The sequence below is a fragment of the Tenebrio molitor genome, chromosome 4 (assembly GCF_963966145.1).
Source record: "Tenebrio molitor chromosome 4, icTenMoli1.1, whole genome shotgun sequence".
In the NCBI taxonomy this organism is placed as follows: Eukaryota; Metazoa; Arthropoda; class Insecta; order Coleoptera; family Tenebrionidae; genus Tenebrio; species Tenebrio molitor.
In genome coordinates this window covers 23,732,788-24,021,145 of record NC_091049.1, presented here as the reverse complement: position 1 = coordinate 24,021,145, position 288,358 = coordinate 23,732,788, and the positions used below count along the sequence as shown (strand labels likewise).

General features: G+C 34.7%; 6 protein-coding genes and 7 long non-coding RNA genes across 32 annotated transcripts; 4 read left to right on the top strand and 9 right to left on the bottom strand.

Annotated features, from left to right (window-relative positions):
* Nucleotides 1-24,233: 24,233 nt before the first annotated feature.
* On the bottom strand, nt 24,234-46,946 carry LOC138129917 (uncharacterized). 4 transcript variants are annotated; one of them, XM_069046248.1, is made up of 7 exons: nt 46,787-46,939; nt 35,852-36,123; nt 34,939-35,226; nt 34,544-34,846; nt 32,618-32,794; nt 28,818-28,901; nt 24,234-25,848 (listed from the first exon to the last, which is right to left on the bottom strand). In XM_069046248.1, the coding sequence occupies exons 2-7, from the start codon at nt 36,111-36,113 to the stop codon at nt 25,700-25,702; spliced, it is 1,263 nt and encodes a 420-aa protein (XP_068902349.1). In that variant the 5' UTR covers nt 36,114-36,123; nt 46,787-46,939; the 3' UTR covers nt 24,234-25,699. The 4 variants fall into 4 exon arrangements, with proteins under 4 accessions (XP_068902349.1, XP_068902353.1, XP_068902351.1 ...); XM_069046249.1 differs by lacking the exon at nt 24,234-25,848 and adding an exon at nt 26,560-27,104 and having other exon boundaries at nt 46,787-46,946; XM_069046252.1 differs by lacking the exon at nt 32,618-32,794 and having other exon boundaries at nt 46,787-46,941.
* A 30,437-nt stretch (nt 46,947-77,383) lies between these two features.
* LOC138130005 (uncharacterized) lies at nt 77,384-78,847 on the bottom strand. Its single transcript, XM_069046358.1, has 3 exons — nt 78,356-78,847; nt 78,059-78,267; nt 77,384-78,008 (listed from the first exon to the last, which is right to left on the bottom strand). Exons 1-3 carry the CDS (start codon nt 78,603-78,605, stop codon nt 77,403-77,405), a joined length of 1,065 nt encoding a protein of 354 aa, XP_068902459.1. The 5' UTR covers nt 78,606-78,847; the 3' UTR covers nt 77,384-77,402.
* A 20,965-nt stretch (nt 78,848-99,812) lies between these two features.
* LOC138127517 (uncharacterized) lies at nt 99,813-106,464 on the top strand. Of its 2 annotated transcripts, none has more exons than XM_069043551.1 (7): nt 99,813-100,079; nt 101,440-101,704; nt 101,820-102,107; nt 102,156-102,467; nt 102,530-102,805; nt 102,878-102,985; nt 103,991-106,464. In XM_069043551.1, the coding sequence occupies exons 1-7, from the start codon at nt 100,065-100,067 to the stop codon at nt 104,140-104,142; spliced, it is 1,416 nt and encodes a 471-aa protein (XP_068899652.1). In that variant the 5' UTR covers nt 99,813-100,064; the 3' UTR covers nt 104,143-106,464. The 2 variants fall into 2 exon arrangements, with proteins under 2 accessions (XP_068899652.1, XP_068899653.1); XM_069043552.1 differs by lacking the exon at nt 99,813-100,079 and adding an exon at nt 100,877-101,295.
* Nucleotides 106,465-112,198: 5,734 nt separating this feature from the next.
* On the bottom strand, nt 112,199-125,971 carry LOC138127519 (uncharacterized). 13 transcript variants are annotated; one of them, XR_011158264.1, is made up of 11 exons: nt 125,218-125,965; nt 121,780-125,160; nt 121,573-121,730; nt 121,360-121,511; nt 121,130-121,294; nt 120,766-121,077; nt 119,921-120,200; nt 118,034-119,496; nt 117,016-117,312; nt 116,867-116,953; nt 112,199-114,670 (listed from the first exon to the last, which is right to left on the bottom strand). It is a non-coding gene; the product is annotated as an uncharacterized lncRNA (long non-coding RNA). The 13 variants fall into 13 exon arrangements; XR_011158266.1 differs by having other exon boundaries at nt 118,034-120,200; nt 120,766-120,848; nt 120,907-121,077; XR_011158260.1 differs by having other exon boundaries at nt 118,034-120,200; nt 121,780-121,927; nt 121,984-125,160; nt 125,218-125,964.
* Nucleotides 115,172-116,860, bottom strand: LOC138127520 (uncharacterized). Its single transcript, XR_011158272.1, has 2 exons — nt 116,070-116,860; nt 115,172-116,006 (listed from the first exon to the last, which is right to left on the bottom strand). It is a non-coding gene; the product is annotated as an uncharacterized lncRNA (long non-coding RNA).
* Nucleotides 125,972-126,363: 392 nt separating the features above from the next.
* LOC138127521 (uncharacterized) lies at nt 126,364-128,481 on the bottom strand. Its single transcript, XR_011158273.1, has 2 exons — nt 126,777-128,481; nt 126,364-126,722 (listed from the first exon to the last, which is right to left on the bottom strand). It is a non-coding gene; the product is annotated as an uncharacterized lncRNA (long non-coding RNA).
* An 18,885-nt stretch (nt 128,482-147,366) lies between these two features.
* On the top strand, nt 147,367-158,975 carry LOC138127516 (uncharacterized). Its single transcript, XM_069043550.1, has 6 exons — nt 147,367-147,712; nt 147,837-148,124; nt 148,173-148,484; nt 150,887-151,162; nt 157,484-157,591; nt 158,751-158,975. Exons 1-4 carry the CDS (start codon nt 147,466-147,468, stop codon nt 150,919-150,921), a joined length of 882 nt encoding a protein of 293 aa, XP_068899651.1. The 5' UTR covers nt 147,367-147,465; the 3' UTR covers nt 150,922-151,162; nt 157,484-157,591; nt 158,751-158,975.
* A 1,044-nt stretch (nt 158,976-160,019) lies between these two features.
* Nucleotides 160,020-163,597, bottom strand: LOC138127515 (uncharacterized). The gene is made up of 7 exons (XR_011158258.1): nt 163,459-163,597; nt 163,272-163,407; nt 162,829-163,219; nt 162,609-162,746; nt 162,414-162,556; nt 160,527-160,661; nt 160,020-160,471 (listed from the first exon to the last, which is right to left on the bottom strand). It is a non-coding gene; the product is annotated as an uncharacterized lncRNA (long non-coding RNA).
* A 3,624-nt stretch (nt 163,598-167,221) lies between these two features.
* LOC138128345 (uncharacterized) lies at nt 167,222-171,500 on the bottom strand. Its single transcript, XM_069044548.1, has 2 exons — nt 171,399-171,500; nt 167,222-171,093 (listed from the first exon to the last, which is right to left on the bottom strand). The coding sequence occupies exons 1-2, from the start codon at nt 171,408-171,410 to the stop codon at nt 168,322-168,324; spliced, it is 2,784 nt and encodes a 927-aa protein (XP_068900649.1). The 5' UTR covers nt 171,411-171,500; the 3' UTR covers nt 167,222-168,321.
* Nucleotides 171,501-181,451: 9,951 nt separating this feature from the next.
* On the top strand, nt 181,452-206,797 carry LOC138128152 (uncharacterized). 3 transcript variants are annotated; one of them, XM_069044331.1, is made up of 7 exons: nt 181,452-182,008; nt 191,374-191,632; nt 193,204-193,491; nt 201,018-201,332; nt 201,389-201,661; nt 202,399-202,503; nt 205,717-206,797. In XM_069044331.1, exons 2-7 carry the CDS (start codon nt 191,515-191,517, stop codon nt 205,869-205,871), a joined length of 1,254 nt encoding a protein of 417 aa, XP_068900432.1. In that variant the 5' UTR covers nt 181,452-182,008; nt 191,374-191,514; the 3' UTR covers nt 205,872-206,797. The 3 variants fall into 3 exon arrangements, with proteins under 3 accessions (XP_068900432.1, XP_068900433.1, XP_068900431.1); XM_069044330.1 differs by lacking the exon at nt 181,452-182,008 and adding an exon at nt 185,038-185,188; XM_069044332.1 differs by lacking the exons at nt 181,452-182,008; nt 193,204-193,491 and adding an exon at nt 185,037-185,188.
* A 37,692-nt stretch (nt 206,798-244,489) lies between these two features.
* On the bottom strand, nt 244,490-247,443 carry LOC138128721 (uncharacterized). 2 transcript variants are annotated; one of them, XR_011158877.1, is made up of 6 exons: nt 247,348-247,438; nt 246,984-247,184; nt 245,689-245,927; nt 245,569-245,634; nt 244,768-244,830; nt 244,490-244,718 (listed from the first exon to the last, which is right to left on the bottom strand). It is a non-coding gene; the product is annotated as an uncharacterized lncRNA (long non-coding RNA). The 2 variants fall into 2 exon arrangements; XR_011158876.1 differs by having other exon boundaries at nt 246,984-247,443.
* Nucleotides 247,444-268,125: 20,682 nt separating this feature from the next.
* On the top strand, nt 268,126-270,401 carry LOC138128710 (uncharacterized). The gene is made up of 2 exons (XR_011158868.1): nt 268,126-268,396; nt 269,757-270,401. It is a non-coding gene; the product is annotated as an uncharacterized lncRNA (long non-coding RNA).
* An 18-nt stretch (nt 270,402-270,419) lies between these two features.
* On the bottom strand, nt 270,420-286,779 carry LOC138128709 (uncharacterized). Its single transcript, XR_011158867.1, has 8 exons — nt 284,493-286,779; nt 279,553-279,692; nt 279,439-279,498; nt 277,189-277,584; nt 274,687-274,890; nt 272,535-274,367; nt 272,243-272,479; nt 270,420-271,008 (listed from the first exon to the last, which is right to left on the bottom strand). It is a non-coding gene; the product is annotated as an uncharacterized lncRNA (long non-coding RNA).
* Between the last annotated feature and the right edge of the window lie 1,579 nt (nt 286,780-288,358).

Genomic DNA, 288,358 nt, shown 5'->3' with positions numbered 1-288,358 from the left:
ATGGGAAAAGAAACATTGCAAAATTTACTCGTTCGACAATTTGGGTGGTCCAGTTAAAATCAGGGGATAATTGAATTAATAAATTTGATGTTAGCAGGTTTCAAATTGAGAGAACCACAAAATTAATGTTCATTGGGTTAATAATTTACTTTTTTAGCATTCTCAAATTTGTGGCATATTTGTAATTAAAGGGCGAGAATTGCAAATCAGAAACAGAGCGCTTTTTTGTAGAAAATAACTGGAATCGTTTGCACTTTTAGTTAGAAAAGTAACAAAGTAAAATAGGAAAGGAGTCGGTAGAAAAAACAGAGACAACAGGTTAACGGTAAAGCCAGGTAGTCGTAGAAATCAGATGTGTGAGTGAGAGAGAGAGAATGAAAATTACGAAGTAATTATTAATTAGAACTGTTTTGGGGAATCAAACCAATGTAGAGCAAATTTTAGAAGTAGCAGGTCAATGCATGATATAACACTTGCGTAACAGCGTTTCAAGCCCAATTTAGGTTTCATTTTAATTATGTTTGTTTCATTTTAATTATGTTTGTTTTATTTTAATTATGTTTGTTTCATTTTAAATTATGTTTGTTTTGTTTTAATTATGTTTGTTTTATTTTAAATTATGTTTGTTTCATTTTAATTATGTTTGTTTCATTTTAATTATGTTTGTTTCATATTAAATTATGTTTATTTCATTTAATTCTGTCGAATTCTTGTTGCTGATTTTAATTATTGTATTGAGCCAGTAATTCAGTGTTCGTGTTAATTCGGTTTGTCCCAATTTTAGATTGTGTTTGTTTCTTGATGCTGATTTTTATTATTGTATAGAGTCAGTAATTTAGTTATCTTTTTCAGGCTTCTAATTCAAGAACAAATTTGGTCTGGTCCTAACAAAAGTCTAAATTTAAACATTTAAAATAATGGTGGAAAAACGGAAACTGTAATTTCAAAAGTTCTAGAGATTTCGAAAAGGCGTCGCGATCGGCGTAAAGTAGAACCGAGCTGATTGGTCACTTTGGTCAAGTAGGGGTTGCGAAAGTGGGGTGCGCCAGAAATGATAAAACCGATTGCGGGACGGGAAACAAGGCTTTTTGATTCACTCGGGGTTTGATCTCCAAAGTAGCCGGAGGTACGTTCAGTACTTCCAGCAGCCATTTTGTGACCACGTTCTTTACATTCACCAGGTAAATTATTTCTCTAATTCTTGTACATTATTTGTAGTCGCGATTTAATTAGTCAAGCAGCATTTAGTTCTTTATCGTTCTAAAGTAAAGATTATATTATTTGCTTTGAGCTTTTGATGGCCACGTGACTCTTTAGAATCTTATATTAATTTCTTTATCGCGAAGTATGTGATCTTCTTGCATTTACCGGTTGGGGAAACGTGCTCTTGTCAAAGGGAACCAGTATGCAATTATTATAAAACATTTCCATTCATTATTTATGTCTTGGATTCTTGAGATCGGGAAGCTACCGCCAGTGTCCATCGCACTCAATTAGCTGTGGTCCGGCGTAAGAGCACAAAATTCAGCCGCGTCACCCCCAAGGGGGCCAGCGACCAAACTAGGCCAGCTGACACGTGAAGAGAGGTACCCTTTGGCCCTGTTAGAACCTTTTTTCTCTTTTATTTTCGACCACCGGAGTAGACCGGGGTGATCTATGAGATTCCAGGGCATCGCGTCGGGTTCAATTTAATTGGGGTAATTGAAATCTAAATCGGATCACAGAGTTCGCATCTCAAACTTTCATAATGCTGTTCGCGCCAGAAACTTCTGTATTTGTCCAGCGTAGTCATTTATTCATGAGTCAGGTCTCAATTCGAGGGCCGCGAGTCAAATCTCATTAGGTCAAATTTCCACCAAGTTCTGTTATCAAATTCATGTATTTATTTCTATAATTTGTTGGGACCAAACACCACCACACTCGATTATTTGTTAAATAAAATTTAAGGGAAGTGTGCTCAATCGTTTTAATTCTATTTTTTGGAAAACCTCCGAAGGTACGGCCTCTCGTTAGAACCTATTTAAACAAAATAAAAATAAAACACAACGTAGGATCCATAAACATTTCTTTTCTCATTATTTTTGTTTCGTATTTTTCCGCAAAATTTCATCCGAGGGAATGCGGCAACCAACCATACACCAAATGAGGGAGAAAAAAAAAATCATCGAGGAAAAGTTAAGGAAGGCGAAAGGTTACAATACGAACAAAACACTTTTCAGAATAACGAAGTCGTATGTGCATCTCAATTTAAATAATTAATTATTAAAAAAATCGTTTCTTTAAGATAAGTGCTCTTAAGTTTACGACCAATATATTTAACATACAATATAAGTTATCACATAAAAATGAAGGATAGAAACTAGCGGAAGTAATGTAGTTTAAAATTTAAATTTTTTAATTCCCGGTACCGCCACGAGAGCGCGCCAAATGGGAAGGTACTAGGGGCTAGACTACGAACTAAGGGATGGGGTTGGTAATCTTGGGAAGTTGGCAACGCGGAGAGCGGAAATATAGCGGGGGTGAAGCGGTCTCTCGCGGGGGTGGTTGAAGGGGGGTAGGTCACTTTTGTTTGGTTTTTCGAAACGAACACACCGTACCAGATTCCAAAAATTTGTAAGTAAAATCTGAATCAATTCCACTACCGTCCCGAGTAGATATTTTGTGTCCCCATGAGGAATCCGACGTTTTAATTCACCCCGGGTCATTTGTCCCACGTTCGTTCTCCTTTTGGATTTTTTTTTTGGGACCAGGACCACGTGGTAAGGGTATGTTGTAAAGATCATTTTGTTGCATGCTGTTTCTTTCGAGAAGCTCCAATTTGTTAATTTTAAGCGTTATCCCTAAGTTTTCCCCGGGAGGTTCATTTTTTTGGCGATCTGGTAATTTCGAAAATTAGTAGCCGCGCGCGTCCATTTTGTTTTCGCTTTGACTAACATTTTCTAACGGTACTCGACCAGCCAGCGATTATTGTATTCGTTATTTATGTTGCTTACCGATATTTGTGCCATTTAAAGCGTTTTTATTTTATCGTTAATTAACTTTGCGCTTTCTTCTCTTTTATTTGCTCTTTGTTTAATGTTGCGTTTTGTTTTGCTTATTTATCATTGTTTAATGTTGCGCTTAGTTTTGTTGAATTTTCTCATCGTTTAATGTTGCGCTTTGTTCGATTGAATTAAACTCGGGTTTTTCTTTGTGTTGTTGCTAGATTTCGGAAAAGTTAAAGTAAAATGTTGTAAGTGCGCCCCTATGGAAGCTAGGTGACAATCAGGAAGTCGTGGGGTTGTTTAGTAAATTTCTGTGGAAGCTACGGTTATTTAGAGCCGTTAGCGGGGGCGGACCTAAGTCTTTGCGGGAGCGGCGTCGGGATGTTTTCGTGAAGCTTCGGGGTTTTGTCCGGAAATGGTTGGTTGGGGACGGCGGACCTAGGTCTTTGCGGCTGCGGTCTAGGAATGCTAATCGTACGAGCCCGAAACGCTCTGTCACTCTTGCTTGGTCGGTGAAATAGTCTGACGTTCATTAATACCCCGAATAAATAATAAAATAAACGTCGCTTGATTTCAAGATGATTCAGATTATTCTTCTGAGTCCCCTAGCGGCCGAAAGTTTGTTACCTCCAGCTCTAAGCTCCCGTTGGCGTACCTTGACCGCGTAGTTCCAAATTAAACATTGTTTTTGACATTAATCGAATTGTAAAATATGAGTAATACCTGGGATACGGTTTTTGAAGAGGGTTTTTCATCCGTCCCTGTCTGTAATAACTGCACCATAATTTGTTTACTTGTTTTGCAAGCTTTAACCTGTCATTTTGTCTGTCATGTACCCGTTTTCTGTCATTTTAAATATTGTTGCATTCATCTTGTCTTTTATCTTTGTGATGTACTCAACTAGTTAATTTCTTGTACTTCGTTAACCTTAATTTCTGTCCTTTTGTATTCATTTCAATTTTTTTCATCAAAGTTATTACAGGCATTTTTAATAAAAGGTATTTTGCGTCCCTCACATGTGTGTTTTATTTGCGGCACTCTTCCAACTGGAACCCTCATCGTTTGCATTCCGAACCTTTTTCCGCCAAAAGAAAAACACAACGTAGGGCTTCTCCGCTTCCATGACGATCACGACCACATTTGTTACCGTTTTGCGCAGGTTCGAATATTTGGCGGAAAAAGTAATGTATTCAAATCATTACAGTAAGAAATTACAGTCCTACACGTCAACCATTCAGACGCGAGATGAAGACGCCAAAAACTTCATCTAATTTAGTGAAATTATCTAATGAAAAAGTTGCAGCAATCAGATCTATGATCAAATGAATGCCGAAGAAAGATCAAGACTATTTCAAAACTATGTTGAATATTTAAACAAATCAACTTTTATTGGTAAACAAGCATAACTTTACTAAGTAGTAGGGTTATTTAAAGATTAACTCCATGTTTATTAATAAGGTAACCCTTTTGAGTTATTAAAACTAGCTATACCACTCCATCCTGTATAGAGAAATTCATTCTTTTGAAACTTTTCTTGTTTTATGTTTAATGTTGTTAAAATAAGTTATCTAGAGTTTTCTATATACCTACCTAATGAATGAATGATTTTTTTCTCGACTTGTTTTGACCTACATTTTTTATTTTTACATGCACTTGTTTCTTGGACAATATGTAAAATATTTTATTGTTTTCAACTGTCATAAATTATCATTTTTCTTCTTTGTAAACTGCCTCTTAACTGCCCTAAATCAAAATGAGCAGATAACGAACCGTTGCACTAGACAACACATTCAACGTCACATTTCTGACAGGTCATTAAAATTTTTTTCAAAACTGTCAAAAGCAAATGCAAAACCATTTTTAAAAGATTTGGAAGCTTCAGGGACGTCGTTTCAAACAATAAAATTTTGTATACAACTCGTTTCTGGGTAAATTGAGCTTTCCTAATTGCCTTCGGTCAATTAGAAAAGCCCAATTTACACAGAAACTCGTTGCATAAATAACTATTTATCAATAAATACATATTAATTAAACGTTACAAAGTCGTATACGCCATAAATAACTTAAAAGTTAAACTTCGAAATAACAAAGTCGTACGTGTTTCTATAATATAGTCCATTTTTTTATTATAGTCCGATGAGCTTAGTCCGAATCAAGAAGTCGACATGACCTGCGTCTGCTTTCGACATTTGACAGCAGTGCATGGTTCTACCAATATTTGAAAATTTATTTAGGCAACATGAGACAGATATCATAACAAATTTCAATTTTTAAGATTTTGAGTTGTGTACTTTCGTGCTTTGTTGGTTTTTCTGCAAATTCATTCCTCCGTTTTAATTTTGTCTTTCAAAAAACCGCTCCCTTCAGAACTCTTTTGATAACTATTTATAGTTTGTCTCAATTCTAAATTTCCACCACCTGTTGAATTATGTTGGCAAAATGAAAATATTTGTAAATTGGGGATTCTTATAACCAAAGTTGGCAATATAATTATTTTATAAACATGATTCGAAAACATTAAAATTAATTCATAAGTTTATTTTGCTTTTAGAATTTGATTTTCTACCTACTTACTTGTTGCATTACAAAAAAAGGTTTTCGTTCTTTTCCTTTATTCTAAAATTTTGAGTTGTGAAAACGGAAATTGACAGATAACCTAACAAATACAATCCGACGCATTTTTCACCAAACAGTGTTGCCGGTTGTATTTCCAACGTAGAATGCAGTGTTGGTGGAAATTTAGAATTGAGACAGACTTTACATACTTATCAACTAATAGGTCAGATATATTAAAAATTGTTGAAAACAGCACTAAACAACCACGTTTAGACTGTCTTTCTTTCTTCCTAGATTTTGTTTCGGCAACGCCATGAATTAGTTTACCCCCTTACCTGTTAACTTCCAGTCTTGCAAGTTTCCGCGCAATTTCAATATTATTTTTGCAATTTACAAATTCTGTAAATGAATCTGTCCACATGCTTTTCGTTGGCATCATACGGAGGACATTTCAAGCAAAATTAAACAAAACTATCACAAATAATGTGGTTAAAACGTAACCTAAAAATTTGACGTCGCCAATGTAATAAACGTACAACTCGTGTCTTGCTCGAATCACACATGCTAAAGCGAGATGTATAGTGGGACACGCTTAATACAATACGTACAAGAATTCAATAGTTTGTTTACATTATGTTGAAAAGAGATAGCAATATGACAGTTGTTCTGCTTTTTAATTGATACATCGGACTATAATTAAAAAATGGACTATACTTGATTTTTTCTCATCTTATAAAAAATTGGATAAACCTAAAGCAATAACTTTTAATTCAAATTAGGTAAGTAATGCTGACTGAACATAAACTCCGTCCAGCGAGAGATTGGGAGAGTTTAAATTGTAGGGTTGTAACCCAACACAACAAAATGCACTGGAATACAATAAAAAAAAATTTAATAAAATAAATTATTGTGGTGGTACTTTAACGGTCCGAATAGGTTCGATAAATTAAGAATTTTAATTTTAAAATAATTCCAACGAAATATTTTAAATACCGTGCATTTGCGACGGAAATGCTGGCCAGTTGTAAATTTTATTGAAGCCGTGTCGGCACCACATTCCTCAAGTGAAATCTGCCAACCTTTCTTTGAAAATGCAGGTACACGTCCTGTCCGAACACAACACAAAGATAACAGTTTTTATGGGAAAAGAAACATTGCAAAATTTACTCGTTCGACAATTTGGGGAGTCCAGTTTAAATCAGGGGATAATTGAATTAATGAATTTGATGTTAGCAGGTTTCAAATTGAGAGAACAACAAAATTAATGTTCATTAGGTTAATTTACCTTTTTTAGCATTCTCAAATTTATGGCATATTTGTAATTAAAGGGCGAGAATTGCAAATTAAAAAACAGAGCGCTTTATCGTAGAAAATAACTAGAATCGTTTGCACTTTTAGTTAGATAAGTAACAAAGCAAAGTAGAAAGGGAGTCGGTAGAAAACACAGAGGACCGGGTAACGGTAAAGACAGGTAGTCGTAGAAATCAGACGTGTGAGTGAGAGAGAGAGAAAGAATGAAATTTACGAAGTAATTATTAATTAGAACGGTTTTGGGGAATCAAACCAATGTAGAACAATTTTTAGAAGTAACAGATCAACGGAATTTAGTTGCATGACATGACAATTACGTAACAGCGTTTCAAGCCCAATTTAGGTTTCAAAATAAGGTTAATTTGTTTCATTTTTATTCTGTTTGTTTCATTTTAATTATGTTTGATTCATTTTAATTATGTTTGATTCATTTTAATTCTGTTTGTCTCATTTTAATTATGTTTATTTCATTTTAATTATGTTTGATTCTTGGTGTTGATTTTTGATATTGTATAGAGTCGGTAATTCAGTGTTCCTGTAATTCTGTTTGTTCCATTTTTTAGATTGTGTTTGTTTCTTGATGTGGATGTTTATTATTGTATAGAGTCAGTAATTTAGTGTTCTTTTTCAGAGTTCTAATTCACCAACAAATTATGTACATTCGGTCTGGTCCTAACAAAAGTTTAAATTTAAACATTTAAAATAATGGTGGAAAAACGGAAACTGTAATTTCAAAAGTTCTAGAGATTTCGAAAAGGCGTCGCAATCGGCGTAAAGTAGAACCGAGCTGATTGGTCACTTTGGTCAAGTAGGGGTTGCGAAAGTGGGGTGCGCCAGAAATGATAAAACCGAATGCGGGACGGGAAACAAGGCTTTTTTGATTCACTCGGGGTTTGATCTCCAAAGTAGCCGGAGGTACGTTCAGTACTTCCAGCAGCCATTTTGTGACCACGTTCTTTACATTCACAAGGTAAATTATTTCTCTAATTCTGGTACATTATTTGTAGTCGTGATTTAATTAGTCTAAAGATTATATTATTTTCGTGAGTATCTGATGACCACGGGACTCTTTAGAATCTTGTATTAATTTCTTTATCGCGAAGTATGTGATCTTCTTGCATTTACCGATTGGGGAACCGTGCTTTCATCAAGGGGAACTAGTATAAATTCATTATAAAACATTTTCATTTATTATGTATGTTTTGGAGTCTCGAGATCGGGAAGCTACCGCCAGTGTCCATCGCACTCAATTAGCTGTGGTCCGGCGTAAGAGCACAAAATTCAGCCGCGTCACCCCCAAGGGGGCCAGCGACCAAACTAGGCCAGCTGACACGTGAAGAGAGGTACCCTTTGGCCCTGTTAGAACCTTTTTTCCCTTTTATTTTCGACCACCGGAGTAGACCGGGGTGATCTATGAGATTCCAGGGCATCGCGTCGGGTTCAATTTAATTGGGGTAATTGAAATCTAAATCGGATCACATAGTTCGCATCTCAAACTTCCATAATGCTGTTCGCGCCAGAAACTTCTGTATTTGCCCAGCGTAGTCATTTATTCATGAGTCAGGTCTCAATTCGAGGGCCGCGAGTCAAATCTCATTAGGTCAAATTTCCACCAACTTCTGTTATCAAATTCATGTATTTATTTCTATAATTTGTTGGGACCAAACACCACCACACTCGATTATTTGTTAAATAAAATTTAAGTGAAGTGTGCTCAATCGTTTTAATTCTATTTTTTGGAAAACCTCCGAAAGTACGGCCTCTCGTTAGAACCTAATTAAACAAAATAAAAATAAAACACAACGTAGGATCCATAAATATTTCTTTTCTCATTATTTTTGTTTCGTATTTTTCCGCAAAATTTCATCCGAGGGAATGCGGCAACCAACAATACACCAAATGAGGGAGAAAAAAAAATCATGGAGGAAAAGTCAAGGAAGTCGAAAGGTTACAGTACCTTTGAAATAATTTCGCGGGCATTGTAATCCTACGCCAATTTATGCTGTCACAGCAAATTGTCAAATTTCAGCTGTTGCAAGGCGGTCTCTATTTTAACAGGCCGTGACACTGACTTCAGAAAGTGGTCTGTGGAATGGCCCACTAACGTCTGGCAACGTTGCTTCGCCAACCTTTAAAAAAGTTACTAGTTTTGAAGTTTTGTGATCACTCACTATTTTGTCATTGTCAGCTGTCAGTGAAAGATTTTTCAAATTCTCGTATTGCAATTTTACTTCAGTCAAAGTATATCAGGTGTCCAAGTCAAGGTAATTATGTGTATCCTGTTTTATAAGATAGCTATTGTTAGTAAAATTTCATAGAGTCTTGTATTATGAGCAAGTATCCTATCCAAAATGAACATAGAAGTCCTTTTAGTTCAGTTTTGTTTTAGTTCACCGTGATTGCATTAGCATTAGCTCCAGTGCAAATTCCAACGCATGCCACCTGTGCACTGTACAGATCAGGAAAAGATTTTTTTCTAAAGTCGTACACAGAGACCATTAAAAACTAATAAAGGTGCAGTATGAATTGTTAAAAATAAATAAGAACTGCAAAAGCTACCCACTCGAGTGTATGGACCCTACCACCAATACAGGTTTATTATTTAAAATGGATTTTTGACCTAATGGAACGAGCAACAAAGACCTCACGCGCCAGTTTTCTAATTCCAAAATCCGCATCCATTCTTGCATTCTAATCTTCTTCGATGGGAATTTGAAAACGCTAACGTAGGAAGACTTGCTTGAAGCATAATTTGACTTGCAATTGGGTACCTACCCAACATTTGTGTGGCATGTTTAGTTTTTCAATTACTGAAATTAATTGTCTTGTCAAAATGATTTTTGAATGAACCGCCTTTCTATGGAAGTGCCAATATTTTTGAAACTCAGGATGCTATGGAATGGCCCACTAAGAAATTTGGCAACACAGCCAGTGTCCTGGCCTGTTAAAATAGAGACCGCCTTGGCTGTTGTCGTTGCCGCTGTCATTTTGAATCGTCAACACAGTGTGTGATTTATTTGCTCTTTCGTCTTCAAGTGAGGTATTTTGTTGTGTTTAAAACTTCTTAATTATCTGGGATAAGTTAGTTTGTTGGTTTGTATTGACTAGTTCTGTATTGTTAACCTCCGAGTAATGTGTGTTTTGTTCGTTATTTCTTGGTTAAGTATTTTTTTTGTGGTGTTTAGACTTTCTAAGTTTTTAAGATTAGTTAGTTTGTTGTTTTAGTTTGTTTCTGTTCTATAAGTTCCCTATTGTTTACCTTCGAGTGCCTTTTTTAAGTGACATTTCTATTTATAAACATGAATCCCTTTAGTGATATCACGAACAATATCTAGACTGATGCAAAGGTATGAAGATAATATTTTTAATTTAATTATATTGCTTTAAAACTGTTTTGTAGGCAACCCGAAGCTATTTGACTGTAGCTGGCAACCCAGCAGCCCAGAAGATGATACAAGTGCTTTTCATTTTTCAGAAATGAAAAATTTACAACTGAAAGTCCACTGGAGGTTGCTTTTCATACCTTTATAACACAAAATAGTATTATACCTATCATAATTTTATTGACATCATCATTGATTAGGTCAGATTAGTCAAGGGTTAAAAGTATTTTTCTTAAAGGTCACTGCGAGATGCTTAGGAGTTAGCAAAAACACAGTGTCAAAATGTAAAGGTGGTCCAACTAAAACATCATCAAGAAAGTTGACGAGGCAGCGTCCCAGAAGAGTTACAGCAGACTTGCATTGCATATTGCATTGCAATATTAAGCAAGAAGTTCATCTTGTACTCAATGATATGGTTGTGTACTGTAAAGCTAGTTTTTTTTCAATGAAATATTTCTTTTTTAAATTTTCAGTCTTATACCGCCACAGGCTCTTCTGATGTTTATTCAATAAGTAAAGTTAATATTCTAAAATATATTTTAATAAGACAAATTGAATTCGGACTGGCGCACGATAGTCGGTCATTCAGACAAACGTCTGCAGGAAGTCTCAGGATTTAATTTAAATTAACCTTGACGATCTCATTGTCCATTTTTGTTTTATGTTTATATTACCTACGTATTATGTCTTCTTAAGGATACTCGAGCAGTACTGTCCATAATTTTGTGTAAGTCAGAAATTTAATTTGAAATTAACCAGTTACTGCAGGTGAAAACAAGAACGTATTTGATTTTATTTATTTGAAAAATTAAATACAGGCGTCCTTCAACTCAAGGAATTGTTTTATTTTAACTCATAGCCCCATGAGAAGTTCCCCATATTTTGCTTCCGTTATTTTGAACACAACAATTTCGTAGACATTTCACGACCAGCAAAATAAAGTCGTTTGATTTCGCATTGATATAAAATTGATATATAAACGATCTTGTTGGTTGAGGTTTTACTTTTAAATATTCTTGATGCAAGTAGTTATCAAGAGTAGGTACACGTCTTCGTGTAAAATACTGCAACTGTAATATTTTCATTCATTTTATCTCTTATTCGTCAAGGTACTTCATTAATTAGAGCATAATTTCAGGGCACAAAATGTTACCGCTTGAAGGATATATGTCAAATTTTACGCGCGCTAGGTACTACTTTCTCTGCGTAGAATTTAGTGATTTTTATGTCAACCAATCTCTCACTGGACAAACTATACCAGTTGATTAGAATAGATAATTCAGATATAGCATATAAAAAATCGTCGAAGGTCAATATCTTAAAATGATACTAAATGTACATACGACAGTGTAATTCTAAACGAACGAGATTTGTGGATTCAATTGTTAGTTTAAAAATAATAAATAGAATCCTCATTACCACACTTTTCACCTACAAAATGACAGTGACAGCGACAAAAATTGTCAGTTCACATGAAAGCGGCAAAAATTTCATAACATGGGCATAGCCTGCTTCGACTACAATAATTTAGAATAACCCTGTATTATCGACCTGAAAAAAAATACAAGTGCATAATAGTTATTTAATAAACTAGTTTGTTAATGAAGGCGATTAATAATCGAAACTGTTTAAAGCACGAACGAGTGTAACGAGTTGATTACAACATTTTTTCGTTGACCGCAAACTTTTTTTTTTGGTAACAAAATTTCGAATTAAAGCCAAATCAAAACCAATTTCATCTTTTTCGATAAAGATAAGACCTTATAAAATACCTTCATTCTTTTTTTGTCTTCAGGGTAGGGCATTATTAAATTTTTCAATACTTTCTATTCACTTTCCCATAGAGAGTATAAGAAGACGTCAACTCCATTCTCATTCAGTTTCACGTAAAAATCACGGTTGCTAAGAAAACCTAGTTACCTTTGAAAAATATGACATGCGAATTATAACCAAAAAAGTCGGCTTTTGAAAAAGTAAATTCGTAAATTGTGCAGTTATGGAGCTATAAAATATAGAAAACCCTGCTGCACTACCTGCTGCAGTGTTGGTAAGTGAAAACAATGCATGTTCGAGGTTGTTTATACATCAAAATATCATCAAAACGTCAAAATCGCAAAAATCGTTGATTAATGAAAAATAGTGTATTAATGAGGTCCATTAATACACTATATTTTAAACAAAATAATTCATTAATATTGAAATTAACAAGCGGTCAACGGAAAAATAACTAAATATGAAGGTTTCATCTCTTTGGCCTTCGGTTACTACCTGAAAGATCTTAATCCCCCTGGTGGCCGTCGGTGGTCGAACTCCCGGCGTCCGTCAGTTCGACCACGCTAATGAGATAGCGTTAATCCGACCCTTCAGTTCGACCAAGACCTCGCTGCCGAGGGATTAGGAGATTAAACCAGTGATTCTTAGAAAATTATAATTACACTAATAGGTGCTAGAAAATGGCAGGTTTGCTTATTATCTTTAGTCAAGATCTAGGGATATTATTGAAAAAGACACATTTTTTTTAATGCTTTGGTTTCAGCAGATAAAGGTTACACACCTTTAAATTTACCTAAGTGATAATATAATTTCAGATATTGTTGAGCCAAATATACCTGACACTATAGCAAATATAAAACAAAAGTCTTTACATGGGAGATATTTTAAAGAACTAGAACAACCAGAAATTAATATTCAAGCGTCCCATGCATGGCTTAAAAAATCAAATATTCATCCTGAGACTGAGGGTTCTATATTTGCAATACAAGATCGTGTTATTAATACAAGAAATTATAAAAAACACATATGCGGTCTACAATCGATCATTGATAAATGTAGGATTTGCGGAACTGAAGGGGAAACACATCATTTCTTCTTGCACCGTTTTGGCTCAAAGCGAATATAAAAAACGTCATGATATATTCGCAAAAATTATACACATGAATTTAGCAGTTAAATTCAACTTATTAAAGGATACACAACCATATTATATTTATAAACCAGAAAGTTGTTTGGAAAATGACCATTAAAAATTATATTTTGATCGTACAATTTTAACTGACATTCATATTCAGCATAACAGACCAGACATTATTATTTTAAATAAACAACAAAAGCAAGCATATCTTTTAGATATAGCTGTTCCAAATTCACACAATATAACACAGACATATAATACAAAAATTAATAAATATTTAGAACTCTCCGTTGCTATGAGAAATCTTTGGTGTTTAGAAAAAATTTCGATTTTACCACTTATAATTTCAGCAACAGGAATAGTACCGCAATCTCTTTTTAAAAATTTTGTACTTAGAGAACACATTGGTGGTTGAAATTCAAAAAGGTATATTATTATACTCATGTCATATCGTGAGGAAATTCCTTAACATTGACACAGAACATAAAACACAAAAAAGTCAAAATGTGGAGGGAAGACGCCGGTAATTATGTTGATAAGCACTGCACTATCACTTGATAGTATTATCCGTATTGTAACGGTCCGAATAGGTTCGATAAATTAAGAATTTTAATTTTAAAATAATTTCAACGAAATATTTTAAATACCGTTCATTTGCGACGGAAGTGCTGGTCAGTTGTAAATTTTATTGAAGCCGTGTCGGCACCACATTCCTCAAGTGAAATCTGCCAACCTTTCTTTGAAAATGCAGGTACACGTCCTGTCCGAACACAACACAAAGATAACAGTTTTTATGGGAAAAGAAACATTGCAAAATTTACTCGTTCGACAATTTGGGTGGTCCAGTTAAAATCAAGGGATAATTGAATTAATAAATTTGATGTTAGCAGGTTTCAAATTGAGAGAACCACAAAATTAATGTTCATTGGGTTAATAATTTACTTTTTTTAGCATTCTCAAATTTGTGGCATATTGGTAATTAAAGGGCGAGAATTGCAAATTAGAAACAGAGCGCTTTATCGTAGAAAATAACTAGAATCGTTTGCACTTTTAGTTAGAAAAGTAACAAAGTAAAATAGGAAAGGAGTAGGTAGAAAAAAAAAACAGAGACAACAGGTTAACGGTAAAGCCAGGTAGTCGTAGAAATCAGATGTGTGAGTGAGAGAGAGAGAATGAAAATTACGAAGTAATTATTAATTAGAACTGTTTGGGGAATCAAACCAATGTAGAGCAAATTTTAGAAGTAGCAGGTCAATGCATGATATAACACTTGCGTAACAGCGTTTCAAGCCCAATTTAGGTTTCATTTTAATTATGTTTGTTTCATTTTAATTATGTTTGTTTTATTTTAATTATGTTTGTTTCATTTTAATTATGTTTGTTTCATTTTAAATTATGTTTGTTTTGTTTTAATTATGTTTGTTTTATTTTAAATTATGTTTGTTTCATTTTAATTATGTTTGTTTCATTTTAATTATGTTTGTTTCATTTTAAATTATGTTTATTTCATTTAATTCTGTCGAATTCTTGTTGCTGATTTTTATTATTGTATAGAGTCAGTAATTCAGTGTTCGTGTTAATTCGGTTTGTCCCAATTTTAGATTGTGTTTGTTTCTTGATGCTGATTTTTATTATTGTATAGAGTCAGTAATTTAGTGTTCTTTTTCAGGCTTCTAATTCAAGAACAAATTTGTAAATTTGGTCTGGTCCTAACAAAAGTCTAAATTTAAACATTTAAAATAGTGGTGGAAAAACGGAAACTGTAATTTCAAAAGTTATAGAGATTTCGAAAAGGCGTCGCGATCGGCGTAAAGTAGAACCGAGTTGATTGGTCACTTTGGTCAAGTAGGGGTTGCGAATGTGGGGTGCGCCAGAAATGATAAAACCAATTGCGGAACGGGAAAGAAGGCTTTTTTAATTCACTCGGGGTTTGATCTCCAAAGTAGCCGGAGGTACGTTCAGTACTTCCAGCAGCCATTTTGTGACCACGTGCTTAACATTTACAAGGTAAATTATTTCTCTAATTCTGGTACATTATTTGTAGTCGTGATTTAATTAGTCTACCAGCATTTAGTTCTTTATCGTTCTAAAGTAAAGATTATATTATTTTCGTGAGTATCTGATGACCACGTGACTCTTTAGAATCTGGTATTAATTTCTTTATCGCGAAGTATGTGATCTTCTTGCATTTACCGATTGGGGAACCGTGCTTTCATCAAGGGGAACTAGTATAAATTCATTATAAAACATTTTCATTTATTATGTAAGTTTTGGAGTCTCGAGATCGGGAAGCTACCGCCAGTGTCCGTCGCACTCAATTAGCTGTGGTCCGGCATAAGTGCACAAACCGCCATGTCACCCGTAAACGGGACAGTGACCAAACTAGGCCAGCTGACACGTGAAGAGAGGTACCCTTCGGCCCTGTTAGAACCTTTTTTCCTTTTTATTTTCGACCACCGGAGTAGACCGGGGTGATCTATGAGATTCCAGGGCATCGCGTCGGGTTCAATTTAATTGGGGTAATTGAAATCTAAATCGGATCACATAGTTCGCATCTCAAACTTCCATAATGCTGTTCGCGCCAGAAACTTCTGTATTTGCCCAGCGTAGTCATTTATTCATGAGTCAGGTCTCAATTCGAGGGCCGCGAGTCAAATCTCGTTAGGTCAAATTTCCACCAACTTCTGTTATCAAATTCATGTATTTATTTCTATAATTTGTTGGGACCAAACACCACCACACTCGATTATTTGTTAAATAAAATTTAAGTGAAGTGTGCTCAATCGTTTTAATTCTATTTTTTGGAAAACCTCCGAAGGTACGGCCTCTCGTTAGAACCTAATTAAACAAAATAAAAATAAAACACAACGTAGGATCCATAAACATTTCTTTTCTCATTATTTTTGTTTCGTATTTTTCCGCAAAATTTCATCCGAGGGAATGCGGCAACCAACAATACATCAAATGAGGGAGAAAAAAAAAATCATCGAGGAAAAGTCAAGGAAGTCGAAAGGTTACAGTATGTACTCCGGCAAAATTGCCGTGCCGCCGGGTGGAGGTGGGATACGAAAATATCAAAAATATATCACATTTTATTGCAAACTTACATTAAAAGAAAATAACATTTTTACAGTTCGTTGATAGTTATTTACATTAGAGTACGAGATGTGAATTTTCCGGCACGACAACTGGTTTCGGGCACGATGGCGCAGCCGAGTGCCTGATTAGTTGGAGGGCCGGAAAATACGTCCCGTACGACATTTGTATTAGATTTTTCGGCTGACCAAAATATTAAATCTTTTAAAAGTCAACACTAATTTTATTGTAGAATTTGACATCGTCAATAAAGAATCGAATGCTGTGGAATCAATTCCTTGACGACCGTGACCGCTCATTTGTTTTTTTCCTAACAAATTATTTGCCGGCTAAATTTTCACGGTCGTGCTTCAAAATTTGATTTTGGTGTATTAATCGAGTGAAAAAAATGTCTAGTATATAATATAGAGTGAGTTAAATGTGACACCAGAAGCAGTACAACTAGTGGCAGGACTAAATTCTGAATTATTACCACAAAAATCGAAACAACGTTACATAGGACAATTTTTTCTCACGAAAGTATGTAATAACTATTCTTTAATTCACAAATTTTTAATAAACCATATTTTATTACAGGCAGTTTTATTAATAGGTGTTTGTGGTGCCTGTCTCCGAAAGGAGTTATATATACTCTGAAAATGGAAAATGTCAAGAGAAGATATTATATTGATAACTGACACAAAAACCAATATTTGTAGATCGTTTGCCATTACCAATCCAAACTGGGTTGAAACTGTGAAGAAATATATGTAAGTCAGGTTAAATTGGTATTAATACAATTAAAACAATTTCAAATAAAATTGACAAATATTTGAACCTTGATTGCCCTATGGACACAAGATTGAAGTTCCTAAAATGATTCGTGATGACTGATGGCCTTCCTTCAACATCAAAAACAAAATGTACTGTGTTGCAGCTACAGCTCAAACAATGGTGAGTTGTGTCACAAACTTCGATACAGTGCTTTAATCTACTTGAATTTTTAGCAGTTGCTTCCAATGTAACCATCCAACATTGAGAATTCCATCATCAGTACCGTAAGAGAAGCACCAGTACAACATATTGACATTCAACCCAGAAGTAATACAGCTGACAGTTACCAAATTGTTTCTGCATTGTTCTCTAAAGTGGAGAATTGTAACAATAATGTTTACAACTGTAATTGTACAAAATAAATTATGTTAATAATGTTGCAAATTATTAAAATGTCTTGTACTTAACCACTACTTCCTGGTGAAAACGAATCATCTTTCTTCAGGTGAATACAAGATTTTGGGGTTAGAATGTTTAGTTTCCAGTTGCACTTTAGCACTAACAGCTAGTACTGAATAAAGTAGGTACACAAAAACCATATATCAACTTCTGTGGTTTAGTTTTATTGTGCAATTTTGCAGATATTTATGAAACACCTGACAATTGTCAAACTTTTTGACATATACAGCTGCCAACCCAATAGGTTGTATTTTCCCTGTTACGATTATTTTCTTTTTCGATCGATATAAATTAAACAAATACATTTATCGACTGTAATTACACGAGAGGTCTTTTTTTGTCCGGATAAAATTGAATTTTTTTACGATAATTTGGTTGCTTGGTAAATTGACGACACAAACCACCCGATAAAAAAAACGAGTCCGAAGGACGAGTTTTTTTATCTGGTGGTTTGTGGAGTCAATTTACCAAAAAGAAACCAAATTAGAGTTTAAAAAATGAAATTTTATCCTGGACGAAAAAAAACCTCGAGCGTAATTCGATGAGATAATTTATTGAATTGGCCATTTCGCACTTCATTTATTACAAGCTGTGTCAATGTTTAAGATTGTTGGTTCGTTATCATAACAACAAACAATAATCAGGTTCGAAAAAGTTTGCCATGGAAGTTTAAGCACATTTTATCCAGATGCAAAGTTAGGGCTAACTTTATCCGATGTCAAAGTGACAAATGCATCGCGGCTTATGGGATTTTTTATACATGAATTAAATTATCGGAAAAATTATACAGAGAAATGTGTTTTTTAATTCTAAATTAAAGTAACGTATGGACACTTTAATTTTAAAGTAACTGTGAAAAGAATAAATCAACGGTGTCCGCACATTTTTCCCGTACTCCACTAGATTTTTCCCACATTCCACTAGAAATTTTTGACCATTGTACGGGAAATCGCACCTCCCTTGACCTAAAGTGTAAGGTAACGCTATATTTCCCAGATTGGGAGGCCGAAAAATACATTTACAGAATAATATAACTGTACAGAATGATTGGTAATATAGGAATAATTGGATACTTATTCTAAATGTAAATGTAAACAATCTAGGGTAAATAGTAGAAAGATAATTTTTTAACAAAATGTAATCTACTCAAATTTCCTGATTTATATAGTTCTATTGTCGTTTTAATAAATTTGTTCAATCTTTACCTCCCTCTACCCCGACTTAGTGGTGCCGGACCCTTTCGGCTACCTGCACTTATATAAACCGAAATATTTGTAGAATTTAGACACTTGTAAATAGAGATTCGTAGAAGCCACACGTCTTTTATTCAGTCCATTGATTCGTTCTCTGTTTATTTAGTCACTTGTTCAAAAACGCTTGAACATATTTTTTGGTCCTTCGAGCCGGATGTAACGTCGCGCAATTGGATTAATCCATCGACGTATTATCCGTGTGCAATTTGCAACATCGCAAATATCGTCGCCATCAAGTGCATATCAGTGTCGCCTCAAGACATCAACATCGAGTGTCATCATCTCCAGACCAGGAGGACAACTCCAATCAACTTCGTAGTCTCCACATCAGGACGACAACTCCAATCAACTTCGTAGTCTCCACATCAGGACGACAACTCCAATCAACATTGTAGTCTCCACATCAGGACGACAACTTCATCAGCATCGTCAACAAAGGTCAGTCCTTCTTTCCTATATCCTTCCATACCAGTATACAGCTAGTGCATGGTCAAAGGATCACAAAATTTGACAATCATTCAATTTACTAGTTACGTAATACATATTCAAAATGGTAGCAGACTTGAAATCTCTAAAAGCAAGGCGCGGTAACATCAAGGGTCGTCTTACACGATTTTCGAATTTTTTCAAAGATCAAGAAAACACGAACAAATTCAGTGAAATTAAACGTCGGTTGCAAAGCGTAACTTCATGTTTAACCGAATTCGAGGAAGTGCATTCACAAATTCAAGAGTTAGATGCGACCCAAGCTACGGAAGTCGAGTTAATAGATTTTGAAAATGAATATTACAAGGTAATTAGTGAGGCCGATACCATAATCAATGATCACCAGGCCGCATTTCATTCGTCCCAGGTAAAACTCCCAGATATTCAGTTGCCATTGTTTTCGGGGTTATTTACGGAATGGGTTACGTTCAAAGACACATTTTTAAATCTGATACATAACAACAACTCATTATCAGGTGTACAGAAATTTCATTATTTGCAATCTAGTCTGACAGGCGAAGCACGACAAAACATTGAACATCTAACAATTTCCAACGAAAATTATGCCACAGCTTGGCAAATTTTATCAAATCGTTACGAAAATAACAGATTAATCATTCATCACCACATACGGGCAATTTTCAATCTTTCACCGATTAGTAAAGATCCGAAATCGCTACGACAATTATTGCAAACGGCCACAATGCATTTGAAAGTTCTTAATTCATTAAACCGTCCTACAAATCATTGGGACGATTTATTGGTTCACATCATTACATCCAAATTTGATCAAATCACAATTCTTGCTTGGGAATCTTCATTAACAAATGAAATTCCTACATATCAACAACTTGAAGATTTCATGAGGCAACGGTGTCAAACATTAGAATCATTGCAAGTAACGAATTTAGATTTAAACGCACAAAAATCAGATTCTAAATCAAAACATTTTTCAAATCCTCCTACTAAAACTATCGTTGCTGCAACGTGCTGCTTTTGTAAAAAATCTCATAATTTATATCACTGCAAGGATTTCCTATCATTGACAATTCCACAAAGAATCAGTGAAATTAGGAAACTAAAACTATGCACAAATTGCTTGCGAGAGTCTCATAAAGTCGAATCATGTACATCAAGCACCTGCCGCAAGTGCTCAAGAAAACACAACACACTTCTACATATTGAGACAAATGACAGCGACAGAAATCAAATTTCACCTTCCGTTTCTAGTACATCCAGTCATTGTTCGTATCTAAAGGCACAGGACGTCATCTTGTCTACGGCCTTAGTGAAAGTTTTTGATTGCAACGGCAAACCCTTACAATTAAGAGCGTTACTGGATTCCGGATCACAGTCGAGCTTCATAACCGAATCTATTGCTGACAAATTAAAACTTTCGTTCACTCGTATAAATGTGCCAGTAACGGGAATAAATGAAAGCATCAGCACAGCGAAAAAATTGGTAGAACTCAAAATCCATTCAAACATAACAGCATTTTCCGCAACACTAACATGTTTAGTTTCAAAAAAAATAACAGAAGGACTACCAATTGTATCAATAAATTTGTCTAACTTCACGGTACCTCCCAACATCAAATTGGCCGATCCAAAATTCAATGTGTCTTCCGAAATTGACTTGCTCATTGGCAGCGACCTATTTTGGTCATTATTATCAGTTGGGCAAATTGCAACCAATCGCAAGGGTCCAATATTTCAGAAAACACAATTGGGTTGGATAGTTGGAGGTCACAATTATAGTTGGAAAAACCCAACGGCGGTTTGCACGTTTTCCCAAGTCGAAAACGACATTCAGAAATTTTGGCAAATTGAACAGTTTGACACGGGTTCAGGTGTAATAAAATCTGCCGACAATATCTGCTGCGAGCAACAATACCGGGAGTCTGTCTGTCGCCAACCAAATGGTCGTTTTATGGTTAAATTACCCTTTACTCAGAAAATGCCGGTCCTGGGTGAAAGCCGACAGGCAGCAATAAAACGACTTAAGGCGGTAGAGCACAAATTTTCAAAAGATCCCAAATTGAAAGCGGATTATACCGCCTTCATGGACGAATACCTGAAATTGTCGCACATGCAGATCATAAACGACAGGTTGGAGCCGGACAATTGTTACTATCTGCCGCACCATCCGGTATACAAACATAACGATAATCAATCGGCAATTCGGGTGGTTTTCGACGGTTCCGCGAAAAGCACCAACGGTCTGTCATTAAACGATAACTTGCTCACGGGAGAAACGCTTCAGGAGGAATTATTCGCGATATTGACCAGATTTCGTACACATCAGTATGTTCTAACTGCAGACATCGCGAAAATGTACCGAATGATTGACATTCACCCGGAACATCGCGATTTTCAAAGGATCGTGTGGAGGTTCAGTCCAGAGGAACCAATCAAAACGTATCAATTAAATACGGTTACCTACGGGATGACGTCATCACAATTCCTTGCAATTCGTACGTTACAAGAATTAGCGCGAAGCGAAGCCAAAAATTTTCCTAACTCGTATAAAATGATTTTGCGGGACTTCTATGTCGATGATTTACTAACCGGGTCGTCAACAGTAGAAGAATTACACAAAATTCGCGATGATGTCACTGAAATTTTACGTAGGGGTGGTTTTGAGTTACGCAAATTTCGAACAAATGAACCACAACTGAACAAATCAGAAAAACAAGAATTATTATCTCTTGCACCCCAAACAAACAAAAAAACATTAAGGTTATCTCAGGGCAGTAAATTAATATCTTTAAATCCATTTATTGATAAAAAGGGCCTATTGCGCGTGGGGGGAAGGTTACGTCACGCACCCATCACCTACGAACAAAAACATCCGCTAATTTTACCAAAAAATCATCACATAACACAGTTAGTCATCAATTACGTTCATCTTTCAAATTTACATGCTGGTTGTCAAGCCACCTTAGCCGCAGTTCGAAACAAGTACTGGCCAATATCAGGTAGAGACTCTGTGCGTATGTCAATTCACAAATGCATAACGTGCTACAGGGTTAAACCGATCACTAATCAACAATTGATGGGAGATTTACCTGGAACGCGCGTCCGACCTGTACGTCCTTTTAATTGTAGCGCAGTCGATTATGCTGGGCCTTTTATACTGAAAAATGGTCACGGCCGAACCAACAGAAAAATCAAGAGTTATATTGTTGTTTTTGTGTGTTGCGTCACAAAAGCGGTTCATCTAGATTTGGTTTGTGATTGCACTACAACCTCATTTTTAAACGCTTTAAAAAGGTTCATTGCACGACGTGGTAAGGTAGCAACCATCATTTCAGATAATGCAAAAAACTTTGTCGGTGCTGACCGAGAATTAAAAGATTTTCAGAACTTAATAAAATCTCAACATTTTCAAAATCAAGTCATTAATGTGTTAGCAAACGACAATATCACATGGAAATTTTTACCACCGCGAGCTCCTCATTTTGGAGGTTTACATGAGGCTGCAGTCAAGTCAATGAAGTACCATTTGAAACGTATCACAAAAAATGTCACTTTCAATTTCGAGGAAATGTACACTCTTTTGACCATGATCGAAGCGTGCCTCAATTCCCGTCCTTTGTCACCTCTGTCCAGTGATCCGTCAGATTTACAAGCCTTAACCCCTGGACACTTCCTTATTGGTGAACCTCTGACCGCACCAGCAGAGCCAGACATTTTAGACATCAAATCAACACGATTGTCCAAGTACCAACACCTGGAACAAATGAGACAACACTTTTGGAAGCGATGGTCCGCTGAGTACAGGACTCAGCTCCAGCCTCGGACTAAATGGTGTTCGACCAGCAGCAACACTCCTCAATTAGGAACACTAGTCCTCATCAAGGAGGATAATGCACCGCCACTCCAGTGGCCGATGGGCCGCATCATGGAACTTCACCCAGGAGCCGACGGATTGGTTCGTGTAGTGACAGTGAAAACTATGCGTGGTGTGTTAAAAAGGCCTCTCACGAAAATTTGCGCGTTACCAATCGAGTGCTAGTGTTCGGTTCATTCATCCACACAAACTGAATTGTTCCAATAATTATGTAATTATTTCATTTTTTGTCATTTGTCAGCTTGTTATTGTTATTTTGTTTACATATCTCACATTTGTTTCCTTTTACATCGATGCATGTATTGTATAATATGTACCTACTTTTTTATTGTACTTTATTCATTCATTTATTTAAGGACTCTGCCTTAACGGGGGGAGCAATGTTCAATCTTTACCTCCCTCTACCCCGACTTAGTGGTGCCGGACCCTTTCGGCTACCTGCACTTATATAAACCGAAATATTTGTAGAATTTAGACACTTGTAAATAGAGATTCGTAGAAGCCACACGTCTTTTATTCAGTCCATTGATTCGTTCTCTGTTTATTTAGTCACTTGTTCAAAAACGCTTGAACAAAATTCTTGCTTTTTCTTGGTGTTACATCTAAGTTTCTTTACACTACGTTGAGCAGAATTAATTTTAACATAGGTTTCTGCTTGAAAATTGAGCAAAATATCTAACACCAACATCTGAATTTCTATTTTTATAATCAGATACTAAACCTAAACTTTGAATTTTCCTGTACCAGGACTTACACAGATGAGATCTGCAGCCTGTGATTTCGGTTTCAAGCCGTACCGTAATTAGGACCCACCCCTTTCGTGGTCGAACTGAAGGGTGGGATTCAACTTGCCAGGGTAGGATGGGAGGATTAACCAGGTATCCATGGTCGAACTGACGGTCGTCCCGAACTCCACCATCAGATTAACACAAGTTAGGGATGGTGGTCCAACTCGGTGACACCAGAGTTGTCGTTACCTTATTTATCATCGAGAACCTTATACTGTCTAGGTAAGCCAGGCCACCGTAGACCGAAACAGATTTCTGCGCAATTTTATAGATGTGTACCTCTCGTTGAAATGCACTCTAGCAGATTTCACTTGAGTAATGCTGCACCACTCTTGCCGACAAAGGCATCGAGAAAATAAAATTTACAACTGACCAGCATTTCTGTCCCAAAAATGAACGGTTTAATAATAATAATAATAATAATTTTTATTCGTACATTACACAAGTGGTTTCGTACATCTCAATTGAAATTATGAATGAAGTATAATAACATATGTATGATAAAAATAGAAAAGTAAAATATGTAGTGCATAGACAGTATACATATATGTACAATAAAAACAGATCAACCCAACACAATTACAGCTCTTTAATTTAATACTTCGAACGTATCTTCCAGGAAATCATCGAAATTGTAGTATGCTTTCTTTAGGAGAAAATTTTTTATGGTCTTTTTAAAATTGTCTGTACTATCATTTCTAATCACCTCTGGTAATTTGTTCTAAATTTAATACCATAGAACAAAACTCCAGTTTGAGACTTATTTAGTTGAAGTTCGTTTAAACATAAATTTGATTTATTTCGGGTTTCATAAGTATGAATCTCGTGATGTGATGTGTATTCATCTATGTGAAGTTTAACATAAATTAAACAGACGAATATATAAAATGATGGTAACGTAAGTATGTTTAATGACGTAAAATAAACTGTGCAGTCATCTCTATAGCGTACTACTGCTAAGATGCGTACCACTTTTCTCTGCAAGCCAAATAGGTTTTAAGTAAGTTTGGTAGAACTGATTTTAAAATTTAAAATTAAAAAAAAATTACAAGTTTTTAATTCGGATCATTACAATACTTATACCACTCTTAAAGCCCATTCAAAAAACATCTGGACTGTCAAAATCAAATTTGCAGTTGTTAGGTTGGTTAAATCACTAGTTATTTTCATATTGCCTGGTCGGTATCTATAATTTTTTGATTTTTCAAACTATTCATTTGTTTAAATTGACATTGTCAAATAAATTGCAAATTATTTAAGTGCATTTTGTAAAATGGTTAAAATGGAAAGTTCAAAACGAATTATGCTATTGGCGCGAGAGAAGAGGGCCATAATAAATTATTATATTATAAAGCCATACCTTCAACAAAAAACGTTTCTGATTTTAACCCAACTGTGGAGAAACAGCATCTTGCATTGTGCAAATGAAAACCTGATTAAAGCTGATTGGTTAACTATGTGGGTATTAAAGATGTTGCACCCAATATATCCTTAGCGGAATCCGGGAATCTGACTCAGACAGGTATGGGAAGCGATTTTCAATTTTGGTTATTGTTTAGTTTTTACCGGTTTTCAGTTTGTCGTGTGTCCCCTTGTTTTTCTTTGTGTTTTTTATAAACTTGATTAAATTGCTCCAGTTCTTTAAGTTCCTGCATTTAGTTTCAAATTTTCAAAATATTTTTAGTTCAATGATTAAAAAGGAAAACATAACCTAAACATATTTTGTAACTAGATTTTGACTTGGTACACTCTAGCGAAAAATTTTTATACCCAAGTACAGTGAAAACAAGCATTTTATTTAAAATTTAATTTTGACAGTCCAGGAGTTTTTTGAATTTACTATATTATTATTATTATTATTATTCTCTATATGTCGATGAGACCACGTAAATCTTCATTTTTATTTTGGTTTCTAGCATTTTTATGTTTCATAACCAAGATTGCTGTTACTACTTTCAATGTTCCTAAAATTCCGCATAGAGTTATTGTTAGTAATGTCTCAGTCGATATGGATCCTATAATAAAAAAATAGATTAATTTAATTGACGCTGCAAAATGAAAATACATATTTATATTATTTATCTACGATCCCTCGTACCTCGGTCGTATTTTAAACCTGTTCGTGCAATAAAGGATAACTTTTTACATGAGTATCTTAAATAATAACCATTAATATGTTCTAAATGTGGAAATTGTTAGCAGGAGTACTTGTTAAAGGTACATTTTATTTGTCTAACTTGATATGTAATTATTGCCTTAATCGAGCAGCAATACGTTTCCACATTTTGAAACTTTCCACGATAATTAACTAGTTATACATTTTAGTTTCAAAACCGTTTACGTCAACCAAAACCATCAATCACATATTTTTCCTACGACCGCTAGTGTAAATATAGCAAAAATCCCACCAACAACTCCTCTAGTAAACGCTTCCTTACGTACGTGTACAGTAAATTAACTCCGCCCACTACTTTCAATTAACATTTTCATCTCGTAGCGTGACCATTATTTAATAAAAAGTAACACTTATAATACAATATTATTTGCTTCTTAACTAAATGAACTCAATTTTAGCTGTAAAATGTTCAGCGCAAGCGAGGATGAAATGGGTACGCCGCCTGAAATAATGGAAATGTTCAAAATTCCAACAATCTGCTGCCAAAGAAATTTTCTCGACAGATACGAGTGTCTATCAAACATTTATGAAAGAAAAGAATAACATTAAATCCTTTTCAGAGAATGTACTGTTGGCATATTTCGAAGACAACTCTAATACAACGGAACCATCTGCTAAAATAATGAATTTTTGTTGTACAATGACCGACAATAAAAACTAGCCATCACTTTTCTGTCACATCAAATTCCAAATGTGTAATTAATGCTTTAATGACACTGATGACATTTAAATGATTGCTAACTTTTTTTGCCGGCCACTGTATGTACCGAGCGATCCAAAAGTCTTTCTATCAAGTGAGCCATGGCATTATTATTATTACACCATAAAATAAAAAAATGTGAAATTAAAAATATCAAAGAATACGAACAGACTAATAAAACATAGTTTTAATTTTCATTTAAATATGCGCCAAATATGCTGCAGCCCAACGGCATTCGTTTCCACTGTCATGACCCACTTGATAGAAAGACTTTTGGATCGCACGGTATAACTAATGGTCATAGAAAAAATCCTTTTCCGAAAATGTACTGTTGGCATATTTCGAAGACAATTCCAATATAATGAAACTGCTAAAATAATGCATTTCTGTTGTATCTGTAAATAACGGTAGTAGAAAAATATTTTTTTAGAAATTTTGTGGGGATCGTTCCGGTCGTAGAAAAAGTATAGTACATTACTGGAGTAGTAAGGAGATTATGTACACGTGGATTTACATTACTCGCTCCTTCGTCGCCCGTATGTAATTCATCCACTTGTACGTAATATACTGTTTACTACTCTCGTAATGTATACTATGTTTAATATGTTGTAATAATATTCTAATCTTGTAATTGCAGGCATTGAATTGTATTGAGCTAATAAAAATATGTTCGCACACGGTGAGTTATAGCTGAGAAACATATTTTGGGCGGCTGTAAAAAGCACTGTTTGAATAATGTTAGCGGCAATTTTTAAGTTACAAACTAATAATTAATAAATGTGGTTTTAAGATAAACAACATTTACACTTATTTTAAACCCGAGATTGTGGACAATAATCGATTTAAGGTTATACAGTGCCTTTTTTTTAACGCTGGCCATAGAGATTTACACGCTAAAAAGTTTATGATCTGTTAATAAGTTTTTAGTAGAAAATTTCAAGTGAAATTTGGCAGGATATTAAATTAGTACATATTTTATAAATCAATTCCAATTTACCACGTGGCTTGCCAAGTAGGCTGACATAATGTAAACTCAACAAACGTCAAATGGACACCTTTTCAAATAAAGAAATGATTGAATGGGATAGAATTTGAAAAATGTGCAGTTTTATTTTATAAACATAAAACATAGGAAATCATAATTACATCAAAATAAATAAAATTCTACTTCAACAATATTAAACCATTTTAATTATTTTTGAATTTTCATTTCATAAATTGTTCAAACTGTTTTCTCATAGTCTGCAAGACACTAACCAAGACGACCATTAAAATTTCTTCGAACGTCTAACGGTTATAAAACCTTCTAGGGAAGAAATAATGTAATACATTTTTAATTAATTCCGTAATTATTTTATTCTGTAGTATAAAATAAACTGAAATTGATTTATAAAATACTAATCTAATATTCTGCCAAATTTCACTTAAAAATTCCTGCTAAAAGCTTATTAACAGGATCCAAAGTTTTTATCATGTAAATCCTTACGGCCAGCGTTAAAAAAAGGCACCGTATATTTATATCGAGTGTGTCAAAAAGGTCGGATAAACTTTTTAGCACATATTAAGTACTATTCATAGATACCGAAAAAAAGAGTACTATCTTTTTTTAATGGTATATGACCTCTTTAACAGTTACAGAAAAAAGACTTGAAACTAAAAATTCCTTTGTTAGAATACTTAAGTATGGTATTAGTTGTATGGTTTACATTGTCATAAAAGTATTTTATTGAATTTTTGTGTTCTATCTAAAAGAATTGTTTGGTTTTAATCAATTTAAAGTTAGTGGATAAAAGTGCTTTAAATGTGCAGTAGCATATGAAAACATTCTATGGTTTCCTTTTAATTGTTGTAAAAATATCTATTTCTGGTTTCCAAGGAAACATTTGTACTTGATGCTAATTTTGACTATCGCTATTGAGGTAACATAGCGCAATGTTGCCGCTTTGGTCATTACTTTTTAAAGAATTACTGGCTACACGATGTCTGCACAAAAAAAATTCCTTCAAATTAGTGATCCCTAAAATACCCCCCAGCTATGTTTAAAAGTATATCCGACCTTTTTGACACCCCCGATATATTTATTTCTTCTGACAATAACAACCATTTACCTCTACGAGTAGTAGAATCCTCGCTGGTGATATTATTGCATAAATTACATGCCCATTTGCAGTCCTTTTCCAATAACCTGCTTGCTGTAAAAAAATTATCTTACAATAACGTCATACAAAATTATAAGTTTTTAACGTTAACTGTACAATTACATTTTTTTCTATTTCGGCGTCACAATGAGCATTTTGTGACACTAAAAACAGATTCACAACGATCAATTTTATAGCATCGTTTCTACTGATTATTGAACATGGGGTTGGTAATGATAGTCAATATCAGTGTTAAATGTGATGTTATTTGAATCTGAATCCATGTTGTGAGATCACAATAAACTATTAAGGGGGTAGACAACATTTGGGAGACAATTTGAAAATTAATTTTCACTTATAATATCCCAAGTGCATTGATTATTTCCGGAAATTTTTTCGAATGCATTTCCAAATATTATATTATACACCAAGGTGGAGAAGTTCATGATTATAGCCAGAGCGCCAAGATTAGATCCCCAGGCGTGCCGAGGGATGTAAGGCGCGAGGATATAAGGGAGTTCTCCACCGTGATTTATATACAATTTTTTTTCACTACTAGTCTTAGAAGGCGTCATTATTGACTCTCGAACTGAATCCAGAAGTAGAATTTCTCTCCTCCTGGTTAATAAATTTTCATTATTAACCAGTGGTTAATAATGAACAGGCGTCACCTAGCAACGAAAGATTTTCGTTGATTTCATTGGTTAACGTAGACGGTTTTCATAGCAACCGTTAAAAAATGAGAACTCGGATCGTTGCATCGGACAAAATGATTTAATTAATAATAATTATTAGAAAGGGTTTTAACGTATCTATAAACCACGGTGGAGAAGTCCCTTATAGCTTTAGCTCTTTACATCCCTCGGCACGCCTCGGGATCTTGTTGTAGTTTGGCAATTTTACCCCTTGGTGTTGCCATGTGTTGTGTTACATAGTAGGCACATAATAACAAACAATTGTATTTTCAACGAGTTCTTATAATAAAGAATTTCGTGTTCGCTGAACCTGTATTTCTGATTCACTGAAACTCTCACAGATCTAATCTCTGGCTATAATCATGAACTTCTCCACCTTGGTGTATAATATACTATTTCACTACTAGATACGTTAAAACCCTTTCTAATAATAATTATTAATTAAATTATTTCTCATTTTCCAACGGTTGCTATGGAAATTGAAAATCGTCTGTCTACATTAACCAATAAAATCAACGAAAATCTTTCGTTGCTAGGTGACGGCTGTTCATTATTAACCACTGGTTAATTTATTAACCAGAAGGAGAAAAATTCTACTTCTGGGTTCAGTTCGAGACCAAATAATGACGCCTTCTAAGACTAGTAGTGAAAAAACGTATTAATTACGTTTTGGAAATGCATGAGAATAAAATTTCCGGATATTAATCAATGCACGAGGGCATATTCCGTAAGAAAATCGCAACGACACGGACATTATGCTTCTTAAATTATAAATTTCTGACAAAAAAAAATCAAGTTGTATAACAGAATTATCCTTGACAACGGAAAAAAATTGAGATTTTTAATAACGAAATGATTTTGATTGGCTGAAAAAATTTCCACTTATTAATTTCATGTTGGGTTAGCTAGGTGCAAAAAATTTCCAGGAAATCTCTACATTGTTATAGAAACCACATCGAATTCTGTTTTTCTATTGGCTATTTTTAAGTGTCGTTCGATTTTCATTTTTCCCTAGGGAAAATTTCCGCTTAATTAAATTGTGATTGGTTGCTATTTAAACAATTCGGAGTTGTGATTTGTCAATATAAATCATGTGACTTTTGAGCGCGATTCACATATGTATATAATATACCAAGGGACAGATATATTGCCGGAAATTTTTTCGAGCAGTCCTGATTTACGAGTGTTTGTAGCGAGAAAATTTTGGACGACAAACACGAGTGTTGGATTGCAAGAAAAAATTTCTGGCGATATACAGGTGTCCCAGAGTTGCGATAAAGATCCATAACTTGTTTGTTATTAAAGATATCAACTTTTTCTTTATTCTAGATGATAGCTACGCTTCTACTGCATATTCGGAAAATATTGCGGTATATATACAGTGAAAACTACCCAGTTTGATTTTATTTTTGAACTCTATGCTAAATTATGAATCAAATTTATACAGGTCGTTTTAACTTATCTGCCATCGTTTTTAATCAGTGGCGCTTATTTTACCAGAATTTTGAATTGCAGGGGTTCCTTCGAAAATTCGTACCTTCCAAATCGTTGCACATAAATTAAAATGATTGACGCTGTTTGATTTCTGAATGTTTGTTGCATTTGCTGAGTGTTTACTCAATAACCTGCTTAGTCGCATATGCCTATTGCGATTTTTTAAACATAACGAAATAAAAATATCAAAAACTCATTTTTTTCAAATGGCACGCCGTATTTATTATTGCACTGGTCGAAAGTTTTTTTGACAAGCTTTTAAACAATATAAGGTTTGTATAGTCGAATCTGAAAATCTAGGGTGCTATCCAAAAGTCGCTAAATTTGGTGCAATTTTTCCGTTAAAAACACAATACAAAAATCTAGTAGGCCTAACAAAAGATAATCACACAATATGGTCACTCCATAAAGATGAATCAACCAACAAAACAGTGTTTAACAATTAAACATTTAATTATTTTAGTGATTTTAAGACCATATTGACCATATTGTGTGATTATCTTTTGTTAGGCCTACTAGATTTTGGTATTGCCTTTTTAACGGAAAAATTGCACCAAATTTAGTGATTTTAGGATAGCACCCTAGATTTTCAGATTCGACTATACAAACCTTATATTGTTCAAAAGCTTGTCAAAAAAGCTTTCGACCAGTGCAATAATAAATACGGGGTGCCATTTGAAAAAATGAGTTTTTGATATTTTTAATTCGTTATGTTTAAAAAATCTCAGTAGGCATATGCCACTAAGCAGGTTGTTGAGTAAACACTCAGCAGATGCAGCAAACATTCAGAAAACAAACAGCGTCAATCATTTTAATTTATGTGTAACGATTTGGAAGGTACGAATTTTCGAAGGGACCCCTGCAATTCGAAATTCTGGTAAATAAAGCGCCACTGATTAAAAACGATGGCAGATAAGTAAAAACGACCTGTATAAATTTGATTCATAATTTAGCATAGAGTTCAAAAATAAAATCAAACTGGGTAGTTTCCATTAAAAAAAAAAAAAAACTTTAGTGTTTTTATAATATTGGGACACTCTGTATATATACCGCAATATTTTCCGAATATGCAGTAGAAGCGTAGCTATCATCTAGAAAAAAAAAAGTTGATATCTTTAATAATAATGACAAACAAGTTATGGAGCTTTTTCGCAACTCTGGGACACTCTGTATATCTGTCCCGAGGCATATTCGGAAGAGAATCGCTTGAAAAAACTTTTCCCTAGGTAAATTATATACGAAATTTTCCCTAGGGGAAATTTCCGCTTAATTAAATTGTGCTTGGTTGCTATTCAAACAATTCGGAGTTGTGATTTGTCAATATAAATCATGTGACATTTGAGGGCGATTCTCAATGAAATGACGTTGCTTCATCAATACGAACCTAATTCCATTAAAATAAAAGTCACTAGATAATTATTTTATATTAAAAAAAATTTAATTAAAGAAGCCGAAATAGAAAAAATTGCATGTCACAATCGTGTCACAAGAAATCGTTCGACAAAGACTGTCTTGTGCGAGTTATTTTTAGTGAAGTCTACAAAAAAATTTGTAAAATTAGCGCTTAAAATTCACACTTACTGTTACGGGAGAGGTCAGTATAACCCAAAATGCACTTGCAGCTCTGATCTTTACATGATTCTACATTCAAACTTCTATTATTCTCTTCTATTTGGCCTTCCATTTTATGTTCGTCTTTCAAAACGTAACATAAATAGTTGTTTTCTTCTATTTCAGATGCATTTACCTTGTGTACAACTAAATACAGATTTATTAGAAGTGAAAAATGTATCAATCGTTAAATTTAAGTCTCTACTTTTTTATCAGCCAAAAAATATTAATAACGAAAATTAATGAGAATTAAAAATAAGAAGAATTAGTGTAGGTATGTACTATTAAATATTATGTTTTATTGTCATATCAATTTTTTTTATAGAATTTTGCTTTTATACGCTTGCCCGATATCCTTTTCTGACGACTGCCGCGCCGCCTCGCGGAGGCAGCGCGCAGCTTTCAGTTAGTGTTTTCAAAATTCCGCCTGTCTTGATATGTAATAGAGATATTTTCATATTTGGTGGCGGAAACAAAAGACTGAGAAATGTCACAAATTTGTATTGTCAGTGTCAAATTTCTCAAAGACGTTCGTGATTTCGACAGAAATGCAGCAAATTGGCAATAAGAAAGTTATTCATCGTCGAACTAGAGAAATAATTTGTAATACGTTTGATTATATGAGAATAACTTTTCCTTTTGAACCACCGACAAAAATTGTTTTCCTTAGAATTTGTTTTTTGAATCTATTTAGCGAAAATTTAAATTTACCTAGACATTCCTTTTTATGGCGTTTATGAGAAATTTGACACTGACAATACATTTTTGTGACATTTCTCAGTCTTTTGTTTCCGCCACCAAATATGAAAATACCTCTATCACTCATTAAAACACAGGAGTTTTTGAAATTTTCGCATTCAATTGTACAATAAATCATGCAAATAATAACTTGCGGCTTTCAGTCGACTGATTCGAGCTGTTCACGGAAAAAAACCTGTCTAAATGTAAAATTTTCGATTCGGAATTTAGAGAAATATTGGCGCCTCAAAACACCAATCTCTATAAATTGTTGCTATATTTTAAACACAAATGAGTAATTTCAACGACAACATTTCGATTGGGAACGTTTTTAGTGTAATTTTTGAGATTTGGCGATTAAAAACATTGGGCAGCATAATTTCCCTTTCATTAAAGTTAAAGAACGTCGTTAAATTGTTTTGTCTCTGTCTAACATAGTGCTTGGCATATACTCTCACTTTGTCTAATCAATTATTTAGCTAATGAAAGGCTTAACGAATGGGAAATCATACGGCCCAGAGGTATTTAAAGAGGAACTTGCGCGATTTTAACAGTACTTATTTGGAACATTCTCATTGCCAAAGAGCAATTTCATGCTCAAAATTGCGATTTTTTGTCTATTCTCCTAAAGATCAAATGCATATTAAGATGCAACGAAATAAAAATGCTTTGAGGGCAATAATTCCTAACATTCAATGGTTTTACGTCAAGTACTTTGTTCAGTATATTTAACGCTCTACATTAATCATGTAAATTATTAATACAATTGAAATTAACTGCGTTATGCGTCAACTGTTTATGTAGTGTATAAAAAGTAACAATTAATTGTTGTTTTTTAATTCTCACGAATAAGAGGTTCTTTGTTGTTAGCAAGTACGCATGCCAAATACATGATTAAAATTTCAATTACCGATTCTTTTTTTCGGTATTTTGGAAACCCGGAACACAGCAAACACCTCCCCGATTGATCATTCTTTTCTTTTTTCTAAATAATTTGAGTTTCTTACTTTCAAAAAGTCGATTTTGCACGTCGTCAAATACGAAACTGTTTGTTTACAAACTGAAAAACGCCGCACTCCGCCGCTTGGCGTCGCGTCAATCGATGTCGGGCAAGCGTATGCGGTAACAATTTTCCATGAATTTAAAAAACATATTTACCTATATTATTTGCAGGACATTCATGTAAATCTATTCCCCAGTATCCGAGAGTAGTATTGTCTGTTGTTCTTTTATAAAAACTCAAATTTTCTATACCAGTGTCTAGTTCAAGTTGATAAACTTGCCAGGAATTCAAATTATTTGAGTCATTTATGGAATTATAAATTCGGCTCAATTCTGGAATTGCCAGAACACATTTTTCACATAACGATACATACAACAAGAAACAAGAGTTTTCAGTATGGGGAATTGTTAGTCTTGTAGGTTTTCCATCCGTAACATTTTCCGACATCATAAAATGATCTGAAAAATAATGATATAATTCATTATGATTAAATTAACACTATAGCACATCATGTAAGCTCAAGTCACTGTCTTTTTATTTGGGTACTCACAGTTGTGTATTTTCCAAAATGTGTCGTTTTCAGTTTTAACAGCAATTTCGTGAGGATTAAATTGATCCGCTGATTTAATTACTTCATTATTCAACAAGTATAATACGCTGTTATTCCTTAAGAAAATTGAAATATGATTCCATCCTTTTTTAAAATCTTTTAAATGGGTCTCGTTGACATCTTCGTAGTCATTGACAAATATTTTCACTTCCACTGGTGAATGTAGTGAAATGGACACCGACTGAGCGAAGGTAAATGTTTTGAAATTTGTTTTCATTACTTCAAAATCTAAAACAGAACGAAATCATAAAACATATTCGGCTTAAAACTTAATCGTCTTCAAAATTTTCACTATTTTGCTTGAATTTACGCAATTCATTCTAAATGTACCTGTAAATGCTTCTTTACATCTTTTTTGTATTAAGGGCGTGAAGGGGGCGATTTTGGCCCGCGGCGGAATTATAAACACGAGGCCCGAAGAGCGGAGGGATTATAAGAAGCCAAAGGGCCAAAATCGCCGTTCACGCCCGAAATGCAAACATGATTTTTTGTAAAATCATTGAAATCCACCTTAAAGCTTTGAAAAAATAAATGACATGATTCGTTCTCAAGAATCAAGAGTTATGTTGTTAGTTGCCAATGTGATGCAACAAATAAAATAGCTACTAAAATTAATTGTTGTTCTTTTAGGCCTTAGGGCGCGTTTGAGACCACAAATTGTCTACGCCCATACATTAAACGCTTATTTGCATAGAATTCCACAATGACCAGACCGATAATTTGCACGCCTGCTCGGTTTTGTTTTATTTTTAACCACATTGTATATTTGTTTTAATTTTAATTTTAGTTAATTTAATGTGCTATCAAAATACACGTTTTATATTTTTTATCACAAATAATAAGCTGTACTCACTTTCCCATCGTTTATCGATTACAGATCCTGATGGAGAATTACTTCCGTCTATCAAAATCCAATTATCGCAAGTCCAGTCTTGTCCAATTAATAAACTCAATGATTTTGTTGAGTTCTCAATAACTGGCGGAGATATAAACCTAGGTAATGTTACGTCTTGTGTAATGCAATACACTTCGTTTTCTTTCCTCAGTGTAACAATATCGTAATGTGAGCTTACAGCCTCTATCAATAATAATAGATACAGTTTTAGCTTTTCCATTCTTCATTGGCTGAAACAATATTCTGATCAAATACAATCTTCTCAAATTATGATAATCTATTCTAAAATTCTGTCTTATAATATAGATATTAGTGTTTCAGTTGTAAACCAATGGAAAATATTTTTTTGCATAACCTAATTTCAAACGACATAAGCATTATTATTATTACCATCTTGTTTAAACTGCATTTTGCAACTATGTACTTCTATTTTGTTGAAGAAATAACATTAAATCATATCTTTTCAATTACTTCCATTTAGGCCTGGTTTCACTAACTCCAGTTAAAGTTAGCTGAAGGTTAAAATGCTTCGTTACTTAGGGCCCGTTGCACCAAGGTGAGTTAAATTTAACTACAGATTGAAATATAAGAAAACATTGTTTTAACAATAGATAACTAAAGTAACGAAGCAGTTTCACCTACAGTTAACTTTAACTGGCATTGATGCAACCGGCCCTAAGTTACCTTTTGTTAAAATAACAATGTTTTCGTATATTTTAAGCTACAGTTAACTTTAACTGATGTTGGTGAAATCGGCCTTAAAGGTAATAATATAATACCACTGTCTAAATGTCAATAAATTCGCTCTCTAATAAAAACGCGCCAAATGTTGTTGCAAGTGCTTCACTGCAATCCAATGGTGCTACAGAAGTTAGAAAACGCAAAAAATGGACTATGGAAATGAATATTTTCATTATACGGGAATATTTTCGGATCACGAAACTACAGGATATTGTAAGTACTTACAGGCTTGATTTATTTAAAGCGTTCCAAAGTAAGTACCCCCAGTTTCCTGTTACTATTCAAAATTTAGCTGACCAGAGGAGAGCCATTATGAAGAAAAACTACATATATCCCTTCGGCAATTTTAGAAAAGATCAAAAATGATGTAAAGTTAGAATTGTCAATTAATTATTCTGACAATAATGAAGTTTCTAATAACTTAGTTGAAAATTCTGTTGAACCGCAAAGTTTACAAAGTTTACCAAATCATAATGACTGTTTCTGTTATCAAAATGATTCAACACCAAACAACACGATACAAAACGACATAAATAATTTAGACTTGAGTTATAATGATATACATGTTATTAATCAAAATTTTTACTACCATCAAAATTTTAAAGAACAAATTGAAGATGAATTTAATAGAACTCTGAACGAATTTGAACATATAGAACCATTTAATAGACCACTATTACCTAAACAACAAAGCTCCAAAAAATTCTTTGCAATGATTGAAATTTTAAATCAATTCATTTTACCTAAATTTGTAAATAACACGACAAGTTTTAGAAAATTACACAGTATCATATATAGTGGAGCTTTAACAATTATCAGATTAAATGGTTCAAAAGAAATTGACCACACAAATAATATAAAAGCTAAAGAATTACCAAAATGGGAACGAAGACTAAATAAACGCATTAACAATATCAGACGAGATTTAGGTAGAATAACTCAATATTTAAAGGGTATAAATTCTAATCATCTAAATAACTGTATTCAATCGATTTTAGTTAAAAACAGAATACATTGTTTAAAATATAACGAATATAATGAAACATTAATAGAAATTAAAGACACTTTATTACAAAAATTGAATATTTATTCCAAACGATTAAAAAGATATAAAAATAATAAACAACGGAAATTTGAAAACAAACTATTTAGAAATAATGAGAAGTTGTTTTACAAAAATTTAGCAGATAATAAAACTCAAAATAATATGGTCAAATTGCCACGGTTCAAACTGGCCAGAGGGCACAATACTTGGGCTAGCTCGATCTCAGGGCGCCACTTGCGGCGAAGTCGGGGGTTCTATTGGTAGCAGGCCCCGCAAGTAGCCTGCTGACCTGGCCAGGGGAGGTGTTTGAAGTTCGCGAGAACGAAAAGAAACGCACAAAGTGGACGTGGCTGGACCTAGGCGCTATTCAAACAGGCGAAACCAAAAAAATACAGACGGGCGAGCTAAGGGGGGTAGTATTGATACACACTATGTAAGTGAAAATTGAATGTAATTGAAATGACTGTAGTTATATTTGAATTGATAAATATATGAATGGATAAATATATGAATTGATATAAATATAAATATAAAAATGTACAATAAAAAGGGGTGGAAACTCGGTTCCAGCAATCCGGCCGAAATAGCTATTTCCGCAGAGCTTTACAACAAGCGAATCTCGCTGATGTCTACGCGGAGATGTTAACAAGGTTATAATGTGATATATTGTAACGGTCCGAATAGGTTCGATAAATTAAGAATTTTAATTTTAAAATAATTTCAACGAAATTATTTTAAATACCGTTCATTTGCGACGGAAATGCTGGCCAGTTGTAAATTTTATTGAAGCCGTGTCGGCACCACATTCCTCAAGTGAAATCTGCCAACCTTTCTTTGAAAATGCAGGTACACGTCCTGCCCGAACACAACACAAAGATAACAGTTTTTATGGGAAAAGAAACATTGCAAAATTTACTCGTTCGGCAATTTGGGTGGTCCAGTTAAAATCAGGGGATAATTGAATTAATAAATTTGATGTTAGCAGGTTTCAAATTGGGAGAACCACAAAATTAATGTTCATTGGGTTAATAATTTACTTTTTTTTTGCATTCTCAAATTTGTGGCATATTTGTAATTAAAGGGCGAGAATTGCAAATTAGAAACAGAGCGCTTTATCGTAGAAAATAACTGGAATCGTTTGCACTTTTAGTTAGAAAAGTAACAAAGTAAAATAGGAAAGGAGTCGGTAGAAAAAACAGAGACAACAGGTTAACGGTAAAGCCAGGTAGTCGTAGAAATCAGATGTGTGAGTGAGAGAGAGAGAATGAAAATTACGAAGTAATTATTAATTAGAACTGTTTTGGGGAATCAAACCAATGTAGGGCAAATTTTAGAAGTAGCAGGTCAATGCATGATATAACACTTGCGTAACAGCGTTTCAAGCCCAATTTAGGTTTCCTTTTAATTATGTTTGTTTCATTTTAATTATGTTTGTTTTATTTTAATTATGTTTGTTTCATTTTAATTATGTTTGTTTTATTTTAATTATGTTTGTTTCATTTTAATTATGTTGGTTTCATTTTAAATTATGTTTGTTTTGTTTTAATTATGTTTGTTTTATTTTAAATTATGTTTGTTTCATTTTAATTATGTTTATTTCATTTAATTCTGTCGAATTCTTGTTGCTGATTTTAATTATTGTATAGAGCCAGTAATTCAGTGTTCGTGTTAATTCGGTTTGTCCCAATTTTAGATTGTGTTTGTTTCTTGATGCTGATTTTTATTATTGTATAGAGTCAGTAATTTAGTGTTCTTTTTCAGGCTTCTAATTCAAGAACAAATTTGTAAATTTGGTCTGGTCCTAACAAAAGTCTAAATTTAAACATTTAAAATAGTGGTGGAAAAACGGAAACTGTAATTTCAAAAGTTCTAGAGATTTCGAAAAGGCGTCGCGATCGGCGTAAAGTAGAACCGAGCTGATTGGTCACTTTGGTCAAGTAGGGGTTGCGAAAGTGGGGTGCGCCAGAAATGATAAAACCGATTGCGGGACGGGAAAGAAGGCTTTTTTGATTCACTCGGGGTTTGATCTCCAAAGTAGTCGGAGGTACGTTCAGTACTTCCAGCAGCCATTTTGTGACCACGTTCTTTACATTCACCAGGTAAATTATTTCTCTAATTCTTGTACATTATTTGTAGTCGCGATTTAATTAGTCAAGCAGCATTTAGTTCTTTATCGTTCTAAAGTAAAGATTATATTATTTGCTTTGAGCTTTTGATGGCCACGTGACTCTTTAGAATCTTATATTAATTTCTTTATCGCGAAGTATGTGATCTTCTTGCATTTACCGATTGGGGAAACGTGCTCTTGTCAAAGGGAACCAGTATGCAATTATTATAAAACATTTCCATTCATTATTTATGTCTTGGATTCTTGAGATCGGGAAGCTACCGCCAGTGTCCGTCGCACTCAATAAGCTGTGGTCCGGCGTAAGAGCACAAAATTAGCCGCGTCACCCCCAAGGGGGCCAGCGACCAAACTAGGCCAGCTGACACGTGAAGAGAGGTACCCTTTGGCCCTGTTAGAACCTTTTTTCCCTTTTATTTTCGACCACCGGAGTAGACCGGGGTGATCTATGAGATTCCAGGGCATCGCGTCGGGTTCAATTTAATTGGGGTAATTGAAATCTAAATCGGATCACATAGTTCGCATCTCAAACTTCCATAATGCTGTTCGCGCCAGAAACTTCTGTATTTGCCCAGCGTAGTCATTTATTCATGTGTCAGGTCTCAATTCGAGGGCCGCGAGTCAAATCTCATTAGGTCAAATTTCCACCAACTTCTGTTATCAAATTCATGTATTTATTTCTATAATTTGTTGGGACCAAACACCACCACACTCGATTATTTGTTAAATAAAATTTAAGTGAAGTGTGCTCAATCGTTTAATTCTATTTTTTGGAAAACCTCCGAAGGTACGGCCTCTCGTTAGAACCTAATTAAACAAAATAAAAATAAAACACAACGTAGGATCCATAAACATTTCTTTTCTCATTATTTTTGTTTCGTATTTTTCCGCAAAATTTCACCCGAGGGAATGCGGCAACCAACAATACATCAAATGAGGGAGAAAAAAAAAAAAAATCATCGAGGAAAAGTCAAGGAAGTCGAAAGGTTACAATATATATAACAAAAGTAAGTGAGCTATTTCACTTGCTAGATTGAGTTAGTTTGTAAATTGTGATATGGTTAGTAAGATATTTAAAAAAAGGTTAGATAAAATGAAATTGAGTCGAATAAGAGGGGTGGCTTGCCGGTCTCCAGGAGCAGTCCGCGCTCAGGGGCCGTAGAGGAGCGTGTCCTTTCCCAGTCGTTCGGGGATCTGGTGGCAAAGTCCTTTGAGCGGAGCTGACGGTTCTAGAGACGAGACTGGAGCCACAGAGGTCTCGGGCGCGTCGACGACGAGCCCTACGACGGTTTTCTCTTGACCTCGACGTAAGACGGTTGGGGTCAAAGTCTAGGGGGTGGAGATGGAGGATTCCCTAGAGGAGTACTACGTGTAGCACATTGTCTACATGAAGACTCACCTATACCCTCAGGCAAGGGAAATGCCTCGCAGAAGTCTACTTCGATTGCGTCACGAGCCTTAGCGTTTGGACCAAAATCCTCCCTAAGCGGAGTTGGAAGGGTGTGCTCAAACTTTCCACACGGAGACGATACAGCACACCATCCACGAGGTTTCGACGAATAAGAAGATCCCTGGCACCAGGTAATAAATTGATTTCACTCGAACGAAACGGTCCGCAAAGGCACGTGGCACGGTAGATTCAGAAGAGAAAAAAGTGAGTGAAGATTCTCCTGATAAGATGGAATATTCTCGAAGGAGTCGCGCGCGCGCTTGTCTTCGCGCTAGCAAAAGAGGGAATTTTGTAGGCAACCAACGATTCCTGAAGAGGTATGTTGGGCGAAAAACCAAGGGTGACAAAATGAAGTTCAATTTAATAATCAGGCAGAATGGATTCCTAATTTAGAAAAAGAGATACCAGATAGTAATAATCCACATCATATTCAAATTAGCTTTGAAATTTTACTTAAAAATATTAATAGTTCACATAATTGGAAATCCCCTGGAGGTGACCAAATTCATAACTTTTGGTTAAAAAAATTTACTTGTATTCATAAATGCTTACTTGATCACTTTAACGGATTTATTAGGGAACCTAACACATTTCCAGAGTTTTTGGCCCATGGTATAACATATCTGAAACCAAAAGATTCCGATACTAAAAATCCATCAAAATATAGGCCAATCACATGTCTGCCTACAATTTATAAAATTATGACATCTTGCATTAAAGTAATAATTTACGACCATTGTCAAAAATTAAATATACTTAATGAAGAACAAAAAGGTTGTGTTAAGGAGTGTTTTGGTTGTAAAGAACAACTCATAATAGATACGGTAATAATGGAACAAGCTAGAAAAAATAATAGAAATATTTGTACCGCATTCATAGACTACAAAAAAGCTTATGATTCAGTACCACATTCATGGTTAATTAAAATTCTTAAAATTTATAAAATTAATTTGGATTTGATTAACTTTTTATCTCATGTCATGACATTTTGGAGAACTACTTTAAATTTATCAATAAACAATACTAAATTAAAATCCGAGCCTATTCAAATTAAACGGGGAATTTATCAAGGAGATTCTTTAAGTCCTTTATGGTTTTGTCTAGCCATTAATCCTTTGAAAAATCTATTAAATAGCACTGGATATGGTTTCAATATTAGACTTAATAATACCACGCTATCCAAATTAAATCACCTTCTTTATATGGATGACATAAAACTTTATGCATCTAAAAAGAATCACATTTTATCTTTATTAACAATAACTGAAAATTTCTCAAATGATATTGGCATGAGTTTTGGTATTGATAAGTGTAAAACGCAATCAATATGTCGCGGTCATTACGAAAATTTAGAATATATAACTAAAGAAGGAGAAATCATTAAAAATTTAAATAAAGGAGAATTTTATAAATATTTAGGTGTTAATCAATCAAATCATATTCAACATTCAATTATAAAAGAAAATTTAGAAAAACAATTTTATTTAAGAATTAAATCTATTTTAAAATCAAAATTAAACGGTAATAATTTAATTAAAGCAGTTAATACATATGCTGTTCCATTGTTGACCTATTCTTTTGGTGTTATAAAATGGTCCAAAACTAATTTACAGAATATAAATATTCAAACTAGAGTTCTCTTTACAAAATTTTGTAAACATCACCCCAAATCTGCTATTGAAAGATTTAATTTACCACGCGAAAATGGCGGTAGAGGTTTTTCAAATCTAGAAATTCTACAACACAATCAAATTGCTTCACTAAAATAGTATATTATGTTATAAGGAGCAAAAATGAAGTTTTATGTGCTGCGGCTGGTGGATTGGCTGCCGAACACAGTGAGGCAGATAAACCAGCCAAAGCACATAAAACCATTTTTGCTCCGAATAACTGTAGTGACCCAGTTTCAAATTTAAATTTAAATTTCCGGTACCGCCACAACAGCGCGCCAAATGTGAAGGTACTAGCGGCTAGACTAGGAACTGCGAGCGGAAAAGATAGCGGGGATGAAACGGGCTCGCGCGGGCGGTTAAAGGGGGTAGGTCACTTTTGTTTGGTTTTTCGAAACGAACAGACCTGGCGAAGAGCGATCCAATATTCCAAAAATCTGTAAATCACATCTGAACCGATTACACTACCGTTCCGAGTAGATATTTCTTCCCCGTGAAGAATTCGATGTTTTTAAATTCACCTGGGTAATTTATCCCACTTTCGTTGCCTTTTTTTGTGTTTTGTTTTTGGGACCAGGACCACGTGGTAAGGGTATGTTGTAGTTTTCATTTTGTTGCATGCTGTTGCTTTAAGAAGCGCCCATTCGTTAATTTTAAGCGTTATCTTTCTTCCGAGAGGTTCTTTTTTTGACAATCTGCAAATTTCGAAAATTCGGAGCCGTCGTCCGAACCGCGTGCGTCCATTTTGTTTTTCTCTTCACTAACATTTTCTAACGGCACTCGACCCGCCATTTTCTTTTTGTTTAACATAACCAGCGATTATTGTATTCGTGATTTATGTTGTTTATTGATATTTGTGCCATTTAAAGTGGTTCTATTTTATCGTTATTTAACTTAGCGTTTTTGTTCTCTTTTATTTCCTCATGGTTTAATGTTGTGGTTTGTTTTGCTTATGTTATCCTTGTTTAATGTTGCGTTTTGTTTTGTTTATTTAATCCTTGTTTAATGTTGCGCTTTGTTTTGTTGAATTTTCGCATCGTTTAATGTTACGCTTTGTTCGATTGAATTAAACTCGGGTTTTCTTTATGTTGTTAAGCACCGCTAGATTTCGAAAGAGTTAAAGTAAAATGTTGTAAGTGCGCCACTATGGGAGTTAGGTTGCGATCAGGAAGTCGTGGGGTTGTCTAGTAAATTTCTGGGGAGGCCACGGTTAAGTTACGGCCGTTAGCGGAAGCGGACCTAAGTCCTGCTCGATGCGGCTCTGGGATGCTGACGTGAAACCTCCGTCGCGGTTCTAGAGATCTTAGGTTTTTGTCGGTAAACGGTTGGTTGGGGAAGGTGGAGCAAGCTCTGCTCGAAGCGGCTTGGGAAGCTCATCGTACAACCCCGAGGCGCTCTGTCACTCTTTCTTGGTCGGTGAAATAGCCCGACGTTCATTACTAACCCGAGTATCTAGAAACGTCGCTGGTCTCAAACCGATTCAGATTATTCTTCTGAGTCCCCTCGCGGCCGAAAGTTTGTTACCTCCAGCTCTAAGCTCCCGTTGGCGTACCTTGACCGCGTAGTTTCAAATAACCATTGGTTTTGTCATTAATCTAATTGTGAAATATGAGTAATACCTGGGATACGGTTTTTGAAGAGGGTTTTTCATCCGTCCCTGTCTGTAATAACTACACCATAATTTGTTTACTTGTCTTGCAAGCTTTAACTGTCATTTTGTCTGTCATGTGCCCGTTTTTCTGTTATTTTAAATATTGTTGCATTCATCCTGTCATTTATCTTTGTGATGTACTCAACTAGTTAATTTCTCGTACTTCGTTAAACTTAATTTCTGTCCTTTGTACTCGTTTCAATTTCTTCCTCATCAAAGTTATTACAGGCATTTTTAATAAAAGGTATTTTGCGTCCCTCACATGTGTGTTTTATTTGCGGCACTCTTCCAACTGGAACCCTCATCGTTTGCATTCCGAACCTTTTTCCGCCAAAAGAAAATCACAACGTAGGGCCCCTCCGATTCGATGACGATCACGACCACATTTGTTACCGTTTTGCGCAGGTTCAAATATTTGGCGGAAAAAGTAATGTATTCAAATCATTACATAACATATACTATTTTTTCTTCAAACCTTCATAACAAATTATTTAAGACATGTTAAGAAACCAGGTAGGAATTTCAAATGATTTAGCTAGTTTACTTTACTCCCGCTCATCAGCGGAGATAATAACTTTATCTGCCGCTCTCAGCGGAGATAATAACTTTATCTGCCGTTCGTCAGCTTGTTAGATGCCATGACAATGAAGTGACACTTTAGCATTATCAATGCAGCAGGATAATGTCATAATTTACGGACGTTTGAAGAAAAAATTATTTTCTCAATAGAGCTCGTGATAACACTTTTTTTAATGCTTTGGTTTCAGCGGATAAAGGTTACACACCTTTAAATTTAAGTGATAATATAATTTCAGATATTGTTGAGCCCAATATACCTGACACTATAGCAAATATAAAACAAAAGTCTTTACATGGGAGATATTTTAAAGAGCTAGAACAGCCAGAAATTAATATTCAAGCTTCTCATGCATGGCTTAAAAAATCAAATATTCATCCTGAGACTGAGGGTTTTATATTTGCAATACAAGATCGTGTTATAAATACAAGAAATTATAAAAAACACATATGCGGTTTACAATCGATCATCGATAAATGTAGGATTTGCGGAACTGAAGGGGAAACCATTGAACACATCATTTCTTCTTGCACCGTTTTGGCTCAAAGCGAATATAAAAAACGTCATGATATATTCGCAAAAATTATACACATGAATTTAGCAGTTAAATTCAATTTATTAAAGGATACACAACCACATTACATTTATAAACCAGAAAGTTGTTTAGAAAATGACAATTACAAATTATATTTTGATCGGACAGTTTTAACTGACATTCACATTCAGCATAACAGACCAGACATTAAATAAACAACAAAAGCAAGCATATCTTTTAGATATAGCTGTTCCAAATTCACACAATATAACACAGACATATAATACAAAAATTAATAAATATTTAGAACTCTCCGTTGCTATGAGAAATCTTTGGTGTTTAGAAAAAATTTCGATTTTACCATTTATAATTTCAGCAACAGGAATAGTACCGCAACCTCTTTTTAAAAATTTAAAAATTTTGGACTTAGAGAATACATTGGTGGTTGAAATTCAAAAAGGTATATTATTATACTCATGTCACATTGTGAGGAAATTCCTTAACATTGACACAGAACATAAAACACAAACAAGTCAAAATGTGGAGGCGAGACGCCGGTAATTATGTTGATAAGCACTGCACTATTACTTGATAGTATTATCCGTAATAGTGTATGTACTCCGGCAAAATTGCCGTGCGCCGGGTGGAGGTGGGATACGAAAAATAAATGATAATTTATTTGTAAAATATTTTTTAACCTAATGAAATACTTAGGTATACAGGGTGTTTTTGAAAGTTGTGCAGAAATTTTAACCACGAGCTACTGGTTTCATGTAGAACTCGGAAAAAATATTTAAAAAATTCTCTGTCAAAAAATAAAATGTACACCAATGCGATTTCTTTGTTCTAAAGAATATTTCCTATAGGTTACTTCGCATTGGTGTACATTTTATAAAATATAATATACAAGGGTGTATTTTTAAATTGTGCCGAAATTTTACCTACGAGGTTGTAGGACAACGTAGAAAACTAAAAGCAATTAAAAAAAATTGTAGCTCAAAAAATAAATGTCATTTTATTTTTTGTCATAGAATTATATCTGTGTTAACAATTAACTGATTATTTTGAATTCTTTTTCAACAAAGAAAATGTGACATACCTCAATTAATGTTGTTATATGTTATAAAAGGAACGAACACACTTTTTAACAGTGAAAGTAAAAAGTTAGAATAAAACACTCGAGATAATATTCGCCAAGATGTACAAGTAAGTTCGCACTCAACTAATAAGCAACAAATAATAAAATCTCTTTTATATATTAACTGTCACTATCTGCATTCTTATCTAATACAGCTCAGGAAAAATGTTGGATCGCCGCGCCGCTGAGATTCGGATGCGCAATGGCAACGGTAGGAGTGGGGACGTCACTAATTCAAGCGTCGCAGCAGTGGCAGAGCTCGTGCCAACTCTCATGATCGATGACGCAGAAACCAAAATGCGTACCGAAGCGTCTGTACTATTCGAACTAAAAACGTCGGTACCATTTTGTTACGCTTTACAGATTTGTGAGCTAATTTATGTTGATATTTATTTGGCGAGAAGCCGACAAGTCCTTAGGTAATGTCGGACATTCTAATCCAAATCCCTGAACAGTGTAAAATGCAAATTTGCCGCCACCCTGAAAATTTGAACTAAACGACCGACGTTTTTAGGTTTCAAAATTGGGCTCCGCCTTCGCGCAGCTTTTGTCAAGGTCATCGACCATGACAGTTGGAACAAGCTCTAACACTGGTACTCTCCAAATCATAGCTTTTAAAAGTAAAGTGTATAAATCAATCTGAATGATGAATAAAATTATTATTAATCTCTCTTTATTAAGGAACACAATTCTTTAATTAAATGTCATTGATTTTGTTCAAAAATCCTTGGACAGATCTATCTGTACTTCTAATATTCTAGTTAATAACCGTTTGGACCGTCGTAGTTTAAAATTGAGAAGAGCTTAAAACCTTGGTTACAATTATTAAAATCGTAGCATCAATTGCTTTTTAAGTTGGGTTTAAAAATAAGGAACGTTGGTGCAAACGGCATTAATTATATTTTTCTGTTCCACCCAGGTCAAATTTGTTTATTAAAATTAAAAAGCATATTGGTCAATTTTAGTTTAAGTAAAAATATCTTATCAAGTCAAATTCTCTAAATAAATTCCACTACTTACTTCACAGAGAGCCAAACGGCATTCAAATTCGTTGAGAAAATTACCAATAACCTGAAATTGTATTTTAAGTAACTAAAATCAAATTATTATATTGATCACACTTCACACGAATCTGTCTACTTAGCAAACATTTATGGTAACTGGGTTTATTTGTTTTTCATTTTTAAAGTAAAGTAGACAAAATAAAACATTTATATTTTTATTTTGGGTTCCACACCTGTCAAAATACAGGATCACTTCTAATTTTTCGGGGAGCAACTTTATAGTTAAATTAAAACTCAAAATTCCCTCATGCACTTTCCCGACTTCATAAGCATTGTTGAAAATCGAATGAAGACACAGTTTTAGTGCAGCTTTCCCTGCAATTAATTTACTAAACAGTACAATGTCAAGATACGAATTTAAGACATGAATCTTACTTTGAATTTTTAAATGAAAGACACAGTTTTACACATAAAACGAGTTTGAGTTTATTATTTGTCCATGATACCATATTGTTAACCGGCTGTAACAGTACTCTCTCGTCTGTCCTCAATTGATATAATGTGTCATATCGGCCGTTATTTATTAACTGTATTCCATATGTATTCCATTGCTCTGATATTGCGCAATTAAGCCGCAGATCACTCGTAAATTATATTAGAGTATTTTATCTAAAGATACTGTTTTATTATCAGAAACAATATCACAAGACTTCCCATTTTTTCGGAAAATTTTGATTTTATGACGAAAAGTTTGTTGCTTGGCAATAACCACGAGACCCGTTAGGGTCGAGTTGTTTTGCCTAAAGCAACAAACTTTGACTCTAATAAAATTTTCCGAAAAAAAATGGGAAGTCGAGTTATATTTGTCTAGACCACGGTAGAGAATAATATAAGGTAAAACGATGAAGCGCAAAGCAGTGATTCTATAGTGGTAGACGATCATGTTAGAAAGAGACCGAGAAGGTAGTATAGCAGCGGCTCACTAATTTCGGCGTCTAAATTAATATAAAAACCCAAACAAGGATTAGAGAGTTCTTGAATAGGTTTGATGGTAGTACCATAACGGTAAACGACATTATAAACCCATAAGATGACTTAAAATAGTGATGTATCTAGGCAATAAACCTTTTAACGTTTAACGTAAATGCGGCAAACGTATTTCAAAAAGATTGTATTAACGACGACCTTCTAAATAGTCGAGACGCTTGACGCTTGACTCTCTCCGGCCTGTTCATTTGCCAGTTTTCGGCGTTCGCCGTTTGGCGCTACTTTGCCGGCGCCGAAATTGGCGCGAAACGTTAAATGTCAAAAAGATGACATGTAAAATGCTATTTGGAGACGTGTAAGGATTATGAAAAGACAAAAACATTTAATGCATTGGCTTCAGAAAGTTTAAATATTTGCCCAGGTAGGGATTTCAAAAATCTTTTAATCAGTAATGGACTTGCAATAATTTAAAATGTATTTGAAAAATATTCTTCACTAACATAATGTTGTAGGCAAGCCTTTCCAATAGTGCTGCTAATGTACCGATCCCGACTGAAACATTCTCTGTCACCGCAAACACTCCTTTGCCTGCTTAAATCTTCATATTCTTTTCCTTCATCTACTTCCAATGTTGTGGGTATTATAGCAAGTACTGAATTCCGTGAAATAATTAAATTCATACTCACATCTCCATAAATTTCGTTGTATTTAAGAATATGTATATTAGGAACGATTATCTATGCAATTGATATGCTTAACTAACCGAAAATTTCGATTAAAATGCCTTTATCCGACAAAGTGACAACACAATGACAGAAAGCCAAGTTTCAAACCGCGTGGTTCCGAACTCAAATCCCCCGTTCACTAGCGCCAAACGGCTTACAAGTGCATAATGGTATTTTGCTCAAATGAACAGGCCGGAGAGAGCGTTTGCGTCTCGACTATTTAGAAGGTCGTGGTATTAACTAATGGTACCTCGCATATTAATTATTCATTGTTATTGAATCTCTTATTTCAGTTTTCTTTTGCATCAGTTTTTGGGAGTAAACGTTAGGGAACAAAATCAAATGAAAATGAGATTATAAAAATATTAAACATCATCCCAAATCTGCTATTGAAAGATTTAATTTACCACGTGAAAATGGTGGTAGGGGTTTTTCAAATCTAGAAATTCTACAACACAATCAAATTGCTTCACTAAAAAATTGTTTTCTCAATAACGCTCGTGATAACACTTTTTTTTAATGCTTTGGTTTCAGCGGATAAAGGTTACACACCTTTAAATTTAAGTGATAACATAATTTGAGATTTTGTTGAGCCAAATATACCTGACACTATAGCAAATATAAAACAGAAGTCTTTACATGGGAGAGATTTTAAAAAACTAGAACAACCAGAAATTAATATTCAAGCTTCTCATGCATGGCTTAAAAAATTAAATATTCATCCTGAGACTGAGGGTTTTATATTTACAATACAAGATCGTATTATAAATACAAGAAATTATAAAAAACACATATGCGGTTTGCAATCGATCATTGATAAATGTAGGATTTGCGGAAAATTCAAGTGCATACAAAATTTTTAGAGAAAATCTCGTCTATTGTTTGGTCAAATGCATCAACAGAGAGAACGTATTTTTAAATATGCACTCTATTTTTAAAAAAGATTGAAAATTGCTTAAGATGGGTGATTTAGACAACCTTGGGATTTTATGTTCGTAAGAGTGCTAAAATTTATCTGTTCTATTTGGCATCTTGAGATTCTTGCGACATGTGTCACTGTTACTGTTTTTATAAACTTTTTTTACAATTGTATCCGGTCAGATAATTGATTATACAATCTACAGTGTCTTGATCAAGACTATGAAAAATCATATCATTATCAAATTCTTCATTTTCCTTATCTGTATCAGTTTTTTCAATAAGCAAATCTATTTTTCTCGAATTTTCTCTCATTGATTTTTTGATTTGACTTTTCTTCGTATCGGAATCTAATACTGAACAGTTGCCGAACTGTGGTGCCTTTCATAAATTATAAGTTGACAACATTCTGTACAACTGTAAAATAATTGTAAACATCGGATGATCGTTGGCCCCTCCAGCTTGAGGTACAAGTGCCAAAAAATCTCTGAAATAAATGTTAAATCGGAAATACTTTTTTGAAAAGTTAAAAAAAATATATACCAGTAATGGTTCTAAAAAAGAAATCCACAATCTCTGTGTGTGTACAATACCCATCAGATAAGCGAAATTTCTTTTAGTTATGTATTTAAATAAAGCAAATAGTTTTCTAACTAACATACGTACGAGTACATTCCTTAGATTACCCCGATCGGATCCTGATTGAACTTATTGCTTAGTACGCAATGAAATCCACAACTTAGTTCAAAAGTGGATAAAATTGTAACGCGCAAACCTTCTGTGGTACTTTTTGTTAGAAACTGATTTTTAGTAATTTGTCCATCTACGACCATTTTTTCCCATTTGTCTAAGTATGTAATTCAAATTTGAATTCAATATCTGGAAATGTTTTTATTTATTCGACGAAATGCTTCATTATACTTAGGTAAGTATACCTCGAGATCCTTGCTATTAACTCTGATAGCTTCTGCAAGGTGACGGCGCCGGCGGTTTAAAGTATCGAATAATAATATTGTTACATCTCAATGTTTTAAATAATCAGTTATAATACCACGAGCAGTCAAAGATTGTCGAATATTTTTGTGGTTACGCTTTCGAACACCATTCGTGCTACGCACTCATGGTGTTCATAACGCGAATGACCATTCGTGATACCATCGGAAAAATATCCTACTATCTTTGACTACGAGTTGTATTCAACAGACTATTCAATTCACCTGTTATTTTTCAAATATTAACCAGTAAAATAGCAGATATTTACTTTCGTAGCCTAGCAACAGAAAATTCCAGCGAATATTTCACTAGTGAAAATATAACTGATTATTCCACTAGTGGTCGAGGTGAATATTTTAAACAAAATTTGATTATTATTTTTATTCAAGGAAATTATTACTTTCTTACGAAGTTAACTGAACAATGAAATCATGTGTAATGCAGATTTGCGAACTAGCTTTGAAATTTTTTATTTTAAACATTGATTTGGTTCATTGAATAGTCATCCTTATCCTTATAATATTTTAATCCATCCGCTACTGCATTATTAAATATCTAGACAACCCTTCAGATTTTTTTATGCAAACTTTACTGTAACCTTACCTGTGTAGCTAATTTGACTCATATTTTATGTAAACTAGATGGTTTTAAATGCATACCCGTTATTTTACGGCAAATTTGTCAAGCAAAAAATGCAAAAAATAATACCAGTCGTTCGTATACGTGCAATGGACTAAGCACCTTTTCCATCCTTTATATATTGATCTCTCACTCGCACATGTCTAGCGTTCGAGGGACACAATCCCAGCGCTGGACACGCTTCGTCGTCTTACCTTATTATTCTCTACCGTGGTCTAGACACAAATTCCCGAATGAACAATTCAAACAAACATTTGGAACATCACAAAACGGATTAAAGTTTAGTTTATATTCATCGTGGCACTTTTCCTCCAACAGTTAACCTGTTGTATTCCAAATTGTTTTGACACTGTAGTCAATATCACTGCTGGAGTCGTTTCTAAAACGATTTTTTAAATCCATTTCGGAAAACGTCAAAATAATTTTCTGACATTTTCTTCATTAATTTGTGTTGCCAACAAAAACAAAAGCCTTGTCAACGTGGTTTTTCACCGGAAGGGAGATTCTTGCCGGCGGAAGACGCATTTTCTGACCATGACTAGATTTTTTCGCGATATTCGGCACACTATTGGTCAGTTTCACCAAGAAAACTAAACCTCTTCTGTTCAATTACAACATCAACGGCAGAATACTTTCGCGTAGTAATTTAGTTCGAGATCTTGGTGTTATTTTTGACTCCAGACTGTCGTTCACTGACCATATTGAGTCCATCGTCAACTCGTCATTTAAGTCTCTCGGCTTTGTTTTGAGGAACGGCAGAGAATTCTCGGACATTGACACGTTAAAGCTGCTCTACTTCACCTTCGTTCGATCTCGCTTGGAGTATGCATCATTAGTTTGGTCGCCTATGTACAACAATCACATAGCCTCTCTAGAACGTGTTCAACGCAGGTTTTTGAAGAACGGGGTACATATGTTAACTGGTAGTTACCCACCCAGAGGCCATCCAAACGATCTTCTTTTGGGACAGCTTGGAATGTCATCACTACTTTCAAGACGTGCTGAGCACTCAGTGGTTTTCCTGTTCAAATTGATCCATGGTCTTGTCAACTGTTCAGATTTATTATCGCAAGTTACTTTTAGGGTTAATCGTCCGGCTTGTCGCACGAAAAACACATTCTCTCTTCCGACTAGACGGACAAATACTGGACTCTCGTCGCCCGTCGTCCGGATGATGATCAATTACGGAAACATTGAGGATACGGTTGACATATTTTGTTGTGGCATCGACGCTATCAGGAAGTGTTATCTCAACCCTCTTGTTCGAGACCAGCAATAGAATGCTAGTTGCTTGGTATGGCTTGAGATGGTTTTGTTAATTCTCAATGGTGGTTCCATCGTTTCCTTTGGTTTCTGCTTTAGTTTTGTCTCTTAATTCATCAGTGCTTAGTTGACCTATAATTGGGACATCCTGTTGGTCAACTTATGTATTTCTTAATATCAACTGTTTTCATAACATGAGGGAATTTGTCTTTTAAAATGGTGGATATGACAATAATATGTTTATTTAACGTCAGAAATAAAGAATTTAATAGCAACCTAAGAGAAATGAAGTCATTCATTTCATCCTTATTGATTAGGTATTTAAAAAAAAATAAAAAAATTTGTGAGAAAGAAAAATTCAAAGGTGCGGTGAAACGTAAAATAAAATTTTAAACAATATTAAACTCTTTAAGAGCCGGTTTCATCAACGCCAGTCAAAGTTAAATATACGAAAACATTGTTGTAACAATAGAGAGTAATATTAAATAGAGTTCCTTGTTCCTTGAAATTATTGAAAATTTTAAATTATTCATTTGGCGAATCTATCTGGAATCTGATTATATTGAATAACTTTTCTTTAAATGTAAGATTTATCTAGTTGAATATATTTGAATTGTCTTGGAAAGTGGCAGCAAGAATATTATATTTCTAATACGAGTATGACGATATACTACTATAATTTACAAGGTAAAGCTCTTGACTGTCAACCATGAACGACCATATACAGGCACAGTTAAAAGCATTCCAGTGGTTGACAATCATTATGAGACACTTTACCTGAACGGCCATCAATTCCCAAGGAACCCTCAAATGCGATTCCTAGAACCTAGAAGTGAGGTTCTATCAGAACGGTTTCCTGAACCTCGACGTCCAACAAATTATGAAGAACAGATCTTCGCCTGCAAGAGAAGAATCATCCCCAAGATTTTTCGACACTCGTACACTCTCAATCGAGTCCCAAAAGTCTCAAAGTGGAAACAAAAATATCATCCGGCCGCCCTTCTGGCAAATTATTAGTGTCCAAATACTTTTAAAATTTAATAAAGTTGATATGGTGCGCAATGAAAGTAAATTCACGTAAATTCATTCGTAAAGAATAACGTTTCTGCAATTATGTCTACTGTAATTCTGAGAGCGATTTTTACTCAAGTTATTCAATTCCAAGCTTTTCGTAGTTGGGTGTTATCTTGCTGAAACATGGTTTACTGCAATTCATGAAGATATGACTATAAGCGACAGATAATGAAATATCTTTTTTTCACTACTAGTCTCAGAAGGCGTCATTATTGACTCTCGAACCGACCCCAGAAGTAGAATTTCTCTCCCTTGGTTAATAATAACTTTCATTATTAACCAAGGTCAACAATGAACAGCCGTCACTTAGCAACGAAAGATTTTCTTTGATTTTATTGGTTAACGTAGACAGACGATTTTCAATTTTCATAGCAACCGTTGAAAAATGAGAACTCGAATCGTCGCATCGGACAAACAAATTTAATTAATAATTATTATTAGAAAGGGTTATAACGGATCTAGTAGTGAAAAAATAATATATACACCACGCTAGAGAAGACAATTTTAAGTCTCGTTTCTTTATTCCCCTCGAAGCTTCGCTTCTCGGGGAATAAATTACCTCGACTTAAAAAAATGTCTTCTCTACCTTGGCGTATAATATACTATTTTCCACTACTAGTCTCAGAAGGCTTTATTATTGACTCTCGAACCAACCCCAGAAGTAGAATTTCTCTCCCAAGGTTAATAATAATTTTCATTATTAACCTAGGTTAATAATGAACAGCCGTCACCTAGCAACGAAAGATTTTCGTTGATTTCATTGGTTAACGTAGACGATTTTCATAGCAACCGTTGAAAAATGAGAACTCGGATAGTTCATTTGACGAGTTCTTGTATAAATTGGGTTTTTTTTGGCACGAGTGGGCCAGTTTAAAACGCGAGTGAAACGAGCCCACGAGTGCCAAAAAAGCCCAATTGACACACGAACGAGTTGAATACAACGTTTTTAATTAATAATTATTATCAGAAAGGGTTTTAACATATCTAGTAGTGAAAAAAATTGTATATAAACCACGGTAGAGAACATTTTCTAAGCCTCGCTTACATTATTCCCATCGACGCTTCGCGTCTCGGGTAATGATCCAGCTCGGCTTAGAAAAATATGTTCTCTACCTTGGTGTATAACATACTATTATATAACATTGTCACTATATACAAAGCAAATCAACCTTTACTATACGTTAAAAAAAAATTGTATTCCCTTATCTAGCGAACATTAATTTGGTGTCTCGAAATTTCCTAAAATGTCGAACTCGTGTTTTACTGCAACATTTTTCTTATGAACATTTTCTTAGCGTTCTTTCAAAAGAACTCTCAAATACTAAAGAACCGGACGAACATTCTCTACCGCATCCGGGGAACCCCGAGACACTCATCCACACCTATCCGCCTCATCGTAGAATATCGAGCACCCATCGCCCTCGCTCTAGCTCAGCCTTTTAAAACAGGTCTCCCCTGCAAGAGAAGAATCATCTCCAAGAAAGTTCCACTCCCGTCCAGGCGTCCAAGCAACCGCTTCCATCAAGACACGCGCACCATCTCCATTGAAAACCAAAATTGTATTTTAAATTAAGTACCTACCTATATTACACATGATAATTTAATTCATGTATAAAAAATCCCATAAGCCGCGATGCATTTGACACTTTGACATCGGATAAAGTTAGCCCTAACTTTGCATCTGGATAAAATGTGCTTAAACTTCCATGGCAAACTTTTTCGAACCTGATTATTGTTTGTTGTTATGATAACGAACCAACAATCTTAAACATTGACACAGCTTGTAATAAATTGACGTACAAAATGGCCAATTCAATTTTTCATAATTACCTACCTATCATTATTCATTAAATTATCTCATCGAATTACGCTCGAGGTTTTTTTCGTCCAGGATAAAATTTCATTTTTTAAACTCTAATTTGGTTTCTTTTTGGTAAATTGACTCCACAAACCTCCAGATAAAAAAACTCGTCCTTCGGACTTGTTTTTTTATCGGGTGGTTTGTGTCGTCAATTTACCAAGCAACCAAATTATCGTAAAAAAATTCAATTTTATCCGGACAAAAAAAGACCTCTCGTGTAATTACAGTCGATAAATCCTTAAACATGTCACAATTCATATCTCCATTATTTATCGTTTTCTCAATCTTTCCAATCTCAAACCATCGTCCGTTTATTACACTCGTATCTTATCGTATCATAATTATTCGTACTAGAGGTCGCCCAGCGGTCGAAACTCGACCGTTTTCATTAAATTTTGAAGTTTGAACGTTACTGAGGTTTTTTTTTTATCAGAGTATACCTCTATAATTATCGCATATAATTTTTTTGAATTTTTTTCTATTACGTCAGCTGCGAGCGTTTACAAATACGTCATTATGCACTAATTTTCGAGTTATTTGAAAAATACGAACGATAGGAAAAATGAGGTATTGTTTGGCTATGCCATATTTAAAAAACAATAACACGTTTTTTGACATTTCCTTAGGTTTTTTATTGCTATACTGGCCAAGTTTCGCCGTGTTTCGTATTTTTTATACCTACCTATATTTTATATTGAAACAAAAAAACCTGGCGGTTAAAAAATAAAATGTTGTCCATTGAACTTAAAATAAAATTTCATCGTTTGCTAAATGCCCTTGGCCGTTATATTCGGAAATATAAAATCTCAAACCATTGAATGATCGAACTCTACTTGCTGCGACGTACAACTGAAAACTGACTGCCTCAATAAAATTGCAATTTTTTCGAATGTTTGTTTTTGAGACTTATTTATTGTGATCGCAAATGCAGCTATAATTGGAAATTGACTTCTTTGAAAATTAAATAGTAAAATAGTACCTGAATATGTTAAATTTATACGTGGAATCAAAATTCTCTTATTGCGTTCGGTTCCAGTTAAAACTTCGCAATCAATAGCATTGCGATGCATAAACTTGATGCGTTTCTGATCAGTAAAACGTCCAATTAACTTTCTATACTAACTTATGTGGTGGCAAACCACTAATAGTCAAAGAATTTTGTATTTCACTCCGAAGAGTTTTTTTTTATTAATAATCTAAATAAACTCCCTCTTGGAGTGGATTTCATTGAGGGGGGGATTAAATCAATTACAAACCATCCACTCCGCATTCTCTTCAAATTCACTCCGCATTTACTCCGCTAATTTTTTGCAGTGTATGAACGTAAACAATGAATGTTTTGATATTTGTAACACACAGGTATCCCCGAAAAAGAAGATGAGTCCGTAACCCCTTTATTTATCGGAGGATTTTAATTACTTATACACCAAATTAAATCGCTCTAAATAGGCTACAAAAAGCTCTAATAAATTCACATATAAGTCCAAGGGCTTCAGGGCTAAACTGTCAAAATATTTTTTTTTCAAATGCAAACACATAATTTTTTTAACACTTCCGAAAGAGATTTTTATTCTAAAAAGAACAGTGTATCACAAGTGTACCTACCCAAAATACAAGAAAAAAGTTAAAAAATGCTACTATGGACGATGCTTAAACTGCGCTGTGTACGTGCAATCCCAAATGTTATTACATATTTGTCATTTGTTTTTCAAGTAACTTAATTTGCTTAATTTATTACATTGTAACGCAATGAATTTTGATAGCTTCTCATGCTCGTCATTTGTTTCAAAATGTAGTGTTATTTTTTAAATTTTATGAGGTTACACATGTCATACATTGTTGTTTTCAAAATAAAAATCTCTATCAGAATTACTAAAAAAAAAGTATGTGTCCGTATTTGTCTCTTTTTTTGGGAACGCCCTGTATATTATACATAAATTTTATCTTTCTGCACTTCTTCTCCACATAAACTTTAACTATGCCAAATTTCACACTCCTCCATGCGCGCAATTTGCTTAAAAAGGGGTACAAAGGTTTTCCTTCACGTATTAATAAATAGATAAATGCTCCTTCCGAATTCACTAATTCAGAGATAAATTTGTTACTTTACATTGATTAATTTTTTTGAAGTGAAACTTCTTATGGGAGGGGCAACCTTTTTGTGTGACGAAAAGTGGTGGGGGTAAACACTGTCTCGCACAACGGTTGCGCCAATATTTCCATCTCACTTAATTTGGAGTTTATGTAAGTTAATCTGTTTGACACGATACAAACATTCCTTAAAATTGTGTATACTTCTGTCTTTGTCACACTCACGGGATTTATCGATAATGTCCTCTCTTTTAATTTGGAGGCTTAAAAATAAAGAATGAGTTACGCATTTCGATATTGTTTAGTGTTCTCGTCAAAATGTACAATTTTGTTGTAAATATGCCTAAGTCAGGCGCAGAAAGAACAAGAGCGTGGCGTGAGAGAAAACATACGAGTGAAGTGACAGTTCAGGATGTGAAAAGAAAACGTGCGAGTGAAGTGACAGTTCAGAATGTGAAAAAACAGTGTAAATAATAAAGACAGAGAACCAGCAACTAGCACCTCGGCTCAGCCACCTCCTCTCGCACCTATCAGTGATAATTTACAATATTCTGATTTCCCTGTAATACAAAAGTTTCACTTCTATCGTGTGTCTTTACGACACACTCTCTTTTTTTTATCTCAGTGAGAAATAGAACAACTAACTCGTGTGAATCATTTCATTCAAGATTTAATTCCAATTTTTATTTCAGTCATCCCAACAATTTCGTATTTATAAATGTCTTGCAAAATTTTCAGTCCGAAATTCATAGGAAAATATGAACTGCTAACACATTTCCGAAGATAAATATAAAAAAGACTAAGTAAAAGGCATATTTTTTGAGAAATAAAATTTTAGAGTTGGACACATCAAGACACGCGCACCATCTTCATCGAAGACCAAAATTAAGTACCTATATTACACATGATAAATCCTTAAACATGTCACAATTCATATCTCCATTTATCGTTTTTCCAATCTTCAATCTCAAAGGTTAATCCATTTATTTTTACTCGTATCAATACATAATGATTCGTAGACATGTTGTTTCCAAATTCAGAGATAAATTTGTTACCTTAAAACAGTGAATTGAAAATTTTGCAAATATCGAAAGTTTTGAAAAAAATAATTCTTCACTCTGCTGGAACCCATGTGAAATGTTGAAAATTTTGATACACATGCCGCGTGTCAAATGTAACTAAGATATTGGACAAGTTTTTAAAAAAAGAACTAAGTCGATAGCCCGTATACTTTTCGAGAATAGTAGATTACATACCGAGGTGGGAAGTGTTTCATTCCTGTCGAGAGCTAAGATTGTTTACCAAGGCGTAGCCGAGGTGAACTAATGCTCGAGACAGGAATGAAACACATTCCCACCGAGGTTTGTATACTATTTTATTCGGAATCATTACATTTTTAGCAAATAAACAATTAATTTGATGCAGTTTTATTTCTACTGTTTTTCGACTTTCAGTAAGTACTCCACTGGAAAAACCTTATAATAGGGTGGAAAGTGGCCTATTACTGACCAAGAGAGGGAAGTAAAGATAAAAAGGAATGGTTAACTTTCCGCCCTCGTATAATGTTAGGAATGTGCATATTACAATACGATTCCGAATAAAATGATATTCAATTTAAGTCAAGATTGACTATTTTTCGACGAGGACTTCAGCAGTTTAAAAACAATAATTGTAAAATTTTGAGTAGGTAAAATTTTTGTATTTTTGCTAAAATTTACCTATTTTAAATGCTTTCTTCGTCATCCTCATTCTCATATACATATACCTAAACAAGAAACATTGTTGTGACATTTTTTGCAAGAACAATCACTGCAGCATTTTAAGTCTTCCTTCATGCACATACATTTATTATTTTGACATCATTAGTCTATGCAAAAAATGTTCATCAGTTTTCTAATATCATTAGGTATATGGAATCCATTGATCCATTGTAGCTAAAACGGGTTGTAAAATGTCCTTATTTAGATTAGGAGACTTTAAATTGTGTTAAATTAACCCAACACTACAAAATGCTTGAAGGATATATTTCAAATTTTACGTGCGTTAGCTACTTGAATTTTTTTGGCCTCCGTCTAGAAACACCGATTTTTCATTCGTCTAAATCGTCTGGAAACTAGCATTTCCCTGCCTAGGCAAGAAAATCGACACAGGAATTTGTAATGAAAGATTTTAGGTGGGCAGCACAAAATGTCAGCGTCATGTGGCATTTTTGTACAATTTTTTAAGTGTAAAATATTGATGTCGGGCAAATTTGTATCCTTTATCGCAAACTGTACATTGTGTATAGGAGTAGGGGCCGAGGGGGTATCAAGCGATGGTTTAGGAATAACAGAAACGACGACGACAGTTTTGAATATTTGAGGAATTGGTTGATTTTTGTAGTGACAGTCTCTTCTTGAATCCTTTATGTTGCCAATGGAAGAAAAATAAATTCTCTATCTGGTAATTTTTTAACAAAAATTATTATATTTTGCTTTAAATAAATTGTCGGCCGAAAAAATTTTGTGTATTATACGGCTAGAAAATGTTCTGCGAATGCTCGCACTTGTGGCCCTCGGCTGGCACCTCTGCCCCACAAACCGTACTTGCACTTGCAAAATGGCATTTTCTAGCCTTGTGATACAAATAACTATAGCAACCAGCACCTCTCATTCTGAGTTTCACCGAGTTTCAGAAGGGACATTTTTTGTGATATTTTGAATAATAATTTGGGCTTGTGATTGTGGATAAAACGTTATATTACATTTGTGTTTTAGTCGATAAAATGCTATCTAAAACACTTATACAATAATTAACTATTAATACAAACCACTTGTCGTTATGTTATGTTGTTTATTTTTATTTTATTTTAAGGCTGTATGACACCATGCTAAATTTTGTAGAAAATAAAATAAGAGAGACCTTCGATCAGGACCAATGAACGATCAGGATCATAGTCTGTCTGTCTTTTTTACAGAATTTTCTATGAAATGTAGTATCGTTTAGTAGCTTTAAAATTAGTTACTTTTCTATTAATTCTAATTTGTGGCGTTTAATATAATCGCTGTTTATTTAAGAAATGAACTAAACACATACTCCGTACTCTGCACGTTTTTTGACAGAAGACAGACACAGAAACTGGTTTGGCGGGAACTAATCTGCAGTGATACAACGGTTTTCTACATAACGTGAAACAATTGAGATGGAGAGTTTAGTATTTTTCACTGCTTTATGTTTTGTAACTAGAATTTAAAAACGTGCAATCTATCACCGTACGGAGTATACCTACAAGTCACAAAAAGCAAGCAGTGTATGTAGGAGAGAGGTTAGAGAAGTTAAATCCCTGCGGAAGCAAAACTTCTTGTTAATTCCGGCTGGGTGTGGATCTTTTATAGGCGACAATTGGCGCCGTTTTGACGACTGTTGATGTCCCCTCCTCCCCTCCATGATGAGGCAGCGGGGAGAACGTTTGACCAATGGGGGTGTGAGGGAGGGTACTGCCGCAAGGTACTATTAGCGACACCATGAGGGTAGTAGCGGGGCGCATTTGTACTATCAATTCAGCGTAACGGGTAGGATTTGAATATCCCTACAAACTTTAATTAATCTTAAACAATAATGTACAAACGTAACTTAATAGGAAACATTAACAGCTACACATTGAATGTAATTTCAATAGAAAAATCTTATTTTCGAGAGCGCTATGTGGCTTCCCGTTTTTATCATTCTTTTTAAATATAGAAACATTTTTAAAGATCTGTCATTGTAGCGCGATTGACATACATCATATTACCAATACGTAGACACATCGAATTACGTAGACACTTCGAATTTAATCTCCATGTAAAATACTCTGAAGGTGTTAAAACTTATGTGTTAAAAACAAAATAAATAACTAGGAATCTATTTACTCGAAAAAGTTGATTTCAAATATCAATTACCTGAAATTAGGTGTACCGACCCATAACTTCTTATTATAGTTTTCTTTCTGAAAAACTTTGCCCACGAATCTAATGCTTCTACGATTTCATTCGTTCCCTTCCATATTTTTCTGCTATCTACGTATTAATTACAAGTATCTGACAGTTTGGTAGGGAACTTACCAATTACTTTATAGTTCAAACCCCGATTTCCCTGTAGTAGTTTCGCTTTCTTTGATTATTCACGAACACTCCACTTTCACATCCCCTACTTGACCAAAATGGCCAATCAACTCTGTTACATTCGAAATTGGTTACGTCAACTAATCACAAGAGCTTTTCGATAGGTATTCCTTGATTTTTTTTTATGTAACCGTTTTTTTTTTCACCATTATTTTGAATATTTTAAATTTGATTCTTATTAGGACCAAACCGAATTTACGTAATTTGTTGTTGAATTACAAGTTTGAAAATCACCGACGCGATTACAAATTTTCTTGATCGCAGAATATTTTCATTATCGCTGAGATTCTCATTATAATTTAGGAGAGCGAATTCCGATTAATAAAATATTGATAATAAACAAGCTGTAGACGAAGTTAGACAAGTCAGCTGCCTTTTTGTTTAATAAACAAAGAATTCACTGGACCTACCAGTTAAGTACATCAAATTATCTTTAGTGTTTAATTTCGATACTGTTTGTGGGCGCATCATAACCCGGATGTTAATAAAATTCGTTAACGATTTGCAGAAATCCATTTTTAGCTAAACCACGCTCGTCCACATGCGGCAGTAATTATGAAAGGGTTTCTTGAATATACCCAGTAATTTTACTTTTCCATAGCGAGGGTTAAGATATTATGCAAATTAAAGGACCCTCTAAGAATTTAATTAAACACCGACCTTAAACGCAGAAAACTTGGAACATTGATGACCCGATTTCCACCGTACGATGATATGTGTTGATGGAATAAGAAGAGTGAAGTGTAGTCCTACTCATTATTGATCTATTTCTTATTTGCTTGTAGGTATGTCTTTTTAGTAAAATTTTTGTCCCCAAGTTTAGCCAACTGTGATGGTTTCATTAAAACCTTTCAATAATTACAGGGAAATATAACATATACTGTAAAAGAAGAAGTACGTATATGACCATATTCAATTCCATTTTATCATAGTTAGGTTTAAAAAGTGCCGTGAAATCGAAAAAAAAATTGAGTTGGCTGACCAAAAATTTGAGTTGGCAATTCGTTAAAATTCCAATTATCAGATGTCAGTCTTAAAATTTAGGTTAGTGATTTTGAGAACGTTGAAATCTTGATTTTCATAAAGGTGTGCATTATGTGTGACCTGTCGGTTGTAAAAGAATCATGAGGAGCTCTAATCGTATTTACGAACTAGAGTAAATGTTTGAAATGTCTGCCTTCAGCTTCCAAACATAATGGCATAATGCTACCCTCTTCGCTTCATGTTTTCAAATGACCTTCGCAAAGTAATTATTTGCAATAATTCGGGAATTGTGCCAGGCTTGTTTTTGAACACGTTGTTTTTCAGGTATGGAAAAACAAAATAATCAAGGCAAGTTGTTGGTAAGTGCCTTGAAAGTCCGGAATGACAGTTACTACTGTAACTAATGACATCTGATGACATTTGAATTAAATTTTTACGTGTTGCCAACTGAAGTGTGTTAATCATGGCCATCTCGATTTTTTTAATTTTCGATCGCACGGTACTAGGTGAAGTCGTGGGCTACGTCCCGCGTTTCTTAAAAAAGACGATCATCCTCTTAATAAGGTGTTTGATGACTGATGTTATTTGTTCGACGATATCTTTAAAATTCTACCTACGTTGTAGGTTGAACGTTTTCTTTACCAATACTCCATCCGTATCGGGTAGATATTAGCGGCGAATTTGTCATTACGTAGTGTAAACAAAAAAGTTGAGACGAAAGAGTTAACAAAGTGACCATCTTTGTAACTTGATTGACAAAGCAATAGTATTAGTTTATCCGGTTAACAAATTTTTAATTAAGGCTCTTGCCGCTTCAAGAATGTTTTTGACGTTTTTAATATTGTCATGCATCATTAGTCATTACCATGAAAAAATAATCTCCAATATATTACGATTCTATCTCAATCTGGATTTTTCAAATTGCTTCTACATTGTTGTTTTATTATTTTAATTGTTCTCGTTGTTGAAATTTCGCATTCCTGTATATCTTATCTGGGACAAATATATAAACTTAGCACACAAAACGTTATTTTCTTGATTACATATTTTGACTAAGGTATAAGTATCTAGTTATCTACACTCACCGGCATAAAATTCGATCCATCCAATATTTTTATCAAATCTTTTTTTTTAAGAGCACATCATATCAAATGTACGTTGTATATTTGATATAGCAAGTGTAAACAGTGTTTAGTTACTTTTTCATTGAAGACAAGCAAAAGATTTTTATATTCCAAGTCTGAATGAATTTTAACAGTTTTTGAGGATTTTCTACATATTGTTCTTTCGTATTTTTTTCCACTCTTTGTATGGCACTGTTCACGACTGTGTTGAAAACAAGTAAATTAGTATTCGTAAAACTAAAATATGGGTTTAACTCCATCCGATACTGCCGGAGCTATTGCTTTAATTCAAGATGGACAGTCGAAGTATTACGTGGCTCGCGTTCTTGGTGTTTCAAGATGTAGTATCCAAAGAGCTGTTAAACGATTTCCAGAAACCAAAGGCTGTACCAGAAGAGTTGGGTCAGGAAGAAAAAGGTCTACAACTGCCCATGATGATCACTTTCTTACTTTAACAATCCTGAGAAACAGGAACACTACTGCAGTTAGAGCACGGAACGAACTGCGGGAGGTACGGGGTGTTGCAGTAAGTGAACGAACCGTAAGAAGAAGGTTAGAGGAACACGGTTTAAGTGCAAGAACACTCGCACATTGCCTACTGTTGACCAGGGAACACCGAGTAGCGACGCTTCTCATTGCTCGCGAACATCGAACCTGGGGAATTGAAGAATGGGGTCGAATTCTTTTCACTGACGAGTCAAGATTTTGTCTCAGATCTCCAGATGGCCGTCAAAGTGAATGGCGTGGCACTGGCGAAAGGGTTGCTCAGTGCAATTTTGTGCCAGGGATCAGTTTTGGTGGTGGTTCAATCATGGTATGGGGTGGCATTAGTATGGAAGCTCGCACCGAATTAGTGGTGGTAAATGGAGGGGCAATGACAGCAAACAGGTACATTAGGGACATCCTGGAAGCACATGTTGTGCCCTTAGCCCCATTTATTGCTAATGACTCCATTCTAATGCACGATAATGCCCGTCCACACATTGCTCAAATCGTAAATGAGTATTTGGACACAGTTGAAATCCACCATATGATTTGGCCTGCAAGAAGTCCCGATCTTAATCCAATGGAACATGTTTGGGACATGGTCGGAAGACGAGTTAAAGACCGAACTCCTGCTCCTGCAAACTTGAGAGACGTAAGTGCAGCAGTCATTCAAGAATGCCAAGAAATAGACCAAGCTGTCATTCAGGACCTTTTTGAAGGAATGCCAAGACGAATGGAAGCTCTAATTCAAGCTAGAGGAGGCAATATACGATTAATGAGTTTTTAGTTTATTACATTTCGTGTTAAATTTTTAAGAGGTTTTGTATTATTTTTGTTATTAGAGAAATAAAATGTGAGTTTTGGTTTAATTACGTTAAAATTGAGTTACAATTCTTCTAAACTCATCAATTAACCAATAATAAAATAAAACTTAATTAAAAAAGTTAATTCAAATAATGCTCATGGATCGAATTTTGTGCCGGTGAGTGTATAATTAATTGCTCACTTGAACTGTATAATCTAAAATGTCGGTTGCTAAATAACAAACTGCATGAACTAACACTCGAAATAAGAAAAAAACATTGTATATCGTTTGAACAAATAGATTATTTGTACTTTTGTAAAATGTTTTATTGATTAAAAATGTTTTTCAAACATTTTTCTCCTTATCATTATTAGTAGGTATACCCAACTTTAACCAAGCGACAGTGGGTAGAACGCGATTTATCCGGGTAAAGCCCGAAACGTGTATTAAGTATTTAAATTATATTTCCGACTTTACCCGTGTCTCGTGGGTAATATGCAGTTTACCCGGGTGATTCTAGGTTTAACCGTTAGTCTAACTTTACCCGTAACAGATATACAGGGTGTCCCAGAACTCGCGGATCAAACTTACAGGGCGTTTTCCTTGGTGATAACTGAAAGCAATCGCGTTTAAAAAAAAGGACAGGGTATAATCGATTTTTTGTAATGAATTGAATAAGTTGACCAATCAGAAGGACGCTGTTAATTTGAATTTCACGTAAATTTAACCAAAGATTTGAATTGCCTAGCAACATAATTCTAGTAAGAATGGTATGGAATTTCAAGTAAATGTTTGGGCAACTGTGAAGATTTTGACAACGTCAAGTTATAATTTGATTCGAAATTGTCAAACTTCGTATTGAAATCATGTAGAGTATGCAGAGTATGCCGAAATGCTCATAATTTATGGAGATTGCCGGCGCAATGCACGTGAGGATGCAAGGGAATATGCAATACGTTTTCCACGACGTTTGCCACATCCAAATTATAACGTATTTCTACGGTTGGTGTACCGTGCTTGAGACACTGGGTCCTTGGTGCCTACCTGACAAGAAATTGGTAGTCCCCCGCGAGAAGTTAGAACGCCAGAGACTGAAGATGCTGTTCTTCAGTCCTTTGATGACGACGGTAGAAGAAGTATATTTGACGAACTATATTTACCGCGAACCTATCAATATTTTAGAAGAACTAAATGACCAAATTCACGAAACACTGGCTAATGTTATTCCTAATATGCTTAGACTGGCAAGGGAAAATTTAATAAAACGAGCTCGCCTATTCCTTCAGATGAAAGGTGGTCATTTTGAACACTTGTTATAAATTATTCTTTTTATTTTGCATGTTTCTTATTTCATTTGTTGCATTCTATATCGTTTAGTTATAAAATTTGATCTTAAATTTTTACTAATAATGATGCTAAAATAAATAGGTTACTTCAATCCAGTTTTGTCTTCTTTCTTTCAGAACTGCCACTATGCTTGATCTGTTGTTCAAAACCTACGTGTAACTCCAGCTTTTTTTGCAATGTCAAGAATGTTCCTAAAAGTCTTTTCTTTCATTTCGACGATGACGAGTCCCGCTCGTGTAGCTGCGCTACATTCCATTAAGGAATATACAGTTTCAATTTGATCCGCGAGTTCTGGGACACCCTGTATATATATATATATATATATATACAGGGTGTCCTAGAACTCGCGCATCAAATTGAAACTGTATATTCCTTGATCCTAATGAAGGTAAAAAACGTTTACAAAAATATTCAGGGTGCAACAGCTTTTTAGTTATGAATTAATCAAATTGACCAATAGAGCTCGATCTAATTTTCCCTTTATGAGAAAATTGAGTACCTTCCCTCAATTGCCAAGCAACGTATAATTCGATGAATAATAAAATTATTTTCAATATTTATCTGGTCAACTTGTCGAAACAGACGTCAAAAGTGACAGCTACTTTTGAAATAACCAAAAATGAGATAATTTCGCCAAAGGCAGGTAAACAAATGTATAGAATTTAAATCAGGGAACGCAAGAAGTTTCTTCTTCCGGCAATGAATGAAATATGGTTTGTTATGAGTGAAAATTTCCAGAGCAATTGTAACCTTGAGGGGTATGGGAAATTGACGGGAGGGATATGATAAATTGATCTTTGGTTGATGGAAGGTAAAATAGCGACGTAGCGTCAAGTGAGTAATATTACTACCTTAAAAATCTTAGTAAAAAGTGAAATATGCAAGGCCTGTAAAGTGAATCGGAATCACAAGAAATTTATCCTGACTCCTGTGCATACACTCTGCATCTGCAACGTATTAGCGCAGCTACACGAGCGGGACTTTTCATCGAAATGAAAGAAACGACTTTTAGGAATATTCTTGACATTACAAAAAAGCTGGAGTTACACGTAGGTTTTGAACAACAGATCAAGCATAGTGGCAGTTCTGAAAGAAAGAAGACAAAACTGAATTGAACTAACCTATTTATTTTAGCATCATTATTAGTAAAAATTTAAGATAAAATTTTATAACTATACTATGTAGAATGCAACAAATAAAATAAGAAATATGCAAAATAAAAAGAATAATTTATAACAAGTGTTTAAAATGACCACCTTTCATCTGAAGGAATAGGCGAGCTCGTTTTATTAAATTTTCCCTTGCCAGTCTAAGCATATTAGGAATAACAGTAGCCAGTGTTGATATTGATAGGTTCGCGGTTCCTAAATATAGTTCTTCAAATATACTTCTTCTACCGTCGTCATCAAAGGACTGAAGAACAGCATCTTCAGTCTCTGGCGTTCTAACTTCTCGCAGGGGACCACCAATTTCTTGTCAGGTAGGCACCAAGGACCCAGTGTCTCGAGGACGGTACACCAACCGTAGAAATACGTTATAATTTGGATGTGGCAAACGTCGTGAAAAACGTATTGCATATTCCCTTGCATCCTCACGTGCATTGCGCCGGCACTCTCCATAAATTATGAGCATTTCGGCATACTCTGCAGGAGCGCGTTCATAAATACTCTGGGTAGGTATAAAGGTTACCCGTGGGTCACCCAAACACCGTTCACAAATTAAAATTGGGGGAATAATCACGCTACCCCATATCGTTCACAAATGTTTAGAGTGACGCAAGGAGTGTGCCCATGTTACCGATGTCTAGCGGTGCGGGAGAAATTACCCATACGTCAGATAGGCGTCAGATTTGACGTCTGTCAAATATCTCACGGCAGTGAAGCGTCGGCTGCGTGAAAAAAATATGTTGTAAGGTGTTTTTATACATTTTTTAATTATGTTTTCAATAATGGGAACAAAATTTTCGAAACTGGAACAGCTGACTCTGAAATGCATTTGAAATTGTCTGTTGGTTAACCCCGGTACAATCCGTTCAACATATCCAACAATTCTTAAAGGTATTTTTTATGCAACCACACTTATTATATGTTCTTTTCTTCCCCTTCCTGTATTGAATCCGGTGATAACAAATTTACAGGCGAAAAACGTTTTTTTGCAGAACAAATTGTCCCAGAAATAATTAATTTTCTTTTTCTTTCGTCAAATTGCATTTTTAATCTCTTGTTCTTCATTTAAGCAGGTAGTTAAATAGATAACAATTAAATGTGAGTTGACAATGTTGACATTTACAAAAACAAAAAACACGCGTTTACCCGATTCCGTTCATAATGCCGGAGTGACACTGCAGTCACGTGATATTCCCCACACTCTACCTTCGCCCATATTTTATGAACGCGCTCCAGCTGTATACATGATTTCAATACGAAGTTTGACAATTTCGAATCAAATTATAACTTGACGTTGTCAAAATCTTTACAGTTGCCCAAACATTTACTTGAAATTTCATAGCATTCTTACTAGAATTATGTTGCTAGGCAATTCAAACCTTTGATTAAATTTACGTGAAATTCAAATTAACAGCGTCCTTCTGATTGGTCAACTTTAATTATTCATTACAAAAAATCCATTATACCCTGTCCTTTTTTTTAAACGCCATTGCTTTCAGTTATCACCAAGGAAAACGCACTGTAAGTTTGATCCGCGAGTTCTGGGACATCCTGTATATAGTGGAGCTTTAACAATTATCAGATTAAATGGTTCCAAAGAAATTGACCAGACAAATAATACAAAAGCTAAAGAATTACCAAAATGGGAACGAAGACTAAATAAACGCATTAACAATATCAGACGAGATTTAGGTAGAATAACTCAATATTTAAAGGGTATAAATTCTAATCATCTAATTAACTGTATTCAATCGATTTTAAATAAAAACAGAATACATTGTTTAAAATATAACGAATATAATGAAACATTAATAGAAATTAAAGACACTTTATTACAAAAATTGAATATTTATTCTAAACGATTAAAAAGATATAAAAATAATAAACAAGGGAAATTTGAAAACAAACTATTTAGAAATAATGAGAAGTTGTTTTACAAAAATTTAGCAGATAATAAAACTCAAAATAATAATGGCATACCAAATATAAATGAAATTAAAGAATTCTGGTCAAACATATGGTCAAATGAAGTTCAATTTAATAATCAGGCAGAAGGGATTCCTAATTTAGAAAATGAGATACCAGATAGTAATAATCCACATCATATTCAAATTAGCCTTGAAATTTTAGTTAAAAATATTAATAGTTCACATAATTGGAAATCCCCTGGAGGTGACCAAATTCATAACTTTTGGTTAAAAAAATTTACTTGTATTCATAAATGCTTACTTGATCACTTTAACGGATTTATTAGGGAACCTAACACATTTCCAGAGTTTTTGGCCCATGGTATAACATATCTGAAACCAAAAGATTCCGATACTAAAAATCCATCGAAATATAGTAATAATTTACGACCATTGTCAAAAATTAAATATACTTAATGAAGAACAAAAAGGTTGTGTTAAGGAGTGTTTTGGTTGTAAAGAACAACTCATAATAGATACGGTAATAATGGAATAAGCTAGAAAAAATAATAGAAATATTTATACCGCATTCATAGACTACAAAAAAGCCCATGATTCAGTACCACATTCATGGTTAATTAAAATTCTTAAAATTTATAAAATTAATTTGGATTTGATTAACTTTTTATCCCATGTTATGACATTTTGGAAAACTACTTTAAATTTATCAATAAACAATACTAAATTAAAATCCGAGCCTATTCAAATTAAACGGGGAATTTATCAAGGAGATTCTTTAAGTCTTTTATGGTTTTGTCTAGCCATTAATCCTTTGACAAATCTATTAAATAGCACTGGATATGGTTTCAATATTAGACTTAATAATACCACACCATCCAAATTAAATCACCTTCTTTATGTGGATGACATAAAAGTTTATGCATCTAAAAAGAATCACATTTTATCTTTACTAACAATAACTGAAAATTTCTCAAATGATATTGGCATGTGTTTTGGTATTGATAAGTGTAAAACGCAATCAATATGTCGCGGTCATTACGAAAATTTAGAATATATAACTAAAGAAGGAGAAATCATTAAAAATTTAAATAAAGGAGAATTTTATAAATATTTAGGTATTAATCAATCAAATCATATTCAACATTCAATTATAAAAGAAAATTTAGAAAAACAATTTTATTTAAGAATTAAATCTATTTTAAAATCAAAATTAAACGATAATAATTTAATTAAAGCAGTTAATACATATACTGTTCCATTGTTGACCTATTCTTTTGGTGTTATAAAATGGTCCAAAACTAATTTACAGAATATAAATATTCAAACTAGAGTTCTCTTTACAAAATTCTGTAAACATCACCCCAAATCTGCTATTGAAAGATTTAATTTACCACGCGAAAATGGTGGTAGGGGTTTTTCAAATCTAGAAATTCTACAACAAAATCAAATTGCTTCACTAAAAAATTATTTTCTCAATAGAGCTCGTGATAACACTTTTTTTAAAGCTTTGGTTTCAGGGGATAAAGGTTACACATCTTTAAATTTAAGTGATAATATAATCTCAGATATTGTTGAGCCAAATATAGCTGACACTATAGCAAATATAAAACAAAAGTCTTTACATGGGAGATATTTTAAAGAGCTAGAACAGCCAGAAATTAATATTCAAGCTTCTCATGCATGGCTTAAAAAATCAAATATTCATCCTGAGACTGAGGGTTTTATATTTGCAATACAAGATTGTGTTATAAATACAAGAAATTATAAAAAACACATATGCGGTTTACAATCGATCATTGATAAATGTAGGATTTGCGGAACTGAAGGGGAAACCATTGAACACATCATTTCTTCTTGCACCGTTTTGGCTCAAAGCGAATATAAAAAACGTCATGATATATTCGCAAAAATTATACACATGAATTTAGCAGTTAAATTCAATTTATTAAAGGATACACAACCACATTACATTTATAAACCAGAAAGTTGTTTAGAAAATGAAAATTACAAATTATATTTTGATCGCACAGTTTTAACTGACATTCACATTCAGCATAACAGACCAGACATTATTATTTTAAATAAACAACAAAAGCAAGCATATCTTTTAGATATAGCTGTTCCAAATTCACACAATATAACACAGACATATAATACAAAAATTAATAAATATTTAGAACTCTCCGTTGCTATGAGAAATCTTTGGTGTTTAGAAAAAATTTCGATTTTACCATTTATAATTTCAACAACAGGAATAGTACCGCAATCTCTTTTTAAAAATTTAAAAATTTTGGACTTAGTGAACACATTGGTGGTTGAAATTCAAAAAGGTATATTATTATACTCATGTCACATTGTGAGGAAATTCCTTAACATTGACACAGTACATAAAACACAAAAAAGTCAAAATGTGGAGGCGAGACGCCGGTAATTATGTTGATAAGCACTGCACTATTACTTGATAGTACACTAGGTGACAAAATTATCGAATCAAGAATTTATTTCTCTCTAACTTCAAAATTATTGGGCTTATGAACATGGATTTTGCACATAATATGCTTGAGAGCCTTCCTGATAAAAATAAAACTTTACTCAGCATAGATTTTATTTTAAAAATCCAAATGGAACAAAAAGATAACTTGTAACACCAAAAACGATAAAACATGAATTCAAAACAATTTAAAAAAACAGTCTAATATCTTGTGTTACCACCTCTGGCGGTAATACAAGCTTCCATCCGCCTAGGTAAACTTGAAGTTAAGTTTTGTATGTGTTCTTGTGGTGTTAGCTCCCATTCTGAAATTAGCAAATTAGACAGTTCTTGCAGAGTCAGCGAGGGCACTGGTGATCTTCTTACTCGTCGTCCAAGGTTATCCCATAGATGCTCGATGGGATTAAGATCCGGACTTCGAGCTGGCCAATCCAACTTCTGTATATTGGCGTAATTTAATTCGTCTGTTACAATCCTGGCAATATGAGGTCGTGCATTATCATGCATTAGCACAAAACCTGCACCAAAATTGTGAGCATATTCTTCAATATGGGGAATAACAATGTCATCTCTATATCTCTGGCCGGTCATGCTACCTCCAGCAACAACAACAAGTTCCGTACGGCCCGTCCAATTTATACCGCCCCATACCATAACTGAACCTCCCCCAAAATTGTCAATTTGTTGAATCGCACATTGATTATAGCGTTCGCCCGGTCTCCTAAATACACGATTACGTCGATCATTGTTAGTTAAACAAAATCGCGACTCGTCGGTAAAGAGAACATTGTGCCATTCGCGGTCCCAATTTCTTTGTTCTCTAGCAAAATTTAGACGAGCCATACGATGTCCTGGATTTAATCGTGGACCAGTTGCTGGTCTTCTTGGCGTTAAATTACTCTCTCTCTCTCAAGCATCTTAAAACAGTTCTGCTGGAAATAACAGTCCCTGTAGTTAACTGAAGATCGTTTCGGAGGTGCTGCGCAGTGACAAAACGCTTTCTTCTAGCTTGTAAAGACAAAAAGTGATCTTCTCGTCTCGACGTTTTCCTTTTACGACCTTGTCCAGCTCGTCTAATGTACGTTCCTGTCTCCGCATACCTTTGAAGAACTCTATACACAGCTGACTGCGAAGTTTGAAACCTTTCAGCAAGTTGTCGCTGAGTATATCCCTCTTGTGCCAGTACCACTATTTGGGCTACCTGAGATTGATTTAAGGGCATTTTTATACTCTCTGACAGCAATCTGACAGGTTTGTGACACCCATACAGTATCGAAAGCAAATTTTCAATAAAATTTTTGAAAAAAGTTTTGGGTTAGTAGGTCACGGTTGCATATTTTAATAAATTACGAAGAAATTAAGTCTAAGATTTACATAATTATGAACGCGTAAGTTACAAAAAAGGTAAATCCTCCACTAAAGAAAAATACAACGCTTTACGCAAATTATTTTGAAATCTTTAAGCATTTTTAGTTTTGATTCGATAATTTTGTCACGAAGTGTATTATCCGTAATAGTGTATGTACTCCGGCAAAATTGCCGTGCCGCCGGGTGGAGGTGGGATACGAAAAAATAAAATTAAATAAAATCATACTGCACTTTTACAAGTACATGCAGTTGCGGCCGTTGAAATCTCAGACAGGAAAGATTTAAACACTCTGTATAAATTCCGAAATTTGATTAGCGTAAACAGGATTTTCATCAAGGATTATAAAGTCAGTGTCAGTATTTGACATATTAGGTCAGAATCGCGCGTAACTTTTGAAATGCCGCAATTATCTGATTTGCAAAAATGTGTTTGACTGAGGGACGGTGTGAGTATAAGAGCCATTGCGAAAGAAATTAATGTGGATAATGTTTGAGTAACATTTTGAGAAACGTCACTTTCAATACCATTTACAAAGCCAAACGTTTGGCGTTGTCAAAGTGTCTGAGTTTTCAACGGCCGCAACTGTACATATTAAATCAATAAGTTTTAAATCTTTCTTGTTCTAGAAGTAGTTTGTGGATTGATAGTAACAGGAATTATTTTGTCGGGAATCTATATACATATATTATTGTAAGAAAGCAAAACATGAACCGTCATACAACCGTCAATCATCCATTGGATCATTTACACCACTTATCTAATTTTGTAGAATTGATGTTAATTATAGACAGGTAAGGTTCTTCCATTAACTAACCATGTAAGAAATAATTTTCAACAGCTAATTATATCTGGTTGATATTTTTGCGGAAAGTAATTTAAAAAAAAGCGCATACATTTTATTTATCCAACACCGCATATACCGGGTATTGTAGAAGTCCACGTAATAAATTGAATCACCAATAGAACTCTTCAAAATAAGCCTTTTTTGCATATTGATCTTTTTAGAAACGAACATGTATTTTTTTTTGTAGACACACTTGCAGATAGTTACGTTTTGAAAACTGCTGAAGTTTCCGGTTTTGCCGCTGAAATGGCTTGCAACCGCCAATATAACAAATTAGTTCAATTATTTCGACAAATTATTTTTATGGATCAGTTTGGTTGGCTTCTCGTAAGGATCTTTTACAACTTTACGTTTGACACTGTTGCTGTTTTATTGATGCATCGCCAACCGATCTGACCATTGCAAAGCGTGTTCGCTTCACAAAATTTATAACCGTTCACTATTAATAATGATTATTTTCCCCTTTCGCTCAATATAACTTTGACATCCATGGCAGTACTTTACCCTTCTAGATACTAATGGAAAATATTTGTCCTTTTTTTAAAATTACCTAAGTACATAATAATATTTCTTCATTATCTTAGTTATCAGCTCATTTAGTTGACCGAGAATTATTTAAGGGGTACCTGGCCCAACTGGGACGCCAGGATTATGGGCTCCTGCGGCGTTGGCCCAACTCGACACCCCCGGTAATGGTGCAGTGCTAATCAACATAATTACCGGCGTCTCGCCTCCACATTTTGACTTGGTTGTGTTTTCATATTAGAGAGTTATTGCAACCTCTCTTTTAAGGATTTTTTATTAAAGTTTCCTTTATTTGAGATCTGCGCATGCGTATTTGATGTTCCCTTAAATATTTTCCTTTATTAAAATACGGGCCAACTTTATTTAATTTAAATACAGGCAAAGGTTTCTTTTATTAAAGTCCCCTTATTTTGACATTTCATAAAAGTGTACTGTCAATTTAACGTCAAGAGCTGTCAATTTAACGTCAACAGCATACAGTTGTGGTAAACCCTTCTCTTGGCTAGTCTTCTGTGTTACAAATTTTGCTACGCTACACGTGAACACGTGCAAAGACGTTCATTTGAGTCATTTCAGTTTCACTTATTTCTGTTGATTTTTTGTGTAACTTTTTTGTGTCTTTTACTTAATACTTAACGATGCAAGAAAAAGACAAAAAACGCCAAAGATTTAAATACGAGGACGATGTTGTTCTTCTCAGAGAAATAGTTTCTCGAAACCCATTTTCCAACGGATGTGCTGTTTGGGAGGAAATTAAAAATAATCTTATGCAGGTGACGCAGAAAGAATTTTCCGTGAAAACCATTCGGCAGCACATACAACTGTTGCTGACTCAGTGGGAAAGTAAGGAAGCAAGGAATGAAAAGAGGTAGGTACATAATTATTATAGTTATGTGAGATAGTTGTGTTGCTAAATTTTAATTAAAATTTAAAACATTTTAGTTCAGGTGTAGAAGAACCTTACTCTGAAAAAGATGTGCTGCTGCAAGAAGTGCATGATCTATTGGAGGACATAAGAAGCAAGAAACAAGAAAAAAAAACTACAATTGAGAAGAAAAAAGCTGAGACAGAAATTGGGAAAGAAGCTAGAGACTGCGTAGCGTTTAATTTTATAGAGTCCGAAAATATCGCCAATTTCATGTCTCAGCACGAGTATGATCCAGGAATTTCTATTGTAACTAATGAAAACCGAGGTAAGCTTTTCTTTATTATTTATGTTTTAATTACAAAACAAATAACTGTTTAGTAGAAAGATCTGAACATGAAAATGTTGAACCGGAACCCCCTACAGAACCAAATGAATCTTTTTGTGTGGGAAATGAACAAAGTCCTGGGCAATCTACCAATCAAATTATTCTACCTAAGAACCAGAATAATTCAAGAAACATTCTAGGTATGTGAATTGACTTGATATTTTAAGTGTTATAAAAATTGCAACTATTTTTTGCAATACCTAGGTACATATTTTTCACATGTGCACATTTTCTAGGACCTATAAGAAGTCGAGCCAAAAAAACCTCTTATATGAGAAGAAGTGGTTTGGACTATTTGAAAGAAAAAAATTTGAAGGAAATGGAACTCGAAGAAAAAAGATTGAAAATTGAAGAAAGAAAAGTTGCAGTGGCCGAAAGGAATATTGCCCTAGCAGAAAAAAAGTTTGTGTTTGAGTCAGAACAATATAAAAAAATATTTGATTCCCAACAGGAAGTGATTAATAAGTTATTGAAATCTAATATGTTTTATTGACATGAATTATAGAGGTATTTCATTTCAGTGAGGTTTTGGTGATATTATTAATAGCATCTTAATTTTCAAACAATATATTCTTCCAAAATAGGTGGCATAACATTGAAGTATTTAGCAGTCTGACTTCCATACAAGCATGTGTGACAGTTGGTCAGAATGACTGCAGATTTATAGAAAGTTTCTATGTCATTAAGAAGTAGTTTTTGATTTTTCTTAAAATCCACAAATGCAAATTGAGATATGATTTTTTGAAAACCCCACTCAACTGAGACACGAAGGACTTTCATGGTGTTATTAAACACAATCTGGTGGGGTAATAAATTTGCCGGTTGACCAGGATATGGGGACAGCAACAATCGTCTAACACCATATGCTTGATCTCCATATAAAACATAATGTTCGCCATTTGGAAACAGAACATTCGGTTCCAACTCTTCATACAAGTTCGTCTCCCGAAAAATACCAGCGTCATGTCTTCTGCCAGGAAAAGCTCCTTTTAGATTAACTATCAATCCATCTGGAGTTAACACTGACTGATATTTGACACAGTGTAGTCTTTTGTGTCCAGAATAATATTCATCTTGGTTATTTGATGGCCTGCATATAGGTCTAACTGTACCATCAATAAACCCCCAACAGTTCTGGATAGCTCCTCCCATGTTAACTATAGACTAAAAATTATATTTATTAAAGGAGTTCTGCTTAAATAAAGTAAAATTACTTGTGCATATAGTTGGTATCTATTCCTATTAAGCCACTGATGTGCATTTAAATTTTCTAAAAGGTGTCCATGATTTTCAACAATAAAATTTGCCATTGTTGAAATGATGTGGGATAGTGATTGGGAAGAATAGTTGAAAAAATTTGCCAAATCCACTAATCTATTAGGATAACTGAGTCTTCTTAATAACATACATAGTGCCAGGGTTCCTGCAAAGGTGATTTATTTGTGTTATTTATGTTGAATTTTTGGTATATTGTTTTATGCTGAGCATATATATTTAATATTTTACATTACCATCCACATTATTCCTGGTGTTAGAAATAACTCTCTGTGGTATTCGCAAAGCATTTCTGAGTCGTATTATATCTTCTCTTTGAAAACGAAAGTTTGCTTTAACTTCATCATCACTCATATTATTTAAATTAAATTCAACGGGTTGTATAGCGTTATTTTCTTCAACTCCAATAATGTTGTGGAGAAGTAGCTCTTCAATTTCTTGGTCGTTAGCACCCGCAAGGATGGCTATTTCTAATTGTTCTTCCATGTTTATGTTGATTTTAGTTACACACGTTGTACACAAATTGTTAGGTTAGTTTTGTATTTGACTTGACATCTGTCAATGTTGTCAAAATAGAGGATGTGTCAAAATAAAGTATAAAGCAAGAGAGAAGGTTGCAATAACACTGTTTAAACCCGACGTAAAAATTTTAATACAGGATACTTTATTTAAAGTTCCTTAAATAAAAGCAACTTTATTTCACTTTGCAATAACTCTCTATTATCTTCTGTGTAAATGTTATGAAACTTCCTCACCTTTTAGAATTTCAACTACCAATGTGTTCCCTAAATCCAGAATTTTTAAATTTTTAGAAAGAGATTGCGGTACTATTCCCGTTGCTGAAATTATAAGTGGTAAAATCGAATTTTTTTCTAAACACCAAAGATTTCTCATAGCAATGGAAAGTTCTAAATATTTATTAATTTTTGTGTTACATGTCTGTGTTATATTATGGCTCGGTTGCATAAAGCTTAGTTAACATCGTGTCAGCTAACAAGGCATCAAGTCGGAAATTCGCCCATTTGATTGGCTGATTCAAAACCAATTTTAAATGTCCCCCAATCAGATAGCTTGACAGTATGTTAACTTTAACAACGAATTGACATCGCTTTATACAACCAGGTCTATGTGAATTTGGAACAGCTATATCTAAAAGATAAGCTTGCTTTTGTTGTTTATTTGTATTATTATCAGTGTCCGGACGAAATAGTACCGAACAAGTCGACCAGTACAACTTTGCGTAATCCCTCGCTCGCACATAAACACGATTCAGCTGGTTCGTTTTCAATAACAATTATGTGCCTTATGGATAATAAATTAGGTCTGCAAAATATGAAAGTGGAATCATAATTTTTAAGGTCAATTTTGCCACCGGCGGTAAAAGATGAATCACCCTGTATAAATTTGTGACATTTCTCAGTTTTTTGTTTCCGCCATCAAATATGAAAATATCTCTACCTGTAATAATCCTCCGCCGCGCCGCGTGTTTTGACGGCATCGGAGTTCAGTACCTACCTACTTGAGGTAATCCTTTGACAATTCTCTCCATTTACGGTTATACCAGAGCAAAAGAATGTTTCAAAATTTACATTTTTATTTCAGAAATATTTACATTATTTTACATAAGAATGCACAAAAAACATTAGATAGATACTCGTAGATACAAACAAAGTCAATTATTATTTCTTAATTACTGTTAGAGCGTAATATAACAAACAGCATAACGAAATCTAACCAAGATATAGAATTATTCGCTTCAAGTTGAGTTTTTGTTTGATAGTTTTCGAATTAAATCGATTTTAAGGGAAAAATTACCTTTATTGGTACTCGTTGGCTTGTGGTGTTATAAATCTTCTTTAACAATTACTACCCTGTAAAACTGACATGCTTAGGTGAATTTGTTCAATTTTACGAATACAGTTGTAAAAGACCCACAGTTGTGGCAATAATAAAGCGGCGGAGATGAGTTCCTCCCGGTACCCAAAATATCCTAATCTTGAATGCAGCTAGCGAAGGGTTGGGGATTAGACTGCATTGCAGGGGTGGTAATTATTATCTGCACATTTAAAAAATAATTTTTATTCTAGTCATCCTTCCATTTTTGCTTTTTTAGATGTACTTATTAGTTTTCAAACATACAGCGTGTCCCAGAATTGGCGCCATACCGATGAATAGCAGAATCGTGATCATTAAAGAAATCCAAATTTGCAAAAAAATTGTTCAGGCTTCAAGGATTAAAGAGCTAGGAATTGTTTAAGTTGACCAATGAGGAAGCATTTTTCCTAAAAGACTACAACAATTTCCAAAGCGTGCCATGTAAAAAAATTATGATTTTGAATGAATTATTTTGACACTGACGTTTTTTCATAATTTTGTCAGTTATGTCATTTTCTAATGAAGGATATTTAGAAATGGCCATCCTCTATGGCCAATATGACCGTAATGCAGCAGCTGCTGCTCGTGAGTATGCCATTCGTTTTCCCGATCGGCGTCATCCCGACAATCACGTCATATTAAAACTACTCAGTCGAATTAGAGAAACGGGTAGTGTAATGCCAGTAAAAAAAAGTGTAGCGGGAACTCCACGTCAGGCACGTAAAGTAGAAGTGGAAGAAGCAGTTCTCGAACTGCTGTCGATGATGACTTTGATGACCCAAGAAGTGTTCGTGTAATTGCGCGTATGGTTAGTTCTTCGAAATCCCCTACACATAGCATTATTCAAGAACAGCAGTTACATCCTTCTCAATATTATTATATGAGAGTTCAGCAGCTTCAAGAAGCAGACTATCCTAGAAGAATAGGATTTTGCCGATGACTGTTGCAGCAAAATGAGCTGAATCCAAACTTCGCTCGGAATATTCTTTTTACCGAGGAATGCTCATTTTCAAGAGAAGGGATGTATAACACTCATAACTGGCACTTCTGGGCGGATGAAAATCCAAATATTATTGGAGTTAGACGTTTTTTTTTACTAATGTGTGGGCTGGAATAATTGATGATTGCTTGGTAATACTAATAACTTTAGTGATTTCACTTTTAATCTAAGATTTGTAATGTTTGTATTTTTAGATAGGACCTTTTCGTCTTCCTTGACGTTTAAATGGTGAAGATTATTCAGATTTTCTTGAAAACAATCTTCCGGAATTATTAGAAGACATCGATTTAAACTTGAGGAGACAAATATGGTTTCAGCATGACGGTGTCCCTCCCCAAAATTCAAAGTTAACCCAGCAAGTACTGAATACATGATATCCGCATAGGTGGATCAGTCGAGAAGTGGATTTTTTTCTGTGGAATCAATTTATAAAGACTACATATACCGTGAGTCAGTGGACACTTTGGAAGAATTGAAAAACAGACTGCAGGAGTCTAAATAACTTGCTGCGACGAGCAACTCTGTGTATTGAAATGGGTGGAAGGCAGTTTGAACATCTTATGTGAAATTAATTGTTATTGAATACGATGGTTTCTAATAAAGATTTTTATAGTTTTTTTTTTGTGATCATGGAATTTCTTTAAAATAACCATCTAAATATCTATGACATTTAGAAACGTCAGTAATGTCAAAAAAAATCATTCAAACTTCGTTAACACTTGGATTTAGATTTTTTACATGGCTCACTTTCAACGACCTTAAGGGTGCTGTGAAGTAAAATAAAATTCTGGTTTCGTGCAATGTGGGTTGCATACTCTGCAAACGCTGGATCTACCATGACGTCTGTCAATAATGGGTTTGCCGGGACCCTTCTCAGCGGGAGTTATTGTCACAAAATGCACGTAATAAATACAGCCGCACTTCGTATTTTTACGAGGGTAATCTCCAAGCTTTACTGTTCAACGCCTGAATTTTGCTCTACGTAGGACTGTAATGGCAGTAAAATTAGAATAGGATGCAGTTTATACTAATCTGAATACCTACCTGCCGGAGAAGAGGATTATAAACCTCTTTTGTTGAATTCAAGAAAAGTATATTTTTGCACAGTACACAAGTTTTCTGGCAAAAATATTGTTCAATGTTGAACCCACATTACCCTCGAAAAATACAATTGTTGTATTGAACATGATTGTACCTATAATTCCTTAGTTTATTTATCTGCACGTTAATAAGTAATATTTGTACTAGTAAATGATCCATATAAAACTCCTTCAATTTTGATAACATTTTTAAATAAAATTCTTCATCTTGATATATAATTGTTCCTGTACAACTTACAGTCAATTGGAAAAAAATCGAGTACATCAAATTTCCTAAAGTTTAATTCATCCTTTTTGTTGTTAATTTTGATGTTAGCGAGACAAGCAATAGTATAAAAAAAAGCAAATGCAGGCATATGAAATGTCATACCAATGTCAACTACGAGTATACCACACGCACACAGTTGCCACATAAAATTTCGTACATCATCACTCAATAGTCAATAGTATGAATCGTTTCTTTTGAGTGAAAACTGGTTGTTTTTCAGCTCACAATATTTAATTTTCATATTCAAAATTACTTCCTTCGGTGTGAAATTTTTATTTTTTATTTAATTTCCACTATTCCATTGTCACCTATGAATTTATAATACTAGGCACACAAAAAAATTTCAATGAAGCAATAGGTATAATGTATTCCAACTTTAAAAAAACGATCTGTATATCTGAAGAAAAGTTTGGTTAGGAATTTTGAAAATTTTGAAGTCACGATGTTGCCATACTTATGTTACGTTTTTTTACGAATCGATTAAAAGAAATTAATAGAGAACCAGAGTGTGTCCGAATTGTCGAAGTTAAACTGTATACAGTTTAGAATTTAATCGAATACAAATTCATTGTTCTCGCATTGAAAATGTCCATCAATCGCATCGCTACTTAGAATTTACAGTTCCAGTAACCATCACCGAAGTTTCCACGAATTATTTATTCATATTTAGTCAGTGTAAGTGCTTTCCGACAAATTTATGACATTATACCTAGTTACCGTTCCCTTGCCCCTGACGAAGCGGTGCCGGTGATCGTTGAACAGAAACAGCTGGACTGTAGGACGAAGATACGATGTGATCAAGAATGACTGAATCTGTTGGTAACAATAAAAGTTGGCAAATTTGATATTTACCAAGAAAGGTTCATTTTTGTAATAGCAAAAATATAACTGACATAACCAAAAATGTTCTTAATGTCGTCTAAAGTTAAAAAATCCTGTCAGTGCCAACTACGAGACAAAAAACACCGGTACTTTTCAATTGTTTCATTGCCAACAGACTCAGTCATTGTTGATCAGTGATCACGCTGTAGTATACTCCGTACGCTGATAAATTGCACGTTTTTAAATTCTAGTTCCAAAACATCCATTCGAACAAAGTTTCAGGAAACGTGTTTTGTTATAAACTGTTGTTGAAATTACTGATTCTTCGAGGAAGAATGTTATAATAAATGTTTTTCTATTTGCGTCGGTGACAGATCTGTTACAATACCAAAAACAGAATCGTAACACCTAAAAGTGGTTCTATAATAGGGGTAGTACAATTTACTAAAGTCTAGAGGATTCTGGCAGCATCAGCAAATACGCGCTAATATCCCAAAGCCGACAAAGGTTTCAATTGTTTTTTGCCAACCATCATAAAATTTTCCAGAATTTTAAAATTCTTACTTTTGATTTAAAAACGGCTCGAAAGGTGCAAAATAGAAAAAATAGTATTAAAAAACCCGTTTCATGAGGCGTTTATTCCATTCGTCCTTTATAAAACTCGCGCTTTGAGACTCGTTTTATAAACTTGGACTCATGAAATAAACACTTCCTTATGAAACTCGTTTTTTAATATAGGTACTATTTTTGGGCGCTATTCTATTTTTGACTGCATTGAATTTATTTGTGTCTCATACCATCATTATTAGAATAATAACTTTGTAATTCTTCGAGGAAATAAGGCTTTCACGACCGATCTGTTCCAAAATGAGAGTTTAGTTTCTGTCAGGTAGAGATGCAAATAGACGGTCAACAATCCCGGAAACCAGCGGAATCTTATAATTCAATTCTAAATAAATTTGTTGGGGGTAAAAGAATAAATTTTTCTTTAAAAGGATTTTATGGAGGTAGATGCTATGCTGCAACAATTAGTTATCATACAAAAGGTCAATTTATTTGTTACTTCGTTGTTTACACTCCAACGAAAGAGAAATTCAATTCGGATTTAAAATACTGCATAATTAAAAAAGACGATAGATTCTGGTGTGAAAATATGGACAATCACTTGGAAGAATTTTATTTTGGGGCTTTACTTCCGGAATTAGTAGATCCTAGACATAAAAGAGGACAGCCGATTAGAAGAATACTAAAAAAAGAGTTATAATTTTCCATGGTTTAATCTTCTAAATTTAATTCAATTCTAATTTCTAGTCATTTAGATAAGGAATAAATAAATTTATTAAAATTCTTATATCAGTTTTCGAAAAACAGATTTTTGTTAAAATAATAATACATTTTTTATAATTAAAGAAAGTTGATAAGTCGCACTAATTTAATGGAGATAGGGCTATTGCTGAGGCCTTCATAAGAGCCAACCCATCAATTAGAGTACCTCTGAGGTGATGTGGAAAACCCTTGTGAAATTATTTTATCATATTGACCAATACCCACTACTGCGTGCTGTTAGTAGCCGACCAAATTCTAGTAATAACGACATGGATATTATGTACCTCCTTGTTTACGCGCTTTACTTACCGCAAACATTTGGAAGAGTCGTTTCACTTATTACCTGCTGAGACCCTCATAAATCTACCCTCTTATTGTAAGTTGTGTTGCCTATTTCTTATTTTATTTTAAAAGTCGTTATCTATAAATTCTATCTTTGCTTACAAAATATCACCTTAAACAAAAATCTACGATTGTAGCTGAATAGATAACATTAACAGCTACACATTGAGTGTAATTTCAATATAAAAATCTTATTTTCGAGGGAGTTATGACGATTCCCGTTTTTAGCATTAATACGGTTTTCTTCAAATATACAAATATTTAAAAAAATCTGTCAACGTAGCGTCACTGATACAGATATTACCAATATGTAGACACATCGACCGCTTTTTCAAAGTTAAAAATGTGGGCTGAAACACGATCCGCGTTTGCACCATTTTCCTCGATTTTGCCTAGTAGTTCACAGCACCCTTAAGTTCAATTTGAAAAATTTTCTCCTCATTGGTCAATTTTAATAGTCTCTAACTCTTAAACCCTTGAAGCCTGGACATTTTTTTTTACAAATATGAGTTTCTTTAACGATTCTGTATCTGCCATACAAGGATATGGCGCCAATTCTGGGACACGCTGTATACGTATAGCAAAATTCAATCTGCAAACAAAGGAATGAAAAAGTTGAGAAACGACGTAAGAAACAAAAAGGAGACATTACAAAAATTAATAGAAAATTATGAAAATGGAATACTCCTAGAATAAATTTTGTTGTATTCTCGTGTCAAAAATGGATTACTCCCTAGGATTTAGGGATATTCGTTACTAGGTTGCCATAAATTTGGTTAGGTTGAAGGCTATGTGGTTTCTGGTGACAAACAAAAGATATCCCAAAAATGTAAGAAAGCAAATTAATTGTAACAGTTGCAAATGACTAATTTCTTGCTAAGTAATAGATGATTTTTCGTTTCACAATCAATTTTGGTTACTGGCGGCATATTTATTTGGATTTAATCTCTCAATTCAAAGTAACCAACCTCAGGCATTCAAATTAACTTTTGAAAATTCTAGTTACACACAACATGAAAAACGTTATTTCCCTAAAAGTTCGAATTCTAGGGAGTAATCCATTTTTGACACGAGTATAATAATATTCCTGGGAGTAAACATTTTATTTAGTAAATATTCGTTTATCTTGCACTCAAAAATATACCTGCCGCCTTGCTTAATCCTTCGACAATAAGCGGGAGCAACTCGTCTACAGATAACAGCTAAGTACCGACCATCTGTGTGTGTAAACTGACCGCTGGGAGGAACTCGTCTACGTCCATAATAAAGATCCCTTAATAGATCTTATTGTTAAGATATTGGGACATTATGTCGTAAATCATGAAGCAAATACAAATTTGAATATCAAAATGCGTTTATTTCAATAATACCATATGCTAAAAAAAAATAAGGCTTCCGGTCACCGTGCTGGCCAAACACAGCTCAAACTACAGGAAATGGATGGAGTTGAAATTTTACCACATCCTGCCTATAGCCCTCGTTGTTCCTTCGGATTATGGATTATTCCGAGCGATGCCGCATTTTCTTTGAGGGAAAAAATTTTTGCATCCAAGAACAAGGATTGGTACCATAACCAGATCCGGAAATTATTGGATCGATGGAGAAAAGTCATCGAATCTGATGGTTTATATTTTGAAGAATAATTTTACTTTTGTTATAAATACAGGATGTGGCACAACTCACGCCCCAGAGAAAACTGACTTGTGCCGACAGCAATAACATTACAGGAACGATTGATTATTTTTTCTTATGTACTTTTTTAATCGAGCATATCAAATGCACCAATCCCGTTAATCAAGTGCGGAAAAACTAGAGAAGAACAGAACGAATGAGGGGGTTGCTTGATTTCCAAAAGAACTATCGTTCTACTCCAAATATCTGATCGACTGTATTTTATTGTCAAATATGGCACATTTTTGCACTGTCAAAAAATTTTGGTTAAGAATAATGTCAATAATAAAAGTTGTCATCGTATAGCCCGCAACTACATATTAATACAAATTTATTATCGGGCGGAAGTCATAAAGCAACAACAAATGGTGGTTCTAAAAAGAACCGGGTTTAATAGAACGAAAGCAAATAATAACAAAGGGAAATACATGTCACGATGTGACATGAGTATAATAATATACCTTTTTGAATTTCAACTACCAATGTGTTATCTAAATCCAGAATTTTTAAATTTTTAAAAAGAGATTCCCGTTGCTGAAATTACAAGTGGTAAAATCGAATTTTTTTCTAAACACCAAAGATTTCTCATAGCAACGGAGAGCTCTAAATATTTATTAATTTTTGTGTTATATGTCTGTGTTATATTATGTGAATTTGGAACAGCTATATCTAAAAGATATGCTTGCTTTTGTTGTTTATTTAAAATTATAATGTCTGGTCTGTTATGCTTAATACGAATGTCAGTTAAAATTGTTCCATCAAAATATAACTTGTAACTGTCATTTTCCAAACAACTTTCTGGTGTATAACTACAGGGTGACTGACGAAAAACCTTTGATGCCGTATCTTGCTTATTTTTTATCCGATTTGAATAAATGACACGTCAAATGAAATAATTTTGAAGGCACTTCAATACCAACTTAATAAAAAAAAATCTTGTGTCCAGTTTTTGACAGATTAACATCAACTTCTTTTTTTCCAATAGCACTGTACATTTTTTTTTATTCAGTATTATAGAGATTTATCCTCTGAATATAAAAATGTAAAGAACTATACCCATTCATTAAACAAAAGTCGAGAAATTAAAGAGTAAATGTACAAAATTTAAAAATCAAATCACCAAAATAAACAAGAGCGAACTTTGTTCTAAATGCTCGAAATGACTAAGTAAGCTCTGAATATTCATTTGTCAAAACAGTTTGATAATAATAATAATAATAATGTTGCTGTGGAAGAAAATTTCCAAAGACGATTTAGTGTTAACCTGGGGTGTGGCATTTTCGGAGATAGAATGGACTAGTGGGTCCCTTTTTTATTGATAGCAGTCTCGATCAAACAAAATATCATATTATTTATTATCAAACGAAATAAGCAACTTTCTGGATGAGATACCATTAGCAGTGTTGAATAGAGTCGTGTTTCATCAGGACGGCACCATACCACGTAATGCACGCATGAATTTTGTATTTTTAAATCATTTAAATCATTTTGGTGAACGATGAATGGGTGCTCATGGAGCTATTCGATGGCCCGCTACATCCCCAGATTTGAATCCATTGGATTTCTTTATCTTCATTCCAAACTTTCGAGAGAATATTTATTTGACCCCACCAGGTACCTAAAAAGAATTAAAAAAGTGGATAGTGCCAGTATGTCAGGAAAAACACCGAAATTTTTGACTGAATGCAAAAGTGGATATTTCTAGAAGGTATCGACAGTGTCTGCAACAGCATTGACGAAATTTTGAGCAACTAGAATAGATTTTGTATTGTTTACAAATTTGATTTCTTGATTTTTGATTTTCAATTTTTTTCAATTAAAATACATTTTTTGTTTTTTCTTTTAATGCACGAATATTCAGAAGAAGATTCTTTATAAGAACGAATAAAAAAATATATAGAGTGTAATTTGAAAAAAAAATTGACTATCGTCTGTCAAAAAATAGATGTCGAAAAAAATATCGAATAGAATAATAATGAAGTCCTTTTCGAACTATTTCATTTGATGTGTCATTTATTCAAATCGGATGAAAAATAAGTAAGATACAGCGTCAAAGGTTTTTCGTCAGTCACCCTGTATAATGTGGTTGTGTATTCTTTAATAAATTGAATTTAACAGCTAAATTCATGTGTATAATTTTAGCGAATATATCGTGACGTTTTTTATATTCGCTTTGAGCCAAAACGGTGCAAGAAGAAATGATGATTAATTATTCATTTTATCTTAATAAAAAAACTTATTTTGTTCGATACCTCCCTAGAAAGTGGGTCTGTATCCATGGTTACCAGTGAGTGAAGATTCCACTTTCGCTCACGCACTTTCGCTCACGCATAATTGAAATTTTCGATTTTATGAAAAATAATTTGGATATTGAAAATAATTACATACCAATAATAACTAAACGTTATTCACGTGGAGTTGATCATTTCAAGGTCAAATAATTTTATTTTTTGGCTCTGTAATTATGTTTTGTAAATAATGACATGCAGCTAACCAACATAATGCGAATTTAGCAATGCTCAATCCATCGTGAACGGTATTTACCTGCATGTCACTGTTTGCTAAATTATTTGACCTTGAAATGTTTAATTCAACGTGAATAACGTATACAGTGCGTTTTTTTAAGACTGGCCAGAGGGTTTTACAACTTAAATATAACAATTTGTTCTCCCCATTGCCTAAATCCCATCCCATTTCTTGTAACTTGCTTCCCAGTCTCATTTCTGTTGAATATGTCAAATTTATGTTATCACATACACACATGCGCACCTGTACTCTGAATAAACTAGTCGTTCACCAGCACTCGCACGGTAATCATTTCGCTCTCCCGAACACCTTCCCGGACCTACACACATCAATTTCAATATTCGTTTTTAAAACCAAAAGATTTTCTCCAGTGATTGTGTCGTCATTACTAATTTTGGTTATTTCTTCCCGAGGTGTAATTTCTTCGTAATTAAAAGTTATTGGAACCGCGTTTGGCACAAGTCGTTTCTTTTTGTCCCCATTGATAAATAACTGTTCCGCTAAAATCTTTAGCACAAGCATGGCTACTTTAGCAAATTCTTCACTCTTCGATTTTTAAAATCTCTTTCCAGATTGGCTTCGTTTCCTCATTTGATGGAAACTTAAATAAAAGTATTTAGCTACCTACGTAATTTGAAGAAGAAGACGCATAATTTGAGTTGCAATTTGGTACGCAACACTTAAATGACATTTTTAATTCAGTTTGACGAATTTGACCAACGACTTGTCAAAATTTATTTTAAACGTCGAATTCGTTTCAAAATTTTTGGAACACCGTAGGTCATGGAATGGCCTACCAGGGAATGTGGCAACACAGCCAGTGTCTGTAACTTAAGACCGCCTTGATATTTTACATTTTATAACGATAGATTCATTATTTATGTTATAACAAGTTTCTTTACTTTAATAAAAATTAAATGAAATGTTCAAAATGGCCTCCAGAGGCAGTTAAGCAATCACATATCAAAATTACAAATGTCAGGTGAAATTTTAGCCTACTGAAAATTTAAAATTGAAGCAAACGGAATTCAAAAAATGTCTTTTTGCTATAATTTATTCCTTGATTCTGGTTATTAAATTGAAATTGTTTCAATACATTATCATATCCCACAACTTTACTACAAAACTGGGTTGAATATTTTCATGAGGACAAAAGTTAACAGGGGGTTGAAAAATGTAGCTTGTAAAACCCTATGGCCAGTCTTAAAAAAAACTCACTGTATAACAATTCATCACTTTACATAATTAATCACGACGGACACCGAATATGCCCATCATCAGTACAACTTTCTGAAGGATCCACTCTTGGTCCGCCGCTTTGTAGCTTTTTTCGGCTGATAGTTTCTACATTTTGTTTTCAAAAAGGAGGTGAGACTGTTGAACCTGTACAATTTATTATATTAAAACAACTAATAGCTTATTAAAAAAAACTCTTACCTGGATATCTGGAGATATAAACGTTTTGAAATACAAACAGTGTACTCTTCAACATTGAATAACCGCGCTGATGCTGCTTTCGTCTTTTCCCTTGATCTCGGTCTGCCATTGTGTAAATATTTCCAATTCTTTCTGGTATCGTAATTTTGATTTCGTAAGCTCCATTTGGTACTTCGCGGCACTTGCCTCTTCCAGGACGTCATCAGGAACACAGAATTCTTCGTCATCCATTTCCACAACGTGGTGTGCACAATCACTTTATTGACTTTGCAAAACTTTGTTAATTTTGTATTTTATTTTTTTCCGTAGCAACAGATCTCTCCGAAAATGTGATTTATTTATTTTATTTTAATTTTATTTAAAATTTTGAATATAAAGTTACAGACTCATTTTCTAAGGAGTTATGTCTGGTATCGAACAAAATCAAATACAGCACTCGAGAGTAAGGCCGCTTTTGTTCACTTGAATTGCATCGACCACTCCGCTGCGCATCGTGGCCGAACATGCAATTCGCGTGAACAAAAGCTTTACCTTCCTCTCTCGTAGTGTAAATAACTAAAGAGACTTCCAATAAATTTATATTTAGAGCAATCTATGGAAATTCAATTGTTTGCAACATTTTTCCAGCGTAGAAAATGACACAAGAAAGTCTGACATTTTAACGAAATAAAATTAGGTTAGAAAATATGTTTAATTTTTGTAGTGCATTCCCCCTCCAGGAATATGACAAAATGAAATTGGGAAAAAGCTTACTATGTAACCTGTGTAACTCCGGAGAATAATTGGTTACCTACAAAAATTACTTTACACTGTTAACAGAATTAGAATGTCGCCTACGCCTACTCTAAATATATATTTATTTGAAGGCCCGATATTAATTCACCTAATAAGTTAATACATTTATTGATTCTGAGGCGGTACGAAGTTCGCCGGGTCAGCTAGTAGTTGATAAAAATGTAAGTGTTCATTTATTCAAAATCTAAGATCTCCGAAAGTTCTTCACCGATCGCTTTGAAATTTTAACACGACGTTGCATTCGAGTAGGCGTGTGTTACTATATTGTTATTATACAAGGTGATTCACGAATAGTGTCTGAATTAGCGCAATTAAATATAATTATTTTGATACATTTGATTGACACTATTGTTTCGTTTTTCTGAAATCGGATTACTATGATCTCAAAATTTTATTCAAATTAAAAAACGGCCAAGTATTCTATGAGAGAGTAATTTATGTTGCAGGAATAAAGGAGCTAAATCAGACGCTATTCGTGAATCACTCTGTATTATGCAACGATTTTTTGGAAAATATGCACACACTTGGGCCATACATATACAGGTGTTCTCGAAGTTGACGCGTTCCTTGTAACACGAGGTACTACACATTATTCTTAAGAATTTTAGCCTAAATCTTCTTAGTAAAATGTTTGTATTAACGGAGATAATTGTTTGTATATTTTCATTGTTTTCTAAAATTTTAAGTCCGGTCCTGTTCATTTCTCCGCTGTACTAGATTAATAACTAACCTGGCCCAGAATGGTGTCTTTCCGAAAATCGCTTTGCAATACTCTCTGGACCCTGCAGATGCATTCTGATAACGTGATAACATTGCCCATGCATTTGCAACATATCTGTGAGCTCATTATTTTCCTAATAATAAAGCCATTTCGACTAATTAGATGACAACTCTGACAGTAGTTTTGATTAACACCCATTCTCATTTGATTTTTGTTTTTTGGCAATTCCAATTTCTAACAAATCAGCGCAAATTTGAGCAGGACCGGTTTCAAAAATTTCAAAAAAATATACTTATTGTATCTTCATTGCCGTACACATTTTGCTAAGGTGATTTTGGCTAAAATTCTTTAGAACAACGCATACTATCACATGTTAAAAGGAACGCCTCAACTTCGAAAACTGTATACAGTAAAATTTGCAAAACTTACGAGAATAATTAATAAAAGTTGTAAATTGAAGCATAATAATGAATTATAATGTAATCGAACATAAAAAATGTGTGTACTTACCTACTGAACAGATATATGTATACAGGGTGTTTCATCTTTTACCGCCAGTGGCAAAATGACCCGTAAGAATTGAGAAAAATTATGAAATTGACAGATTTATTTTCTTTCGGCCGGGATTATTTATTTCAACAATTTTTTTTTATTGAGCAGATATGTATTTATAAAAAATTGTTAAAAAAATCAATGTTTAAATTTTTGCATCAGAATGTGGTTAATGGCGTATTAAATCAATATCTGCAATCCGTTTCCAAAAATGCGTTTATTTCAATAATGCCATATGCTAAAAAAAAAGATAATAAGGCTCCCAGTCACCTTGCTGCCCAAACACAGCTCAAACTACAGGAAATGGACTTGTGCCGACAGCAATAACATTACAGGAACGATTGATTATTTTTTCTTATGTGCTTTTTGAATCGAGCATATCAAGTCCACCAATCCCGTTAATCAAGTGCGGAAAAACCAGGGAAGAACAGAACGAATGAGGGGTTGCTTGATTTCTAAAAGATCTATTGTTCTACTCCAAATATCTGATCGACTGTATTTTATTGTCAAATATGGCACATTTTTGCACTGTCAAAAAATTTAGGTTAAGAATAATGTCAATAATAATTATTATGTTGATAAGCACTGCACTATTACTTGATAGTATTATCCGTAATAGTGTATGTACTCCGGCAAAATTGCCGTGCCGCCGGGTGGAGGTGGGATAGTCGAAATTAAAAGTTTTTTCGAGAGTGCCGTGACAACTGTCTAAATGTCAATAAATTCGCTCTCTAATAAAAAGGCGCCAAATGTTGTTGCAAGTGCTTCACTGCAATCCAATGGTGCTACACTAGTTAGAAAACGCAAAAAATGGACTATGGAAATGAATATTTTCATTATACGGGAATATTTTCGGATCACGAAACTACAGGATGTTGTGAGTACTTACAGGCTTGATTTATTTAAAGCATTCCAAAGTAAGTACCCCCAGTTTCCTGTTACTATTCAAAATTTAGCTGACCAGAGGAGAGCCATTATGAAGAAAAACTATATCCCTTCGGCAATTTTAGAAAAGATCAAAAATGATATAAAGTTAGAATTGTCAGTTTCTGACAATAATGAAGTTTCTAATAATTTAGTTGAAAATTCTGTTGAACCGCAAAGTTTACAAAGTTTACCAAATCATAATGACTCTTTCTGTTATCAAAGTAATTCAACACCAAACAACACGATACAAAACGACATAAATAATTTAGACTTGAGTTATAATGATATACATGTTATTAATCAAAATTTTTACTACCATCAAAATTTTGAAGAACAAATTGAAGATGAATTTAATAGAACTCTGAACGAATTTGAACATATAGAACCATTTAATAGACCACTATTACCTAAACAACAAAGCTCCAAAAAATTCTTTGCAATGATTGAAATTTTAAATCAATTCATTTTACCTAAATTTGTAAATAACACGACAAGTTTTAGAAAATTACACAGTATCATATATAGTGGAGCTTTAACAATTATCAGATTAAATGGTTCAAAAGAAATTGACCAGACAAATAATATAAAAGCTAAAGAATTACCAAAATGGGAACGAAGACTAAATAAACGCATTAACAATATCAGACGAGATTTAGGTAGAATAACTCAATATTTAAAAGGTATAAATTCTAATCATCAAAATAACTGTATTAAATCGATTTTAAATAAAAACAGAATACATTGTTTAAAATATAACGAATATAATGAAACATTAATAGAAATTAAAGATACTTTATTACAAAAATTGAATATTTATTCTAAACGATTAAAAAGATATAAAAATAATAAACAACGGAAATTTGAAAATAAACTATTTAGAAATAATGAGAAGTTGTTTTACAAAAATTTAGCAGATAATAAAACTCAAAATAATAATGGTCTACCAAATATAAATGAAATTAAAGAATTCTGGTCAAACATATGGTCAAATGAAGTTCAATTTAATAATCAGGCAGAATGGATTCCTAATTTAGAAAATGAGATACCAGATTGTAATAATCCACATCATATTCAAATTAGCCTTGAAATTTTAGTTAAAAATATTAATAATTCACATAATTGGAAATCCCCTGGAGGTGACCAAATTCATAACTTTTGGTTAAAAAAATTTACTTGTATTCATAAATGCTTACTTGATCACTTTAACGGATTTATTAGGGAACCTAACACATTTCCAGAGTTTTTGGCCCATGGTATAACATATCTGAAACCAAAAGATTCCGATACTAAAAATCCATCAAAATATAGGCCAATCACATGTCTGCCTACAATTTATAAAATTATGACATCTTGCATTAAAGTAATAATTTACGACCATTGTCAAAAATTAAATATACTTAATGAAGAACAAAAAGGTTGTGTTAAGGAGTGTTTTGGTTGTAAAGAACAACTCATAATAGATACGGTAATAATAGAACAAGCTAGAAAAAATAATAGAAATATTTGTACCGCATTCATAGACTACAAAAAAGCCTATGATTCAGTACCACATTCATGGTTAATTAAAATTCTTAAAATTTATAAAATTAATTTGGATTTGATTAACTTTTTATCCCATGTTATGACATTTTGGAAAACTACTTTAAATTTATCAATAAACAATACTAAATTAAAATCCGAGCCTATTCAAATTAAACGGGGAATTTATCAAGGAGATTCTTTAAGTCCTTTATGGTTTTGTCTAGCCATCAATCCTTTGACAAATCTATTAAATAGCACTGGATATGGTTTCAATATTAGAGTTAATAATACCACACTATCCAAATTAAATCACCTTCTTTATATGGATGACATAAAACTTTATGCATCTAAAAAGAATCACATTTTATCTTTACTAACAATAACTGAAAATTTCTCAAATGATATTGGCATGAGTTTTGGTATTGATAAGTGTAAAACGCAATCAATATGTCGTGGTCATTACGAAAATTTAGAATATATAACTAAAGAAGGAGAAATCATTAAAAATTTAAATAAAGGAGAATTTTATAAATATTTAGGTATTAATCAATCAAATCATATTCAACATTCAATTATAAAAGAAAATTTAGAAAAACAATTTTATTTAAGAATTAAATCTATTTTAAAATCAAAATTAAACGGTAATAACTTAATTAAAGCAGTTAATACATATGCTGTTCCATTGTTGACCTATTCTTTTGGTGTTATAAAATGGTCCAAAACTAATTTACAGAATATAAATATTCAAACTAGAGTTCTCTTTACAAAATTTTGTAAACATCACCCCAAATCTGCTATTGAAAGATTTAATTTACCACGCGAAAATGGTGGTAGGGGTTTTTCAAATCTAGAAATTCTACAACACAATCAAATTGCTTCACTAAAAAATTATTTTCTCAATAGAGCTCGTGATAACACTTTTTTTAATGCTTTGGTTTCAGCGGATAAAGGTTACACACCTTTAAATTTAAGTGATAATGTAATTTCAGATATTGTTGAGCCAAATATACCTGACACTATAGCAAATATAAAACAAAAGTCTTTACATGGGAGATATTTTAAAGAGCTAGAACAGCCAGAAATTAATATTCAAGCTTCTCATGCATGGCTTAAAAAATCAAATATTCATCCTGAGACTGAGGGTTTTATATTTGCAATACAAGATCGTGTTATAAATACAAGAAATTATAAAAAACACATATGCGGTTTACAATCGATCATCGATAAATGTAGGATTTGCGGAACTGAAGGGGAAACCATTGAACACATCATTTCTTCTTGCACCGTTTTGGCTCAAAGCGAATATAAAAAACGTCATGATATATTCGCAAAAATTATACACATGAATTTAGCAGTTAAATTCAATTTATTAAAGGATACACAACCACATTACATTTATAAACCAGAAAGTTGTTTAGAAAATGACAATTACAAATTATATTTTGATTGCACAGTTTTAACTGACATTCACATTCAGCATAACAGACCAGACATTATTATTTTAAATAAACAACAAAAGCAAGCATATCTTTTAGATATAGCTGTTCCAAATTCACACAATATAACACAGACATATAATACAAAAATTAATAAATATTTAGAACTCTCCGTTGCTATGAGAAATCTTTGGTGTTTAGAAAAAATTTCGATTTTACCATTTATAATTTCAGCAACAGGAATAGTACCACAATCTCTTTTTAAAAATTTAAAAATTTTGGACTTAGAGAAAACATTAGTGGTTGAAATTCAAAAAGGTATATTATTATACTCATGTCATATCGTGAGGAAATTCCTTAACATTGACACAGAACATAATACACAACAAAGTCAAAATGCGGAGGCGAGACGCCGGTAATTATGTTGATAAGCACTGCACTATTACTTGATAGTATTATCCGTAATAGTGTATGTACTCCGGCAAAATTGCCGTGCCGCCGGGTGGAGGTGGGATAGTCGAAAGTTGTCATCGTATAGCCCGCAACTACATATTAATATTAATATTGGCTGTAACTTTTTAATTTGACAATTTATGAAAAAATGTTTAATATAAAAGTTGTTTGGTGTATAATCCTGCATCATCTGGTCTTTCTAGTTTGTTCCTATCTTCTTTTGTTTCGCTGCTATGGCAACCAACTTTGGTTTTTTAAATAGCACCCATACATTTTTTGTGTGATTTTCAAACAAGCGTATCTTTCTGTATTCATAAATACAGTTTTGCCATTATGGGGAAAAAGAATAAAATTAAAAAAAAAAAAACAAAGGTGATAAAATTAACTTACTAAGTAATAAAATGCAATATCAAGAATGCCATGAAAATTTGACAATTTTTGTTGAACGTCATGCATGATAATAAACCAAAAAATTTTTATATTTAATTTGAAAAATTATGAAAAAATGTTTAATATAAAAATTGTTTGGTTGATTATCATGCATGACGTTCAACAAAAATTGTCAAATTTCCATGGCATTCTTAATATTGCATTCTATTACTTAGTAAGTTAATTTTATCACCTTTTTTTTTAATTTTATTTTTTTTCCCCATAATGGCAAAACTGTATCTATGAATACAGAAAGATACGCTTGTTTGAAAATCACACAAAAAATGTATGGGTGCTATTTAAAAAACCAAAGTTGGTTGCTATAGCAGCGAAACAAAAGAAAATAGGAACAAACTAGAAAGACCAGATGATGCACGATAATACACCAATCAACTTTTATATTAAACATTTTTTTATAAATTGTCAAATTAAAAAGTTACAGCCAATATTTGATACTTTTGTTCCACCCTGTATAATATCGGAACATGTTGACTTGTTGCCCAATTCATTTTAATGTTTGTTATAAAAAAAAAAATCAAAATGCGAAAAACCATTGTGTTACAACAGAAACTCTCAATAAAAATGTTGACCTGTCCGAGCGATTTTCTTAAAAACATCACATAACGTTATTATGAATTTTGTTCCACACTTTATGTTCACACTGTATAACAAAAATTATCAAAACGTGAATAGCAAACGATTACAACTTACAGCTGTTTACTTTTTAAAAGTGAACGGTTACCTTGCGTTATTTCTTAATTTTGACATCGTGGCATCTGACACCTATAATCCACGCCGTGGCTACGCCCACAATGGGTCTACAACGGCGGCTCGTGATAGAATATAGGGGACGCGGTTGAATATTGGGTAATAATTTCGTTATTTCGCTTTTTTAGAGGCTATTCGTTAATAGGGATAATTTAATTGTTACATATTTCGTGTAATTGATAAATAAATCGCGACAAATATTTCAAATGACCTTACATTTGACCCGGTCCAGCCGCCTGTGGAACACTTCTACTCTGCTCAGAAAAAAATGACAGTTTAACCGTCTCTATGGAGATACACAAAGGCGCGATTTTCGACCGCTTGAAGATAAAAATTATTTCCAGTATAGGTAGGATATCAATTCTACCTCAATTTGTGTGTGTTAAACACTTGTTTTAGAATGTTGTTATTTTTGTTGTTATTTGGGTATTTGTTGTGACGTTTTTTATCTATCAACCAGCAATAATCATTACTTAAATATCACTTACTTAAATGATTATTGTTTTCCGATTGCATAGAGTATTAGATAAAACATATTAATCCCAAGGTTATGAAATAGGTACATATAATAGTTATTTATGGTATGAGTGGGTTATTTAAGATATTACCCACGAGAGGTATTTGTAACCTACGAGGGCTTGCCCGAGTAGGTTATTACCTCGAGTGGGTAATACTTAAGTGCTTGTTCACAGTGGACATAAGCTTGACATAAGGCATATGAAATTCATGATACATGCAGTGTATATACTATTAATTTTTACGTAATTTATGAGAAGTGACGTCAGTAAACATTATTGCTGTGTACAAAAAGACATGGAGAATCATATTCGAGTTATATGGACACATAAATTATTTTACATTTGCCCAAATTTACAAATTATTCTTAGGTATCTCTTATGTATTTCTTATGTCTTATGTCCATTGTGAATAAGCACTAATAATCCACGTATGACTTATTTGCCTTATAAGACACTTGTATAATAAATAGCTATAAGTTTCGCGGTCAGATAAATAAATTCGTCTTTTAAAACGCTATAAAACTCATTTTACAAATTGAAGACCGAGTATAACAAACAAAAGACACGACGCGATTGAAACTGAATTCTGGACTCTCACTTGATTATGATACTCATAGTAAAATAATATGATAGGTTTACAATTTTTCTCTTTTTCCACAATGTGGTCCAAACCCCAGAAATTTGTTGATGTACTGTTTTGGGTAGATTATTTAGGGGTATTTAGGGGTTAGATAATCGAATTGGTATTGAAGGGGTTTCAGTCCAAATCGCATTTCTTAAAAATGACAAATTTTGTCGGAAAAAATTAGACCACTTATTGTATTACATATACAGAATGATTAACATAAATTTCCGACCTTGATGAATTTAAATGCAGCCAGTAATACGTTTTTCATTCATAACTTGATTCAAAAACATGAGTAATTTAAAACTTTTGTATGGTTTGGACATCACTCAAAAAAGTCTCAATTACTTATAATAATTTGTAAATGACAGTAATCGACAATATTTTTTTTATTTAAGAAACGACTCATATATCAATATCATATCGATCATTTCGTTATTGGATTGGAACACATTTTAACTAACAAAAAATATTTCAGAATGATAAAAAAAAAATTTCAAGTGATTGTCAATAATGCCAGGAGATTTCATAGTAAATAAAGGTATCAAGTTATAACTGAATAACGTATTAGAGGCGTTTTTAAAGGTCGAAAAGTTATGTGAATCAGTTTAAGTATATGACAAAATATTGCACAATTTTTTATTACTTATCAAACTTCTATAATTAACAAAACACGTGTTGTTATCTTTAGAATTTAATCGTTTAATCAGTTTTTTGGAAAGGGCAGTTTAATGTAATACATTTTTTGTGTATTATTAACTATTGGCGGTGATGTGGTCATTAAAAATTAATTTTAGTTGTCGGTTTTGAAGTTTTAACCAAAATATCAAATTATGGCCGCTGGAAAGGTGAGTTCGTATACATACAGGTACAGTACAGTGCACAAATATAAAATCCCGTGAAGCGGTGGAAATTCGCATATCACGAGAGAAAAAAATGATATAAAAACGAATCAAAAAGAACCGCCGGCGCCGTCGACATACGAGTCATGACGTCATGCTTTGCACAAAGATGTAAGTAGTAATGAATTATTTTCCAAGGGCGAAACATTTTCATTATTATACATATACAGTGTGGAAATTACTTATGGAATAAATTCAATAATTTTAAAACCGATGACATTAGTCGAAAACGCTGAAACAGGTCAATTTTTATTTCTCGTAATACTTATTTTAAGTTACTTCACTTGCTCATGACGTCATCCATTTTTGAGCTATGACGTCATCACCAATTTTTTTAAATGACAACCCCCACTTTTTTCTTCTCTTTCTGATAGGCCTGCGTATTACCTAAACCTGCGAGCCAAGTAGGCTCATGGCTTGATTGCATTTTCTTCTCCACTCTGCTCTATTTCCTGTTTGTCCTCTCCAGTTCACCGTTCCCACTTCCTTCATGTCTCCTTCCACCATTTGTGTCCACTGTGAACTCGGTCTGCCCTTTTTTCTCCTTCCAGTAATTCCCCTCATCAAAGCTTGTTTGGTCGGTATGTCATCGTTTAATCTTGCAACATGACCTAACCACCTCAGCCTTTGCACCCTTGCTACACTACTTATGGACGGTTCGCCATAAAGTTCCAATATTTCTTTGTTTGTTCTTCTTTCCCATATTTCTCCTATCTTTTTCCCTCCGTATATTTTCCTAAGTAAGTACTTTCCTTTCGAATATTTCTAGTGATTGTTTTTCCTTGTTGAGTTTCCACGCTTCACTACCATAGATAACTACCGGCCTTATTATCGTTCTATATATCCTTTCTTTTGATCAAGTCTTCAAAGTCGCCTTTTGTTTTATCCAAAATATCACAAAACACGAAACTGGAAGATAATCTTTCATGTACGCCCGCTGAAATACGTGAAATTGCCAAAAATATGGTCGCGAATTTGTTGCCTGATAAATCCTGATAAATAATTCTTTGCACATTTTGTAATTTAAACTGACACGCATGACGGATCAAGCTTCGCCTACCTAAAAATTTTCGTAAAATGTTCCGTGATATAATGGCTCTAAGGACATCCCAGATGATGACGTCGCGTTCGTTAATATGTCTATTAAAGAACCAAAATGGAGGTAAATTACAAAAAAGCATTAATTATACATTTGGATTTTGACGTGAAAGAAAAGTGATGGCTAGTTTTTTTGCCGGCCATTGTAGTTTATTTTTGTTACTTCCAACTAACAGTACCGTGAAATTAAATACAGTACTTGTTTCAGTTGATGATGACATTTTTTATGACACTGATTTTTTGTCTGACGGAAAAATACGTATTTGGGGAGATTATAACATTGCAAAGTGAAAAGGACATTCATTGCGTAACGGACCATACACAGCTACCTCTCTATCTCTCTCCCCCAATCATTGAAACAGCCAAAGAAAGGAATATATTCTTGGAAACGGACTTTTGGACTAAAAGCAACTGGAAGATGCAGAACGCAAACAATCTTACCCACACTGCTATAACTGATAAAAGATGGGAAGGTGAGCGAATATTATGTTTATTTCTGAATTCCATTTAGGTGTGTTAAAGCTGAAGAACACTTACAATAATGCAATTATCTTGAAAAATAATTTTTAATAAAGTTATATATTATAGATTTTGAAACACTAAAAACCAATTATCTCCAATTTTTTTATGAAAATTCCATCTCACTATCAGCCTATGGGCCGTATGACATCGAGTTGTACTTAAATGACGGCACGAACATCGATTATATACAATTCAACAGAACAAAGAAAGGATGGACGCATCTTACAGTTCTCTTCCACAATGGTAACACAATTGTTTTGGAAAATGATATTATTGTCGTGACTATAACGGGATTCAAGTCAAAGCAATTTGTTTTTAAAAGTAAAAATGAAACTTATTGGAAAATGCACAAATGTAAGTATTCAAATTCTTTCAAATACAAATTTATACTCTAATTTTCAGATAATTTTATGTGGTCAAATGAGGTTACAACTAGAGCTACTACTTTTACGGTTCCTGCACCTGGAAAAGCTTGTGTCATGCTTTATGTGACATTATGCAAAAATTGTATTTTGATTATTCCCGAATTTAACCGTCGTTATAAATCAGACGATAGTTTAGAAACAATTTTTAATTTTTGGCAAGTTGACAAACTTGAAATCAAAATTAAAAGAAAAATGAAAATCACTTTAATTAAAGAAACGATCGACGGTACTACTTCTGGTGAATGGGGAATTGACATAAGAGAATGTCCTGTTATTATAGACAACAGATGTAGGTATAATTTTTAATAATTAAATTTCCACAAATAATAATCATTTTTAATTTGTACATAGTAATTTACAAGAAAAGTATCTCCGAAGTAAACCAAAATAACTACACTTGTCAAGTTTTAAACGACCGACTTACAGAAGAAAATTTTCTTTCAACTAATACCGACAGCTTTCATTGTGATCCTGGAAAACTAGGAGAAATTTGTGAAGTAAAGTGTGAAAATATTCTGGGTAGAAAGCACAAATTCTGCGAAAAACACAGAATCTGCCACGGAACGAAGTGCAGATGCGCTTGGGGGTCGACTTTATCCGACGCAAATAAAATTCATTGTTCAAAAAGTAAGTTAACATTAGCAATTAGCAATTACAAAGAATAATAAACACTCAGAATATAACATTCATTTCTTTTAGAATGCGAAGAAGGAAAGTGGGGTTTAGACTGTATAAATGATTGTAAATCTGAATGCACAACTTGCAGTTCCGAAAATGGAAAATGTAGTGTTTCTACTATTGTTAGGGGTAATTATAGTTTGCATGTTTCAATTATTTCAGCAAATAAATATATTGGTTGTTCATAAAATTTAAAAAAAATAGCTTTAAAGAGTCTATTGTAAACGCACCACTCGTCAGTTTGCCTACCAAAAGCACAAACAACCCAAAAAGTAAGGTTAGATTTAAACAGCCGATCCGTGATCAGTAATCCGTGGTGCGTTCCCAATCGATTCTTCAATGCCAACTTTGAGGAGAAATCGAAATGAGCATCTGATGTAACGTACAGTTGCGGAATTAAAATTTCGGACACTATTTTTCTGTCACTTCAACAAAATCTCTGTAAAGCACTTTTTACTGTCATCATGACTGACATTCAAAAACTAACTTCTCTGTGTCAGTCACCCAATCAATTTTGAATTTTGAGATTTCAGTGAGTTGCACTGAGTGTAATTAAATCATCGCTTTGATATGTTGCCAACCCGTTATTATGCCACAAATGACAATTTTTGAATGCCAAAATGACAAAAACGTAAAGGTTGTTTTAGAGTTTATATCATGACATTGACAATAGTGCCCGAAATTTTAATTCCGCAACTGTACTATTGCGGGCAAAAAAAGTGGGACATCATATTTCTGTCAGTTTTGAAAAATTCGATGTATTTCAAGCTTTATTGTCATTTTTTTGACACTATTCCAGCTGACAGTTTAAAAATTTATTTTATACTCCTATTTTCCTTTTTCAAATGCCCTCTTTTTTTGATAAAGGTAAATTTTGATTGAAACTTTGCATTAAATAAATATTCACTACGTGCTTACTTACAATCATTCCCTACAACCTACAATACTTAATGACAAAGTCAATCAATTCAAAGTAGGGTTAGAATCAGATAAGGGTTATTTCACATTAAAAGTCAAGACAATGACGTTGATGTCCCACTTTTTTTGCCCGCAATAGTACGTAGGTACGTACATAAACACCAACGTAGATGTCGTACCCCTTTCTTTAATAATTAATTATAATGATTTTTTTAGGAATATTACCTAAAGTGGTTGTTTTTCTGGTCATTTTAATGATACTGGTGATATCATATTTATTATTTAAAAAAAGATTTCAATTACATGAGAACAGGCAAAATTATGTACATCAGAACCATGAAGAAACGCCTATTATTACGAATAACTAACTATATCACTATATATTACTCCTATATAATAAAAATGAAATGAGAACGGCTGGACCGATTTGGCAAATTCTGTTTTTGAAATGTTTATAATGGTCCAAATCAGGTTTTTAAGGAAAAAAAATTGGAAAGTTGCCCAGAAAATTGGAAAATTCGGGAAAAACTGAAAGTGCCTTTTTCAATGGGAACGGCTGGAATAATTTGGCTATTTTTTTAAAATGTTCGTAATAATCCGAATGAGGTTTTTATATAAAGAAAAACTGGAGAAGTTGCCCGGAAAACTGGAAAATTCGGGAAAAACAAAGTGCTTTTTTCCATGGGATTTTTGTGATGGATATGCGTAATTCCTTTTTTGCTTTGTTCGTTATAGTCTTGGAAAAGTTTTCAGGAAAAAAAAAGTTGGAAAATTCGGACAAACTGCAACTGCATTTTTCTATTTTGCACCTATAACAAACTCAAACGGGTTTCGAAAAAGAGCTCTTTTCGATACGCGTTTCAAGAACATTTACTTACATTTTTAATATTGGCAGTGACTCATAGTGAGTTGTTACTACGTGATCACTGCATTTTACGACACTTTAAATTCAAAACTTACAATTGTTTGTCTATTTACCAGCGTTACCAACCCTTATATTTGACAAATACCGGGTGATTTTAAATGAATGTGACTTTTTTCATAGGTTGGTAATATTATTGTTGGTTATTCTGCTTTTTAATGTGATTGTTGAAATAAACATAGGCGTCCTCGCCTATTTGACACAATTTATTAATACATAAAATGTCAAAATGACGTACGTACGCCAATGTGTTGATGAAGGTATCAAGTTGCCAAAATAATTTGTGAAAAATGTTTCTAACTTAAGAAGAAAAGTCACAATCACTTAAAATCACCCGGTATAATTTTCCTAGTATTATGTTTTGAACTTTTTTTAAATTTAAGGGGCAAAATAGAAAAAATATTATATTATACTCGTTTTATAAGCCATTTTGTCGCACTTGTTTACTTTATAGCACTTGTCGCTGCGCTCCTCGTGCTCTAAAAACGTGTGCGACAAAATGGTGTCTTATAAAACTCGTATAATAAATTACTATTTTAGAATCTACGTCACTAATAGGTCTATTATTGTATTCAATTCGGAGTCGTTTATGGTTATCTCTTAAAGCACTCGTAGTTTAATAGATCTCTAAGAAAATGTTTATCAATATTTCAGTGTATTGTCATTTACACCAAAAAACTTCCAATATTAATGTTTAAACTCTACTTTTTAACATATGTTGCAGATGTAGTTACATCCGTTACCTTGAATTACCAATTAATACAAAATTCCCTAGAAAATGAAAATTTAATTTTTTTATTTAAAAATGAAAACAAGGGTGCAAATTCTAAAAAATAACATAAAAAACCCGTTCTATAAGGGCATTGGCGCCCTCATCCCATACAAAACTCCCCTACGGGTCGTTTTCTACACTTGGGACTCGTCCGCCCAATCAACCCTTTTAGAACTCGTTCTTTAATATACTATTACACTATACCTTACTTACTTACTCTAAGTTTATTTAAAAATAAGATGTGAGATATTTTGTTTGGTTGTACCAGAAACTTTAAGGAAAGAAATGTTAGATCTTATTCATTTGAGTCACTTAGGAGTTACCAAGTTAGTACGGAGGCAAAGTAAACAAAAGATGTATTATGACAAGTCTGTTAAGTTTTTAAAACCTTTAAAGACAAATGAAAAAGTGTACATTAGGAAAGATGATATTTGGGTAATCGGACATGTAGTTAGAAAATATAATGATAGATCCTATTTGATTAAGAAGGATAGTAGCGATGTAATTTTACGAAGGAATAGGTATTTTCTTAAACCTTATTTTGTAAACAATTCTGGATATATTCTGAAAGTGAGTCAAATCTTCATAATGAGGAAGGTAAAGCACAATGGGAATCACATAATTGGATTAAGGAGGATGTAATAGAATTAAGCAGTGATAATTTTAGTGCAAGTGATAAGGAAGATAACGAAGTAAGCGAGACTGATCGAGATAAAGTTGCTTCCTCATCGCACACACGAAGAACCATTTATGTTTCTAAGTTTGGACGAAAAGTTAGACGTCCAGAAAAATTGTAATTTTTTTGAAAAGGGGAAGATGTCATAGTACCGAGCGATCATTTAAAAAATAAATCGAGTTTGCTTTGGAGCCTATGCTATAGCATGGGTTGCCATAGGTAACACGCCGACTCGATTTATTTTTTAATTGATCGCACCGTATATGAGTGTATATAATGTAAATAGTGGGGAGTCAATAAAAAGTAATGATGACTGGGCACTGGCAGCGAGTGATTGCTCACGCTCCCGATTCCTGATCCTCTCCCAGATACGACAGGAATATTTTGAAGACATGTCATTAATGACTTACCTCAGTAGGTATCGATGTCGTCATTTACTTACAGCATTAGGGTTGTTAAGTTCAACTTTCAGATTGTGTCAACAACAAGTATTGCAAGTAGCTATAACGACACGATTGCGGGAAAAATTTTGTAATTATTCCAACAGACAATATTTGCCTATAATGGTACATATTATAATATTGTCAACTGTAACAAAAAAAAAAAAAAACAAAAATTAATTAAGTAATTAAGTATTCATGAGTCACATCTCAATTCGCGGGACGCCAGTCAAAGTTCATTGGGCAAAATTTCCACCAACTTCTGTTAATAAATTAATTTATTTATTTCTTGACCGGTTTCAGTATAGTTAAGCGTTGGTTTACATCCACAAAAGTTGGATGGTAGGTGAGTCATAACTGTACTGGTACAGTTATGGAATTATAACTGTACTAGTACAGTTATGCTGTAGGGTAATATTGCCATAGTGACAATAGTGACATGTCAACAACAATCAACAAATGAGGACAATATCTAACTTTATTCATTATTAATTCAAACAATCGGAACTAAAAACAACAATAATTACTTAAATAGACGGAACTCTGCCATAGTAAAAGTGAACTGCACTTCATAGCATGGGACATCGGGTAGTACTTACGTCCATAATGATGAGGGGCAGAGGGGCTATATTTCTTCGACTCTATAAACAAAAAGATAAATACGCTACGAAACTAACACTATGAGCACTTACCAGTTCATGAAAATACGCCAACATCACTGTCATTTACACTTGTAACCTTATTTAGATCTTGCCCTTGTTTGAGTGTCTCTATGATTTCAGATAAGTACCTCCTGCCTTTCGATTTTTCCGGTATTAAGCTATTTAAAGCTTGTTCTTCTTCATTTACGACGTTTTTCGGTAAAGCACTATCATTCAAACTCATTTTGCGAAATGTCTGTTTGTATAAACAACCAAATGTAACTATGACACTCGAACATATCATGCAAACGCGATCAACTCAATCTATTTTAAGACGAGTGTTGGGATTTAATTGTTTTAAATTCTCTTCGGCTTATTCTGAAACCGGTAAACTATCGAACAAACCGCGGATGTTATGAATCATAACAACCTTAGATGTCTTAAAATCCTCGCTCTACGAGCTCGGATTTCAAACCGACATTTGCGGTAGTTATGATAGTCATAACATCGCTAGGTATGTTAATAGCTATTAATTTGTTGGGACCAAACACCACCACACTCGATTATTTGTTAAATAAAATTTAAGTGAAGTGTGCTCAATTGTTTTCATTCTATTTGGAAAACCTTCCGAAGGTACGGCCTCTCGTTAGAACCTAATTAAACAAAATGAAAAATAAAACACAACGTAGGATCCATAAATATTTCTCTTCTCATTATTTTTGTTTCGTATTTTTCACAGCTGGCTTGATCATTAACGAACCATTGTCTTCTGTCATTATGCAATTGTAATTTTGAAATTTAACGCATGGCTAAAATAGTCAGCGTTTTCAGTTTTCATTTACCAATTCTTCACTGGTTTATTGCTCCGCCTTCGCGCAGATATTTCCATGGTCAAAACCCATGAGAGATTGAAAGACCTCTAACATTAAATTAAATAAATGACGTAACGGAGTTAACAAACAACGAATAAAATCAACAACAAAAAGTGCAGGTACGTTATCTGGACCACAAACATTATTGACCTTAATTTTCTTCACAGCCTTGATGATATCACAGTCGTTGATGGTAAATGAGTTGAGAACCAGATGATTACCACAGAATTCACTATTGCGTTGAGATGTACAGCACTCACAAGGTGTATTAGTGATATAGCATGAGTTATCACAGACGTCATGGATCTGATCATAGTTGAATACACTTGCAAAATGATCAGCGAAAGCGTTGATAATATCTTACTGGTTGTTTAACATGTTGTCACCATGTATCTATCATAGAGCCCGGAACACTAGTAGCTTTTTTTCTTTTGATTAATAAACTTCCAGATTTTTTTCGGATCATCTAGCAGAGAATCTTCCGCAGCTCTAATGAAATTTAGATATTCGCGACGAACTTCTTGTCTTATTTTTCGACGTAATTTTTTCACATCAACCAAATGAGACGTAATTTTAGTTTTCCTATAACGATTCCAAAACTTGTTGTTTTCTTTTATCTTGGTAATAATTGAAGAAGTGTACCATTTTGGATACTGAGCGATCCGAGAGACAGGATTTAGTTTAGGTACATATTTATCCAACAGTTCAAAAAAAGCATTGTAGAATTAGGGACCTAGTTGCTTGTTCAACATCAGTTATAGTTAAATATGAGTCCAGTGAACATTTGATAAAGCTGCGTACAGTCTTATAAAATCCGCTTTTCTAAAATTGTATTTACTTAATAGTATATTGTATATCAAGAGTTGAAAATGAAAGATTTCACACGAGTTTGCAGAATTGAGCCACAAGCCGTAGGCGCGTGGCTTAAGCAAACGAGTGTGAAATCGAATTTTCAACACGTGGTATACACGATATTTTTCCGACGACCACAAAAAAAAACGCTAATATTCGGCATCCCTTCAAACTTCAAATATTATTCGACAGAGCTGCGGACAAAACATACATTGGTGGCCATGGTTACTACAACTGTGTGCAATCATTTCATTGCGCACAGGCTAGAAGGTATCTGATTGGCTAACCAGTTTCATTGCACACGGGTTCGCTATTTTCATGCAATGGCCAACTTTCAGTAATAGTTATTTGTGCGAATTTACGCATTTTTCATAGTGGTCGTCGGAAAAGGAAGATTACAGGTACCACACATTAAATTTTCCATAAAGAATGTTCAAATTATTCTTTAGTTTCTGTTTTATACGACTGACCTGTTTTAGCTGACTCATGCGGTGCAGGCTGTCCCACCTAAGACTTTTAGGTCTAATATCTCTATTATTTATGGACCGATTTTTGTTAAATTTCACAGATAGATAATTTAAAGACTGGAGATCAATCTCGCGTTACTCAAGTACCTTCAGTCTTAAAAACGCCATTTTAACCCCTTTATTTGTGAATTAAATCATTTTTCTAACACTAATATCTTATACTGTTTCTATGGTGCATTTGAGCTCACACCTTATGTTTCCCATAAAATACGCTTTTCTCTATAAGACACGTCGTCAATAGCAACGTATCTTATAGAGTCATAAAATACGCTCACACATATTATTCAAGTAACATTTTATTCATCATTTTTACAGTAATTATCTCAAAAGTGAAAAGTACAATTATCGAATTGGAACTGCCACATTAGCTTCGTGCTCTTGTTCCTAACATCTTCTTCTTTAACTTCTGCTGTTTCATCCATCACTCCTTCTTCAAATGATTCTTGCCGTAATGTGAATCAACTTTTAATGAAGTTCTACACACTTACTCCATATCAAGAAAAGCCGAAATGACATCTTCCGTTACCTCCATGATGCGTGATTTTATTGTTCCGGCCTTGAAACGAAACATACACCTTTTCGTATGCACTTTTAGACTTCATTGGTATCAAATTGCTCCTTTTTTTTATTTCTTGTGGAACATTTTGGGACATTTCAACGATGAAAATTGTTTTTTTCCAAATTTTTTGATATTATTACCATAGTACCACAGCAACATTCTCATTTTGTGTATTGTGACGCGTCTCGAATAATTTCTGAATTTATTAAAATTTCTGATAAGATGTTTTATAGTTTAAAATTCTGGGTCTATTAAATCCTCGCTCCCTGCGGTCTATAAAACACTTGTTGTCTTAATAGCCTTAAGATATACAGGGTGATTCTGAAATAAGTTTGGAAAAAAAATGTAGAGTATCTTTGTATTTTCGACGCCTATGAAGAGGGAACATTTGTCCGAATTTGTTCACTTCATTAGCAACTATTGTTACATCAATTCCACAATAAAGTCCTAGGTGCAAGCACACTGCTTTGTAAATGTTTCTATGGAAATGATCGAAAGGAGTAATGTCATAGGTAAATATTAAAGTTTGTGAATGACGGGCACCTTTTACCTTTGATAACACTGGTCAACAAAGAAAAATTTTCTTATATTCTGTTGGGTGTACCGTATGTACTTTTTTATGCTGAGTCTAGACATATTTTCAAAATTATTCCATCACGTCAGAATTTTGAGAAATTTTCAATTCTAATATTTATCCAAAACATACAATTTTGTTACAAGATTTGACGATATTTTTCAATGTATCCCATTAATGACATATTCAGAAGTAAATGTGGTTCTAGCTGCTTGTTTGAAAAGCCATGAAGAAGTCTTGACATATTTCATGTGTCACCACTCTTAAATTATGCCTCTTTTTCTTTGTAAACTAATCATATTTAAGAAATTCGTAGAAATGCCATTTTGAGGAATATAAGAGAGTACAGAAGGATTGTTTAAATTAAATTGCGTCGATTTCTTGTCATTCTTGTTGTCTTACATTTAATATTCACAGTGCATAAATGATCCGAATAGTTTTTGTTATTTTTGCGGAGATCTAGCCATTCAGCAGTATGAGTGAAATATTACGTCCACAATAGAAGAAGCGTGCTATAATACTTTTATTAAAATTAAAAATCATGACAAATCTTGGATTCCCAAATATCTATTGTGCACGTTGTGCTGTTATAAGTTGGTTGAGTGACAAGAGCACTGTTTTCCCATTTGACGTTCCTATGCTTTGCCGTGCGTAAGCGGACCATGCAATGGATTGCTATTTATTTTTTGCTGCAACAAATTAGTTGGAATTTCTGTCAAAAACAAGAAGCAAATTGCATATCCCAATACAAAAGGAAAATGAATAGAAAAAAGTTCTAATTATAATAATTCTAATTTTATTATTATGAGTAAAATTTGTCTTCATTCTTTAAGTTCATTTGGTTTCAAAACCTGACGTGCTAGAAGTAATTTCTTTTTAACATTATAATTAATACTGGAAACTTAAAATAAATTGTATATAAAAAGTGAAGAAAAAATAAAAAAATTAAAATTTGTTGTCCTGTGTAATTATTGTTGCTAAACTACCAAGATAATCACCTTTAACTCAGCAGCGTACTAGCAATTTTGACCAAATTTTCAATCATTTATATCTCGAAATCGAAAAAACTTTTATAAGAACATTTTTTTGTTTATGACTTATTTCCATCATTACCAAATACCGGGTTTTTTTTTCCAAACTTATTTCAGAATCATGCTGTATACTAAACCGTAGAACAATAATAAACAATGACTTCCGCAAAAATTCGTCTCCTACTACAAGAAAAAGAGGGAAAACCGTGTCAATTTATTTAATTTTTCCCAGAATTGTTCAATTGTTTCCAAGCGAATTGACTTGAAATGCTAAAAATTTTAGCACATTTTTAACAAAATAATTGATGTTTTCTTGAAGTAAAAACTGTTAATTTGATTAAATTTTTTTGTTTTCTAACAAGTAACAATCGGACACTAGTTTTGTGTAAATTCAAAAAAAGGAAAATGTTTTGAAATTACATTTTTTATTGATCGGGCATTTTATTATCAGTAATTTATTCTTCATTCACTAGAATACTTTTCTTCCAAATTTCAAAAAAATGAGTCCATAAATAATAGAAATATAAGACCTGAAATTCTAAGCTGGGACACCGGGTATAAGGTAGCGAATAAATATTGGTATTTTTATTTACTACTAAAAAATATATTACATATTAAAAAGTTATAACAAATGGATATATTAGAACACAATATAATACAATTAATAGTTATTTAAACATTAAGGTAGGTAAGTAATATTTACCAGTCGAAGACGTGTTTGCGCCCCAGCTATAGGGTGGGCCAGCAATAGAGACTGGTAAATATTTACACCTCCTGTATTGTTTGTTAACTTTTTCCCACTAACAAAATTATTTTGAATTGCATAGTTTCTTTTTGATTAATTTATTTTGAATATTTGAACAAAATATTAATATGTCTGTTGCTGGTAGCTAAGGCTTTGGTTGCAAAAAACGTGAATATTAAAAGCGTCCTGTCAAAAGTTTGTAAAAATGAATTTGAACAAAAGTGAAAAAGAAATGGAAGTTGCTGAGGTTGCAACCGAACGAACGTTACCAGATGGCATATAAGTGTTTTGTTTGGTTACTTACATCCCTTCGTTAATAGTAACAAACGCTAGGTCAAACAAGTTGTACCTACATCCATCGAATCAATGTCGTAACAACGTGCTTACCATGTAGAAAGTGGAAAAAAGGATATTCAATTAGTATATTATAATACGAGTTTAATAAGAAGCTTTATTATCACATGAATGTGTTTAAAGCACGACGAGCGTAGCGAGGAGTGTTTTAATGGAATGAGTGTGATAATACGTCTTATTAAACGAGTGTAATATACTATCTTATCTGCTCTGCTTTACTAATTCCTGAAATTTCTGCTGCTCCAGTTTTTATATTAGACTAGGGACTTTTGCGTAGGTTGGTAACAGACATTGACGATTTGTATTTAAATTTGAAAATAATCTAGTAGCCGTGAAATAAATTCAATAATAACTGTCATTCGTGTATTAAATGTTTACGAGTAAATTATTATATTTACCTACTAAGGGCCCGATTTGAAGTTATGGTGGCAAATAGGTGGTGCAGCGCAAACGTGTAGCTATCTTTATCCTACAGATTTATTACCAATATGCGTCATCTTTCTCTCTTGTGCCGTTACCATGACAACAACAAGTGCGACCGTCTCAAATCAACTTGAAATCGGCCTCTAAGTTTACTTCGTAGCTTCACAATTTATCTTGAGCCTGAGGTGAAATGGCTAATGTTACCACACTACTAAAAACAGTTCAATAATGCGATCCATTATTAAACTGTTTTCGATAAATGAGCCCATTAGTAACGCAAAGTAGATAATAATAATTAATTATGGTATAAGTGAGTTATTTTAGCTATTACCCACGAGAGGTATTTGTTATTACCTCGAGTGGGTAACACTTAATAACCCATGTATGCCATACAAGGTTTTATCCAATATTCCTAAATTTTTAGATACATAATAACATAATTGTTGTTATTTGTTTATAAACAACGAACAAGGCTTGAAATTTACGTGTTCCAGTTTGTGATTTTAAGTTTAATTTTCTTGAAAATGGAAATCTTTTGTGCCAGATGATGTACTAGGATATACTACAGTGGGCTATGGATGTTAATAACCTATGGTGCTAATGGCAACGTGGGTTATAACAAAAGACTAGTTTTAGCCCAGTTTACTTCATTAAAAGTAATTACTAAAACAAGATGTTAGTATTGAATATTGGATAAAAGTATTTTTTTTAATATATTTTTTTTGTATTCGTTTGTTATTGTTTGTTTTAGTTTTTTGTCTTATAAATTAAGTTTTAAACTAATACACTGCGCCAAAAAATTGTCGCAACACATCGACTTTCGAAAATATTGTTTGTTTCATAATGAGAAAACATATTATACAAACGTAAACGTCCTAACATAATATTGACATAATATTAACAAAATAAGAAGTTATAATACGTATATCATTTTTGCTTCAATTACTTCTGCTATTTTTAAGTAATGCAAAAATACATTTAGTATTGCGACAATTTTTTGGCTCAGTATACAATAGCGTAATTTGCTCTAGTGAATCTACAGTCCATTCCATTTAAGTATGCAGTATAGAATAGCATAGGGACTATTTTCCCTTCGTTGATTGGTCAAAATGAGAGAAAAGTTTACACCAAGGCAATGTTCGATTTTTGATAACTACTGTCAAATTCTGATATTTGATCGATTTTTTGGATATTAGTGTCAAACTTATCGGAGTTTTTGCATCAGACGCATCATTAAACTACAATTTTGTTATTGGAATACCATTACCGTAAGTTTCTTTATGACTTTATCTTTGTTAATTTTGCTTGGAATGTATGTTTACAAATTTGCCGCGTTCGCCAGTGTGAAACGTTCTCCATTCGTACTGCATTCTTAAATGGAATAGACTGTAGGCGTCTATTGCATTAATTTAATTTATAACTCCACAAGCAATGCATAACTGTAAGTACTAAGAATATTACGATGTTTGAGGGAAGACGGTTTCCACCAGATGAATTTGGTAAATTTTCTGAAGCAAAAAGTAATGGACATTAAAAAATATACAGTAATTGCTGTAGAACTTAAAAGCTTATTTTGATGTTTTCTTCTATTTTGCAATTAGATGAAATATGTATCTTTATAATTAAAACCAAAAAATAAATAAAAAATTACCCAAGTTATCATATGTCTTTATAAAGTTTTCGTTTTTGGTGATATATCAATTATCAATCTAATCAATTGTCCTTTGGAAAATAATACATCCCTCTAATTTTAGTTACTGTGAGGTTAATGATTGTTCGTTTAGCCAGTAACTTTTCTGGGAAATGTGTGCGAGATGTGTGACTACTCGTGCATTTTAAAGAGCTTCGAATTGTTTATAACGCAGTGATAGGTTTGAAATCAATTTATATCTAACGGTTAATTCAGTTTGAAGTCAAATTAGTTTAACAGTTACTTAAAAAGTCACCCAAAGCTACTATAAAATTTTATCATATAGATAGGTAACCAGAGCACAATCAGACGAATGAACTTAAATTGTAGCATAACATCTATTCTCATTGATGTATAGTTATTTACAGTACAAGCTGCGAAAGTTTACTTTTAGGTGTGCAGTGTTTTTAAATTGCCGAGGCGAAGCGTAGCGTAGCCGAGGTTATTTAAAAACTCAAAGCAAGTGAAATAGCTTTCGCAGCGTGTAATGCATTAAACTTTTCATTCTCCCCTCGCTATTTTTAATAAAATACAATGATTCAGTGATTATACCGTATGTTTCAAAAAATTTCTGGTCAAGTAGGTCCTGCAAAACAAAAGCATTAAAAACGTATGGCGCAGCTTGTCAAATAATAACTGAACTGTCAAAAACGTCATTAATTGCCGTAATAATTTTATTCGCAAAATGTTATCTATGAGAATGATTTTCACTCCTGAACAACAGATATTCATGATTGAACCTTATTTTTCCAATGGTCACACACTTCACACATTTCGAGAAAGTGACAGTGTTCAGCAGAAGTGCTCGACCCAAAGTTCGTACTGAGGAAAATATTCAGACTGTCAAACGTGGAAGACGAACCCCAATTATCTCTGAGGCAACTGTCGCAGCAGACTGAGTTATCAGTGTCAATTTGTCAAAGAATTGTTCGAAAGGATCTTGAAGATTCAGTAACAGCTGAAAGGTAGCGGAACAACATTCTTGATGTTTTCACAATCAACTCCAACTGACTCAAGGGTATTTTCAATAAGACGGGGCTTCAGCACGCGAGACTCTTCGTTATTTGTGGCAATTTTTTGCACCTATGCTGCTTGATGAAAAGGAGTCTTCCAATGTGCATCGAAGCTCAAGGCTATCATTTTTAACACTTGCTCTAGAGTAATTTAAAACACATTATTGTTAATTGTTGTTTGTTTATTTATTGTTGTTACATTACTTGTTTACACATATTGCTTTTGTCCTTTTGTCGATGTTGTCGCGCGGCCGCGCCGGGTACGTAACCTAACTTTAATCCGAAGCAAATAAGCGATCGTCTGGGGTCTGCGCCTCCGCGGTATTGCAATATGAAATCTTGGCGCCAACGGCAACGGCCAACCCCAATTCTCGTAGAATCGTAGGGGAAAAGAACCGTTCTCAAGCTTTTTTAGAAATTGCCATTTTATGACAGTTCATTCAAAACAATTATTGTGATAAACACATTTCCACCTGAATATTCAAGTTACGCCATACGTTTTTAATGCTTTTGTTTTTCAGAACCTACTTGACCAGAAATTTTTTGAAACATACGGTAATAAAATTAGTATAAGCTGGCTTGTTGACGTTACTTTAGTAACAATACAAAAACATTATTTTATGACATTTATCAAATATCGTTGTCGTTGAATACTTGGTCATAGTTTACTTTAAAATACATGTCATTGAAGAAGCTGCATAATATTGCGTGCAGAAGTGTGTTGCCGGACCAAAGACCGGTAGGTACAATCAAGCTTATGAAAATTTCATTAAAAGGTGTGCAACGAATGATGTTTTTGACATTTTTGCTTTTTTGTTGTCTAGGGCACGAAAGTTTTTCATAGCAGCAAATGATGATTTTACTTTCGATTTCAATCGCCTTATTAAAATAGAAACTTACGAGTACACTTTCGTAGGGGGGAGAATGAAAAATAACAAACACATGATTAGAATGAATTGCGAGAAAATCATATTGCTGGATTTCCTAGTTTCCAAGTTTACCTTTAGAAGCTGCTTCCGTTTCATTATTAAAATCTTCATAGTTGGAGCAAGTAATTTTGCAAGGTTCTATGGCCCCATGTCCACATACTAGAAAATAATACATATTAAAAATGAAACGACAAATACTTTTATATTTTAATTTTGTTCACCATTCCATATTTTCCATGATGAATAATCTGATGAAATTTTTGCGGTGATTTTTTCCACACCTAAGTGATAGTATCTTTCCCTAATATTTCCATTTTTTTTTATGTCGACCGTCTTCTCATTTGACAAGATACTATAGGAATTCCATTGGTCTCCTTCATTTGACGTTGTGAACACAACAGATGACGTACTATTGTGTACCAGAATTAAATTTAATTCACTTGTGGTACCTGACAAAAGCAAAAAGTAGAGTTTGTCTTCTACTGCCTTTATAACACCGCCGCTGCAGTACCGAAAGTCTGAAAATATAGTTTATTTTGTAAAAATCATAATAATGGGATAGTGTTTGAATCTAAAATGAGTTTAAGAATTTTAAGAAACCTGCAGTTTTTTTTTGCAAATTGGATTGTTTTATATGTTTTGGACATTCAGACCGTGATTCTGAGGCGTAAATCAGATTCTGTAAAACCCGAAAAGAATTTGGAAAAGAAATACAAACTAAAAATTGTCATTACTTCGATTGACCTTGATAATACTTGATCTGTTGGTTTGGGATCTAACTTATCAAGGAATTATAAATACGACATCACAAAGTTGTGATTTGAAAATACCATTATGTAGTAGGTACATACAGGATTATTATAAATGATTGCGCCATCGCAGTTGGCGTTGAAAACCACACAAATTTTGGATGTAGCACCAGAGTAGTAAAGCTACCGTCACCATCGCCACCTATCGGCGATATTAGTCTGACTCATGTCTTTTTGAGGCTTGCGGTACATTCATTCAACTACGCCACCACCACCAACTGCGATGGGATAGTCATTTATAATAACCCTGTATCAATTTATTATAATAATAAAAAATAGTTGTATTGAAATTTAAGAAATCGAGAATTTAATTGGTGGACACAGTCAGTGAGTCATTCTCATTATAATGACATAAGATATCCGTTTGTTGGAAGTAATAATTAAAGTTATTTTATCTAACTAGTTTAAAAATTATTTTTTAAACAAATACCTGTTGGTGTAGAAGCTGTTAAGATCGGTTTAGCCAAACAGATTTTAACAAGAAGGACCACATAACAGAATTTTAATAATGCACTCATCATGGAAAAACTTTTCGCAACAAACTGACTGATTACTTATTACTTATGTCAACTCACTCGATGATGCAGTGTTGCCAATAGCCGTCGATAAAAATCGGCAGATTCGATGGTGACTTTTCGGTAGATTTCGCAAAAAGTCGGTAGATTTTAACTCATTCAAAAAAGTCCCTTTGCAACCTTGTATCTTTTCGAAATGCTCTCTAAATTCCATTTAAGTTTGCAGTATAGAATAGCATATGGAATATTTTCCCGTCGTTGATTGGTCAAATTGAGAGAAAAGTTTACATCAAGGCAATGCTAGATTTTTCAAATTCTGATATTTCATCGATTTTTTGGTTGTTAGTAGTTAGAAGCGACATCTACTGCATTCTTAAATGGAATAGAATGTAGGACTTTCTTACCACAGATACCTACTTACTAAGTTTTGTATTTTTGTATTTTTATCTACTTTCCACTAGGGGGCGCCATAACCCATAAGTAACAAGGTTGGTAGAACTGGCGATTTTGTATAGTAGACTGCCTGGTTGTCATTTGACTACATAAACGCTGTTCAAAAATAAAAAATAAAACATTGTGGTGCAAATGACTTATCTGTCACTGTGATAACTAATTTTAGGAAATGTCATGAAAAATGTGTGTTATTTGCACCACAATGGTTTTTTAATTTTTGAACAGCATTTAGTTAGATAAGTAATTAAAAATAATAAAAACACCGCCATCTCAAGGAAGTTAAAATGAGAGGAAGGAAGGTCAGTTTCAAAAAGTCATGCCACCCGCAAATCGTGGGCAGCCATAAAACGTTGCTAGACAAGGGTGGTTGGTGGGGATTTTGCCAGTGGCATATCGTCGTTTTTTCAAGGATGTCTTTTGCTTTATAGTTCGTGCGGTTGCCTAAAAAATTGTACCATGACAAAATGCCACTACTTCATTTTTGCCTGGTGTAGAAAGCCCAAGAGATTCTCCATACGTTTGCGGTACTGTAACACCGCTGCTCGAACACCTGGAGCTAGCATCGAGAACAAAAAAAGCATCGACAACGTCACGTGCCGACGCGACGCGCCCTCCTTCCGTGACATTTTTGGGTCGCTCATTTCAAGTTCATTTCGTGCAAACTGTGCCAGCCACGGGGCGGCTGAAAAAGCACGTGTTAGCCCCACAATGTAAGGTTGAGGCGACCTCACGCCTCTGGGTCGTCTAGCTGCGACTCATCTTTTTCTCGTCCCCATTTTCTTCTTCTCCTTTCTCTTCTCTCGCTCTATTTTTTTCACAGCTACAGATGACGCAACGGCAATGTGGTTTCCACTTTCACTTTGGTCACTTGCCGGGACGTTATCTTCTTCTTTTCTTTTCTGTTTGTCTCTGTGCTTTTTCGACCCTGCGAAGAACGACGATTACCATCTGACGCAAAATAGGCGCGGACCTACCGACACTTTACCGTAAAACCATCTGCATCCCGTCAGCGGAAAGTGAAAGGTAAACAAACCGGCGTCATGATCGTTCACCTGTCAAGACGCAACGCACGTGTAGTACCGCCGGAAATGCAATCACTTTGATGCGCAGTACGTTCAAAAACCGGAATGTCTTATTGCGAGGAAGAATAAGTGTCAATTGTTTCGCATGACGCAGATTTTTGCAAATAGGGGGGTAGGAAAAAACGATCGAAGCGGAAACAAGACAATACCGTAAGAATTTCGAAGGATCACCGTTTATCGAGAACGCCGCCGAGGATAGACACCTCTTTAAGGCTCAAGGCCGGCAGATAAGTCGCCAAATTTTTTAGTCGTTTTAAGTTATCGTACCTAAGCGCAGTTACGTCGCAAACACTAATTCCGAATTCTCAAGTCAAAGTTCAGTCGTTTTGTAGATAATTTTCAAATTCAAAGCCTCATATTGTAAGTAATTTTTGGACTCGCATCTCACCAATTTCATTTTTGTAAAACTTTTCAATTGTAATGTAACGTCGATTCACGACACGGAATATTTATTATGTTTCACCAACGTGTTCGGCAAATGACGAACACGCCGAAGAAATGTTAAATTAGTTTATCCATAAGTATAAATCCTTAAGTTGATGGTTACCTGTAAAAGGAAAGCTTTTCTTAAAAACCGATTAATTTATTTACATAATGTATTCTTTAGTGATGGAACAACAAATTGGTAACCTACTGAACACCTACTTCACTCACAAAGTTTAATTTCTATTAAACCAAAATAAGTTAAGTGTGAAATTTGCAAAATCGCCAAAATTACTTTACTATTATACCTGTATTATAAAAATATTAATTTTCTTGTCTTAAACTTGAATTTAATAAATGAAATTGTCTGTATCCATTTTCTTATATTTTTTGTTGTACGATTGTAAAATTTCACGAAACATTATTCAATCATTAAAAATATCGAATTTGATTTAGACATTTTCGCTAACTCTTCACATTCCTATTTATTTTGGTAAAGCAACATATAGTATATTATATCATTAATAGTAGAAGTGTCTCTTTTTGTGCCAAGCCTAGAGATTGAAAACCGAAACGCAGTTGAGATCGACAACTGGGCGAAGCACAAAAAGAGCTCCACTCTGAATGATACTCGTATATACTATTTTATTTTCAAGCGGATCACAAAAAAAAATCGAACATGAACTCACTTATTTAGTTTTCTTTTCCTGCAGTTACAATCTTCTTAATCCTTTTAAGGCACTAGTAATTTCTACTTCCCTTGTTATTGGTACTTGAAGTTTCGATAATATTAGTAAAGTCTAGAATGCTATTCATTCTATCCGATTTACTTTCTGCAAATTTCCACGTAAAATTTTCCCAAAATGGTGAATGATCGCGATTTGTAATTTTTAGTATCCTGAACTTTTACTACGATAGCAGAGCCCAAATTTTCGACATATCTCGTTGTCAAATTGGTGATTTCATTGCATCGAAAGGGGTCACACTTAGTGACAAGTAACCTACAATAATAATAATTCATAATTCTTCCTCTAGCGAACTCAGAAATTTTACCTACGTAGCCAGAAACTTTGCATCAGGAACAAATTATGTAGAAATTATGCACTTTTCGCCCGGGACTGTGGTCGGATGAGATCTACTCGTACATTGAGTTTGCCGTGATCTGCATCAATGTTTGAGCCGTCGCTCGCCGTGCATTTCGTTTTCTAACAGTACACACTTCAGATGTTCGTTAAATACAACCAACGTTATTAAAACGTAAATAACAAACGATTACAACTTACAACTGTTTACCTCTTAACATTGAAGGGCAATCTTGCGCTATTTTTGACATTTGTTTGACATCTGATCTGACATCCATGGGCAGTTGGACACACGCCCACAAGTCTCACAAAGGGATAATAATATCGTTATTTCGCTTTTTTAGAGGCTTTATCTTAATGGGGATAATTTATTAATTAAATATTTCGTGTAATTGATAGTTGTAATGACCTTACATTTGACCCGGTCAAGCCGCCTGTGGGACACTTCTACTCCTAGGACTTGAAGTACTTCTACTATGCTCAGAAAAAAAGAATCTTTAACTGTCTCTATAGAGATACACAAAGGCGCGATTTTCGACCGCTTGAAGATAAATATTTTTTTCTTCAAACGTCTGTAAATTATGACATTATACTCCTGCATTGCTAATGCTAAAGTCTCACTTCGTTGTCATGGCATCTAACGAAGTGTCCAGCGTCCGTGAAGTTATTGTCTCCGCTGAAGAGCGGCTGTGAAGTAAACTAGCTAAATCATTTGAAATTCCTACATCAAATTGTAACAAATTCGTGTCTGAATGTGAGATATTGAAAGCTGAAGTGAATAAATAAGGTTTAATCAAGAAACTCGTACATTATTGCAAAACGTACTAACAAATCTATCCAAATTAAAACGGGTTGACAGACGGATAATTATTTCGGATTTTGTTCACAGCGTTGTTTATACTAGTCATAGTCATAGTAACGCTTTGCAAAACGAGCTGCCTATATTAATTTATCAGTCTACCCAATCTCCTACCTGGTTTCTTAACATTTCTTAAATAATTTGTTATGAAGGTTTGAAGAAAAAATAGACCTATATGTTATTCGGAGCAAAAATTGTTTTATGTGCTTTGGCTAGGTTGTCTGCCTCACTGCGCTCGGCAGCCAATCTACCAACCGCAGCTCACATGAAACTCCATTTTTGCTCCTCATAAGATGATATACTATTTTGTCATAGATTAACTTTAAAGGACAAATACGTTTGTTCCACTTTGTTTTTTATGATCTACAATTTAATAATGTAGTATTAAATTTAATAAATACCTAAATAATTATATTATTGCACCATCACAAAATGAACGAGTATTAACTAATATTTTAGTAAATGATTTTTTAATTCGAAAAGGTGCCCAGTGACATTTTTTTGCGTCATATATTTACAATTTGGGTGGTATATTTCAAATTTCGACAATGGAAGTATCAAAAAAACGAAAACGTGGGACAAATTTTTCCCCTTTTGAAAAAAGCACTCTTTTAAACTTGGTGCATAACTATAAAAATATTGTTTCCAACAATAAAACCGATGCAGCTGCGGTTGAAGAAAAGGAAAAATGTTGGAAGAGAATTACAGAAGAATTCAATTTTTCAATTTTACCATTAGGGGATTCAAAATTGAATTCTTCTCAAGACTCAAGAAACTCTTCGAAGACTTTTCCTTAACGTAGTCTAAACTACAAGAAAAATTGCGGCTGTCGAAAGACGAGAACATTATAAAACAGGAGGAGGAACTAAATAAATTTAAACATGTTTGTTTCGTTAATCGAAATCTTCTATAGAATGTAGATTCATCCATATCGTAAAAATGAGCAGATCTAACACAGCACAAACGAGAAAATCCGATATCGATAATTTCTAATATATCGAAATCATCTTCAAATATATCAACCTCATCAACTAATAAATTCATTGTGGATAAATTAGATTTACGTAATTTATTATACTGTCATATACGTCAACTTATATTTTAATACTAATTTAAATAACCAAATTTGGCTATTTAAATTTAATAATAATTAAATTGTTTTTAAGGTGCGATGCAACGTGAAATGAAATTTTAAACAATGTTAAAAATTAATAACCTTTTAAGTAATATTAAATAGTGTGGTGCAACTGGGCATGTGAAAAGTATAATTTTTCTTCGTTAAACGACATATAAAATGTAACTCCAGTACCGTCCTCCTGAGTATTTAACAAATTTTTATCTTTCAAAACTATTTTTAGTCTATCCCACTCTCCATTATATTCGATTTAAGGTTCATTTGTTTATTTTCTCGTTTGAACCAAACTCTACTTAAACACAATGAGCCGTATGATGTCCCATTCGTTAAGCCTTTCATTAGCTAAATAATTGATTAGACAAAGTGAGAGTATGTGCCAAGCACTATGTTAGACAGAGACAAAACAATTTAACGACGTTGTTTAACTTTAATGAAAGGGAAATCATACGGCCCACTAATTTCCATGATCTATTCATTTATTTTCAACCAATTGATTTAATAGTTCTTCCAACAAACAACCTTGAGGAAGCGGTCATTTTAAAAGACGCAAGTGGACAACATAAGATAGACGTTTGCACCACGTTCCTTATTTTTAAACCAAGCTTAAAAACAATTGTTGCTACGATTTTAATAAAGCGGGCAATATGCCCGCTTGCACCACATATCAGTTTAATAAATATTAACTAATGTAGTATTAAATTTAATAAATACCTAAATAATTATATTATTGCACCATCACAAAATGAACGAGTATTAACTAATATTTTAGTAAATGATTTTTTAATTCGAAAAGGTGTCTAGTGACACTTTTTTGCGTCATATATTTACAATTTGGGTGGTATATTTCAAATTTCGACAATGGAAGCATCAAAAAAACGAGAACGTGGGGCAAATTTTTCCCCTTTTGAAAAAAGCACTTTTTTCAACTTGGTGCATAAATATAAAAATATTGTTTCCAACAATAAAACCGATGCAGTTGCGGTTGAAGAAAAGGAAAAATGTTGGAAGAGAATTACCGAAGAATTTAATTTTGAATCCCCCTAATGGTATTTTACCCTTAGGGGATTCAAAATTGAATTCTTCTCAAGACTCAAGAAACTCTTCGAAGACTTTTCCTTAACGTAGTCCAAACTACAAGAAAAATTGCGGCTGTCGAAAGACGAGAACATTATAAAACAGGAGGAGGAACTAAATAAATTTAAACATGTTTGTTTCGTTAATCGAAATCTTCTATAGAATGTAGATTCATCCATATCGTAAAAATGAGCAGATCTAACACAGCACAAACGAGAAAATCCGATATCGATAATTTCTAATATATCGAAATCATCTTCAAATATATCAACGTCATCAAATAATAAATTAATTGTGGATAAATTAGATTTACGTAATTTATTATACTGTCATCTTAATTTTAAACTACGACGGTGCAAACGGCTATATGTCTTATCAGTTACGTACTAAGTTTTAGTACTTACAAATTATTCCAACGTCAGCAGATGGTAAGTAGATGGTTCTGTTCTAGAAATATTTCCTAGACGTCGTGTCTCCAATTTTTCATACACGGAAAAATAAGGTGTTCTACCGGGTGATCAAGAAGGACTGTTTAAGTTGGTAGTACAATTAAGAAATTTTTTTAATTCGGTTATTTATAACACTGCAACTGGATATGTTTTGTTGGTTTATTTGACAAATATCTGATATAGGTACAGCATTAACAACGACAAGCCACCAACAACCGGAAGTTACTCCTGTTATACGATTTAAAATACGATTCAGTGTTACCAACTTAAACAGTCCTTCTTGATCACCCCGTATAATCCGTTTTCGTTATCCCAGTACTTGAAAACTAGGGGACAGAACGGAAACTCTCGCTACAATAAAATATTTGAATACAATGAATATTGTAAAAATCAAATCTATTAATAGGCTCGTTTTAGTTGATTGCTGTTTTATTTTAACTTCAGTTTCTTCATATTCCTCAATATTGTAATGGTCCTGGTACACACTGAGATTTATATGCAATTAAAATATTTTTAAAAATTAACATAATTATGTGATTTACCTGTTATGCATGCTCACACAACAATTCTTCTCGAATTAACACAATATTACGTACCAAAAGTTAACTAAAAATGATATATTTAGGAAGCAACATTTAAACAGATATCAGTTTTGTGCAAATAAGTAAACCATAAGATTTCGTGATGTCTATTTGGATAAAGATAAATTAGATAATAATATTTAGCTGTTAAATTCAATTTATTAAAGGATACACAACCACATTACATTTATAAACCAGAAAGTTGTTTAGAAAATGACAATTACAAATTATATTTTGATCGCACAGTTTTAACTGACATTCACATTCAGCATAACAGACCAGACATTATTATTTTAAATAAGCAACAAAAGCAAGCATATCTATTAGATACAGCTGTTCCAAATTCCCATAATACAGGGTGTCCCAGAACTCGCGGATCAAACTTATAGGGCGTTTTCCTTGGTGATAACTGAAAGCAATAGCGTTTAAAAAAAAGGACAGGGTATAATCGATTTTTTGTAATGAATAATTAAAGTTGACCAATCAGAAGGACGCTGTTAATTTGAATTTCACGTAAATTTAACCAAAGGTTTGAATTGCCTAGCAACATAATTCTAGTAAGAATGGTATGGAATTTCAAATAAATGTTTGGGCAACTGTAAAGATTTTGACAACGTCAAGTTATAATTTGATTCGAAATTGTCAATCTTCGTATTGAAATCATGTATACAGCTGCAGAGTATGCCGAAATGCTCATAATTTATGGAGAGTGCCGGCGCAATGGACGTGAGGATGCAAGGGAATATGCACTACGTTTTTCACGACGTTTGCCACATCCAAATTATAACGTATTTCTACGGCTGGTGTACCGTGCTCGAGACACTGGGTCTTTGGTGCCTATCTGACAAGAAATTGGTGGTCCCCCGCGAGAAGTTAGAACGCCAGAGACTGAAGATGCTGTTCTTCAGTTCTTTGATGACGACGGTAGAAAAAGTATATTTGAAGAACTATATTTACCGCGAACCTATCAATATTTTAGAAGAACTAAATGACCAAATTTACGAAACACTGGCTACTGTTATTCCTAATATGCTTAGACTGGCAAGGGAAAATTTAATAAAACGAGCTCGCCTATTCCTTCAGATGAAAGGTGGTCATTTTGAACACTTGTTATAAATTATTCTTTTTATTTTACATGTTTCTTATTTCATTTGTTGCATTCTACATTGTTTAGTTATAAAATTTGATCTTAAATTTTTACTAATAATGATGCTAAAATAAATAGGTTAGTTCAATCCAGTTTTGTCTTCTTTCTTTCAGAACTGCCACTATGCTTGATCTGTTGTTCAAAACCTACGTGTAACTCCAGCTTTTTTTGCAATGTCAAGAATGTTCCTAAAAGTCTTTTCTTTCATTTCGACGATGACGAGTCCCGCTTGTGTAGCTGCGCTAATACGTTGCAGATGCAGAGTGTATGCACAGGAGTCAGGATAAATTTCTTGTGATTCCGATGCACTTCACAGGCCCTGCATATTTCACTTTTTACTAAGATTTTTAAGGTAGTAATATGTATTACTCACTTGACGCTACGTCGCCATTTTACCTTCCATCAACAAAGGTTCAATTCATCATATCCCTCCCGTCAATTTCCCATACCCCTCAAGGTTACAATTGCTCTGGAAATTTTCACTCATTCATAACAAACCATATTTCATTCATTGCCGGAAGAGTAAACTTTTTGCGTTCTCTGATTTAGATTTTATACATTTGTTCATCTGCCTTTGGCGAAATTATCCCATTTTTGGTTATTTCAAAAGTATGTAGTTGTCACTTTTGACGTCTGTTTCGACAAGTTGACCAGATAAATATTGAAAATAATTTTATTATTCATCGAATTATACGTTGCTTGGCAATTGAGGGAAGGTATTCAATTTTCTCATAAAGGGAAAATTAGATCGAGCTCTATTGGTCAATTTGATTAATTCATAACTAAAAAGCTGTTGCACCCTGAATATCTTTATAAACGTTTTTTACCTTCATTACCATCAAGGAATATACAGTTTCAATTTGATCCGCGGGTTCTGGGACAGCCTGTATAACACAGACATATAACACAAAAATTAATAAATATTTAGAGCTCTCCGTTGCTATGAGAAATCTTTGGAGTTTAGAAAAAAATTCTATTTTACCACTTATAATTTCAGCAACGGGAATAGTACCGCAATCTCTTTTTAAAAATTTAAAAATTCTGGGTTTAGGGAACACATTGGTAGTTGAAATTCAAAAAGGTATATTATTGTACTCATGTCATATCGTGAGGAAATTCCTTAACATTGACACAGAACATAATACACAACAAAGTCAAAATGCAGAGGCGAGACGCCGGTAATTATGTTGATAAGCACTGCAGTATTACTTGATAGTAATATCCGTAATAATAGTGTATGTACTCCGGCAAAATTGCCGTGCAGCCGGGTGGCGGAGAGATATTTAATTTATGAGTTCAGAAATATTATACCTACTTAATACATATTAATACCAAGAAATTTTGAGAAAACGTCTGCATAAACGCCATAGGGGATAGTATTGATGAGTATACCGAACCGATAGTATGCTGAACGCTATTTCAAATGTGGTGGTTAGCGCTTTTAAACCCAATGTACCAAGCCAATCACATACTGTAATGAATGCCTAACGTGTTAGATAAAACTAGCTCGGGATCTATCACAATTTTAATGTGAAAGAAATTTTGAGCCAAAAAAAGGGTGATATTGGATTAATTTTTGGTTAAAAATTCCATACATTTCTGCAATTTCTTAAAATAAAGAATCAATCAGTTCTTCTAGTGTCATCTGGTTCCTGTCCTGCAGAGACAAGCGACATATCCCAGTGACGTCGCTGTACAATTTCTCATTGATCCATAAGTCGTTGACATTTTCGAAAATTCGAAATCTTGAAAGCCTACCCAATTGATAAGGTGATCAGATTATGCGAGAAACAGAACTGAAAGCATTAAATTGGTTTGAGGCAAATAAATTGAATCTCAATCATGAGAAAACTACTAAAATAGTTTTTACAACTTCTTCATCTTCTGAAACTCAAGAAACGGACACCGTTTCACAAACTAAATTTTTAGGTTATAACAGTTTGTCAAATGAAATAACTGCATGGCCTCGTGATAAGTTTATAACGCGCATTAAAACGTTGTTAATTGAAGGTGCATATTATGATTAAAGAAGTTTTTATGCCAGGTGTTGTGCTGTATAATTATCAAATTTCATTGTACGTACTATGTACATACAGTATACATACAGTGAGCGGCAAAAGTATGGAATAAATTCATTAAAGATTAAACAAAATTATTTTCAAAAAAATCTTTGGACGGGTTGTAGTGACCTAGTTTAAAATTTAAATTTTAGTTCCCGGTACCGCCACAAGAGCGCGCAAATGTGAAGGTACTAGCGGCTAGATTAGGGACTCAGGGATGGGGTTGGTAATCCTGGGGATTTGGCAACGGAAATATAGCGGGGGTGAAGCGGGCTCTCACGCGCGTGGTTGAAGGGGGTAGGTCACTTTTGTTTGGTTTTTCGAAACGAACACACCGTGCGAAGAGCGAGCCATATTCCAAAATTTGTAAGTTAAATCTGAATCAATTACACTACCGTCCCGAGTAGATATTTTGGGTCCCCGTGAGGAATCCGACGTTTTAATTCACCCCGGGTAATTTGTCCCACGTTCGTTTTCTTTTTGTGTTTTTTTTTGGGACCAGGACCATGTGGTAAGGGTATGTTGTAAATATCATTTTGTTGCATGCTGTTTCTTTCGAGAAGCTCCCATTTGTTAATTTTAAGCGTTATCCCTAAGTTTTCCACGGGAGGTTCATTTTTTTGGCGATCTGGTAATTTCGAAAATTAGTAGCCGCGCGCGTCCATTTTGTTTTGCTTTCACTAACATTTTCTAATGGTACTCGACCAGCCAGCGATTATTGTATTCGTTATTTATGTTGCTTATCGATATTTGTGCCATTTTTTATTTTATCGTTATTTAACTTTGCGCTTTGTTCTGCTTATTTATCATTGTTTAAGGTTGCGCTTTGTTTTGCTGAATTTTGTCATCGTTTAATGTTGCGCTTTGTTCGATTGAATTAAACTCGGGTTTTTATTTGTGTTGTTGCTAGATTTCGGAAAAGTCAAAGTAAAATGTTGTAAGTGCGCCCCTATGGGAGCTAGGTGACAATCAGGAAGTCGTGGGGTTGTTTAGTTAATTTCTGTGGAAGCTACGGTTATTTAGAGCCGTTAGCGGGGACGGACCTAAGTCTTTGCGGGAGCGGCGTCGGGATGTTTTCGTGAAGCTTCCGTCGATGTTATAGAGACTTCGGAGTTTTGTTGGGAAACGGTTATTTGGGGACGGCGGACCTAGGTCTTTGCGGCTGCGGTCTAGGAATGCTAATCGTACGACCCCGAAACGCTCTGTCACTCTTGCTTGGTCGGTGAAATAGTCTGACGTTCATTAATGCCCCGAATATCTATAAACGTCGCTTGATTTCAATATGATTCAGATTATTCTTCTGAGTTCCCTCGCGGCCGAAAGTTTGTTACCTCCAGCTCTAAGCTCCCGTTGGCGTACCTTGACCGCGTAGTTCCAAATTAAACATTGTTTTTATCATTAATCGAATTGTAAAATATGAGTAATACCTGGGATACGGTTTTTGAAGAGGGTTTTTCATCCGTCCCTGTCTGTAATAACTGCATTCTAATTTGTTTACTTTAAAAACAGAAATTTGTGCTTCATGTGAGATTCATAAAATTTCTGTATTAATTACTTAACATGAAATAAATTCAATACGAAATTTGTATCTCAGTCGCCATTATTAGAAGAGAATTCACCTAATTTTTCTATCCAATTGTCGCACGTTAGTTTCATTTCTAAAAAAAAAATGTTGATTATTGCAAAATATTCTTTACTTATCAGTCTTATTACTTAATAACTTGTTTATACATATACTGTCAAGGTGTTTCTATATTTTGCAATAACATTTTTCAAGTCAAGGAGATAAGTAAACAGCTGATTAAAAATTTAAACTCGAAATCTAAATAATACGAGTACTATCCGTTTTTTAAACTCCCGCACTGTCATTGTTAAATATGTTCAAATTTTTGCATCAGGATGTGGCTAATGGCGTATAAAATCAATATCTGCAATCCGTTTCGAAAAATGTTTGATAGTTTTTGAATTAAATCGATTTTAATGGAAAAGTTGCTTTTATTGATGGTTGTTGGCTTTTAGTGTTGTAAATTTTCTCCAACAATGACTACCTTGTAAAACTGACCTGCTTAGACGAATTTCTTCGATTTTACAAAGGACCCCCTGCTGTGGCAGTAAAAATCCTCTAATAAATCTTATTGTTAAGATATTTGGACATTATGTCGTAAATCATGAAGCAAATACAAATTTGAATATCAAAATGCGTTTATTTCAATAATACCATACGCCAAAATTAATTTAACATGGTAAAATTGTGTGAAAATACCTGAGTGTGCATATGCTACAAAGTTGAATAAATTAAACAATTAATAATTGAGAAAATGGCAAAATTTGACGTAATTAACTTATAAATTTCATTTTTAACTTACCCGACCAAAGGTAGGTAAGTTATTGTGATCGGTCCAAAATTTCGAATTGCTAATTTCCGTAGATCTTTACGTTTTGAGGTCTCCTGAACACGTTAATGAAGTTTTTAGAATGATGTCTGTCTGTGCGTCTGTCTGTGCATCTGTCTGTCCCACTTTTCGTTCTCCCACGATTACTCAAAAATGCTTTGACCGATTGCTTTCAAATTTGACCAACACAAACTGACCCATGGTCTCTCGAGTTGAAAAGCTTTTGGTGTCAATCGGACGACGGGGGGTGGAAGAGGGTGGTGGTAGGTAGAAAAAATAATAAGGGAACATGGAAATTTGACTTTACCCTTTGAAAGGGCATCTGTTTTTATGTCGGAAACGATGTTTACCATTTGTGGATTTTTCCAATATGGCGGACTTATAAGGTTATTTACGTCTTCATAAATCAACGGCGATAACGGCTGAAACTTTTAACAAAATAATCTCGGATCTTGCCATTGGAAATGACTCTGTAATAGTGACCACCGAATAGAGTTTGGTATCGATCCGACTACGAGGGGTGGAAGAGGGTGGGGGTTGCTCGAAAAAATTATGAGGTGGAATGGAAATTTGATATTACCAGTTGAAAGGGCATGTGTTTTTATGTTGGAAATGATATGTACTATTTGCGAAAATGTCCAATATGGCGGCTTATAAAGTTATTTACGTGTTTATAGTTTGGCGGTAATAAGTGGTAAAAATTTTAACAGAAAATTAGGTAGTGTAACGGTCCGAATAGGTTCGATAAATTAAGAATTTTAATTTTAAAATAATTCCAAGGGAATATTTTAAATTCCGCTCATTTGCGACGGAAATGCTGGCCAGTTGTAAATTTTATTGAAGCCGTGTCGGCACCACATTCCTCAAGTGAAATCTGCCAACCTTTCTTTGAAAATGCAGGTACACGTCCTGTCCGAACACAACACAAAGATAACAGTTTTTATGGGAAAAGAAACATTGCAAAATTTACTCGTTCGACAATTTGGGTGGTCCAGTTAAAATCAAGGGATAATTGAATTAATAAATTTGATGTTAGCAGGTTTCAAATTGAGAGAACCACAAAATTAATGTTCATTGGGTTAATAATTTACTTTTTTAGCATTCTCAAATTTGTGGCATATTTGTAATTAAAGGGCGAGAATTGCAAATTAGAAACAGAGCGCTTTATCGTAGAAAATAACTGGAATCGTTTGCACTTTTAGTTAGAAAAGTAACAAAGTAAAATAGGAAAGGAGTCGGTAGAAAAAACAGAGACAACAGGTTAACGGTAAAGCCAGGTAGTCGTAGAAGTCAGATGTGTGAGTGAGAGAGAGAGAATGAAAATTACGAAGTAATTATTAATTAGAACTGTTTTGGGGAATCAAACCAATGTAGAGCAAATTTTAGAAGTAGCAGGTCAATGCATGATATAACACTTGCGTAACAGCGTTTCAAGCCCAATTTAGGTTTCATTTTAATTATGCTTGTTTTATTTTAATTATGTTTGTTTCATTTTAATTATGTTTGTTTTATTTTAATTATGTTTGTTTCATTTTAATTATGTTTGTTTCATTTTAAATTATGTTTGTTTTATTTTAATTATGTTTGTTTTATTTTAAATTATGTTTGTTTCATTTTAATTATGTTTGTTTCATTTTAATTATGTTTGTTTCATTTTAAATTATGTTATTTCATTTAATTCTCTCGAATTCTTGGTGCTGATTTGTATTATTGTATAGAGTCAGTAATTTAGTGTTCTTTTTCAGGCTTCTAATTCAACAACAAATTATGTACATTCGGTCTGGTCCTAACAAAAGTCTAAATTTAAACATTTAAAATAATGGTGGAAAAACGGAAACTGTAATTTCAAAAGTTCTAGAGATTTCGAAAAGGCGTCGCGATCGGCGTAAAGTAGAACCGAGCTGATTGGTCACTTTGGTCAAGTAGGGGTTGCGAAAGTGGGGTGCGCCAGAAATGATAAAACCGATTGCGGGACGGGAAACAAGGCTTTTTGATTCACTCGGGGTTTGATCTCCAAAGTAGCCGGAGGTACGTTCAGTACTTCTAGCAGCCATTTTGTGACCACGTGCGTAACATTTACAAGGTAAATTATTTCTCTAATTCTTGTACATTATTTGTAGTCGCGATTTAATTAGTCAAACAGCATTTAGTTCTTTATCGTTCTAAAGTAAAGATTATATTATTTTCTTTGAGCTTTTGATGACCATGTGTCGCTTTAGAATCTTATATTAATTTCTTTATCGCGAAGTATGTGATCTTCTTGCATTTACCGATTGGGGAAACGTGCTCTTGTCAAAGGGAACCAGTATGCAATTATTATAAAACATTTCCATTCATTATTTATGTCTTGGATTCTTGAGATCGGGAAGCTACCGCCAGTGTCCGTCGCACTCAATAAGCTGTGGTCCGGCGTAAGAGCACAAAATTAGCCGCGTCACCCGCAAGGGGGCCAGCGACCAAACTAGGCCAGCTGACACGTGAAGAGAGGTTCCCTTTGGCCCTGTTAGAACCTTTTTTCCCTTTTATTTTCGACCACCGGAGTAGACCGGGGTGATCTATGAGATTCCAGGGCATCGCGTCGGGTTCAATTTAATTGGGGTAATTGAAATCTAAATCGGATCACATAGTTCGCATCTCAAACTTTCATAATGCTGTCGCGCCAGAAACTTCTGTATTTGTCCAGCGTAGTCATTTATTCATGAGTCAGGTCTCAATTCGAGGGCCGCGAGTCAAATCTCATTAGGTCAAACTTCTGTTATCAAATTCATGTATTTATTTCTATAATTTGTTGGGACCAAACACCACCACACTCGATTATTTGTTAAATAAAATTTAAGGGAAGTGTGCTCAATCGTTTTAATTCTATTTTTTGAAAAACCTCCGAAGGTACGGCATCTCGTTAGAACCTAATTAAACAAAATAAAAATAAAACACAACGTAGGATCCATAAACATTTCTTTTCTCATTATTTTTGTTTCGTATTTTTCCGCAAAATTTCATCCGAGGGAATGCGGCAACCAACCATACACCAAATGAGGGAGAAAAAAAAATCATCGAGGAAAAGTCAAGGAAGTCGAAAGGTTACAGTAGGTATCTCGGGTCAATTCAGATTGGTTTAAATTGATGTCGGGTAAGTTACTAGGTCGGGTCTTCGACTCGGCTCCATCCCAATTTTTTGATATTATGTGCCTTATGGATAATAAATTAGGTCTGCAAAATATGAAAGGGAAATCATAATTTTTAAGGTCAATTTTGCCCCCGGCGGTAAAAGATGAATCAGCCTGTATACATGTCATTATGTTGACAACAATCTTTTCTGATCACTGCATGAGATAAGTTGATATCAACATCAAGCATTGTTCTCTTATCAATCGTTTGTTATAATGATTTTCAAACGTCGCAAAAGTTTCATTCAAGAAGTTTTCAAGCTTTCCACGTATTTTAACTCTTTCAGATCGTGATAATATATAAAAATAAGATCATTAATAGTTATTTATGTATTAAGGGTATAATTAGGAGATTATGGCACGAGGAAATGTTTAAAGCCCGAGGAACAAGGGCTTTTAAATTCCTAAGGGCCATAATAGACAATTATGCCCGTGGTACATACAACGTTTTATTCTATTTTATCATTTATAAAAGATTCAAACAAATATTTCATATTCCTTAAAGGAAATCAACTAAAAGTTGTGTCCATTAAAATTTAGTTAGCTATTTTGATGTTGTTAGGGTTACTATGTATATAACGTATGATTTTCTTTAATAAAATAATGTTTGATACCATTGTTTGAATAATTAAACCGGTTGCTTGGCAGATTTTTGAGAATAAAATCATTAAAAAGGAGTATTCATTATAAAACTGTCCAAATTGTTGCTCGACAGAACAGTATAAACATCGAAGAATATTCCTTATTCCATATTGGTTTGACAAAAATACGTAATTTGATCACAACTGCTGCAAGTTAGGTTAATTATCTGGATTTTCAGAAACATTAACGCATCGATAATATCAAATTGCCGGAAATTTTCTCCTCAGACTACTCGTATTTGTTTTTGAAGACAATTTTCAAATTGTCGCCGAAACAAATACAAATATTATTTACCTAGGGAATAGTATATTATCCACCGAGGGAGTGAAGTGGATGATTTTTACCCGAGGTGCAATTTATAGCCCGAGGGTTTTACAAAGCACTGAGGGTAAAAATCATTCACTCCCGAGGTCCATATACTATTTTTTGCACGACTCACCGATTTTAATAGAAAAAAGCCGAAAATTTGTAAATTATCACTAACTGTCAAGCTAAATTGAAGTGTCATGTTGAGAGTTAAATAGTTATTTACACTACGAGAGAGGAAGGTAAAGCTTTTGTTCACGCGAATTGCATGTTCGGCCACGACGCGCAGCGGAGTGGTCGATGCAATTCAAGTGAACAAAAGCGGCCTTACTCTCGAGTGCTGTATTTAATTTTGTTCGATACCAGACATAACTCCTTAGAAAATGAGTCTGTGACTTTATATTCAAAATTTTAAATAAAATTAAAATAAAATAAATAAATCACATTTTCGGAGAGATCTGTTGCTATGGAAAAAAATAAAATACAAAATAAACAAAGTTTTGCAAAGTCAATAAAGTGATTGTGCACACCACGTTGTGGAAATGGATGACGAAGAATTCTGTGTTCCTGATGACGTCCTGGAAGAGGCAAGTGCCGCGAAGTACCAAATGGTGCCTACGAAATCAAAATTACGATACCAGAAAGAATTGGAAATATTTACACAATGGCAGACCGAGCAGGTATCCAGGTAAGAGGTTTTTTTAATAAGCTATTAGTTGTTTTAATATAATAAATTGTACAGGTTCAACAGTCTCACCTCCTTTTTGAAAACAAAATGTAGAAACTATCAGCCGAAAAAAGCTACAACTTCTTCAAGAAACGATGTTTGCAAGTTTTTACTGGAAGCGGCGTACCAAGAGTGGATCCTTCAGAAAGTTGTACTGATAATGGGCATATTCGGTGGCCGTCGTGATTAATTATGTAAAGTGATGAATTGTTATACAGTGAGTTTTTTTAAGACTGGCCAGAGGGTTTTACATGCTAATTTTTCAACCTCCTGTTAACTTTGTATTTGTAATACCTAAATGGTTGTAATAGACAATTTACAAATAAAATGTTATTTGCAAAAAATAGTGTGAACATTAATATTTTACATTTTATAACGATAGATTCATTATTTATGTTATAACAAGTTTCTTTACTTTAATAAAAATTAAATGAAATGTTCAAAATGGCCTCCAGAGGCAGTTAAGCAATCACATAATCAATTACATATCAAAATTACAAATGTCAGGTGAAATTTTAGCCTACTGAAAATTTAAAATTAGAGCAAACGGAATTCAAAAAATGTCTTTTTGCTATAATTTATTCCTTGATTCTGGTTATTAAATTGAAATTGTTTGAATACATTATCATACCCCACAACTTTACTACAAAACTGGGTTGAATATTTTCATGAGGACAAAAGTTAACAGGGGGTTGAAAAATGTAGATTGTAAAACCCTATGGCCAGTCTTAAAAAAAACTCACTGTATAACAATTCATCACTTTACATAATTAATCACGACGGCCACCGAATATGCCCATCATCAGTACAACTTTCTGAAGGATCCACTCTTGGTCCGCCGCTTCCAGTAAAAACTTGCAAACATCGTTTCTTGAAGAAGTTGTAGCCTTTTTCGGCTGATAGTTTCTACATTTTGTTTTCAAAAAGGAGGTGAGACTGTTGAACCTGTACAATTTATTATATTAAAACAACTAATAGCTTATTAAAAAAACCTCTTACCTGGATACCTGGAGATATAAACGTTTTGAAATACAAACAATGTACTCTTCAACATTGAATAACCGCGCTGATGCTGCTTTCGTCTTTTCCCTTGATCTCGGTCTGCCATTGTGTAAATATTTCCAATTATTTCTGGTATCGTAATTTTGATTTCGTAGGCACCATTTGGTACTTCGCGGCACTTGCCTCTTCCAGGACGTCATCAGGAACACAGAATTCTTCGTCATCCATTTCCACAACGTGGTGTGCACAATCACTTTATTGACTTTGCAAAACTTTGTTTATTTTGTATTTTATTTTTTTCCATAGCAACAGATCTCTCCGAAAATGTGATTTATTTATTTTATTTTAATTTTATTTAAAATTTTGAATATAAAGTTACAGACTCATTTTCTAAGGAGTTATGTCTGGTATCGAACAAAATCAAATACAGCACTCGAGAGTAAGGCCGCTTTTGTTCACTTGAATTGCATCGACCACTCCGCTGCGCGTCGTGGCCGAACATGCAATTCGCGTGAACAAAAGCTTTACCTTCCTCTCTCGTAGTGTAAATAACTATTTCATAAAATCGAATTTCAATTATGCGTGAGCGAAAGTGCGTGAGCGAAAGTGCGTGAGCGAAAGTACGTGAGCGAAAGTGCGTGAGCGAAAGTGGAACCTTCACTCACTGGTAACCATGGATACAGACCCACTTTCTAGGGAGGTATCGAACAAAATAATTTTTAACTTTTCGGCTTTTTTCAATTAAAATTTTTGAATCGTGCAAATAATAGTATCTGCACCTCGGGAATGCATGATTGTTACCGTCGTTGCTTTGTAGGACCCTCGGGCTTCGCCTTCGGGCTACAAACTGCACCTCGAGTGAAAAAAAAATTAATTCGAAATAAATATGTACCATAAAAGGTTGAATAGGCTATGGTTTTTTGCCCAAGGGGAAAAAAGATGACTAAAAGCTTGAGTTGGCTGCGGTTTTTTGCCCAAGGGGAAAAAAGAGCCACTTTAGTCCATACAATCAGGAAGAAAAGTTGCTCATTATATACAGGTCGTGCAAAAAAGCTTTTTCGGGAGATTCTCTTCCGAATATACCAAGAGACAGATAAATCGCTAGAATTTTTTTTTTGCAGTCCAACACTCGTGTGTGTCGCTCAAATTACCCTCGGGCTGGCGCCCCAAAGAAAAAAGGAAAAATCCTCATCAAAGGACAAATAAAAATTCCTAAAGAAAAAAATTTGTAGCTTGAACTGTATTCAAAATAAGAACATTTTTTTTCCAACATCGCTTATGAAAATGATACTTTCATCACCCAATTTAGTGAGGAAAACAGGCGTTTGCATCACTAGTGAGGAAAATGGAGAAAGTAAACTCACTAGTGAGGAAAATTTATTTTTTGCATATCGTAATGAAAGTGGCACTTTTTTACACGCAAAATCGTAGTGAAAGTAGCACTTATTTACACGAAAAATCGTAGTGAAAGTAGTACTTTTTTGCATAATTTAATTCCATCTCCTTGGAGATGATTGTCAAAGCATACCTATTTTGTTTAGTAATTTTTCATAAATCCATTTAGACCAAATTTCTCAACTTTTTTCAATATGCAAAAAAATAGTCTCTTTTTTCACTTACTTGCTTGATTAAAAAAAAGTATGACTTTCTTAACTAGTTGTACAAATAACTTTTAACAATCTACTACATTAACAATCTACTACCTACTTATTAATATAAAAATTTATACACTGTTATTTGCATTAATTGAAACTCCAGCTCCGGAAGATTCTACTAATTTTTCAACTATTGTAGAAGAAGTTGTAGAGCTCGAAGTTAAAGACATGATGATGGATGAGTTGGAAGAATTATGATCTCCGAGAATCTTTTTGGCAATGGACATTTTGCGTTCAGATGAGTCTGAGTTTAAGAGTTTAAGAGATAATAAATATGCCTCGCCATCAACCAATAGCGTAGCTGACGTTCTTCTCCAACAATGCCCAGTGAGCAAAGAAGCATCTGATATCTTCAAAAACTTAGCAATCATTTGTGGAATTTTGGCAACTTTTTTTATTCCCACCTGCTGAACCATACATTCGCCCTTTTGATAATTTATAAACAATCGTCGATGCGATACAGAAGACGGTCTTAGAGACAAGTACTTTCGATAAATCTCTACTAAATTCAAATCGTTCGTTAATTCGTTCCATACAGAAACTACCATGAATGTACGAGACTTTCCTGTGTTGGTTTTTGTGTGACTGCATATCTTCAATATCATCAATCATTAAATTTTTCAATTCGTCGCAGCGACAAGCTCCTGATAATCCCATAATTGCAACAACCTGTATTTTAAAAATTGAATTATGAAATGAAACTGCAGACAACATTGTTACTTTACCTTGAATAATAAGTACTCTTCGTCGGATGCCGTATTGAAAAACTGAAAAATGTGTTCCTTTGTAAAGGTTTTGGATTGTTTGGTTTCGTATCCAACTGATTGTTTCTTTAAAAAAGCAATTAACTCAGGATATTTGCTAATGTCGACATACTGTTTGATAATTAATGTTGCTCTTAACATCGAATATGAACCCCATAAATTCGACGATTTTAGGGATTTTGATAATTCTGCAAGATATACTAAAAGTACTGCTTTTGAAGCTCTTGGTTTTCTTCAATTCTCTCCATTTCATAAATAGCTCATATTCTCTTTCGTAACGAACCCGGGACTTTGTCAGTAGCGGACATGTCATTCTGACATTATTTCATTGTGACAATTTATAAACTTAGCAACCGATTTTATTCACATTAACATCTCAGAGTTCCCTTTCTGGAATTGGTGGTTCCTGGATGTCTCACAACTGTCTTATGCAAGCCGTTAATTGTTCTTCGTTTGCATTTTTAGAATCGAGATTTTCGTCGGCATTTGTCTGTTTTCTCTGGGGCGCGGGTTCTGGGACATTCTGTGTATACCACCATCTTACAGTAATACTGATTATTATACATTTGTTGATTTTTTTTATCTCACTGTCTTGCTTGTATGGGTCTCACATGGTTATTCTGGGTGATTTTAATATCATTGAATTTACATCCTGCTCATCGGGTGATTTGAAACTAACCTTATGGTGTTTTCGAATGCATGCAATGAATGTTTGGTGTCTAGAAGTCATGAGCCCTTTGTATCTCTTGAAATTGAACTTGTTGCTTCTAAGGTACGTTTAAGAAGGCTTCTATCTGCCAGTGACCTCGATTATAATTTCCGTAAATGCAATTTTACCCTACTCTATGAATCACTGTTAAATGTTCATAGGTGGATTCTTGATTCTGAGTCGAATGTTGAACGTGCTGTCTCCCAGTTTTATTCAGTGCTGTATCAAACTTTCCAAATGTATGTACCCAAGAAATCACCTTCCCTATCTCGTGAATATCCCACTTGGTTTACGATGAGTATCATAAAAGGTTTGAGAAAGAAAGATGCAGCTCGCAGAAGGAATAACTCAACAAAATCGGCTGATGATTACAGCCACTTTAGATCTCTTAGATTTTGACACGTTTCGACTTCCTTGACTTCTCCTCGATGAAACCTTCCTCCCTCATTTGATGTATTGGTGGTTGTCGCATTCCCTCGGATGAAATTTTTGCGGAAAAATACGAAACAAAAATAATGAGAAAGAAATATTTATTTAACAAATAATCGAGTGTGGTGGTGTTTGGTCCCAACAAACAGTGTGAATAGATCAGTGAATTTAATAAAGATGTTGGTGGATATTTGACTCAATGAGATTTGGCTTTTGTCCCGTGAATTTAGATATGACTCATGAGTAAATGACTAAGCTGGGCAAATACAGAAGTTTCTCGCGGGAATATCATTATACGAGTTTGAGATCCGAACTATGTGATTCGATTTAGATTTGATTTGTTTCCCCAATTAAATTGAACCTGACGCGATGCCCTGGAAATCTGAAGTCAAAACCTGGTCTACTCCGGTGATTGAAAATAACAGGGAAAAAGGTTCTAACAGACTTATAGGGTACCTCTCTTCACGTGTCAGCTGGCCTAGTTTGGTCACTGTCCCGTTTACGGGTGACGGGGGAAAAAGGTATATTATTATTATTATACTCATGTCATATCGTCAGGAAGTTCCTTAACATTGACACAGAACATAATATAAAAACACAACAAAGTCAAAATGTGAAGGCGAGACGTCGGTAATTATGTTGATTAGCACTGCACTATTACTTGATAGTAATATCCGTAATAGTGTATGTACTCCGGCAAATTTGCCGTGCCGCCGAGTGGTGGAGAGAAATATAATAAAAATATCGATGACGTCATCACTCGAAAATAAATGACTGCTTGGAATATGTATTTTTATGAACTGAAATTGACCCGTCCAAAAATTTTTTTGGAAAAAATTTTAATTTAATTTTTAATGAATTTCTTCCATACTTTTGCCGCTCACTGTAATAGTCAACCATACCTAGACGAGCGGATAATTTAACAGGTCAGATCGGCGGACCAGAACTGCCGGTCTTCCCGCGTGCCTCATCTGCCTATCTCCGGGCCTGTCGTAGCCTACTAACGTACGGGCCCGTTGGAATTCCTTCAAAAAATTTATTGCCAGTTTTGATCCGTTGGTGAGTGAGAAAAATTGGCGGAATTCTCTTAATCTGCCTGCTGATCCAGAACTAGTTAAGTATCGATAATAATTACCGCGAGAAAAAGTGGACAATTGTTGTTTGAGACTGAAATTTATCTGAGATATGACGTCAACAGGTATAACACGACTAATTTAAAGAGTGTTGTTGGGATAAGCATATATTTTAAAAATTTGATATGAGTGATATCTCTTTGATCGCTTTCATTAGATAATTTTCATATACGCATTATTTTATTAAAAATATTACTTTATCGACTGTAATTACACAAGTTTCATTTAGTCGGATAAATATTTTTTGCAACGAAAATGTATTGCTTGGCAATTAGAGGAGTTGATTTTATCGTGTCAATTTCTCGAGTCTAATTGTCAAGCAATTAGTTTGAGTTGCAAATAAATATTTTTCCTGACTAAATGGAACCTCGAGTGTAATTCGGCGAGACAATTTAATGAATGATCAATACAAATTTCAATTTTTTATTTGTTATTAAAGGTATTAGATCCATAGCAACTAAAGGTATAAGTTACCTGAGTGTTTTTGCCGGATAAAAGTTAGGGCAAACTTTTATCCGCTGTCAAAGTGATAAAAATCACAGCGCCTTATGAGATTTCTTATACATGAATTAAATTGTCACTTAGCTTGACATTTCAATTAGAATTAAAATTACGAGTCCGTAGGACGAGTAATTTTTCTGGCAGTTTTTTGAGTTTAATTACCAGACAACAAAACTCGAATTATAAATGTCAAGTTTACTTCGACCCAAAAAAAAACTTGAGTGTAATTCGGTAAGACAATTTAATGAATACGTAAATCACTAAATTAACAAATAAGGTGTAAATTAGTTTATTTAATTCAACGAAAAAGTACAATTGTTAAAAACACAATTCTCATAAATAACTTGATTTTCAGATCTTTCGTGTCTTTTGGTTGTCATGTCAGGGTTGCTAGAGACGATGATGCAGACGTACTAGAGTCAGACGCTTTCAAACGTTAGGTTCCGTTTTGTCGCTGGAAAACTTAGGGCAAACTTTTTTCGCTGTCATAGTGACAAAAACACCGCTGCTTATGGGACTTTTAGTGTATGAATTAAATTGTCAGAGAACTATAAACGTTTAAATGAAAATATAAAAAAGGAATCGGTATGGAGTAACATACAGGGATTGATGATATTCTAAAAAAAAATTACACTTCCGGTTTAGCGGAAAGTAGCCGCAATATTTTGACATTTTTTATGCAGAATATAAAAATTATATTCAGATACAATATCACAGGACTTGTTCAGACATTCTTGACTCGGCTCCTAACGTCGCCTCGTCCATAATGTCTAACTCGTACTGTTACAAGTAACCTACCGGACTTATAACGTAAATTACTATAAACATAATCGTGTGTGGTATCTAAGTGTATAATTTTAGTTCATCATCTCCTGTTAAGCTTTATTTAATCAAATTTTCGAAATTATCCGGATGAGAGTATTATAACCTTATCTATATTGTTGAACAACAAATTGTTGTATGTAAAATATACAGAAATACACAGATAAGATTTGTATCGGCGAAATACGTACTATTGCGATCATTAAATTTTGGATATACATTTTTCTGTCACGCATGAATGATGAAATTGTTGTCAAATTTATCTACAATTTGTCAATATGAGCGATGACAAAATATGAAGTTTATAGTTTTTATTTATTTATGAGAATGATCTCCGATTTTCCTAATATTTTTATACAGCCTGTGCATTCTCAAACTCGAACATAGGCAATTAACATTGTATTGAACGTTTTTGCTGATTCCTGCTCGCCAATTAAACTTATAGCTAAGGTAATGGTATCAATAGAAAGAAGAAATTATTGCGCTTAAAATGATACTAAAAATACGATTAAAGATGCTATTTTTATTTTAAAATACTAATTTAAAGCTTGGTGATTTTTAAGTATGACATGCCATGATTTTCAAATTGGACAGCGTTTGTCAAAAAATTTGGTAATTTGTTGGGTTAAGTTAGCGGATTTCGATAAATTACTGTCAAAATTATTTACAGAAAAATGAATAGTTACTCCAATGAAGAAGATGTGCAAATATTTCTGTAGAATCAGAAGGTAGGGGTGGTAAGTACAGTATAGTTTTATTGCTAAAAGAAAATATTCAAAAATAATAATTATATCGCATCGACAAATCGACAAATAATTACCCGCACAGAAGAACGTATTTTGGCGATGGTAAATTTGGACTCAATATACAGTTTAAGACAAATTTCTCTTGAAGTATGTTTATGTAAATCGCGGATACGGAATATCCTCAGGAAGTACAAGTATCATCCCTACAAGGCATAGTGTCATCAACAGATTTTTGCTGTTGACGAAAGAAAACATTCTGTTATGAAATGCAAGAGTGTGCTAATAATGATCGTCGCTTTCTGTCGGAAATTTGCTTCACAGACGAATCTACTTTTATACTAAATAAATTCAGTAACTTCGTTGTTTCGGCTTAGATGTTAGAAATTTTTTAAACGATTCATTTCCAAATTGTTGGATTGGTAGAGGTGGTGCTATAAACTGGCGAGCAAGATTTCCACATTTAGCACCTTGCGACTTTTTCTTGTGTGGCCACTTTAAAAGCAAAATTTACAAAAGACGCCGTCCAGAGGTCCAGATATTAACTCTTTATTAGGCATATTATTAATATTGGGTCATCATCATCATCATCAACATCATCTGGCGTTTGTCAAAATAGAAATTCATTGATTTCAGGTATTTGTTCGTCTTGATCTTCAGATTCTCGAACGTCTATGATTACTTCATTATCCGTACGAGATACGTATATCTATAATCTGTTTCAAAATCAAAAATCCACCAACAGTGTATTCTACCTCGAAAATACATCCGACAACGTCGCCGACTTTTGTTTTTAGTGTGTCTGTAAATGTCAGAAAAAAGTGGGGTTATGAGAGAAAACTGTTGGACAGTCGTTTTGGTCGTAGTTCATCGCGTTTTTTTAATTCTCATTTTATTATTTCACTCAAAAAGTAGCTAAAACCTTTTTGTACATAATAATAATTTTGTGTTTCGTAAATAAACAACAACAGTTCAATGTCAAATTTTGGCGGGAGGTTGAGCCAACCCAAAAAAATAAAACTTTTTCTAGGGATTTCTTTTTTTCTGCCAACATAATTCAACAGGTGGTGGATTTTTGATTTTGAAACAGATTATATGTTGATGTATTTCTCATTTTATAATTATTTAATAACAGTACTTTTATTTTGTTTAGGTTGGTACTAAAACCAACGAGTAGATGTAACTAAGGAAAAACCTTGTATACGCCATAGACACTAACTTGTAACTGGTAGATTGTAAAACAAGACGTTCACGTCTGAATAAACAGTTTTAGCTTTTAAATCAAAACAGTCGGCCTTATTATAAAATCCCAACAATCTAACTACATACAAAAAATGTAGAACATACAATTCTCTACATTTTTGTTCTTTACGTCTTTTTTGTCAGATCAATAGTTTCGTAGTTACAGCCTGTAGAATTCGAGCACTTATTGTTTGTCCGTTTACGGGCATATCGGACTCCAACGTGTATACTAATGAAACAGGTAAACGCCAAATGATCCTGATGATGATGATGATGTCCCTGAGGAACAAGAGGAAAATTCTCAAGAGGAATTCCCAAATTCATAAACTCTCATGAATTCAGCTCATCTATACCGTTCGATCCAGATCATTCAGGTCCGTCGACGTTACAAAGAGATCAAAAAGAGTAAAACAGTAAACTTCTACTGCATCGTGGACTATGCCCACCGGGGACACTACGTAAAAAAAAAAACGCACCCTATTGCTCTCTACCTCTGTGGTGGTGTGGAAAAGAATAAAAAGTACAAAAATAATAGAAATTCTTGATTTCTACACGCTGTAACTACGAAACTATTGATCTGACAAAAAAACATAAACAATGAAAAATGTAGAGAATTGACGCTCTACATTTTCTATAATAACTTATCTCTATAATAACGTATCTCGCACGGATAATGAAATAATCGCAGAAATGTGATTTTCCACACCTATTCTCCAGTATGGCGTGGCGAGCGGCAACCCCCCAAGGTCGCAAACTGGTACGAAAAGTAAAATCTTTCCTAACTGGTTAGGAAAAATTTATTGTATGATCAATTTGACACTGTCATATTTTTTGTTTTTAAGCAAAATAACCGTGCCTACTTACCTACTTGATATTTTAACACAATAATAATTTATTATTAATGAAATTCATTACTTCGTTTAACGTTTGAAGAAACTTTTTTTTGTCAAAATTAGAAAAAGTCTTGTATGTAACACATTAGGAAATGCAATTTTGTGTAACTCGTGTGATTTTGCGGGATCTCGCTGCGCTCGTCCCGCAAATATTCCACTCGTTACACAAAATAACGCATTTCCTAACTGGTTACATAAATAGCTATTTAACACATGTTTCCTTTATTGAAAATTAAGCGCAATTATTATTAGATTGTAAAACATTAAAAAAATTGGTGTCTGCACAAACAATTAACTAAATCACTCGTCTGATTCAACGAAAAGATTAGATTTTGTTGTTGAAAATTTAATCTAAATTTTGAAGGTATTTGAGCAGTTACCTTTTGGAACAATTGATGAAAAGTTCCCAAGCAACATTTTGTACATCCCTTACAATCTGTCAAAAGTGGGCGCACTTTATTAGAAATGTCAAATTGTGTAAATTTATTGAAAATAGGTACTCTAAAAATAGACTAAAATGGTAGAAATTTCAATATTGTTGAAAAAGGGAACAATTTTTCCCTACGTAAAAACTTCAATGACACAGTTTGTTTTCTCGTGGAACACTATCCAAATGTAGGCTTTACAAAATTTAAGGTTCAAAGAGTCGATTTATTTGAAGACACAGGAAGCGTACCTCAACTAAATTCCCTTTGCTAAAATATTCCGATCCTGTTTTAGTCCTTTATGGAACAATTAAAGCATCCAGTATAATAAATTACGTCCAAATGTTGATTTTAACTTTGTAAGTATTTGTAAGGTTAGAAAGATAAACGTCAAATATGTCACCTGCGTTTATGCGAAGAGGGGTGACTAAAATTCGGCGATAGGGCGCGTTTGTTTCATACGCGTCAACGTTTTTGCAACTGCAGCCACGTTTAACAGTTTTTTTTCTTTTTTCTGGCAAACCCAAGGAGGTTAAAGTAAGAGGAGGGAAAGCAAGTTTGAAAAAGTGATGCCACCCACCAAATCGTGCAGAGCCATAAAAGGTTGCTAAACAAGGGTGGTTGGTGGGGATGGTACCAGTGGCGTATAAAAGACGGGGTGCACAGATGCATTTATTGTAATTTGTAACATAAAGTACATGAAACAAATTAACAAAAATAAAAGAAGTAAATTTATAATTTAGAAAAAACTATAAGTACATGACGGGGCGCACTGGAGCATTTGTTGTAACATAAAAACGCTTAACACCTTGTTGCGGGGGTTAAAGGAACGCCACTGGCGCCAAAGCGATGCGATACCCGGTGGGCCGTTCAAGGACGTTCGCGGTCATAAAAGGTTGCTGGAGAAGGAACGATCACTTTCAATGCATTACCAGAATAGGGCGCTTTCCCTCCTCTTACTTTAACCTCCTTGGGCAAACCACACGTCTTCCAAGGGCCAGTTTCTCCCTACAACATTTTTTATTGACGATCAATTTTTTGATATAAATCTTAAGTGACTCAACATTTTAAAAAGGCGTGTAAAAATTACGTTTTTAAGACTTGGGTTATTGCGTTAATGGAATTTTACTCTTCACCGTCTAAAATATCTGCATTTTAAATTTCACAAAAATCCGTTGGAAAATAACAGAGATCTTAGGCTCGAAAGTCTTAGCTGAGACACCCTGTATATAGCCGCTGACAAAATATTTCACAACTGCATATTTATTGCTCAATAAATTTTTATAGTAAACACAGTACTTGTTATCTTTTGAATTTAATCGTTGAAAATCAGGTGACAACCCTAGTAGTGTAGTTTTTGTAATTGTTGTTGCTCATCAATAGTAGTTGCAACTAACCGTACAGTGAAATTAAATACATTAATTGTTTTAGTTGACAAGGTCATTTTTTATGTCACTGATTTATTGTCTGACGGAGAAATACGTATTTGGTGAGATAATAACATTGCAAAGTGAAAAGGACATTCATTGCATAACGGACCATACACAGCTACCTCTCTACCTTTCTCCTCTAATCATTGAACCAACCAAAGAAAGGACTAAATTTCTGGAAATGGACATTTGGACTGAAGGCGACTGGAAAATACTCCACGCAAACAATCTTACCCACACTGCTATAACAGATAAAAGATGGGAAGGTGAGCGAATATTGTGTTTATTTCTGAATTCCATTTATGTTAAAGACATTTAATGGATGAAGAACACTTACAATGATACAATTACGTATGTCGGAAAGTGATCTAATAAGGTTATATATTATAGATTTTGAAACAGTAGAAACTGATTATCACGAATTTTTGAATAAAACTTCCAAGTCACTATCAGTTTACGGACCGTATGACATCGATTTGCACTTAAATGATGGCACGAACATCGATAATATACAATTCAACCGAACAAAGAAAGGATGGACGCATTTTACAGTTGTCTCACATAATAATAACACATTCGTCTTGGAAAATGATAAGATTGTCAGAAATATAACGAAATTCAATGTAAGGCAAATCGTCTTTCAAAGTAGAAATAAAACATATTGGAAAATTCATAATTGTGAGTATCCAAATTTTTTCAACTACAAATTTATACTGGCATTTTCAGATCATATGATGTGGTCGAACAATGTTACAACTAGAGCTACTACTTTGACGGTTCCTGCAACTGGAAAAGCTTGTGTGATGCTTTATGTGACATTGAGCAAAAATTGTATTTTGAATATTCCCGAATTTAACCGTCGTTATAAATCAGACGATAGCTTACGAACAATTTTTAATTCTTGGCAAGTTGACAAACTTGAAACCGAAATTAAAGGAAACATGAAAATCACTTTAATTAAAGAAACGACGGACGGTACTACTTCTGGTGAATGGGGAATTGACATAAGAGAATGTCCTGTTATTATAGACAATAAATGTAAGTATTGTAACCTTTCGACTTCCTTGACTTTTCCTCGATGATTTTTTTTTCTCCCTCATTTGATGTATTGTTGGTTGCCGCATTCCCTCGGATGAAATTTTGCGGAAAAATACGAAACAAAAATAATGAGAAAAGAAATATTTATGGATCCTACGTTGTGTTTTATTTTTATTTTGTTTAATTAGGTTCTAACGAGAGGCCGTACCTTCGGAGGTTTTCCAAAAAATAGAATTAAAACGATTGAGCACACTTCACTTAAATTTTATTTAACAAATAATCGAGTGTGGTGGCGTTTGGTCCCAACAAATTATAGAAATAAATAAATGAATTTAATAACAGAAGTTGGTGGAAATTTGACCTAACGAGATTTGACTCGCGGCCCTCGAATTGAGACCTGACTCATGAATAAATGACTACGCTGGGCAAATACAGAAGTTTCTGGCGCGAACAGCATTATGGAAGTTTGAGATGCGAACTATGTGATCCGATTTAGATTTCAATTACCCCAATTAAATTGAACCCGACGCGGTGCCCTGGAATCTCATAGATCACCCCGGTCTACTTAGGTGGTTGAAAATAAAAAGGAAAAAGGGTTCTAACAGGGCCGAAGGGTACCTCTCTTCACGTGTCAGCTGGCCTAGTTTGGTCACTGTCCCGTTTACGGGTGACATGGCGGTTTGTGCACTTATGCCGGACCACAGCTAATTGAGTGCGACGGACACTGGCGGTAGCTTCCCGATCTCGAGACTCCAAAACTTACATAATAAATGAAAATGTTTTATAATGAATTTATACTAGTTCCCCTTGATGAAAGCACGGTTCCCCAATCGGTAAATGCAAGAAGATCACATACTTCGCGATAAAGAAATTAATACCAGATTCTAAAGAGTCACGTGGTCATCAGATACTCACGAAAATAATATAATCTTTACTTTAGAACGATAAAGAACTAAATGCTGGTAGACTAATTAAATCACGACTACAAATAATGTACCAGAATTAGAGAAATAATTTACCTTGTAAATGTTAAGCACGTGGTCACAAAATGGCTGCTGGAAGTACTGAACGTACCTCCGGCTACTTTGGAGATCAAACCCCGAGTGAATTAAAAAAAACCTTGTTTCCCGTCCCGCAATCGGTTTTATCATTTCTGGCGCACCCCACTTTCGCAACCCCCACTTGACCAAAGTGACCAATCAGCTCGGTTCTACTTTACGCCGATCGCGACGCCTTTTCGAAATCTCTAGAACTTTTGAAATTACAGTTTCCGTTTTTCCACCATTATTTTAAATGTTTAAATTTAGACTTTTGTTAGGACCAGACCGAATGTACATAATTTGTTGTTGAATTAGAAGCCTGAAAAAGAACACTAAATTACTGACTCTATACAATAATACAAATCAGCACCAAGAACTCGACAGAATTAAATGAAATAACATAATTTAAAATGAAACAAACATAATTAAAATGAAACAAACATAATTAAAATAAAACAAACATAATTAAAATAAAACAAACATAATTAAAATAAGACAAACATAATTAAAATGAAACAAACATAATTAAAATGAAACCTAAATTGGGCTTGAAACGCTGTTACGCAAGTGTTATATCATGCATTGAGCTGCTACTTCTAAAATTTGCTCTACATTGGTTTGATTCCCCAAGAGAGTTCTAATTAATAATTACTTCGTAATTTTCATTCTCTCTCTCTCACTCACACATCTGACTTCTACGACTACCTGGCTTTACCGTTAACCTGTTGTCTCTGTTTTTTCTACCGACTCCTTTCCTATTTTACTTTGTTACTTTTCTAACTAAAAGTGCAAACGATTCCAGTTATTTTCTACGATAAAGCGCTCTGTTTCTAATTTGCAATTCTCGCCCTTTAATTACAAATATGCCACAAATTTGAGAATGCTAAAAAAGTAAATTATTAACCCAATGAACATTAATTTTGTGGTTCTCTCAATTTGAAACCTGCTAACATCAAATTTATTAATTCAATTATCCCTTGATTTTAACTGGACCACCCAAATTGTCGAACGAGTAAATTTTGCAATGTTTCTTTTCCCATAAAAACTGTTATCTTTGTGTTGTGTTCGGACAGGACGTGTACCTGCATTTTCAAAGAAAGGTTGGCAGATTTCACTTGAGGAATGTGGTGCCGACACGGCTTCAATAAAATTTACAACTGGCCAGCATTTCCGTCGCAAATGAGCGGAATTTAAAATATTCCGTTGGAATTATTTTAAAATTAAAATTCTTAATTTATCGAACCTATTCGGACCGTTACAGTATGTATTATGTTTTAATATAATTTTTTACTAATGCCATGTAAATTTCCCACAATATTTATTAAGGTCCATAAATAATAATCATTTTTAATTTGTATATAGTAATTTACAAGAAAAATATCTCCGAAGAATACTAAAATAACTACACATGCCAAGTTTTAAATGACCGACTTAATGAAGATTTTTTTTCTTTAACTAATGACAAGAGCTTTCATTGTGGTCCTGGAAAACTAGGAAAAACCTGTGAGGTAAAGTGTGAAAGTATTCTGGATTCAGAGCACAGATTCTGCGAAGAGCACAGAATCTGCGACGGAACTAAGTGCAGATGCGCTTGGGGGTCGACTTTATCCAACGCTAATAAAATTCACTGTTCAAATAGTAAGTTAACTTTAGCAATAACACTGTAATGATTTGAATACATTACTTTTTCCGCCAAATATTCGAACCTGCGCAAAACGGTAACAAATGTGGTCGTGATCGTCATCGAATCGAAGGAGCCCTACGTTGTGATTTTCTTTTGGCGGAAAAAGGTTCGTAATGCAAACGATGAGGGTTCCAGTTGGAAGAGTGCCGCAAATAAAACACACATGTGAGGGACGCAAAATACCTTTTATTAAAAATGCCTGTAATAACTTTGATGAAAAAGAAATTGAAACGAATACAAAGGACAGAAATTAAGTTTAACGAAGTACGAGAAATTAACTAGTTGAGTACATCACAAAGATAAACGACAAGGTGAATGCAACAATATTTAAAATAACAGAAAAAAAACGGCACATGACAGACAAAATGACAGTTAAAGCTTGCAAAACAAGTAAACAAATTATAAAGCAGTTATTACAGACAGGGACGGATGAAAAACCCTCTTCAAAAACCGTATCCCAGGTATTACTCATATTTCACAATTAGATTAATGACAAAAACAATGGTTATTTGAAACTACGCGGTCAAGGTACGCCAACGGGAGCCTAGAGCTGGAGGTAACAAACTTTCGGCCGCGAGGGGACTCAGAAGAATAATCTGAGTCATCTTGAAATCAAGCGACGTTTATAGATATTCGGGGTATTAATGAACGTCAGACTATTTCACCGACCAAGCAAGAGTGACAGAGCGTTTCGGGGTCGTACGAGTAGCATCACTAAACAGCATAAGCGAATATTTAGCTCCACCGTCCCCAACCAACCGTTTCCCGACAAGCCCCCGAAATCTCTATAACCTCGACGGAAGCTTCACGAAAGCATCCCGCCGCCGCATAAGCGAAGACCTAGGTCCGCCCCCGCTAACGGTTTTTTAAAGAACCGTAGCTTCCACAGAAATTTGACTAAACCACCCCCACGACTTCCTGATTGCCACCTAGCTCCCACAGAGGCGCACTTACAACATTTTACTTTAACTTTTCCGAAATCTAGCAACGACAAGAAAGAAAAAAAAACCGAGTTCAATCCTATCGAACAAAGCGTAACATTAAACGATGAGAAAATCCAGCAAAACAAACGCAACATTAAACAATGCTAAAATAAGCAAAACAGAACGCAACATTAAACAAGGATAACATAAGCAAAACAAAACGCAACAGATTAAACAATGAGGAAATAAAAGAGAACAAAGCGCGAAGTTAAATAACGATAAAATAAAAAAAAACACTTCAAACAGGAATACAATACTCGCTGGCAATACTAAACAAAAATATGGCGGGTCGAGTGCCGTTAAACAATGTTAGTGAAGGAAAAACAAAATGGACGCACGCGGTCCGGACGACGGCTACTAATTTCCGAAATTACAAGATTGAAAAAAAAAGAAATGAACCTCCCGGGAGAAACTTAGGGGTGCTGTGAAGTAAAATAAAATTCTGGTTTCGTGCAATGTGGGTTGCATACTCTGCAAACGCTGGATCTACCATGACGTCTGTCAATAATGGGTTTGCCGGGACCCTTCTCAGCGGGAGTTATTGTCACAAAATGCACGTAATAAATACAGCGGCACTTCGTATTTTTACAAGGGTAATCTCCAAGCCTTACTGTTCAACGCCTGAATTTTGCTCTACGTAGGACTGTAATGGCAGTAAAATTAGAATAGGATGCAGTTTATGCTAATCTGAATACCTACCTGCCGGAGAAGAGGATTATAAACCTCTTTTGTTGACTTCAAGAAAAGTATATTTTTGCACAGTACACAAGTTTTCTGGCAAAAATATTGTTCAATGTTGAACCCACATTACCCTCGAAAAATAAAATTGTTGTATTGAACATGATTGTACCTATAATTCCTTAGTTTATTTATCTGCACGTTAATAAGTAATATTTGTACTAGTAAATGATCCATATAAAACTCCTTCAATTTTGATAACATTTTTAAATAAAATTCTTCATCTTGATATATAATTGTTCCTGTACAACTTAGTCAATTGGAAAAAAATCGAGTACATCAAATTTCCTAAAGTTTAATTCATCCTTTTTGTTGTTAATTTTGATGTTAGCGAGACAAGCAATAGTATAAAAAAAAAGCAAATGCAGGCATATGAAATGTCATACCAATGTCAACTACGAGTATACCACACGCACACAGTTGCCACATAAAATTTCGTACATCATCACTCAATAGTCAATAGTATGAATCGTTTCTTTTGAGTGAAAACTGGTTGTTTTTCAGCTCACAATATTTAATTTTCATATTCAAAATTACTTCCTTCGGTGTGAAATTTTTATTTTTTATTTAATTTCCACTATTCCATTGTCACCTATGAATTTATAATACTAGGCACACAAAAAAATTTCAATGAAGCAATAGGTATAATGTATTCCAACTTTAAAAAAACGATGCTTGGCCATGACAATCTGTATATCTGAAGAAAAGTTTGGTTAGGAATTTTGAAAATTTTGAAGTCACAATGTTGCCATACTTATGTTACGTTTTTTTACGAATCGATTAAAAGAAATTAATAGAGAACCAGAGTGTGTTCGAATTGTCGAAGTTAAACTGTATACAGTTTAGAATTTAATCGAATACAAATTCATTGTTCTCGCATTGAAAATGTCCATCAATCGCATCGCTACTTAGAATTTACAGTTCCAGTAACCATCACCGAAGTTTCCACGAATTATTTATTCATATTTAGTCAGTGTAAGTGCTTTCCGACAAATTTATGACATTATACCTAGTTACCGTTCCCTTGCCCCTGACGAAGCGGTGCCGGTGATCGTTGAACAGAAACAGCTGGACTGTAGGACGAAGATACGATGTGATCAAGAATGACTGAATCTGTTGGTAACAATAAAAGTTGGCAAATTTGATATTTACCAAGAAAGGTTCATTTTTGTAATAGCAAAAATATAACTGACATAACCAAAAATGTTCTTAATGTCGTCTCAAGTTAAAAAATCCTGTCAGTGCCAACTACGAGACAAAAAACACCGGTACTTTTCAATTGTTTCATTGCCAACAGACTCAGTCATTGTTGATCAGTGATCACGCTGTAGTATACTCCGTACGCTGATAAATTGCACGTTTTTAAATTCTAGTTCCAAAACATCCATTCGAACAAAGTTTCAGGAAACGTGTTTTGTTATAAACTGTTGTTGAAATTACTGATTCTTCGAGGAAGAATGTTATAATAAATGTTTTTCTATTTGCGTCGGTGACAGATCTGTTACAATACCAAAAACAGAATCGTAACACCTAAAAGCGGTTCTATAATAGGGGTAGTACAATTTACTAAAGTCTAGAGGATTCTGGCAGCATCAGCAAATACGCGCTAATATCCCAAAGCCGACAAAGGTTTCAATTGTTTTTTGCCAACCATCATAAAATTTTCCAGAATTTTAAAATTCTTACTTTTGATTTAAAAACGGCTCGAAAGGTGCAAAATAGAAAAAATAGTATTAAAAAACCCGTTTCATGAGGCGTTTATTCCATTCGTCCTTTATAAAACTCGCGCTTTGCGACTCGTTTTATAAACTTGGACTCATGAAATAAACACTTCCTTATGAAACTCGTTTTTTAATATAGGTACTATTTTTGGGCGCTATTCTACTTTTGACTGCATTGAATTTATTTGTGTCTCATACCATCATTATTAGAATAATAACTTTGTAATTCGTCGAGGAAACGAGGCTTTCACGACCGATCTGTTCCAAAATGAGAGTTTAGTTTCTGGGTATTTTCTGTCAGGTAGAAATGCAAATAGACGGTCAACAATCCTGGAAACCAGCGGAATCTTATAATTCAATTCTAAATAAATGTGTTGGGGGTAAAAGAATAAATTTTTCTTTAAAAGGATTTTATGAAGGTAGATGCTATGCTGCAACAATTAGTTATCATACAAAAGGTCAATTTATTTCTACGATATCTCAGGAATTAAATAATGGTAATATAGGAAAATATACAATGGAATATAGTGAGAAAGTAAATAAATTACGTCAAAACAGAAAGGTAACGGGTCGAAAAGTTAAAAATCGTGCTTGCAGCACCGATTCAGATTATGGTCAAAACTGTGAGGCATTTAGTGCGATTCTGTTTCAAAATTTAGCAAGATTGTTATTGAACAATATTGATTTTGCACAGATCCAACCAATCAACAGCTTCATATCATAGCAACTGCAACATTGTTATATAGCAATATTCGTAAATTTTAAAACAGAATCGCACCAATTACCAGAATTTCCAGACATGTCTACGGATAAATATGAAAATGCAAAGATTAAATTTTTGAATGAGGTTTCTAGCGTCAACATTTCTGATATAGAACAAAAAACTCGAGGGCAAAATTCAAATCCTGAATGGTATAGAGAACAATCATTTCGACTTATGGTTAGTAAATTCGGGAACATTTGTAAAATGCGTTTAAATACTGACACTGCAAATACGGTAAATGAAATTTTATATTCAGAAAGATCATCCACTCGAAATTCTGTACCTAAACCACTGTTACAGGGAATGCAAAATGAAGAAAAAGTGAAAGAAAAATTCCGCACGTGAAATAACAATTGAAGAAGGTATAAAAAATAAGATTATTGATTATTTAACAATAGATGACGAAAAGTATATAAAATTAAAAACATCTCACCCGTATTATTATCAAGTACAAGGTCAATTGCACGTCACCAATCGCAATATTTGTTACTTCGTTGTTTACACTCCAACGAAAGAGAAATTCAATTCGGATTTAAAATACTGCATAATTAAAAAAGACGATAGATTCTGGAGTGAAAATATGGACAATCACTTGGAAGAATTTTATTTTGGGGCTTTACTTCCGGAATTAGTAGATCCTAGACATAAAAGAGGACAGCCGATTAGAAGAATACTAAAAAAAGAGTTATAATTTTCCATGGTTTAATCTTCTAAATTTAATTCGATTCTAATTTCTAGTCATTTAGATAAGGAATAAATAAATTTATTAAAATTTTTATATCAGTTTTCGAAAAACAGATTTTTGTTAAAATAATAATACATTTTTTATAATTAAAGAAAGTTGATAAGTCGCACTAATTTAATGGAGATAGGGCTATTGCTGAGGCCTTCATAAGAGCCAACCCATCAATTAGAGTACCTCTGAGGTGATGTGGAAAACCCTTGTGAAATTATTTTATCATATTGACCAATACCCACTACTGCGTGCTGTTAGTAGCCAACCAAATTCTAGTAATAACGACATGGATATTATGTACCTCCTTGTTTACGCGCTTTACTTACCGCAAACATTTGGAAGAGTCGTTTCACTTATTACCTGCTGAGACCCTCATAAATCTACCCTCTTATTGTAAGTTGTGTTGCCTATTTCTTATTTTATTTTAAAATTCGTTATCTATAAATTCTATCTTTGCTTACAAAATATCACCTTAAACAAAAATCTACGATTGTAGCTGAATATATAACATTAACAGCTACACATTGAGTGTAATTTCAATATAAAAATCTTATTTTCGAGGGAGTTATGACGATTCCCGTTTTTAGCATTAATACGGTTTTTTTCAAATATACAAATATTTAAAAAAATCTGTCAACGTAGCGTCACTGATACAGATATTACCAATATGTAGACACATCGACCGCTTTTTCAAAGTTAAAAATGTGGGCTGAAACACGATCCGCGTTTGCACCATTTTCCTCGATTTTGCCTAGTAGTTCACAGCACCCTTAGGGATAACGCTTAAAATTAACAAATGGGCACTTCTTAAAGAAACAGCATGCAACAAAATCAAATCTACAACATACCCTTACCACGTGGTCCTGGTCCCAAAAACAAAAACAACGGACAACGAACGTGAAATAAATAATTACCCGTGTGGATAAAAAAAGAAACTGCCGGATTCTTCACGGGGACACAAAATATCAACCCGGGACGGTAGTGTAATTGTTCGGATTTTACTTACAAATTTGAGAAACTTGGATCGCTCTTCGCAAGGTGTGTTTTTTTCGAAAAACTAAACAAAAGTGCTCTACCCCCTTCAACCGCCCGCGCGAGCCCGTTTCCTCCCCCCTATCTTTCCGCTTTTCAACAGCGTCCACAACTCGCCAAGAGTACCAACCCCATCCCTTAGTTCCTAGTCTAGCCGCTAGTACCTTCCCATTTGGCGCGCTCTCGTGGCGGTACCGGGAATTACAAATTTTAAATTTTAAACTGGGTCACTACAACACATTACATATTTTATATTTTCTAAGAATAATAATCACTCAGAATATAACATTCATTTCTTTTAGGATGCGAAAAAGGAAAGTGGGGTTTAGACTGTAAAAATGATTGTAAATCTGAATGTACAACTTGCAGTTCCATAAATGGAGAATGTATTGTTTCTCCTATTCTTAGTGGTAACTATAGTTTTCATTTCAAAAAATAAATATATCGGATACTGGTTTAAATATCTCATCAATGTTAGCGTTGAAGAGCCGATTGTGAACGCACCACTCGTCAATCTGAATAGTAAAAACACGAACAACGCAAAAAGTGGGTTTATATTTAAACAGCTGGTCCGTGATCCTAATCCGTGGTGCATTCCCAATCGACACTTCAACGCCAACTTTGAGGAGAAATTTACATTAACACCCGATATAACGTACATACACTCGGTTGAAAAAAAGTCGAGTAAATCATAAAAGTCAAGAGTAAATCAGGCTTTTCTGACTTTTAATGGGATCCTTTTTCAAATAGATACAAGGAATGTCATTGTGTCTGACGTAAGAAATGAAAAGTTTTGAGATTTTGCTTGTCTCGGTAACATCAAAATTGACAACAAGAAGAATTAATTAAATTATAGAAAATTTGATGTACTTAATTTTTTAGCAATCGACTGTACGTACATAAACTCCAACGTGGATGTCATTTAAAGAGTGGGTGATACCATAATATTTAACCCTCCACCACCCGGCGGCACGGCAATTTTGCCGGAGTACATACACTATTACGGATAATACTATCAAGTAATAGTGCAGTGTTTATTAACATAATTACCGGCGTCTCGCCTCCACATTTTGACTTTTTTGTGTTTTATTATGTTCTGTGTCAATGTTAAGGAATTTCCTCACGATATGACATAAGTATAATAATTTACCTTTTTGAATTTCAACCACCAATGTGTTCTCTAAGTCTAAAATTTTTAAATTTTTAAAAAGAGATTGCGGTACTATTCCCGTTGCTGAAATTATAAGTGGTAAAATCGATTTTTTTTTCTAAACACCAAATATTTCTCATAGCAACGGAGAGTTCTAAATATTTATTAATTTTTGTGTTATATGTCTGTGTCATTTTGTCTGAATTTGGAACAGCTATATCTAAAAGATATGCTTGCTTTTGTTGTTTATTTAAAATAATAATGTCTGGTCTGTTATGCTGAATATGAATATAAATATTTATATAAATGAAAATATAATTTCAAAGGAATTATCATTAGTTAATGAAAATAACCGTAATGATAAATAAATTCAACCTAGATGCCGTCCCTTCTTCTTTAATAATAATGATTTTTTTTAGAAATACCATTGTTATTACCATTACCATTACCATTGTTTGTTCTGGCCATTTTTATGATACTGGGGATATTATATTTATATATAAAATTTATAAAAATACGTCAACTACCTCAGAACCATGAAGAATTGCCTATTATTATGGAACCACGTAACTAAATATATCCCTATATATTATATCTATCTATCTAATTATCTATCTATCTATATTAATAAAACTGAATGTCTAGATGTTTGTTTTGTATACAAATCTACAGTTTTATTCCGACCAGTCCGTACTACCATCGTTCAGAAAAAAAAACAACAGTTTTTTCGGGTTGGAAATCCCCTCATCCTCCTCGCCCTTCGTCTGAGTTTCGCCGCCTTCATACCCAGAAAAACGAACCCCGACTACCGCGTGGACAACAATTACTGTTTGAGTTGGCAATAAAACTATCCTGACTTTTTTGCGTCTCTGTTGGCTAATTTGTCACATAACCGGACGTGACGTGATTTGATATATCGCCGAAAATTATGTGTGAAGCGAAGCAACAGTTTATTATAACATGAATTTTTTTTTAAAACAAACAAGTTACAGCCAGGAAAATACATTTCTTTCCAAGGTGACCACCACAAATGGCTCGAATTATTATCAATTAAAGACTACAAAAACCACATCGTTTAAATTAATTTTTTTTGTCAGCTGTCAGTAATGATAATAAAACAAATGAAAATACAGTCCATTTTTTATTATAGTCCGATGAGCTTAGTCCGAACCAAGAAGTCGACATGACCTGCGTCTGTTTTCGACATTTGACAGCAGTGCTACCAATATTTGAAAATTTATATTGGCATGTTGAGACAAATATCATTACAAATTTCAATTTTTGAAATTTTGAGTTGTGTTCTTTTGTGCTTTCATGATTTTTCTGCAAATTCGTTCCTCGGTTTTCATTTCCTTTTTCAAAAAACAGATCTTTTCAGAACTCTTTTGATAACTACCGAGTGACTATCAATGATTGAAAATTATTTTGTTATGTTGGTGACACATTTGAAATCTTTAGTTTAGTTGGCAACATATTATCCCTTCGCAATAAATCACATTCAAATTTTAAGGTATATTTTAAGGGTTCGTAGAGCGACATTTCGTATTTTACAAGGGTAATGTAAAGGTAACTAACTAGATGAAAATCATTTTGTTCCACACTGTATAAATAAAAAGTTCTAGTAGAGATATCAATTAAGAGTTGAACTCATGTTCCTTTATTATATTAATATTTTATTTATTTGTATTCTACAATAAATTTTCAAATATAAAAATATTGCAGTAATAAAATAGTTATTTTTTGTTCGTTACATAATTAGTGGGATAAAAGCAATATTACAGGACTCCAGTGTGAAAATTGCAGATGAAGAGGGCGTAGCCCGAGTTCATCTGTAATCACACGAATTTCCTGTAATATGTTTTAGCCCACGTGTTATGTAGCATATTTTATCTAAGACCGCCCCGAATTAAAAAAAAGGTAAATCTTATCTATTTACATCAGTGAGATAAGAACTGAGTGCCCACTGAGTGCGGTAATCAAATGCGTGCGGTAATAATGTTCTTACCCCACTCAAAATGAGTGAGATAAGTGTCATTTATCCCACGGGATTAGATAAATTCTATTATTCCTCTATATGGTCATACCCTTCAATACTTCGAAAGTAATGCCGAACAAAGGAATATATAAATGCAAGCTGTTTCTAAAAAGAAAAAAAATTGATAACCCTTGTTAAAATTTAACTATTTCTGTATTACCGAATTATTCAGAAATTTTTTTCGCTTCTTCTTGCGATTCGAATGGCATTACACACATCAATTTCTAATTCGTTTTCGTATTTCTCTAGAATGTAAGATAACACCATAAACAAACCGCAGGCACTGACCCCATCGCTGTTTCAATAAAACAAATTCTTTTTAATACAACTATACAGGGTGGTCCCGATATAACCTGCCAGAAGAAATCCAGCAATAGGTGACGATGAGTAGAACTCATACACAAAAAATGTTTCTAATGAAAGTCTTTTCTTTTTCGAGATAAATAAATTGAAAAATCGATCAAAATTTGCTGTACGCTAATGAGTTAATCGGTTTTAAAAAGGTAATTCTGGTTACTTGACTGTAATTTCTTTAGCAACGGTACCTGTAACGTCTATGACATTTGTCAAGTTTAATTTTAAATTTGCGAATTCTTCAGAAAGTTATGAAATTCACAAAACAAGAATACGCCGATTTGCATTTACTCTATGGCGAAACACGTGGTAATTCAAGACCGGCAAGGCGACCATACGGTGACCGTTTTCCTGAAGGAGTTCTTCCGTCCCGTTGTACTTTTGTGGAGCTACATCGGCATTTATATGATGTTGGTTCTGACTGATTCCAATACGATGGTGTCGCCGATCCTCCATTTAACCCCTCTGGATTTTAATTTTTGGGACCACACGAAAGATTTGGTATACGAAGTTGAAATAAATACAAAAGGCCAACAACAGAAACGCGTAACAGACGCCTCGAACCAGATTCGTAAAAACCCAGAAATAATGCTGAATTCTGTTTATAAAAATTGATACCGGCGTACTCAAATGTGCTTAAATGCCAATGGAAGGCACACAGAACATTTATTATAAAATAATGTTTCTAGTCTAGTTTACCTTTCATAAGTTAGTAAATATTGGCAGTTAGAGTGGAAAGTACGAATATGTAAAGTGTAAATAAATTTATTCAATACATTATTTTGGCTATTTAACCACAATTAAGACAATACTCTTATTACACAGTTCTTCCACAATTTTGCACACACTACCTCTACATTTATTTACACATTCAGGAACACCACTTTATTTATTTCTCATTCATCTCAATCTACAAAATCATCTTTTGTACCTAAATAAGCTGGTAAATTAACGCACACAGTGTACAGCGTTTTCAATAAATGTCATTAATTTGATTTAGTTTGTCAGATTTGAGATTTGTCATAAACGATTCAGGTACCTATGTACCTTACATCCTTACAAACACCAACAATTAATTCCTGAGTAGGTAGGTATTTTTGTGGTCAGCAGCGTCGAATGGGTGTGGATAGAGGTTAATTTATCCCCATTATTTTGGACCTAACGAAGGGGGGTTTTTTGGACTTGTTAGATCCTTCTAATGACCCAGAATTTTTTTGGCAGGTTATATCGGGACCATCCTGTATATAGGGTGTTTTTGAAATACGTGTGTTAATTTTAACCAGTGAAAGAACTCGTCAATTTATGAAACTTTTCTCTATAACATTTTGTAAAATTCGTAAAAATGTTTCAAGATTTTTTGCCCCACAATTTTTACCAAACGAGTCGTTTTGTGTGATTAACTAGTTTCTATTTTTTGTAACCATGAGAATCTAAATTTTGATTATTTATTTTTTTCTATAACAATGGAACTTTTTAATAAAGCTCTGTTTCTATCACAACAGAAAATTTTCGCCATTACCCATAGGCGGGTATATACTTTTATGGTTAATTTATTTCAAATTTTAAATTAATTTGTATTGCTTTCTCATCAAAATGTTATAGAGAAAAGTTCCATGATTTGGTGCGTTCTTCCACTGGTTAAAATTAACACACGTATTTCAGAAACACTCTGTATATAAATGATAATACTTACCTGCATGCGATCAAAGGTGCCCAGTGTCTTGCAAAATTGTTAAATTCATCTATAATTTGAAAGAAATTGTCATTTGAATTTGGAAGTTGTCTTTCATTCCAATTACTAAATTCACATACGTAAATGAAATTTTCATACAATATCTGCAAGAAACATGTCATTTCATTTTTTGATTTTTGTAAATGTATTTCTCACTACTCCAGTTTCTTTCATATACGCTTGCAACAGTAGCTGAGTTGTTGTGCCGTAAGCTGTTTTCTCCTCTTTCACATATCTCACTCTAATTACCTTTGAAGAAGTATTGCATCTTCGAGGCCATAAGAATTTTTTCTCCTGAAACAAATTAATGTATATATTTTACTTTCATCGGTATAGACATGAGAAATGAATTATATTTTACACTATACCTACTTACTTTAAGTTTATTTAAAAATAAAATGTGAGAAATTTTGTGTTCTACCACCACATTCCAAAATGTGGAAGCCATTTCCTTGTGTGGTTGCTGCATGATTAAATATTTCTTACTTCTCTTATAACCGTCAACTTAAAAATGTAAAACCAATAAAGGAGACTGTCATATTTTAGGACAACTAACCATATGTTGGAATCAGAAGGTTATTATCAGGGGGTGCGGGCTCGGGGCTCCAAGATTGAACTATCTCATCGTGCCAGCTAAATCGTTTTAAGTAACTGAGCTGCTGTTTGATAACATTGGTGACGAAATTGTCCGCAAGAGATTTTTTGAATGGAGTTTGTAATTCCATTAAACATTCCAAAACGATCAAGTGTGTCAGTAAGTAATGTTCCTAAAATTTAGTATTGTTGTTAAGATTCCGTAAGTAAAGTGAGTGGGTTTACTATTCTGTTGACCATATATGGTCTTTGTTGTTTCATATTTTTCATTAAAGCGTAAAAATTAACTTCACCCTCTGCACTCGACATTGTTAAAGCTAAATCGCATAAAATTAGGGTTCCAGTTCTGTTTACTCCAAACCTGAAAAAATAACTTTAGATTAATATTTCCTATATTTTTTAAATTTTGTACCCAGAATGAATTAAAATTGGAACAACACTGTTTTCAGTAATCTGTCTTATATATTTTACCACTGGTACCACTGCGTTCGGGTAGAATGGCGTCTCAGTATCAGAATTCCATCTGAGGTGGACATGTCTGATTCTTCTAGAGTACTGCATGTAGTATATTTCAAAAATTCGGATGTCATGGTACTCGTAATTTTCTTGTCGATTACTCAAAAACGCTTTGATCGATTGCTTTCAAATTTGACCAACACAAACTGACCCATGGTCTCTCGGGTTGAAAAGCTTTTGGTGTCAATCGGACCACGGGGGGTGGAAGAGGGTGGGGTAGGTAGAAAAAATAATAAGGGAACAGGGAAATTTGACTCTACCGTTTGAAAGGGCATGTGTTTTTATGTCGGAAACGGTGTTTACCATTTGCGGATTTTTCCAATATGGTGGACTTATAAAGTTATTTACGTCTTCATAGATCGACGGCGATAACTGCTGAAACTTTTAACAAAATAATCTCGGATCTTGCCATTGGAAATAACTCTGTAATAGTGACCACCGAATAGAGTTTGGTGTCAATCCGACTACGAGGGGTGGAAGAGGGTGGGGGTTGCTCGAAAAAATAATGAGGTGACATGGAAATTTGACATTACCAGTTGAAAAGGCATGTGTTTTTATGTTGGAAATGATATGTACTATTTGCGACAATGTCCAAGATGGCGGCTTATAAAGTTATTTGCATGTTTAGAGTTCGGCGGTAATAACTGGTAAAAATTTTAACAGAAAATTAGGTAGGTATCTCGGGTCAATTCAGATTGGTTTAAATTGATGTCGGGTAAGTTACTAGGCCGGGTCTTCGACTCGGCTCCATCCCAATTTTTTTTTCTATAGTGTTCTACGTTAAAAGACGCAGAATTAAAAAAAAAACTGTTTGACGTGTTTTTGCATTTTTTTCAAAAATTATAGGATGCGTTTTATGAATTTTGTGCGTTACTGTATAAATATATACCGGATGACTGACGAAAAACCTTTGACGCGGTATCTTACTTATTCTTTATCCGATTTGAATAAATACACATCAAATGAAATAGTTCGAAAAACACTTCAACGTCGTTTGATTCGATATTTTTTCGACATTTATTCTTTTAGACGATAGCCAACTTTTTTTTTCAAATTACTCTGTATTATATTTTTTTATTCGTCCTTCTGAATATCCATACATTAAAAGAAAGAACAAAATAATCAAATAACCAAATACATATGTGAAATTGTAAACAATACAAAATATACAATAAGTTGCTCAAAATTGCCTCCATGCTGTTCCAGACAGTATTGACACTTCGGTCACCAAATAATTATTTAAAAATACAACATGGATATAGTTCTTTGCATTTTTACAAATCTGTGCAAAACCAGTTGATGTTCATTTGTCATAAACTGGACCCAAGAATGTTTTTTAATTTAGTTGGTATTGAGGTGTTTTCAAAATTATTTCATTTGATGTATCATTTACTCAAATCGTCAGTCACTCGGTATATAACGCGTGTTGAAATGAAAATGATGCCTTCTTTGAAAGTTGACAGATGTCATTTGTGTTTTGCAAGTGTAACGTCTTTTTTTAAGTTGAGTTTCGTTTTCTGTGGAATTATAATAAATCAACTGCTTTCACAAATAAACAACATTCGCTTTTTCTATCTCACGATGATTTTCACTGTGAAATATAAACCTTTATTAATGGAAAGTTATTTTCGAAACGGCACCAAAGTCGGAGGAGTTTGGGTTTATTCGGTGCAAAATTGTATTGAAGAATTTCAAGCTGAATTTCACACTTTGCTGTAGATTACATAGAGTTTAAGACAATTTTAGACAGAGCTGTAATCTGTTTCGTGGAACTGGTAGTGTCTAGCGAAACCCAGGCAGTGGAGCCGTTCGAAACCAGACGAAATTGTTGCTAATGATTTAATAAAAAATGCACCAAAAACATCTATCCGACAATTGACTCAGCAAATTAATCTCTCTGTTGGAATAATGCACACAGTACCCAAGAAGTTACATGTCTATCCCTACCGCGTCAGAGCAGTGCAGGAATTGAAGCCATCAGATTCTCCAAGAAGATTAGGTCTTTGCAATTGACTTGGCGACAACGTAGGCAACAATGTGGAGTTTTCACAAATTATATTCACCGACGAGTCATGGTTTCATACTTCAGTATATTTAAATTCGCAGAATATCAGAATATGAATTAAGTAGTGAATATCCACATGAAATTGTCGAAGAGGCATTATATACTGAAAAGATTTGTGGTTTTGCAGGATTTAGTCAAAGACAAATAATTGGACTAATATTTTTCCGAAGTAACATAAAATAAAAGAATATGTTACATATACTGACTGCCCAAAGATATCGAACTGAAATTTTGGATCAATTTATTGATCAACTGCATGATGATGAAATTCACAATTCCTCTTTTCAACAAGATGAAGCAACTCCTCACTGGAGAATTTTTTGATGATCGCATAATTAGTCGAAATGTAGAAATTCCTTGGCCTCCACGCTCGTGTGATTTCACACCATGTGACTTTTTCCTATGGCCTTATCTAAAAAATTGTGTTTTTCAAACACCCGTCACAAATTTGGTCAACCTACAGGGCTAGTCACATAAATTTATGTAAACGTACCCAAAATAACAGCCCCCTTGGTACGATATTTTATTTGATTTAAGTTGGTGATGACAGCAACAAGTGAAAAATTTAACCATGGCAGAATTCCTTCATACCACATTGCGGATAAGAGACAATTGTGAGATTAAGGCCCTGTTTATTCACCTTCAAGTAACTTTATTTGAACGGTAATTACCACGGATCTACCAATAGCAGATTCTAAACCATAGCAACCACTGGCCAGATAAATTTACTTGAAGGTGAATAAACCGGGCCTAAGTAATGAAACTATGATATACTAAAGTTACAATAGAACGTTGTTTCCTCGTCACCCATCCAAACACTGAGGTCTGCCATCGTTGCTTAACTTCACTGACGAATGATAATAGTGCTTCCATAATAACTAAAACACACCAGCTGAGAACATTTTCATTTTTTTAAAGCTAGGTAGTTAAAAAATTAGTTCATTTTTCAACTAGGTACATTATTTTTGTTTCCTCATGATAATACTTTAAGTGTACCTACTAGGCTTATAACAGAAAATCAAGTATCTTCCCAACAAAAGTTGCATTGCGGGCATTAAGTAGTGATTATGTCAACCCGAGTTTACGACCTCCAGGTAGTTGAGAAGTATAGTGGACTGCCTAATAACCGAATTTTACGCGTTTTGTTGAGGCTTTTGTTTATTTTTTTGCTTCCAATCTAATTTGTTTTTCCAAAAACTGAGACAGTAGCCCCATGAGATACGTTCTTCTGAATCCAATGCACTTTTTAAATAGTCTCTAAATGAAAAATTGAGCAAAAATAACTAGAATTACTGAAAAACGTTATTAATTTTTTTATAAAGAATGAAGTAATTTTTCAAAAAACTGAGACAGTAGCCCGGTGAGATACGTTAATGTTTAACAAAAAATATAGTCACCATAGCTTCAAACATAAAACTGTGGAAAAATAATTAGAATCCGTTTAGCGCGCTTTACCATTACTTGGCCAACCACTAGGCAACAGCCTTAATTTAAATGAGTGAAATCCTTACCATTGCTAAACTTCCCCAAATATGCTGTACGTAAGTTTTAGAAGTGTGGATAAAACTTGTTGTGTAAAAATGAAAGATTGATATAAATTTATTCATTCATTTTAATTTCTTTACAAAATAAATAAATGTACATTTCAACAAAAAAGAGGTCAATGTATTATTATATTTAATAACAAAAACCGCCAACTCGTTAATAGATAGACGAAGTCCATCGCATGAGTCATCACTTCACACTGCTATCAAGATAATTAATACTAATACTAATGATAATAATAATAATACAAGATCGTGTTATAAATACAAGAAATTATAAAAAACACATATGCGGTTTACAATCGATCATTGATAAATGTAGGATTTGCGGAACTGAAGGGGAAACTATTGAACACATCATTTCTTCTTGCACCGTTTTGGCTCAAAGTGAATATAAGAAACGTCATGATATATTCGCTAAAATTATACACATAAATTTAGCTGTTAAATTCAATTTACTAAAGAATACACAACCACATTATAGTTATAAACCAGAAAGTTGTTTGGAAAATGACAATTACAAATTATATTTTGATCGAACAGTTTTAACTGACATTCATATTAAGCATAACAGACCAGACATCATTGTTTTAAATAAACAACAAAAGCAAGCATATCTTTTAGATATAGCTGTTCCAAATTCACATAATATAACACAGACATATAACACAAAAATTAATAAATATTAGAGCTCTCCGGTGCTATGAGAAATCTTTGATGTTTAGAAAAAATTTCGACTTTACCACTTTCAGCAACGGGAATAGTACAGCAATCTCTTTTTAAAAATTTAAAAATTCTGGATTTAGGGAACACATTGGTAGTTGAAATTCAAAAAGGTATATTATTATACTCATGTCATATCGTGAGGAAGTTCCTTAACATTGACACAGAACATAATAAAACACAACAAAGTCAAAATGCGGAGGCGAGACGGCGGTAATTATGTTGATAAGCACTGCACTATTACTTGATTTTCCGTGCCGCCGGGTGGTGGAGGGTCAAATCTGAAAGTTGAACTTACAACCCTAATGCTGTAAGTAAATAACGACACCGATACCTTCTGAGGTAAGTCATTAATGACATTAATTTTTTCTAATAGGCGATTGTGCGAGAAACGTTGTGGGATATTGGGTTAATAAGTGCTGTGGTCTCAATTTGTCTGTACAAGCGAATCACGAAAAAGTCTAATGTTTTTGTACTTTCTGTCCGAAAGATCAAATTTATCACCCTGAGGATCATGTCGCGCAAGATACGAACCTGCGAAGTACTCACCGAAGGAACTGTGTAAGAACAGAGGACTATCTATCTCGACAACTCTGGTAATTATACCAATATGATCACTTTCCGACTTTATTTTGTTAAAAAAATCGTCGACGTTCATGTCACCAACAGTTTCTTCGTCAAAATACATTTTCATGGCGACCTTTTCATAATTGTAAACTCGCTTGTTCTTGGTGACTTCGTTTCGTTCAGTTTGAACTTCGTTGTTGGGATCAAAATTGTGCTTCTCTGTGTAATGAATGTAAAACTTTTCTTCGACAAAGTGTTGGTACAGCTTCGCTATCGAAAACGACCCATCAGTTAACCACTCGTGTCTCGAATCAGAATCTTCTATCCTAAACAATTCTGACAAAATATAAATCAGCAGTGGGTTTCCCATAACACTTCCACGCGAAGACGAACGAATTGTAGGGATGATATTTTCTGTTCTTTTGTTTGATAAATGTGACAGTTTATTTTCGATGTATCTTTGTTGTTGGTCTTCGTTGAATTCTGAGATGGTCCACGACAATGCCCCAAAATATTCCTCCAAACTCAGCTTTAAATTGTTCCGCGAAGTGATCCAGTTCTTCGAACCTTCTTCAGACAAATCACGGATTAATTTCATTATTATTTTTAAATTTTTACTTGAGACTTCGTCCAATCCGTCCCAGATATATCTAACAACAATAGATTTTGTGTCTCCTATCAACATTTTTAAAAATTTCAATTCAAACTCTTCGTATTTCTTATAAATCCTGTTGATAATGTACTCTTTAAAAGCTTCCACGTCATCTTTCTTTCGTCTGAAATGTTGAGAGTGGTTTCTAGCGTAGATCATTATTGTCCAAGAATTGTAGGAAGATTTACTTTTTAGAGACTTCATCAATTCAGTTTTTCCCATTCCCGACTCTGCACACACAATGTTGGTGTTGTTTTCGTACCTCAACAATTCCGATTCTTCCATGAAACTTCCTTCTACACGAAATTTTTCAAGATCTTCGATGCCGTTCTTGCTTCTCACCCATTCCAGTTGTCCCTTTTCTGTCAACTTGAAATTATGAGCTTTACTCTTACTCATCTTGTGGCAAAACTGTTCAAACTTTTCACAGGAACCTTCACTCTCGCTAACATAAATAACTCTGCCAGACTCATCACTACATTCGTTGTCCTTCAAGAATGCTTCAACATAGACGATCTTGAAGTTGTTCAGCAGCTGATTGTTTTCTTTCCAACAAGAGATCAATATTAACGTGTCTTTGTCCACATTCTCGAAAAATTCTAAGTTTATGATGTTTTTCGACACGTACCTATTAATATAAAATGGTGACACACATTCTTTATCGGGACATATCACTAACGGACCGTTCACCATACAAGCCAACTTGTCTGTGGTAATTAAAACTTTGATATTTTCATTTTCTTCTAAATAGGTTTCCAATGGAATCTTGTTCTTCTTAAGCTGTATGGCACAAGTGAACGTCCCCACAATAGATTCGTAAATACCTGGATGCTGATGTAGATCTGATAAATTTCGGAATAAAGATAAACTCGACAAATCCTCAATTCTGTCACAATCGGTGAGCAAAATAAATTTCTTATTATCAGAACCTAACAAAGACAGAGCTTTACGTGTTTTAACGCTATCGACAACCAACAGAGGGTATTTGTCCATCAACCATTGCAACTCCAAAAGTGTCTTGTCATTAGAGGTGAGCTGGTAATCCACTATGAGTTCTTGTGCTTGTGTATCATTTATAAGTTCGTTGCTGTCAAATGTCCAAATACTTTTGACTAGGTCTTCATTCTGTTTACTGAAAATGGTGATGTCAAATTTTAAAATGACTTCTCGAAACGCCTTGATCTTTGTGTTTACTGGTTCCTTACTAATCATCGGTCGTCTTATATTTTCACTTAATAAATTAAACAAAAGAACATTTTTCATCACCGTTTTGGACAATTTTTTCTTCGATTTTTCCCGATCCTTCCAACGTACGATAAATTGTAGATATTGCTTCAAAGCATTGTCATTTTCGCAACAAAATGTTTTGTTAAATTTATCAAAAATGTGTTCCCGCAGCTGCATAACGTTCATTTGTTCGACGTATATGTAAAATTTTGCAAAAAACTTGCTATACTTTATTTTTGTCTTATCTTCATGATTTTGTGCAAATTTAAACTTGTAGCAACACGTGTTTTCGTTGGTACTAAGCAATGGGTGACTACAACATTTTGTCATTACTACGTTGCTTTTGTTAGTTCCGTCATCGAGGACAATATGCTCTTTTTCAGCTTGAAAATCAAATTTCTGATTGGTGTATAGAATTAGGTCAAAGGGGTCACAGGCATCTTCCATTTCCAGATAATGATTAAAAAAAGTCAGCAGGCTAAATTTTCCGGTTTTCTTTTGCAAATCTATAATTTTTAGTTTCTTCTTTTGTTCGTCGTTGACATGTTTAATCTGTATCGCAAATTTGGACTTTTCTTTACTGGTCTGGAGCTCACATATGATATCGTCGAAACCTCCAAATTTGGGATCATCTGATGACAACCGGAAATCTTGAATGTCATCATCAAGTGTGAGTTTTAAGATTAAATTAGCTGTGTTCAACTCTTCGTTTTCTTTTCCTAGGTTCAGTGTGCCTGGTCTTTTGACAAATTCCTGAAAGAATTGAACAAAATTCATACAACTCATCTAATTTTTCCATCTTGATCTTGAATGTAAAGATAAGTTCTTATCTTAATTGAGTGATGATAAGGCAAAACTGTCGGTACAATTTTATTAAGTTAGAGAAGGAACATAGAAAACATGTAAGCAAACAATTTTAAAAACCATTAGTTTTTTAAACGCATCTTTGACATTGCAGGTGAAATTGAATTCAACGAATGTACGAGATATGTCAACAGTTTTATCGCTTAGAACTCTAGATCGAACAAATTTTGTATAATATTTGTAATAGTACTTACGTCATCAAACATCTTAAAACTTTTTACTGAACAGGTGCCGAACAATCACCATCAGGTACACAAATATTTATCGTAATCATTTACAATGTATCAATACCTACCTACTATGTATTTACCAATAGATAAAAGAAATGATAAGATAACTGGGAAAAACCAAAAAGTTGGGAAATATATTTTTTCCCTACCGGTTAGAAATGTAGGCTGTGGATACCTCATTTGAGGTGAGAAAATTCAACTTTCTCGCTAAAGTAAGAAAGTTAATCATGTAATGTTTATGCTAAAACTGTACCAAAATACAAATGTCAAAAGTGAAATAAAATATTGATAAATAAATGAAAGCCAATTCAATAAAGCAAGTTGGTAGATCAATCATATAATCTGGAAAATAAACAGATAAGATTACTTTACCCTGTTTATATCAAATTTTCGAACAAACGTCAAATCTTCAAATGCGATGACAAGTTAATTAAACAAATAACCCAGCCTACTATTCAATTCTCAAAATTTTCGTTTTAATCAGGAATATAACCATTTTTTTTTGACTTTTTTCAACGAAGTTGTGCCGGTAGGGAAAAAAAATGTATTCAAACCAGACCTTAAGCACTTACAAACCTCGCCTACGTCTCGGTTTATAATCTTTGCCTGCGGTTTGCAAGAAAGCACTTTCTTACCTTGGTTTGAAATATACACTCACCGGCACAAAATTCGATCCATGTGCATTATTTGAATTAAATTTTTCAATTAAGTTTTATTTTATTTACCATATTTTATGTTTGGTTAATTGATGAGTTTAGAAGGATTGTAACTCAATTTTAACGTAATTAAACCAAAACTCACATTTTATTTCAACACCCTTATTACAAAACCTCTTAAAAATTTAACACGAGATGTGATAAACTAAAAACTCATTATCGTATATTGTCTCCTCTAGGTTCAATTACAGCTTCCATTCATCTTTGCATTCCTCCAAAAAGGTCCTGAATGACAGCTTGGTCTATTTCTTGCCATTCTTGAATGACTGCTGCACTTAGGTCTCTCAAGTTTGCAGGAGCAGGAGTTCGGACTTTAACTCGTTTTCCGACCATGTACCAAACATGTTCGATTGGATTAAGATCGGGACTTCTTGCAGGCCAAATCATATGGTGGATTTCAACTGTGTCCAAGTACTCATTTACGATTTGAGCAATGTGTGGACGGGCATTATCGTGCATTCGAATGGAGTCATTACCAATAAATGGGGCAAAGGGTACAACATGTGGTTCAATAATGTCCCTAATGTACCTGTTTGCTGTCATTGCCCCTCCATTTACCACCACTAATTCGGTGCAAGCTTCCATACTAATGCCACCCCATACCATGATTCAACCACTACCAAAACTGATCCCTGGCACAAAATTGCACTGAGCAACGCTTTCCCAAGTCCTACGCCATACTCTTTGATGGCCATCTAGAGATCTGCGGCAAAATGTTGACTCGTCAGTGAAAAGAATTCGACCCCATTCTTCAATTCCCCAGTTTCGGTGTTCGTGAGCAATGAGAAGCCTCGCTACTCGGTGTTCCCTGGTCCACAGTAGGCAATGTGCGAGTGTTCTTGCACTTAAACCGTGTTCCCCTAACCTTCTTCTTACGGTTCGTTCACTTACTGCAACACCCCGTACCTTCTGCAGTTCGTTCCGTGCTTTAACTGCAGTAGTGTCCCTGTTTCTCAGGATTGTTAAAGTAAGAAAGTGATCATCCCGGGCAATTGTAGACCTTTTTCTTCCTGACCCAACTCTTCTGGTATAGCCTTTGGTTTCTGGAAATCGTTTAACAGCTCTTTGGATACTACATCTTGAAACACATAGAACGCGAGCCACGTAACACTTCGACCGTCCATCTTGAATTAAAGCAATAGCTCTGGCAGTATCGGATGGAGTTAAACCCATATTTTAGTTTTACGAATACTAATTTACTTGTTATCAACACAGTCGCGAACAGTGCTGCGCAAAGAGTGGAAAAAAATACTGTAACGGTCTGAATAGGTTCGATAAATTAAGAATTTAAATTTTAAAATAATTTCAACGAAATATTTTAAATACCGTCCATTTGCGACGGAAATGCTGGTCAGTTGTAAATTTTATTGAAGCCGTGTCGGCACCACATTCCTCAAGTGAAATCTGCCAACCTTTCTTTGAAAATGCAGGTACACGTCCTGTCCGAAGACAACACAAAGATAACAGTTTTTATGGGAAAAGAAACATTGCAAAATTTACTCGTTCGACAATTTGGGGAGTCCAGTTAAAGTCAGGGGATAATTGGATTAATTAATTTGATGTCAGCAGGTTTCAAATTGAGAGAACAACAAAATTAATGTTCATTAGGTTTTGGGGAATCAAACCAATGTAGAACAATTTTTAGAAGTAGCAGATCAACGGAATTTAGTTGCATGACATGACAATTACGTAACAGCGTTTCAAGCCCAATTTAAGTTTCAAAATAAGATTAATTTGTTCTATTTTAATTCTGTTTATTTCATGTTTATTATGTTTGTTTCATTTTAATTCTGTTTGTTTCATTTTAATTCTGTTTGTTTCATGATGTTGAGGTTTATTATTGTATAGAGTCAGTAATTTATTGTTTTTTTTCAGAGTTCTAATTCAACAACAAATTATGTACATTCGATCTGGTCCTAACAAAAGTCTAAATTTAAACATTTAAATTAATGGTGGAAAACGGAAACTGTAATTTCAAAAGTTCTAGAGATATCGAAAGGGTGTCGCGGTCGGCGTAAAGTAGAACCGAGCTGATTGGTCACTTTGGTCAAGTAGGGGTTGCGAAAGTGGGGTGCGCCAAAAATGATAAAACCGATTGCGGGACGGGAAACAGGGCTTTTTTGATTCACTCGGGGTTTGATCTCCAAAGTAGCCGGAGGTACGTTCAGTACTTCCAGCAGCCATTTTGTGACCACGTTCTTTACATTCACAAGGTAAATTATTTCTCTAATTCTTGTACATTATTTGTAGTCGCGATTTAATTAGTCAAACAGCATTTAGTTCTTTATCGTTCTAAAGTAAAGATTATATTATTTTCTTTGAGCTTTTGATGACCACGTGACTCTTTAGAATCTTATATTAATTTCTTTATCGCGAAGTATGTGATCTTCTTGCATTTACCGATTGGGGAAGCGTGCTCTTGTCAAGGGGAACCAGTATGCAATTATTATAAAACATTTCCATTATTTATGTTTTGGATTCTCGAGTTCGGGAAGCTACCGCCAGTGTCCGTCACACTCAATAAGCTGTGGTCCGGCGTAAGAGCACAAAATTAGCCGCGTCACCCCCAAGGGGGCCAGCGACCAAACTAGGCCAGCTGACACGTGAAGAGAGGTACCCTTTGGCCCTGTTAGAACCTTTTTTTCCTTTTATTTTCGACCACCGGAGTAAACCGGGGTGATCTATGAGATTCCAGGGCATCGCGTCGGGTTAAATTTAATTGGGGAAATAATTGTAATCTAAATCGGATCACATAGTTCGCATCTCAAACTCGTATAATGCTGTTCGCGCCATAAACTCATATATTTGCCCAGCTTAGTCATTAATTCCTGAGTCAGATCTCAATTCGTGGGCCGAGAGTCAAATTTCATTGAGTCAAATTTCCACCAACTTCTGTTATTAAATTCATTTATTTATTTCTATCATTTGTTGGGACCAAACACCACCACACTCGATTATTTGTTAAATAAAATTTAAGTGAAGTGTGCTCAATCGTTTTAATTCTATTTGGAAAAACCTTACGAAGGCACGGCCTCTCGTTAGAACCTAATTAAACAAAATGAACAATAAAACACAACGTAGGATCCATAAACATTTCTTTTCTCATTACTTTTGTTTCGTATTTTTCCGCAAAAATAACATCCGAGGGAATGCGGCAACCAACAATACACCAAATGAGGGAGGAAAAAAAATCATCGAGGAAAAGTGAAGGAAGTCGAAAAGTTACAATACGAAAGAACAATATGTAGAAAATCCTCAAAAACTGTTAACATTCATTCAGACTTGGAATATAATTATTTTTTTTTGCTTGTCTTCTATGAAAAAGTAGCTTAGCACTATTTACACTTGATATACATATCAAATATACAACGTACATTTGATATGTTCTCATAAAAAAAAAGATTTGATAAAAATATTAGATGGATCGAATTTTATGCCAGTGAGTGTACTATTTTTAACGTCCGCGAAAAAAAGTGCAAGATTTTTCATTCACTTGCGTTCATAAAATATGTGATTTTTGAATCACATTTTCACACATTTGCGTTAAAGAAAGTGCCATTGCGTGTCATTTTTTAACTCAATTATAAAAATTTTCATTTATAATAGTAGTTTATTTAACGAGTTAAATGTATGTAAATTGGGCTTTTTTGGCATGGATGGGCCAGTTTAAAACGCGAGTGAAACGAGCGTTTTAAAGGCTCACGAGTTCACACAGGAGAAAATTTTCAATTACTGACAGTGTCGAAAAAAATGGTTATTTAAACTTACGGGCGCCAAATAGTATATTATATACCAAGGTGGAGAAGTTCATGATTATAGCCAGAGCGCCAAGATTAGAGCCCGAGGCGCGCCGAGGGTTGTAAGGCGCGAAGGCTATAAGGGACTCCTCCACCGTGGTTTATATACTATTTTTTTCACTACTAGATACGTTAAAACCCTTCCTGATAATAATTATTAATCAAATGATTTTGTCGGATGCGACGGGCCCGAGTTGTCACTTCTTGACAGTTGGTATGAAAATCGTCTATGTTAACCAATGAAATAGACGACAATCTTTCATTGCTAGGTGACGGTTGTTCCATTATTCACCACTGGTTAATAATGAAAAATTATTTACCTGTCACTGGGCCAACGTAGAAAAACGAAACTTCTCAGTGTTCTATGACAACCGATAACGCTAGACTTTATTACTAGTAGTGAAAAAAAATTTTTGTGTCCAACTCGTTAGTAAAGTATCTTTTTTTTACTCGGCGGATTTGCGCACTCGCTTCGCTCGCGCGGCAAATTTTCCTTCTCGTAAAAAAAGTATTACTTTTACTCAATGTTACATAAATAACTATTTAATGGTTTCGTTCAAAATTTTTGTTTGAATTAATGTACTAGTTGTGAAGTTGGTTTTCTATCAGAGAGGCGTATTTATACTGATATTTGTGGAGTACTTTGTTGGTCCAGAATGAATGAGGCGGCTTGATGTGTTGTTTTGGTTTAATGCAACAATAACAATAACAAATAACGATAACAAAAGATAACAATGGATTGATGAGTAACAAAATGGTCAACGGCGTGGTTGGTGGTGCCGTGGTTGAAGTTGATCGGCGAGAGAGCGAGTCTAGGGGATGCGCTGTGTTTTATCCCCTCGGTATGGCTCTCCCTGTTGTCGACGTGTACGTGTCGTGGTGCGTCGATAGAGGTCGCCACATATTATATCATTTGATGGTGAAGCGGCAAATGAGATAAAATACTTCTAGCAGTTTCTGAAGGAATCGTAAAAGATGGTTTCTTTCGAGGAAGTAGTAAGAAACCTCTTGACGGTTCAATCGGCAGATGATTAGATAACGTAAAAACTACAACTGTAAAATTTAACAAAAGAACTGCAAACATGATAGTACAGAAAAAAAGAAGAAGTACAGAGAAGAAATTTGCTAAAATGGAGGGTGCACCGGAAATTATTCCAAATATTTGCACTGATTATTTATTTTCAGAAATAAATACAATACAAAGCTTGTGTTTTGTAACTGTGGTAACAAATCAAATAAAGAAAGTGGTGTTTAAGTCAATTTGAGCTGCATTTTTAATGATATCGTTTCGCATCCAGTTGGTGTTCGTTGTTAAGGTTTTACTCAAATACTATTGAAAATGTTTCGGTCCTCAAACCCTCATTTCGCCTCTAATATGTTCCAATTTTAGTCAGTCACAACAAAATGTATCAGTTTTATCTGATAATAAATAACTTTTAGGCTTGGATGCCAATGTTTATGATAAAATCTCAGAGAAGTATAATTTATCTTGTTTACTCACTCAAAAGAAATTCTACATCTAGATTAACTGTGAACCTCTTTTCATACAGAATCTTGTTTATTTTCGCAAGTTGTTTTTTAAGACTACATTTTAAACTTATAATGTGATCAAAAACAAAACAAAGCAGAGCACGCATTGCAGATTATTATCGGTCATGTTGTAGAGGAATTCTATGCAATGTATGGACGTAGACAATTTTTTGTCTCAAACACTACTTTATAATAAATCATATTTCATTATTATTATCTGATAATGGAGAATAGTTATTTGTATCACAAGGCCAGAAACTGCACGTTTGCGAGCATGAGTACGGTTTGCAATACGAGTCGATAGACGAGTATTGTAAGTACGAATGCTCGCAAAACAGTTTCTGGACGTGTGATACACAAAATTTTTCGTGCCGACTTTTGCCGGATTTTTGTTAAATGGAAGTTAAAGCACTTGTTTTAATAATTGGTATTATTATACATTTTTTGTGTGATTTTCAAACAAGCGTATCTCTCTGTATTCATAAATACAGTTTTGCCATTATGGGGAAAAAAATAAAATTTAAAAAAAAACAAAGGTGATAAAATTAACTTACTAAGTAATAAAATGCAATATCAAGATTGCCATGGAAATTTGACAATTTTTGTTGAACGTCATGCATGATAATAAACCAAACCATTTTTATATTTAATTTGAAAAATTATGAAAAAATGTTTAATATAAAAATTGTTTGGTTTATTATCATGCATGACGTTCAACAAAAATTGTCAAATTTCCATAGCATTCTTAATACTGCATTTTGTTAAGTACTTAGTAAGTTAATTTTATCACCTTTGTTTTTTTTTTTAATTTGATTCTTTTTCCCCATAATGGCAAAACTGTATTTATGAATACAGAAAGATACGCTTGTTTGAAAATCACACAAAAAATGTATGGGTGCTATTTAAAAAACCAAAGTTGGTTGCCATAGCAGCGAAACAAAAGAAGATAGAAACAAACTAGAAAGACCAGATAATGCAGGATAATACACCAATCAATTTTTATATTAAAAATTTTTTCATAAATTGTCAAATTAAAAAGTTACAGCCAATATTTGATACTTTTGTTCCACCCTGTATAGAAACCATATGCGCCAAAATGTGGGTAAGGAAAAACAAAAAATTGACCTGTTTGGGGATTTTTTACAAAAATCGCCTATGTCGAAGTTAGGCATTTTATTCCAGTTAAAGTTTCCACACTGTATGTAATAGGGGTTACTTTTGTTTTGTGTTTTATGCAATTTTATAATAACAAAAATTGTAGGGAAACAAAGTGATGATGTAGGACGTAGGTTGTAAACGAGATGACTTTGTGGGGAAAAATTAGCAATTTATTTTTGACTCTAGTTCACCCATGACAGATGAAGCCCAAGTTAAGGCTTTTAAGGTGGTGCAAAATGTTTAGGGAAAAGAGAAAGATTACCGCAGTGTCGTGATCTGGGAAAACAAACTTCAAAACGACATTAAAAAAAATTGGACAAATATTTTGGTTATGAAATAAAAGCTAATGGTACAAAAATCAAGACAGTCTTGATTCCAACTGACTTGAATGCGCGTGCCCAACGGCGTCAAATCCCGTGACGTCACTACCTTAAGTGATCGTCACAATACATTTTAACGTGGATATTTAATTTAAAAAACATAAAACATAGTTAGCTGAGCAGTTTAGTAAATTTTCACATAAACGTCATTCGTTTGGTTAAATAAAATTTTGAAAAAACGAAGAATTTTTGGGAAAGCGCCTGCATGAGCACACAACGGCAGAAGTATTTTATTACATTCGCCATAGGGGGTATGATGAGTCTACCGAACCGATAGTTTGCAGAACGCTATGTGGTGGTTAGCGCTTTTAAACCCAATATACCAAGCCTATCACACACTGTAATGAATACCTAAAGTGTTGGATAAAACTAGCTCGGGATCTATCACCATTTTTATGTGAAAGAAATTTAGAGGCAAAAAAGGGGTGAGATTGAATTAATTTTTGCTTCAAAATTCCATTCATTTTTGCAATTTCCTAAAATAAAGAGGAATATACAGGAATCAATCAGTTCTTCTAGGGTCATCTGTTTCCTGTCTTGCAGAGACAAGCGACATGTCCCAGTGACGTCGCTGTACAATTTCTCATTGATTCATAAGTCGTTCACATTTTCGAAAATTCGAAATCTTGACAGCCTACTCAATTGAATTCTTTGACGCAGCAAGATAAAAAAAAATTGCGTCCTACTTGATGTAGGTAGTAACATTATTTTGTAAACTCTTTTTGGTATTTCATTGGAGTGGTTTATCGAAAGCATACTACAATACTGTCAGTTTCAATTCTTATTTTATTTTGATTTCTTTCGCTAAACACATTACACAATCATTCATTACCTAATCGAATGGGTTCAATTTTGTACATTTTTATAGCCTTTTAACTTTTGCTCAATTAATTCTTTTGGATTAAAATCTTCTGTTGAATTTTTCGTGAAATGTGAAAAGATCATTTACCAAAGTCACGTGGAATTATTTATATTATATTGGGATATAAAGTTAGTAAGTGCATTATAACAGAATCGAAGAAGAGTTTCAACTTCCGAGATTCTATTATGGCACTTAATAATCGTATAGTTCATTAATTACTTACCGCATTAGGGCGGTAAGTTCAACTTACAAATTGTGTCAACAACAATGGTAAGTAGCTAGTAACAACACGATTGTGTGAAGAAAACTATAACCTACTTACAAAATTCGTAAACGAATAGCATAAAAAACAGACATTTGTGCTTCATGTCAGGTTCACAAAATGTCTGTATTAATTACTTAACATGAAATAAATCCAATACGAAATTTTTATCTCAGTCGCTATTATTAGAAGGGAATTCACCTAACTTTTCTATCCAATTATCGCACGTTAGTTTCATTTCTAAAAAAGAAAATGATGATTATTGCAAAATATTCTTTACTTATCAGTCCTATCACTTAATAATGTGTATATACAGTGCATTTTTTTTAACTGTTGCCATAGGGAATTGCATGGTAAAACTTATACCCCTTGTTAACTTTTGTTCTGATGACAATATTCAAACCATTTTTGGAACAAAGTTGGAAGATTTTTTAAACTATCGGACAGATTACAATTCAATATTCTAAATTGTCGAAAAAGTTGTGAAAAAAATATTTATACCACACCGGAATAATAGTACGTCGAGCGGCCGCCAGAATAGCGTCCTTGTCGGCTCAACAAGCAACTGCCTATCCCCACTTTTGATTTTTGTCATTTTCATTTAAAAAATAAATAGCGAGATCTTCTCGTGGCTATGATTAAATTTCTTTATAAAAAAAAAAAACAAAACGTAAAAACGTTAACGCACAAATAATTAAACAAATTAACAGAAATTATCAAAGGAATTGTTCAAAATGTTTTTCTTCGACTATTTTGTAAATTAATGTCGCACTGTAATGGAATTTGGTCAGCTGCTGGTTAAGTCGACAGGGACGCTATTCTGGCGGCCGCTCGACGTACTATTATTCCGGCGCGCTTTAAAATATTTTTTTCACAACTTTTTCGACAGTTTAGGATATTGAATTGTAATCTCTCCGATAGTTTAAAAAATCTTCCAAATTTGTTTCAAAAATGGTTTGAATATTTTCATCAGAACAAAAGTTAACAGGGGGTATAAGTTTTACCATGCAATTCCCTATGGCAACAGTTAAAAAAAATGCACTGTACATATACTGTCAAAGTGTTTCTATATTTTGCAATAATTTTTTTCAAGTCAAGCAGATAAGAAAACAATTGATTAAAAATTTTAATTCGAGTTTTAAAAAATATATAAAGATTATTAATTATCTTAGATTAACTACTACTGTTGATTTCCCGTAATCCGCGCGAAGTGAGTCGTTTTTTGTGCCGGTCAGTGAATTTCGGAACACTCGAAAAAAAAATCCAAAAACATGGAATTTAATTTATTTGCATTTATTTTAGTGGTTAAAAAGGTGAAATAAACTATTCTGACAACACTTTTTGAAATTATATATGTGACTTTGTTATGAGAACTCTTCAAACGATCATTGTGACGGGTATTGGTAAAAAATATACAAGAAATGCTGAAAGTAACAGTACAAATTTATTAAGTGTATTATAAAAATTAAATATTTTCCCCGGTTTCATCCTCTTCTATGTCATTTTCATCTAAAATTGTTGATGGTGGGCAATTACAGTGGCCTATTTTTGAACACGTTGTTTTTCAGGAATGGAAAAATAAAATAATCAAGGCAAGTTGTTGGTACAGTTGGGAGTAAAAAAAAACGGACATCAAAATTGTGACATTTTCAAAAATTCAATATAACCCACTCTTTATTGTCAATGTGACAGTTTATGACAACTGGAACATTTGAAGAATTGATCAGACGTACATACTATCTTGTCAAAAATAAATTACTCCCTATATTTCGAACTTTTAGAGAAATAACGTTTTTCATGTTGTGTAACTAAAATTTTCAGAAGTAATTTTGAATGCCTATGGTTGGTTACTATGAATTGAGGGATTAGGTAAGTTCAATTAAATATGCCGACAGAAACCAAAATTGATTGTGAAACGAAAAATCATCTATCACTTAGCGAGACATTAGTCATTAATTTGCAACTGTGACAAGGAATTAGCCACAGCCTTACATTTTTGAGATATCTTTTGTCTGCCACCAGAAACCACAGAGCCCCCAACCTAACCAAATTTATGACAACCTAGTAACGAATATCCCTAAATCCTAGAGAGTAATTTATTTTTGACACGATTGTAGCACCGTTATTAACTAAGCTGTCACAATCAGTCTAAATAAGTTTAAATGTAGGAAGGGTGGTTTCACACTTATGACTGTTATGTGAAAAATGATGTCTGGTTTTATTTACTCTCCACTGTAAGTGCCTTGAAAGTCCCGAAACTTTTGTTGAAATTCCTTGAAAACTACAGGTGTTGAATAGGACGATTCGCCGTTTCTGAAGTAACACTGCACAATGAAAATTTTTTGCTCTGAACATATTGCAATAGCAATTTTAATAGTCAATAATTAAATTAATAATGACAGTTCTCCATTGTAATGACATCTGATGACATTTGAATTACACTTTTACGTGTTGCCAACTGAAGCGTATTAATCACGGACCTCTGGATTTTTTTTATTTTCGATCGCATGGTATTAGTAAACACTTTTATGTCAAAAATCATCAAAAATAATTATATATTTTCTTCAAAAAATGCTAACTATGCGACTCTAAAAGACAAACTGAACGTGTTTTTATTTCGGAACCGGTAGCAAGAACTCGGATTTGAACGATTTTTTTTTTATGTGTAATAAATAAAACATATTAAAACCTTTATAGGTTAAAAATTGCCGCTCATTGTTTATTCATTTATTGTTTATTTATAAGAACTGAAATATTCCAGTTAGAAATCATTATTTTCGCAAGAAAAATGCTAGAGAACAATATAGAATGACTTTGGGAAGAGTATATTGTTATATTGAAACTTGCTTGGAATGAATTGTATGTGGAAAAAGAAGAACAATAGGCAGATGTTCGGTAGCCCGGTGTCGACCGGCTCAGATAAAACCACGTTCAGTTTGTCTTCTAGAGTCGCATAGTTAGCATTTTTTGAAAAAAAATATATACTTAATTATTTTTGATGATTTTTGACAAAAAAGTGTTTAGTAATTGCATGCGATCGAAAATAAAAAAAATCCAGACGTCCGTGATTAATACGCTTCAGTTGGCAACACGTAAAAATGTAATTCAAATGTCATCAAATGTCATTACAATGGAGAACTGTCATTATTAATTATTGACTATTAAAATATGCTATTGCATTATGTTCACTTCAGAGCAAAACATTTTCATTGTGCAGTGTTACTTCAGAAACGGCGAATCGTCCTATTCAACACCTCTAGTTTTCGAGGAATTTCAACAAAAGTTTCCGGACTTTCAAGGCACTTACAGTGGACAGTAAAAAAAACAGACATCATTTTTGACATAACAGTCATAAGTGTGAAACCGCCCTTCCTACATTTAAACTTATTTAGACTGATTGTGACAGTTTAGTTAATAACTGTGCTGCAATTGTGTCAAAAATAAATTACTCTCTGGGATTTAGCGAAACGATTGAGCACACTTCACTTAAATTTTATTTAACAAATAATCGAGTATGGTGGTGTTTGGTTCCAACAAATTATAGAAATAAATAAATGAATTTAATAACAGAAGTTGGTGGAAATTTGACCCAATGAAATTTGACTCGCGGCCCACGAATTGAGATCTGACTCATGAATAAATGACTAAGCTGGGCAACGACAGAGGTTTCTGGCGCGAATAGCATTATACGACTTTGAGATGCGAACTATGTGATCCGATTTAGATTTGAATTGTTTCCCCAATTAAATTGAACCCGACGCGATGCCCTGGAATCTCATAGATCACCCCGGTCCACTCCGCTGGTCGAAAATAAAAGGGGAAAAAGGTTCTAACAGGGCCAAAGGGTACCTCTCTTTACGTGCCAGCTGGCCTAGTTTGGTTGCTGGCCCCCTTGGGGGTGACGAGGCTAATTTTGTGCTCTTACGCCGGACCACAGCTTATTGAGTGCGACGGACACTGGCGGTAGCTTCCCGATCTCGAGAATCCAAGACATAAATAATGAATGGAAATGTTTTATAATAATTGCATACTGGTTCCCCTTGACAAGAGCACGTTTCCCCAATCGGTAAATGCAAGAAGATCACATACTTCGCGATAAAGAAATTAATATAAGATTCTAAAGAGTCACGTGGTCATTAAAAGCACAAAGAAAATAATATAATCTTTACTTTAGAACGATAAAGAACTAAATGCTGTTTGACTAATTAAATCGCGACTACAAATAATGTACAAGAATTAGAGAAATAATTTACCTTGTAAATGTAAAGCACGTGGTCACAAAATGGCTGCTGGAAGTACTGAACGTACCTCCGGCTACTTTGGAGATCAAACCCCGAGTGAATCAAAAAGCCTTGTTTCCCGTTCCGCATTCGGTTTTATCATTTCTGGCGCACCCCACTTTCGCAACCCCTACTTGACCAAAGTGACCAATCAGCTCGGTTCTACTTTACGCCGATCGCGACGCCTTTTCAAAATCTCTAGAACTTTTGAAATTACAGTTTCCGTTTTTCCACCATTATTTTAAATGTTTAAATTTAGACTTTTGTTAGGACCAGACGGAATGTACAAATTTGTTCTTGAATTAGAAGCCTGAAAAAGAACACTAAATTACTGACTCTATACAATAATAAAAATCAGCATCAAGAAACAAGCACAATCTAAAAATGGGACAAACAGCACACCGTCTAAAATATCTGCATTTTAAATTTCACAAAAATCCGTTGGAAAATAACCGAGATCTTAGGCTCGAAAGTCTTAGCGGAGACACCCTGTATATAGCCCCTTACAAAATATTTCCCAACTGTATATTGCTGAATAAATTTTTTTAGTAAACAAAGTACTTGTTGTTATCTTTTGAATTCAATCGTTTAAAATCAGATGACAACACCCCCCCCCCCCCCGAACCCCCCGAACAAAAATATTATTGATATATTATATTTTTTGTGGCTATTGTTACAAACTATTCGTGACGATGTGTTCGTGAAATATTTATTTTAGTTGTCGGTTATAAAGTTTTAACTAAAATATCAATTTATGGCTGCGGGAAAGGTGAGTTCATATACATACAGGTATATGCGGGTCGTTATAAATGATTGTACCATGTAGGTGGCTGTGCGCTATGTACTCGTAGTGGAGTAAAATTACATATCTAGCTCGCTTATTTCTGAGGGTAGGTGATTCCAAGGTATAACTAAATGAGACCTATACTATCTTGTAGAGTAGAGGACATTTTGGGGCATAAGGATTGGCCATCTACAACTTTTTTTAATAGGACCGAACTTTGAAAACGGCCTTTATATGTAGTTGAGGTGTAGTCCGAAAAACTACGTTTCTCGTAACATTTAACGTTGTGTTAATTCAACCATTGAAGCTATAATTATGATTTTCTGTATATTTGTAGTAAAAAGTACAGCGCTTCCAACAGTGAATTGGAAATTTCGCAAATATCGATAGTTTTGAAAAAAATAATTAATAAATTTAGATTAATCAAAAATGCGCATCGTAAACTTCACTCTGCTGGGACCTATGTGAAATGTTAAAAATTTCGATACACATGCAGCGAGTCAAATGTAACTAAGATATTGTGAAAGTTTTTAAAAAAAGAATTAAGTCAGTAGCCCTTATACTTTTTGAGAAAATAATTTTTTTATTCGACGAGCGAACGCGCCGGGCGTCTCCTGGCAGGCAGATATAACCCGGCACGCGTATTTAGTCGTCTATCGATGTAGAGATTGTAGCAGTCACAATAATTGTAAAATTTTGAGTAGGTACATTTTTTGTATTTTTGCTAAAATTTACCTATTTTAAATGCTCTCTACGTCATCTTCATTCTCATATACCTAAACAAGAAACATTGTTGTGACATTTTTTGCAAGAACAATCTGCAGCATTTTAAGCCTTCCTTCATGCACATACATTCATTATTTTGGCATCATTGGTCTCTGCAAAAAATGTTTATCAGTTTTCTAATGTCATTAAGTATGGGATCCATTGTAGCTAAAACAGGTTGTAAAATGCCCTTATTTAGATTGGGAGATTTTAAATTGTATTAAATTAACCCAACACTACAAAACGCACTAGAATACATTAATTAGAGCATAAGTTCATGACAAAAATGTTATAAACTGCTTGAAGGATATATTTCAAATTTTACGTGCGTCAATTACTTCTTGCTCTACGTAGAATTTAATGAATTTTATGTCAACCAATCTCTCACTGAACAAACTATACATGACTACACAACGATATACGTAATTGATCAATGCATCTAAAATTTGAGTGAAGTATGTACATAATAATAATTATTTTTTAATGTCAATACCTTAGCACATGTTGACCAAAAGCATCATCTGTTGGTGGCAATTTTTTAGCAGACTTATTGGGGGTTGTAGTCAGTTTATACCTCAGTTGGTTTAATATGTTAATGGTCTCAGTTTTATTTTTTAAAAAAGCCAGTGCGAATTTAGTAGAAATTTTAACAGCCTCGGTCATAGTCATCGAGTTTAACTTCCCTAACTCTTTAAATGTTTTCAGAAGGACATTGTATGCTGTTTTTTTTGCCGATTTTAAAACGTTAAAAAATGCATCGCTGGTAACACTTGCAAATTTCATTTTCAAGTACCTAGGTACATACAGTGAGTTTTTTTTAAGACTGGCCATAGGATTTTACATGGTAATTTTTCAACCCCCTGTTAACTTTTGTTTTCATGAAAATATTCAACCCAGTTTTGTAGTAAACTTGTGGGATATGATAATGTATTAAAGCAATTTCAATTTAATAACCAGAAGCAAGGAATAAGTTAGCAAAAAGATATTTTTTGAATTCCGTTTGCTCCAATTTTAAATTTTCAGTAGGCTAAAATTTCACCTGACATTTGTAATTTTGATATGTAATTGATTGTGTGATTGCTTAACTGCCTCTGGAGGCCATTTTGAACATTTCATTTAATTTTTATTGAAGTAAAAAATCTTGTTATAACATAAATAGTGAATCTATCGTTATTAAATGTAAAATATTAATGTTCACACCATTTTTTGCAAATATGTAACATTTTATTAGTAAATTGTCTATTACAACCATTTAGGTATTACAAAATGAAGTAAATGACTAGATAATACTATTGTTTAGTCTAAAAACAAGGCTAGGTTTTGAAAAAAAAAAGTTGTACCTAATGCCCCAAAATGTCCTCTACAAGATAGTATAGGTCTCATTTAGTTATACTCGTACCTTGGAATCACTAAAAGTCATAATTTCAGTCCGATTTTACTCCACTATCATTCGGATAGGAAGAGACGACGCGTGGCATTAAGTCAATAGTTTTTTGAGAATTTAAAGAAACATAATGTTATACCGAGACAAATTTTCTGCACCTTAAATAAATACATAAAATAAAGATAGCCATTATGGGATGTCTTTTAATCTTTTTGTTTGTATGTAAGAGTTGAAAGTAGTGGGGCGCACTCGAACTGCGGTCCAAGTCCGGTCAGGTAAAAAGGGTCATAATCCTTCTTACTAATCTCCTCTCGAACTGCGGTCAAGACCTCTAGAGGTGAAATTTTTTTATCAGTTAACAGCACAGAATCTCACATAATATTTTCTTGTGAAAGTAACAGGCAATTTATGTGTAATGAACAAATATTCTTTGTTGATGGAACATTTGACTATCGTGTAAACAGAATTTTATTAACTCTAAGATTGAACACCTTAATACCAAAACATTAGTATGATTATGTTAAATGCGTGTCTCATAAGTTTTATAATTCTGTTTTGTAAATAAATGTTTGTTTCCAAAGTTTTGAATTAAATATAATAAAGTTTAATTGCAATTCATGGCATGGTGGGGGAAGCCAACAGGTTACATACCTTTTAGTTATCACCGAAATACTGCCAACAAAAACACTAGATGATCATAGCCAACTCGGTCCCAAAAAGTTCGTGATTGCCTAATAAGTTAAATTTTCTTGACCGCAGTTCGAGATAAGATTAGAGACGACCAGGTAAGTTAACATTCTTTGACAGCAATTCAGGTGTCGGATTATTGGGCTTCTGACCGCTGACCGCAGTTCGGGTGCACCGAAGTAGTGTGCTACTGTGGTTATCCCAACTACAATAGTTACTTAAGGTAATCACATTATTTTCAGTACAATGCAAACACCTATAATCAATTCACTTTTGTAATGACGAAATAGAGTTACTAAATTTAGTAACTTTTGTCTTGTGAACACATCTTTTTACCGCAAATTTGGGTCACGTCATTTCTCATTTGTTCTGTCAAAACTGGTCCAATTCAAAGTATAGTGAAACTAAATGTGTTTAATTATTTTGAAGAAAAAAGCAAAGTTGCACTAAACAAATACGAAAAGGCAGTTGAACGTAATAATGAAATAATTTTGCATTTTGCTACCCATCCTCGTCGCTGTTTTCCAAGCCCGAATCTTCAACCAAATTAACAATAATTTGGGATATGTCATGGATGCTAAAGTTTCCCATAAGCCTTGTTCTTGTCCTTCATTTAAAATTCTATACATACTTCTGGGACTGAAGCCTGTGCAGCACTTAGGAAGAGTTTTATTTTAGATTAGGATTTACCGAATAAACATTCGCTACTGCTTCTTCAATTTTGTACTTTACGTATTTATGTTTGCATTGTCTCCATGAGTAATTTCTTTCTTAATTTTGTTGAAAGCCTTTAAAATGTGGTGCTTCGTATGCTTGCTTATTGATGCTTTCTTTACTCCGTTTTGGAAATTCATTATAGTTCAGTCAATATAAACATTTGACCTTGCAAAAGGTCATGTAGTTCTGATTTTTTAATATGTTCTTTGGACCTCAGCCAAGAGTAAAAAACCAAATTTGCAACTTCGAAAGACTTGTGCGCGCTGCGTGGTAGCCGAAGAACAGCAAAATTTTCGCACTATTTTCAGTTTTTGCTCAATATCTCTTAAGATATGAGTCTAACAGAAAAAGTTGAAGTTATCTTTTTTAAACTAGATTAAATTCACTTCAGTTTGAGGCTTAAGCAAACTTTGTGCGTCCAGTAGTTTCCGAGATACAGCTCTTCAAAAATTGGGTATTTTTTACAAGAAGTGAAATTTTTTTGTTTATTTCTCTTTTTTTATTAAATATCGTCAAAAATACTCGTCCAATGAGAAAAGTCAAGGGCAATGAACTTGAAGCGTATTTATTTAGCTTTAAACTGAGATCTGATGGGCAGCTGCAGGTCCAATGCTTCTCTAAAAAGTAGATTATAACCGAATACCTCGAAAAAGGGAATTTGGGAAAAATAAATGAAAACAAGTTTTCAGCGCATCAAACATCACGTACAGGGCCTAAACCGATCAAATAAGTTATTTTAACGTAATTTAGTATGTGTGGTTAACAACTTGAAGGGAGTCTGTGAAGTCGGTGCAGAAATACTGCCCTCAGCGCCAAACTTGTTCTGATTGTATGGAAAATCATCAACTACCCCAACTATGCTCCTTTGGAACGGGTTCATTAAGCAGGTGACAAGTGGTCTTGAGTTTTATGCCTCACAAATTATTTTCCTCTCATTTATCCGCACCCCACCTACTGATTACGATACATCTCCTCATGTTATTCATGGGTTGTATCGGTGCAATAATGGCAGGGAGTTGCTTGAAGGCGCTATTTATGACTATTTATACAGATCACAGGCCTGGATAAGATGCTGAATGGTCATGCCTATTCACGAGCTGTACGAGCACACATTTTGACTAATCTGATATTGGCTGGCATTATTTTGGATGAGGTAGACTTGACTGGGAAAGAACGAGCCGAAACTGAGAATAAGCTACGTGAGAGTGAGAGGTCTCTCATCTTGTTTGTAAAGGAAAATAGGACTTACCAGCCTAAGAGCCAAATTCAAAACTGCATTGCATAATTTGGAAGGTAATCAAAGCTGTGGGACCAATATTTTCACACGTCTAATCCCGTAAAACTATTCATACAGGCAGAGCGTTAGGGTGATTAAGAACCTTCACCTGTATACTATCGATAAAATGCTACCTTGTTTTCATTCAGTTGGTCACTATTTCTTCACAAAGAGTGCCCACTTATATTTGCAAGATATGATGGCTCTAGAACATCTGATGGATCCAACTGAGTTTAAGATATTCATAGAACAAAATTTTACAATCCGCAGATCCGATAAATTTTGGCTCGGCCTATGGTCAAATTTGATTGAGTTTTCGAAGTTGCAAATTTGGTGTTTTACTCTTGGCTGAGATCCAAACAACATATTAAAAAATCAGAACTACATGACCTTTTGCAAGGTCGGACCTTTTTTATGTTTATATTGACTGGACTATTAATTTTGGCAGTGACAATAATATGACATTTTAAATCATTGCCAACTGTCGAATTTTCATATATTTTGTAAAAAAATTTAACAAAAAAAAAGTTCCAGTTAGTTCGTCATTACAGTTGTGTGAATTGGAAATTTAATTTGTCAATTTATGTCAATTTGTGTCTGTTTGGCAGTAGTATTTCTGACACATAAGTGCAGTTTTTTTAACCTAAATTCTAAAAGGCCGTTTCAAACTATAAAAATTTAATAAATTCTGACAGAACTTTTTCTGATAGTTCCCGTTTTTTTTGCAGCCAACCGTACAAAAATGAATGCATTATAGTCTTAACTAATATCTATACGGGATGTATCTGAAATACGTGTGTTAATTTTAACCAGTGCAAGAACTCGCCAATTTATGAAACTTTTCTCTATAACATTTTGCAAAATTCGCAAAAGTATTCCAATATTTTTTGCCCCTAATTTTTACTAAACGAGTCGTTTTGTGTGGTTAACTAGTTTCAATTTTTTTGTAACCATGAGAATTTTAATTGTAATTATTTAATTTTTTCTATAACAATAAAATTTGTTGACAAGGCTCCGTTTCTATCACAACAGAAAATTTTCGCCCTTACCCATAGGCGGGTATACACTTTGATGGATAATTTATTCCAAATGTTACATCAATTTGTAATGTTTTTTCGTAAAAATGTTGTAGAGAAACGTTTCATAAATTGGAGAGTTCTTCCACTGGTTAAAATTAACACACGTATTTCAGATACACCCTGTATAACCAAAACACAAAATTTTATGTTTTGCCTAAAAATAAAACGTGTACTTAACTGAATTTTGGTTTTCTTAAAGTTCTTGTAATCTTTGTTGCTCTACAATAACACTATCAATCTTAATAACTCATCTCTTTTTTAGTTCCAAATTATACTTATCTGTGTATATCTCTCCTTCGACAAATATATATACAGTAATATCATTACTCTACAAAAAGAAAATGAAATTAGTTGCATAACGGAAAATAGTGATCATCCGATTTTTATTGATCCACCAGCAACTATGATAAATAAAGAACCAGTGAACTTTTTAAAGCAAGACAACTGGAACAATGCTAACTGGCTGCTAAAAGACGTAAACCAATTTAGCTACGGTGCTGTTACTGATAAAAGATGGGAAGGTGAGTTGCTTAAAATACAATTTGTAACAATGTTGATGTAGTAAAACTGTCACAGAATACTAATATGTATGTATTATAAATTTTTGGATTGAAACAAATACATTGTAAAAATAGGAAATAATTAATTTTGAAAACTTGTAGATTTTGGACATACAAAGAGTAAAAAAAAGAGTGTGTGCTTAAGACCGCACGACGGAAGTGAACAGTTCTATGATGCTTCAATCACCAATAACTTGTATTATGATAATAGTTTGTCCACAATAGATGAATTGTTGAAACCATATAATTGAGAATTACGTATTAAATCCTACATTCATCTGTAAACTTATAATATTTGTCGTGTCTTTATCGTTTATGTTACATTTTCAAAAAAAGCCGGACATTTTAATTTCAGTAGCCAGCTTTTTTCGGAAATATAGTGTGGGTTGCATTTTAAATTTATCATTATCACTCGTGAAATATCCTGTATATATCGGGCCTTCAAATAAATATATATTTAGAGTAGGCGTAGGCGACATTCTAATTCTGTTAACAGTGTAAAGTAATTTTTGTAGGTAACCAATTATTCTCCGGAGTTACACAGGTTACATAGTAAGCTTTTTCCCAATTTCATATTGTCATATTCCGTGGAGGGCGAATAGGGAGACTGCACTACAAAAATTAAAAATATTTTCTAACCTAATTTTATTTCGTTAAAATGTCAGACGTTTCTTGTCATTTTCTACGCTGGAAAAATGTTGCAAACAATTGAATTTCCATAGGTTGCTCTAAATATGAATTTATTTGAAAGCTCTTTATATACAGTTACTCCTGCAGCTCTGCACTGAGGTCAGGCAGGTCATAACACAACGTACAATGAAAATTTAAAATTGACAAGTGACGCACAGTTGATCGTTTTTCGCTCGTTCCGCTAAAAAAACTCGACTCCCTTGATTTTAGCTTGCCGTGTCGTGCTGCGAACGATTTTTGCTTGTGCCGCGAATGATTTTACCGTGTCGCATGAAACTAATTCACTGCCCGGGAATAAAATGTATGTGGCGCGCCTAAAGAAATTTTCACTTCAAAAATAAATATTATAGTAGAATGGCAGCAAATAATAATTTGTGAATAAAGTTCACTGTAATTTTAAATATTACAATAGTAGTTATTTGTACAACTAGTTATGAAAGTCTACTTTTTTTAAATTTAATTAAATTTAATTTTTATTTGTACAACTAGTTATGAAAGTCTACTTTTTTTCACGAATTTGCAGCAAATAAGTGAAAAAAAGAGACTTTCATAACGTGTTGTACACACTATTTTTTTGCATATCGATGTAAGTTGAGAAATTTGGTCTAAAAGGATTTATGAAAAATTACAAAAAAAATAGGTATACTTTGACAATCATCTCCAAGGAGATGGAATAAAATGATGCAAAAAAGTACTACTTGCACTATGATTTTTCATGTAAAAACGTGCTACTTTCATTACGATATGCAAATAAAATTTTAAAAATGTTTATCCTTAAATTGTAAAGCCAGGATTATGTTTTTGAAAAGCAAACACTAATCTCCAAAAATGTTCTGTTTCAGATTTTGAAATTGTTAAAACCAACTATCACCGATTTAGATCAGTAACTTCTGTATCATTCTCAGTCTACTCTCCATTTGAAGTTGAATTTTTTACTAATGACGACGACAATTTGGATTACTTTAAATGGAATCGAAGCGACCAAAAATGGTTAAGTTTTACTATTCTTTTACAAAATAATAATGTTTTCTACTTGGAAAATGATGAAGTTATACGAACAACACCCGATTTCAAACCGTATGAAATAGTTGTTAAAACTAAAAACGAGACTTACTGGAAAATCCACAAATGTAAGTACTTAAAGCCGAGTTCATTATAATCCGTCTACTCCAATTATAGTCCCCCCAAAATTGCTAAGAGCTCATAAAATTTTAGGGGTATAACGAGCCATTATAAAAATATTAACTTATTTCAAATGGTTTATTACGGGATTAACAAACCGCCCGAGTGAACAGCTGAAGACCCTTTGTGTTAGAGAGAGAAGAACCGTTGTTCTTTGCATACCTGATTCAGAAAAAGAAAATTATTAGTAGTTTGAGGGTTGAGCCACAATAGTCGGCTTAAAATAAATTAATATTTTTATAATGGCTCGTTACACCCCTAAAATTTTATGAGCTCTTAGCTACTTTGGAGGACTATACACTTACGAACATGCTTTAATTAGGTATTATTGAGGTTTATATGAAAATTGTTGTTTGTATATTTAACACTTTGACAGATTTGTTCCCAAAGACCAATTTACACCAATCAATTATTTTTAATTTACAATGGGAATTAGACGAACTGTAATGACCCGGAGTATAATATAAACATATGTCAGATTATAACGGGCCTTCAAATAAATTTATATTTAGAGCAACCTATGGAAATTCAAATTGTTTGCAACATTTTTCCGGCGTAGAAAATGGCACAAGAAACGTCTAACATTTTAACGAAATAAAATTAGGTTAGAAAATATTTTTAATTTTTATAGTGCATTCTCCCTATTCCCCCTCCACGGAATATGACAATATGAAATTGGGAAAAACTTACTATGTAACCTGTGTAACTCCGGAGAATAATTGGTTATCTGCAAAAATTACTTTACACTGTTAACAGAATTAGAATGTCGCCTACGCCTACTCTAAATATATATTTATTTGAAGGCCCGATGGTTATTATTGAAAAAAATACAATTAAGTAGCGATATCATGGAGGCCATAGGCAGGGTTATAAAAAGAAAATGCCTCACTTTAGAGACAGAACAGTGTTCATCGGTGTTAAAAAAATTTGGTAAGTAAATGATCAAAGTTTGGGGAAGATGCTAGTTGACCGAATGGTTGGGGAGATTTTTGCCGTAAGTTGATAAATCCACTTAATTTAAATTGATCTATTTAAAATGTTAACTTCAATCTCATGCATCCGCTCTGTGTCCTGCTCTGAAATTTTTTCGTTAAAATCTGTTTGCGTTTATTAAGGTACACCTACTCACCTACTGATTTCAATGCCGGTATATAATATTAACCTGTAGATACCATATTTTAAGTAAAATATTCGAGACTAATCAATTCACGATGAATGTGGCTGTGATTTATTTTTATCATGTTGGATAAACTGCCTCAATTTTATATTTTTTCCTGGCAGAAATATGACGATTGTTCCGATGTTCAAATTTGAACAATGTTGTTTAATTTAATTAAACCTTGCACATTTGTTTTTATAAATATTCAAGTTAGAATTTCAGAAGCTTTTACTCTCAAATTATGATTTAATACGAAATACATTCAAGCTGGCAACTCTGTTACAGTTTCCGTCACATAATTTAACCTTAATTGAAATCAACCTAACATAACAACTAAGGCTGGGACTTTCTTGGATTTTGGTATTCGAATAATTATTCGAATAGTTTTTTTTTTTTTTTTTGGTAAGTTGACCAACAGGATGTCCCAATTATAGGTCAACTAAGCACTGATGAATTAAGAGACAAAGCTAAAGCAGAAACCAAAGGAAACGATGGAACCACCATTGAGAATTAACAAAACCATCTCAAGCCATACCAAGCAACTAGCAATCTATTGCTGGTCTCGAATAAGAGGGTTGAGATAGCACTTCCTGATAGCATCGATGCCACAACAAAATATGTCAACCGTATCCTCAATGTTTCCGTAATTGATCATCATCCGGACGACGGGCGACGAGAGTCCAGTATTTGTCCGTCTAGTCGGAAGAGAGAATGTGTTTTTCGTGCGACAAGCCGGACGATTAACCCTAAAAGTAACTTGCGATAATAAATCTGAACAGTTGACAAGACCATGGATCAATTTGAACAGGAAAACCACTGAGTGCTCAGCACGTCTTGAAAGTAGTGATGACATTCCAAGCTGTCCCAAAAGAAGATCGTTTGGATGGCCTCTGGGTGGGTAACTACCAGTTAACATATGTACCCCGTTCTTCAAAAACCTGCGTTGAACACGTTCTAGAGAGGCTATGTGATTGTTGTACATAGGCGACCAAACTAATGATGCATACTCCAAGCGAGATCGAACGAAGGTGAAGTAGAGCAGCTTTAACGTGTCAACATCCGAGAATTCTCTGCCGTTCCTCAAAACAAAGCCGAGAGACTTAAATGACGAGTTGACGATGGACTCAATATGGTCAGTGAACGACAGCCTGGAGTCAAAAATAACACCAAGATCTCGAACTAAATTACTACGCGAAAGTATTCTGCCGTTGATGTTATAATTGAACAGAAGAGGTTTAGTTTTCTTGGTGAAACTGACCACCTTGCATTTGGCGCAGTTCAAATGTAAATTATTGTCAACGCACCACCGAACGATGTTGTCGATACCATCCTGCAGTCGTAGGGCATTATCGTAGCAACCAATCAACGAGTAAACCTTCATGTCATCGGCAAAAAGCAAACATGGCAAGTCCAAGGATTCCACGATGTCATTTATGTAGATGTTGAAAAACAGCGGACCCAGAACTGATCCCTGTGAGACTCCGGAATCCTGTCTAAAAAAGTAGGATTTGAAACCATTCAAATATACATATAAATACCGGTCATGTAAGTATGACCGAAGGAGTAACCGCAGATTGTCGGAGAAACCAAAGGAATCAAGTTTTTTGAACAATATATCGTGATCAATGCTATCAAATGCACTAGAGAAGTCCGTATAAATCACATCCACCTGCCCGTTCGTCCAGAGCACCACTTAGAAATTCAGTGATGGTACACAAATTCGTTACAGTGGAACGACCCCCGACAAAACCATGCTGACGGCAGGATATCATTGGATGAACAGTGAAGCTAAAAAAATTAAAAAGTAAATATTCAAAGACCTTCGCGAAGTTGGGGATAATTGAGATAGGCCGGTAGTTGCATATATCCTTTTTTACACCCTTCTTGTAGACAGGACAAATTTTAGAATATTTCCATTTTTCCGGAAATTGAAAAGACTTCAGAATCAGATTAAAAATGATTGCCAACGGTTCCACGAAAACACAGGCACAGTCACGAACCAGGAACGCCGGGATTTGATCGTGACCCTGGGTCATATTCGGCTTCAGCTTCCTAATAGCAGTCCGCACTTGCTCCTCAGTCACCGAATCTAGACTAAATGTGTTGTTGGACGCGGGAGGTACGTAGGTGTTATTTTTAGCAGGAGTAAAAAACTTAGAAAAGTGATCCGCAAAACCGTTAACAATCTCTTGCGCACCTGTAATGGTCTCAGACTGGTAAGTCATGACAGACGGAATAAAATTCGATTTTCTTTTATCCTCAATGAATGCCCAAAACTGTCGGGGGTTAGATCTTATATCGCTGTTCATCCGTTTGACGTAACTGCTGTAAGCAGTTCTGATGTCGGTCTTGAGTTTACATCTTATGGCTTTAAATGATTCACAATCGACAGTTGACGCAGAAGTTTTGTATCTTTTCCTGGCAGCATCCTTCAACTTCAGCGACTTGATTATGTTACCATCGAAGAACGCTGGATAACTGTTAGATTTGGATCTCTTCAATGGAACATACTGCTGAAAAACGCCGTTTAGTACCGAGTAAAAGCTGGATACGGCGGCATCAACATCCTGACCATCACGTAAAAAGGACCACTCAACACTTTGCAGTGCAGAATAGAGCAGACTAAGATTGCATTTCCTAAAGTTAAATTCCGTTCACGTTGTATTGATCATTGGTAAATTCGCATTATGTTGTTTCTCTGCACGTCACTACGAGTATTTACAAACATAACCACATAGCCAAAAAAATAAAATTATTTGACCTTGAAATATCAAATCCATATTGAATTTAAAACGCTAAATTCGCATTATTTTGGTTCCCTACATCTCACTGTTTTAAGAATCACATAGCCAAAAAATAAAATTATTTGACCATGAAATACCCAATCCATCCTGAATTAATTAATTAATTTATTTATTTATTTATTTATTTTGTAGCAGGTCAAAGTGCCACTATTCGTTTTGGCCGGGATAGGAGGCCAAGAGGTCCTACTTATGCTCGCGGGACAATTAGATCGCTGTTCGAAAATCAGGAACTAGCAAGACAACGCAAGGCACATGACGTCGCGACGCGCCCACCCTGCCGTAACCGTTTTCGGGACGCTCATTTCAGGATCGTTCAGTTTTGTTTGTGTCGTCAATCAGGACAATTTTTAGTTTATCGGTTCAGGGTTCATTTTTTGTTTATCGGCTCACTTTCAGTTTCCTTTCAGTTTTGCTTTCAGTTTCACTTTCGGTTTTAGTTTGTTTCGCGGTTTTCATTTTAGAGTTTTGCATTGCCCCTAAATTTTAGGCTGAGGTGGCCTCACGCCTGTAGGCTGTCTAGCTGCGGCCTATCTGTTTATCGTTCTCTTTTTTCTTCTTTCTCCTTTCCTTTTCCTTCAATTCCTTTCTTCTTCTTCTCAGCTCGGGTAACCGTACGGCAAAGTTAGTTCCGATTCCCTTTTGTTCCCGTGACTTGCCGGAAAGTTATCTTCTTCTCTTCTTTTCCCGAACCTTCTTCCTTCATCCTTGTGTGTTCAACCTTTAGAGATCCTGCGGGAAATAGCCGTCAACATCTTTCGTGAATTACGCGCGGACTCACCGACACATTACCGCTTCAACATCTGAATTTTCGGATCGGTGATTTTCAGTGTAAACAAACCGGCGCCATGGTCGACCATCTGACATTTAGCGCGCAAGTGTAGAACCGCCGGAAGTGGTCATCAAGATGCGCGGTTCGTACAATTACCGGGACGCCTTATCGCCCAACGGAATAAGGTCCAGATCTTTCGTGTTGCTATCCTAGATCGGGGGTAACCAAAAAAAAACCATCGCAAGCGGAAATTGGGGGACTCGGTTGGCGACCGCCGAGCAAGTCGCGAGCTGCGAATCACGTGCGTGGCGTTCGGGATCCGCAATCATCCCTGAGGGCGGATTGCCGAACGCCATGGCGCTTATCGTCCGGCGCTGCCAGCCTTCGGGGCCGTCGAAGAGCCCGAAAATTACCGTGCCAATTACCGTTTACTGCTTACCGTTTACCGCTTACCGTTTACCGTGGTCGAGAAACCCCTCGTCGTCTAGCGAGATAGAGGGGTAGTTCGAGCCAATTACCGTTACCGTACCGTGAAGGAATACCGGAAAGTCCTCCTTCAGATTATCGCAGAGCAGCCCCTTTCAGCGGAAAGGGATCGTTCCTTAGGGTGGTTCTTCGCCAGAATCATCGTTCTTTAGGGTGGCAGTTCGCCAGTTGGACTATCGTTCTTTAGGGTGGCCGTTCGCCATATTGTTTCTTAGGGCCAGTCGTCGTTCTTTGGGAACATTGTTCCTTAGGGTCAGCCGGACCAGTTATCGTTTTGAGGGTGATTCGTCGCCATATCGTTTTGAGTCATCGTTCGTAAGGACCATTTACCGTTCGAATAAAGAATCCATCAAGGTCACGCCGTGCCGCCTTCGTTCAGAGAACCGTACCGCAAGCCGAAATCACGCACTTTGAGGACACGCAACCAACCGGCATAAGATAAGTCGCCACACTTTTATTGCGGACAATTTCAAATTTTGAGCGCCTCGAATTTCCCGCTTCTCAGTTAAACAATTTCTGCATTTCTTGTAATTTTTTTGTATTTAGTAAACTGTAAGAATTTTTGTCATCAATTTAGAGAATAAAAATTCAAATTTCAACTTTTCGGAACTCCACCGACTTCTCCCCTTCCTGTAGGAATCAATTTTGATTTCTCGTCAAGGTGAAATCTAAGCCTTGACCTTGGGTTTATTTCATTCGCATTTACAGGAGGAAGTTGAAGGTTCGGGAGAGTTTCCTTTCAAAGATTTTAAAAACCATTAATTACTCGTCTTAGAACATCTTGTTAATTTAAGTTAATTTTGGTCGTTTGTAAAAGAAAAGCTTTTCTGGTTGAGACCACATAATTTTTAAGACCATCAAAAAGTACTGGTTCCGCATTTTTCTTCATTTGGTTACATGCGAACCGTATCACACTCGTGTGAACCAGTACTGAAACTGCACAACAAATTTCGTGTGAATAATTTGCAAAGTACCGAATAAACCAACTTCAATTTTATCTTTAATGAGTATCTGTTAATACTCCCTAGGCGGTAAAAATCAGAGCACTTGTCCCGGCAGCTGGACAAGTTCAACCAAGCTCAAAAGCAAGTTGCCTGGCGCCCATTTTTTATTTTTTGGACCCACACCCTAGGCCCCGAAAACCCCCTGAGAGCCCGGTGCAGTCACTGGCCACTTTTTGGTCATAATTTATTTATTCGAATTTTGGACTATTCGAATATTCGAATTTTACATAGTCAGCTATTCGAATATTCGAATAATTCGAATACGATTCCCAGCCTTAAACCATATATCTATTAACTACTATATGGGTAACGTCGTATCTTTACTTTGCTCAAGAGTGAAGCAAACATTGCCATGGGTGGGAGCAGTATAGAAACATCTTCTCAACTACTTTGTTAAGAGCAAGTATAATATGCGCATGGCAGGAATTTAAGTATAGGATGTTGCTGCTGCGCGCTGCGGATTGTGGGAAAAACAGCTCCACCCTCCACCAATCAGTTGCTCCAGAAAACGAGCCTGCGCATAAGTGGACTGCGTTTTGTATCTCGAGATCTTTGCTTCACTCTCGTATCCACGTTACCTATATAGTAGTTAATAGATATATGCCTTAAACATAACACGAAAGCCATCAATTTCTATTAGGGAATTTTATTTGTTCCCTAGCTATTACCAGATGTCACAGCCACCCGTTATCCACATTCATCGTGGATTGATTATATATACTATTCTTTATCTTGGTGAGTGGTCGATGCGATTAAGCAAGCCTTAAGTAGCTTTGTAAGTTTTACTTTTTCCACCAAATTTTTGTGTGGTGTAAATCACATATTAACTGTCATCGCTGTCATTTAGATTCAGAATCATAAATTATAAAGGTGTTTTTTTTTCCGTTGCTATGATATGTTAGCAATGATGCCGTGTTTTTGATCTAGTCCCCCAGGCTAAATTTCATCATATTTAACACTGATGAAGAAACGGTATTCAAACGTATTCGTGAAAGTAATGTTTGGATATGTGTTGAGGGCACCTTTGAAAGTTGGCTCATAGAATTATGTCCCACATCAACAACAGGATCATTAAATTTTACAGATAGTTTAGTTGTAACTTCCAAAAGCTCTTGCGCGTTAATGAAAGGCCAACAGAAAACAAAAAAAAATCTTCATGTTCCATGATTAGCCTAAATTGTGTACCTTCTTTGGTATCCGTCTTTTTTAACACATCCAATATTATGGATATAAGGGATTACATTAATTTCAGATCAATATATGTGGTCCGATAATGCTGCCGATGTAAAACCCACTACTGTAGCAATTCCATCCACAGAAAAATCATGCTTAATGTTTTATGTTTCTTTATGTAAAACATGCGTTTTGAAGATTCCAAAATTAAACCATACCTACACGTCAACAAATGTAGCAAAAGACTATGATGTACACTCTTGGCAATCTCGTCAATTGAACTTAGAATTTAAGGAAAAAACATTAACTTTTTTCAAAGAAAAAACGGATAATGATACCAAAAGCCACTGGGGAATTGACATCAGAGAATGTTCCGAAATTGTAGATGATAATGGTAACATTTTATTATTTATTTATATTTGCATAAGTATCTGTTCAATTTTATTTCAGTAATTTACAGGACACAAATAACTGACAAAAATCAGACCAACTCTATTTGCCAAATTATGTCATCCGTCGGTAAAAGATCCAAAAGAAATGCTCCTGCAAAAGAACAAAAAGAAGGATCTGAATGTGAAGCGGGAAAATTAGGACCGCCACACTGTGACGTCAGTTGTGAAACTGTATTGGGAAAGAAGTATAAGTTTTGTGAAGAACATCGCATTTGTGAAAACACAAAATGCAGTTGTGCTTGGGGATATACAGGACTGCGGTGTAATACACGTGAGTAAATATTTTGAAAATAACATACAGGTGTCCGCGCGAAGTGTTTGGATGTGTCTATCTCTGATATCTGTAAGGTTACAAAGTTAGGATTTAAGTGAATCCACATGGGGACGTAATTTAGTACAGTTTTCATATTATTATTCTCAATTTTTTTATCCACAATAATATAACATTTTTATACATCAAAATTAATAGTATTTAACATTACTAGCATGGTAAAAAGGATTTTTACTGGCGACAGAAGGATATGACTGGAGAGCCGAAGGCGAGCCAGTCATCTTCTGAAGCCAGTAAAACCCGTTACCATGCGTGTATTTTTGAATATTTTATTTGTTCCTCACTTGGAAATAGTTATACAAACTATTAAAAAATCCGGTATTTGAAAAAAAAATCGTATGAGCTTTACACGTATTGCCTTGGAAACGCACATCACTCATATGAGCACGGGTGTAAAATTTTTCATGCTCGCCAGTTAAGAGATATTTTTAAAGTGAATACAGTGACTTGATAAACTAATGTTTACAAGTAGGGAACAAATAAAATATCATAAGAATTCTGTGTAATAATTTAAAATGTTGGAAATGGGAGTGGCTGATGGTTGAGTAGTAGCATGACACCTGTCTTAAATTACGTCCCCACCAGAAATAGACGCATCCACTCTATTCCCCTGGACATCCGGTATAATATCTACCTGTATAACACATCAATTATATAGAACTATGACAATTTTCTAGGGTGCGAAAACGGAAAATGGGGACTATCTTGTGAAAAATTATGCCAATCAGATTGCGGGACATGTGATAGAGTAACTGGAATTTGTAGGAACCATTACTTACTATGTAAGTAACTTACTAATAGATGTAAATTTTTTAGTGCGCGATTGTGGTCCAAGTGTTCTGCTTTAATTGATAAATAGTATATTATGATACAAGTTTATCAGGAAGCCTTTAAAGCACGCGCGACGAGTTTAACGAGTTTAACGTCGCAAGTGCTTTAAAGGCCCTTATAAACGTGTATCATACGCTATTTTTTATTATAGATACCTGCACCAAAATCTGAAAGTTATAACAAAAAAAGTAAATTGAAATACCTTTTTCTAAGTAATTTGTGATTAATGTCGTTGATATAGAAATGGTCAATGGTTGTTGTTTCGTTGCTATCATAAATTGTGTATAAATGTCTATTTATCATTGTTCAAAATGTAGGTGAATTTGTTGTTACCTAAGCAACCCTTAAAGCTTTAGTGTTTTAAAGGTCCTTTTTCGCACGCATTTTTGTGTCAAAAACAGGGATTATGATTCAGGTATAATAAATCTTAAAAAAATTATTTATATGCACTCAGACTCCACTTTATGTGGATTTGCTTTTCGTTGTTTCACTAGTTAAAGAAATTTCCGTTTATTAAATAAAATAAATACATACATAGACTTCTGAACTACGTCATACGAGTTTAGTTATAACGTCTTTTCCTTTATCTACCGAAAATCTAAAGTACCTATATCAAAAGTTTTGCTAAATTTGCAATTTTTTTTATTCACAATCGGTTAGTAACGTACAGATTTTCGAACCCCTTAACAGGTTGGAAAGTGAGCGATTATGCGTACTTTTGAACCGGTCAGAAACACTGAAAAAAGGAGTCAGTAATGAGACGTAATCGGTTAGTAATGAAACCCATTACTGACCTGTGAGGGCGCTACTATCGCACCAGTCGCGAAAATCTCAGTACGTTTTTTCGTATCGTAGTTTGTTTTCATCAGGTAAGAGATTGAGTGTAAATTTACCCGCAATTCTGGGGTTACACTCTATTTTACTATGGCATATTTTGTTTGTAAAAAAATCTGAGCAAATGCAAATTTGGTGGCTTTTGTGAACTCAAATTTAATAAAATCTCAATCGTGCAGCGCCTACTAAGTGTTAATATTTTGCCGAAATAAACAATATGGAGGTAGATTTCTATTTATTTTTTATTATTATAATGTTGCTTGTTTTATTAACGAGAAGTAGCTCACCTCGAGGCAAGTCTATCGGTAAACTACAGTTCTCTAGACAGGAATGGAATACTTTTCCCCTCGGTATGTAATGTACTATAAAATGTATTCAAAAATTGGAAGGAAGTTAAACTTACTAGGTATGATGTACTGTTTAGTAGTTGTTTTCGTTCTTAATAATGTTATAAAACTAAACATTGCATTCAAAATTGGTTCCCGTAGATGATTTTTTAGGGCCACAAATTTGTTATAAAAGGATTTTTAAAAAATAGATATAAATATGTCGGGAATATCACTGTGTCCACTTATTTCGGCACTCATCATAATTGTTTTTACATGTTTTTCACTATAAAAGCACTGCAAGACTGTAATTGCGTAAAATGGCGGTAGTGCGTTTACTATAGTTATTTACATAACTATACTTGGGCCAACCAACAGATATAGTAATAAAACCGCCCCCTAGTGCCCGCGTATTTTAAATAGCAGCTTCCAATTGGCTTATTCAAAACGTGCGCAAATTTTCGAGAGCCTGATGTACATCCACAAAAATTACTTGACGGCATCCGGCATCTCATTCGTTTTAACCTCGCTTCGGGAGTTTGACCATGTGTTTATGTTTGTTTGTTTTCCTCGGGGTTTTTCGATTTGTATTACAAAATATTTTTTTACTTATGAGAATGACAAATGGCAAAGAACCTGCTTCATTGTGAAACAGGCTTCGGCGTATATCGTTCTACACAACTAGGTCACATCCCCTTTATTTTATTACTATATCTGTTGGTTGGCCCAAGTATAGTCCAGAAAATGATATTTTGCGAGTGTGAGTGGTATTGCATAGCCAAGGCACTAGCCGCGGCGAGCGACACGAGCACTCGCAAAACATTTTCTGGACGTGTAATCCACAAAATTTTTCATGCCGGCAAATTTAAATCATTTTTAAAAAGTAAAAAATTATTATTAATTAATTCAACCAAAGTAACTTCCATGTCAAACTTTATTGACATTTAAGAATCAATGCTGCCAGCCCATTCTCTAGCGAATTTTTAACCAAGGTCACTTTTGTACGTACTAGGTCGGGAATTTAACGTTTCCGGCGGATTTTGAATCATGCAAAACCGTCGATCACTGCCGGCGGCATGAAAAACACCATGGAAGCGCGTGTAATGTGATTTTGCTTTATGCATTTTTGTGAAGTCAGTGTGCAATATCTTCAATATCTTGTGATATGTATTAGGTGTTTCGCCCACGGCTCGTTATTTAAACTTGCTCACGCGTGCAAAAATGTGGCGCTTTAGAAACTTGTTGTATAAATAACTAAAGTCCATTCAAAAAACATCTGGACTGTCAAAATGAAAATTGCAGTTGTTAGGTTGGTTAAACCACTAGTTATTTTCATATTGCCCAGTTGTTATCTATGATTTTTAATTTTTCAAACTATTCATTTGTTTAAATTGACATTGTCAAATAAATTGCAAAATTATTTAAGTGTATTTTGTAAAAACGTTAAAATGGAACGAACTAGGACGATTTTGCCAGCGCGAGAGAAGAGGGCCATAAGAAATTATTATGAGAAAAAAACAAAAAAGTGATAATAACGGGAAGAAATTACAAATTTGTGCCAAAGCCTCTCCAGTATTGTTAACTAATAATAATTGACGTTCGTTCTTATGATTCACAAATCAAAATTTTGCAGATAAGTGTTAATCAAGAATAAATGAAACAGATTAGTTTATTTTGAATGATTTTGGTTGTTGTTTAATTTATTACCTGTTTTCAGCTTGTCGTGTGTTTTTTTATAAACTTTATTAAATTGCTCTAATTCATTTAGTTGCTGCATTTCGCTTCAAGTGTACAAAGTAATGAATGATTCAAAACATAACCTAAATATATTTTGTAACTAGATTTTGACGTCGGTACACTCTAGCGAAAATGTTTAATACCCAAGTACAGTCAAAACAAACATTTTATTTAAAATTTAGTTTTGACAGTCTAAGAGTTTTTTTTTAATTTACTATATGTATTTGTTTATTTGTGATAAAATTAATTTTGTTATTTCTGTTGTAGTTGGCAGCGTAGGAATATCAGGGCTGGTTTTCGTAGGGATATCAGGGCTGGTTTTATCACTAATAATAATTGTCAGCATGAAAGGGTATAATTTAGTTAAACGTTGGAATCAAAGATATCGGGGGGTCTCCACAGAAATCAACACGGATTTATAGTGGAGAGTCGTTAGATTTATACCCCGAACGGAGTCGCCAGTTATCAAATCATCATTTTATCGTTTGAAATGAGTTTTCGACATTGCATACTAAAATGTAATTTTGTTTTTACTCGTTTTTCATTTTTTAATTTTTTTAAATAAATTGTTTTATTCCATCCTAAACGATAAAATGGTATTTTATCTACTGTTTTCTTCATGGTAAAATGAAGTTTTATCGTCTAGAAAAATAAAATAATTACATTTTCACAAGTTTCTTTATTCTTTTTTAATCAAAATTACAAACGTCTGAATTGAAATAACCGGAAATAACATTGTTAATAAAAATTAAATGTGCACTTTTTAAACACTTTTCCACCACATTTGACAGTATTCTCGTTAGCGACATCTTTGCTTTTGATGAAGTTAACGACATCCTCACTTTTGATGAGGTTAGCGCCACTGCAACCAGGTAATTCGTTTGAAAATCCTTGACAATTCTTTGTGCTGCTTGTTCCCATCAAAATTCTGTTACAAATTTCCTTCTTATTTTCAACTGATTCATCAATGTAGCCTTCTACAACCGAATTCGATTTCCAGCCACCATGTCTCTAAAAAAATAAACGTTTTAATTATAATATTCAAAATAATCATTCTTCTTACTTTGATATGTCTACTTGTTCCTTGATCAGTAAGGTACTCTTCAACTTTGAATAACAACTCCACAATGTTGAAGCCTTATACTTTTTTACCTTTTCTGCGAAGTACGATAGCAGGACTTCTTCTGATACACCTTTTATGTTTCTGCTTTTCCTCCAGGCACAGAAAATATTGTATTCTTTTTCATACAACGATACAGATTTTCGCGGCAATAAATTTTCAATAACAGATCTGGCTTCTTTAATAATATCTTCAGGAACATACAATTCATCTTCATTAAGGAAAGATTGGGCCATTATTTCCTCAAAAATGAAACACTTTCACGACGCTTTCACGAAACTGCTTTTAACTTTGTTGATAAACAAATTATCTCGGTAACCGACTCCCATGCCAACAGCCCCCGCTTTGAGTTTCTAATGTTTAACATCCATTGTTGTTTTTCTGTTTTTGACGTTTTTTTGATTGTTGAATTTTTTTGACGTTTATAATTGTCATAATCAAAATAATTCAGTAATTCAATCGAAGTAATGGAGGATGGAATAAAATTTTGTATTGTACACGACGATAAAATTCACCATTATCTTCTCGAGCGTATTAGCCTCTCGGCTTACGCCTCGAGGCTTAAACCGCTCTCGAAGATAAAATAAAATTTTATCGTCTTGTATAATAAATAACTATTCTTTCATTTTTAGATTCACAATGTCAGTACTATTTTGACTACCCATTTGTGTAATTTTTTGTTAATGTTGCTTTAACCGTTGTCTTCACACAAATAGTATACTGTAATTTTTCGACTTCCTTCACTTTTCCTCCATGATTTTTTTTCTACCTCATTTGGTGTATTGTTGGTTGCCGCATTCCCTCGGATGAAATTTTGCGGAAAAATACGAAACAAAAATAATGAAAAAAGAAATATTTATGGATCCTACGTTGTGTTTTATTTTTATTTTGTTTAATTAGGTTCTAACGAGAGGCCGTACCTTCGGAGGTTTTCCAAAAAATAGAATTAAAACGATTGAGCACACTTCACTTAAATTTTATTTAACAAATAATCGAGTGTGGTGGCGTTTGGTCCCAACAAATTATAGAAATAAATAAATGAATTTGATAACAGAAGTTGGTGGAAATTTGACCTAATGAGATTTGACTCGCGGCCCTCGAATTGAGACCGGACTCATGAATAAATGACTACGCTGGGCAAATACAGAAGTTTCTGGCGCGAACAGCATTATGGAAGTTTGAGATGCGAACTATGTGATCCGATTTAGATTTCAATTACCCCAATTAAATTGAACCCGACGCGATGCCCTGGAATCTCATAGATCACCCCGGTCTACTCCGGTGGTCGAAAATAAAAGGGAAAAAGGTTCTAACAGGGCCAAAGGGTACCTCTCTTCACGTGTCAGCTGGCCTAGTTTGGTCGCTGGCCCCCTTGGGGGTGACGCGGCTAATTTTGTGCTCTTACGCCGGACCACAGCTTATTGAGTGCGACGGACACTGGCGGTAGCTTCCCGATCTCGAGAATCCAAGACATAAATAATGAATGGAAATGTTTTATAATAATTGCATACTGGTTCCCCTTGGCAAGAGCACGTTTCCCCAATCGGTAAATGCAAGAAGATCACATACTTCGCGATAAAGAAATTAATATAAGATTCTAAAGAGTCACGTGGTCATCAAAAGCTCAAAGAAAATAATATAATCTTTACTTTAGAACGATAAAGAACTAAATGCTGTTTGACTAATTAAATCGCGACTACAAATAATGTACAAGAATTAGAGAAATAATTTACCTGGTGAATGTAAAGAACGTGGTCACAAAATGGCTGCTGGAAGTACTGAACGTACCTCCGGCTACTTTGGAGATCAAACCCCGAGTGAATCAAAAAGCCTTGTTTCCCGTCCCGCAATCGGTTTTATCATTTCTGGCGCAACCCCCTTTCGCAACCCCTACTTGACCAAAGTGACCAATCAGCTCGGTTCTACTTTACGCCGATCGCGACGCCTTTTCGAAATCTCTAGAACTTTTGAAATTACAGTTTCCGTTTATCCACCATTATTTTATATGTTTAAATTTAGACTTTTGTTAGGACCAGACCGAATGTACAAATTTGTTCTAGAATTAGAAGCCTGAAAAAGAACACTAAATTACTGGCTCTATACAATAATAAAAATCAGCACCAAGAATTAAACAGAATTTAAATGAAATAAACATAATTTAAAATGAAACAAACATAATTTAAAATGAAACAAACATAATTAAAATGAAACAAACATAATTTAAAATGAAACAAACATAATTAGAATAAAACAAACATAATTAAAATGAAACAACCTGTATTTTATTTTTAAAATTTGTAAATTTCATGATTTTATTGTTTTCGTTAGGAAGAATCATTTTAGTTTCATTTAAAACTTTACAATCATCTAAATGTTTTTTCAATACACCTTCATTCAAAAAGCGATTTAAACATCTTTCACAGAACCATTTCTTCTTTTTAACATTACCCACTTGCTTACTAATTAAACGTGATAAATTATTTATACGGGGTGATCAAGAATGACTGAGTCTGTTGGTAACAATGAAATTTGGCAAATTTAAAATTTACCAACGAAGGTTCATTTTTGTAATAGTATAAACATAACCTGCATAACCAAGAATGTTTTTAATGTCATCTCAAGTTAAAAAATCCGGTCAGTGCGTGGTCAGTGCCAATTACTAGACAAAAATCACCAGTATTTTCAATTGTTTCATTGCCAACAGACTCAGTCATTGTTGATCACGCTGTATATGTGAAATGGAATATAGTCTTGTTTGTTTCTTGTTTCTCATCATCATCATCATCCCCGCTCGTAAAATCCATATGATCTTTGTGAGTATTTTTGCTGCTAACTCCATCAGTTAAATCTTTTGAAAACATAAGTAAACTTATACGTGGTGAGAAATCAGTCTTACTCAAAAGTAAAGGTAAAATTTCCTTTTTTTCTATTGTAAAAACATTTATAGCCAATTTATTCATTATTTCAAATTTAGGAATATCCTTTAAAGCCATGGGAAATGAAATATTATCAAATTTTAAAACATTACTAAAATGAGGATATGATGATACTCTAGAAACGTTTTTATTTTTTACAGCTGGATACAAAGCGCATACAACTGACCATAGAAAACAATACTCATCATTATTTTTAATATTTATGACACTTTTCGTGTTTTGAATAAAGGTGGGTAAATCACAATAAGTTGAAAAACCAACTTTTATCGGATTAAATTTATTTATATTAACTTTTAAGTATAAGATTTCATATAATGCCCAACCACTATCTTTTTCTTGAAAATCTTCAAGTTTAGTTAAAATTTTATCATTTACATACACTTTATACCATTCGTTTAAATTTGTATTTTGATCAATAACACCATTTTTAGTTGAAAAATATTTAAAGGATGTTTCTGCGTTTCTTGGTTTAACAAACAATTCAGCAAAAACAACATTTACTTTTAACAAAGACGTTCTTACTTCTTTTTTAATTCTTAGAGAAAAACTTCGAAAAGCTTTTTTAAGAAATTCGTTTGGGCTTTTAATTTTCAAGTTTGTTATAACACCCGTTTTAATTCTACCTTTAAAACATGATTCAACATCTTGCCAAATTAGTTCTTTGTTTTTTAAATATTTAATTTCACCAAATTTAGCTTTAAAATTTTGAAGATATTTTTTCAACATAAGATAGATCTGATTCAATTTTGTTAAAACTTTTTACACGGTCACTTCTATTTTTAACACATTTGTTAAGAATTAAAATGGTTTTTCTCAAATAATTAACATATTTATGATACTCTTCTTTTGTTTTAATTAATCTACTCACCAGTTCAATATTTTTCAAAATATTGGTGGAATAGGCTTCAACGACTTGGGAACTCATTTCACTCAATTAAAGAAACAAACTAATAAAAAAAAAAACACTTAGATTTAAAAAATTAAACGGAGCCACTCATACTTACATTTCTGTTCAGTTGAGTATTTATGGTTACAGTGAAGATCATTTCTAAATCACTTACATATTTATATCAATCTGTTGGGGTGCGGTCCGCACTTAAGAATGTGTAAGACTAACACTATTATGCAGAATCATCACTTGGACGGTACGTTTTGGCGCTAACAATGCACGTTTGAAACATGTGATTTCAAATTAAATAATAAAGAGTTATTTGTGTAAAATTTGTGCTGCATTTGACTGATAATAAAATACTTTTATAAAAATGTGCACATGTTGCTCAGTTGGCATTAATTTTATCATATAACTTTCCGCGAAGAAGCAAAGTCAAATATTTTTATAATAAATTTGCTGAATGTTTAAAGTAAATATCTATTTCACCCGCTTGATATACGTATTACATTTTTTACAAATCTTCTTATAAATACTGCATTCAAAATTAATCACATCACAGTTTTCAACTGGTGTTCCAACTAGTGCTATTATAATAATGGCAACAACACCTTGTACAATTGTAGTCTTCACCGAAGATAAACTTCATTTCCCAATAAAAATGGCTAAAGTGGTTATAAAACAATTTTTCCAGTAAGTAAATATTATTATTATTATTATTATTATATTATATATAATATATATATATATGTATGTAGAAAGGGACTTTCGGGGAGCTTTTTTATTCGTTGTCGTACGAAGGTGAGGATTTCACTAAAATTCATCTAATTTTTACCTGAAGCCATTTTTATAAAGAAAAGTAAAGAAAAGACAATTTTTGTAAAAAAAGTATGCAAAGATACTTATGGGGAGTTTTTTTTGGTTTGTAGCAAAGCTAGACGTTTGAAGGAATTTTGGGGAACCTTCAAGACTTTCGAGGACTTTCGCAGCAAAATTGGTTGCCTAAAATTTCAGAACTTTGTATACTCTATTGGGACTTTCGAAGAACTTAAGTTAAAGCGAAAATAGTTGCCTAGCTTATGCAGTCTTAACTTCAAGAAAAAAATCAGCAGTATTAATTAGCCTCTGAATTAATTAAAAATACGTCAGGCAATTCTCTGCCTATACCGCATTACATTTCGGCCAACTTTATAAAAAAATATTCCTCTTTGTGAATTCACTTTAAAAAAGATACTTTTGGGGAATTCGTGTTCTTCAAAAGTACCCCTACGTGATATGAATTTTAAGGTTATATTCTATTGGAAATGATGTTACAGACTATGCTGGCCTATCTGAGACTTTTAAAAAGATCTAATTATTTTGGAGACAAAGCTGACATTAAATTGCTATCCACAGGAATCCCGCTGCAACCCCATTCTTAAAAATGTTAAATATGAAACGGAAACGGGTGACCCTCTAGTACAATTTGGCGAAATATTTTTTACAACCGATTTTACTTGATTGGTTATTAAAAAATACTCAAAATTCCTTGAAATTGTCCCAAACACAAACAAATAAAAAAGCCGGATTCCGAATCATTTTTTAATTCCCGCAGAGGTACCTTTGGGGAATTCGTGTTCTTCAAAAGAACCTTTACGTGATATCAATTTTAAGGTTATGTTCAATTGGAAATTGTGTAACAGAATATGCTGGCCCTTCTGAATCTTTTTAAAAAGACCTAATTATTTTGAAGTCAAAGTTAACATTGAATTGTTATCAACAGGAATCCTCCTGCAACCCCACTCCTAAAAATGCAAAATATGAAACGGAATCGGGTGACCCCTCTAGTCTTTAGCGAAATATTTTTACAACTGATTTTACTTCATTGATGATTAAAAAATACTCAAAATTCCTTGAAATTATCCCAATCACAAACAAATAAACAAGCCGGATTCCGAATCATTCTTCAATTCCCGCAAAGGTACTTTTGGGGAATTCGTGTTCCTCAAAAGTACCTTTACGTGATATGCGTTTTAGGAGTATGTTCAATTGGAAATGATGATACAGATTATCCTGGCCCTTCTGAGATTTTTTAAAAAGACCTAATTATGCTGAAGACAAAGTTGTCATTAAATGATTATCAATAGGAATCACGCTGCAACCCCATTCGTAAATATGTAAAATATGAAACGGAATCGGATGACCCCTCTAGTTTTTGGCGAAATATTTTTATAACCGATTTTACTTGATTGGTGATTAAAAAATACTCAAAATTCCTTGAAACTATCCCAAACACAAATAAAAAAAAGCCGGATTCCGAATCATTCTCCAATTCCCGCAAAGGTACTTTTGGGGAATTCGTGTTCCTCAAAAGTACCTTTACGTGATATCCGTTTTAGGAACATGTTCAATTGGAAATGATGTTACAGATTATCCTAGCCTTTCTAAGCCATTTTAAAAAGACCTAATTATTTTGAAGACAAAGTTGTCATTAAATTATTATCAATAGGAATCCCACTGCAACCCCATTCGTAAATATGTAAAATATGAAACGGAATCGGATGACCCCTCTAGTATTTGGTGAAATATTTTTTTAACCGATTTTACTTGATTGGTGATTAAAAAATACTCAAAATCCCTTAAAATTATCCCAGTCACAAACGAATAAACAAGCCGGATTCCGAATCATTCTTGAATTCCCGCAAAGGTACTTTTAGGGAATTCGTGTTCCTCAAAAGTACCTTTACGTGATATCAATTTTAAAGTTACGTTCTATTTAAAATGATGTTACAGACAATGCTGGATTTTCTGAACCTTTTTAAAAAGACCTAATTATTTTGAAGACAAGTTTGTCATTAAATTATTATCAATAGGAATCCCGTTGCAACCCCATTCGTAAAAATGTAAAATATGAAACGGAATCGGGTGACCTCTCTAGTATTTGGCGAAATATTTATATAACCGATTTTACTTGATTGGTGATTAAAAAATGCTCAAAATTTCTTGAAATTATCCCAATCACAAACGAATAAACAAGCCGGATTCCGAATCATCCTTCAATTCCCGCAAAGGTACTTTTAGGGAATTCGTGTTCCTCAAAAGTACCTTTACGTGATATCAATTTTAAGGTTACGTTCTATTTAAAATGATGTTACAGGCAATGCTAGCTTTTCTGAGCCTATTTAAAAAGACCTAATTATTTTGAAGACAAGTTTGTCATTAAATTATTAACAATAGGAATCCCGCTGCAACCCCATTCGTAAAAATGTAAAATATGAAACGGAATTGGGTGACCCCTCTAGTATTTGGCGAACTATTTTTATAACCGCTTTTACTTGATTGGTGATTAAAAAATACTCAAAATTCCTTAAAATTATCCCATTCACAAACGAATAAAAAAGTCGGATTCCGGATCATTCTTCAATTCCCGCAAAGGTACTTTTGGGGAATTCGTGTTCCTCAAAAGTACCTTTACGTGATATGCGTTTTAGGAGTATGTTCAATTGGAAATGATGATACAGATTAACCTGGCCCTTCTGAGCCTTTTTAAAAAGACCTAATTATGTTGAAGACAAAGTTGTCATTAAATGATTATCAATAGGAATCCCGCTGCAACCCCATTCGTAAATATGTAAAATATGAAACGGAATCGGATGACCCCTCTAGTTTTTGGCGAAATATTTTTATAACCGATTTTAGTTGATTGGTGATTAAAAAATACTCAAAATTCCTTGAAACTATCCCAAACACAAATAAATAAAAAAGCCGGATTCCGAATTATTCTCCAATTCCCGCAAAGGTACTTTTGGGGAATTCGTGTTCCTCAAAAGTACCTTTACGTGATATGCGTTTTAGGAGTATGTTCAATTGGAAATGATGTTACAGATTATCCTGGTCCTTCTGAGCCTTTTTAAAAAGACCTAATTATGTTGAAGACAAAGTTGTCATTAAATTATTATCAATAGGAATCCCGCTGCAACCCCATTCGTAAATATGTAAAATATGAAACGGAATCGGGTGACCCTTCTAGTTTTTGGCAAAATATCTTTTACAACCGATTTTACTTGATTGGTTATTAAAAAATACTCAAAATTCCTTGAAATTATCCCAAACATAAACGAATAAACAAGCCGGATTCCGGATCATTCTTCAATTCCCGCAAAGGTACTTTTGGGGAATTCGTGTTCCTCAAAAGTACCTTTACGTGATATGCGTTTTAGGAGTATGTTCAATTGGAAATGATGTTACAGATTATCCTGGCCCTTCTGAGCCTTTTTAAAAAGAACTAATTTTTTTGAAGACAAAGTTGTCATTAAATTATTATCAATAGGAATCCCGCTGCAACCCCATTCGTAAATATGTAAAATATGAAACGGAATCGGGTGACCCTTCTAGTTTTTGGCAAAATATCTTTTACAACCGATTATACTTGATTGGTTATTAAAAAATACTCAAAATTCCTTGAAATTATCCCAAACATAAACGAATAAACAAGCCGGATTCCGGATCATTCTTCAATTCCCGCAAAGGTACTTTTGGGGAATTCGTGTTCCTCAAAAGTACCTTTACGTGATATCCGTTTTAGGAGCATGTTCAATTGGAAATGATGATACAGATTATCCTGGCCCTTCTGAGATTTTTTAAAAAGACCTAATTATGTTGAAGACAAAGTTGTCATTAAATGATTATCAATAGGAATCCCGCTGCAACCCCATTCGTAAATATGTAAAATATGAAACGGAATCGGATGACCCCTCTAGTTTTTGGCGAAATATTTTTATAACCGATTTTACTTGATTGGTGATTAAAAAATACTCAAAATTCCTTGAAACTATCCCAAACACAAATAAATAAAAAAGCCGGATTCCGAATCATTCTCCAATTCCCGCAAAGGTACTTTTGGGGAATTCGTGTTCCTCAAAAGTACCTTTACGTGATATCAATTTTAAGGTTACGTTCTATTTAAAATGATGTTACAGGCAATGCTAGCTTTTCTGAGCCTATTTAAAAAGACCTAATTATTTTGAAGACAAAGTTGTCATTAAATTATAATATAATCCCGCTGCAACCCCATTCGTAAATATGTAAAATATGAAACGGAATCGGATGACCCCTCTAGTTTTTGGCGAAATATTTTTATAACCAATTTTACTTGATTGGTGATTAAAAAATACTCAAAATTCCTTGAAATTATCCCAAACACTAATAAATAAAAAAGCCGGATTCCGAATCATTCTCCAATTCCCGCAAAGGTACTTTTGGGGAATTTGTGTTCCTCAAAAGTACCTTTACGTGATATGCGTTTTAGGAGTATGTTCAATTGGAAATGATGTTACAGACTATGCTGGTCTTTCAGAGCCTTTTTAAAAAGACCTAATTATTTTGAAGACAAATTTGTCATTAAATTATTACCAATAGGAATCCTGCTGCAACCCCACTCGTAAAAATGTAAAATATGAAACGGAATCGGGTGACCCATCTAGTATTTGTGGAAATATTTTTATAACCGCTTTTACTTGATTGGTGATTAAAAAATACTCAAAATTCCTTAAAATTATCCCATTCACAAACGAATAAAAAAGTCGGATTCCGAATCATTCTTCAATTCCCGCAAAGGTACTTTTGGGGAATTCGTGTTCCTCAAAAGTACCTTTACGTGATATGCGTTTTAGGAGTATGTTCAATTGGAAATGATGTTACAGATTATCCTGGTCCTTCTGAGCCTTTTTAAAAAGACCTAATTATGTTGAAGACAAAGTTGTCATTAAATTATTATCAATAGGAATCCCGCTGCAACCCCATTCGTAAATATGTAAAATATGAAACGGAATCGGGTGACCCTTCTAGTTTTTGGCAAAATATCTTTTACAACCGATTTTACTTGATTGGTTATTAAAAAATACTCAAAATTCCTTGAAATTATCCCAAACATAAACGAATAAACAAGCCGGATTCCGGATCATTCTTCAATTCCCGCAAAGGTACTTTTGGGGAATTCGTGTTCCTCAAAAGTACCTTTACGTGATATCCGTTTTAGGAACATGTTCAATTGGAAATGATGTTACAGATTATCCTAGCCTTTCTAAGCCATTTTAAAAAGACCTAATTATTTTGAAGACAAAGTTGTTATTAAATTATTATCAATAGGAATCCCACTGCAACCCCATTCGTAAATATGTAAAATATGAAACGGAATCGGATGACCCCTCTAGTATTTTGTGAAATATTTTTATAACCGATTTTACTTGATTGGTGATTAAAAAATACTCAAAATCCCTTAAAATTATCCCAGTCACAAACGAATAAACAAGCCGGATTCCGAATCATTCTTGAATTCCCGCAAAGGTACTTTTAGGGAATTCGTGTTCCTCAAAAGTACCTTTACGTGATATCAATTTTAAGGTTACGTTCTATTTAAAATGATGTTACAGGCAATGCTAGCTTTTCTGAGCCTATTTAAAAAGACCTAATTATTTTGAAGACAAGTTTGTCATTAAATTATTAACAATAGGAATCCCGCCGCAACTCCTTTCGTAAAAATGTAAAATATGAAACGGAATTGGGTGACCCCTCTAGTATTTGGAGAAATATTTTTATAACCGATTTTACTTGATTGGTGATTAAAAAATACTCAAAATTCCTTAAAATTATCCCATTCACAAACGAATAAAAAAGTCGGATTCCGAATCATACTTCAATTCCCGCAAAGGTACTTTTGGGGAATTCGTGTTCCTCAAAAGTACCTTTACGTGATATCCGTTTTAGGAGCATGTTCAATTGGAAATGATGATACAGATTATCCTGGCCCTTCTGAGATTTTTTAAAAAGACCTAATTATGTTGAAGACAAAGTTGTCATTAAATGATTATCAATAGGAATCCCGCTGCAACCCCATTCGTAAATATGTAAAATATGAAACGGAATCGGATGACCCCTCTAGTTTTTGGCGAAATATTTTTATAACCGATTTTACTTGATTGGTGATTAAAAAATACTCAAAATTCCTTGAAACTATCCCAAACACAAATAAAAAAAAACCGGATTCCGAATCATTCTCCAATTCCCGCAAAGGTACTTTTGGGGAATTCGTGTTCCTCAAAAGTACCTTTACGTGATATCCGTTTTAGGAACATGTTCAATTGGAAATGATGTTACAGATTATCCTAGCCTTTCTAAGCCATTTTAAAAAGACCTAATTATTTTGAAGACAAAGTTGTCATTAAATTATTATCAATAGGAATCCCACTGCAACCCCATTCGTAAATATGTAAAATATGAAACGGAATCGGATGACCCCTCTAGTATTTTGTGAAATATTTTTATAACCGATTTTACTTGATTGGTGATTAAAAAATACTCAAAATCCCTTAAAATTATCCCAGTCACAAACGAATAAACAAGCCGGATTCCGAATCATTCTTGAATTCCCGCAAAGGTACTTTTAGGGAATTCGTGTTCCTCAAAAGTACCTTTACGTGATATCAATTTTAAAGTTACGTTCTATTTAAAATGATGTTACAGACAATGCTGGCTTTTCTGAACCTTTTTAAAAAGACCTAATTATTTTGAAGACAAGTTTGTCATTAAATTATTATCAATAGGAATCCCGTTGCAACCCCATTCGTAAAAATGTAAAATATGAAACGGAATCGGGTGACCTCTCTAGTATTTGGCGAAATATTTATATAACCGATTTTACTTGATTGGTGATTAAAAAATGATCAAAATTCCTTGAAATTATCCCAATCACAAACGAATAAACAAGCCGGATTCCGAATCATTCTTGAATTCCCGCAAAGGTACTTTTAGGGAATTCGTGTTCCTCAAAAGTACCTTTACGTGATATCAATTTTAAGGTTACGTTCTATTTAAAATGATGTTACAGGCAATGCTAGCTTTTCTGAGCCTATTTAAAAAGACCTAATTATTTTGAAGGCAAGTTTGTCATTAAATTATTAACAATAGGAATCCCGCCGCAACTCCATTCGTAAAAATGTAAAATATGAAACGGAATTGGGTGACCCCTCTAGTATTTGGAGAAATATTTTTATAACCGATTTTACTTGATTGGTGATTAAAAAATACTCAAAATTCCTTAAAATTATCCCATTCACAAACGAATAAAAAAGTCGGATTCCGAATCATTCTTCAATTCCCGCAAAGGTACTTTTGGGGAATTCGTGTTCCTCAAAAGTACCTTTACGTGATATCCGCTTTAGGAACATGTTCAATTGGAAATGATGTTACAGATTATCCTAGCCTTTCTAAGCCATTTTAAAAAGACCTAATTATTTTGAAGACAAAGTTGTCATTAAATTATTATCAATAGGAATCCCACTGCAACCCCATTCGTAAATATGTAAAATATGAAACGGAATCGGATGACCCCTCTAGTATTTTGTGAAATATTTTTATAACCGATTTTACTTGATTGGTGATTAAAAAATACTCAAAATCCCTTAAAATTATCCCAGTCACAAACGAATAAACAAGCCGGATTCCGAATCATTCTTGAATTCCCGCAAAGGTACTTTTAGGGAATTCGTGTTCCTCAAAAGTACCTTTACGTGATATCAATTTTAAAGTTACGTTCTATTTAAAATGATGTTACAGACAATGCTGGCTTTTCTGAACCTTTTTAAAAAGACCTAATTATTTTGAAGACAAGTTTGTCATTAAATTATTAACAATAGGAATCCCGACGCAACTCCATTCGTAAAAATGTAAAATATGAAACGGAATTGGGTGACCCCTCTAGTATTTGGCGAACTATTTTTATAACCGCTTTTACTTGATTGGTGATTAAAAAATACTCAAAATTCCTTAAAATTATGCCATTCACAAACGAATAAAAAAGTCGGATTCCGAATCATTCTTCAATTCCCGCAAAGGTACTTTTGGGGAATTCGTGTTCCTCAAAAGTACCTTTACGTGATATGCGTTTTAGGAGTATGTTCAATTGGAAATGATGATACAGATTAACCTGGCCCTTCTGAGCCTTTTTAAAAAGACCTAATTGTGTTGAAGACAAAGTTGTCATTAAATGATTATCAATAGGAATCCCGCTGCAACCCCATTCGTAAATATGTAAAATATGAAACGGAATCGGATGACCCCTCTAGTTTTTGGCGAAATATTTTTATAACCAATTTTACTTGATTGGTGATTAAAAAATACTCAAAATTCCTTGAAATTATCCCAAACACAAATAAATAAAAAAGCCGGATTCCGAATCATTCTCCAATTCCCGCAAAGGTACTTTTGGGGAATTTGTGTTCCTCAAAAGTACCTTTACGTGATATGCGTTTTAGGAGTATGTTCAATTGGAAATGATGTTACAGACTATGCTGGCCTTTCAGAGCCTTTTTAAAAAGACCTAATTATTTTGAAGACAAATTTGTCATTAAATTATTACCAATAGGAATCCTGCTGCAACCCCACTCGTAAAAATGTAAAATATGAAACGGAATCGGGTGACCCATCTAGTATTTGTGGAAATATTTTTATAACCGCTTTTACTTGATTGGTGATTAAAAAATACTCAAAATTCCTTAAAATTATCCCATTCACAAACGAATAAAAAAGTCGGATTCCGAATCATTCTTCAATTCCCGCAAAGGTACTTTTGGGGAATTCGTTTTCCTCAAAAGTACCTTTACGTAATATGCGTTTTAGGAGTATGTTCAATTGGAAATGATGTTACAGATTATCCTGGTCCTTCTGAGCCTTTTTAAAAAGACCTAATTATGTTGAAGACAAAGTTGTCATTAAATTATTATCAATAGGAATCCCGCTGCAACCCCATTCGTAAATATGTAAAATATGAAACGGAATCGGGTGACCCTTCTAGTTTTTGGCAAAATATCTTTTACAACCGATTTTACTTGATTGGTTATTAAAAAATACTCAAAATTCCTTGAAATTATCCCAAACATAAACGAATAAACAAGCCGGATTCCGGATCATTCTTCAATTCCCGCAAAGGTACTTTTGGGGAATTCGTGTTCCTCAAAAGTACCTTTACGTGATATGCGTTTTAGGAGTATGTTCAATTGGAAATGATGTTACAGATTATCCTGGTCCTTCTGAGATTTTTTAAAAAGACCTAATTATGTTGAAGACAAAGTTGTCATTAAATGATTATCAATAGGAATCCCGCTGCAACCCCATTCGTAAATATGTAAAATATGAAACGGAATCGGATGACCCCTCTAGTTTTTGGCGAACTATTTTTATAACCGCTTTTACTTGATTGGTGATTAAAAAATACTCAAAATTCCTTAAAATTATCCCATTCACAAACGAATAAAAAAGTCGGATTCCGAATCATTCTTCAATTCCCGCAAAGGTACTTTTGGGGAATTCGTGTTCCTCAAAAGTACCTTTACGTGATATCAATTTTAAGGTTACGTTCTATTTAAAATGATGTTACAGGCAATGCTAGCTTTTCTGAGCCTATTTAAAAAGACCTAATTATTTTGAAGACAAAGTTGTCATTAAATTATAATCAATAGGAATCCCGCTGCAACCCCATTCGTAAAAATGTAAAATATGAAACGGAATTGGGTGACCCCTCTAGTATTTGGCGAACTATTTTTATAACCGCTTTTACTTGATTGGTGATTAAAAAATACTCAAAATTCCTTAAAATTATCCCATTCACAAACGAATAAAAAAGTCGGATTCCGAATCATTCTTCAATTCCCGCAAAGGTACTTTTGGGGAATTCGTTTTCCTCAAAAGTACCTTTACGTAATATGCGTTTTAGGAGTATGTTCAATTGGAAATGATGTTACAGATTATCCTGGTCCTTCTGAGCCTTTTTAAAAAGACCTAATTATGTTGAAGACAAAGTTGTCATTAAATTATTATCAATAGGAATCCCGCTGCAACCCCATTCGTAAATATGTAAAATATGAAACGGAATCGGATGACCCCTCTAGTTTTTGGCGAAATATTTTTATAACCAATTTTACTTGATTGGTGATTAAAAAATACTCAAAATTCCTTGAAATTATCCCAAACACAAATAAATAAAAAAGCCGGATTCCGAATCATTCTCCAATTCCCGCAAAGGTACTTTTGGGGAATTTGTGTTCCTCAAAAGTACCTTTACGTGATATGCGTTTTAGGAGTATGTTCAATTGGAAATGATGTTACAGACTATGCTGGCCTTTCAGAGCCTTTTTAAAAAGACCTAATTATTTTGAAGACAAATTTGTCATTAAATTATTACCAATAGGAATCCCGCTGCAACCCCACACGTAAAAATGTAAAATATGAAACGGAATCGGGTGACCCATCTAGTATTTGTGGAAATATTTTTATAACCGCTTTTACTTGATTGGTGATTAAAAAATACTCAAAATTCCTTAAAATTATCCCATTCACAAACGAATAAAAAAGTCGGATTCCGAATCATTCTTCAATTCCCGCAAAGGTACTTTTGGGGAATTCGTGTTCCTCAAAAGTACCTTTACGTGATATGCGTTTTAGGAGTATGTTCAATTGGAAATGATGTTACAGATTATCCTGGTCCTTCTGAGCCTTTTTAAAAAGACCTAATTATGTTGAAGACAAAATTGTCATTAAATTATTATCAATAGGAATCCCGCTGCAACCCCATTCGTAAATATGTAAAATATGAAACGGAATCGGGTGACCCTTCTAGTTTTTGGCAAAATATCTTTTACAACCGATTTTACTTGATTGGTTATTAAAAAATACTCAAAATTCCTTGAAATTATCCCAAACATAAACGAATAAACAAGCCGGATTCCGGATCATTCTTCAATTCCCGCAAAGGTACTTTTGGGGAATTCGTGTTCCTCAAAAGTACCTTTACGTGATATGCGTTTTAGGAGTAAGTTCAATTGGAAATGATGTTACAGATTATCCTGGCCCTTCTGAGCCTTTTTAAAAAGAACTAATTTTTTTGAAGACAAAGTTGTCATTAAATTATTATCAATAGGAATCCCGCTGCAACCCCATTCGTAAATATGTAAAATATGAAACGGAATCGGGTGACCCTTCTAGTTTTTGGCAAAATATCTTTTACAACCGATTTTACTTGATTGGTTATTAAAAAATACTCAAAATTCCTTGAAATTATCCCAAACATAAACGAATAAACAAGCCGGATTCCGGATCATTCTTCAATTCCCGCAAAGGTACTTTTGGGGAATTCGTGTTCCTCAAAAGTACCTTTACGTGATATGCGTTTTAGGAGTATGTTCAATTGGAAATGATGTTACAGATTATCCTGGCCCTTCTGAGCCTTTTTAAAAAGAACTAATTTTTTTGAAGACAAAGTTGTCATTAAATGATTATCAATAGGAATCCCGCTGCAACCCCATTCGTAAATATGTAAAATATGAAACGGAATCGGATGACCCCTCTAGTTTTTGGCAAAATATCTTTTACAACCGATTTTACTTGATTGGTTATTAAAAAATACTCAAAATTCCTTGAAATTATCCCAAACATAAACGAATAAACAAGCCGGATTCCGGATCATTCTTCAATTCCCGCAAAGGTACTTTTGGGGAATTCGTGTTCCTCAAAAGTACCTTTACGTGATATGCGTTTTAGGAGTATGTTCAATTGGAAATGATGTTACAGATTATCCTGGTCCTTCTGAGCCTTTTTAAAAAGACCTAATTATGTTGAAGACAAAGTTGTCATTAAATTATTATCAATAGGAATCCCGCTGCAACCCCATTCGTAAATATGTAAAATATGAAACGGAATCGGGTGACCCTTCTAGTTTTTGGCAAAATATCTTTTACAACCGATTTTACTTGATTGGTTATTAAAAAATACTCAAAATTCCTTGAAACTATCCCAAACACAAATAAAAAAAAGCCGGTTTCCGAATCATTCTCCAATTCCCGCAAAGGTAGTTTTGGGGAATTCGTGTTCCTCAAAAGTACCTTTACGTGATATCCGTTTTAGGAACATGTTCAATTGGAAATGATGTTACAGATTATCCTAGCCTTTCTAAGCCATTTTAAAAAGACCTAATTATTTTGAAGACAAAGTTGTCATTAAATTATTATCAATAGGAATCCCACTGCAACCCCATTCGTAAATATGTAAAATATGAAACGGAATTGGATGACCCCTCTAGTATTTGGTGAAATATTTTTATAACCGATTTTACTTGATTGGTGATTAAAAAATACTCAAAATCCCTTAAAATTATCCAAATCACAAACGAATAAAAAAGCCGGATTCCGAATCATTCTTCAATTCCCGCAAAGGTACTTTTGGGGAATTCGTGTTCCTCAAAAGTACTTTTACGTGATATCAATTTTAAGGTTATATTCAATTGGAAATTGTGTTACAGACTATGCTGGGCTTTCTGAACCTTTTTAAAAAGTCCTAATTATTTTGAAGACAAAGTTGTCATTAAATTATTATCAATAGGAATCCCGCTGCAACCCCATTCTTAAAAATCTAAAATATGAAACGGAATCGGGTGACCCCTCTAGTATTTGGCGAAATATTTTTATAACCGATTTTACTTGATTGGTGATTAAAAAATATTCAAAGTTCCTTGAAATTATCCCAATCATAAACGAATAAAAAAGCCGGATTCCGAATCATTCTCCAATTCCCGCAAAGGTACTTTTGGGGAATTTGTGTTCCTCAAAATTACCTTTACGTGATATGCGTTTTAGGAGTATGTTCAATTGGAAATGATGTTACAGACTATGCTGGCCTTTCAGAGCCTTTTTAAAAAGACCTAATTATTTTGAAGACAAAGTTGTCATTAAATTATTATCAATAGGAATCCCGCTGCAACCCCATTCGTGAAAATATAAAATACGAAACGGAATCGGGTGACCCCTCTAGTATTTGGTGAAATATTTTTATAACCGATTTTACTTGATTGGTGATTAAAAAATACTCAAAATTCCTTGAAATTATCCAAATCACAAACGAATAAACAAGCCGGATTCCGAATAATTCTTCAATTCCCGCAAAGGTACTTTTGGGGAATTCGTGTTCCTCAAAAGTACCTTTACGTGATATCAATTTTAAGGTTAGGTTCTATTGGAAATTGTGTTACAGACTATGCTGGGCTTTCTGAACCTTTTTAAAAATTCCTAATTATTTTGAAGGCAAACTTGTCATTAAATTATTATCGATAGGAATCCCGCTGCAACCCCATTCGTGAAAATGTAAAATATGAAACGGAATCGGGTGACTCCTCTAGTATTTGGAGAAATATTTTTATAGCCGATTTTACTTGATTGGTGATTAAAAAATACTCAAAGTTCCTTGAAATTATCCCAATCATAAACGAATAAAAAAGTCTGATTCCGAATCATTCTTCAATTCCCGCAAAGGTACTTTTGGGGAATTCGTGTTCCTCAAAAGTACCTTTACGTGATATGCGTTTTAGGTGTATGTTCAATTGGAAATGATGTTACAGACTATCCTGGCCTTTCTGAGCCTTTTTAGAAAGACCTAATTATTTTGATGACAAAGTTGTCATTAAATTATTATCAATAGGAATCCCGCTGCAACCCCATTCGTAAAAATGTAAAATATGAAACGGAATCGGGTGACCCCTCTAGTATTTGGTGAAATATTTTTATAACCGATTTTACTTGATTGGTGATTAAAAAATACTCAAAATTCCTTGAAATTATCCAAATCACAAACGAATAAAAAAGCCGGATTCCGAATCATTCTTCAATTCCCGCAAAGGTACTTTTGGGGAATTCGTGTTCCCCTAAAGTACCTTTACGTGATATGCGTTTTAGGTGTATGTTCAATTGGAAATTGTGTTACAGACGATGCTGGGCTTTCTGAACCTTTTTAAAAAGTCCTAATTATTTTGAAGACAAAGTTGTCATTAAATTATTATCAATAGGAATCCCGCTGCAACCCCATTCGTAAAAATGAAAAATATGAAACGGAATAGGGTGAACCCTCTAGTATTTGGCGAAATATTTTTATAACCGATTTTACTTGATTGGTGATTAAAAAATACTCAAAATTCCTTGAAATTATCCCAATCACAAACGAATAAACAAGCCGGATTCCGAATCATACTTCAATTCCCGCAAAGGTTCTTTTGGGGAATTCGTGTTCCTCAAATGTACCTTTACGTGATATCAATTTTAAGGTTATATTCTATTGGAAATGATGTTACAGACTATCCTGGCCTTTCTGAGCCTTTTTAAAAAGACCTAATTATTTTGAAGACAAATTTGTCATTAAATTATTATCAACATGAATCCCGCTGCAGCCCCATTCTTAAAAACGAATGAATGAAAGGGAATCTGATTGGAATAGCATAAACATAACCGGCATAACCAAAAATCTTTTTAATGTCATCTCAAGTTAAAAAAATCAGTCAGTGCCAATTACGAGACAATAAACCACCAGTGGTTTTCAATTGTTTTATTGCCAACAGACTCAATCATTGTTCATCACGTGAAAATAGAAATTGATCTGTTCGAAGATTTTTTTCACAATTTGTTTGTTTGCAATTTATGGAATTTAATCTACGGTTAATGGGTGCACTTTACATCGAAAGGAGTCCAGGGGTTCTTTTTTCTCAACAGTACCAGTCTGAATGTGCATTTCAACACCTTACTGTACATTATATAAAATAACACACCGATACGTTTTAATTATTATGATTTAAATAAAACAAAATGCATATTTTATTTTCAGTAAACAATCAACTGCTTGTTAGAAATATGTACTGCTCAAAACCTAAAAAATTAACATTTATTTCATCAAAGTACAAGATCGTTCCTAAAAATTTTGCCCGACTTATTCCTCCTTACAACACCTAATTAGACCACACATTTTAAACAAAGGCTACATTACATTTCGATTCTAAATCTATAAATAGTTCATTCTCTCGAAATCAGGGTCAAGCACCGATCAGGTGTTCAACATCGCCGTCCTTGCAATGGCTCCCAATAAAAAATACTCCTATGGTTATTTAAAAATTACTACAGCTAAAATATACAACATGTTTGTTAAATATTCCGCCACATTATGTTAATGCAAGATACAATCAATTTTTCCTCAATCATTTTTGCCTAAAACCTGAATTTCATTCTCCAGTAAATATTAAAAAAATGTTTGCAAACAACTGATTTTTTTTGCTTGTGACTCACATTAAGCCGGAAGCCAAGTATCAATTTTACAATTCTTGAGGTTATATAGGTATGTTCTACTGGAAATAATGTTACAGACTATGCTGGCCTTTTTGAGCCATTTTAAAAATGCCTAATTATTTTGAAGACAAAGTTGACATTAAATTATTACCAATAGGAATCCCGCTGCAACCCCATTCTAAAAAATGTTAAATGTGAAACGGAATCGGGTGGCCCTTCTAGTATTTGGGGAAATATTTTTTACAACCGATTTTACTTGATTGGTGATTAAAAAATACTCAAAATTCTTTGAAACGAATAAAAAGCCGAATTCTAGATCATTCTTCAATTCCCGCAAAGGTACTTTTGGGGAATTCGTGTTCTTCAAAAGTACCTTTACGTGATATAACTTTTAAGTTTAAGTTCTATTGGAAATGATGTTACAGACAATGCTGGTATTTCTGAGCCTTTTTAAAGAAAGCCTAATACATATATTGTAATTAGCATGTACAACATCTCTTCGGTGCAGGGGACGTTTTTTTTTTGTTTTTTTTTTTCATTGTCGTGTGGATGACAGACAATACTTTTTTCTTCTTTATCCTCGAACGGTACACTTCCGGATTTGCAATTTTTCAAGTTCGTACATGGTCAAAGAAAAATCCCTTAATTCCGTAATTAAATACATAGGATGCTGCAGTTCCGGATATTTTAATCATTTTACGGAAATATTCAATAAAATTCTGGAAGTGCCGCGTTCACGAAGACAAAGTTAACATAAAATTATTATCAACAGGAATTCCGCTGAAACCCCATTCTTAAAATTATTAAATATGAAAGAAAATCGGGTGACCCCTAATTTAAAATATCCTTTCAATGGTTAATTATAAGAGAATGCATGTTTTTTGTAACAGCTATTGGCTCCCATTTGCTATTTAAATTCTTTAAAATGAGGGTTGCCAATTGCTTCCTAATGACATTTTAAGGTCAACTTTCTCATTAAAATATGTCTTCTAGAAAATAGAATTTGATCTGTCCGAAGACTGTTTTTCAATAATTGTTTGTTTGCATTTTTCGAAATTAATCCACCTTTTATGGGCGCACTATACATCCAACGATACTTTCAAGGAGTTTTTGTTTCTCAACAGTACCAATCTGTATCTAGGGGTTGCGTAACAAATTTCGAAAATATAATTTTATGTAAAATTTAATATTTTATAAATTATTAAATTATTTAAATGGGGTGTGGAACTGTGCGGTGGAAGTCCTAAAGTACTTTTCATTTTGTTCGTGTCATCTCCAATTAGACAATTAGTTAATAAGCGTAGTACAAAAATAAATCAACAATGCTACATCAACGGGAGTGGTCAGAATAGCGTAAACAGCGGGAAAGGCTCCATTTCAAGCGTTCTCACAGCGAAACAAAAAAATCGCGCGGGAAAGTTTTACAACTTCGGCGAAAACTGATCGTTTGATTCAATGACGCCGGCTATACAATATGTACTTATCAGGCCTGGAATGAAGATTTCTTTTTTAAGATAAACAGAAAACACGATCTTAATATTACTTGAAGAGCCGATTCTATGCACTAATATTTTTGTCGAATTAATTTAATTAAAAATAAATAAATTAATCCAAACACATTAAAACACCATCTTGTCCGGGTTAATTATACAACTAGTAATACTTCTTATACTCGTAATAATGAATTAATAATTAATTGAGAACGAAAGACCAACAATCCCACAATTTCAGAAGAATTGGGATAATATCATTACCAAATGAATAATTGCCAATGATTTAATCTTTAAATCACCTAGAGACTTGGCTGGTTATAAGGCTTTGCAATGCAGAAACTCTTGGTTACATGCAATACCTTCTCCTAATATTGGTACTCTTTTAGATAACACTTCTTTCCAAGTTTGTATTCGATTAAGATTGGGTTGTAATCTTTGTACACCTCATATTTGCAAATGCAATACGAAAGTTGACGAAATTGGCATCCACGGTCTAAGTTGTTCAAAAAGCAGTGGTAGATTTTCCAGACACACTGAAATTAATTCTATTATCAACCGGGTTTTGAATTCTATTCATGTTAATTCAACTTTAGAACCAAACGGACTGTTTCGGGATGATGGAAAACGCCCAGATGGCCACGGATTAATAAAGGTCAACCTTTAGTTTGGGACATTACTATTGTAGATACACTTGCAGATAGTTACGTTTTGAAAACTTCTGAAGTTTCAGGTTTTACCAATGAAATGGCTTGCAAACGCAAACATAGCAAATATAGTTCAATTATTTCATCAAATTACGTAAAGGTAAAGATTTCATTAATGTCATTGGAATCCGTAAAGGTACTTTTGGGGAATTCGTATTCTTCAAAAGTACTTTTACGAGATATCAATTTTAAGGTTATGTTCTATTGGAAATGATGTTACAGAGTATGTTGGCCTTTCTGAACCTTTTTATAAAGACCTAATTATCTTGAAGACAAAGTTGACATTAAATTATTATCAACATGAATCCCGCTGCAGCCCCATTCTTAAAAACGAATGAATGAAAGGAAATCTGATTGGAATAGCATAAACATAACCGGCATAACCAAAAATCTATTTAATGTCATCTCAAGTTAAAAAATCCGGCCAGTGCCAATTACGAGACAAAAAACCACCAGTACTTTTCAACTGTTTCATTGCCAACAGAATCAGTCATTGTACATCACGTGAAAATAGAAATTGATCTGTTCGAAGATTTTTTTCACAAATTCTTTGTTTGCATTTTATCGAATTTAATCCACGGTTTATGGGTGCATTTTACATCGAAAGGAGTCCAGGGGTTCTTTTTTCTCAACAGTACCAGTCTGAAGGTGCATTTCAACACCTTACTGTACATTATATAAAATAACACACCAATACGTTTTAATAAAAAAAAATTAAAATAACACCCTGTATAAAATAACACACCGATAAGTTTTAATTATTATTATTTAAATAAAACAAAATGCAAATTTTGTTTTCAGTAAACAATCAACTGCTTGTAAGAAATACTCCTCAAAACCTAAACAATTAACATTTATTTCATCAGAGTACAAGATCGTTCCTAAAAATCTTGCCCGACTTACTGCTTCTTACAACACCTAATTAGGCCCCACATTTTAAACAAAGGATATATTACATTTCGATTCGAAATCTATAAATAGTTCATACTCTTGAAATCAGAGGCAAGCACCGATCAGGTGTTTAACACGCCGGCGCCGTCCTTGCAAGGCCTCGCAAAATATACTCCTATGGTTATTTAAAAATTACTACAGCTAAAATATACAGCGTGTTTGTTAAATATTCCAGCACATTATGTTAATGCAAAATACAATCAACTTTCCTTCAGTCATCTTTGCCTTAAACCTGAATTTCATTCTCCCATAAATATTAAAAAAATGTTTGCAAACGACTGAATTTTTTTGCTTATGACTCACATTAAGCCGGAAGCGAAGTACCAATTTTACAATTCATAGGAGATTTTTTTATATTAATTGTTGTAAAACGGTGCTCTTCGGGGCTAATTTTTTTTTTGATTAGTGATAATGATAAAAATGCTAAAAATTCTTGAAATTATCTCAATCACAAACGAATTTTTAAAAATACCTAATTACCTTGAAGACAAAGTTGACATTAAATTATTATCAACAGGAATCCCGCTGCAATCTCATTCTTAAAAGTGTTAAATATGAAAGGGAATCGGGTGACCCCTCTAGTATTTGGCGAAATATTTTTACAACCGGTTTTACTTGATTGGTGATTAAAAAATACTCAAAATTCCTTGAAATTATCCCAATCACAAACGAATTAAAAACCCGGATTCCGAATCATTCTTCAATTCCCGCAAAGGTTCTTTTGGGGAATTCGTGTTCCTCAAAAGTACCTTTACGTGATATGCGTTTTAGGAGTATGTTCAATTGGAAATGATGTTACAGACTATGCTGGCCTTTCTGAACCTTTTTAAAAAGACCTAATTATTTTGAAGTCAAAGTTAACATTGAATTGTTATCAACAGGAATCCTGCTGCAACCCCACACTTTAAAATGTAAAATATGAGACGGAATCGGGTGATCCCTCTAGTATTTGGCGAAATATTTTTACAACCGATTTTACTTGATTGGTGATTAAAAAATACTCAAAATTCCTTGAAATTATCCCAAACACAAATAAATAAAAAAGCCGGATTCCGAATCATTCTCCAATTCCCGCAAAGGTACTTTTGGGGAATTCGTGTTCCTCAAAAGTACCTTTACGTGATATGCGTTTTAGGAGTATGTTCAATTGGAAATGATGTTACAGACTATGCTGGCCTTTCTGAACCTTTTTAAAAAGACCTAATTATTTTGAAGTCAAAGTTAACATTGAATTGTTATCAACAGGAATCCTGCTGCAACCCCACTCTTAAAAATGTAAAATATGAAACGGAATCGGGTGACCCCTCTAGTATTTGGCGAAATATTTTTATAACCGATTTTACTTGATTGGTGATTAAAAAATATTCAAAATTCCTTGAAATTATCCTAATCAGAAACGAATAAAAAGCCGGATTCCGAATCATTCTTCGATTCCTGCAAAGGTACTTTTGGGGAATTCGTGTTCCTCAAAAGTACCTTTACGTGATACCCGTGTTAGGAGTATGTTCAATTGGAAATGATGTTACAGGCTATGCTGGCTTTTCTGAACCTTTTTAAAAAGACCTAATTATTTTGAAAGCAAAGTTGTCATTAATTAATTATCAATAGGAATCCTGCTGCAACCCCATTCCTAAAAATGTAGAATATGAAACGGAATCGGGTGACTCCTCTAGTTTTTGGCGAAATATTTTTACAACCAATTTTACTTGATTGGTGATTAAAACATTCTCAACATTTCCCTGAAAATATCCCAATCAGAAACGAATAAAAAGCCGGTTTACGAATCATTCTTCAATTCACGTAAAGGTTCTTCTGGGGAATTCGTGTTCCTCAAAACCTTCTAAGTAAATGACACTTTATAGGTATTTGTGGTAACTAAGTAAATGGGTAATTACAGGCAGAGCCCTGTAATATTTAACAGGCACGTAGAAGAGATCTGTAAAGGCTTTACAAGGCTCATCAAAAAATAAATAACCAAAACTAATTAAATGAGTTTTTTTTAAAGTTTATTACAAACACAAACAAATTTAACTATCAATAGTTGCAATTACATACGTTAATAATGCATTTTGATTCGTTTCGCAAGTCATTTTCATATCGCTCATGGGATCTAATCAGTAGACAGCCGCACTTGCAGCGTTGGTAATTCCCTGGTTATTTTCTTGCATTTCAATAAAATCGCCTTCAAAGTCTTCATCGGGCATTAAAGCCATTCTTTCTTTTTGCAACAAATTTCACTAAACTTCTGACTGTATTTTTGTTGTTTATCTCAACACCATGACGACGTAGGTATAATTGCCCCACCGCCTTTCATTACAAAATTTTTATAAACATAAATAACAATTAAAAAACGAAATTTAAAGGCTGAAGGTGGACATAAAAGTTTGTATGCAACTCGCTTAGCAATTAATCTTTACTGGGCTTACTGGCTTATGGAGACTCGTTCCTTACGTCACTCGTCCAACAAGTGCCAGCGCGCCCGTAAAGATTAATTTACTAAGCTCGTCACATAAATAACTGTTACGTGATATCAGTTTTATGAGTATGTTCAATTGGAAATGATGTTACAGACTATGCTGGCTTTTCTGAGCCTTTTTAAAAAGACCTAATTATTTTGAAGTCAAAGTTAACATGGAATTGTTATCAACAGGAATCCTGCTGCAACCCCACTCTTAAAAATGTAAAATATGAAACGGAATCGGATGACCCCTCTAGTATTTGGCGAAATATTTTTATAACCGATTTTACTTGATTGGTGATTAAAAAATACTCAAAATTCCTTGAAATTATCCCAAAAACAAATAAATAAAAAAGCCAGATTCCGAATCATTCTCCGATTCCCGCAAAGGTACTTTTGGGGAATTTGTGTTCCTCAAAAGTACCTTTACGTGATATGCGTTTTAGGAGTATGTTCAATTGGAAATGATGTTACAGACTATGCTGGCCTTTCTGAACCTTTTTAAAAAGACCTAATTATTTTGAAGTCAAAGTTAACATTGAATTGTTATCAACAGGAATCCTGCTGCAACCCCACTCTTAAAAATGTAAAATATGAAACGGAATCGGGTGACCCCTCTAGTATTTGGCGAAATATTTTTATAACCGATTTTACTTGATTGGTGATTAAAAAATACTCAAAATTCCTTGAAATTATCCCAGAAACAAATAAATAAAAAAAACAGATTCCGAATTATTCTCCGATTCCCGCAAAGGTAATTTTGGGGAATTTGTGTTCCTCAAAAGTACCTTTACGTGATATGCGTTTTAGGAGTATGTTCAATTGGAAATGATGTTACAGACTATGCTGGCCCTTCTGAGCCTTTTTAAAAAGACCTAATTATTTTGAAGACAAAGTTGTCATTAAATTATTATCAATAGGAATCCCGCTGCAACCCCATTCGTAAATATGTGAAATATGAAACAGAATCGGATGACCCCTCTAGTTTTTGGCGAAATATTTTTATAACCGATTTTACTTGATTGGTGATTAAAAAATACTCAAAATTCCTTGAAATGATCCCAAACACAAATAAATAAAAAAGCCGGATTCCGAATCATTCTCCAATTCCCGCAAAGGTACTTTTGGGGAATTTGTGTCCCTCAAAAATACCTTTACGTGATATGCGTTTTAGGAGTATGTTCAATTGGTAATGATATTACAGACTATGCTGGCCTTTCTGAACCTTTTTAAAAAGACCTAATTATTTTGAAGTCAAAGTTAACATTGAATTGTTATCAACAGGAATCCCGCTGCAACCCCACTCCTAAAAATGCAAAATATGTAACGGAGTCAGGTGACCCCACTAGTATTTGGCGAAATATTTTTACAACCCATTTTTCTTGATTGATGATTAAAAAATACTCAAAATTCCTTGAAATTCTCCCAATCACAAACGAATAAAGAAGCCGGATTCCGAATCATTCGTCAATTCCCGCAAAGGTACTTTTGGGGAATTCGTGTTCCTCAAAAGTACCTTTACGTGATATCAATTTTAAGGTTATGTTCTATTTAAAATGATGTTAAAGACAATGCTGGCTGTTCTGAGCCTTTTTAAAAAGACCTAATTATTTTGAAGACAAATTTGTCATTAAATTATTATCAATAGGAATCCCGCTGCAGCCCCATTCGTAAAAATGTAAAATATGAAACGGAATCGTGTGACCCCTCTATATTTGGCGAAATATTTTTACAACCGATTTTACTTGATTGGTGATTAAAAAATACTCAAAATTCCTTGAAATTATCGCAATCACAAACGGATAAACCATTCTTCAGTTCTCGCAAAGGTACTTTTGGGGAATTCGTGTTCTTCGAATGTACCTTTACGTAATATCAAATTTGAGGTTATGTTGTATTGGAAATGATGTTACAGAGTATGTTGCCCTTTCTGACCCTTTTTATAAAGACCTAATTATCTTGAAGACATAGTTGACAATAAATTATTATCAGCATGAATCCCGCTGCAGCCCCATTCTTAAAAATGAATGAACGAATGGGAATCTGATTGGAATAGCATAAACATAACCGACATAACCAAAAATCTTTTTGATGTCATCTCAAGTTAAAAAATTCGGTCATTGCCAATTACGAGACAAAAAACCACAAGTGCTTTTGAATTGTTTTATTAACAACAGACTCTGTCATTGTTCATCACTTGAAAATAGAAATTGATGTGTCTGAAGATTTTTTTCACAAATTGTTTGTTTACAATTTATGAAATTTAATCCACGGTTAATGGGTGCAGTTTACGTCCAAAGGAGTCCAGGGGTTCTTTTTTCTCAACAGTACCAGTCTGAATGTGCATTTCAACACCTTACTGAACATTATATAAAATAACACACCGATACGTTTTAATTATTATTATTTAAATAAAACAAAATGCATATTTTATTTTCAGTAAACAATCAACTGCTTGTTAGAAATACTGCTCAAAACCTAAAAAATTAACATTTATTTCATCAAAGTACAAGATCGTTCCTAAAAATCTTGCCCGACTCACTCCTCCTTACAACACCTAATTAGGCCCCACATTTTAAACAAAGGATACATTACATTTCGATTCTAAATCTATAAATAGTTCATTCTCTGGAAATCAGGATCAAGCACCGATCAGGTGTTCAACATCGCCGTCCTTGCAATGGCTTGCAATAAAAAATATTATGGTTATTTACAAATTACTACAGCTAAAATATACAGCGTGTTTGTTAAATATTCCGCCACATTATGTTAATGCAAAATACAATCAATTTTCCCTCAATCATTTTTGCCTTAAAACTGAATTTCATTCTCTATTAAAAAAATGTTTGCAAACAACTGATTTTTTTTGCTTATGACTCACATTAAGCCGGAAGCCAAGTATCAGTTTTACAATTCTTGAAGTTATATAGGTATGATCTACTGGAAATGATGTTACAGACTAGGCTGGCCTTTCTGAGCCATTTTAAAAAGACCTAATTATTTTGAAGACAAAGTTGACATTAAATTGTTATCAACAGTAATCCCGCTGCAACCCCATTCTATAAAATGTTAAATGTGAAACGGAATCGGGTGACCCTTCTAGTATTTGGGGAAATATTTTTTCAACCGATTTTACTTGATTGGTGATTAAAAAATACTCAAAATTCTTTGAAATTATCCCAATCAGAAACGAATAAAAAGCCGGACTCCGGATCATTCTTAAATTCCCGCAAAGGTACTTTTGGGTAATCCGTGTTCTTCAAAAGTACCTTTACGTGATATAACTTTTAAGGTTATGTTCTATTGGAAATGATGTTACAGAGAATGCTGGCATTTCTGAGCTTTCTAAAAGAAGCCTAATATATTGTAATTAGCATGTACAACATCTCTTCGGTGCAGGCGCCTTTTTTTTTTTTTTTTTCATTGTGTGGATGACAGACAATACTTTTTTTTTTCTTTATCCTCGAACGCTACACTTCCGGATTTGCAATTTTTCAAGTTCGTACATTGTCAAAGTGAAATCCGTTAATTCGGTAATTAAATACATAGGATGCTGCAGTTCCGGATATTTTAATCATTTTACGGAAATATTCAATAAAATTCTGGAAGTGCCGCGTTCACGAAGACAAAGTTAACATTAAATTATTATCAACAAGAATTTCGCTGAAACCCCATTCTTAAAATTATTAAATATGAAAGAACATCGGGTGACCCCTAATTTAAAATATCCTTTTCAGACGACCACTGTGAAATATGACACATTTCACACGGTTTCTCCTTAGTGAAAATTTAAAATTGCAAACGATTTCAACACGAACACGAACGAACAGCCTAACCGTGTACAATGAAAAATTTGAGAAATCTGATTGGCCGACAGCTGTGTGTTTTTATATTGTACACGGGCCGATGATTAACGATGTCTATCTCCCCGCAACGGCATAATTATTTTGTCCGCAGCTCTGTCGAATGATATTTGAAGTTTGAAGGGATGCCGAATATTAGCGTTTTTTTTTGTGGTCGTCGGAAAAATATCGTGTATACCACGTGTTGAAAATTCGATTTCACACTCGTTTGCTTAAGCCACGCGCCTACGACTTGTGGCTCAATTCTGCAAACTCGTGTGAAATCTTTTATTTTCAACTCTTGATATACAATATACTATTCAATGGTTAATTATAAGAGAATGCATGTTTTTTGTAACAGCTATTGGCTCCCATTTCCTATTTAAATTCTTTAAAATGAGGGTTGCCAATTGCTTCCTAATGACATTTTAAGGTCAACTTCCTCATTAAAATATGTCTTCTAGAAAATAGAATTTGATCTGTCCGAAGATTGTTTTTCAAAAATTGTTTGTTTGCATTTTTTCGAAATTAATCCATCTTTTATGGGCGCACTATACATCCAACGATACTTTCAAGGAGTTCTTGTTTCTCAACAGTACCAATCTGTATCTAGGGGTTGCGCAACAAATTTCGAAAATATAATTTTATGTAAAATTTAATATTTTATAAATTGACGGGGGATGGGGTGTGGAACGTGTGCGGTGAAAGTCCTAAAATACTTTTCATTTTGTTCATGTCATCTCCAATTAGACAGTTTATAAGCGTAGTACAAAAATAAATCAAAAATGCTACATCAACGGGAGTGGTAAGAATAGCGTAAACATCGGGAAAGGCTCCATTTCAAGCGTTCCCACAGCGAAACAAAAAAATCGCGCGGGAAAGTTTTACAACTTCGGCGAAAACTGATCGTTTGATTTAATGACGCCGGCTATACAATATATACTTATCAGGCCTGGAATGAAGATTACGTTTTTAAGATAAACAGAAAACACGATCTTAATATTACTTGAAGAGCCGATTCTATGCACTAATATTTTTGTCGAATTAATTTAATTAAAAATAAATAAATTAATCCAAACACATTAAAACACAATCTTGTCCGGGTTAATTATACAACTAGTAATACTTCTTATAATAATGAATTAATAATTAATTGAGAACGAAAGACCAACAATTCCACAATTTCAGAAGAATTGGGATAATATCAATACCAAACGAATAATTGCCAATGACTTAATCTTTAAATCACCTAGAGACTTGGCTCGTTACAAAGGCGGCCTTACACCAAGGCAACAATTGGCAACATGTTGTCTGCAACATTTTCTATTAATGTTGCCGGTCATTACTAAAAAATGTTGCGGGCAACATGTTGCCAATTGTTGCCTTGGTGTAAGGCCGCCTTTAGGCTTTGCAATGCCGAAAATCTTGGTTACATGCAATACCTTCTCCTAATATTGGTACTCTTTTAGATAACACTTCCTTCCAAGTTTGTATTCGTTTAATATTAGGTTGTAATCTTTGTACACCTCATATTTGCAAATGCAATACGAAAGTTGACTAAATTGGCATCCACCGTCTAAGTTGTTCATAAAGCAGTGATAGATTTTCCAGACACACTGAAATTAATTCTACTATCAACCGGGCTTTGACTTCTATTCATGTTAATTCAACTTTAGGACCAAACGGACTGTCTCGGGATGACGGAAAACGCCCAGATGGGATTAAAGGTCAACCTTTGGTTTGGGACGTTACTGTTGTAGATACACTTGCAGATAGTTACGTTTTGAAAACTTCTGAAGTTTGCAAACGCAAACATAGCAAATATAGTTCAATTATTTCATCAAATTACGTATTTAAAGGTTTAGCCTTTGAAACCTTAGACCCTTGGTGCAAAGAAGCCATCGATTTCATTAATGTCATCGGAATCCGCAAAGGTACTTTTGGGGAATTCGTATTCTTCAAAAGTACCTTTACGAGATATCAATTTTAAGGTTATGTTCTATTGGAAATGATGTTACAGAGTATGTTGCCCTTTGTGAGCCTTTTTAAAAGGGACCTAACTATCTTGAAGACAAAGTTGACATTAAATTATTATCAACATGAATCCCGCTGCAGCCCCATTCTTGAAAATGAATGAATGAAAGGGAATCTGATTGGAATAGCATAAACATAACCGGCATAACCAAAAATTTATTTAATGTCATCTCAAGTTAAAAAATCCGGTCAGTGCCAATTACGAGACAAAAAACCACCAGTACTTTTCAACTGTTTCATTGCCAACAGACTAAGAGGTCGATTTCAAGTTGACTTGCAACTTGTATTGTCATGGTAACGGCACAAAATTGCAAATTTGAGAAAGATGACGCATATTAGTAATTAATGTGTACGACAAAGATAGCTACACATTTGCGCTGCACCACCTATTTGTCACCCTGACTTGAAATCGGGCTCTCAGTCATTGTTCATCACGTGAAAATAGAAATTGATCTGTCCGAAGATGATTTTTTTTACAAATTGTTTGTTTGCATTTTATCGAATTTAATCCACGGTTTATGGGTGCACTTTACATCGAAAGGAGTCCAGGGGTTCTTTTTTCTCAACAGTACCAGTCTGAATGTGCATTTCAACACCTTACTGTACATTATATAAAATAACACACCGAGACGTTTTAATACAAAAATAAAATAAAAATAACACCCTGTATAAAATAACACACCGATACGTTTTAATTGTTATTATTTAAATAAAACAAAATGCAAATTTTATTTTCAGTAAACAATCAACTGCTTGTAAGAAATACTGCTCAAAACCTAAAAAATTAACATTTATTTCGTCTGAGTACAAGATCGTTCCTAAAAATCTTGCCCGACTTACTCCTCCTTACAACACCTAATTAGGCCCCACATTTTAAACAAAGGCTACATTAAATTTCGATTCTAAATCTATAAATAGTTCATTCTCTCGAAACCAGGGTCAAGCACCGATCAGGTGTTCAACATCGCCGTCCTTGCAATGGCTCGCAAGGTACTTTTGGGGAATTCGTGTTCCTCAAAAGTACCTTCACGTGATATGCGTTTTAGGAGTATGTTCAATTGGAAATGATGTTACAGGCTGTGCTGACCTAATTATCTTGAAGACAAAGTTGACATTAAATTATTATCAACAGGTATCCCGCTGCAATCTCATTCTTACAAGTGTTAAATATGAAAGGGAATCGGGTGACCCCTCTAGTATTTGGCGACAATTTTTTACAACTGATATTACTTGATTAGTGATAAAAAAAACTAAAAATGCTTGAAGTTATCCCAATCACAAACGAATAAATAAGCTGGATTCCGAATCATTCTTCAATTCTCGCAAAGGTACTTTTGGGGAACTTACGTTCTTTAATAGTACCTTTACGTGATATCAATTTTATCGTAATCACAAACGAACAAAAAAGCCGGATTCCGAATCATTCTTCAATTCTCGCAAAGGTACTTTGGGGAATTCGTGTTTTTCAAAAGTACCTTTACGTGGTGTCAATTTTGAGGTTATATAAGTATGTTCTACTGGAAATGATGTTACAGAGTAGGTATGTCCGCCTCTCTGAGTTTTTTATAAAGACCTAATTATTTTGAAGACCAAGTTGACATTAAATTAATATCAACAGGAATGTCGCTGCAACCCCATTCTTAAAAATATTAAATATGACAGGGAATCGGGTGACCCTCTAGTATTTGGGAAATGTTTTTTACAACGGATGTTAATTGATTAGTGAAAAGAAAAATACTTGAAATTATCCCAATCACAAACGAATTAAAAAGCCGGATTCCGAATCATTCTTCAATTCTCGCAAAGGTACTTTTGGGGAATTTATGTTCTTCAAAAGTACCTTTACGTCATATCAATTTTGAGGTTATATAGGTATGTTCTACTGGAAATGATGTTACAGAGTATGTCGGCCTCTCTGAGCCTTTTTAAAAAGACCTAATTATCTTGAAGGCAAAGTTGACATTAAATTATTATCAACAGGAATCCCGCAGTAACCCCATTTAAAGAAAATATTAAATATGAAATGGAATCGAGTGACTCTTCTAGTATTTGGCGAAATATTTTTTACATCCGATTTTACTTCATTAGTGATTATTAAACAGTACTAAAAATACTTGCAATTGTCCAAATCACAAACGAATTAAAAAGCACTGATTCCGAATATACCTTCGATTCTCGTAAAGGTACTTTTGGGGAATTCGTGTTCTTCAAAAGTATCTTTACATGATATCAATTTTTTAAGGTTATGTTCTATTCGAAATGATGTTACATAAACATGAATTTATATTATTAAAAAAACAAATCTTGAAGACAAAATTGACCCTAAAATGATATTAGAAACTAGAAATTATAAATAGAAAATGGAGTCGACTAACCTTTCGTTTAAAAAGTCTTTTCAAAGTTTTTGATTCAAATCTTTTTTGTAAGTATAGACCACCTGGAGTCTCCTTGACATAAATTAAAGATTGCAAAAGTGGATAAAGTGTCTCTCAATAATTGAAATTTATTTTAATTCTTTACTTGCATTTTTTATTTTCTTAACAGTTTTCACAAAAATAATTTTTAATTTTACAAAATTTACAAAAGGAGTAGTTTTTCAAATGGTTGAACGCAAAACGACAAAAAAATATCCTTTCCCGTAAGGGAACAGAAACTCCTTGAATGTATCATTAGATACAGTCAATGAAGATTATGTACCTAATGAAACTTTCAGGGAGTTTCTGTTTCTCAAAAGTGCCAATTCGTATGTAGAGGGTTGCGGCACAGATTAGTAAGGCAGTTATGAGGAAAACAAAATTTTTGATTAGCCATTAATGTTGTGACAGTTTTTAAGATGATCGCATCATTTTAAAAAACTTCTACGAGATTTTGGATTTTGAAAAAAAAAGTGGAGGGTGAAACTTGAAAAAAAGTTACTGTTTGTTCGTCATCTGAAATTAGACAGTTTGTAGTATTTTCCTTTTTTGTACATAAAAAAGTTTGGGGGTTGAAAGGGGGTGGGAGGGTATTTTCTTGTCACACTGTTAACATTAAAACTAAGAATTCTTAGTGTGAACAATCAATGCTAAAAACAAAAAAATTATGGGAGCAAATTTACAAAAGGGGGTAGTTTTTCAAAGGGTTGAGCGTAAAACAACAAAAAAATATAATTGCCCTTGATAATAGAGTTTATGTATCTAATGATACTTTCAAGGAGTTACGGTTTCTCAAAAGTACCAATTCGTGTGTAGGGGGTTGCGGCACAGATTTGTAAATAAGCCAGTTATGAGCAAAACAAAATTTTTGATTAGCCATTCGTGTTGTGACAGTTTTTAAGATCATCACAACACTTTAAAAAACTTTTACGACATTTAGGAATTGTGAAAGTTAACGCAGGGGGTGAAAATTAAAAAAAATACCGTTGATCATTATCCGAAATTAGACAGTTAACGTTTGTGGTATTTTGCTTTCACAAACATAAAAAAAGGTTGGAGGGTAACTTCTTATCAAAATTGTTAACATTAGAACTAAAAATTCTTGGGGTTAACGAAAAATATTGCAAAAAAATATTGATTATTCATTGGATTTATTTCACAAAAAGAGGTAGTTTTACAAATTGTTGATTAAAACGGGATGAAGGATATGATTGATCATGTGGAAGAACTTATTTAAAGGCAGATTTTTATTATGCCAAAATAAGAATAATAATAATAATTTATAAACATTTTGTCAATTAAAATAAGGGTTGAAAACCAGTTTTATGGCAATGAAATAGCTGTCCAAATTTGAAAATAATTTCGTAATGTATTTCACCACCTAGGGGACAATAGCCAAGTTAAACTCATTACAGTGTCGATACAGTGTTAGTTCATGTAGTGGGCAGCACATCCCAATGAGATCTTGATACCTCAAAGGTACCTTTCCGTTGCATGGAATTTCGAGGAGCTCCTCGAAATTCCCAAATTCTCCTCGAAAGTACCATTCCGTGCTACAAATCTCCTCAAAAGTATCTTTCCCCATACATATATATATATATGTGTAAAACGTCAAACTCGCCTCCGTTCCAGAAGTTATACATTCGTACTCGCCTCCAAAGCGGAGGCGAGTGCGAAATTTCGGAGGCAACTAGGTACCCCCGTGTATAACATGCTTAAATGTCACAAAATACCGCAAGAGGCCGTTACACGAAATTTTGGGTGGAGGCGAGTTTACACCATACCAGCATGCAGTTATACGTGTTAGTTTGACGATTTAACACCAGGTGGCGTTCGGGGTTTATACATTTTATACACGGAATAAAAGCATGCATCGGACTCACCTCCATCCACGAAATCGGCTAACTGGCCTCGGAAATATGACAACCCCGGACGGAGGCAAAAGTGACGTTGTGTTTTTCAGGTTGTATGTCGCGATTATAGCAAGTATATTATTATAAATTATAATATTAATCTAATATCCGTTTGCACCTTACGAGTACGAGTACGTTTTTAACTTACAGCGGCAGCTAGGAAATAACTGCTGTTAAATGTTCTATGTGCCAACCGCCATAATAAGAATGTCTGCACTTCACTTTGAAATGGCACACAAAAACTATGCAGCCGAAAATCTATTTTAATAGTCACCTAAAAGTAGGTATAAGGGTCCAGAGATATAATATTAGTATGATATTAACTGTATAATAGTCCAGTCAAAATAGACAAAATAAACTTCGTACAAATTCCCATAAAGCTGAAATATGGTACAGACCTTAAATATGTCATTAGAAATAAAAAGTGAAAAGTCCCCACCGATCCCACTTGTGCTAAAATTTTTAGTTCCATTTTCAAAAAATCGGGTTTTAAAGAATAGGTATCTTTTATCCGTAGACTCACAAAAGTGGAACTTTTGTGACTACATATAACAGGTAAAAGTTTTACTTTTCGGCCTAGGAGTCAAAGTTCTAATTTTGTGACTAGGCAGTTTTACATTTACCAATTTTGAAACATTTCGCACCACTTTTTTAATTTATCTGAATGCGTTTGCGGATAAAATACACTCACCGGCAGAAAAAGCGGAACACCCTTATTATTTAAAAATCTATCGTCCCGGTGTGTGGTTGCTCTTTTTCGACCAGATCCAGGTCTTTTTGTGTACTGACCAATCTCTTGAAACCTTCTAACAGCTCTGTGACCACTAGCAAGAGGAGCCTCAATAGCATTAGCTGCATAACGCAAACAACAACAATCTTCAACCAAAGCTACTGCTCTGGCAATATTTAGGTACACCAGCTAGAGGTATTTTTTTACGTTCTGCACTTAAATTCCAAGTTAACAACAATAAAAAATTACAAAAGTTATAAAAATCTAACCAGGTTGCTTGATTATTATAAAATTGGTAAATTTAGAAAAGAAGATTTTTAAGCAAAACATTTGTTTTTATACGAAATTGCTAATAAAATAGCCTATGCTAATGCTCAAGGTTATGTTTGCTATCATCGCCTCCTGGTCAAAATACATCAAAATAGGTATAATGGGAATAAATTTGTTATTGACTAATTAGTGTTCCGTTTTTTTGCCGGTGAGTGTAGTATGTATAGTGTATAGTGAATTTTTTTTAAGACTGGCCATAGGGTTTTAAATCCTAATTTTTCAACCCCCTGTTAACTTTTGTTCCGATGGAAATATTCAAACCATTTTTGGAACAAAGTTGGAAGATTTTTTAAGCTATCGGATAGATTACAACTCAATTTTCTAAACTCGAGGAGGTCTCGCTATTTATTTTTTAAATGAAAGTGATAAAAGTCAAAAATGGAGGTGGTCAGGTGCTGTTTGAGCCGACAAGGACGCTATTCTGGCAGCCGCTCGGCGTACTATTATTCCGGTGCGCTACAAAATATTTTTTTCACAACTTTTTCGACAGTTTAGGATAGTCTAAAAAATCCGATAGTTTAAAAAATCTTCCAACTTTGTTCCAAAAATGGTTTTATCATCGGAACAAAAGTTAACAGGGGGTTGAAAAATCAGCATGTAAAACCCTATGATCAGTCTTAAAAAAACTCACTGTATATTATTCGGAGTAAAAGGAATTATGTGGCTCCACTGAATTATTTAAAATAAGTAAATAAACGTTCAGCTTCGTTTAGTCGACTTTTGACTTTATAATTGTAACGACATATTTAAGGTCTGTACTATTTGGACATAAAATTTAATGCAGCACGTTTCTGTCCAAAATTCGGTGTAGTTCATGCTTTACGCTTTTCACATTATGCGGATTTCTTAAAGTAACTAGTAAATTAGAAACAATATTATTAGATTCTAAAGGACGTGTTACACATTATGACAGTGTGGTGACACTGTTGCTTTAAATTTTATGTCTCTAATAGTACCAATTTTCACCTGCATGCGAATTTTTCCGAAGTTGAATGTTTATTTTGCCTGGACTATAAGAAGCATTTGGTTAGATGTCTAACTTTTTTAGCTAAGTAGATATGTTCCTACGTATTATTTTGGGCAACAGAAAAAAGTAAAATAAAAAAAGTGAAAATTTTATTTATCTCGGTAAACATTATAAACATATGTCTTCACTCGCACCCAATCTTTATTATGGAGAAGACGAGGATGTTTGTCGATTAACTCCTGACATTCCTGTTTTTTAGGTGCTTTCTTATGTTTGATATGAGACCTAAAATGTTGTCTGACAACAGATGTCTGTTCCTCGGTCCAAGGAGTTCTACCAGAAGACTTATTTGTTTTCTCAGCTATAGGAGAATGAATTTATTATTAATCATTATAGATGGAACTGTATACCTTTTGTAGTCGAAACTTTTTTGGAAGATATTGGAGTGAGAGCATCAGTCGATTCTATTGTGCCTAAATTTGTATAACAGATCGAACATTAAAATCCTTATTCTCTATCAATAATGTTACGCCTGAGTAAAAGTGTTTTGTAGAAATGCCCATTTATGACACACATAGGCAATCAAAATTAATAACTGCATCCTTATTACTTCTACAGAACTCTATTGTTAACATATGTGATAGATATAGAGCTTTATTCTGTTAAATAAATATGTTATTTTTAACAGGCTGTTATAATACAGGGTTATTATAAATGATTGTAGTCGAAGCAGGCCATGCCCATGTTATTACATTTTTGCCGCTTTCATGTGAACTGTCAATTTTTGTCGCTGTCACTGAAATTTTTTTTGGAAAAAGTATGGTGCGGTTTTTTAATTAAGGATTTAATCCAAAAATAGTTGTTTTGCAACCACTCCTAAAAATATTGAGTTGTTTTGCACCCAATTTAACTTCTGTGTAAACACACCGTTGAATCTGAATAAGTGAGTACACACCGTACTCACATTCACATCATTTTGATATTTTCTATATGGAGTGGCAGCCGTAAATTTTACATTCAATTTTTACGCCTACTTCGACTACAATAATTTATAATAACCCTGTATAATCACTAAATGAAGAGATGAAGAGAAATGAAGAGATTAAATGCGTTTGCATATGGTTATAACTGCTTAACGGGACGTTAAAATCATCAGGTCTGTTACAGAATAAAGCTCGAGGCATACATTTTGCGCAATATCAAATATCCACCTTGAGAAAATGCTCCTTCGTCTGGAGAAGGTGGACTGTAGGAAGGATTTGCTGCCGTAAATACATCTGCAACATAGTTAACAGCTAGTGTTTCATACCTATAAGAATAAAGCTGAATACCTTTTGAAACAGCTCGATTAGAAGTTTTCAACTTTTTAAAATTATTAGATGTAAGAACATTAGTTATGTCTTGCTCGTCGCCGTTATTATCAGACTCATTGTCTGTTTCAGCTAATTCACATTGGGGATCTATATCAATTTCGTTAAGAGATTTTCCCTTAAATTTATGGCCCACACCTTTGTCCATTAGAATTAATAATTTTGATATCTTCGCTGTTTGGTAAACATCTTCGGGTAATCTGTAAAATAAATTCTTAATCAAAATAATCGATCGGTGGGTATTTGGAACATCAAATTCCAAGTCCGGCAATATCCAAATCCAAATTAAACCTAAACTTTGCAAATTTGCAAATCGTTAACGAAACGGCAAATACAATGCTTCAACAATGTCAGTTGTCATGGTTTTAAATTTGCAATGCCTTATCGAGCCTTACCGAGTTTCGTGAATCTCCCCCTATAAGATTGTTATTTCTGGGACATACCGGGTGCGTCCTAAAAAACGCCGCAAGCCATATCTCCGTTATTTATGGCTCGATTTAAATAAAACGAAAACTGTAATAACTCACTTTAAAAACAATATAAGCACGATATAGATTAAAAAATTTTAAAAAGTCATTCAATGTCAGATGATAGTCAACTTTGTTTTTTCAAATAGCTTGGCATATTTTTTATTCCGATTTTGAAAGAGATTATTTTTCTGAAACCAACGAAATGCCACATGTTAGAATGCATTTAACAGTAACCGCGAAGATAAATTAATAAAATAGCATTACTGGAAATTTTTTCTTCAACAAAAAATCAGGTATACTATGGAAAATAATCTTAAACGCAATAACAATACTTTATGAAAAGCAGAATCAAAAAGTAATATGACAGAACTTGTAATAAATATTGCTTTTAAGATTGTTTTCCACAGTAACCTGATTTTTTTTCGAAGACAAAATTTCCAATAATGCTATTTTATTTATTTATTTTCGAGGTTATTATTAAGTGCATTCTAACATGTGGCATATCGTTGGATTCAGAAAAATAATCTCTTTCAAAATCGGAATAAAAAAATATACCAAGTTATTTGAAAAAACAAAGTTGACTATCATCTGACATTCAATCAATTAATCTATATCGTGCTTATAGTGTTTTTAAAGTGATTTAATTCAGTTTATGTTTTATTTAAATCGAGCCATAAATAACGGAGATATGGCTTGCGGCGTTTTTTAGGACGCACTCTGTATACAGGTAAATAATCTATTAAATTACTATTAGGTACTCTTATTTGCATTTATATAGATACTTACCAAAGAGATTTGGTCTGACATTCTTGAGTACTAATCATTTTTAAAAACATCCAGGAGCACTTCATACACAATCATGTCATCTCAAAGAATAGGAGCAGAATGAGAAACAAAATGGAATAATGCTTATTGTAGTTTTATAAGTTCGTGGAAATATTTGTTTACAAAACCTGACAACAGCGCTGGAGGCCATTTGACAATTCCCTGTAGTTAAAGTTATACAAAAGAGGCGAGTTTACTCTTGCATTTTTCGGAGGCGAGTTGAGTGGAACGACGTATCATATTTTTGTATAATTAAAAAATTTACCCCTCTCAAGTTCCCCCGATTCGTCTCCTTTTAAACTTTACATTTCTGCCAAATACACACTTGTATCTGTGTTCTTTAAGGCGGAGGCGAGGTAATCCTGTACATGTGTGGAGGCGAGTAGGATAGCTATGCACGTATATATATATACGTTATTACATTTTTTTTGCATTTGCGTCATCTTTGCAACCATGGTCGGAAAGATGACGCATGCAGATAGAGTAAGATGAGGCGCCTTTTCTATCTCAAAATGCATTATACTATATTCGTTTTTTGTGCTGCAAGTGAATTATAAGTTATAACACAATATTTCAATAGTAGATATTAATTAAATATAAAAAAATAATTTAAAAAAAGGAACCATTAAAAATAATAAACAAAATAGGAAGTCTCAATGTTAACAAACAAATAAATTCAACATAAATTAGAAATAAATAAACATAAATTCTTGGGAAAAGGTTAAGAAACTGAAAAATATAGGTGAAATTAGAAACATGATCAACACAGGCTAAGATAACACGCGTCAACTTAACCGTTGCAGACAGCGTCGTCTTACCCGATTGTGTACAAAAACAAAAACGTTGATTAATTAAGATATAATCGTTCAATGTTCCAAACAAAACTAGATGTAAAATACTTGCAATTGATCGTACTTTACGTCCATATATTTGGTTTTACTGAGATACTCCAAATAAACAACTTACCTCGATTAAAAGAGCTCACAAAAATTAGATCGAAAACAGGATTATTATGATTTCGCTTCTGCAAGAAAATTAACACTTCGCGCGCTTTTTGTATTTACATGCCAACAACTATTATGAGTGTTTGGATGCGGGAAATTCAAATTCCTGTATATTATTTCGCCAATAGATGATTAAAGTCGGTGCGTCATCTTTTCAACTGCGTCATCTTACCCGATTCTCCCCTACTTATATTGTTATATTATATTATGTGATCCAATGATTCATTTTATTGCTAACTTTTATCGCCTTTATTGTTTACTTCTTTTTTTTTTTTAATTGCAAAGTTGAATGACGGACGGGACATGAACATAATGTTAAAATAAATTGTAAGTGTATTATCTACAAAATATATATATATTGTAATTTTTAAATCAATGAAATGTGACAGTCACGTTTAAGAAATGGTGAATGAATAAGTGATTATTGATTTTTTTAAATCATGATGGACAGGACAATAATTACTTTCAATTTTAATATACTTTATTTTACCAACCATTACAATAAACAAGTACTTTTAACTACAAAACGAACAAAAATAACAATAATTCGTACTTCATTTTATAAACAAAGTTCAAAATTCAAAAATCGTAATAAGAAAACTTTCTGTTTATGAGTACTTGTCGGTAAAGCGTTTTTAACTTTTTTGAAGGCTTTACTCAATGTTTGAGGACATTTCCACGCACACTTTCTTTCTTCAACTTTTTCCTGAATCTTGTTCGATAAAACAGAATTACTCTTCAATGAAACTCTCTTTCTTTGAGCGTCATGTTATAGAAACCCTTCTTCCTTATTACTTGATGTAATCTTGTGTCAGTATCGCCGCGAAGCATAAACCATTTATTAGGCAGATTTCGTTTATAGAAAACTAAAAAATGTAGCAAAAGTTAATGTAAATAACTAATAACTATTATAGGAGTAATTTTTATATCACATGTTTCACATTATTATTTATTTTATGACGGACGGAACATTATGGTTTATTTTCAATTATTTTGAGTTTTGCATGACATACCTTTGTATGTAGCTACACAGCTACAAGATTTTGATGCGAATTAGAAGCTTTTTGCAAAAAAAATATATTTAAATGTTCAGATTCAAATTCATTTTTTGTTGAAACGGTTTCATTTATCGTGGAATGGCTCAAACTTCTTGTTTAATTACTTTATTAACAACAAAGTTTTATCAAAATTATCGGTAATTTTTAAGCACTCGCGGTATTACCCCCGAAAAAGCAAAACTTAATATTATTTTAACCTTGTCATTATCAACTATAATAAAAGAACAATATTTTAGAACAACATTTTATGAGAAAATAAGTACATTATCTCAATTTTTGAAAAAATGGACTTACACTTACACGAATGAAGTTCTTAAAAGAATTTGAATTTTTGAATGACTCGATTACAAATTAATTTCAATGATAATTTATTCCACGTAAAGTTAATAGATCCAATGAAGCAGAATTACATTTTTGTTTTTTAATTTCAATTCCAATGAACAATACATAATTACACGAGAGCTTTTTTTTGTCGAAGTAAACAGTCACATAAAATAGAAGTTATTTTTTCCACACAAAACAGCGTAAATTGTCGCCAAATTCGCAGTATTGCTAAAGACATAATAAAAGTTAATTAAAAATCGCTGTTTCACGTCTTTTTTTTTTTTGTTCGAGAGTCTTTGTGGTTCTGAAAAGAACCGTTTATAAATGTGTCGAAAACGAAAAACATCTATTTCGAACTGGTGTACTTGGTGACGGCTTTGGTACCTTCGGAGACGGCGTGCTTGGCCAACTCACCGGGCAACAACAGACGCACGGCAGTTTGAATTTCTCTGCTGGTGATCGTCGAACGTTTGTTGTAGTGTGCCAGACGGGAAGCTTCAGCGGCGATACGTTCGAAGATGTCGTTCACGAAACTGTTCATTATGCTCATAGCCTTACTAGAGATACCGGTGTCGGGATGGACTTGTTTCAACACCTTGTAGATGTAGATGGCATAGCTCTCCTTCCTCCTGCGCTTCTTTTTTTTGTCGCTCTTGGAAATGTTCTTCTGAGCTTTCCCGGCCTTCTTGGCTGCCTTACCACTTGTCTTCGGCGGCATTTTTCAATTCAATTATTTCAACAAACTCGCGAACTGCTGTGACTCGTGTGCGTGCGTGCGTTAACACTTATGACGGACGCAAAACACCGTAGAGAACATGTCTGACTTTTTACGGGGTCGAGTCCTAGACTCTTATTTCCCCAATCTGACTGGCAGTCACCTACTCATGTAATGTGTAGGGCTGTATGACAGACTTGTCAAGTATCGAGTCACCGTGAGCTCTAGCTGATCGGCCTTCAGTTGCGAATCCAGCAGGTCGAGTTCACGGTGTGGGGGTGGGGTTGTGGAGAACACAAATCGCGAGAAAAATGGGGACTGCAGAGAACCTAGATCGTCGACGGAATGCTCCCGCTTTTGCGTGACAACGAGGGCAAAAAACTGCAGAAAAAACCCCTCGTCGGAGCCGAAGAAGAATGGGGGAACGCTCGGAAAACAAATGCAGAAACTACGCAACAATGAAACATCGAAACCTAATCACTACAAATATTTACCGGGTTGGATTCCGTTTACCTGGTCCTCGGAACTGAAGTCGGCCCTGGTGCGGAATCTGAAACACACTTGGTGGTGATGTGTTAGTTTTGTTCGAGAACTAATGTTGCTCTGGAACAAAAACATGACGAAATTTGTCGGGGGACGGGAGGTGGTGAAACCTCAGTCCTGTCGGAGGAGCAGACTCTTGGGTCGCTTGTGCCTTTGGGGGGCATTCTCGTCATAGTCGACGGAATCGCGCACGAGTGGGTTTGGGTGTGCTGCCGCATTTTCAAAGAATTTCCGTGCAACATCGTGCAGGAATTCTCTGATGGTTGGAAGTTTCGCTTCCCGATGGAGTTGGGTGTTCCTGACGAACCAGGGTGCTTTGAAGGCCGCCCGGAGAAATTTGTTCTGCACGACTTGCAGCTTGTGGAGTTGCGTGTTGCACACGTTTCCCCACACCGCAGAGCCGTACATCATGGCTGGTCGGACTATCGTTCGGTAGATAGTGACTTTGTTCTGTATGGACATCTTGCTTCGCCGATTTACCAGCGAATTAAGTTGCCCTAGAACCATCTGAGCGCGAGTTTTCGCGTGCTCGAGTTGAGCATTGAACCGGAGATGATTGTCGAAAGTGATGCCGAGGTACCGGGCCTCAGTTTTCCACGGAATGGGACGGTCGAACATGACGATTTCGCCGTCCGGTCGGTGTCGACGCCGAGTGAAAAGGATCGCACTGCTCTTGTCTGGATTCACATCGATTCGCCAGAGGCGAAACCATGACTCCAGACTTTCCACCGCCCTCCGAAGCAGTTCCGAAACTTGTTCGGGTGACTCAGAGCGCGCGAGGATTGCAGTGTCGTCTGCGTAGAGCGCGATTTTTGTTTCATCGGGTTTGGGAATGTCGGCAGTGAAGATTGCGTACAGGGTCGGTGAAAGTACCGAGCCCTGTGGGACGCCTGCCTCAATTTCGCGTACCGTCGAGAGGACGTTACCGATTCTTGCATGAAATTTGCGGTCCTCGAGAAATGAATTTAACAGTTTGACCATTGCCAGTGGCACGCCAGCCGTGTGGAGCTTGTGAACAAGTCCATCATGCCAGACTGTGTCAAAGGCTTTGGCCACGTCAAGAAAGATCGCGCCGGTCGATTCGTTCTGATTTATACCTTGCGATATAAATTCAGTGACGTGAATGAGTTGATCCGCGGTCGAGTGTTTGGGTCGGAAACCGAACTGTTCGTCAGGCAGAACGTGGTTCTCGTTGGTCACTCTGATCAGCCGGGCCAGAATGACTTTTTCGAGAACTTTTCCTACATTGGAGAGGAGGCTGATGGGGCGATAGTTTTGGGGGAAGAGTAAATCTTTCCCGGGCTTGGGGATAAAAATGACATTCGCGTTTTTCCATCGGGAAGGAAAGTGGCAGAGTCGCAGGCTGGCGTTGATTATCGCCGTCAAGGCAACGACAACCTTGACCGGCAACAACTTCAACGCTGTGTTTGGAATTTTGTCTGGCCCGGGTGCCTTTTTCACCTTCAGAGATCCGATAATTCCTCGGACCTCCTCCGGTGAAGCGGGTGTGATTGGTGTGTCGTGTTGTCCCGAAAGAATGATTTCGACTTGGCGCTCAATCCGCTCGATGTGGTCCAGGTCGGCGTCCACGATGTTTGGTCTGCACTGCAGCTCCAAACTATCAGCGAACGCCTCCGCTTTCTCATCGTCCGAGAAGACTAGCCCGAGTGTGCTGTGTATTGGCGGAATTGGTTTTTTGTCCGAACGAAGCGCTTTCGCCATTCTCCAGATCGAGTTGTCCTCCGTCGAGAGTGACTCGAGTTTCCGTTCCCATCGATCATTCCGATGATCGATGAGCGCGTATTTGACTTCGTTGCCAAGCCGGTTTGCCTCCGTTCTGTCAACGGCGGCGCCAGTTCGGAAAGCAAGGCGCCTGGCACGATTTTTTGTTCGAATTAAATCGATGATCCATTGCGGCAAAGACTCTTTTTGTCGCGGCTCGACCCGATTTCGAGTTGAGTTTGTCATGGCGGTTGTGATTTTTTCCTCGAAGACGCCGGCTGCGTTTTCGAGGTCTTCGACCGATTCAATCCGGGGAATCGGCCCGAAGTCTGTTTCCAGATTTTCCGCGAAGAGCGGCCAATTTGTGGTTTGAACTTGTGTGTTTAAGTTCTCGTCGTTTGCCTCGTCACCGATGTGCATCAGCACGGGCAAGTGGTCTGAATCGAGCGCGTTCACGACGTGAAGTCTCGTTTGGAGGGGGACGTTCTTTAAAAGAGCAATGTCGAGTGTGTCGGCGCGGTGGCCTTGAGGGGAGTAGTATGTTGGCTCTGGTGGAGCCTCAACCAGGAGATCAATCGCGTCCGCGAGCTCGTACAAAATTCGGCCGTTGCGGTTGGCCACACGGCTACCCCAGGCTTGGTGCTTCGCGTTGAAGTCACCAGCGGCAATGACCGAGGTGCCGGTATCTAAAATTTCGGTGATATCATTTTCCCGTAGCAGAAGTCGCGGCGGGTGGTAGCATGAAATGATCGTCAATGGACCGTTCACGGTTTCGATCCTCACGGCGGTGGCTTCCAAGTTCTGGAGAACGGGAAGCGTGATCTGATAATGTGGGGTTGCGTTGCGCACGTAGATGGCTGTTCCTCCTCCAGGACCGCGGTCGCGGTCGCTGCGATAGAGCACGAACCCCCTGATTTTGGGGTCCGCGACACCGGCCTGCAGTTTGGTCTCTCCGACCAAAATCAGGTCGAGGTCGTGGTCGTCTGCGAAGGTCTCCAGCTCGTTGCGGGAGCCCCGCAAACCGTTCGCATTAAAAAATGCTATCTGCAGCGACCTAACCCTCTCTTGTACTGGCATTTAGCAGTTTGAGAGAAGATTTGGAATGATCGCGAGCACCTTCCTGAGGATCTCCTCGGTGGAGCTCGACGATTGGATCGCGTCCAACAAGTCGAAGACGACTTTTTTGATCGCGGGATTTTGTTTTGGGGATGCCGATCGGGGGGTTGGGGTCGCGGGCTTCTTGGTTGCAGTTGCATCCGCGAAGCTCTTCGGATCGTTGGTGGTCGCTGCCACTGGTTGTTTGGGGGGGGCAGTGGCAGGGGGTGATTTTTTCGCAGGGGCCGCGGGGGGGGCGGGGGTGCGATTTTTCGGGGGGTTTGGAGGGGCTTCCCGGGGGGTTTTCCTGCCCAGATATCCTCTTGGGAACCTGGGGCAGCCTCGGTAGCTCGCCGTGTGGGGGCCGCCGCAGTTGGCGCATTTGGCCGCAGCGTCGCGGGTCTTTTGACAGGCCCGAGACTCGTGGCTCTCACCGCACTTCACACACTTCGGCTGTGCGTGACAGTGACGTTGTGAGTGATGGAAGCGCTGGCACTTGTGGCACTGGCTGGGGGTCCCCTTTTTGTGGGGTCGCTCGACAGAAATGAGAAGGTGGCACACCGTTTTCATCTGGAAAATTTGCCCCTTGTCCTTTGGCACCTCAACGAGGACCAGTGGCAGGGGCTTCTTTGTCCTGGTGGAGGTCATCCTGGACACCTTGATCGGCTCCAGGCCTTGGTCCACCAGGTCTGATTGGACATCGTCGAGACCGATCTCGACGGGGACGGTTCTCAGAACGGCTCTGAGCGTTTTCGCCTCAGGAAGGGCGAAGGAGTGGAAGGGGACGTTCCTCTCCTCGAGCAGGAGGGTCAGGGCCCGGAAATCGTCGGAGGTACCCGGATTGACCCGGATACCGTCCACGCAAGGTTTTGCCTTCGTGAAGGCGATGTGTCTGGCTTTCATGCCGCTGGAAATTGACGGCCATTTTGACGCGTCTCGGATAATGACTGGCGGAATTTTGCTCTCCGCCGGGGGCTTTTGTTGCGCCACTGGTTTGGCGGGCGCGGGCCGGGGTGGCTGGGCCTGAGGGGCCGGGGGGTTGCCGTGCTTGGCTTTCTTGGGTGCCTCCGCTGATGGAGGCTCCCTGCTGGTACCAGGCTTGACTGTCTGGACCTGGGGGGTGGGAGGAGAGGTTCGACGCTTTCTGTGCCTACCTCTGACTTCCGTGAAGGGGGTCTCCATTGCAGACTCGACTTCCTCCTCCATCTCGATGGAGGGTTCGGTCTGCTCCGGGTGGGCTGGGGGTGGTGAGGTCGGGGGGGAGACATCAGTCACCTTCTGCCCCTCCTCGAGGACGTGGATTCTCGCATCTGAGAGTGCGAGTCGTTGGTGGTGCACTTCTCTCTCCTCGCGGAGAAAAAGGACCTCCTGTCGCAGCGCCGCCACCTCGTCGAGCAGCTTCTGCAGGTCCTCCTGTGGAAGCTGGACAAGAGTTTGGCTCGCTGTTGCCATTTCAGGCGCTTAAGAAAAATTCGAATTAAATGCGGTGCAAAAGCACGGCGTTGTTGTGAATTAATTAATTATTTGGCGAAAATGCCGATGAACGACACTTCCGCCAATGAGATCTTCACTCGGCGAATTGTTTGGTCGAATGACCGGGCTCGAGCGCAACACTGCACATATAAACGCAAACCGGTGCGGACCGGGGACTAAACACCGGTCTCGGCACAGGAGCGCTGCACAGCACCACAACACCGAACACTTGACGGTCACCAGCACTCGCAAATCACGTCCGTCTCTCACAAAGGCAAGATCGGAACTCGGACGCAAAACACCGACCACCACCTTTCTGATAGGTAGTGTGTTCACCAGAACCCCACCTAAAAACGGGCTCCCACCACTAGTCACGTCCGATTCTCCTATCACGGAGGCTATAAATTCGAAGCACAGCTCGTGCTGAAGCACGTTTACAATCGACGAGTCACCGCTGTCGGTCCCCCCGTCAGTTATTTTTATTACTTCTCGTAGTGTCTAACGAACGAACTTGAAATGTCAGGTCGCGGTAAAGGAGGTAAAGTGAAGGGAAAAGCGAAATCCCGTTCGAGCCGTGCCGGTCTCCAGTTTCCGGTGGGTAGGATACATCGTCTTCTCAGAAAAGGAAATTACGCAGAACGCGTCGGTGCAGGAGCTCCCGTCTATTTGGCCGCCGTCATGGAGTACCTAGCCGCCGAAGTTCTAGAATTGGCAGGAAACGCTGCCCGTGACAACAAGAAGACACGTATTATACCGCGTCATCTGCAGCTGGCGATCAGAAACGACGAAGAATTGAACAAACTCCTGTCCGGAGTTACCATCGCCCAAGGCGGTGTCTTACCCAACATTCAGGCCGTACTTTTACCGAAAAAAACCGAGAAGAAACCTTAAACGAAAGATCGATCCATCTCCGTGGCGAAAACTCAAAATATCGGCCCTTCTCAGGGTCACTATAGCTTTTTTTTTCGTAAAATGACCGATGCATCTTTTCTTTTTGCACCAATACACCAATATATATCTATCTCACTTCGATTCTGTTCCGCATTCGTAACTTAACGGAAGAATATTTTATTTTTTTTCCTTTTTCCGAAAAATGTAGCGATTATTATTATCATCATCATTGCGGTAGGTATGCTGTCTGTCTGAAGGAAGATTTACGACTGCAATGCCAAAAGAAGTAGTCGTCAGTTAGTAATAATTTGTCCGTTGTTTCTCGGAAGAACATCATGTTTCTTTTTTTTCCTCTTATTTTTATTTTGTGGTTCTGAAAAGAACCGATTTTGTATTTCGTATTTTATTCTCGAACGGGGGAAGAACGCCAGGAAATTAACCTCCGAAACCGTAGAGGGTGCGTCCTTGACGTTTCAAAGCGTAGACGACGTCCATCGCTGTCACGGTTTACCGTTTGGCGTGTTCGGTGTAGGTCACGGCATCTCGGATGACATTTTCCAAGAACACTTTCAGGACTCCGCGGGTTTCCTCGTAGATCAAACCGGAAATACGTTTCACGCCGCCACGACGAGCCAATCTTCTGATAGCGGGTTTCGTGATACCCTGGATGTTGTCACGCAGGACTTTGCGATGACGCTTCGCTCCTCCTTTTCCCAATCCTTTGCCTCCTTTACCGCGACCGGTCATCTTTTCAGATTATTTCAACTGACACAAAATACCTGCACACCTCGTCCCTAGGAAGTCAACTACCGCAAAATTTCAACTAACGGAGCCTTATATAGATTCAACGGTTCACCATCGACCAATCGACGGAGTCAGCCGTTGACTTTGTTCACGTATAAAAGTACAATTTAATATGGCGGAATTTTTAGTACCCGTTTACCTTTCGACGCGTGCACGTCTAACGATCGTCAGAGTCGATTTTAATAATTGTCAGTTTTGTTTTTCATTCGTATCTACGAAATGGCCAGGACCAAGCAGACCGCACGCAAGTCCACCGGAGGAAAAGCCCCCAGGAAACAACTGGCTACCAAAGCGGCCAGGAAAAGCGCTCCCGCCACTGGCGGCGTCAAGAAGCCCCACCGTTACAGACCTGGTACCGTGGCTCTGCGTGAGATCCGTCGTTATCAGAAAAGTACCGAGTTGCTCATCCGCAAGCTTCCCTTTCAACGTTTGGTGAGGGAGATCGCTCAGGATTTCAAAACCGATTTGCGCTTCCAAAGCTCCGCCGTGATGGCCCTCCAGGAAGCGAGCGAAGCTTACTTGGTCGGTCTGTTCGAGGACACGAATTTGTGCGCCATCCACGCCAAACGTGTCACCATCATGCCAAAGGACATCCAACTTGCCAGACGTATTCTGGGTGAACGCGCTTAAATTTTTCCACATCGTGTTTCGGAAGAACAACAACATCCCGAGAAAACGAAACACGAATTTTATAACAAAAAAATCGGTTCTTTTCAGAACCTCAAACTTTACAGGCAAAAAAAAAAAATCGCCCTTCAACCGGAAATGAATAAAATTAAAAATGTCAATCGATCGGTCCCCTCGATTCGGGTTGGGTTGCGGTCGTTCGTAAAATTTTATTGCATCTTGTCATTTTATTTGGTTTCGCCGTAAGGATAGTTTTATTTCTTTTTTTCGTCGTAGATTATCGTGTGGCCCTGAAAAGGGCCATTTGTGCGTGCCCCGTTGCCGGTAGTACGATGATGACGTCGGAACGAGGCACAGCCGAACGAACGTGGTTCTTCTTCTCGTCGTCGAGTATCCATCCACGTTTCTCACTTTTTCCTCTTCGGCGAAGCGGCCTTTTTCACCTTGACAGGAATGGCTTTGGCTGTCTTGGGTTTGGGAGCTTTGGGTTTTTTAGTCGGACCAGCCTTGTTAGATTTCTTCGCTTTGGAAGGCGATCGGGGTTTCGGGGCGGCTCTAGTTTTCTTTTCTGCCGAGGAGACGGCCGATTTCTTGGCTTTCGCCGCGGCGGCGGAGGCAGCGGCAGCGCTCTTCTTTTCGGCAGCAGTCTTCTTCGCTTTGGGGGAGGCTTGTTTTTTGGCTGTCTTCGAGGAAGCCTTGTCGGAAGTCGTCGCGACGGCGGTACGTTTGGCGGATGATTTTTTCGTCTTGGATGCGGCGGACGAAGCGGGCTTCCTCTTGTCGGAGGCGGAGGCGACTTTGGCACCACCGGAGGTGGACGAGGCGAGTTTGAACGAACCCGATGCGCCCTTACCTTTCGTCTGAACCAAAGATCCCGACGCCACGGCGCCTTTCAGATATTTCTTGATGAAAGGAGCGACCTTTTCGGCGTCGACTTTGTAATTTGCGGCGACGAACTTCTTGATGGCCTGAAGAGACGATCCTCCGCGTTCCTTGAGTCCCTTGATGGCGTTGTTGACCATCTCGGATGTCGGAGGATGGGACGGTTTCGCCCTGGGATTTTTCGCTTTTTTCTCTTTCTTCGCGTGGGATTGAGGGGTGGCAGCGGAACCGGTGGTGACCGATGATGCTGTTTGATTTTCGACGTCGGCCATTTTTCACGTTAAAACGTTAAAAGTTAATAATAATTATTGAAAAAACACTTGCTCACACACGTATACTTCGAGCACCTCGTGATCGAGAATTGAACAAAAATTTTTTCTAAGTCTTTATAAAATAGTCGCCACTGCGGACGGAAGACTGAACGCGCACCGCGTCCGCCGTCGAAGAAATTGCAGGCCTCGGAATCGTTGCCCGCGTGATGGCATCGTCCTCTTTCCTCGATCACCATCGCCACCGTGTGATCAAGCTGGCCGAACTCGGTTTCCGAAGTTTCCCTGGAGATAGCGAAGTTCGTCTCGGAACGTCGGTGGGTTTCGAATCAGGTACACGCCCCTCCAACCACCAGCCCTAAATCCGGGTCGTCACGGTTTCGATTCGGGACCGACGGTTTACGTCGGCGGTGCGGGGTAGACGCGTCGATTCCGGGAGTCCATATTTCGTTCGCCGAAAGATTGGTCCATCTCTTCCCGGAATACCGCGCAACCTTCTCGATTTTACGACATCTTCGCGTCGCCAAACGCTTCCGAAACGGTCGAAGCACAGAAAGGACCTGGTGTTCGAATCGAGACAATTCCGACAACAGGAGGCCGCGAACCGGCTCTCCGACGTTCAGGTCGATCGTTTTCGGTGGAAGTTGGAACGGGACGAGTCGACGACGGGTCCCGTTGCCGTCCGGACCCTTCGGGACGGCCGAAAGTCTGTCGAGAGTACCATCCGAAAGGAGACTGTCTTCATCGTCCGACCGATGCCGCATCTACGAATTTTCCGATATTTTCTTCGACTGATCTTCAGGTTTTTTTTTTTCTTGATTCCGTCATTCTTTCTTCGTAATTTCGTGTCAAACATGCGTCGTCCGAAGTCGGGGTGAAGATCGAAGAAGAAACGCCAAAAATAACAACGCGTCAGCCAAGCACACCGCGTTCGAATGTCTAACGGTCCAACTTGGATTTTCGAAGATCGCCGAATTCGAGGGGGGACGATAAATAATAATAATAATAATGGTAATAAATAATAATGTTAATAATGTTAATAATAATAATAATAATAATAATAATAAAATAATAATAATAATGATGATGATGATGATGATGATATGATGATTATAACGATAATTATTATAGATAGGTAAATAGAAACACAGGTCTCCTTTCGAAACTCGGAACTTCCTGATATTACTTACATATTTCGGTCGATCCAAATGTGGGGATCTCGTCGCCGTCGGAGCAGCGCGGTGGGGTGAAATTCTGGATTTTCCACCGCCGCCGGCGGTCGAAAAATGTGCGATGCGGGAGATCGCCAGTCCGTCTAGTAGTCTCTCTTGTCGTTAGAGCGTGACGTGGTCGTTGTTGTGGGATTTCCCGTTAGTTCGGTCCGACGTCGGTCGTCAGAGGGTAAGTGCATACGGAAATGAAACGCATCGCGTTTTGACGTTCATATTCGTGCATCGGAATGTTAAAAACAATATATTTTACACCAACGATCACACCTAAACACCACGGCAACGGCCATACCACGTTGAAAAGCACCGGTTCTCGTCCATTCTCGTCTGAGCAGCTGACGAGTGTAGACGCGTCAGCGCATCGCTTGAGACAAGAGCAACCTTGCGAAAAATCCGAGTGATTTAGTGCCGAAAAGTGCAGTGTTTCGTATAAACAAAGTACCCAAAAACTAAACAGTGAAAGTGAAAACAGACACCCTTACAAAACGGCCGCAGCCCGGGGAGACATGCCCACGGGGCGAGCCGTACGTCCTTTTAAAAAGAATTAAAAGGAACGATAAAGTGAACGAACCCCAAAACATCGGTGCAGTGATGCAAAACAATCCGTGTAGTACAAAAGATATTAGTGAAGTGACAATGGACACTGAAGGGACATCAGCAGAGGGATCTGATAGCGGAGGCTGGCAAGGGCCAGTCACGGGCCGTGGCGCCGCTAGACCTAGTAAACCAGATTTCCCGAGACTAAAAATTACCAATTCTTTTCAGCCACTGCTAGAAAGAGCGACGGACAATACAGAAGCCGCCCCGAGCCAAGAAACCAGCAGGACGACAAGACCTACCCAGGTAGAAAACACAACGAGGCCCAAACCCCCACCCCCAATCGTAATCCACGGCTTTGTGGAAAACTTTGATGATCTGAAGCGGCTCCTACAACAGCAGGTAGGCCGCAATTATACTGTCAAATTTACTAGAAGAAACACGACCATCTACCTGAAAAACAAACAAGACTGGATAAGAATCAAGGACATCCTTAAATCCAACGACACCGCTTATCATACTTTCACCCACAAAGACGAAAAAACGCACGCTTTTGTGCTGAGGGGACTTTGCCAAGGACCCACTGAAGAAGATGTCCGGGACGCGCTCCAGGCCGAAAACGAAGTTACGGTGCACAAAGTCTACCGAATGAAGGGAGCGAGAAGACCGACCTACCTTGTGGTCACAGACAAGACGGTGACCTTGAACAAATTAGAGGCAGAGGCCAGGACTCTTATGAATACTAGGATTGAATGGGCTCGACACATCAACAATAAATTAATTACGCAGTGCCACCGCTGCCAACGCTGGGGGCACGCCACCAGCAATTGTAACGCTGCGCCTCGCTGCCTCAAATGTGCAGGGGACCATTTTACTTACACCCATAAGGACACGGTCCCAGAAGAACAGGTGAAATGCGCCAACTGCGGGGGGGCTCACGTTGCGTCCCATGTTAGCTGCCCCGCGTACAAAAGTCGCGTTCAGAACCTAACCGGAAACCGCCCCAACAACGCCAACAAAACTACCGCGACTAATTTCGTGCCGGCACCGCAACCGACTACCAATCCGTGGGTGAGGGCTCCTCCTGCTGAAGCCACCACGTCCTCCAAATCACAAAATGACGAACCAGCGAGCGCCACCAGTCTCTTTGCGGAGCTTAAAAAACTAAATGAACAAATTAACATTAAAGAGGCCATTCGGGCCATCAAAGACCTTAGTAAGATGCTTTCCTCGGCAAAAACTAAAGAAGAGAAATTTAACGTAATGTTAGAGTTTTCATCAAAAATTAACAACTATGATCTGTAACGTAACTATTGCGACGTGGAACGCCAACGGGGTCAGGGGCGCCGAGGGGACGCTGACTGACTTCCTAAAATCCCACGAGGTCGATGTGATGGCAGTCAGCGAAACCAAGCTGACCCCCACGGACAAATTACAAATCAAAAACTACACGACATATAGACTGGACAGACCGGACGCGGTAAATGCTGGTGGAGTTGCGTTGCTAATTCATAAAAACGTCCCTCACGCAAAAATCAAGACCACGATTGACACCTCCGTCGAGGTAGTCGGAGTCAGACTAGTCGACGGCACTCATGTCTTTGCGGCATACAACAGACCCTCCAACAGGCTCGCCTGGAGAGATTTACATAATATATTTGAAACGGCGAGCAGAGTGCTCGTTGCGGGAGACCTTAACTGCAAACATCCAACATGGAACTGTAACCGTAGCAACCCCAATGGCACTCTGCTCAAAGATTTCGCGGACGACAATGACTTGCAAATACATAACACGGACGACCCGACGCATTATCCCACTAACGGCATGACCCCGACGACAATCGATCTGATAGTCACAAAAAACCTGAGCGGCCTGACTAAACCGATCTCACTACCTGAGCTGGAATCGGATCATAACCCGGTGGTAGCGATGTTAAAAAATCAATACAAAGAGGACCGCGGGCCAAACGTAATTAGAATTAATAAAATCAATTGGGTCAGTTTTCGCCGTACGCTAGACAAAAACGTAAAAATCAATCGCAACATTCCGGACAAAAACGCTCTTGACCGTGAGGTGATAAGATTCATTGAAAGTGTAAACAGCGCTCTGGCAAAAAACACACGTAAAATAATTATCGATAAATCTAATAACAATGAGTCTGTCACCCCACAGATCAAGGAGCACATCCGGAATCGGAACAAGCTAAAGAAAATTTGGCAGCGTACGGCGAATCCTGGCCTGAAAGATCAGGTTAGGCGCCTAAACCACAAAATAAAAAATGAAATCAGAGCCCACAGAAATACCACCTGGGACGCAAAATTAAACAAAATACAAGAAGGCGACAATACGCTCTACAAGATAGCGAAGCTATTGCGAAAGAAACGCGCTCCACTGGGGGAGATCGTGGACGGAAATCGAACTGCGATGACGGACGAGGACAAAGCGACGATGCTAGCGGACTATTACGCAAATGTACACGATCTGCACATCGAAGACATACAACTAACCGAAGGGCAAAAGCACGTAATAGACACGGTCCAGGCATTTGACAGGACGGACATCACTTGTGACGAGACTTACCTAAGGGAGTTCAGGACTAGCCCCAGCGAGCTGAAGGAGGCAATAAAAAAGCTGCCAAACAACAAAGCGCCCGGGGAGGATGAGATCCGAAACATTACTATCAAAAACTTTTCAAATAAGGCAATAGTGCAGCTCCACTACATAATTAATGCTGTGGTGGAGCTGCAATATTTTCCCCAGGCCTGGAAAAACGCCATAGTTATCCCGATACCCAAAGCGGGCAAGAAATCCGACCCGGGAAATTTTAGACCAATCAGCCTCCTGAACACCTTAGGTAAGTTGACAGAGAAAATACTGTTCGGGCGACTGACGAGACTGGACAAACAATTAAAACTGACAAGGGACGAACAGTTCGGTTTCCGGCCGCGTCACGACACCAGCCAGCAGGTAGTGAGAATCGTGACGGACATAGCGTTTAATTACAACAAGGATAAGGTAACAGCAATGGCGCTACTGGATATCCAGAAGGCGTTTGACCGTGTCTGGGTGCAAGGACTGGTCTTCAAAATGATTGAAAACAAAATTCCGGCCAATTTTGTCAAGTTACTCTATTCCTATCTGACCGGCAGGACATTTCAGGTAAAAGTAAATCGGACGCTGTCCGGAAAAAGGCCAATTAAGGCAGGGGTCCCGCAAGGCTCCATTCTCGGGCCGAAACTCTTTTCAATATTTATCAATGATGTCCCGGCCTTCGCGAAGACCAGCCTTGCACTCTACGCCGACGACACGGCAATCTACGCTCACTCCTTTAACGCCGAGGTGGCAACAAGACAAGTCCAAATCCAGGTGAACCTGTTGGAAAAATATTTCGATAAGTGGCTAATCCAGATCAACGCGGCCAAGACTGAGGCAATACTTTTCGCGAAAAAGTTCACGAACACAAAAATTATTACCCCGCTTAAAGTCAAAAACCGAAAAGTATTGACTCAGTCTTCGGTTAAGTACCTGGGCGTACATCTGGACACCCGTCTTACGTACCACACCCATATTGATAAGACCTTGACCAGGGCGAAAGCAACCCTACACGCCCTGTATCCACTTTTCAGTAAACAGAGCAAACTGTCTTCGGGCAATAAGTTAAAGTTGTACAAAACAATCGTACGCCCGGTACTGACGTATGCCGCGCCGGTCTGGTGCAGCATTACGAACACCACGATGATCAAGCCGCAAAGATTCCAGAACAAGTGTCTTCGACTAGCCACGAACTCGGGACGATACACTAAAATAAATGATCTTCACGACATCGCCAACATAGAGATGCTGAGGGACCACGTCAACAGACTCTCCACCAGCTTTTACCTAAATAGACTCGAACACAACCCCCTCACTAGAAAGGTAATAAAGACACACAATCTACTCTGTTCCAGATTAAAGCATAAATTGCCCTACACCTCACTAAATTTGAACTGCTGACATTGAACAAAACAAATGACACCAACAATTACAGGTCAAACAAGTACGCTAAATAATCAAACCAAAGCCAACACGCTAACCGGGGAAGGCATCTCTGAACCCGGAGTCACCGGAGGAAGCACGCGGGACGACTGCTGGCGGTCGCTGGTCCGTGGGCACCTCCGCCCTGCAATTAGAACTGGAAAAATAACAAAAAAAAACTATAGGCACCTGAATGTAAAACTTTGTAAATTATTTGAAAACATAGTTATGTACATTTATATAAGGATGGCAAAGCCTCTGAAGGGGCACAAACCTCAATTGTAAACCGTGATAATAATAACAATACAAATCTGATTTGTAAAATTATGTAATTACAAACTTAATAAAGACAGTGTTAAATGGTAAATGGTTCTCGTCCGATCACCGAAGTTAAGCAACGTCGGGGGCGGTCAGTACTTGGATGGGTGACCGCTTGGGAACACCGCGTGCCGTTGCCCCCCAACACTTTTTGTTTTTTTTCTTTTGAAATTCATGGCAACGACCGAACCGATTTGTTTTTCGTGCAGGTATCCGGAAACATGTATCATGTAAATTCATAGCTTTAAGTAGATACTAGATAATTAAGAAAACATTTTTTTTGTCGATTTATTGTAAACAATTGCAGAATAAAAACTCGTCAAACGGTAGTGGTTGTCGTTCGATCACCGAAGGTAAGCCACGCGGGCAGCGGTCAGCACTTGGACGGGTGACCGTTCGGGTAAACAAAGTTCATTATAATCCTTCCGTGAGTTTAACAAAGATAACAAATGCAAATGTCGTAAGTGCGACGAGGAAGACGGCGATCTTATAATGTCAAAAAAAATATATTAGGTTACGCGTACATGCCACTTTGACTGCTGCTTTGTTTTTTTTTTTTTTTTTTTAATTAATCAGAGATCTTGATAAGATGTACCGAAATATAGGATCGATTGGTAATTGCCTGAATTCAACATATCACGTTAAGACCAACATAAAAACTAGAATAACTTACGTTTTTTTGAGCTCGAACAAACTCATAACACAACACTCATTTATTAGTCACTGGACCATTGTAAAACGAGAAGAGAGAAAAACCATGCGAAACTATTTTTAAAACGAAGAGAATAAAGGTTTTAAATGGTAGGGCTGTATGACAGACTTGTCAATTATCGTGTCACCGTACCCGTGGGGGGTTTGTTGGAAACACAAATCGCGAGAAAGAGAGAGAGGGTGCAACTGCAGACCGGCTTAGACGTCGACGGAATGCTTGAATCGGGACTTGGACGGCAAAATGCAATTTTTTTGTTTTGTTTTTTTATCTCACCATTTCGTACTTACCACACAATTTTTATTTCAATAACCCGTAATAGAATGTGTACTACACTAGATCAAATGGAATTTGACGTTGAAGTGTAAAATTTAGCTGAGATTTATGACGAAATCGAGCGGCGCCGGCGGTCGGTCACTTCCACGAAAGAGGTGTAAACACGGGTCGTTTACAATACCCCTCTGGTTACTAGAAAAGTTCTAGACAGATGTTTGTCGGCTTTTCGAGGTATTTATTTGTGAGTCCAAAGACTCAATGGAGTAATATCGGACTGAAATTCCAAGGTATAACTAAATGAGACCTAAACAATTTTGTGTGTTAATTCAACTATTGAAGCTATAATTTTCATTTTTCGTATACATATTTATACAAAAAAGTACAGCGCTTCCAACAGTGAATTGTGAATTGAAAATTTGTCAAAGAAATTATTAATAAATTTAGATTAATAAAAAATGCGCATCGTAAACTTCACTCTGCTGCGAATCAAATGTAACGATTGGAAAAGTTTTTAAAAAAAGAATCAAGTCGGTAGCTCGTATAAATAATGTTTTTATTCGACGAGCGAACAAGAAACATTGTTCAATTTTGTGTCAGTTTGTGTTTTTACAAAAAACATTGCACACTTCCGGAGCATGGATTACTTTTCAAAAACTGTAATTATTGTACTTTTAAGTGAATAATTAGTTTCTGATTTGGTTGAAATAAAATAATATGTAGCAGTCATAGTTGCGATTGTAGTTAAAAAATCTTGTATACATTGCAGTCGCGGCTGGTGTTGGGTAGGCGACTCGGTATTCAGCAAAGTAAAAACAAAATAGGTTAGAGTGGCGAGCCGCTGACAGCGGGGGGGTTCGGGGGGCGGTAGCCCCCCGAGCAATTCGGCGCAAGCAAATTTTTTTTTTATTTAAAACCTTTATTTTTTAGGGGGTCATTACCCAAATGACCCCATGGAGCAGCCGTTTCTGTTAGGTTTTATATATCAAATTGATTCGTCTGTCTTTTTCATCATGCCCTCGAAAAGCGAGCTCCTGTTTCGCCAAAGTAACTGTGACGTCAATTAAATACGATAATAAAATTCGGTTTTTCCGAACTTCTTCATTGTATAATTTAATCGAGAGAGCACTTTAATTGTTGTTGAATTATTTTCCAAACGTTTGAGACTTAAAATATTCGTCAAATGTTCTTTCGATGATTCATGTTTTTTTACGCTCGTTGACAAATTTTTTAAATCAGAATACCCCTGACAAACCCGAACATTTTGTTTTGCGGTAGATAAAAGTAAACACGGCCAGCAAAATAAAGCTTTTTTAAATAAATTTCCACACAACCAATTATGATTTTAATACCAACTTACTTTAAATGACCGAGAAAATACCTGACCTTGTTTTTTATCCGAAGACAGAATGTTAATATTCATTCGGTGTGGAGCGATTCATGCTAAGAATTTCCCTGCGTTCTTGTTCATTTCGCCGTTAAAACGGCGTTTCTATCAAACATATAATGTCGTTATATACAAAGTATTAATTGCCATAAAGTTGAAATTAGCCGAGCACGATACATTTTTCAGCGGCGGAGGCGAACGAAGAAATCGCCTGATATCCACTATTTTGTTGTGAATATCAACACGTCAATCATTGATTTCGCGTAAGATCGCCTAGCTTTTCATTTTGTAATTGTCGTAGTGGAAAATAAAACAGACAAATCTGAAAACTTCCAGATTGTCGCCGACGCGGTAAAGGCCTATTCTGACCAGCCGCCACTGGTACATTGGTACCCTGGTACTGGTACAATTACTCGTCAGCGGTAATATTTTATTTTTTGCTGTTTTTTCCACAAAGAAAATTTTCACATTTCGCTCAAACAATTGATTTGGCGAACTCATAGCTGCCAAGCTGCCACACTAAAGTGCTAGGAGGCGAGAACCTGTTTCCGCCGGTCTCCGTTTATGACACAGCTGACGGAAATCTAGGTGTTTTTTTTTCGTTTATTGTTAATTTTAAAATTAATAAATTTTCCTTGGATACGAGAATTTCATGTTCACTTCACGTTTCGTGATTTTCCCTATATTTTGTTTTGCTTTTTAATAGGGCCTGATCGTCGTGCGGGCGGTAAAACTTGACTCATCCGGTACGAGTTATTTTTAAATTAACTTAACCGTTGCTCTTGTTCTTTTTACATTGAATATGCGATGTTTTGGCATCGTTTGCAATAGAACAATACTCACGCATTTTTAATCTAAAATTAACAAAACTTGAATGTTGTATAAAATGTTATTATGCCAAAACATAGGGAATGGTGCATATTTTTTACATTTTCTTTTGTCGTTAAGACCGAAAATACTAATATGTACGTATTTAATTTAGGCGCGAGCTCGTTCACCATCTGACCGAGGCGTCTCGCGGGTTGCCTAAACGTTGCTTCCATCAGGTCAACATCACACATTCACGTTCGCCCGTAGAAATGGCGTGATGGACACGAAATCGAGCCAAAAAGGCCCATAATATTTATGTCACGCGAATCTACGTCGAAAACTAGAAAAAAAAAATCAATTCGAATTTCAATAATCGAAAGGATGCGTCGTCGATACTAAACGTAGGTAGGTACTAAAGTGTGATCGGGTGCGATAAAAGTGTCCGTCAATAATCATCATCCGACAATCATTTAATAGACGAACGCTAATTTTTGGCAGTCACTCGGACGACAGAACCGGTGTCCAGACGGAAACCGGGGCGCGGGGTGGGTGGGTGGTTGTATGTCCGTGAATCTGTCCGGCGCGCGTCGACATTTCAGTTGTCGTTGCGAGAGTTAAAACGAAAGGTGGTGGTTAGTGTGAAAGTGACGTTTTCTCGATTTTTTTTTCGTGGAGACACGTTACGAAGGGTGAGTACCTAATATAATATAAAACACAATATTGCCCCGGTTTTCTATTATATCGAGCGATCAAATTAATTTATAATCGAATAAGTGAATCTTCAAGAAAAATACGTTTATTTTATTCAATAATTTTGCAACATACCTGGATTGATTATTATTAATTTCGTTAATTTTCTGTATATGTAACTTAATCAAAATGAACTTTTAGTTTATTGTTGTTTAATCCTGAATCATTTTATTGAGAACAAGTACACCTCACAATTTATTCTGTTGCAATAAATTAACGGACTTAATACTTTTTTGCTCTGAACGTAAACGGAATTTTCATAATACAAGGCTACGGTTAAAAAAAGGTAAGTCCAATTTGAGGTCGATATGAATATAATTTAAAATCAAATGACATTGCAAAGCTTCAACAAGAACACAAGTTTTTGAAATAGTCCTCATACTCTTCTGGAATCCATTTCAGGAGTATTAGTATTTTAAGAGTTTGGGGTAATTTTGAAATACGTCTAATGTTTAAAAAAAGTTTACAAGGGCTTTCTTTTCGGATCTGAATCCATACCATTTCAACCAATTTGAATGAATAAAGGAGACGACTTCGTTGAGTGCAAGTTACCAACTTACCGTTCTGCATTCAATTTTTTGCTATATTTATATTTCACTCATACATTGTTGTTACAATGCAGCAGAAACATCAATGTGAAGAAAACCCATGAATCACAGAACGAGAAATTGACGAAAATGTCATTAGAAGTGTACCCAAAAACACGGAAAAGAGCAAGTTTATGTCATTTTGCGCCAGTATCCGAAATTGCATTTATTTTGAAAAAATGGGTCCTTATTAGTCAGCCATTCCATTATGACTGGCGGGACAAATCGGAAACATTTATTCAAAAATTCTTTTTTTTTTTTTTAAATCAATTAGTAGGGGAGAAGTGCCGAAGATGACGCACCTAAGGAAAAAAATTCATAATTATCTTATGAAAAGCATTACAGAATCTTAATTGACATGAGAGACACTTCAATCTATATACTAATGATTCAACAGACATAGGCGGTATTATCAACACTTAGTATATATATATATATGTATGTGTATCGTTTTCTTTAAGGACACGAAGGTGGCGCCTCCCTAAATATACAATTCGTTTAATTTGAGGACACACTTTAGTTTTGTGTACAACCAACCAAATAAAATTTATGAAATGAAACTAGTAATAAGTACCTAATCAAAAAGAGATCTTTATTAAACACAAAACTACCTGTTTTATACTTACCTCTTAATTTATTTATATTAAGTAGTACCAACGTCTAGTATGTAATAATAAGTCTATCATATAATTGACTCTTTTTCTTTTTTCAGAAATAATAATCATTTGAATTGAGTATGGAATGGAAAGGTCACAAAATAATAGGGGAGGGAATTATGTGCAAGATCCACAACCCCGCACCGAAAGGAGGATCTTCGTCTCCGGCTTTCCAGCGGGATAAGGAGGAACTCGGTAAATTCGCTTTGGATTTCATTTTTTTACCACGAGTTGTTCGTCTCGATGATAACGTGACCTCGTCTGGAAACGAGCCGTTATCGGAACGGACAACTTTCTGTGTCCTTATCTTGCTTTGCCTCTGCTGTTTTTCGTTTTTGTGACAGGACGGCGACGGCGAGGGCCGGGGCCGGAAGAAGTTCTCCTGGAGTAGTCCGGTTGAGTCTTCCACGGATGGCGGCCGCGGTGTTTGTTGAGAGCCGGCGGGCAGATGCAGGATCCCGCTTGGCAGGTGGTGCGCTGGTGGTCCCCCTTTCCGGGACTGTTCTTCGAAGAAGAGGACGAGGGGTGACCAGTGGAGAGACGCGTGTGAAAGGACCACCGTGAGGTGCTGTGTAGTTTTAAGTTTAGGTTGTAAGTTAGGGCAAGTTCTAGGTTTAAGTTTGTAGTTAATAAGTTTGTAAATTGCTCTCGACGAGTAAAATGTAACCCGGAGGTTAATAAAGAAATTTTGTATTTTGAAATCATTTATTTAATTATAATTTTAATAATAATAATAAGAATATTATAAATTTATAAAAATGTACTTACAAAATATATGTAGTTGAACATAAATAGTAAACCTAATTATTTATTTGAATGGCTTTCTGACATAAATATGTTATACATACCAAATGCTTAAATATAGGGTGATTTAAGAGTAATAATGAACCTAACAATACATTTGCACTAATAATGTTAATGTAAATCACCTAGTACTTATAGTGTAGTACATAACGTTTACAATGCAACCAATAAAACATTTAAATGCACTTACAGACAGAACACAAAAAAATATTAAAACATAACAAACTAAATTTGAAATCTCTTAAAATGAATGTAGTCAACATCTTGTGAATAAAAATAACAACCACTCTTTTCTAATTTAAAAAGTACTTAATTTCTTTCTCCTTTGCATTTCATTATTCACTTTTGCTTTTAATGTTGTGGGGTTCCTGTTTTTAAGAACCGGATATTTGGCGATAACATTTGCACATCTTTGTAAACTTGGAAGAATTCCACTTCGATAGCATTCAGCAAATTCTTGTTTTACAATAGCCCTTTCTGGAGTGAGCCAAGTCATTCGCTTAACTGCAAAAATATTAACAAAATTACTTTCTTCAGTTGAATATATTGTTGAATAACGGTTAATGCATTTGTATTTTTTTTAAATTCAAGTTGCCGGCGCTAATAATTTTGGTTGCATAACCCAGAATTTTAGCATTGCATTGATCCTGTCGTTTTAAAACTGATGCTGAACATAGTCTTTGTTCAGAATTAAAAAAATGTCCCGGTATATTAATAACGCAACACGTAGGTAAAAATAAATGCAAATCAAAGGCGCTGTGAATTTTGAGCAGAAAGTATTATATGTTTATAGTGACAGTGGCAAATGGGCTTTTAAATTGCAGTCGGGTTAGTTAGGTATTTTCCTTTAGCTGCCTATACAAATAGAAGCACTCAACAACAATCCAGGGCTAATAACTAAATTAAATTTAATTATTTATTTTTGGAGGAACAATAGTATATTGGGATATAAGGTTTGAAAGTGCATTATAACAGAATCTAGTCCATAACGTTTTTCGCACAATCGCTTATAACTACGAAAAGAATTGACTTTGAAGTAATTTTTTTGACAGAAGTATTTTGAAGACATTAGTCATTAATGACTTACCGCAGTAGGTATCGGTGTCGTTATTTACTTACAGCATTAAGGGTGTAAGTTCAAGTAACTAGCTATAACAACACGATTGTGCGAAAAATGATAAACACAATACCTAGGTAATCCATTCGCTGACCTTTCAAAAAAAAATCATAATAATTAATTAACAGAATGTCAAATTTGCATTTTGATGTATTTTTACTAATATACTGGGACATTTTTTTAACATTAAACATAGCCCATACTTATTCCCTATGTTCAGTTTTAAAAAACACAGGTCAATGCATGTATGTAATCACGTAACCAAGGTAACGAAAATAAGTACTTGACAGTTTAACAAAATGGTCAAGTTGTTTGAAGAAGAAATACACATAATGCAGTTATTCTATGCCAATCAGAGCATTAGAAATGTGCGTGACATTTCCAATGCAACACATGATAGATCAATTCCATCAATCGGAACAATTTTTAACATTATTTCAAAATCTCTGGTGTTCGGTTCACAATGCATTGATCTGTGTTTTTTAAAATTGAACATAGGGAATAAGTATGGACTATGTTCAGAGTTAAAAAAATGTCCCGGTATATAACATTGATAACTAGTACTAATACCTACCTACCTATCTGATATTTTTGAACAGTTTTTACATCTACAATATTTACCTTCACGTTTCTGAGGTGTGCGATTAGAGCTTGATGCCTTTTTTATCTGGTTGTTAATCCAGGCCTTTAATTGTTTACCAGTTCGATTTGGTATATAAGTCTTGCTAATTTTATTGCAGAGTGAAAGAGGTGGAAGTTCTTTCTTTTCAATAAACCTATTCAAGTACTTTCTCGCTGCTTGTCTTTCTGGGGTATTCCATGTCGACTTTTTATTTTTTCTGTTCTTTTCTGGAGTTCCTGAAACACAGGATTACAAAGAAAAAGAAATATAGGTATATATTATGTTCAGTACCATTCACAGAAGTTTCTTCATCGGAAGTAGGATGATATGAGGATGGTGACCATTGATAAGGCTCCTCAAGTGGTACAGGATCGTCAACCAATTCATCATTTTCCACTAGAAGACTATTGTTATTAAGTTTACAATTACGAAGTTGAATAGGAGATCGAGTCTCAGTTCTGCCTATTTTATGTGCATTACTGAAATTTTCATCATTTTCTTTCTCGCATGGTGTCAGTGTACTAGTTCCAAGTATTGTGTTGTCAGTGTTAATTTCCGGAGTCTCGGGGTCTGTAGCATTCGTACTTCCAACTTGAGGTACTTCATTGTCTTTGTCTGACACCGAATCACCCTGAGCAAGTTCCAGAAGTGCAGAAATTTTTGTGATCTCTCTAGCAGGAAGTGGCATACGGTAATGGTCTTTGTGTATTTTTTCCGCGTGCCCCATAAAAGAGGCAAGATCTGTCACATCTGTTTCATTAAGGTTAAGTATTACTGATTGAGTAGCAATATGTTTTCTTAATTTTGTTCCTCTCAAAGAGTGTGGGTTTTCAGCCCCACATTTATTCGAAAAATCTCTCATTAGAGCACATGCATCTAAAAATTGACACTTGTTGTTTGTACTAGGCACTCCAAACACATATGGATTTTCAGAACTTATTCCTGCGCTACTTCTATGTTTTAATATTAATTTAATACATTCCCAATGAGTCTTATGAAATAAAACAGGCACACCACGTGCCAATTTTCCACGTATCACACATCGCATATACTGATCTGCTGTCTGTTTTCCTGCAGCTGTTAGGGAATTATACAAATCATCATTAGTACCATCTCTTATTCCATGAGTTTTCTCTACATCCGCAATTAAAATTCTTTGAATTTCTCCTGCTCTTCTTCTATTAAATAATTGAAGGGTAGTTAAAGTATACATAGCTAGTGCTTTCCAGTCGGAAACAGAAAACTTTTCTTTTAAATTGTTAAAATATTTAGAGCGGTTTTTGTCTAAATATTTTTTTAGGATTTGAATATCTCCCAAGTTAGGGATCTCAGTCCCTTTATTTCTTTTCTTTTCCAATTGATTTTCAAGAACTGTTTTATTCACAGATGTTCCATAATCTTCATGAAGTAAATGTAAAAATTCTTCGACATTAGTTTTAAGATACTTATTTTGGTCTTTAATACATTCGCTTACTAGAATTTTGCCAACTTGTTTTAATAAGATACCAATCATATAAGGATAGGATGGTGCTCTATAGCATCCAGTTTGTTCATTTAGACCTCCCAGTTCATTTATTGTTTTTAAAGTTAAATCATAATATCGACAATTATAAATAGAAGCAAAATTCAGAATTTCTGGATTTTTTTCTTTAATTGCAAGCAAAAGTCGACCAAGAGATCTTAATTTTGATCGAATCTCCTTATGGTGATATTTGGCTCTATATTTCTTGAGTAACTTATTTCCTAATAGTATGAGTAACTTGTCTTGTCGCAAAGTGTTTGTCACTGCATCATCTCGCAGTATTGGAAAAACTTCATCACGAAGAACAGGACTTGCAATGTCAAGTAAATGCATTCTCGATTGTCGTCCTGATTGCATAATATTTCTTTCTCCCTTTCTGGAAGTTTTCATACATTTTCGAAAGTGACGTCTGAGGGTTAATTTTGAAAAAAAAGATTTACAATTGTGGCAGCACTCATAATGTGAATCTGTGCGTTGTTTTTCCAATTGAGGTCGTCTTGAAACTAGAAGTTGCTTCTCGTTATTGTAAACTGGAGAACAGTTATATTCAAAAGTGCCTTTCTTTCTTAATTCTTCAATTAGTTTCAATCGGTCTGGAGATCCTTGACAGAAAATTGTTAACATAAAAAAGGTGAACTTTAGCTTCTTAACTTGCAATGGGTTTAGGGCGGGTTGTAAATAATGACGATTTACGACTGTGAGCACTTCATTCCTGGAGGCACAAACAATCCGCATTTTGCCGATATTCGGCATCCCTTTTTAATAACTAGCAGGTATACTAGACTAGCATGTCGGCAGGCAAAAACTGACCACTATCGTAAATCTTCATTATTATAAATTTTACAAGCTACCCTAAACCCATTGCAAGTCAAGAAGCTAAAGTTCCAATTTCTCGTTCCCAAACTATACATTTTTACTTACTTTTGGCAAAAAATATAATATCTTGAACTTCAGGCTTATCCTTATGAGCAAGACACAAATGTCTAGCAAATTTAGTTGTCAACTTTTTGCAGAAAATGCAGAAATACCGTTTTGACCCTTCTTTAGATGTTGGCACCTTATAACCGCGAGAAAATTGCTGAATATGGCATTTATTTTTCGTGCCAAAAAGATTTCTTCTAACGCCTGAAATCAAACGAAACATTTAGAACCCCATTGTTTCTGGAACATAGCTAAATTTTCTTTCCTTACCAATCAAACTGTAAGATTTCTTGAATTTGAATCAATCACGTTGGTATATATTTAATGAAAAATACACGAGTGTTTTCTTTTTTTTTTCAGTGAAAACAGCGAGTGGTTATTTTTCAGTGATTATTTCCTGATAAACGGACACACTCCTGCTTTTATTGATAAATATTCTAACAACTCGTCTCAAATTTTGATATGTTGAGGTTGTTTTTTTAGCATCCACCTAAATTTTATCTGCGAAATAATCGGAACCATAACATCTTAAGGTTCTCGTGTGGCGCCCACGAATTGAGCTGGCGCTGCTTATCCTTCAAACCGAACTCCCAGACAAAACAAGTGAGACGTTGGGATTTCTTACAGATTACTACATTAGCTGGCCATACACGAGCGGAAATTTTTACAGGTCATTGAATGAATAGGGGCCAGTTTACAGAAGTGAAATTAAGTTAATCGTAATCAAATGCGAAATTAACTGAACACGTGATCAGATAGAACGAATCGAAGTTTCGGATTCATGGGTTAATCGCGCATTAAAATTTAATTCGAATTAAATTAATATTTAATTCCCCTTCTATATTGATGTCCCGGAACAATTCAAGGGGCAATGTCAATTCATGTTGGAATATAATGAGAAAAATAATTAGGTAAAAAAATCCATACCCCTTAGATTTGAAGATACGGGGCTCAAAAGGTGCAGCTTTGATCTCATTTATTTTAAATATTAAAAAAAATTTTATTTATTTATTTATTTGTCTTTTACTAGCCTGTGGCATAATAATTCTGAGCGATTGTGATTAGGTTTGAAAATATTTTCTTCATTATTTCCAGCATTTCCAAGTAGTAATTTAATGTCCGTTTCACCTCAAATAACGTATGGCAACATGGCTTTGATTTTTCTCTCATTTACATAGATACAACAAAAATTAAATGAAAAATTTGCAGATTATTGGGATACATAGAATGTTTTTAAATGTTGCCACATTTAGGGTAACAAATAGGTCCATATCTTCTACAAAAAAGAAGATTGATTTTAAACATTTTTATCAGATATTTTAATGACTACTTAAAAAAGTACTGCTAAGCTCTTCCGTGAATTTTGGGGCACCCAGTATACTGGCCCATAGCCTTCTTATTTGTGAACTTAACAGAAGTATAGTTTCCATAGGTACTTTGATATTGGTAGTCTGGACAATTCAGTTTGCGGATTTTAAATTTGATTTTAATGGATATAAGCATAGATTCTGTATTGATTTTTAAAAAATAGGAGCTCTTTAAAAAATGAACTGCTAATCAAATGGAAGAAGTGGATAATACGGTGTGATCAAGAATGACTGAGTCTGTTGGTAACAATAAAATTTGACAAATTTGAAAATTACAATCAAAGGTTCATTTTTGTAATAGCATGAACGTAATCGGCATAAATTCAGTCAGTGCGAATTACGAGACAAAAAACACCAGTACATTTCAAATATTTCATTGCCAACAGACGCTGTAAGTTATCTTAGAAATTCCAAATGAAAAGCCATTTAAAAAAAATCTACTATAGTGTCTCTTTAAAGAAGGGGGGTTATTCTGAGACACATGTATATGAATAAAAATATTTCAAAATAAAATGCCAATTTTGAAAGTAATAAAGCAGTTCTAGTTCTTGTTATATTGGGCGACAAAAATTTCTGAACAGCAAATTTCTGACATTACAAAAAAATCAATATAAATGACACTTTATTGTCATATCGTTTGTCAATTGAATTTGAACGTTTGCAATTTGACATACCTACCTATATTTTTTACGCGTCAATTACTGCTAGCAATATCAGCCCAGAGAGTCTTTCGGGCAAATTTCAATGAAAAAAGCAAAAATCGAAATTTTGGATAGTTGATCTGATGTCAGGGGAATGACACGTTGTTCGTTGTTCAGAATTTATTGTCCGCCATAGTAGGTACTGTTGGTTGCAAAAAAACGGGAACTATGTTAACGCAAATTACGGTCAAAATTCAATAACATTTTAAAAAAATATTTAAATATTTGATATGTATTGTCAAGTAGACAATTAATTGACAAATCGACAAAACCAAATTTACATTAGGTAAATTTTCAATTCCCGTTTTTTTTGCATACCAACTGTAGGTCTGATTTTTGTCCAAAATAAACTTTCATTCAAATACCTTTCACATTCTGTTACATCATTAGTAAGTAAGTAGTCACATCATAAATAATAAAACAAATTTGCGTACCTGTTCTTTTTACTCCAGAATTTCCCACGGTAAATTTCTCAAAAGCTGTACCTTCAGGATTTTCCTTGGTAAAATTCCCGAAAGCTGCAACTACAGTATTTCTCTCACTAAAATTCTCAAAAACTGCAACTTCAGGATTTCTTTCGGTAGAATTCTCGGAAGCTGCAAGTTCAGGGTTTCTCTTATTAAAATCCTCGAAAGCTGTAGCTTCAGGATTTCTCTCGGTACAATTCTCGGAAGCTGTAAGTTCAAGATTTCTCTCATTAAAATTCTTGGAAGCGGCAACTTCGGGATTTCTCTCCGTACAATTCTGGGAAATTGTAACTTCAGGATTTCCCTCAGTAAAATTCTCGGAAGCTGTAAGTTCAAGGTTACCCACCGTAACATAATCTAAAGCTGGAAGTGCATTTACATAAGAAAACATGTAATTAAAAATTTACGTTATGTAGTGCATTTCTTTTAACTATTGCCTTAGGGAATTGCTTGCTAAAATTTATACCCCCTGTTAACTTTTGTTCTGATGAAAATATTCAAACAATTTTTGGAACAAATTTGGAAGATTTTTTAAACTATCGGATAAATTACAATTCAATATCTTAAACTGTCGGAAAAATTGTGAAAAAAATATTTTAGTAAAAGTGTTTTCTTGCCACTATCATTTTTAGCAGGCGGAAATATTAGTAGACTTTTGTCACTTTCATTTGAAAAATTAATAGCGAGATCTGCTTGAAGCTATGATTAAAATAAATAATAAGTAAATTATAATTTCAGCAAAGGGAATAGTACCGCAATTTCTTTTTAAAAATTTAAAAACTCTGGATTTAGGGAACACATTGGTAGTTGAAATTGGAAAAGGTATATTATTATACCGGGGGATCCGAATTGCGGACCAAATCTCCAGGTAAAATTAATACCACAACCAAATTGCGGACCGCACAAGGGATTAAGCTTTCCAGGTGCAAGTGAGGTCGGGTGCCGAGGGCAGGTAAAATTTGGTAATAAGATGTCAAGAATATTATTAGATTATCAAGGAACAACAACAGTTCGTCTGTAAAGTAAAAGCTATTTGCGAACAGTTGTACTATTATTTATTTACAAACAAAATTACAAAATCGGTACATGATACAAATAAATATAATTATTAGTAGTACTTATATGAAATTTAAATAAAACATTTTAAAAATTCAAAGTGCCCAATTACATTATTGTTATATTCCTGAATTTTATTGTTTAGAATATCATGTCTACGACAGACATCTTTATTTTTTATTTTTTCCCTTCATGTAAACTGTTTAATTTAATATAAGGTTCCGTTTGCATTATTTTTAATATTTCAATATATTGAAAAATCGGTAATTGAAACGGGAGTGAAAACTTTCACAAGCATTCGTTCTGAGTTCAGTAGAAGCACTTGCTTCAGCCCATATCACTGGAGGGAATCTAGCGTCTTGACTAATAAAATTGTCAACGAAGTAGTCAACTAATTTTTCAAATTTTTGACCATGTGGTTGGACAGAGGATATGCCAAACGCAAAAGTGTCTCCAACTTCCTGTGGATCCAAAAAAGGTAAACCAAAGAAATATCGCATCCATTTTCCTTCTGGGTTTTCTCTATAAATACGAAAAATGAACCCTGATAATGCTTAAGATTAATCTGGGGGTTGATGGGTGAGGGGAGGTAATTACAGTCAACCTCCCTGTACCGTTCCCGGAATTGACTTATGGCTTGGTCCGCAATTTGGTGGTAGGATTAAAATTCCTTGGAGCGGGTGGGTTTACAAATTACCTTCCCGGTCCGCAATTCGATGCCGCCCTATTATACTCATGTCATATCGTGAGGAAATTCCTTATCATTGACACAGAACATATGACACAACAAAATCAAAATGTGGAGGCGAGACGCCGGTAATTATGTTGATAAGCACTGGACTATTACTTGATAGTAATAAATCGTAATAGTGTATATACTCCGGCAAAATTGCCGTGCCGCCAGGTGGCGGAGGGAAATAAATAATGAATTAAAATACATATAAAATCTAATTTTTGTTCCCATTTCGCCTACTACGTTTTTTGTCAAATTATTTGCGTTCATTAATTTCAACTTTGAAATGTAAAATTACTCAAATAAAACTGCTTTGCGTTGTTCAAACAGTATGTCTTATTAATAATTTATTACTAAAATAAAAATTATCACCAAATCTGCAGTGGATCCATATGACAACAGTTAAAAAAAACGCACTCTATACTAACCCACATAAGGTAATTTACGGTTTTTCTTTTCTTTTATGTCTACTAAAATGTTTTCATTATCTAAAAAATAGGTATATTTATATATTTCACAAACACTAGGCACGAGCAAGATACCATTAGTAGCTAGTATATTGACATGGATTTTGCCTCTATTTCTCTTGAAATAATATCCTGTCTCGTCTAACTGTAGATATTGCCTTTGACACACATCGTACCCGTCTGGCAACTTAATTAATACAAACATTCTGGACGTTCTGAAAATTAACACATGTAAAATTAACAGTGAGAGACAAAATGTAAACATTTGTTAAAATTAGATAAAAGAATCCAAAGTCTGAACAAGTCAATTTTTATTTGTCAGAACAAATTTTGACAATAAGGTTTGATCTCGTCAAGTCAACACACTCAACAGCATGATAAATTCATTAACTTCGTAAAGTATTAATTTTAATAAATCTCGAAAGGTATAGCGATTTTAATTATTAGAGAACATATTTTACAACCATTTTCATGTTGTTATGTCATTTGTTATTAAATATATTTTTATTATATTTTTTATAAATGACAACCGATTTTTTTATTGTTAATTTTGTTCAACCGTAGATATACTTTCGTCATGTTGTATGTAAAAAAAAAATGTAAACGAGTCTTAAAGGCCAAAATATTATTAAAAGTTACCCATTTAATTAATTTTTATTATCATTATTATAAGTTAATTTGGTCGCTGAGGATGAGCCAAGAAGCGACACAAAAGCGTGAATAAAAATGTTAATCTATACCGAACTTAACCGTAACTGATAAAATAATACTTAGTAGTGAAAAGGTAATGTGAATAAAGAAGAACCTGTCACGTGACCATTGCTGCGCGTTGAAGTGGAAGGGGCACCGAGTGCAGTAGCGTAGCAAACTGTTTTTTCCCAGCTGTTTGACGATATACAGTGAGCCGCAAAAGTATGGAATAAATTTATTAAAAATTAAACAATTTTTTTTCAAAAAAATCTTTGGACAGGTCAATTTTGGTTTATAAAAATACATATTTTAATACAAAACTAAATTCCAAGCAGTCATTTGTTTTCGAGTTATGACGTCATTGATAGTTTTTTTAAATGGAAACTCCCTATTTTTTTTTTAATTCTGATAGCCCTTTTAATTGTATAAACGCCAGTATAAAAATTTTGTTACCTTACATAAGGACAGTTTGAGAAAAAAAAAAATACAGTTGGAAAATAGTAGCTTATTTGACGAGTTTGTGTGTAAATTGGGCCTTTTTTGGCACTCGTGGGCCTTTAAAACGCTCGTTTAGCGTTTTAAAGACCCACGAGTGCCAAAAAAGGCCCAATTTACACACGAACGAGTTGAATACAACGTTTTTTTGTTCGACAAGCCCCTTAAAGGCTCCAAATTGCTTAAAACCTTTAAAATTAGCTTGACGTTTCGTTTTGATAAGTTGTGACATTTATCAAAATTCGTTCACATAGGAGAAAATTCTCAAATTCTGACAGTGTCGAACAAAAAAATAAATTTTATAACGAACAAAAACAAGTCAAAAACTGTGTTAGTAAGTACTTAAAATTATGGAATTAAATGTTCGAATTGCCATCCCTCAGCTTGTTGACAATAAGCAAGTTTATGAAGAAATTCCTCCTGCTTTAGTTTTATCTAGTTTTATTCCCGCACCCAATCAAAATTAAAATTTCTATACGTTGTTTCTGTCAACTGAAGCATTTTCGAAAACGTTTTGTAAAACAAATAACACATACGAATGAAATTGACAGTAACATTTGACTGTTTGATTTACCTACTTAATTGATTTTTTGACTTGTTTTTGTTCGTTATAAAATTTAATTATTCCAACTTTATTACTTTTTTTCTCAAAAATTTCCTTATGTAAGATAACAAAAATTTTATATTGTCATTTAAAAAAACTATCGATGACGTCATAACTCGAAAACAAATGACTGCTTGGAATTTTCTTTGGTAGTAAAACATGTATTTTTATGAATTAAAATTGACCAGTGCAAAGATTTTTTTGAAAAAGATTTTGTTTAATTTTTAAGGAATTTATTCATTACTTTTGCCGCTCACTGTAGATTGATTTATGTGATAATATTTATTGATACTAAAAACTGAATACATTTTAATAGTTTGCATGCGTCATTTTAACAGACATTATTTATTAGACATAACAATATCTATTTCAGAACCTGCTAGTTGAAATTAAATGACGCCACACCTACGCAAATGCGCACCTGGCTCGCCACCTCCAACTGCAGAAAGAAATGGACTAGTCCGCCCAAGTCTGACCAAATTTCGTCTCTTACGCATATCACGTGATAGGTTCTTCTATATTCAAATTACGTTACATGTTTACACAGAAGATCCTTCGTAGCCCTGTGGTTTAGGTTTTGTCTTGCAATAGAATTGACGAAACTTCGGAAGAATGCTGTTTAATTCGTATGTATTTGATAAGAATTTGGTCCAAAGAATCTCGTTACCCCATCTGTTTAAGGAAAATTAACCACATGGATCTTAGAGCATAAACACACCTGGATGTTAACATAACCCCAATTCATGTTTTGTTTTTTTAAATAAAATAGGCAAATATTAAATTAGTCTAACTATCAATTGAGGGGTCTCCATTTGAGGTCATTCGAACCCTTAATGTACAATGTAAATTTATGACTTGTAGCTGGGGCAAGTTAACCTAATATGCAAAAGATGTAACAGGCACAAAGAGTAATTATGTAATTAATTTGATTCGTAACTTTTCTAAATGTAAACTTTGGTATAAATTAGTTCCTAATGTTCCCGTAGCCAGTGACTTTGAGGACTGTCCTCGAACTATAACCAAATGTCCCGGAAAAATACGATGCAAGCTGTATACTGTCCCCGAAGTAAACGATTCCCATACATACAGTGTGGAAACTTTAACTGGAATAAAATTCATAACTTGGAAATAGGCAATTTTTGTAAAAAATCCCGAAACAGGTCGATTTTTATTTTTTCTTGCCCACATTTTGACGCATATGGTTTTTGCGTATCTGCTCCCGGAAGTGCGCAACCACTCCCAACTTTTTTTTTCAAATGGAAGGGTATGTCAAGTGACACCTCGTTTGAAAGACCACTTCGCAAGGAATACAACGCACTATTTGTTTCCTAGATATTTTCAAAGCCTACGTGCTAAAAAATAAAAACCAATTTTATTAGTTTAACATTATTTAATGCAAAAAATGTTCAAAATGGCCACCGTTTGTTTGTTGGCAAATTGCAAATCGTTAGTAACCTGCATCCCTTACGTTGTGTAACATGTCCGGTGTGATTTGCCTAAAACCGAAGAATATTGAGGACCTTAAGCAACATATTAGGCATGAACCATAAAATTAGCCAAATCACACCGGAAATGTTACAAAACCTAAGGGATGAATGTTACTATCGATTTGTAATTTGCCAAGAGAGAAACGGTGCCCATTTTGAACATTTGTTGCATTAAATAGTGTTGAACATATAGAATTAGTTTTTATTTTTTAGCACGTAGGCTTTGAAAATATTCAAGAAACAAATAGTGCGTTGTATTCGTTATAAATTGGTCTTTCAAACGAGGTGTCACTTGATATACCCTTATGTTTGAAAAAAAAAGTTGGGGGTTATTGCGCACTTCCGGGAGCAGATATGCAAAAAACATATACGTCAAAATGTGGGCAAGGAAAAATAAAAATTGACCTGTTTCGGTATTTTTTACAAAAATCGCCTACTTCCAAGTTATGAATTTTATTCCAGTTAAAGTTTTCACACTGTATATCGATCGTTTTATGTTTACTTTAATCACGACTTTGTTATTTAACGGCAACATTAATAACGGTGTCATGATACGGCCTACTAATTACAATTGAAAGTAATTAGGAATAAATAATTTCAATCAATGCAAAATTTATCATTAACTTTTTAAATTAATATTGATGTCCCCGAAGTCATCGATCATGACCCCAAACTGTACATTGGAACCTAAACTCAACAAAATAAAACCGAGTGAATAATGAGCATCGTTTTGGGGCAATAAAGATTCAGATGCAGGGAAAAATAATTTTAGACTTCTTCCAACACTCATTTTGTTTTTAAAATTCCATTTTCAAAAAATTTACCCGACAAGCTGGAAAAGAACGAGAGTGCTCTCTTATGGTACAATTCCCCATTTTTTTGGAAATTTGATGTTAACGAAACTTAATTATGTTCATATCATTAACAACTAGAGACATACCTAATTCGTAAACTTTGCTATCTCAATTTAGAGTCATTGGGCCGTATTCCGACAACATTATTAAATTTAGTCATGACTTTAATTACCGTGGTGTGAATTCATTTCTTTCTGGCAGGTTATAATTGCATAAATATATATCGTTTTATCATTCACGAATTCAGTAACGGCAACATTAATAACGGTGTCGTGATACATTAATATTGATGTCCCCAAAGTCATCGATCATGTCCCCAAACTGTACAGTGGAACCTAACCTAAATAAAATAAAAACTGTCCAAATTTCGTCTCTTACGCATATCACGTGACAGGTTCTTCTGTATTCGAATTACGTTACATGTTTACACAGAAGATCCTTCGTAGCCCTGTGGTTTAGGTTTTGTCTTGCAATAGAATTGACGAAACTTCGGAAGAATGCTGTTTAATTCGTATGTATTTGATAAGAATTTGGTCCAAAGAATCTCGTTACCCCATTTGTTTAAGGAAAATTAACCACATGGATCTTAGAGCATAAACACAACAGGATGTTAACATAACCCCAATTCATGTTTTGTTTTTTTTTTTTAGAAAAATTTCAATAAAATTACTAAACAAAATAGGCAAATATTAAATTAGCCTAACTATCAATTGAGGGGTCTCCTTTGAGAGGTCATTCGAACCCTCAATGTACAATGTAAATTTATGACTTTGTAGCTGGGGCAAGTTAACCTCTATGCAAAAGATGTAACAGGCACAAAGAGTAATTAATTAATTATATTTATTGATCTATGAGGACGTATATGGTTTGTAAAGAATTACTTACCTGAGAAGATCGAGTGGAATAATAAACAATTAAATTCACTATCTCACTTACTATGACACTATGCAATAATTAATCTTCGCGACTGTCCTCCGCAGATCGCAGAACCTGTTTATTGTATTCCCGCCAAGGTCCAAGGTACGAGTATGTTTCGCACAGTGGGAAAAATCGCCGAAAAGCCGGCCAAAAGTTGAGAAATCGAAGTCTGAATTCACGACTTTTTCGCACTTAAATGATTCCGTATTACGATACCCTTATTTAATTTAATCAGGACTCTAATTACCATGATGAAGAATTCATCTCTGTTTACCTGGTTATAATTGCATAAATTTATTATATATTATCGTTTTATGCTTACTTTAATCACGAATTTAGTAACGGCAATGTTAATAACGGTGTCGTGATGTGGCCCATTAATTAACAATTGTAGTAATTAGGAATAAGTAACTTCAAACAATGCAAGGTGTCTCTTTAATTTTTTAAATTAATATTGATGTCCCCGAAGTCATCGATCATGTCCCCAAACTGTAGATTGGATTCTAACCTCAATAAAATAAAAACGAGGAAATGTGAATTATTGGGGTCGTTTTCGGGCGCTAAGGAGCAACAATAAAAATTCAGATGCAGAGAAAAATAATCTTAGACTTCTTCCAACACTCATTCTGTTTTTAAAATTCCATTTTCAAAAAAGTAAACTGAAAAGCTGGAAATGAACGACAGTGCTTTCTTATGTTACACATCGACATTTTTTGGAAATTTGATGATATCGAAACTAGATTATGTTACACATCATTAACAAATACGTACCTAATTCATTTCTTTCTGGCTGGCAGATTATAATTGCATAAATACATATCGTTTTATGTTTACTTTAATCACAACTTTGTTATTTAACGGCAATTTTAATAACGGTGTCGTGATACGGCCTACTAATTACAATTGAAAGTAATTGGGAATAAGTAATTTCAATCAATGCAAAATTTATCATTAACTTTTTAAATTAATATTGATGTCCCCGAAGTCATCCGACATGTCCCCAAACTGTAGATTGAATTCTAACCTCAATAAAATAAAAACGAGGAAATGTGAATAATGAGGATCGTTTTGGAGCAAACGGGGCGGCTCAATAAAGATTCAGTTGCAGGGAAAAATAATTTTAGACTTCTTCCAACACTCATTTTGTTTTTAAAATTCCATTTTCAAAAAATTAACCCGACAAGCTGGAAAAGAACGAGAGTGCTCTTTTATGGTACAATTCCCCATTTTTTTTGGAAATTTGATGTTAACGAAACTTAATTTTGTTCATATCATTAACAACTAGGGACATACCTAATTCGTAAACTTTGCTAGCTCAATTTAGAGTCATTGGGCCGTATTCCGACACCATTATTAAATTTAGTCATGACTTTAATTACCATGGTGACGAATTCATTTCTTTCTGGCAGGTTATCATAATTGCATAAATATATATCGTTTTATCATTCACGAATTGAGTAACGGCAACATTAATAACGGTGTCGTGATACATTAATAGTGATGTCCCCAAAGTCATCGATCATGTCCCCAAACTGTACAGTGGAACCTAACCTAAATAAAATAAAAATAAGGAAATGTGAATAATTAGGGTCGTTTTCGGGCAATGAGGAGGCTCTATAAAGATTCAATTGCAAAGAAGAATTATTTTAGACTTTTTCCAACACTCACGTTATTTTTAAAATTCCGTTTTTAACTTAAAAAAGTAAACTGACAAGCTGGGAAAGAACGAGAATGCTTCCTTATGTTACAGTTTTACATTTTTTGGAAATTTGATGCTAGCGAAACTAGATTATGTTCACATCATTAACAACTAGGTACCTAATTCATTTCTTTCTGGCAGGTTATAAATTGCATAAATATATATCGCTTTAAGTTTACTTTAATCACAAATTTATTTAACGGCAATTTTAAGAACAGTGTCGTGATGGGGCCTTTTAATTACATTTGAAAGTAATTAGCAATAAGTTACTACAATCAGTGCGAGATTTATCTTTAACTTTTTAAATTAATATTGATGTCCCCGAAGTCATCCGTCATGTACTGTACATTGGAACCTAACCTCAATAAAATATAAACGCGAGAATGTGAATAATTAGGGTCGTTTTAGGGCAATCAGGAGGCTCAATAAAGATTCAGAACCAGAGAAAAACAGCGTGTCCCAGAACTGGCGGATCATATTTAAAGGGCATATTCCTTAGTTGTAATGGAGGTGAAAAACGTCCAAAAAAATATTCAGGGTACAATAGTTTCTTAGTTATGAATTTTTCAAATTGAGCAATAGTGTTCGAGCAATTTTCACCAGAAAACTGAGTCCTTTCCTTCACTTACTCAGTATCTAATGTGTAATAGGCATGAATAAAAAAAAATTACGAATCAGATTATGTTGCTAAGCAATTTAAAGTGTTCGTTGAATTTACCACCTGAAATGAACAACGATTTTCTGATTGGTCAACTTTAATTGTTAATTACAAAAAATCTACTACACTCAGACCATGTTTTTAACGCTATTGCTTTCATATATCACCAAGGAAAACGCACACCAAGTTTGATCCGCGAGTTCTGGGACACCTGTATAATTTTATTCTTCTTCCAACACTCATTCTTTTTTTAAAATTCCGTTTTCAAAAAAGTAAACTGACAAGCTGGCAAAGAACGGCAGTGCTTTCTTATGTTACACATCGACATTTTTTGGAAATTCGATGCTAACAAAACTGGATTATATTCTCATCATTAATAACTAGGTACCTAATTTGTAAAACTTGTTACTTTAAAATACATTTTGTGACATTGGGCCATATCACAACACCCTAATTAAACTTATTCATGACTTTAATTACCATGATGACGAATTCATCTCTGACTGGCTGGTTATAATTGCATAAATTTAGATATCGTTTTATGCTTACTTTAATCACGAATTTTGTAAAGGCAACGTTAATAACGGTGTCGTGATGTGGCCCATTAATTATCAATTGTAGTAATTAGGAATAATCCATTCATAATCCATTCACGTTGGATTTTCCTCTCAAGGTCAAATAATTAAATTTTTTGGCTCTGTAATTATGTTTTGTAAATAGTGACATGCAGGTAAACACCGTACAGGTTGGATTGAGCATTGCTAAATCGCCTTATGTTGGTTAGCTGCATGTCACTATTTACAAAACATAATTACAGAGCCAAAAAATTAAATTATTTGACCTTGAGAGGAAAATCCAACGTGAATGGACTTTAGATAAATATAATTTTATTCTTCTTCCAACACTCATTCTGTTTTTGAAATTCCATTTTCAAAAAAGTAAACTGACAAGCTGGCTAAGAACGGCACTACTTTCTTATGTTACACATTTAGATTTTTTGGAAATTTGATGCTAACAAAACTAGATTATATTCCCATCATTAACAACTAGGTACCTAATTCGTAAAACTTGTTACTTTAAAACAAATTTAGAGACATGTTGGGCCGTATCACGACACCCTAATTCCTAATTAAACTTAATCATGACTTTAATTACCATGATGACGAATTCTTCTCTGTCTGGCCGGTTAGAATTGCATAAATTTATATATCGTTGTATGCTTACTTTTATCACGAATTTAGTAACGGCAACGTTAATAACGGTATCGTGATACGGCCTATTAATTACAATTGAAAGTAATTAGGAATGAGTAATTTCAATCAATGCGAAATTTATCACTATCTTTTTAAATTAATATTGATGTCCCCGAAGTCATCGATCATGTCCCCAAACTGTACATTGGAACCTAACCTCAACAAAATAAAAACGAGGAAATGTGAATGATGAGGATCGTTTGGGGGCAACGGGGCGGCTCAA

Bases quoted from the DNA above. Each gene is read 5' to 3' on its own strand.
- LOC138129917 (XM_069046248.1), bottom strand. From the start codon at position 36,113: ATGGAAAAGCTAAAACTGTATCTATTATTATTGATAGAGGCTGTAAGC. The intron at 35,227-35,851 runs GTGAGTACAGCT...GTTCTGTTTTAG, and splicing joins AATCGATAAACGATGGGAAA to ATTTTGAAGTAATGAAAACA. The intron at 28,902-32,617 runs GTAAGTGTGAAT...ATTTTTTTACAG, and splicing joins TACTGACCTCTCCCGTAACA to CAAGCAGGTTATTGGAAAAG.
- LOC138130005 (XM_069046358.1), bottom strand. From the start codon at position 78,605: ATGGAAGAACAATTAGAAATAGCCATCCTTGCGGGTGCTAACGACCAA. The intron at 78,268-78,355 runs GTAATGTAAAAT...TCACCTTTGCAG, and splicing joins CACCAGGAATAATGTGGATG to GAACCCTGGCACTATGTATG. The intron at 78,009-78,058 runs GTAATTTTACTT...TATAATTTTTAG, and splicing joins GATACCAACTATATGCACAA to TCTATAGTTAACATGGGAGG.
- LOC138127517 (XM_069043551.1), top strand. The intron at 102,468-102,529 runs GTAGGTATAATT...ATTTGTACATAG, and splicing joins TGTTATTATAGACAACAGAT to TAATTTACAAGAAAAGTATC. The intron at 102,806-102,877 runs GTAAGTTAACAT...CATTTCTTTTAG, and splicing joins TAAAATTCATTGTTCAAAAA to AATGCGAAGAAGGAAAGTGG.
- LOC138127516 (XM_069043550.1), top strand. From the start codon at position 147,466: ATGTCACTGATTTATTGTCTGACGGAGAAATACGTATTTGGTGAGATA. The intron at 147,713-147,836 runs GTGAGCGAATAT...TATATATTATAG, and splicing joins AACAGATAAAAGATGGGAAG to ATTTTGAAACAGTAGAAACT. The intron at 148,485-150,886 runs GTAAGTATTGTA...ATTTGTATATAG, and splicing joins TGTTATTATAGACAATAAAT to TAATTTACAAGAAAAATATC.
- LOC138128152 (XM_069044330.1), top strand. The intron at 191,633-193,203 runs GTGAGTTGCTTA...GTTCTGTTTCAG, and splicing joins TACTGATAAAAGATGGGAAG to ATTTTGAAATTGTTAAAACC. The intron at 201,333-201,388 runs GTAACATTTTAT...ATTTTATTTCAG, and splicing joins CGAAATTGTAGATGATAATG to TAATTTACAGGACACAAATA.